The 280,709-nt window shown below is 34.1% G+C and overlaps 22 protein-coding genes and 1 non-coding gene across 55 annotated transcripts; 15 read left to right on the forward strand and 8 right to left on the reverse strand.

Annotated features, from left to right (window-relative positions):
* Nucleotides 1–2,323: 2,323 nt before the first annotated feature.
* On the reverse strand, nucleotides 2,324–7,903 carry LOC132252535 (serine carboxypeptidase-like 35). Its single transcript, XM_010650253.3, has 8 exons — nucleotides 7,573–7,903; nucleotides 5,886–5,993; nucleotides 5,457–5,645; nucleotides 5,285–5,373; nucleotides 4,880–5,158; nucleotides 4,449–4,585; nucleotides 3,633–3,725; nucleotides 2,324–2,738 (listed from the first exon to the last, which is right to left on the reverse strand). The coding sequence occupies exons 1-8, from the start codon at nucleotides 7,847–7,849 to the stop codon at nucleotides 2,480–2,482; spliced, it is 1,431 nt and encodes a 476-aa protein (XP_010648555.1). The 5' UTR covers nucleotides 7,850–7,903; the 3' UTR covers nucleotides 2,324–2,479.
* Nucleotides 7,904–16,982: 9,079 nt separating this feature from the next.
* Nucleotides 16,983–21,231, forward strand: LOC100242352 (probable splicing factor 3A subunit 1). 2 transcript variants are annotated; one of them, XM_010650220.3, is made up of 3 exons: nucleotides 16,983–17,070; nucleotides 18,050–20,364; nucleotides 20,502–21,231. In XM_010650220.3, exons 2-3 carry the CDS (start codon nucleotides 18,190–18,192, stop codon nucleotides 20,769–20,771), a joined length of 2,445 nt encoding a protein of 814 aa, XP_010648522.1. In that variant the 5' UTR covers nucleotides 16,983–17,070; nucleotides 18,050–18,189; the 3' UTR covers nucleotides 20,772–21,231. The 2 variants fall into 2 exon arrangements, with proteins under 2 accessions (XP_010648522.1, XP_059593676.1); XM_059737693.1 differs by lacking the exon at nucleotides 16,983–17,070 and adding an exon at nucleotides 17,107–17,247.
* Nucleotides 21,232–23,193: 1,962 nt separating this feature from the next.
* On the reverse strand, nucleotides 23,194–30,923 carry LOC100249303 (uncharacterized). Of its 3 annotated transcripts, none has more exons than XM_010650208.3 (8): nucleotides 30,706–30,923; nucleotides 28,663–28,693; nucleotides 28,461–28,479; nucleotides 27,814–27,911; nucleotides 27,501–27,599; nucleotides 27,047–27,219; nucleotides 26,787–26,878; nucleotides 23,194–26,001 (listed from the first exon to the last, which is right to left on the reverse strand). In XM_010650208.3, the coding sequence occupies exons 1-7, from the start codon at nucleotides 30,868–30,870 to the stop codon at nucleotides 26,792–26,794; spliced, it is 672 nt and encodes a 223-aa protein (XP_010648510.1). In that variant the 5' UTR covers nucleotides 30,871–30,923; the 3' UTR covers nucleotides 23,194–26,001; nucleotides 26,787–26,791. The 3 variants fall into 3 exon arrangements, with proteins under 3 accessions (XP_010648510.1, XP_002277028.2, XP_010648507.1); XM_002276992.4 differs by lacking the exon at nucleotides 23,194–26,001 and adding an exon at nucleotides 26,396–26,652; XM_010650205.3 differs by lacking the exon at nucleotides 23,194–26,001 and adding an exon at nucleotides 26,396–26,665.
* On the forward strand, nucleotides 23,742–26,286 carry LOC100254406 (cytochrome P450 86B1). The gene is made up of 2 exons (XM_002276970.4): nucleotides 23,742–24,974; nucleotides 25,615–26,286. Exons 1-2 carry the CDS (start codon nucleotides 23,742–23,744, stop codon nucleotides 26,017–26,019), a joined length of 1,638 nt encoding a protein of 545 aa, XP_002277006.1. The 3' UTR covers nucleotides 26,020–26,286.
* An 8,104-nt stretch (nucleotides 30,924–39,027) lies between the features above and the next one.
* On the forward strand, nucleotides 39,028–40,363 carry LOC104878994 (uncharacterized). Its single transcript, XM_010650189.3, has 2 exons — nucleotides 39,028–39,482; nucleotides 39,668–40,363. Exons 1-2 carry the CDS (start codon nucleotides 39,156–39,158, stop codon nucleotides 40,196–40,198), a joined length of 858 nt encoding a protein of 285 aa, XP_010648491.1. The 5' UTR covers nucleotides 39,028–39,155; the 3' UTR covers nucleotides 40,199–40,363.
* A 2,287-nt stretch (nucleotides 40,364–42,650) lies between these two features.
* LOC104878992 (large ribosomal subunit protein eL42) lies at nucleotides 42,651–45,370 on the forward strand. Its single transcript, XM_010650184.3, has 4 exons — nucleotides 42,651–42,916; nucleotides 44,124–44,303; nucleotides 44,451–44,525; nucleotides 44,934–45,370. Exons 1-4 carry the CDS (start codon nucleotides 42,914–42,916, stop codon nucleotides 44,991–44,993), a joined length of 318 nt encoding a protein of 105 aa, XP_010648486.1. The 5' UTR covers nucleotides 42,651–42,913; the 3' UTR covers nucleotides 44,994–45,370.
* Nucleotides 45,371–48,087: 2,717 nt separating this feature from the next.
* LOC100259458 (large ribosomal subunit protein eL42) lies at nucleotides 48,088–51,104 on the forward strand. 2 transcript variants are annotated; one of them, XM_010650179.3, is made up of 4 exons: nucleotides 48,088–48,234; nucleotides 50,378–50,557; nucleotides 50,713–50,787; nucleotides 50,880–51,104. In XM_010650179.3, the coding sequence occupies exons 1-4, from the start codon at nucleotides 48,232–48,234 to the stop codon at nucleotides 50,937–50,939; spliced, it is 318 nt and encodes a 105-aa protein (XP_010648481.1). In that variant the 5' UTR covers nucleotides 48,088–48,231; the 3' UTR covers nucleotides 50,940–51,104. The 2 variants fall into 2 exon arrangements, with proteins under 2 accessions (XP_010648481.1, XP_059593716.1); XM_059737733.1 differs by having other exon boundaries at nucleotides 48,132–48,234; nucleotides 50,713–51,104.
* Nucleotides 51,105–53,930: 2,826 nt separating this feature from the next.
* Nucleotides 53,931–59,595, forward strand: LOC100266180 (ATP-dependent Clp protease proteolytic subunit 2, mitochondrial). 2 transcript variants are annotated; one of them, XR_002032102.2, is made up of 4 exons: nucleotides 53,931–54,497; nucleotides 55,472–55,898; nucleotides 58,827–58,902; nucleotides 59,233–59,595. XR_002032102.2 is itself a non-coding variant. In XM_002277033.5 (3 exons), the coding sequence occupies exons 1-2, from the start codon at nucleotides 54,197–54,199 to the stop codon at nucleotides 55,894–55,896; spliced, it is 726 nt and encodes a 241-aa protein (XP_002277069.1). In that variant the 5' UTR covers nucleotides 53,931–54,196; the 3' UTR covers nucleotides 55,897–55,898; nucleotides 59,233–59,595. The 2 variants fall into 2 exon arrangements, 1 of the variants encoding a protein (XP_002277069.1); XM_002277033.5 differs by lacking the exon at nucleotides 58,827–58,902.
* A 1,205-nt stretch (nucleotides 59,596–60,800) lies between these two features.
* On the reverse strand, nucleotides 60,801–68,384 carry LOC100853809 (protein RGF1 INDUCIBLE TRANSCRIPTION FACTOR 1). Of its 5 annotated transcripts, none has more exons than XR_002032109.2 (5): nucleotides 66,229–66,602; nucleotides 64,439–64,708; nucleotides 61,398–61,544; nucleotides 61,022–61,325; nucleotides 60,801–60,853 (listed from the first exon to the last, which is right to left on the reverse strand). XR_002032109.2 is itself a non-coding variant. In XM_003631189.4 (4 exons), the coding sequence occupies exons 1-4, from the start codon at nucleotides 68,274–68,276 to the stop codon at nucleotides 61,161–61,163; spliced, it is 615 nt and encodes a 204-aa protein (XP_003631237.2). In that variant the 5' UTR covers nucleotides 68,277–68,384; the 3' UTR covers nucleotides 60,801–61,160. The 5 variants fall into 5 exon arrangements, 3 of the variants coding, with proteins under 3 accessions (XP_003631237.2, XP_019081462.1, XP_059593707.1); XR_009465952.1 differs by having other exon boundaries at nucleotides 66,261–66,595; XM_003631189.4 differs by lacking the exon at nucleotides 66,229–66,602 and adding an exon at nucleotides 68,244–68,384 and having other exon boundaries at nucleotides 60,801–61,325.
* A 4,450-nt stretch (nucleotides 68,385–72,834) lies between these two features.
* LOC100255898 (ENHANCER OF AG-4 protein 2) lies at nucleotides 72,835–89,700 on the forward strand. 4 transcript variants are annotated; one of them, XR_009465954.1, is made up of 13 exons: nucleotides 72,835–73,232; nucleotides 74,698–74,774; nucleotides 76,315–78,450; nucleotides 78,537–79,062; nucleotides 82,145–82,253; nucleotides 82,590–82,702; nucleotides 82,775–82,962; nucleotides 84,574–85,633; nucleotides 85,718–86,222; nucleotides 87,780–87,872; nucleotides 87,964–88,060; nucleotides 88,503–88,709; nucleotides 89,421–89,700. XR_009465954.1 is itself a non-coding variant. In XM_059737743.1 (12 exons), exons 1-11 carry the CDS (start codon nucleotides 73,122–73,124, stop codon nucleotides 88,032–88,034), a joined length of 4,983 nt encoding a protein of 1,660 aa, XP_059593726.1. In that variant the 5' UTR covers nucleotides 72,835–73,121; the 3' UTR covers nucleotides 88,035–88,060; nucleotides 88,503–89,700. The 4 variants fall into 4 exon arrangements, 2 of the variants coding, with proteins under 2 accessions (XP_059593726.1, XP_019081552.1); XR_009465955.1 differs by having other exon boundaries at nucleotides 84,574–85,627; XM_059737743.1 differs by having other exon boundaries at nucleotides 84,574–85,627; nucleotides 88,503–89,700.
* Nucleotides 89,701–94,640: 4,940 nt separating this feature from the next.
* LOC100250730 (uncharacterized) lies at nucleotides 94,641–98,678 on the reverse strand. Of its 2 annotated transcripts, XM_010650127.3 has the most exons (4): nucleotides 98,434–98,678; nucleotides 98,059–98,322; nucleotides 97,151–97,281; nucleotides 94,641–95,617 (listed from the first exon to the last, which is right to left on the reverse strand). In XM_010650127.3, the coding sequence occupies exons 2-4, from the start codon at nucleotides 98,320–98,322 to the stop codon at nucleotides 94,816–94,818; spliced, it is 1,197 nt and encodes a 398-aa protein (XP_010648429.1). In that variant the 5' UTR covers nucleotides 98,434–98,678; the 3' UTR covers nucleotides 94,641–94,815. The 2 variants fall into 2 exon arrangements, with proteins under 2 accessions (XP_010648429.1, XP_002277134.2); XM_002277098.4 differs by having other exon boundaries at nucleotides 98,059–98,678.
* A 588-nt stretch (nucleotides 98,679–99,266) lies between these two features.
* On the reverse strand, nucleotides 99,267–99,339 carry TRNAA-AGC (transfer RNA alanine (anticodon AGC)). Its single transcript has one exon. It is a non-coding gene; the product is annotated as a tRNA-Ala (tRNA).
* A 93-nt stretch (nucleotides 99,340–99,432) lies between these two features.
* Nucleotides 99,433–114,234, forward strand: LOC100254346 (photosystem II stability/assembly factor HCF136, chloroplastic). The gene is made up of 9 exons (XM_002278922.5): nucleotides 99,433–99,867; nucleotides 100,340–100,575; nucleotides 108,428–108,558; nucleotides 109,752–109,884; nucleotides 111,344–111,466; nucleotides 112,686–112,760; nucleotides 113,210–113,325; nucleotides 113,787–113,872; nucleotides 114,076–114,234. Exons 1-8 carry the CDS (start codon nucleotides 99,534–99,536, stop codon nucleotides 113,851–113,853), a joined length of 1,215 nt encoding a protein of 404 aa, XP_002278958.1. The 5' UTR covers nucleotides 99,433–99,533; the 3' UTR covers nucleotides 113,854–113,872; nucleotides 114,076–114,234.
* A 439-nt stretch (nucleotides 114,235–114,673) lies between these two features.
* On the reverse strand, nucleotides 114,674–158,739 carry LOC100245596 (uncharacterized). Its single transcript, XM_010650117.3, has 13 exons — nucleotides 158,143–158,739; nucleotides 154,969–155,695; nucleotides 147,450–153,424; nucleotides 144,850–146,351; nucleotides 143,986–144,249; nucleotides 139,510–139,730; nucleotides 134,868–135,139; nucleotides 122,182–125,239; nucleotides 121,779–121,911; nucleotides 120,563–121,080; nucleotides 119,533–120,447; nucleotides 116,000–116,182; nucleotides 114,674–115,194 (listed from the first exon to the last, which is right to left on the reverse strand). Exons 1-13 carry the CDS (start codon nucleotides 158,502–158,504, stop codon nucleotides 114,997–114,999), a joined length of 14,328 nt encoding a protein of 4,775 aa, XP_010648419.2. The 5' UTR covers nucleotides 158,505–158,739; the 3' UTR covers nucleotides 114,674–114,996.
* A 3,809-nt stretch (nucleotides 158,740–162,548) lies between these two features.
* Nucleotides 162,549–165,891, forward strand: LOC100267914 (endoglucanase 5). The gene is given in 9 exon segments (XM_059737750.1): nucleotides 162,549–162,807; nucleotides 162,918–163,130; nucleotides 163,346–163,546; nucleotides 163,719–163,805; nucleotides 163,889–164,053; nucleotides 164,270–164,393; nucleotides 164,503–164,666; nucleotides 164,750–165,128; nucleotides 165,438–165,891. Coding segments are annotated over 9 exon segments (1,836 nt in total). The 5' UTR covers nucleotides 162,549–162,597; the 3' UTR covers nucleotides 165,731–165,891.
* Nucleotides 165,892–166,260: 369 nt separating this feature from the next.
* Nucleotides 166,261–174,004, reverse strand: LOC100262769 (nucleolin 2). Of its 4 annotated transcripts, none has more exons than XM_019226181.2 (19): nucleotides 173,654–174,004; nucleotides 173,483–173,531; nucleotides 173,189–173,388; nucleotides 172,371–172,469; nucleotides 172,045–172,197; nucleotides 171,771–171,914; nucleotides 171,303–171,431; nucleotides 171,011–171,124; nucleotides 170,133–170,231; nucleotides 169,950–170,045; nucleotides 169,740–169,853; nucleotides 169,198–169,269; nucleotides 169,019–169,110; nucleotides 168,825–168,942; nucleotides 168,162–168,250; nucleotides 167,986–168,073; nucleotides 167,798–167,889; nucleotides 166,724–167,049; nucleotides 166,261–166,546 (listed from the first exon to the last, which is right to left on the reverse strand). In XM_019226181.2, exons 1-19 carry the CDS (start codon nucleotides 173,684–173,686, stop codon nucleotides 166,518–166,520), a joined length of 2,136 nt encoding a protein of 711 aa, XP_019081726.1. In that variant the 5' UTR covers nucleotides 173,687–174,004; the 3' UTR covers nucleotides 166,261–166,517. The 4 variants fall into 4 exon arrangements, with proteins under 4 accessions (XP_019081726.1, XP_059593730.1, XP_010648403.1 ...); XM_059737747.1 differs by having other exon boundaries at nucleotides 169,740–169,850; nucleotides 170,133–170,222; nucleotides 173,654–173,902; XM_010650101.3 differs by having other exon boundaries at nucleotides 170,133–170,222; nucleotides 173,654–173,902.
* A 3,208-nt stretch (nucleotides 174,005–177,212) lies between these two features.
* On the reverse strand, nucleotides 177,213–193,781 carry LOC100257645 (uncharacterized). 3 transcript variants are annotated; one of them, XM_010650088.3, is made up of 14 exons: nucleotides 193,376–193,781; nucleotides 192,302–192,757; nucleotides 190,784–190,861; nucleotides 184,690–184,847; nucleotides 184,439–184,514; nucleotides 183,962–184,029; nucleotides 182,769–183,018; nucleotides 182,424–182,552; nucleotides 182,197–182,303; nucleotides 182,063–182,116; nucleotides 181,874–181,957; nucleotides 178,825–178,988; nucleotides 177,988–178,140; nucleotides 177,213–177,674 (listed from the first exon to the last, which is right to left on the reverse strand). In XM_010650088.3, exons 2-13 carry the CDS (start codon nucleotides 192,639–192,641, stop codon nucleotides 177,990–177,992), a joined length of 1,659 nt encoding a protein of 552 aa, XP_010648390.1. In that variant the 5' UTR covers nucleotides 192,642–192,757; nucleotides 193,376–193,781; the 3' UTR covers nucleotides 177,213–177,674; nucleotides 177,988–177,989. The 3 variants fall into 3 exon arrangements, with proteins under 3 accessions (XP_010648390.1, XP_002277216.1, XP_059593744.1); XM_002277180.5 differs by having other exon boundaries at nucleotides 177,213–177,678; XM_059737761.1 differs by having other exon boundaries at nucleotides 177,213–177,678; nucleotides 192,302–193,228.
* A 4,624-nt stretch (nucleotides 193,782–198,405) lies between these two features.
* LOC100249247 (glutamine synthetase) lies at nucleotides 198,406–202,891 on the forward strand. 2 transcript variants are annotated; one of them, XM_010654131.3, is made up of 13 exons: nucleotides 198,406–198,749; nucleotides 198,838–198,877; nucleotides 198,974–199,077; nucleotides 199,162–199,210; nucleotides 199,302–199,408; nucleotides 200,590–200,677; nucleotides 200,823–200,951; nucleotides 201,333–201,407; nucleotides 201,497–201,550; nucleotides 201,841–201,878; nucleotides 201,960–202,119; nucleotides 202,250–202,310; nucleotides 202,551–202,891. In XM_010654131.3, the coding sequence occupies exons 1-13, from the start codon at nucleotides 198,676–198,678 to the stop codon at nucleotides 202,640–202,642; spliced, it is 1,071 nt and encodes a 356-aa protein (XP_010652433.1). In that variant the 5' UTR covers nucleotides 198,406–198,675; the 3' UTR covers nucleotides 202,643–202,891.
* A 3,584-nt stretch (nucleotides 202,892–206,475) lies between these two features.
* Nucleotides 206,476–233,400, forward strand: LOC100252512 (uncharacterized). Of its 9 annotated transcripts, none has more exons than XM_019226320.2 (25): nucleotides 206,476–206,645; nucleotides 207,377–207,990; nucleotides 208,071–208,195; nucleotides 208,334–208,428; nucleotides 208,521–208,751; nucleotides 209,400–209,490; nucleotides 213,485–213,536; nucleotides 220,579–220,644; nucleotides 221,293–221,447; nucleotides 222,355–222,437; nucleotides 222,575–222,769; nucleotides 223,083–223,121; nucleotides 224,202–224,309; nucleotides 225,514–225,618; nucleotides 225,805–225,880; nucleotides 227,253–227,349; nucleotides 227,439–227,508; nucleotides 227,597–227,773; nucleotides 227,886–228,008; nucleotides 229,402–229,485; nucleotides 229,964–230,148; nucleotides 230,288–230,426; nucleotides 230,498–230,557; nucleotides 232,286–232,357; nucleotides 233,021–233,400. In XM_019226320.2, the coding sequence occupies exons 2-25, from the start codon at nucleotides 207,407–207,409 to the stop codon at nucleotides 233,132–233,134; spliced, it is 3,126 nt and encodes a 1,041-aa protein (XP_019081865.1). In that variant the 5' UTR covers nucleotides 206,476–206,645; nucleotides 207,377–207,406; the 3' UTR covers nucleotides 233,135–233,400. The 9 variants fall into 9 exon arrangements, with proteins under 9 accessions (XP_019081865.1, XP_010648370.1, XP_019081892.1 ...); XM_010650068.3 differs by having other exon boundaries at nucleotides 225,529–225,618; XM_019226347.2 differs by having other exon boundaries at nucleotides 222,355–222,425.
* Nucleotides 233,401–233,955: 555 nt separating this feature from the next.
* LOC100247403 (4-hydroxybenzoate polyprenyltransferase, mitochondrial) lies at nucleotides 233,956–239,799 on the forward strand. Of its 6 annotated transcripts, none has more exons than XM_010650059.3 (9): nucleotides 233,956–234,639; nucleotides 235,276–235,411; nucleotides 235,856–235,977; nucleotides 236,775–236,844; nucleotides 236,965–237,114; nucleotides 238,048–238,183; nucleotides 238,281–238,380; nucleotides 239,176–239,247; nucleotides 239,335–239,430. In XM_010650059.3, exons 1-8 carry the CDS (start codon nucleotides 234,182–234,184, stop codon nucleotides 239,243–239,245), a joined length of 1,242 nt encoding a protein of 413 aa, XP_010648361.1. In that variant the 5' UTR covers nucleotides 233,956–234,181; the 3' UTR covers nucleotides 239,246–239,247; nucleotides 239,335–239,430. The 6 variants fall into 6 exon arrangements, with proteins under 6 accessions (XP_010648361.1, XP_059593763.1, XP_010648357.1 ...); XM_010650055.3 differs by lacking the exon at nucleotides 239,335–239,430 and adding an exon at nucleotides 239,459–239,799 and having other exon boundaries at nucleotides 233,957–234,639; XM_059737782.1 differs by having other exon boundaries at nucleotides 233,958–234,639; nucleotides 238,284–238,380.
* A 2,608-nt stretch (nucleotides 239,800–242,407) lies between these two features.
* LOC100242270 (probable metal-nicotianamine transporter YSL7) lies at nucleotides 242,408–245,904 on the forward strand. The gene is made up of 6 exons (XM_010651998.3): nucleotides 242,408–243,112; nucleotides 243,397–243,557; nucleotides 243,648–243,745; nucleotides 243,881–244,015; nucleotides 244,299–244,488; nucleotides 244,664–245,904. Exons 1-6 carry the CDS (start codon nucleotides 242,686–242,688, stop codon nucleotides 245,789–245,791), a joined length of 2,139 nt encoding a protein of 712 aa, XP_010650300.1. The 5' UTR covers nucleotides 242,408–242,685; the 3' UTR covers nucleotides 245,792–245,904.
* A 2,690-nt stretch (nucleotides 245,905–248,594) lies between these two features.
* LOC100264553 (probable metal-nicotianamine transporter YSL7) lies at nucleotides 248,595–253,403 on the forward strand. The gene is made up of 6 exons (XM_002277256.5): nucleotides 248,595–249,174; nucleotides 250,862–251,025; nucleotides 251,151–251,248; nucleotides 251,331–251,465; nucleotides 251,806–251,995; nucleotides 252,129–253,403. The coding sequence occupies exons 1-6, from the start codon at nucleotides 248,718–248,720 to the stop codon at nucleotides 253,224–253,226; spliced, it is 2,142 nt and encodes a 713-aa protein (XP_002277292.1). The 5' UTR covers nucleotides 248,595–248,717; the 3' UTR covers nucleotides 253,227–253,403.
* An 11,231-nt stretch (nucleotides 253,404–264,634) lies between these two features.
* LOC100244078 (probable metal-nicotianamine transporter YSL7) lies at nucleotides 264,635–268,787 on the forward strand. The gene is made up of 6 exons (XM_002279671.4): nucleotides 264,635–265,152; nucleotides 266,404–266,567; nucleotides 266,674–266,771; nucleotides 266,869–267,003; nucleotides 267,215–267,404; nucleotides 267,536–268,787. Exons 1-6 carry the CDS (start codon nucleotides 264,696–264,698, stop codon nucleotides 268,631–268,633), a joined length of 2,142 nt encoding a protein of 713 aa, XP_002279707.1. The 5' UTR covers nucleotides 264,635–264,695; the 3' UTR covers nucleotides 268,634–268,787.
* Nucleotides 268,788–280,709: the final 11,922 nt, after the last annotated feature.

Raw genomic sequence — 280,709 nt, forward strand, 5'->3', positions numbered from 1 at the left:
ATTTCATCATTTCGTTTTTGCTTGCATTGATTTTTGTGCATTCCACTTCTACGTTCCTAAGGGTCACCCTTTTCTAGTTCCTTATTTGTGGTTCTAAAACCCCTTTCAAAATGGTTGGTCAATAATGAAAGGATAATGAGATTTGCCCGACTGATAAGCTCTTTCAGTGCTTCATCTTGGGTTGTTCAGACAATTTATTGGTGCTCACTGGGCACTCCTGGAGGTGATTGAACCTTTAGACTTGAACCAGTTTCTTTTGTGGGTCGTGAAAACATTGTTTAGGAATAACCAAAAGTAGAAAATTGAGTTAGACTCAAAACTAAATAATTTAACAGAAATTCCTCATGATACTGAGAGCTCTGAGCTCAAATTCTGTATCATCAATTATACAAAAGATATGATTATCTCATTAAACAGGTTTCAACTTGTGCTAAATTGATCTTACTTCCACTCTCTTTAGTTTTTATATTTGGTTTCTTGATATAAACGCAAAAAGGAAAGTGTTTTCCTCATTATTTATATTTGATACCCCTTTCTTGATTCAGGTTAATGCGAGCCCATATGAAAATGGGTGGATTATAAAGGTGGAGATGAGTGACACCGGTGAATTAAATTCTTTGATGGACTTAGAACAGTACACCAAGTTTTGTGAAGAAGAAGATGCCAAGCATTGAGTGAGGTACTCTAGGCATCTTATGGAAACTAGAAAGAGGATTTTCATGGACGAGTTATTGTATCTAAAAGGAAGCCAGAGAGTGGGCTTTGGTTCTTCTTGGCATTTTTGTCCATTGTGCTTTCAACTGTGCACTCCTTTTATGTCTTTCCTTGCAAGCTATGAATTCTGGTGATTTTGAACAGAATATTTCTGTCTAGATTAAGAATAATTGTTCATGTTGTCATTTGATCTCCCATTGGCATACTAACAATTTTCGAATTGAGAATTTCTTCTTTTTGCTGAAGCCGTATACCTCTCTGAGAAGTATTCAATTTCCTATTATCCATGTGGGTGACTTTAAGTTCTGTTGGGCTTTAAAGCTGTTTGGTCTGTCGATGGTCCTACTCTCACTAAGAATAAGTTTTAATTGTTAGTATGAATGGCTGTAAACCTGACAACAATCTTGTTTCATTGGGTTTCTAAATGTCTTATTTTACTGGCTTTCCATTTCTTGATGAAGTCCTTCACCTCTCTGGTAAGTATTCAATTTTATATCTCCTATTTGGGCGACCTTAGGTTTTCTTGGGCATTAAAGCTACTTGGTCTCCCGACGGTTGACTCTCACTAAGAATAGATGTATTCTTTATATTTTATAATTTGCTTGTATGATTGGCTGTAAACCCAAAACCAATCTAGTTGTATTTGGTTTCTAAACGATGTCTTCTAATGGCTCATACACCCTCATCTGGTCAGTGTCTGTTATCTTACTCTCATACAGCCTCATTATGCTCCTTGTGAATCAAGCGTCACAAGCAAACGTCTTCAGGCTATCAAATGCATGCTATGGTACTTTGTAAGGCTTCTTTAGTACTGTAATTATTCTTTGGCCTGTCTCTATATCATGTATGTGTTTTTTAGATGCCACTTCGATGCGTACCCTTATGATCCCCAACAATTTATACACAAGCCTAGCATTAAGTATCTTATCCTGGAAGTCAAGGAACCAGCCTTCAGTCTCTGGTGCAGTTTGTTTGGGAATTATACTCTTCATGTTAATTTTGCCCTCTCCAATTGCTTAACTTGCCGATATCTGCAAATAAATATTTGTCGGCCTTTTCCCTTTCTTTAGCATTGCCGTAAATCCTAATGGTTTTCCGAGTAGAAATACCATAATCAATCCACGGCTCTGATATCTAGGACCATTCGGAGACTCAAATCTTTCCGTATAGAGTCAGGTGAGTAATGCTCATTCCTCCAACCATTGTATTGCCATTTTCTCCTCTACTTTTGCTAGTTTTAAGAGTACAAATAAGTAACACTAATCAGGTTTGGCCACAGAATAGAAACCAAGCCACATTCTATTCATAGGCATGCAGAATAGTGAAACTTCACCCTTATATGAAGCCATGTCTTCTATCAAGCAAATGTGTAATTACTGGGACATGCCTGGAGCGACCGGCAATTTGTTAGATATGCGACTGTTAATGCAGTGATACTGTCTGTTGACTCTGTTCTGTGTGTTTATGCATGCTTATGAGGCTCCGGTCTCGTGTGTTTTCTTCCATTTGGAATCCAGTGAACTAGTAGGAAAAGGAGTACAAATGACAGCATGCACGGGTTATTTTCTTTTTTATTGCCTTTTTTTTTTTCTTTTAAAATTTCTTAGGATAAAGCCTTATAATGCTCATAATTCTGCATTATGTAAATAATTGAATGTTCTTGGGATAGGGACATGAATCATAATATGATAATAATGTGATATAATTGTCCTAAGGTTGTTGAAGTTGATAGAAAAAGTAGTAGCAGTCTGAACCTGAGCAGCAACTAGGCTCTGGAAGACGGCAAGTTGGCAGCCGAGAGGAAATGAGAGAAGAGAGCAAGGGACTGAGCAGGTGCAAGGATGGGGACCTGGTGACCTGCACCTCTTACGGTTGCTAGTGTAAGGCCACCCTCATAAGTCACCACCCAACCGGCCACTTGTTTCCTGTGGAACCATGCCCTCCACCCTTTCTGAATCCTTAACCCCATCTTGTTTATGCTGTACCTTGTTGATGTCACTGGCACCCTCCCATCTGTGTCCCCACTGTTTCATCATCACCATCACTATTTTTGTCAGTGTTAATGATACAAAATAGCTTATCATCTTTGTGTCCTGAATGGAAGAAGCTTTTGTTTAGTAATGAAAGTCTTAAGACAAATTTTGATTAGGTTATGCTATTAATTTGGAGGTCTTTTTGACTCCCTTGGTGTCTGAGTATAAAAACTGCAATGAATGATGTAAATAGCATTACTTGATAATGTAACAATATAATATGAAAAAAAAGACCACACTAATTGAACTCTAAACTGGCTTTGATGTTTCTTTTGGGGAAGGGGTGGGGGGTACTTTTAGGAGCATCATTTCAACTATCAAAATTGCCCTTTCAATGCCTCCAGCTTCAATTCAAATTAGAAATCGCATTTAGAAGTGGCGACTTCATTTTAAATTGAGAAGCCGTGTATAGAAACTACGGCATCAATTGAAAATAAGTGGGCTAGAATGTCACCTACTAGCCATAAGAGGGATCCTGATTGAAAATTCTTTTTGTTAGGTGTTTTTATTTTGATCTGTTAGGCTTTCCTTTTTCTTTTGGGTTTTGGGCTGTAAAAAATATACCAAGTAAAATGTCAAAGGACTTTGTTAGAGGTACGTTCGAGGGTATTAAAAAAATCTAAGAAAAAATGAAGTAGAGTGTAGGACAGTGGTAGTGGGATCGGCTCCTAGGGCACTGAATTTCGAGTTTGAGTTTTCTTGATTTTTAAGTGGTCTATATAGGTGGTCCCATCCCATGTGACCTGGGATTTCCTGTAGTTGAGATAAATGACTTTTTTTCACTTACAATCAAAGCAAATATGAAAAAAAAAAAAAGGAGCTTTGCTATGTCATTTTACCCACAGCTAAGATAAGATCAGAAAATTGGGTGTCTGTAGAGAGTACCAGTAGACCCAAATGCGCAGACCAGCCTTTAAGAGCTTCTGAATTGTGGGCAGCATGGTCTCTGCCGAATCATTCCACTTCCTAATAACATTACTGCATACACCCCCACAAAAGACAATTCACAACTCTACTCTGCCAATAGTCCTTCCAAACAAAATGCATACTTTCACTACTGTCTTTACACATTTAAAGGTACTACAAACAAGGGATAAACAACAAATCTACAGTATCAAAAGCTTTGTCATCATGTTAGATTATCATTAGCCCCTAAGCTTACACGGTATATTAAGCTGTGTAACAACTAATGGTGTTTAAGCTCTGTGAAGACCCACTTTAATTACCATTAAATTCATTCCCTTGTGTGGTTTCTACCAATAATTGGCTGTGACTTGAAGAGGATAGAAAGTTGATATTTACTGAAAGAAGTAGCAGTTGCAAGCATTAGGTGGTGGGTTTTTAAGTGCCAAAAGAAATGAAAAAGAGAGGTCGAGGATCCCACTGCTATGGTGCATTAATTTACTGAAGGGAAAGCAGAGTGAAAGCTCTCCGTCAAAGGTTCCACAGTTGAGTAAATGTTTGAAAGCTCTCCTTCGAAGGTTCCACAACTGTCTAGTAAATGCTTCAATGCCCCCCAAATTAAAAGATACCGCCATCATGTCTTTTTTGCTTTTCTACATAATGCATACATTTATTGCATGCTTCTGAATAAAAATGCATGTAAATATAAGGGTAGAACTTAGAAGTTAGAATAAGTTCTTGTTCAATGTGGCTGAATGTTGTTCATAATTGAATTTTTGTATTTTATTTGTTACTTACCTGCATGGGGTGTATGGATAGGGGAGTTTGGTGACATTGGCATGAAGGGCCTTCTGAACATCCTCCCTGTTGAAATATTTCTCAGCATAATCTTCTGTACATGGATCGTATCCCGATGGTAGCTGATGCCAGAGGTCCTGAAATCAAGAAATTAACAATATATATATTTAAATTACATATTCAATTGGACTTCAATTCTTGTATTAATGCTGCATGCACCATCTTACCCGTCTTGTTTTCTTTCATTCAATGCAGAAAGCTAAGCTTCTTATAGGGCATAGCATCTTGCTCATTTCCCATTAATTTCATTAGTTTTCCTCTTGAAAATGAAGAATAATCTTTTGTTTGTGAAACCCTTTAGGCAGAAGGCTCTATAATCCTAGAAATTTTTTCATAACACAGGAGAGGAGATTGGAGACAAGTCAACTTACATGTTGTGTGAAGAGTCTTGGTGCAGTGACAAATTTTCGGTAGGTTTCTTTGGAAGAACTGAGGCATACAGGTGTGTAAATGCTATACATGTCGATATCGGAATAAGCCTCTAAGAGGCCCTTGATATGGTTACTGCAGAGGTTTGTAGGGTTGTCCCTTATGAAGTCGCATTCCTTGATTATGCCATGGTAGAGTTGGTCTGATATGATTGCATGACTCCATGCGAACTCAATGAGGCCCATATCGTCTGTTTCATCATTGATTACTGCATTCCCAATCTAATTATCAATCACAACCTTAAGTAAATAGCAATACTTAATAAAAATATGAGAGTCTCATGATCATGATCATGATCTTGATAAGGGAGTGTGTATCAATTTAGTTGGTAGATGAGGCATATATACCATGAAACCCTTGAGATTAATGTAAGAGTCTTTGGTGCTTTTTCTGTTCCTTTCATAAATGAGCTCAGCAAGCTGAGGAACATAGTGGCCTTTACAGAAAGAGAGAAAGAGGTCAGTTTGGCTACAAAGAATTAGGAAGAGAAAAATAGGAAGAAAAAGGAGTGATAGATACCAGCATAGCTCTCTCCAGTGATGTAGAAATCATGGGATTTGAAGCTAGGGAACCTCTTGAACCATTGGACTAAGAATGCATGAGAATCCTCAGCTGTGATTCGATCACCAAGCTTAAGCAAATCCGTCGATTTGTTCGTATATGAAAACCCTACTCCCACAGGTGCCTCCAGGAACAGAATGTTTGCAACTGGATGATATTGTAGTTAGAAAATGAAGGTGATCAGTACAATTACACACAGAAATTGTTATAGGTCATTGACTTCTTTTTTCATTTGATCTAAAAGCTAATTCAAATTATTGATTAGAACAACAGAATGGACCACCTTGAAGTGGTAGGCTACCTATAACCTACCCCTAACTCTACACCAAAACCTCTTTCTCCAGGGCTCGTGGCTAACCCAGAAGGAAAATTTATTGAAATGATTACCTTTGTTCCAGGAAAAATCATTAAGAATAAGCTGAGTTCCATTGCTCCTAACAAGAAACGGACCGAGTTCTTGTGCAGCTCCATAAGCTATGGATGAGCATCCAGGTCCTGCAATAAGAAGAACATTCTCTGATAGGTAGAAATAAGGTAATGGATAGTGAGTTTTGATTGAGTTGTTGCAGCAAGCTTAGATATATCATGAGTTTTGCTTGAATTTGTTTTCCTTTTAAGTGAGAGATTTTTATTATCTTTCAGAGTTTCCAAGACGTTTCTGTTCCAAACCAGCCAAATTTTCTCGGATTCTGAAAGAAAAAGATGATTTGCAAATTTGTATTTACTCTCAGTTGAAATCCAACAGGAAGAGAAAGAGACCCACATGAAAAAAAGAAAAAGAAAAAAGGCAGACAACAACATCACCAACCCCGTTTTTACCTCAAAAATGGAGAAAACCCCACTTGCCCATGAAATTTCCTATCTTATCCCTGCAACCAAATAACCCCCATTTCTCCTTTTTAAGCATGAGGAGAAAGGACCCACATTCCATAATCAACAACCCAGTGAGACCAGCAGTGTGCAAAACAAAAATTTTCTCACATTTTCCCAGGAAAATAATGGTAAGGCTTGGTGGTGGGTCCCACCTAGTTTGGGTGCACGCCTAAGGCCTGAACATAGACTACACAGTGAGGTGGGCCTTCTCAGAAGGACAAAAGAGAAGGAAGGGGATAACATTGAGAAGAAAGTCCTACGCAAACACATGAAAAAGGGGTTGACAGAAAAGAAAAGGGCAAAAAAAAAGGCAAGATGAAGTGCAACGGATCAAGTGGCTGACACCCCTCTGCAACGATCCATACCTTGGCCTTCTGATCCAACGGCTATTATTCCATATCTCCAATCCAGTCAAACCCAAAAATAAAAAATAAAAAAATAAAAAACACACCATACCTCCCAACGACATGGTGGGGACTGATTAATTTGAAAAAAAATTCAAATACGTTAGAACTGGTTTTTTAAAATAAAATATTCACAAAAAATAATAATTATAAATATAATTTGAATTTTTAAAAATTCATCTCCTCAGCATCAAAAAATAAAATCTCAAAAGAAATTATGAATGAGATGTTGGAAAAGGTGAGAATCACAGTCATGGAAGCCGTTAAAGATACAACAGACAGGGAATATTCTCTGCCGTAAAAAATAAATAAACAAAGTGGTTTCTTTGGGCTGTACGTACTCTCTGGAAACACCTAAATTTGTGAAAAAAATGATCATAAATACAAACTCTATTGATTTGATAGTAGAATAATTGTATATAAAATAAAAATATCATAATTAATTATTCTTAATTTCATAAAATAATAAAAGCAAACAAGAAAAAAAAAATCAGTTAATTTATGTTTTCTTCTTTCTTCGTATGCAAAAATAGCAAAATTCCTTCTTCCTTTTTTTTTTTTTTTCAGCATCGAGCTTCAATTCACTTTTTTCTTCGGTTATTTTCTACCTTTCCCTCTAGTTTCCTTTCATCCAAACAGAATCTTTAAAATCTGGCATTTTTCTTCGAAATTATAACAGAGGCGTGTGTATCAGTGATGGAAAAAGACCAACAGAAAAGTTGTCGTGAAAATGAAGCAGTAAATCTGAGAAAATGGATAAATCGAGAGAGGAGGAAGAGAGAAGCGAGAAGAGAGACCTCCATTGAGCCAAAGCACAAGAGGCTTTTCAAGAACACCGCCTTGGGCTTCAAAGAACCAGTAGAAGAGTGCCTTCTCGTCTTGTGGCCGGAGTTTCACGTACCCTGCGTAGTGCCGGAACTCCACCGCCGGCTGTCCCGGCAAATCCTTAACTCTGTCTTTCTCTTGCTGTAATTCCTCCGCTCCGGCCACCGAGGCCGCCGCCGCCGCCGCCATCGCCTGTAGAACCAGGCAGAAGATCAGCAAGTTGCAGAGAGAAGACGCCATTGAAACCATTCTCTGTACTCGCAGCACTTCTCTCTTTCTACTTTCTAGACGAACAGCAGAGAGAGAGAATGAAGCCTTTATAAAGTTACATTTTTATATTTTTATTTTTTAAAATTTTTTTTAAATCCATAAAAGTAACTGTAAAAACTGAATTTTATTGCTCCACTACTTTACTTACAAAAATTTTCTATCCCAACTTATGTTTATGGCATTGAAGTATGAATGAAGACACAACCCACAAGAATTATAATTAATATTTTATAAATTTAAATTAGAATTAAAAATTATGATTTTTTTAAAGTCTTGTTTGGGTATTTTTTAGCACTAGAAGAAATTATTTTATATTTAAGAATTATATTTCAAAAATATTCTTATTAAAAATAAAGGATAATTATGCAATTTTAAATTATTTTAATTAAATAAAAAGCAGATTTTCTAAAAAGCTTTTTCGAGTATAACATAAAAAGTCTGGTTAATAATGATTTTAAAAAATGCTTTTAATTTAAAAAATATTTAAATGTAAAAATAAAAATAGGTATTTGATAAAATTCAGAAAACATTTTTAAAAATTTTAAAAATCTCTAATAATATTAAAAAATCACAAATATTTTATAGATAATTATTTTTAAAATACTTTTAAATAAAATATTTCTACTCAAAAACACTTTTAATAGAAGCATTATGAAACATGATATAAAGCGTATTTTATTGTGATTTTAGAAAGTATTTTTAATATTTGAAAATTTTTATCTTTAAAAGATTAAAAAAAATAAAAACGCGTCTTAAAATTACTATTAAATACACTTGTAATATTCTTTTTTTGACAAAAAAAAAAAAGTGTGAATGGCCCATAATTTTATCTTGTCAACTTTATTTTTGTTTTGTTATTGCTTTCCAACTCATAATTTAAGGCAGTTGACCCATGTAGAATTAAGATAAATAAAGACAAATAGCAGAGTTGACTGATAAATAGACACACTCAGTAAAGTTTATACTTTATATTACCAACTTTGTGTAAAAAAATATTGGATAAACCCATAACATTTAAATAAAAAAAAAATCTTAAAAAGCTCCAACTTTGTGTATATGGATATTGGATGAGCCCATAGCATTTTTTATTGTTATTTTTTAAAAAAAGGTCCTAACTTTTTGTACATGGACCCATAGGTTTTTTTTTTTTTTTTTTTATAATATCAAACTTTTTGTAAATGGATATTGGATAAACCCATAACATTTTTTATTTTTAAAATGTTATTTTATATATATATTTTATTTTAAAAAAGCTCCAACTTTGTGTAAATGGATACAGGATAAACCCATAACATTAAAAAAATAAAAAAATAAAAAAATAAAAACCTCCAATTTTGTGTACATGGATCTTGGATGAACCCATAGTATTTTATTTATTTATTTATTTATTTAAAGAAAAAAAAAACCTCCAACTTTTTGTACGAAAAAAGCTCCAATTTTGTGTAAATGGATATTGGATAAACCCATGACATTATTTATTTATTTATCCTTATAAAATTAAATTAAATTAAAAAAAAAAAGCCTAAAGTACACCAAAAGTAGATCCAATTTTGGTTGAGATCTTTGAATCTCATCCACAGCTGTCATTGGACAAAGGAGAATACAAGGAGGGCAGGTGGAACCAAAATAAATTGGATTATATATTGTTTTCTTGGTCACAAGATTTGTACAAATGTTTTGGCTTTTTAAGACAGGGTTGCCAATAGGAGCCTTCTTGTCTCTGATTGTAGATTAATCCCACTTTTCTTGGTACCCAATGAATTAGGAATTGTGATATCCTTTTGGCCATTCAAAATAGGAAAAAGAAAAAGAAAAAGAAAAGAACAAGGTCCATTTTTTGAGTGGTTTTTTATTTATTTATTTTTTTTAATGTTGCAAAATGGAAATGGAAAAAAAAAACTAGAGTTTATAATTTATTTTTAAAAAATGGATGCAGGGAAAATGTTTTGTTTTTTAATTTGATTTATCCATATTTTAAAAATATAATAATTTTTTTATTGGAAATGTTTATAATAGTGTTTTAAAAATATAGTTAATTGTATAATAATATTTTTACTTCTTCAATAATTGAAAGGGAGAAATTAAAATAGCTCAAACAACTTAATTTAACTTAAATCTAAATACAACTTTTAAGTATTAAGTTTGTTATTTTATTTTATTTCTATTAAATATGAAGTATTAATTGAGCAAAGGTTGCATTGAGATTGAATTTTAATTGTTTCAAAAATATATTTTAGCTTTTTACGTTCAATAAAAAAAAATAAGCAATAAGTTTTTTTTTTTTAAAAAAAAAGTTAAAAAAAAATAATAAAAGTCTAAAAGCAAATTGTATTTGGTATTAAGTTAAAAAAAATATTGCCTAATTTAATATATTTTGAAATGGATTCATAAATTAAGCTACTTTTAGAAAACATTTCTAATGTAAAACCTTTTTAAAAAAAATCAAGTGTTTTATATGATTTAAAAATATAAAAAATCACTTATAATACTTATTAGAGAAATACTTGATAGATGATTATCCAAAAAAGCACTTATAGAGAAAACAATTCTACTAAAAGTGCTTAAAATAAATGTACTATCAAGTGCATTTTAAGAAATTATTTAACAATATTTTTAGAAAATACTTTAAAATTTTGAAAAATCACTAATAATGTTTCATGGAAAAATATTTGATGGGTGATTCTTTTAAAAAAATTTAATAAAGAAAATACTTTCACTAAAAGTACTTTAAATAAAAATATTATTAAAACATATTTTAAAGTTATTTCGAGTACATTTTACAATGATTTTTGAAAGTGTTTTTAACATTTTTAATAATTAAAAAATATAGAAACACTTATTAAAATCATTACCAAATACATTCTCCAATTTTAAACATTTTAGAATATTTTTTTTATTGGACCTCAATGATCCATAGCATAAAGAATCTATCATTTAATATTTTAAATATAAAAAACCATAAAAATTAAATTAATTTGAATCCATGATGTGCCATTTTGATACAAAATTTTAAGAAGTGATTTTTTTTAACTTAATTTTAAATAGAATTTAAAACTAAATAGTGTTTTAACAGTGTTAAGTATTACTCTGTTTATTTTTTAATATTTTATTTCTATTAAATACTTAGAAGTTAAAAAAAATCAATAAATTATTTTTACTATTTAAAAAAATTCAAATATTTTAATTTTTTCTATTAAGTTAAAAAAATAAAAATAAATAATAAGTTAACAAAATGTAAAAAAAAAAAAAAAACAAACAAACAACACTTTAGTGGATTTGTAATTTATGAGAGAATGGTGTGAATGAATTCAATACACCTCTCTCAAAAATAGAAATCTCACCACCAGCCCCAGCAATGATGGAACTTAACAAATTAGTGGAGAGCCATGCCCTCCACCCATCAACCCACTCTTTTCAGGCATATTTCCAAAAGACATACTTTCGAGGATAGTTCTTAAAAGGATAAGTAAGAATAATTTATTTGAAAAAAAAATTTTCATTTTATTTTGTGTCATATACAAAATTTTAAAATATTTTCTATATTTTCAATTAATTTTCAGAATATTCTATAAAAATACTTAAAAACATCTTTAAAAAGCCAGTGATCTGAACAATTTTCAAAAAATTACTTTTAATAAAAAAAAAATTTGGAGTCTACTTGAATTGTTATTAAAAAACAGTTTTTTGCTCCATAAAAAAAAAGTTTTTAAACTTAAAAAAACAATTTGATTTTTTTTTTTATACTAAAAATGGTTTTTTGAGAATTTGTTTTTTAGAACAACTTTAAGATATTTTCTCATGTGTTCTTTTTAATAAAGTGTTTGGGAACACAAATAAAAATATGAACTTTTATATTTTCTCTCTATATATATATGCAATGAGAAGAATAAGTTAAGAAAATAGATTTAGAATTATTTTTCAAAATTGTTACCAAGAACTATTTTAAAAAAAATTATTTTAAAAAGTCTTCGTTTTCTCTATTGATATTGATAGAGAGAAGTTTGATTGTTTGTTTTCTATTTTATGGGGGAATGTAAAGGGCCTGTTTGGTTGCTGTTTTTAAAAACTGTTCTGGAAAATAGTTTTTGAGAACAGTTTTTGGTGTTTTTAAAAAAAAAATTATGTTTGGGAACTGAATTTTAAAAAACAGTTTTTGTTCTCAAAAACAAAAAAACATGTTTGGTTGAGTTAATAAAAAAAAAAATTTAGAACAAATAAAACAAAAAACACGTTTGAAAGATGTTTTTTTTTTTTTTTCTAATTAATAAAATATTTTCTTCAAGTAATTTTATATTATAAATAATTTTTAGATATATAGTTCATTTAAATTAAAAAAATTATTTATTTTATTAATTTAAAAATAAAAATATTTTTTATATTTTTTTAAAATAAATCAAACATAATAAAATTATTTTTATTAATATTTTTTTATTTAATCTTTAACTTTATTAAAAAGTGATTTGTTAATTTTTTTTTTATCTCTACTAAAACCAAAAATTAAAATGCCACCCATTTCTCTCTCTCTCGGGCATCAAGAAGCCCTTTTCTGAAGTTGCCCTCCATCGGGCATCAAGAAGCCCTTTTCTGAAGTTGCCCTCCAGCCGAGAGAATCCCTAAAAGGCCCTATTTTCCTCTGCCACTCTCAATCCTCGCAGGTACTAATCTAATCATGTTATTATTATTTTTTTTTTTTTTGCAACCCCCGTTTGATTCCCAAGAAAATCCATCCCCCATTCGATTTCCGGGAAAATTCATCCTCGTTTGATTTCCGGGAAAATTCATCCTCGTTTGATTTCCGGGAAAATTCATCCTCGTTTGATTTCCGAGAAAATCCAAGCAAAAATCCCAAGGAAAACAAAAAAAAAATGGATTTTCTTTTGCTCCCTGTGTTTTCTGGATCTGTTATAGGCGTCTCTTTGCTATTGTGCCATTTGATTTAAATTTCACGAACCTTGAATCAAGACTGAGACTGTGCTGGAGAAGAGATGAGAACGGGAAGAAAAAAAAAACACGGAGAACAGATGGTTTTTTTTGTTTAATTTTGTTCTGTAAACAGTAAAAAAACGGGGAAAACAACATTTTGTTGTTCTCTAAACAGTGCCATTTTGAGAACATAGGAAACAACAAAAACAAAAACGACCCTCTCAACCAAACGAGTTTTTTGTATTTTTTGTTTTCAAGAACAGAAAACAGTTCTTGAAAACACTAAACAAACAGGCCCAAAGCTTTTTGTTTTTTTCTTTGATAAATGAGGAGTTTGTTTGATTATTTTCTAATATACGAGGGGAATGCATAATTTTCAAATTAAAAAGGTATTTGATAAAACTTAATATTATCATTTAATGGTTTAAGTTGAATTTAAATTAAACTATTAATTTATTTTATTTTAATTTTTTGTAAATTTAATTTTTTTTAAATTATCAAATTGATTTATTTATTCTCATAAAATTTAATTTAATTAATTTTAAAAATAAATTTATTTGTTAAATATTCATAAAATATCACAGAGATGAAATAACTACAAAATATTTATTAGAAAAAAAATCACCATAAAGTCGTGATTGTAATAGAAATTTAGACTTAGACAAATAAGACAAATGATATTTAAGATTCATAATGTCAATAATTTTAATTTAATATTTAAAAATATTTTAATTTAAATTGTGAAATTAAATTATTTTATCAAATAAGTTTAATCTTTCCTCTTAAATTAAATTATTCAGTCATATTAATTTAATAAGTGATTTATCAAATAACTTCTAAATTTTATCATATTTAATTTTCCTTTAATGTTTCAATGAAATCAACATCAAATTTTGGATTATTTCCTTTCTAAAAAAAATATAATCAAAGTATAGTACCCAAAAACTAAAAAGTTATTATCATGTATTTTATTTTCTCAAAATCCAACTTCTAATTTTTTTCTAATTATAATATCTAAAAATTTATAAACAATCTAAATTTGGATTGTTTATATATATATATATTTAAAAAAATTAGCATATAAAAGAAAATAAGACTTTTTAAAAAAACAAGTTTTAGAAAATATGATCAAACAAGGTTATATTTTCTTTTTATTTTTAAAAACTAGTGAAAACAACTCATATTAATATAACCTTGTTTGATGATATTTTCTAAAACTTGTTTTTTAAAAAAGTCCTATTTTCTTTTATATACTAATTTTTAATATATATATATATATATATATATATAAGACTTTTTTAAAAAGAAAATAAGACTTTTACTTTAAATATTTTGTAAATTTAATTTTTTTTTTAACTTGTAAAAACAACTCATACTTGTTCTTAAAAAATTATTCACCATTTCACTTTATTTTTAAATATTATTTGTATAGAATAACGGTCAAACAATATTAGAAATTTTTTAAAACAACTTTTTATTTTTAAAAACAGAAAAGACTTTTATGAAAAGTAAATAATAATAATTATTAATCATATTATAGATTTTATCATGTCCTTTGTTTTCTCAAAATCCAACTTCTAATTTTTAAAAATTTCAATCTCTAGAAATTTATAAACAATCTAAATTTGGATTGTTTATAATTTTTTTTTAAAAATAAGAGCATATAAAAGAAAATGAGACTTCTACCAAAAGTAAATAATAATAATAATAAACTCTCTTAATTTTTAGCTTCAATTTTTTCCTTCTACATAACACATTTAATTTATTATTCTCCATATTTGTATAATTATTTTTAAACTAAATTTTTGAAAACAAGTAAAAATAATTGTTAAAAGATGTTATCTACAAATGTTGAACTTTTTATTTTTGGATTGCCAAACATATTTTGAAACAAAGCTAAATTGATCAAGGAAAAACGCCTATGGGTTGAATTTTGGGTGATTAAAATTTTTAAAAAATTATTCAAATTAATCAACAATTGATGCAAATAAATAAGAGGAAAGAGAAATGCAAATTCTTTGTCTACGTCTACTCTTCTCAAACTCCTTTTCAAATGAAGGTTCTACTATCTAAGGTTTCAAACCAAACTTTCAAAGTTGTACTATTGGATTCAAGGCTCCAATGGGCACTACAATTCTTTTAAAGTTCAGTGCCAACTTGAAGTTTCAATCGTTTGACTTTTCACCAATAAATGATTTTATCGACACCCAACCTAGCACAAATATGACTCAAATACAATGAAAAGCTTAGATGAACACAATAGGGTGCACTAAACAAGCTAATGCAAATGTTCTTTTATCAGTAAGTGCATAGAAGCTCTCAATTTATAGGAAAACAATCTCGGGTACCTCATTTTGCAAAAGTAAGTCTCGACTAATCAAACTCCAATTTGATTAGTTAGGTAGTCGTTGTGCATTTAATGCACTACAGGAAACCATTTGTCCTTTTTAAAGCTTAACCAACCCTCATTCGAATCTCAACCAAGAAAAACAAAATCTCTATCGACAACACCAAAGACTTTTTGGAAGAGAGAAGATTTTTGGGTGCATTGACTGGTCTTCAATAGGGGAACTCAACCAATTGAACTGGTGTTGAGGGACCTTGATCAGTTGGACCAAAAATAGCCCAAAAACTTTTGTTTTTCAATTTAAACCTTCTTAACACTTAGGTAACTCTTTTAAAAACATTTGTAAGTCAATTTTGAAGGAATTAAGCCTAAGGTTTTGATGGAAAAATCAAATCCATTCAATTTTAAAGCATTTAAGGTTATTTATATGAAAAACTAAGTATGAATAAATGCATGAAAAACAATTTAATCCTAAGTGTACCCGATAGATTCATCTTACAGAGAATCTTAGATCTTATAAGTCTTTAAGGATGCACATCTTCATGTCCTTTGAATCTCTTTTAGACAAACTTGAACTTTTTATTTTATTTTCTCACTAGAACTTGAAACATTATTTAATCTATACACGTTAGCATACTTAACGATGTTTTGTAATCATCAAAATATACTTAAGACAACCTTTGAACTAACACATATTTTTATTTTTATTTTTTGTTGTGGATAAAAAGAAATTTATTTTAAAAAACAAGTGACAAAATGAGCCTATGATTTTCTACTTGTTGTGACTAGATGATATTTTAATCTCCTCGAAGTTGCCACCTTTAAGACAACGCCTTGAAGTTAATACATCAGGTTGAGTTGAGAAAAAGGCCCAAGGATTGTAAAAAGGACTTATTATATCTAAAAAATTGACTCAAATCTTGATTTAGTTGTTGGAGTCGATGACTTATCATAACAAGATTAACTTATATCAAGTCCATTTTTGCTAGTTGTTAGTTGTTAGAGCCAAGGACTATTTGTAATAGGAGCCATATATATCAAGCCCCTTTTGCCTAGAGTTGAGGAAATGGGACCTTTATATCCATATGACATGATATCACTAGAGGCTTCGTTTTAAAGAATTAACGAGGATTTACAAATTTGGAGCTTTTCACTAAACAAAAAATATAAATAAATAAATAAATAAAGCAAAAAACCAATTAGTTTGCATTAAAAACATAACATACACCTTATATGAATTCTAAATATGTTCCCTTCAATTATCTCTTCAAAACTTCTTCCTCCCCTTGATTAGCACTAACTTAAGCATGTTTCTAATTGAAAGATTGGATCAAATTTTCAGTTCCAAAATAGCTCTTACACCATATCAAACCACCATTTAGTTGTTCATATATAACATTTGAAAGTCTTCAAAACTTACCAGATGATGATTTCTAAAAACTATTTTCAAATATTGAAGTATTGCCTCAAATTTATAAAAAAAAAAATTAAGTAATTTTTAAGAACATAAGGTAAGTTTATAAGTCTTAAGACATTTTATATAAAAAGTATATCCAAACAGACCTTTAATTAGTTTCATTGACCACAATCACAAAAATTTCTATCCCCAACTGCATCTGCAATTTTCATGCCATTTTCCCAGGCTCCCAGTTTCATCCCATGTTGGTTGGTTAGGCCCAAAAAAAAATCACCTCGTAAGTGATAAGCCCAATTAGCCCAAAGCTTTTCAGGCCCAACAATTGGCTGGGCTTCGCCCATTAAATTTGGAGCCCGCCCATCTCGAGCCCCAATTTCAAGTTGGTTTGGGGTCAAATTGAGAAATATTAAGAGTGAAAGGACTTTTATATATACAAAAATAAAAGAACCAATAATTTTAATTTCTCACTATCGGGCTCCCAGGGAGAGAACACCCTCCTATCGCGGGCTCCAGGTAAAACCCTAACCCTAATGCTAGTACTCTTGAGAAAATTTCTGAGAAAGATACAAGTAGTTGTAGGGATTTTTATTCGGATTTAAATGGGATCAGTTTCAAGTGAGTTGAAATTTTTGTTTTCTCGTCTCCCGAACAGTCAAAGATCCGCGAATGGGAATTTTCTCTTCTTTTCCTGTAAGGCTTTTCATATTTGTTTGTGGCATCGTCTTTGACATTTGGTGCTGTTTTCTTGTGAAATTCCCTCGGTTTTTCTCACTAAAACCTATCCTTCGTTTGGATATAGAGAACGCCTCAAATCGATTATTCTGTCGAGCCGTTTTCAGTGATTTTCGTTTTCTGGTTAGAACGCAGCCACGGTGTTGTTTTGGTTGAAAATGATTCGAATGAATAGTATTTGGCTAATGACATATCCCTATTTCTCACTAAAGCGATTCTAGGTTTTTTTTTTTTTTTTTGTTCCCGTTTATCTGAAAATTTCTAGGGTTTCTGGTTCACGTATGGTTCTCTCATGCTTCTTTTATAGGTTTTTGCAAATGAAATTATCAAATATAACTTAGATTTTTTCTTTTTCCTTTCTGTTTCAGATCTTATGTATGTATAATCTGATATCCTGAGTGTATAGTATTGTCTTTATTCTTTGTAGAAAATTGAAAGAAGCAGTTTCCCATACTCCATTTGTTCTTAATGCTTCATTGATAGACTAAATAATTTACTTGACTTTGCATGTTGTCATGCTTTCATGTCTTTGAAACTATTTCTTTTGATACTGCTTGGTCTTTAGAGATACCATGGCAGTAGTCAAGAAAAAGTCCACTGTCTTATTTATTACTTTTTTGGAATATGGAATTGCCCAGATTTAATATGTGGAAATGAAAATTCGGGTTTAGCTTTATTTCTTTGTCTCAGCAACAGTTGAGAGAATTATTACTTTAGTGTTTGGGCTAAGATTATATTATGTGAAATTTGTTATTGTCAGGTATTGTGTGTGCTGCCAATAGGCCCGTTTGGAGGAAAAACCTAAGATCATGCAGATTGTTCTTTGTTAGACCAAACTGGGCTGACTCGTGTTACTTTTCCAGTTTATAAGGGCTTTTCTTTTTTGTTTTTTTTGGAGAAATGCTGGGTGCATTTCCGATCTTGCCCCTTCCGGCACCTCCCTCAGATGGGAATCTTGGCCCTCTTCCCCTATCTCAGCTGCAGGATCAGACAACGGATGAGAATGTGGAAACCGAGGAGAAGAACAAAGTCAACTCAGCTCCAGCATCAGTTGCAACCCACACTAGGACCATTGGAATTATACATCCACCTCCAGACATTAGAAACATTGTTGACAAGACTGCACAGTTTGTTGCAAAAAATGGTCCTGAATTTGAGAAAAGAATCATTGCAAATAATGCTGGCAATGCGAAGTTCAATTTCTTGAATGGTTCGGATCCCTACCATGCATACTACCAACACCGCTTGTCTGAATTTCGTTCTCAGAATCAATCTTCTGCACAGCAGCCTCCTTCACAACCTGCAGATTCTTCTGCTCCTGAATCTGCCCCATCTGCTCCACATGCTGACAATAGTGAGACAGTGGTGAAGCCTGATCCCTCGGCCCAGTTTAAACCAGTCCGCAAGGTTCTTGAGCCCCCGGAGACTGAGCAATACACTGTTCGTCTTCCAGAAGGGATTACAGGGGAAGAGTTGGATATTATCAAGCTCACAGCTCAATTTGTGGCTCGAAATGGGAAGTCTTTCTTGACAGGACTGACCAGCAGGGAGATAAACAACCCACAGTTCCATTTTTTGAAGCCAACCCACAGTATGTTCATGTTTTTTACTGCACTGGCAGATGCGTATTCCAAAGTCTTGATGCCTCCAAAAGGGTTGACCGAGAAGTTGAGGAAGAGTGTTACTGATATGACTACTGTGCTTGAGCGGTGCTTGCATAGGCTGGAGTGGGAACGCTCACAGGAGCAGGCAAGGCAGAAAGCTGAGGATGAGATTGAGCAAGAACGGATGCAGATGGCTATGATTGATTGGCATGATTTTGTTGTGGTTGAGACAATAGATTTTGCAGATGATGAAGATGAGGACTTACCCCCTCCAATGACTCTAGATGAGGTTATAAGGAGGAGCAAGATATCAGCGGCAGAAGAAGAAGAATTCATTGAGCCTGGAAAGGAGGTAGAAATGGAAATGGATGAAGAAGAGGTACAGCTAGTTGAAGAAGGCATGAGGGCAGCTAGTCTTGAAGAGAATGATGATGAAAGAAAGGAGGCAAAAACAACTGAGGAACAGGAACCACCAATGAGAATTGTTAAGAATTGGAAGAGGCCAGAGGATAGGATTCCTGCAGAAAGAGACCCAACAAAGTTTGGTGTCTCACCAATCACTGGTGAGCTAATTCCAATTAATGAGATGTCAGAACACATGAGGATTTCTCTCATTGATCCCAAGTACAAGGAACAAAAAGAAAGAATGTTTGCTAAGATTCGAGAAACAACTCTTGCACAGGATGACGAGATCTCCAGAAACATAGTGGGGCTTGCTCGAACCCGTCCTGACATTTTTGGTACGACAGAGGAAGAAGTCTCCAATGCTGTAAAGGCAGAGATTGAGAAGAAGAAAGAGGATCAACCCAAGCAGGTTATATGGGATGGTCACACTGGAAGTATTGGACGCACTGCAAACCAAGCCATGACTCAGAATCTGAATGGGGAGGATCTGAATGATGCTGCTAATAATGATGCTAGGACCCTCCCTGGTCCTGCTGCTCCTCCTCCTCCCAGACCTGGTGTGCCATCAGTACGGCCTCTTCCTCCGCCACCAGGCCTTGCACTGAATCTTCCTCGTGTGCCTCCAAACACGGTCCAATATTCAGCTCCAACTAATAGTGGACTACTTGCACCTCCTCCCCCCAGGCCGCCCATTGTCTCTATGATTCCATCAATCAGGCCAGCACCTCCTCCAATGTCATTAACTTCAGGACAGCAACCCCTCATGTTGAATCGGCCGCCACTTCCAATGCCACCATCAATATCTGTTAATGCACCTAATATTCCTGTACCACCTCCACCTGGGTCTCAGTTCATGCCTATGCCAGTGCCCCGTTCTTTTGTACCTCTCCCTGTTCCTCCTCCTGCCATGCATATGATTCAGCCTCCGCCATTGCCTCAAGGTGTGCCTCCTCCGCCACCTCCTGAGGAAGCTCCACCACCACTGCCTGAAGAACCTGAACCAAAGAGGCAGAGGCTTGATGATTCTCTGCTTATTCCTGAAGACCAGTTTTTGGCTCAACATCCAGTATGTACTATATTTGTGTTGGTCTCATAATCATGGTTTTTTGTTCGCCAAATTTATTTTGAATCATTTAATTCTTTTAATTTTTATACTGTTGAATTTCTAGTTTACTTGATTGAGTAATCTTTTCCCTGCTGTAGGGACCAGTTCGGATCACTGTATCTGTTCCCAATGTTGATGAAGGGAACCTTAAAGGGCAACTTCTGGAGATTACAGTACAGTCCTTATCTGAAACTGTCGGTAGCTTGAAGGAGAAAATTGCAGGAGAAGTTCAACTGCCAGCAAACAAACAGAAATTAAGTGGAAAAGCTGGTTTTCTAAAGGACAATTTATCACTTGCTTATTACAATGTTGCAGCAGGAGAACCACTTGCTCTTTCTCTAAGAGAACGTGGTGGTAGAAAGAGATGAACAGGTTTCCTTGCCCAGGCTTCAAAAGGTTCATGTTGGAACTCACTTGTTACCATGGGAATTCTCCCTATAAAATTGTGGGACTCCAAATTTCTACCTTCTCTATTGTTGTGTTAGATTGGTCGTGTATTTTTGGGATAAATTTCTGAAACGTATTATCATTATCTTTGAACTGATGATAAGTGTGGTATCTACTACAGATCTGGCATCATGGCGATTGTCTCTTAAGGGCAACAGGGAGTAGACAAGTTGTTTTTGCTTAGGCGGAGCAAGTCATATATTTTATCGCTCATTACTGCCTCCTCTGTATTTGCAGTTGTTCCTCTGAGAAATATGTGCACCATAACCGTTTTTTGGTTTTAATTATTCCTAGAAGCTTTCCTAATGTAGAGGGAAGCTCATATATTACTATAACTTTTTAATGCTCTGGGTTGTTAATTTTATGGTTTGTGTTTGTGGAGGTGGTGAATTGAAGTTCTTTTTTTCTAGAATTTAGATTCTGTTTTGTAGGGCGCATGCTTGTATACCAGTACAGATGGATGGATGGAAGATGCCTTTGGTTTGTGCTGAGCATCCAGCACCCTTACATGATGCGTCTTGTGAGGAGTTTATGCCTTACAAGTTTGTTTTATTTGCCTTAAAAGTATTCTTTTTCCCCTCAAAGCAGCCTATAGATTTAGTGGTTAGGATGGTGGTTGTTGTCTGATGCTCTGTTATTTTCTCGCTACAGAAAAGCTCCTTGCTGGACTCATGGACTGGTCTGTGCAACCTACTACAGGCTTCTTGTTTCTACACCAGAAGCAGGTAGTATGATCCTTTGTTCCCCCTTATCCATTGTTGAACTATTCTTTCTTTTTTAAACTATGATGGCAGTCCTTTGAATCTGCCATTCTTTTGCAGCATGGTCTGGTGTTGATTGCGGTTTCATGATAACGGTCACAGCAGATAGATTTTTATATTAACAATGTTCTGTCTTTGATATTCATACTGCGATTTTCAGCCCCTGAATTTTATATTGTCGCTGTTGCTCGAGTATTTAGGATTGGGGAGGTATTAAAGCTGGCCGCCTGAGTGAAAAATGTTGTAATTGGCTGTAGAGATGTTGGGTTGGGTTTCAGGATAGAGGAGACTGCAAGTAGATACTTTGCTGAAAATTGGGTATGTCAGATAATTCAGGAATTAAGCCATCTTGCTAGTCGGGCAGAGCTTATCATTCCTAAGCTATCCCTGATTCTGCCATTTGCTGGTTTTGGCTGCCTAATACTTTTCCTCATGTGGTTAATGTGGTAGGTTTATGTGTATTTTGCCATTCTTCCTCAACTTTAACTATACCCGGAACCCTTTTTCTTGGTAGAATTTAGCCCGAGGCTATTTGCTATTGCTCCTAAAGCTCTCCTATAAAGATATTTTTTATGTTAAAAAGAACATATCAATAGATATTATTTGACATAGATTTAGATATGCCTCCTGGTACACATTGTGTAATTATGTAAATGGCAATCTTTATATTATTGGCATCTTATAAAATTTTTGGGTTTCCTCAGAATCATTTGCATCTGCTTTATTGTGCTTGAAATGTTAAATGTTCCATCATGGTGTACAGGGTCAAAAGGACTTTTTTATTTTTTATTTTTTTATTTCTCATGTGATTAAGGCCTTGAAGATTTGATTTTGGAACTGGGCATATAACTTTCAGGTAAACAGCATTTTCATAGGTGAAGCATAATTGGACAGAGATGGTAATGAAATTGGTGGCGTGTGATGGTGGTGTTAATGCTGAGATGCCTTGTCAAGTATGTATGATGACAAAGGAGAGGGTTAGAGGGTTGGTAGTATGAATGTTTTTCATGGGACCTTCCGTCCCCAATAGCAATTTCTCTGTGTTTAAGGTTGACTAACCTAACCCATCAAATAAGGGCCAATTTCGTTTTCTAATAAATTATATCTTTTAGCTTGCTTTTTGTTTTGGTTCTATTACGGAAGTTTCTAAGGGGGAAAAGTTGGATTTTACTGGGAAAGGGGACAAATGTGCACTTCAATTTTAGCCGAGAGAAAATTGATATTTTCTGTGATTATCAGAACTTCTACAAGTGACGATCTTGAATGAGGTGTCTATTGTTGAAGACCTTTCTTGGATCAATTTATTATTAAAAATACAGTTCAGAAAAATCATAGATCTGTCATTTGAAGATGATTATTTATAATAAATCTTCAGAGTAAAATTATAGAGCTAACCTCCACCATTAATCCGATGGCTTGACCAAGAGAGGCTCCGTTTTATACATTGTTAGTTGTAGTAAAAATTTAAAAAATAATTCAACAAAATGTGTTTTGACATGATCAATTTATTATAACCATATTTTAAACGCAACGGCCAATTTCACACATGCCTTGTAAGAAAAAAAGACTAGGAAAACATATGTAAGGTTATAAAGAGTCAAAATAGCGGCTTTCAGTTGCAAAACATCGGACCAAATCGACAATTGGGTGGCCCAAATCATATACAAATAGTTACTTACATCTCAATATAAGTGGTCTGTTGGTCACCACACCACACCTTTACACTTTCTAATATGCTAAGTTGACTCCAGGAAGAATCTAGAAATTGTTGGATCTTAGGTTATCAGCCTGCACCCACTTCCTATCCTCCCAACCCATTTTAGAAACTTCATATTTCAGAGTCAAGCAGACAAGCAAACAAGCCCAACATTCTCATTTGCCCTCTGAACAGAAACCGACAAAAGTGTGAAGAAATATAAGGCCAAAACCCCTAATCCAAGAAAGTTCTTTTAATTTTCAGTTACTCACATAAAAAGTAGCCCTGCGTTCTGCTCACCAAATCAAAACTGCTGAATAAACTCATGCACGCCAAGAAACTCATGCGCCACCCCCTCTTATAACTCATGACCAACACTCCCCACAACTACCTCTACTATGCACTAGACCACTACTCATCGCCTTCATTCCAACATGATCAACCCTAGCAGCAACTTCACCCCTCTTCCCTCTCATGGCATCGCCCGGAACTTCGTTTCCCGGCGACTCCTCTTCTTGCCTGAGATCCAAGTGATGGAGGTTCTTGTGGCTCTCATTGTGTTTGTGGCTATACATTCCCTAAGGCAAAGGAAGCGCCATGGCCTGCCGGTTTGGCCTTTTCTTGGGATGTTGCCTTCTCTTGTTGGGGGTCTCCGGACCGACATGTATGAATGGATTTCCGGCGTTCTTTGCCGTCGGAATGGGACGTTTGTGTTTAAGGGTCCTTGGTTTAGCAGCCTCAACTGTGTGGTCACTTCGGATCCTCGCAACATAGAGCATCTCCTCAAGGGTAAATTCTCTAACTTCCCCAAAGGAGCCTACTTTAGAAACACGGTCAGAGACCTGCTCGGGGACGGCATATTTAGCGCCGACGATGAGACCTGGCAGCGCCAGAGGAAGACGGCAAGCATTGAGTTCCACTCGGCGAAGTTCCGAAAACTCACCATTGAGTCGCTGTTGGTGCTGGTCCACTCCAGACTCCTCCCAGTGCTTGAAGATTCAGTCAAAAACTCAGCCTCTATCGACCTCCAAGACGTGCTCTTGAGGCTCACCTTCGACAATGTCTGTATGATAGCATTTGGCGTCGACCCCGGGTGTCTCCGCCTAGGCCTACCGGAAATTCCATTTGCTCGAGCATTCGAGGACGCCACAGAAGCCACGGTTCTTCGCTTCGTTACACCCACATGCATATGGAAGGCCATGAGGCACCTCAACATAGGCACCGAGAAGAACCTCAAGATATCGATAATGGGGGTCGATAAATTTGCAAATGAAGTGATCACAACAAGGAAGAAGGAGCTTTCGTTACAGTGTGACGACAAGAACCAGAGGTCCGATCTGTTGTCAATCTTCATGGGGTTGAAGGATGAAAATGGACAGCCATTTTCGGACAAATTTTTGAGGGATATATGCGTGAACTTCATACTTGCCGGTAGAGACACTTCCTCGGTGGCGCTGAGTTGGTTTTTCTGGCTCCTTGATCGGAATCCGGCGGTGGAGGAGAGGATCATGGCGGAGATATGCAGGATGGTGGGTGAAAGGAAAGGTGAAGAAGAGGGAGATGGTTTGATATTCAAGGCTGAGGAGGTGAAGAAAATGGAGTATCTGCAAGCTGCTCTATCAGAGGCACTCAGGTTGTATCCATCAGTGCCTGTGGATCACAAAGAGGTAAGCCAACAAAATTAAAATCATTTAATTTTGAGAGATTTTTGGTCCTTAACAATTAATTTTTAATGCTATATAATAGTTTATAAAATCAACAATATCTGTTCATCATGTCCTTAGTATGATTTTTAATTCCACTCTCCTCTTCTGGACCATAGGGTTATAAATGATTAATAGATTGAAGTAAGCCTTAAACGAGAACAGAGTCCTTTATGGGTGGTTGAACATAACACATAACAATCTTCTAACAGTAAGAAAGTCTAATAAACTTTGGTCAAATCCTTGACAAGATGGAGTACATCTTCATCTGGGCTTGCCTAGAAAGTGTATAAAACTTGCTGTAAAGTCAAGCAGATTATTAGTAGCGCCTAGATAAAAGTGAAGTATCAGCTTTTTCACCTGGAAACACTAGCCATAAATTCCATTGGAAGACTCAAATTTTGACATTATTGTTAGGGTACCCTCCTAAATTCTTGGTTGAAGAGTCAGCTTTGTGCGCTTATAGGGCCTTAAAGACGTCGCAACTAATTCAACGGTGGTTTTGTCTTGTCTTGATCAAATTCCATTGGAAGACTCTCCTTTTTTGGTGGGGGTGGGGGTTGATGCGGATTCTAATTGATAATTTTTTTGATGTATTGTATAGGTGATTGAAGACGATGTATTTCCAGATGGGACTGTGTTAAAGAAAGGAACCAAAGTGGTGTATGCCATTTATGCCATGGGAAGAATGGAGGGGATATGGGGAAAGGATTGCAGGGAGTTCAAGCCCGAGAGGTGGCTCCGAGACGGCCGGTTCATGAGCGAGTCAGCCTACAAGTTCACCGCCTTCAATGGCGGACCTCGGCTTTGCCTAGGGAAAGATTTTGCTTACTATCAGATGAAATTCGCTGCTGCGTCTATAATATACCGTTACCATGTCAAGGTGGTGGAAAATCATCCAGTTGAGCCGAAGCTTGCATTGACAATGTACATGAAGCATGGGTTGAAGGTGAATCTGATCCGGCGCCATGAGTCTGAGCTCCAGAAGTACCTGAAAATCAGAAACTAAGTGCTTAAGAATAATGTGTGTTGTTACATTGGTCACATTTTATCTTTTTTTCTTTTTTCTTTTTTCTCTTTTTTTTCTTTTTTTCACTATACCATTTGCAATGCACTATTTGAAGCAAAAGAATAGGAGGGGGGGAAAAGATAAAGAGGGACTTACATAATTACATTTGGGTATATGTTTTGTAAGCTGCATTTTAATAATGGATCTGATGTTTGTTGTATAATTCATTGGTTGATGATTAATGATTTTAATTTACAATTCTTGTTATTTTTCTATAAGTTATTGTCCATAGAATAATCGTCTGGTGCTAATTAATGATACATTTTCAAAAATTTAAAATAAGAAAAAGGGAAAAAAAAAAAAAAGTATAAGTGTATAACACGAACCACTAAACATGGAAAATAACAAGCAATTAATGCAAGTACAACAAGAAAATACATGCTCAATACATGGATATATCTATGTTTTGTGTTGCAGCAGTTGATCAATCTTGTGGGAAACCCCCAAGAAAAGGTACATTCTGTTTACCACAGGTAGGGATGTAGTTTGTAAATAATACATTTTTCTACTCAAACAGAAGGAGAGCAACAGGCAGCAGCCTCAAGTGGGGTAGTAACTAGGTGGTTGAAGGTTCTGCATTTCAACACTGCTGAGAAATTAGAACTTTGTTGCACAAATTCTTTTAAACTAATAAGATCGTAAGGGTTTTTTTCCTTTCCCTTTTTATTTTGGTAAAAAAGTTACAAGATAAAAGGAAAAAAAATTACCTTATTCAAGCTCTTCCATCCCACTCTTCATAAAACTCCTTCAAGAATTCCTCCATGAAATTGTGCCTTTTCTCTGCTCTCCTCTGCCCAGCCTGAACTCAAACACCAGATATAACCAAAAAAAATTATAAATAAATAAATAAAAGAGCCATCTCTTATAAACATGTATTATGCAGGCACAAAGTCACTGCACCAACAAATTTGCATGAATGCATGTGCCAAAAGCTGATAATGGTCCGTTTCAGGCTTCAGGTATTTACCTTAGTTTTCATTAAATCCTTAAGCTTGAGAAGCTTCTCATGGAAATGATTCACTGTTGTCTGCTCTTCTTTCTTCATGTATTGTTCCTTGGATAAATCTGACCGCGGCTTAATGGCAGGATCATGAAGCACTCTTTTTCTACTTCCACCAAAAGTAAAGCAACGGGCTATTCCTGAACTAACAGTACAACTTGAGGAAATGCAAACTCTGTTCCCCTCATTAAAGCAATATATAGTAACAGTATTCTGGGAAGTTGAATGAAAGTGACCTCTAAAGGGAAAAACATAAAGGCTCTCTGCAGTAGTTGCTACTGGAGAAAGTATCTTTCCCAAAACTGACATTGCATGACACATCTACCAATCACAATCCTAATGTTTTATCTACTATCAAGTTTTAGCTTTAGATAGGTCAAATGACTATCAAATTAAAGCACTCGTAAAATTCAAAACTTACCAATTGCACCAATTGCATCAAGGCGATCAGCATCTTGTACAACCCCAAACTCTGGAGGATATTCACCATTAGCAAACCCTGCAAGTTCCTCTTTGAAACCTGAAATTTGAATTGTACGTAAGTTATAACTAGTTTGTAAAAGGCCATTTCCAGAAGGTGTAAATGGCTGTAGGCAAGCAGACTTTTTAGAGTCTGCATTGCCAAAATTGTTGAGGCATCACACTTATACATTGCAATACTTGTCTGAAAGTCTGAAATGAAATCAGAAAACTATTATAGGGTCGCAAACAAAAGCCTTCCAGGAGAGACTTACCCATTGCCTTTATGATGCTTAATATTTTCATCCTCTTGCTCTCCTCTATGCCTTCCTCCTCAAGAAAGTTCTCAACAATTTTCTCCTCAGATGGATCTCTACAAGTCAAAAAAGTCGATCAAAATACAAAATTTTCTTCTTTGTTTTTTCTAAAGAAGAAAGATAACAATCCATTATACGCTACAGAACTTATGGTTTAAGAACATGAATAAGGGTGCCATATTTTGAGACCAGTACGAGGTGTTGAATTGAAAATTTCCCAAAACCAGGACCTAGGAATAGACTGACACTGATGTGAGCATGCTTAGATGTTGCACATGGTATCTTCATTTATAAACTCATTTGTCAGAAAATATCTCATGGAAAGAGCAAACATACAAACACATATGTCCAAGCATTGCAATACAATGCATTCCCTCGGGCTTCAATTTATCATTGTTAATCAAATGATGAGGAAACTCCATACTAATACCTCAAAAATGGGAGGAAAATAAAAGCAACTAAAAGAAGCATAATGTACCACTCATTTCAATATTTTTTAAAGAAACAAATAGAAATAAAAACAAGAGTGGATTTTATAGCAATGTCCCAACACATTTTAAAGCAATGAGAGAAACTTTACACTATTAAGCAAGAGGAATACCAACCTGACATATTTGTAGTCTCCTGAAATTGAGCGTCCAATAAGTAACATGAATCAGCATTTAAAAGCAGAGAATATGAAATCACACAGAAATAAATCTAATAAAAAATAAATCATACGGAAATAAGATCCAAGCAAATTCAGCTCCCAAAAATCAAAATTAATTGAACGTAACCCCAATAGATGCGAGTTCACCAAGGGATTACCTATGTCATGGAGAAGTGCAGCAAGCTCAACCTGGAAAAAGAAACAAGCAATATCTTTAGAAAGATCCAAAATAATAAAGTTATCAACATTTTTTCATTTCCCACTCAATTCAGCGAATTAAAGTGTTATAAAACTGAACATCTATAATGTAAGACATAGCAATCACATTAAGAGATCTCCGATAAGTCAATACACTCCAATTCAGTTTTCAAATGAAATGAAATTTTCATTGTTTGATAGAGATATTATGTTGATGAACTCAACTTTAAACAACTATAGTTTGCCATTACAAATCCACAAATTTACCAAAACCAAATCCAACTAGGTAACCTTTTTCTAAATATGCAGATTTGAATTGCATGAATTAAATGCAAAGAACTCCGTTAAGTGAATCCAAACCCAACATATATTCATTTGACAAATTTGACACATCAATCTGATAATTTAAAATAACAAACACCAAATTAGTTAACTGGTTGACAACGATTTAGTAGACTCCAGTTGGACTTTAGGGCCAAAAAGGAAATTTCAGTTCAGTACTGATATCTGAATGGATTCTCACCCTTTACTGCATATCCAAAAATTCACCAAATTCAAACAGAAGTTTTTCAAACACACAAATACTAATTCAAGGGCTTATTGCAAAATACTCTGGTCAAAAATGTGAATCCATATGCTACCTAAAATTAGCAAAATATCTTTGATAATTTAACATAACAAATAGAAATCACATTTAGTGTTCTGCAAGGATTTAGTACGCACTAGTTGAAATTTATAGGGAAAGAATATAAATTTCAAGGCTCAGCACTGTTTATGTGAATGGACTCAATTTACAACAACTCCAAGCTGTTATGCATATCCATGAATTGGCCAAAACCAAATCAGCCTTGTTAAACCTCTTCCAAACATGCCAATTTGATTCAAGGACTTAAATGCAAGCAACTCCATTTAAATCACTCGTTACAAATGATACATACATTCATTCATATTAACTTTGATCTGATAATCAGGCATAACAAATAGAATTCACATTCAGTGTTTCACGACAACTTAGTAGATTCCAGATGATTTTTACAGTGTAAATTTTCAGTGTTTGGCAGTAGTCGTGTTACTAAGATCAACTTACAACAACTTTGATCCATTATTGCAAACCACACGGTCACCAGAACCAAATCTGCCCTTTATAGTTCTTTTCAAACATGCAAATTTGAATTTCAAGATTCAAATACAGAAATTTCCAGTTACATTAGGGAATCCAAATGCTACAGAAATACATCTGATAAATTTCAAATTTGGATAATTTAACATTACAAAATAGAAATTGATTTACAGTTCCACATCAATTTAGTGGAATCCAGTTTAAGTTTACAGCAAGAAAAAAACAAAAACAAAAACAAAAAAAAAAAAAAACTGTTGGGAACGTCTATGTTAATGTGATCAATTTGTAACAACTCTAAGATGTCATTTCAAATCCACAAAAATCCAAACGAAAACTTTTCCAACATGCAAATTCGAATTTTAAGACTTAAATGCAAACAACTCCACTTAAGCCAATGAGTCCAATCGCTGCATGGACTAATAAAATTCGAGTCATAATTTAACATTTCACATTCACAGTTCCACAACAATTTAGCGGAAAACAGACGACTTGTACAGGAAAAAAAACATGAATTTCATTGTTTTTAGTTAATGTGCACGGCTTATAACAACTCTCAACAGTTATTTCACGTCCACGAATTCACCAGAATCCAAGCATGCAAATTGGAATAGGACTTAAGTTCGATCTAACCAGTGGCATGCAAACAACTCCAGTAAAATCATTGACAACAAATGCTATCTAAATCCATCCGACGAATTTGAAACTTCGAGCAATAATTAAACCTAGCAAATAGCAATCAATTTACTCTTCCGCAAACTCCAATTAAATTTTACATGAAAAACGAAATTTCAGTGTGTGGTAGTGATGGTGTCAACAAACTCAATTTTCTCAGTAACCAAACAGCTGGAGAACATGGAGAAAAAGACTGAGAAAATGAACTTACGATCTCCATTGAATCGGAGGAAGAAGAGAGACCTTCTTCAAGGGCGAGAGAGAGCGCCATATCTCTAACCCTAAACACGTGAGCTGCGTCGTGCGATGCGTCGTTCCCTTTCATCGCCGCTTCCACTAGCTGCTCTGCTTTTCTCACTACCTCTCTCCTCTCCATCGCTCCCTCCCGTCTCTCTCTCTCTTTCTCTAATTTATATGATCTCTCTCGTTCGCCTGTAGCCGTCTTATCCTGTCGGTACTGTGATTTGATGTAACAAACGTTGACATCTCTGGAAGTCATATGATCCTGCGGCTGTGAGGGCGCCATATTGGATTGCGTTGATTCGGTAGATTGCCGTCGGATACATGCGGCTAATACCTTGAAGAAAAACTCCACGTGTATAAAATGGGTATCCCTAACCCCCTAATTTTTGAGTTTGGAGGCAACATGACCTCCATGCTCAAGAAGTCATAAACCATTTCAAACTTATTATCAAAACAATCACCTACCTAAAATTTTTATTTTTTATCTTAAAATTAAATTAAAATAATACTTTGAAAATAGATAAAAAAAAATGAAATAATAATTATAATTTACAATTTTAGTTCAAATTATGAACTATATTTAAAAGTTGTTGCTTTAATTTAAATTCAGAAATCATATTTTGAAATTATGTGAAATTATATTTTAAAACTAAAAATAAATAAAAATAAAAACACCAATACGACGGACATCCACGTGTTTCAAACATTCATCGAATTTAACATTACTTAGCTTAAAAAAATACCATTTTGACCCAAACTTTCTATTTCCGAACAAGAACTTACAAATCCAATGGATTTGTATATTTGATTTTTTGAAATTATTGATCATTTTTTATAAATTAAGAATATCATACATAAGCCTCACCATCATTCTATTAAGAAAATCAATTAATAGTATTTATATTTTATAGAGGTTGAAAATTTGACAAAGCAATTCAATGAATGTAGCACTATTTTATAATTTTTATGTTTTATTTTCTTTAGTATTACATGTTAAATATTGCAACCTACATTATAATTTTACATGTCTTAGGTATACAATGACCTCATGGGAGATATGGGAATGCTATCATGATTCTACTATTAAATTAATCCTAAGGCTATGTTTGGTTCCCAGAAAATTTGAAGGAAAATGCAAGGGAAGAAAAATACAAAAGAAAAGCAGAAGGAAAGAAAAAGTGAAGGAAATAAAAAAAATAGATTAAAAGTGAATAAATTATTTTTTTTGTTACTTCAAACTCATTTTATTTATTTTAACTCATCAATATAAAGATTAAATAATTTAAAAATACATAAATTTTTAATTAGTTTTAATCATATTTGATTTTCTTTGATATTTTTCATAGGACAACCAAATATAAAAAAATCATTTTTCTTTGCATTTTTTTTCTTTCCTTAGTATTTTCCGAAAACCAAATATAACATAAGATTTTTTTTTTTTAATAGTCAATTAAGTTAGGTACGGTTTGAACATACTCTCATTGTTGTTATTTTTAAAAAAAAAATAGAAATTTTAAATTATTTTTAATTGTATTTTTTTTTTCTAAAATTTTAGTTTTATTCCTTAAAAAAATAATCATAAATATGTTTGATAATCATGTAATACTAAATAGAATGGGATATAAGTGAAGGTAGGTATTATTTGTTATTCCCTAACTTATTCACAAAATTTTGAAAATCAACATATTTTTTATTTTTTTATTTTTTTTTCCTTCTAGATTTAAAAATTTTAAAAATATATAGAAACTTCATTTCATTACCTTTAAAATATTTTTTATAAAAGTAGAAATAAAAAACCAAAAGTATATTAAAAAAAAAAAAAAATACCCTCAATCTTTTGAATGATCTATTTAATGTAGGACCTCAAACGCTACCAACTCTTTAAAAAAAATTTGATAGACGTAGCAAATTTTCTGATCTGCCAACAATCTCCTCTCCAGCGACACCCCTAAGGTTTGAACCCATGACATCAACTCTAATACCACTTGTAAAATCTCAAGTGTTATCAATTCTTCAAAAAACAATTGCTGTCAAAAAACACGCATACCTTAACCCTACAAAGCATTCACCTAAGCGTTCACAATATTCGAACAGGAGGAGTTGATAAATGCAGTCAACCTTTCGATATATCAACATTTAATATATGTGACATATCACTATATTCATTCATTAGAGAATTTAAAGGAAAAAACTTATTTGCATTTTTTTTTTTGCCATATTCGAATTGTAGTAATGAGTTTTCTCTTAATATTACTAATTAAATGTTTTATCCATCTATTAGATTGAGTCATCAATTTTGTTTTATTGTTACATACAATACATCATTTTGTGTAAAATGCATGTGAGTGCTCAAACATCACGATAGAAAGTAGCGTTTTAACTCTTTTCAAATGGATGTTCAAACTAGCGTTTCCACACAACATTCAAACACCCCTTACAGGACGCTAATCAAATGTTGTTTCAATATTTTGGTTTTTTAAATTTGTTTTTTATATTTTCGTTAGACTTTTTGGTAAAATAGCATATAAGAAAACTATATCGAATAAAGGTTTGATATAAAATCTCATTTTCTAACTTGAAAAAATGCACAAGATTCAATATCCATCTCCCAACCCTAGCATTATAACTCATGGACCTTTCAATACTATACTTAGCTATCTAGACATAAATATAAGGTTGATCGGTCCAATACTCTCGATACAAGGTTGAGGTATTCCATTAAGAAATATGAAGTGTTACATCGTGGCCATAAAAGAATAATATATAAATTATAGTTTATATCTAATAACTAACTTTTTTCCCATTTGATGTATACTATTTGTGAAAAAGATTTGTATACCAAACAATCTCAAACCTAAAATCCATAGTATAAATTCTCAATGATGTCATTATCAATCATACCATCAATATTACTCCTATTTGAAAACCACCATCCCCAAAAATTTCCAAAGTTATTCATTTAGGTTGGTTGGGCATGAAAGAGAATCCATGAATTTGCTCATTAGTAGGTCATTCGCAGAATCGCAATTGGTCTCCATCCCTAGTACAAAATCGTATCGTTTTTCACATTTCTTGATCACATTAATATCTCTTCAATTATCATGGATCAATTCACACTACTTGTTTTTTTTTATTTGCCCTTACAATCGTTAATATTTGTTGTTAGGAGGAGGTGTCACTGTTTCTTTGACTAATAAAACAAGCCTCCTATCCACAGGAATATTTGGATAAAACTTCTCAGTGAGATACATTCACGTGTATTTTGAAAAAAGTTATGACATGTTTAGAAATTATTTGAAAAATATTTTTTTAATTAATAGAATACGCTTTGACAAATTTATTGTTAGTACAAGGCTAATAATGTCATTTTCGACTATCAGACATGGTTTTTGGATAGACCCCTCTGAAACTTAAGTTAATTTTTAAAAGAGATGGATAATAACTTTATTTAGGGAGTTTTTTCTTATAATGTTTGATGACCTTTTTCTACAATAGAGTTGTAATATTTCATGTGCCTTTTTAATACTTTAAATCTCAATAATTGGCATTGTGAATAACGATTTCTGGATTTAAAATCAAATATTTATGTTTATAATTATTCATGATGTAACGATTCAGAACATTTATTACTTGTACAATGAATATAGACATTGCCTGAATAATCCTTTGTCTGTTTGATATCGGACCAAAAATGGATTTATGCCTGGATGAATGCAAGGTCTCACACTTATGATAAAAAATATTTTTTAAATTAAAATTTTAATGCTTTTGTTTTTTAATATAAAACATTTTTAATAATAATTAAAAATATGAAAAATATTTTGACATTGTATATAAATATGTAAAATTTTCATGAAAAATAAATTGAGAAAACTATTTTTTTACATCCAAATAAAATAAAATTGTTTATAGTCTTTGTACATTTAATGGATTGATTTAGAAAATGTGACCTATGGTTTTTTACATCTGGGATATCTTGTAAGTGGTTTTTCTATAACTTACTTGAGAATGATCTATAAGGTTAGAATCACTATGCAACACTTGAAAGCGTGATTTTTTAATAATCAACATGTATTTTTAAAATAATTTTAAAATTATCAAAAATATTTTAATTAAATTTTAGCCATTTAAAAAATAATAATTGTATAATATATCACTAATCTTGTAATGATTGACTCATCTTATATAAGTATTATCGGTTTTTTAGTTTATTAAATCATGTCATTTTAAAATATATTTACATATTTAAGAGTATGGATAACAACGGGACGGGTTCGAGATGGGTCACCTCCATCCCAACCCTGCTCAATTTATTCAAAATAATTATCATCCTCATTTCATTAAAAAAATTAAATGAAACGACGTGAATATGAGAACTTGTGATATCTCACATAAGATATGATAGAAACTTTATAACTCTATATAAATATAAACTATGTATATGCGTTTTAAAGTTATGAGAGCCCTTTTAGGTTTAGTGTTAATAAATCCACACAGTTGGATGCAAGTAGTTACAAATGATATTATATCTTATCTCTAACCCCTATATGGGGCTTTGTTTGGCCTCTTGTAAGAGCCTGTTAGGTCCGGAGTAGACAATATCTACATTATTAGGGGCAAGTTTAGAGAAATTCTCATATCCGCCTCATTTAATTTTCTTTTGAATTTTTTTAAATTACACTGCAATAAATATATTTTATAAATAATTAAATTATTATAATTTTTTATAACTTATTTTATTGTTTTTATTATTATCTATATATTAAAAATAGAAAAATAAAATAAAATTAATTTTATATATAATCAAGGGGTAGGATAAGACAATACCCAGTTCCAAGATTTTTATAAAAAAATTCAAACTTATCCCAAACTCATTTATTTAAAATTTAAATTCGTTCTATTATAGATGGATGGCTAAAAAACCTCCCTCATTGTCATCCAGGAATCTACTATATATGATATATAAAACTTCTTTCTTGATGGATATTTAATGAAAAAAAATTTGTACACCAAACAATCTCAAACCTAAAATCCGGTATAAAATTTCAATGGTGTCATTGTCAATCATACCATCAATATTACTCCTACTTGAAAACTGCCGTCTCCAAAATTTTCCAAATTTTATTTCATTTAAGATGTTGAGGCACGAAATCCATGAATCTGCTCATAAGTCGGTCATTCGCAGAATCGCAATTGGGCTCCATCCTCAGTACAAAATCATATCGTTTTTCACATTTCTTGTTCACACTAATCTCTCTTCAGTGATCACGGACCAATTCACACCACTTGTTCTTTTTATTTTCCCTTTCAAACTTTGATATTTGTTGCCGGGGCGAGATGTTGCTGTTTCTTTGACTAATAAAACAAGCCTCCCAAGTCCCATCCACCACAATATTTGGATAAACCTCCAAAGTAAAATGTGATTCACCTGTATTTTGAAAAGATATTATGACAAAGAATATGTTTAACAAACTTATGATAAAAAATTGTTTTGAAATTAAATTTTTGATGCTTGATATAATGTTTTTCATAACATTTGAAAATATGAAAAATAGTTTGATATTTTTTGTATGTATGAAACTTTTATGAAAAATAAGTTGAGAATACTGTCTTTCGTATTTGAGTTTTCAAATAAAATTTATTTTAAAAAATAATTAAGAGCATGTTTGGAATTGTTTTTTACAACAGTTTTTTATTATGAATAACAAAAAATAAAGAAAACACATTTCACAACAAAAAAACTATTTTCTATTTTATATTCTTAAAAATAAAAAACAAAACGTTTTCAAATAATATCTTTTAGTTGTATTTTATTGTTTTCATTTATTTTTTAAGAGATATTTTAAGAAATAATTAAAATAATTAAAAATAAATCACTATATATAAAAATCATTTTTAAAATATATTTAAAAATATTAAAAATAAATTAAAAGCATTTTAGGTTTCAAAACAGACTTTTATTCTACAAAAATCAAAGAATAATTTTAAAAAACCGTTATAGAAAACTATTTCCATAATTGTCTTAGAAAACGATTACCAAATAAGCCCTAAACTTTCCTCAAATTATATTTGGTTCTCAAAAAATTTGACAAAAATTATAAAGGAAAGAAAATAGATAGGAAAATGAAAAAATAAAATAAAACAAAGAAAAATAAAAAATAGATTTAAAATTAATAAATTATTTTTATAAGTTTTTTCTAATATATTTTATTTATTTTCTTTTATTATATAAAAATTAAATAATTTTAACTTTCATAAATCTCTAACTAATTTTAATTATATTTAATTTTTTCTCATATTTTTCATAATGAACTCAAATATAAAAAAAAATTATTTTCTTCAACAATTTTTTCTTTTCTAATTTCCGCAACTAAATATAGCATTAACATATTCTAAAATTTTTCTCCTTTTTTTAATAAAAAATATATTTATATATATATATGTGGGTTTGATGACGTAAGATTCAGAAAAAATAAATACATAAAAATTACGGAGATTACTAGAAAGCCACTCGTTAATACACCTCTAACCACGTGGCACCATAAGGGCCTCTGGGTTATACATACACTTCATTAATTGCATAACAATCCCCACCAATAAATCGACTATACCCATCAATATGAACGTAGAATTAAATTTGCACACTCTTGGTTGTTGGTTGGGAAAATGAGAGAAAGAGAAAATAATATTAAATATATCAAAATAATTTAATAATAAATAATTAAAATGGAGATTGCGGCCGGACAGTATAGGCAGTTTCATTTGAGCATATAAAAAAAATAATATATATAGGAATTAAAAGAAGATATTTTTTAAATTTTATTATTATTAGATTTGGGTCCATGTGAATCACGGCAAAGTAGAGATGGTATTCACGTAGAAGCCGTGTAATATTTGTTCCTGCCATCACCATCGTATATTTGCATTTTATTTTATTTTTCATGGGAAATTACATGCTGTTGACCAAAAACTCATCATATTAATATCATAAAATTAAAAAAAAAAAACATTTATGTTATATTTGGTTCTTAGAAAATATTAAGACAATATTTGGTTTCCAAAACATTTGAGAAAAAATTATGAGAGAAACAAATATAAAAGAAAAATAGAAAAAAAAATAAAAATTTTAATTAATTAATTTTATTATATAAATATTAAATAATTTAAATATATATAAATATTTTAAAACTTTTATTTATATTTGATTTTTTTTATAATTTTTTATAATGAAATTAAACACAAGAAAATCATTTTTTTTTAACCAAACATAACCTAAATAAAAACAAAAAATATATAAGGAAAATGATTTTTTACATTTAATTTCATTATAAAAAAATACAAAAGAATATAAAATATGATTAAAATTAATTAAAATTTTATACTTTTTAAAATTATTTAATTTTTCCTTTAAAAAAGGAAAAATAAGAGAATCAGTTTTAAAAAACATATATAATTAATTGATTAATTATATATATATATATTCTTTCTTTCTTTTCTTTGTATTTCCTTTAAATTTTATGAGGAGCCAAACACAACTTTAATAAATCCGTATTTATCTACATTTTTAAGTATGATATAGAATGATTGTTTTTAGGGTATTTTTTTTTTTTTTTAGCAATGCTTTTAAAGGAATTCAATTGATATTTGAATATGAAAAATATATATATATCTGATAGTATTTTTTATTAATTTATTATATAATAATAATAATTTATTTTAAAATTGATCCTTTAGTTAGTTATTATTCAAAAATACTTTGCAGTGAAACATATTTTTTTGTTTTTTGTTTTTAAAATAAGAAAATAATAGTAATTTTTAAAACTAATACAACTATTTTTCTTAAACATTCAATATATTGTGTTCTTCATGATGATGTTTTAATAATTTGTAAATAAAATTAATTTTCAAAAAACTCTTCGCCCGAATGAAAATTAACACAACGGCTTCATCTTAAACATGAAATTGTTAAGACACTTTAAAGAAAAGCTATTTATTTATTTATTATTATTATTATTGGTGTTTTTTTTTAGTATTAAAACAAGAAGAAAAGAATTAACAGGTAAGGCGTGTTGGAAGACAGATTGAGGCAACGAGTTCAAGTCAATCCTTCCAACCAACAAAAATTAATTAGAATTATTATTATTATTGATGTTGCAAGAGGAAAAGAATTAACAGGTAAAGGCGTGTTTGGAAGACAAGATTGAGGCTACGAGTCCAAGTCAATCCTTCCAACCAACTACATCTGTAGAAGAAATTAATTAGAAAAGTTTAGTTTAAAATACATATTTATCGGTTATTTTACAATCAATTTTTTGTCATTCTTACTAAAAACTGTGAATTCATACACACTTATTCAAACGCCAAGCCCTCCTCACTCTTCAAAACCCTCCATGCTGACTCCACCTCCTTCGCTATTCCATGGCCCAAATCCCTAAACCCACCCGTAAAACCTCATGTTTTCCAACCTTTTCCCGATTTTGCGGGAAATTCCCCATCAAAAAGTCCTGCGATGATCCCCGATCCGATAACCGGAAAGAGAGCCGTTTTGGTTTTTCTTGTTCGAGGTTCCGAGTCAAGAAATCTGCCGCCAAAACTGTGCCGGTGGACGCTTCCGTGCCGGAAAAGGAGAACCGGGACGATGAAATTCGGCCGGAAAAGCCGGAAAAGCCGGAAAACCTCCGTTCGACGAGTCAAAATTCGGGCGCCTGCCATGGAACTCAGGTGGTGTTGGAGAAAACTGCCAAGGTAAGTGAATTCATTCCCTATCCTCTTGCGGAAAACTAGAATTTATACACCCTAGCCGTGTTTTAACAAATTTGAGCTAGCAGTTGCAGAGCTGAGAGCTTCGGTTTCTATATGCTGACTACTACACCCCAGGCGCAATTTCGCATCACTGAAACTTTTTTTTTTCTTCTCTTTTTTTTATTCAGACAAGGTACGGAACAGCTCAGAGCATCACCCCCGAAAATCGGAAACACTTAGATCGTTTGGATTCTTCTAAGGGCGCCACGTGTCACAAAAAGAGAAAACTAGAATCCAAAAGGTCAAGACTCAGCCAACCCAGTTCGCCGGAAAACGTGTCGGCGACCACATCTCCGGCAGCACCGATGGCACGTTCAGATTCATTTCCAGCTCGAAGACGCCAAAAACAACCGGCTTTGCGGTTTGAAAATTCTCCAAGAGATGGAAAACTCGCCGGGAAAGCTGACTCCGTCATTGCAATGACGATCATAATGGTGACATTGGCAATGATGGTGATCTGTGGAAGACTATTCGCAATTCTCTTTACTTCTGCATGGTTCTATTTCGTTCCTTACCTGAGATCGGGTTCGAAATCGAACGAAAGCGTAAATTCAGATTTTGACGATAGAAGTTCGAATTCTGAAGAAGTCAAGAAGAAAGTGATTTTAGAGGGATTTCTTGAGAGAAACCACCGCACTCCGATTGGAATTTTGTTGTGAACAGGAATGGCAGTCCCATGTGCACGCTAGTGTGGTGCGTCTATCTGCACTAGATTGAGCCGGTGGTTGAGACTAGGCATTCCCGTTTTGTGGACAATGGTATCCTGTGTAAATTTGTTATAAAAATATGTCTCTATATGTCAAAAAGGGGTCGTTGTTCTTGAACTTTAAGTAGTTTCTCTGCTTTTTTTTGCTCTGCTTTAAATGGTAGTTGGGGTTGTCACATGGAAGGCACGTGGGAGAGGTGAACATTGACATGGACTCCGGGGTCAGCTCATGGCCCATGGACACTGCGGTCAGTTTTGGTTGTCTGGGGCCCATTTTGACCCAAGGAAAAAAACCAAAATATTCTTGTCTTTTTTATTTGTTCTCATGTTTACTTAATTTTATAACAACTTAAAAAAAAAAACAAAAAAACAGAAGAAAATCTTTTTACGCTAAAACTAATCTCTGATAGACTGATATCAAAACATCACACGACGACTGTATATTTTCCACAATGGATTTGGTGGTACCAAATTTCTAAACAAATCATAGACCATATTTTTATATATTTGTGATGAGATTGAATAAGTAAAATATTTATACTCCCAATGATTGTTGTTTATCTTGGACCGGGTTTTCATAATATTTGATATCATCGTATTTTGATGATACAATCCCAGTTTTAACAACGGCATTCCACCTCAGTGTTTTATATGTCTTATTATTATTTATATTTTTTATTTAAAAAATTCCAATATTTAAAAAATAAAAGAATATTATTCATATTTATTTGTATATATTATTTATTTTAAAATGAATGGGTAGTGCACTAATTCAAACTACATAATAATGATGGCTCCATTTATCATTTGTTAGTGCCATGCACTCACTGGGAGCTGATCTTTTATCATCCAATTACTCTTTTTTTTGTTTTATTTCAAATTAATAATTAATAGAAATATTCTCTTTCTAACTCTCAACTTTCCAACTTGGAAGAAAGAAAAAAACAAAGTCAATTATAATTGGTATTGACAAGCACTTCACGCTTAATCTAGATAAGGGTTTCGCAAAGCCGCCATAATCCAATAGTTTAGAAGATTCGGTGGACTAAGTTTATTTTAAATTAATTTCTAATTTATAAAAGGAAGTTTTACTGTTTCAATTACCGATAAAATTATTTATTGGAAAAAACACTTGCATTATAAAAATGGTTTGGTATGCCGTGTGCGTTTGACATTTTCGGACATAGCCTTAAAAGGATATTAAAAAAAGAAGTGGGTTAGGACTTCTTGAAGGTTAAGAAATTGTTTTGAATTATTTCATTAAAAAAAATTATTAGAGGGTATGAGATAAAAATTAATATTTATTTGTTAGAATATATTTTTGAAAAAAAATTGCTTTTTTTTAAAGTGGTTTTAAAATTTATTTTTCATGTTTTATGAAACATTAATTTGTTTAGATTATAAATTATAATTTTTTATAATATAATAGGTAGGTGTTCGATAAATCAATTTAGGTGGTGTTTGTTTTTTGGCTTAATAGAAAAAGTCAAAATATTTTGTTTTTCCATTCAGTTAAAGGTAACATATTAATATCATTCAACATAACTAAACTGAACTTATTGATAACAAATTCATTTTAGCTATATTATATGATGTCAACAAGTTACTTTTATATTTTAGTTTTTTATATTCAGTCAAAAAACAAACACCACTTAGTAAATTAAAATGATTTCATAACTTAATTTAAGTCATTAAATAAATTAAGTATATTTGATAAAATAATTTAATGATATAATTTAAAAGTAAAAAATAATTTTAAATAATAAATAAATAAATTAACTTATTTTTAATTTTACATCATTATTTTATATTTTCATTATGTCTGTTCTAATTATCTTTACAATTTATTTTACTATTCCACAACCTTCCTTTTCCCTAATTATAAAAATTAATTTTATCAAATAATCTTAATATTTAAAATAAAATTCAAGTAATAAGTTATAAGTTAATAATTTAAGTATAATTTAATTTAAAATTAGTTTAAATTATCAAATAATAAATATTAAGTTTTAATAAAACTTAAAAAGTGACGTAGAATATAAATGTTATAAATATAAAATATTAATATGAATAAATCATGATCTCATTTATATTTTTGAAATAAAATATTATCTTAAAAGTATTATATAAATATTTTATTTATTTTTCAATCATAGATTATTATAAATGATATATTTCTATATTAAAAATTATTTTATTTTAATTGATTAATTATAAGGATCTTATAATATTTTAATAAATAATTAAAGATTTCAAAAAAAAAATTCAAAAACACTAAATAATAATTTATATATTTCATTTTTTTAAAACAATTTTCATTCTTCTTAATAAAATGTGTTTTCAAAAAAAATAAAAAAGTTTTCTTCTACGTTACGAAGCGTCGTGAATTCATCCAAAGTCATTCGGGCTGTTTCTTCGGGCAATTATTTTGAATTATTATTGATTATTATTTCTCATAAAAATGAATGGTATGATAATTCATTTTTTTCTAATCTATATGACGTGGCAAAATTAAGAAGGCGGCAGGGGAGTCGAACTAGAGGATAGGAGCGGAGATCGCAAAACCCTAACCCTAGCCCGGAGGTTCCTGCAGGCGGCAACAGAGAGGAGCTCTCAGAAAAAAAAAAAAAAAAAAAACCCCAATTTTTCCCGGGAATTTTCGGTCACCATGGTAAGAAAAATATCATCTAATTAATCTTATTTTGAATCTCCTGCTCGCGTTGTTTGGTAAGAGAGCGTTTGGTAATTTGTTCGTTTTCCCCATATTGTCTCATAAACCAAACGGGGACTAAATTTGGGCCTTTTTTAATTGGTTAGTAGTGCTTGTTAGTCTGCATATTCAGTTTCCATTTGGTCCTATCTCTTCAAAACTAGTGGATTATCTGAGCTTGGAATCTGATGGGAACCTTGTCTTTTCGTTTAGAAAATCAGGGAAGAGACAGTCCAAAATGGAAAAGAAATGAATACAGTTGTGCGTGTCTTTCTTTGATTTGTTGTTTGATTCCTAGTCCTTATTCCTCATGGCGCTTCTGTTGATTTTCTTTCCATCCTCCTATAAAAAAAATCAAAAAATAGGAAAGAAGCTGAAGATTTGGCTCATATATATAATGCCTATGGATAGTGTGCAAACTTATTTCCAGTATGAAACTACACAAGTTACTCATGAGATTATGCATAACTATGTCGAGAATGATAGAGTTGAGCATTGTGTGGTTGTGACACGAGTTCGGAATTTTCTTTTGGTTAAGGTAAGCAGATGGTGAGGTGGATGAATCACAAAACTACAAATTTCAGGATTAGAATGAAGAGTATAGAATATAGCAATGTGTATCTCAGTTATGTCAGGTGATACCTTGTTAAAAATCAATTAGGTAGTATGGTGATGTCCACTGAAGACCCACTTGCGGTTCTTTAAAAAACTTTAAAAAAGAGTTAGATAATTACATCTGTCCCAGGAGGAATTCATCGGCAGTTGGAGGAGGAGGACAATCAGAGAAAATATGTTTGAATAGTGAAATTATCTGAAATTGCCTACCAATTTCAAATTCAGGACGGTAGCGACAAGTGGACATGTTAAACTTATCTTAATCTTATGGGCAGTGTGTTTGGTGCTTATGTTTTTATTTGTTGATGATCCACAAATCTTGTAATGCAAACACTTCCAAGAATATTTGTACAGTTTTGAATTACATCACCAAGTTCAGACCATCCCTCAAAATTTTCCGCCAAGTTTTCCTGTTTTGAAATCAAACATCACTTGAAGCTTCACCCCAGTTTCAAGTAAAGAAATATTAGACATTGGCATTGTTAGATTTTTTTTTGCAATTCTTTTTCGTAATTACTTTGTTTGAATATGAATCATTCTCTGGCTTTGGCAGGTAAATGTTCCAAAGACCAAGAAGACTTACTGCAAAAGCAAAGAATGCAGAAAACACACCTTGCACAAGGTGACACAGTACAAGAAAGGAAAAGATAGCCTTGCAGCCCAGGGGAAACGCCGGTATGATCGGAAACAGTCAGGCTATGGAGGACAGACCAAACCTGTCTTCCACAAAAAGGTAACAATCCATCTATATCCTTATTTCCTTGGAAATTTTAACCCTTTTTTTAAGTTGTGTGATACTTTTCTCAGAGATTGCTATTTATATTTTTATATGCCAAATTTTCATAACCTTTGATTGCTTTTCACCTAATCACCTAATCAGGCAAAAACCACCAAGAAGATAGTACTGAGGTTGCAATGCCAGGGCTGCAAACACGTATCCCAGCATCCAATCAAGGTCATATCTCAAACTTAAATCGCTTATTTGTTTTCTTGGTCCCTCCTCATTCCTAGTGAACACCTAGGACTTGTTTGGCAATCTTTTCAAAAACCATTCTCAGTTATGTTTAGAAATAAAGTTTTGTTTGGGAACTTATGTGTGAAAAATAGTTTTCTTGTGTACTTACGAACTATGGAAAAGTTTTCAAAATATTTCTCATATCTTAAGTTGTTCTTGTAATACTCTAAAATTAAACACCTGAAAACATCATATTTGTTCTAAAATGTAATATGTTTTCAGAACAAATTTTTAAAACCGTTTTCAGTCAAAAATTTGTCAAATGTATTTTTTAAGTTAGCAAATTTTGAAACTGTTTTTAATAACTGTTTCCAAATGAACCTCAGCTTCTGTCATTGGATTTTGCAGAGGTGCAAGCACTTTGAGATCGGTGGCGATAAGAAGGGGAAGGGCACTTCTCTATTTTAGATTGCAAAACCAGGCAATTGCAGGGTCCATCTTCCATTTTTGTTATGCTTTTGAGCTTTTCTATTTGTTTTCAGCAAGAAATACAAACAAACTTTGATTTATAGATTTTTGTAGTTTTATGCTGCCATCAAATTTGTCTGATTAGGATTCGTCTTATCAAAGAGTGATCTAGCTTGAACTTATCCTGAAGATTAGGTGGGTTTCCAACTGGAGAGTTGTTGGGAGCCTTTCCATTATTAGTTGGTTTTACATTTGCTGCAAATCCCATATAATTGGTAATTCTTGTATGGCGTTTTGTAAGATCAATGGATGAAATGTATCCATTCCATTGGTGGGGTAAATGGAATCCACATTGGAATGAAAGAGATTTGATGTCATGATCCAAGGTTTCCCTCTAATCCTGTCAAACCTCCAAACCTCCATGGAGGTGGTATATATATTAATTAACAACTAACAACTTGGCTTGAGTCATGATTAGTGTCTTGTAACAGTTTGTTTTGTTGGGTCTTGGAGTTGGTAAGAAACCAAATCTCATATTCTTTTATTTCAGTTTTCATCAAAATGCCAAAGGAAATTTTGAGACTAGGAACTCTACTGATAAAGCCATGCCACAACTCACAAGTCATGGGTGGATTTCTCTGTTAATTGCTCCATGTTTTTTTCCATTTTATGTTTTTAAGATAGAAAAATGATAGCCACTTTATATATCTTATAACTTTTGGAGGTTTAAATTGAAAAAAGCTAATGGTTTTAAAAATTATTTTTAAAAAAACGAGGAGGTATAAAATATTTTATTATTACAAATTTTATTGAAAATTATTTCTAAGGAAAATTTTATTTTTATATAGGAGTTTCTAATTTTAAAAATAAAAAACAAGAAAATATATTTAAATGATGTGAATTGGGTGTCTTTGCCCACTGATTTCCATTGAGGGCACTAAGTGTAATGGTCTAGGAGAGTTGTCCAAATGGATTAATGACAAGGCTAAATCTTATTAGATGGAAAATACCTTACACAACAAAGCATCATTACCACTTTCAAGTGTTATTACTTATTACCCTTTACCCATCTGAAATGAATGAGATGGTCAAAAGGATCTCCCGCCCCATCATACACGTTGAGCTTTAGCATTGAGAATTGTTGCAGGACTTCTTACTTCAAATTTTGAGGCGAAAATAGGGTTGAGGCCATATCATTAAGGCTATGTTTGGTTCTCGAAAAAATTGAGGGAAAAAGCAAGGGAGAGAAAATATAAAAAAAAAATAAAAAGAAAGAAGAAGTGAAGAAAAATAAAAAATAGATTAAAAGTCAATAAATTATTTACATTTGTTATTTCGAACTTATTTTATTTATTTTAATTCATCAATATAAAAATTAAATAATTTAAACATACATGAAATTTTAATTACATTTGATTTTCTTTTATATTTTTCATAAAACAACTAAATATGAAAAAAATCATTTTTCTTACTATTTTTTTTTTCTTTTCTTAGTATTTTCTTGGAACCAAACACAACTTACGTATTTTTTATACATCACAAGCACAGATTTCCCAATTCACAAATTGAATGGGTTTCTTTCCCAATATGTCAAGGTTATGAGTTAGACTCGGCACAAGTTTGGATTGCTCAACTTGATTTCTCAATCTTTAAGTTGAACGGGTTTCTTTCCCAATATATCAAGGTCATTGCAAGTTAGATTTCTCAATCTTTAAGTTGAACGGGTTTCTTTCCCAATATATCAAGGTCATTGCAAGTTAGAGTATCACAAGTCTAAATTTCTCAACCCACAAGTTGAATGGATTTCTTCTCCAAGATGTCAAGGTTAGTGCAAGTTAAGATTGTCGTTAAGCTGCTTTGTACTTTAATACAAGTTGACATCATTTATAGAGAAATTTCTAATTTTAATAATGAAAAACAGGAAGTATATCCAAATTTATACCAAGTATATATATATTTTTTTTGTAACATATGCAGCAGTTTCCTTGTCCAAATGGACACTAGATACGTGTATATCTTTTGTAACATATTAAGTAATTTCCTTTGTTTTATTCCGAATGTTAACCAGAGGACTTCTAAAATAATATTTGAAATTAATTTTGTTTTATTTTCTATTTTTCAACGTTTTAAAAATATCCTTTATTTTTTAAATTACTTTTATTCTTAAAAATATATTTTTATCTCTTTTTAATATTTTATATGAAAGAACTTTATATTAATAAATTAAAAAAGCAACATAGTTCTCCTTCATGAAAAATAAGGCTTTTGAGTTGCATTTTGAAATGCCTAACAATCCCAATTGACTTTTTTCACTAATGAATTTTCTAGTTTTAAGTCATAAATGAAACTATCAACAACGATAACCATTTTTATTTTTTTATTTTACAGTACAAGAGCTTTTACTTTCGTTTTCATGGAGGGGAAAAAAAAAACCTTCAAGAGAAGAGACTTTGGCCTTTTCATTAAAGACAAAAATGTATTCTTTGTGTTGTTTTAAGAGAAAAAAGAAAACATGTTCCTCACTTTTTGGTTTTAGGGATGAAGAGTTTTCCTGTAGAAAGAAAAAGTTTCAAGTTTTTTCGGAAAGAGAATTTATTTATTTATTTAATGGTAATAATTTTTGAGCAATTTTAAAACTCTAAAAAACTTCTTTTATTTCTCTTATTTATTGGGTCAGATCGAGTCAGTCCGCTTAGATACCCAAATCCAACTCCAACACTCCCCCATTCTAGTTGTCTCAAAATCAAATTTAAAATCAATATTTTTGCAATGCCAGTTGTAGTATGGTGTTGAAAAAATAATTATTTCTATTTATTCTTTAGTATAATTAATACAAATCTTATCCCTAAAAATTTGAATTTCATTTAAGTCATGGAAAATGCAAAGAAAATTTATGGGAAAGAAAATAATAAGGAAAAAAAATAAGAAAAGAAAAAGTTGAATAAATAATTTTTAATTCGAAATCTCTTCAATATAAATACTGAAAAATTTTGAAATTTCTTAAATTTTTAAATAGATTTTGTAAAAAAAAATTCCGAGTTCTTTCGGCTGGCAAACTGATAAACTTAGGGCCAATATTTGGTTGGGTTGGTCCGTTAGGAACTGGAGGGCCCATTATAGACCCAAGGCCCAATTTCATTTTTCAGCCGATTCGTTCGCTGTATAAAACTAATAATAAAACCCTAGCAGAGGCCTAGGGTTTGCGAAGAACTGAAGGAGAGAACCCTAGCACATCATCATGGTAAGTTTTCTTACTTTATGCTTGTTCTTTTACTATTACCCTAATAATATGTTTGGTTGCTGAGAAAATGGAAGAGAAGTGGAGAAAAGATGGAACCATGATTCTTATGATTTGGTGTTGATTTGATGTCTGTAAAGTGAAAGCCTCACCCCAGATGTGCCAAATGGTTGTACTAGATATAATGGGCTGGGGACTTTTCTTGGTTCCCAGATGATGGAAAAAGGTTGGATGATTTTAGTATTTTCTTTTGTTTTCCTTCCTGAGAAACCAAACTAAGCTAAATTTGATATTTATTTATTTATATTTTAGGTGGGTTTTCTTAGATCTGTAAGTTTTTCTGGCTCTGGTGCCATCTCTTTGAATGGGTCACCTGATAGTGCCCCTTTGTTTCCATTTGGTTTCTTAGAAAACGTAGGAAATGAAAAATAAATCAAGTTTGATGGAAATTTCTTACTGAACCATTTGGCGTAGTTGAGGTGAGAGTTTAACTTTCCCGGAAATTAAAACTGAAAATAAATGTATGATTCAAAATTATAAGTTCTTTACTACCTTTTTCCTTGGTTTTCTTGGCAACCAAATGGATGATTATGGTTGTCTGATTGCTGAATAATCAAGGGCAAAGAACTGAAGACATGATTTTGTAACACTGACTCTAGTTTTGCCCCTTTTTATGTAAAGATTCAAGTTTGAATTTACTTTCATATGGTTTCTTGGCAGGCAAGTGGGTTGTTAGATATTAATGAGAACAATAATTGCATTGTGAACTGTAATTTTTTGGACTGTCTAAATGCTCACATTTTATAAGATTGACAAAGCCATCTGTTTGGATCCATGGCTCATTGCATGGCATTTTTCTCTGTTACATATTGGAGCTTGTTTGTTTGTCTTTTATAGGCAAAAAATAATATTATAAACAGCATCTAAACAAAAGAGGCTCACCAAAATACACAGAGTATATAACTGTGCAAAAGGGGCAATTAGATGGAGAGATTAACAAAAAAACATCTCTCTTGAATTAAAAAGAGCCCAACTAGTCAACAAAATATAGAATAGACATAGAAGCACTGGCTAAAGGCTTTCTAAAGCCAGAGAGAGCACAGGAAGGAGATTTTAAGAGCTTGAATTATGTGTTTTCTCTAGAGAACAGATTGAATTTCTATCAAACTGGAAAGTGTTCTTGGCAACTCAATTTCGTGGTTAAACATATATTAGAGAAGTTACGTACTTATGCTGCTCTAGCACAGAGTTAGAAGCATCTTCGTAATGTATGCTTCAAATGGGGTAGTTAACAAGGATTCACACATGGATTTTGTTGTTTGAAACAAGTTCCTGGAATTTTGGGATTTTGGTCAAAACCAGGCTGATCAGGACTTGTGGATAATATTCCTGCCTCAAATTAGGTTGAGTTGGATAAGCATCAGTCTGTTAAGGCATATGCTCAAGACACAGTGTTGTTGTGTTGATGGATTTTCATGTGGATAGTTAGAAAAACTATGAATAATAGTTTTAAATGATAAGAATTGTGCTTTGTTGTAGTTCAGAGTGCAATCAATTTAAATTTCACAGGATAATGAGTGCGGTATGAGCTAATGAGGATAGTGTTTAGGTAGGTGATTATTGCAGAACAAGCAGTGGCTTGAACAAATATTATTCAAGGAAATAATACAAAATTCTGAAAGGTCAAACTATTTTAAGATAAGGCTCAAACCTGTTACAATAATGATCAGTTCACTTGATTACTTTATATTCTTATGAATTACAAGGGTGTGTTGATGATTGTTATGTTTTCATCTTTTTGGAAAAATATTGAACCAGGAATTATTCTGCTAAAATGCTAAAACGGCAAGTTCAGATGATTTTTCTTTTTTGGTCTTCTGAATCATTAGTTTGTCTATGATATTAGGTTTCAACTTTCACATGCTTTCATCTTTTTGGAAAATTTAACTGTTAGCTATCGTGCTAGTTCAAATTTTGATGTGAAATTTTCTGCTTTTCCAGCTCTATGCATGTGTTATCTCACCAGGTGCTGAAATTTAATAATTAATTTCTTACAATAATACATCTTCAGATTCCATGTATATTTTGTTACTTCTTTGTCAATGGTTTTCCATTTTAATGTTTTGGTTAAATGTGGAATATACAGGTGAATGTTCCAAAGACAAAGAAGACATATTGTAAGAGCAAGGAGTGCAGGAAGCACACATTGCACAAGGTGACACAGTACAAGAAGGGTAAAGATAGCTTAGCTGCCCAAGGAAAGCGCAGGTACGACCGCAAACAATCAGGTTATGGAGGACAGACAAAACCCGTCTTCCACAAGAAGGTAAAGACCCTTTCTCTGGCATTCTCCTCTTCCTTGCAATTATCAATTGTTTCATGTTTCTTATAATGAGAGAGCTTGTAGGATTTTTCAAATCTGTAGTAGAAGCTTATAAGGGCAAATCCCCATAGCATTGATCCATCTTTTTCTCAAACCAGGCCAAGACAACCAAGAAGATTGTGCTGAGGCTTCAATGCCAGGGTTGCAAACATGTATCGCAACACCCAATCAAGGTCAGTGTCTTGACCATAGATTACTTTTTCCTTCTTTTGGTTTGCTTTGGCATTTGGCATAGTTTTTTTATTATTGCCATTGGGTTTTGCAGAGGTGCAAGCATTTTGAGATTGGAGGGGATAAGAAGGGAAAGGGCACTTCTCTATTTTAGATGGATTATTCATGGTCTTTTTTGCTATACTATCTTCCTTTTAGACCCTTCCTTTTATGTTTGTTCTACTTTTTTGTACTTTGATTATTGTGTTCCATTCCCAAATTTCTGAATATGATTAATTTGTTGGATGTTCTGTGATGCTTGAAGTATGTTTAATTTCAAGATTGAGTACATGTAGGGTTAGGGACTTGTTTTCTTGAATTTCATTCCAAGATTAAGATGCAATATAGATGTCATGGCATGGATGATATTGGATAGCTGCCAGAAAAGTTCTTAAAATCAGTTTTTAAGAATATGTTTTTGATGTATTCTCAAAAATTGTTTTTTTTTTTTCTTAAAAGCGTAAATAGAAAATATTTTTATAAGTTTGACCCTTTTTACTTCTTTTTGGGTTATTTTATTTTTTTATGGTTAAAAAGCAATATATTAAAACAAGACATTCCAGAAAGGCACCCTAGGAAGTATACAAAAGTAGCTTAAGAGCGCCTTAAAAAGGAAAAAGGGGAACAACAAAAACACCTCATCAATCAAAGCCTAACCAATCAACAAAATTAACAATAGAATAAGGTTCAAAAACTAAGTACATCTTAGCGCAAACCCATAGGTTAAAGGAAAGAAAGTTTAAGCCTTTGGATCGCCTTTCATTATCAAAAGCCTAATTATTTTTTTCTTTTCAAACAATCCAAAAAAGGCATATAAGAGCAGGTTGTCATACTTTTTTCCTTTCTTGCCACAAAAAAACCATGTTGCCCTAGTAATGTCTCTCTAACTTCGAAAGGAAGAACTCATGACACCCTAAAAAGAGAAAACAAGTGCCAAAGAATCCTTGTCATATCGTAATGCAATAGAATGTGATTAAGTGTCTCTTTCTTTGAGAGACACAGGTAACATCTGCTAACCAAAGGTCATCCTCTCCTTTGAATCCAATCCAAAGTTAGCACCTTGTTTCAAGTAGCCTCTCAAGCAAAGAAACCTACTCTCGTGACATCCATGAGTTCCAAATTACACTTGAAGGGAAATCGCCTTGTCTTTCCGGTTCCAAAGCCTTGTTAAGAAATTTGACAATAAATTTACCATCTTTTGACTTTGTTTAAACCACTTGATCATTCTCATCCTGTACATCCTCTTTCCTTACGATCTCTAAAAAAAACTCTTCACAATAATCACCTCCTAATCATTAATTCACCTAGAGAATCGGGGAGCCCATACTCCCCCTTTTGTATGGTTTGAAACATTTGACATGCAAGCTTCCTTGGACGACTCTATGGCAAATGAGGGAAAAAAGATACACAATGGATTGTTCCCACACCATCTATCCTTCCAAGATCTCAGCATCTTCCCATTACCCACAAAAAAACAAAGGTCATTATCGCCAAGATATTTTATTCTTTCTTGATGGCTTTCCACAAACCTACCACATTCCTTTCTTTCACTTCATAGGAGCTCCACCCCCCCTTTTTTTCCTCATACTTACCACAAATAACTTGCTTTCAAAGAGCCTTCCATTCTGTTGCAAAAAACCAATTCCATTTCCACAAGAGGGTCTTATTAAGTAATGACAAATTTCTCACCCCCAAACTATCGTTTCCTTTATATGAGCAAACAATAGACCAACTTATTAAATGAGACTTTCGCAACAAGGGCCTTTTCACTTAAAAGAAAATCCCTTTGGATTTGCTCCAATCTCAATCTACTCTTCTTGGATAAAATAAATAGGCATACTAGAGACAATGTTATGAATTAAGGTAAGTCAACCTTTGGAAATTTTCCAAATCGATAATCTTTTCTGAAGCCTTTCCTCCACGTCATCCCAAACAAATTTGAGCTGGGTACCCAAGGGAAGGCTTAAGTAAGAAGACAAAAGAGCACCAATCTTGCAACCAAACTCTTGAGGCAACTCTTCTAAATTCTCCACTTTCCCCATTGGAATGAGCTTTTTTTTTTTTCAAATTAACCCTCAACTTGGACACAGCCTCAAATCACATAAGTAACCAATTCAAATAAGTCATTCGATCTAAAAAAGACTCGTAAAAGACTAAAATGTCTTTAATGGACAACAAATAAGAGATTTTCACTCTCTCTCTTCTTCTACCTCTAATCCTCTAAACAGACAAATGAAAGTTATTTTAAAAAATATTTGGAAGATCAAGAAAGATTTTAGAAGAACATTGTAGTTTCCAAATAGGTTATACTGAATTCTAAATTAACTCTCATATACGATAGAAATACATTATTCAATGTAATTTTATGAGAATTATATGTAATATTTTTTTGGATACCATTAAAATAATTTTTTTTACATGTTTTGGGGTAGATTTCAATCGTATTGATGAGTTGAATTTAAATACATAATTTTCTAAAAATAATAATAATGTTGATATTATTAAAATGTTATTAAATATATAAAATATTTTTTTATATAAATTAAAATAAAATTTTTATGAGTGGGTTATATTTGAGTCAAAAGTCATTTTTGTTTAATTTAATTTCCTTCTTGAACAAATTATATTTTGATTTATATATAAATTAGTCTATATTTTATAAAATTTGGACAATATCACATTGATAGCTAAAATTATGATTTCAATTTCAACTTCAAATTTTTTTATTTAAAAAACTAATTATATAATTATCAAATTATTTATAAAAGAATCTCATAATCAAAAGATTTAGGTTATGTTTGGTTTCATAAAATTTAAGGAAAAAAGTAAAAGAAAGAAAAATAGAGAGAAAAAGTAATAAAAAAAATTAATAATAATAATAATAAATTATTTTTATTTACTACCTTTTTTAACCGTTCATTTAAATATTAAATAATTTGAAAATATGCAAGGTGCTTACTAGTTTTAATTATATTTTATTTTTAATAATTTTTTTCATGGAATAATTAAGAAAATAATTTTTGTTAACAACTTTTTTTTTTTTTTTTGGTTTAGTACTTTCCACTATCCAAACTTAAACTTAAAAGAAATCTCGAAAATTCCGATATAAGAATATATTTTAGTAGGAAACTATCATTACTTTCTAATAACTCAGATTAGAATTTGAGACAGATGGTGTACATGCCACGTGATGCTCACGTGGAGGTGGGTTTAGCCTAAACCGGACGAAACTGTAATATAAGAAACTGGAGAGGAAGCCAAACTGAACCTTCTACTGAAACGAGAACTCTTGAATCCATTAACCTAAGCCAATCCAGAACCTTCTCCTCAGAACTGTTGAATCCGTTAACCCTAACTCCATTTTGCAGAGCCATGCGTGCCCTAACCAAACTCTGCAGTGCCGCCACCGGACGGCGGTTGTTTCCGGCGGCGACTGCAGTGTCTACCAGGTCATACGCTCTGATTCCGATGGTGATAGAACACTCCTCAAGAGGGGAGAGAGCCTACGACATCTTCTCTCGCCTTCTCAAAGAGCGAATCGTGTGTATCAACGGTCCGATCTCCGACGATACTGCCCACGTCGTGGTCGCTCAACTGCTCTTCCTTGAGTCCGAGAACCCTTCTAAACCTATCCACATGTATCTCAACTCTCCCGGCGGCGCTGTCAGCGCAGGTATCAATTTATATTTGTTGAATCCATTGTGATTTATTGATTTATACTGATTTTTTCTCGCATTATTATAATGCTTATAGTATCATGAGATTAAGAGTATATTTACTTCGATAGGATTGCAGTGTAGGACCGAAAAAGATAAACGTTTCAATACTGAAAATTTAGGGGAAAAGAGAGAGAGAGAGAGAGAGAGAGAGAGAGAGAGGGGCTGTGTTTGGATTAAGAAAAGGTTGAGGGAAAGTACAGGGAGAGGGAATAAGTGGGGAAAATGCAAAGAAATAAAAATATATATTTTTTTGATAAATAAGAGTATGCATTAAAAAGTGCATAAGAGTAGACAGGTCGCATACAATGAGTGCCAAAAGACTAAACAGAAAATAGGGGAAGCAAAAAAATAGTCCCTCCCTCAGTGAAGACCCAACCAATCTATAAAAATAATAAGTTTTTAAAATAACTGTTATTCATTCTTATTATTCATGACAAATGAAAAAGAAAAAGTATTTGAGATTTCTTTGCATGCCCAAGCATTTTCCATAATCTAAGTGTAGCTTAATGCATTTCCACACTGAAAAAACATGGAAAAGTTGTTTCTTGATTTATTTTCAAACAATGTTACCTGAAAATGGGTCATCATTGAAAGAATATTAAAAATTATCTATTGAAAAATATGTTTGTTGATGCATTCTCAAAGCTGAAAAGCCATTTTCATTTTTGTTATCAAACAGCTGTATGGGTTTTGTTTGTATAGCATTACTAAAATTGTAAACAAATGTCATATATTTGATTTAGATGTTTACAGTTATAGGGTGTCTAACAACAATGCCTATATAACCATCTTGTTATTTATAAAGAATGATATATTTTCTTGACTTAAAATGTCAATCTTAATTGAAAATTGCTAGTAATGATTTGGTTGTAGATCAATTGCATTTTTCTCAAGTCCTTATGATTTTATTTTTCTGTTATTTGTCTAGGTCTTGCTATTTATGATACAATGCAGTACATTAGGTCGCCAGTTAATACCATTTGTTTGGGTCAAGCTGCATCAATGGGTTCCCTTCTATTGGCTGCGGGTGCCAAGGGTGAGAGACGGGCACTCCCAAATGCCACAATTATGATTCACCAGCCTTCAGGTGGGTACAGTGGGCAGGCAAAGGATATGACTATTCACACAAAACAGATTATTCGGGTTTGGGATTCGCTGAATGCATTGTATGCAAAGCATACTGGACAGTCATTAGATATTATTCAAAAGAATATGGATAGGGATTATTTTATGACCCCAGAAGAGGCAAAGGAGTTTGGGATAATTGATGAGGTTATTGATCAGAGACCAATGGCTTTAGTGACTGATGCAGTTGGGAATGAAGGCAAAGATAAAGGCTCTAATAAGGATTGAGGGTAAGATCTCTTTTGTCGTTTTATTGACAATGTTAAACTTTTGTGGTTTACCAATTATTTTTACATGAGTTCTATTAATTTTATTTATTGGTGGAACCTGTGCTTCAAGGTTTAAGATTTTTCTTGTTTCTGAAACTTTTGTCTGTGACTGTGATAAGGAATTTTTTTTCTGGCCAGGTTTAGGCCTCAAACTTAGAGCTGCCTAAGCACTTGCCATTCCAGGCATCGTGTAATTTGAGGAAAAATGACAAAAAATTAACTTTTCTTCTGGGGAAAAAACCATTCGGGGCCCAACTAGTCAAACTGTCAAATTATATTGCAGGCCTCTATGTTGTTGGCATTCAAGTGTTGGGTTTTAAAAGAATCTGTGTACTTAGCCTCTGTGAGTCACTGTCTCTCAGGCTTCTGATTGTACACGATCTTTTAAGCTTCTATCTCTGCCTTCAGTGTGTGGGTGAAATGTGGGCTTGCCAGTAGTAGCAGCCTGCACTTGTGACCCAACAATTCACACTCATATCTGCCAACCTACTTGGTTAACTGTACAAATTTGTTTGCTTTGACTGCATCCTGATTTGTGGTTTGTCCTCACCATTTTTATGGAACTTAAATAAATGCCGTAAATGTGTTTGTGGAGCAGGATGAATAAATTGTATAATTTGTTGGCTGTGGGAAGTCCTATGCTTGTTTGGTGTGAAGATAAAGGATCTTGTTAGGCTATCAACCATTTAATTTTTGTGCTCTTTTAGTTTTCCCTCCGTTTTTCCTATCTTCTGTTCTTCTATTGTTTGCCTCTCATTTTCTTACTGCTTTCTTGTTCCAATTCGGTCAATTGACTGGTGTAAATTTACGAAAGAGTGGGATAAGGTTTTAAGGATACCTGTAACCTCCAAATATGGTGTTGCAAATGTGCTACATGTGGAACTGTGAGGCATTATCGATGAAATTAGTTTGTAAGACTGCAGAATAGATTGTTGTACTGAAAGGATTTCTAGTATAAAGAGTAATCTCCCAGGAGAGGATGAACTAGATATATGTATATAGTAGTTGTGGAGAAACATAATTAGGTTGAAGCAATGGTAGAGAGGTTGAGCTTTGCAGTTGTTTGTTTGGAGCCTTAAACACAAATTGTCATATATCATAAATATGGATCAAATAAATCTGATTCTAAGTGACTCAAAAGCCTGGATCAATTTTTTTGTGGTTGTGCCCAATGCTATTGGTTCTCTCTGCATGTCCTCTAAGGTGCCTTTTCTTGTCTTCCATTTATTTTATTTTTATTGTTATTGGATAGAAGCCCTGTTTAAATTCTGACTATTATCTGATTTGTTGGAGCTGAAAAGTAGATGCATTGTCTGGAGATTATCATTAGGGATTCCATTATTTCTTTGCATGACACTTTGGTTGGCCTAATGCTGAATAGAGAGAAATCAGGGCATATCCCAATCTGATGGTTGTCTCAGCTGTGGGGTGTTGGCCAAGATGTGAATGGTGATGTCGTGTTTGGAAAATCTTTACATTTGAAAGGAAAGAATTGATTGATGACCCAAAGTCCCTGACACACTTTGAATGAGACTAGTAGAAATTTAATTTGACTCCAACTGGGATATGTAGGATCAATCTAGTTGGAAGGTCAACTTCTATTTGTTCTGAAGTTAACTGTTTTGCCTACGGGCCTCTCCTGCCCAAATCCTTCTAGTCATTGGTGTGGAAAATAAAAACAGGGCTCATTCTTAAGCCACATTCCTAAGTAATTTAATCTCTTGCCTTGTCCTTCTTTCTGTTGCGTGTGTTGGTCATCCACAGAACATGTGCTGTCCTTGCAAGCCTTGGGTTAGTAGTAAACATGTGGGTTGAACTTTATTGTGTTTTCAATGAACTTTGTTGCCTATGGATGTGTAGGCATTGCAAAACTTTCAGCTCTTCCGGTGAACTTTGTTTCTCCCTATGTTATTTCAGTGGTATATCACAACTGTTTCCACATAACAATGTTAGCATGGTTGTAATTTGGCATTCTTGCTTAGACAACTTCCAAGAATGTGCATATTGCTGATTTTCCCAGAGAGTGGAGACCCTTGCACTTTTCTTTTAGGTTATAGGAATTTTACATGTTGAATGGTCATTATTAGTATATTGATTCCTCTTAACTTCTCAAAAAAGAAAGGGAGGAAGAAGAAGAAGGAAGAAAACAAAAACTACTACATTCAGTACATATTTCTGATTCATGTTTGTGTGTGCCTTTAGAGACCTTTATGTGCTCATGTTTGTTACATGACACATTTTCCAAAAAGCTGATGTCAGACCGATTGATGTAAATATTTCAGGTGGTTATATTTTCCACCTCTCTCTCTCTATACGTGTGTGTTTTCTAAAATGTCTTGATTCCAACTAGGATTTTTCCCAAACCTTGTTGGTCGAAGTGTAATTCATAGAAAACAAGACACATGAGGATAGCATAATTCATAAAAATCAGAACATGAAGGCATTCTGTTTTCTTAATTTGGCTGCATTTGTTTGATTGTCTGAAGATGAATAAGGGATACAAATACCAAGGACCCCTGTTACTTTGGTATACCTTTTTTGGACTTTACATGTGAATACATTGTAAGAGCTCAGGAGTTTGATCTATTAAGGGTAGACTAGTAATACTAGGTTTGAATTAATGTTTTATACACCCAAATTCTTATATGCATCCAAATAAATGGAGTTACAGATCAAAAGTTTCATGCATTGTGCATATAGCCTGTAGGGAATTTACCGATCATTACATTTTATCTACTGCAGCAATTTCAAGATCATTATCTACAAATTCCTGGAAAATATACATGTTGCTTTTTAAATTGTTTATATTTCCTTTATTTTACCAATACCACATGTTGGTGTCTTAGCTCTGTTTGGAGTACATTGTTATGCATGTCTAATTGCTTGCAGATTCCCAAAGGATATCAAGCTGCATAGCTGTGATGAGTTTTATGGATAATGATAAACAAATAATCTGCTGTTACATGTGGGTATTGAAGCCTGAATCAAAATTATATTTAAAACAAAAGCTTGCTAGTCTACTTTTCTACTATGAACAATAGTCAGTCTGAGAATTGTTCTGTTTTGAAACTAGCTCAGCTGCTCCCCATGTTTTTTGTCCCAGTTATCTCCCATTTAATTCATTTTTTTAAGTTCGTGTGTGTTCAGATATTATTCAGTTAGAGATCTTGGCAGACCTGATTTTGCTGTCTGAAATTACAATAACTGTTTAGTTTTTTCTAGAATTGCCGGCCAAAATTGTTCTCAATCATCTTCCTTGGATTACTAACTTCTGTCGATCTTGATCTTGTTGCAGGTGATGGGGTAGCTGGCTGCAGCTATGGCTTTATTTCGGGGACTCTTTTTTTTTTTTGTACGGGGCTAGCATTCACTTATCTATTTATGAATCAAGTCATTATTTTAATACTCAATAATTTAGATTTTCATCGGGAACATGCTTAGCAATTTTGTGAGACTTTCTTTTTTTCACATATTTATGACTGAAACTCAAGCGGATTCTCATCAACACCATTTTGATTGTAAATTTGAAGATGGCATTGCTATCACATTCATAGGAAAGGAGTTTCTGTAACACTCGGATAAAATGGGTCCTTTGTGTTTTTCTGAACAATATGGAAAGAGGGGAATAGATCCTTCGAAAGTAGATTTTGGTAGTGAAGAGGATGTGTTCCTTAAAACTCACTTTGTCTGGCGTAGAGGCTCTGTGGTGAATGCATATCTCCATTTTGTTTACTTCCCTGATGGTTTAGTAGTTCTCAACTAATTGGCTTGGCCTCAGGATTTGGCAGAGAGTACTAATAATGGTTTAGTATATTAACATTCAAACTTAAGACCATAAATGAAATTAAACCATAAAAGTAATGATGATAATAGAGATAAATTATCTTATAAAAGTAAGCTTTGTTATCAATAATAATATACTTTTTTATATTTCCATTTTTAAAAAATGAATTTACCAATTTTAATTGTCTATTTCAGCATTCCAATATGTCATTTTTAGCATCAGAAACAAGTTGAGCTACTGATTTGAACACTGCTGTGAAGCAATGTCTGCCTTTAAGAAAACAATGTCATAAAGATCATACAATGGGGTATTGTTTAAGCTATATTCCCATTCAGCTATAAACCTTTATTTGTGTCTATATTACTCCATTTTCAGAAAATTCATGATGATTTCTTCTAAGGGAAAATCACCCTGATATCAGTGTGAAGAATTGACTACCTCCATGGTAGGAAATGCAGGAGGAGATTATGATACATGACAGGTTGAGGATCTGCTCTGTATAATAAACAAGAATTGCCAACAAAATCTACTCATGACCCATATTCATTCACTCGAACCTCAATTTTATGAAGCAGCCAAATGCCCAAGAATGATACTACGTGAAAATCATCAACAACATGGTTGCAGTCCATAAATTTGTTAAAGTGTAAAGCTTGCTCTTATAACAGCAACATAAACTCTCTGACCTGATTAAGATTCATCAAGACTCGGGTTTTATCCATAGTGAGCAACACTGAGAATTTGATGAAATCCTAGGGTTCATAAATTCAACAGAAATCTTGTGCTCTATAGAAAGATTAGTAAATACATTTGGCATATAAAGTATCAGCAGCCAGAGGAGTACTAGAAGCAATGAACACTTACCACCAAAGATGAATTTTCCCCCAACCTTGTCCTGTATAACCAGGGATATATACTGTTCTTACCACTGAACAATCAACTAGCTAACATGCATCCCATGTTTGAGCTTAATGGAGCTCAAGCTCATGGCAGGTGCAGCTTGCTCTCTGCACTCTAGTCTCACTTCTCTGAGCTTGGAAAGCTTAGTTTTGTCATAAACAAGGATTGAATGCTGTGCATAACAAAGGCTGCACCAATGCTTATAGGGGTGTCATCCATGGAGCTCCATTAACTGAGCAAGTGTTAAGAGTTCAGAGCAGATGCATACATAGGATGATCAGTCATGGCAAATTCATAACAAGCAAAAAACACAGCAAACGTTAAAGAGTTCAAAGCAGGGTACGTCTACAAGTCATGGCAAATACAGAACCACAAAAAGCATAGTGATAGCATAACCTACTAATAAGACCAGTTTCCAAGCATGGTTTTTCTTATTTGAGCTTATCCATCGTAAGTTCCCCATTAAGACAGACCTCTTCACTGCTGCCTGAGTCCACACTCCATCATTCAGTAGCAGGGATCATGTTTCCTTCCTCAGTTTAAAAGAAAGGTGCTCTGCTAGGCACCCCTTTTCTCTTATTCACCCTCTTCGGGGGACTCTGTGTCTTATTCACACTTGGCTTTGGTGGGGGCTTCTTTTTTGGCTTTTTTGGGGCAAGATAGGGAGGATCTGAACTGGTCAGATTTGTAGAAACTGCTGCGACCTGAGAATATTGATGTGAAAAAAGAGCGCAAATGCCAAATTTTATGAATATATTGTTTAACACAATTATTACCTTGCATGAGATAGAGCAGTAGGTATAGATGCTTGGTTTAAATATGATCCGATGGCAAACTTTGCACATTTCACCAGAATTCAGTTCCCGTCCAGAGTGCGGAAGAGGGTTTACGGCTAAAACTTTCTTACCATTGCATCTATAAGGCTGGAAAGTCAAGTTATATTAGATTCAATAAAAAAAAAGTATAGTAATAAATGTCAAAAGATCAAATCAGGTTTGCTGTACATGTTAGCTTGAGAAAAAGTGTCACTTAAAATAGTAAAAATCTACAAAAATATATAAATAGGGGCCGCCAAGATGAAAAAGGAAAAAAACTAATAAGAGTGGCACATCTTATGGATATAAAGTTCTTTCCTACACAAAATAGAATAATAAAAATCTTCTAATTTCTATATCAAAACTTGTCAGGGGAATCAAGGCATGTGTTTAACAACTAACAATCAACAATAATTGGTTCTCATATTGAGGTCTCTGATCTATTCGTTACAAATACAAATAACAAAATTAAGTGACGGAAAACCAGACCGCCGCCAAACCTTATGGGCTAGAAAACTAAACTATCACCAAACCTAAATTAGAGAAGTGTAAAAAATAAAATAACCAAAAACCAAAAACAAAAGAACCAACAACAACAAACAGAGAAAAAAAAAATAGTAGACATTTCAGTCCATTAGCAGCAGTAATTAAAAACCGCCTGTAAAAGGTGGACCCAAGTGAAGATGCTCCTCCTGATGTGCTTTTTAAAGCAGTTTCCAAATTTTTGCTACCGCTACTGTCCACAGTGAAAATGTTTTGTCTGATTTTTAGTGGCAATTCATGGTATTCAACACTAAGAATGTTCTTCCCATGGCAGGTATTGGAAAAAACCTGTAACCGGCTACATCAAACAAATTTGTAAATTCCCTGTGAATATGCCACTATTAACAAAAGTAATGGGAGCCATATAAAGCATTCATGGTATTGATTATTTCTATTAAAAAATTAACCGCCAAAAATACTTTATCTTGTATGATATTTGATTTATCAACTTAGTGAGAAAATGTCCATGACCTTGTCTTCCCTTTCTCGAAGCAGAAAAATAATGGTATATTATGTTTTTCCTAAATTAAGAAATCAAATATGGCACAAAAGCCTCTCTCAGAGGAACACAAGCAGTAGCGCATATTGACATTTTCCTGAACTTCAGGAATTGAAACTGTTTTATGGTCAGGGACCTAGATGGGCTATGCAGTGTGAACTAGGGTAATACTTCTTCCCCTACTCCCCAACCCAATGATAACAGGGCCTTCCAACAACCATCCAATCTATTAAAAATTTAATCTTTACAGGGTCTGAAAAAAGAAGGGGCTTGGGATTCCCTTCTTGGACCGCACCTTCGCCTTACAACCTATAAGGCAGGTAATGCTGGAAAAATGCACTTGAGCAAAATTGATGGCTGAAAGGGTGCTTTTGTATGAGCTGCTCTTGGAACCCAGAATCAACACCAAAGATGAAGAGAATGAGTTTGATTTCACTGGCCTCAGTAGAACAAGATTTTTTATTTTTTATTTGTCAAAAACAAAAATATTTTCATTAACAAAGTAAACAAGAGAAGGATAAAAAATCCTTCCCTAAATACACAAGAAGATATAATTATGTCATCAGTTAACTGTAGGTGAGACACTCCATGAATGGTCTGAATATTTTATACACCAAGTAGAGAAGATGAGATTATATTTAACTAAAGAAGAATTATAACAGCTATGGAGGAATCGTTAAATTAAGAGGTCGAAGGCCAAGGTAAGAATAGGAGTTATGGTGACAATATGGATTTTTACATTTCCTGCCTGTGTGACTAAGATTTTTACATTGTTCTGACACAAAATAATTTAAAGTAAGAACCGCATGCACTGAATGCAGTTTCCTGCAGAGAAAGGACCATAAACAGAAAAAAAAAAATTGATAAGTTTGAAACTGCAGTGGCATCTATGCTGTTTTGACTCAAAAAATTTTATCATAAGAACCGCTAGCACTAAATGCGATTTCCTTCAGAGAGACCAAAACAAAAAACAAAAACAAGAAACAAATGCATGGCAAGTTTCAAGCTGAGGTGGCATGTAACACACTATTCACTGTCGCTACATTACTTTGTAGTGAACACTCGATATTTCAATTTTTTTTTATTTTGTAGCAATTTTGAAGAAAACTCATCAAGATTCACATAAAGAAGGAATTTGTGTAACTGTATAACCTTTGAATTGTCATAGCAACTACTTTTGCTTCTTTAGAAATATAACATAGTCAATCTATTACCATATCACATCAATGTAATCAACAGAAACCAAATTATATAGAATAGCCCCAATAATTAACTTAAGATGATGAATGTATTGAATGATATCAACACAATTAGCTATAACAATGGATCAATAATAACATTTCTGAATAAATCAGTTGAACACAAAATGAAAAAGTGCAAGCAACAAACACAATGGTAGCTTTTGTATAAAATAAGCACAAGAAATGGAGCAATTTAAATCAGACGCACTAAGAAATCCAAGGCACTGTTTGGACAACACATGAAAATTATTCCATTTTGCTCTAACTATTTCTTTTGTTTTCTATTTGCAGTTATGGGAATATAAAGAGATAATGTTTTAAATTTTTATTAAAATTTTTAGTGATGTTTTATTAAATAACTACATTCTAATTTCAATATCTACTCTTGGAATCTATAAAACAATATAATTTGATTCATAAATTGTTCAATTGACAATCCTTACATAGAAAATATTAACAAGTTAAAAGAGAGAAAAACGTAATGATTAATAGATAACACAAGAAGGGAAGAAGTATATAGTAGAGTCCTTAACACAAGAGGTTTGAGCTCTCCCAACTACTAAAGGAATATTTATTTCCAAAAGTAGCATGGGAGAAGTCATATTCTTAAAGTTGGGGCAACAAACATAAAGCCCTAATGGAAAAATTCTATGAATATCAATAATATAGAAATTAAAATGCTCATACAAACTTTTTAACCAACAAATAGAGAGAGGTACCTGGATTTGAGAACAGTCTATATGCTTCTGCATGTCGGCGAGGAGAACAACATCTTTATGCACATGCTTATATATTTGCAGTTTTTTATGATTGGAATGTGCATCAGCAGAAACACAAGATTCACACATACCAGCATCACAATTAATGCAGTATACGTTTAGCTCACTCTTACGCCCTTCATGAATCAAGCAAGCACCTAAAAAGTCTGTACGTAAGAACGAATCAAGCCATGCAGGTTTCTGCTTCTTATGATAGATCTGAGGCTCAGGCTGCAAAAGTTTATCAAAATCAATAAATCGTACACAAGGAAGTATGTCTAAATTTCAACAACCCCTAGAATGCAAAGAAAAGAAAATAACATAAAAGGATTCATTATGAAGGATAATTGTGACCATATATCAGTTGAGGAAACAAGTGGAAGGAGAAACTAATATTGAAAAATATAGATCATAGAACATCCAAAACAAAGAAACTTCAAATCATGAAAAACTTCTCACAGTATAAAAAGCCCAAAGAAAAACCACATTTAAGGAGTAAAATACATTGAAAGAAGGATCCATTATAAAAGCCTTAACTGAGCAGAGAAACATCTGTTTGCTTACCAAGCAGATAGCCAGATACCTTTTCCTTTCTAAGCAACTGGCCCACAAATCAGAGGGACATGAGGCCAATAGCAACTATCAATAACTTAGAATATTGAATTGACATTGATGCAAGAATGGGCTTAATGTGAGAAACCAGGTGTACGGTCAATTGTCAAATTAGTGTGTTACTTTAATGCTGAAGATTGATAGGAAATGTGGAACTTCACACTTGGAAGTTGGAATTGACCTACATTCCCTCATTCTAATTGTCTCTTTTGTAAAAACTAATGAATCTTCATGAAAAACCTGTATTAAATCATAAATTCTTCATTCACTTATTACAAAGAAGAAATTTTTTTTTAAAAAAAAGGTAATAACTTTTAAGTTAACAACTTTAAGAACAATTTAACTTAAAGTCAATTTAAGTCATTAAATAATAAGTATTAAGTTTTACCTTACACCCATTAACTATTTTGACTTAATATTTAAAGTTAAATTTTACTTTAAATTGTGATATTTAATCATTTTACTAAATATGTTTAATTTACTTAATGATATTTAATCATTTTACTAAAAATCTTAGTGATATTTACCAAACACCAACAAAGTATAAGCATTGGTATGAGCCTAAGTGTTTTTTTAGTTGAGGACAAGGAGCCCTACTAAGAAATCAAAGACTTAATTACTTTGGTTCCTAGTCAACGCCCAAATTGTCTATGTTTTCTTCCATTCCGTTGGCATCATGAACCTTTCTGATCATATACATTTGCATGTGAATTCATCTATTATGGGTTTCCTTAAATCTCAACATCTCAGTACAAAATGGATTGGAACCCACAACTCAATTCTCCTGTAGTCTCATTTTACGACCACTACCCTACACCCAGATAGTAAAAACAAAGCTCAAAGCTCTACTCAAACTGGGACTAGTACAGTACGTTGGCATTGATCTATATTCTCCATTCAAGCCTTTCTTCTCCTTCACCCCAAACACCAATCATCTCCAGCATTCTTTTCTCTGAGGCAATGTGTCGAACAACTTACATGCAACAACCCAGATATACAAATGACTATCCTTGAATCACCTCTTATCACGCTAATCTTTAGAAAACAATGAAGGATCTAACGCAATAAATATACCAAAAAAATAAGATAAATTAAATTTAACAAAAAAAAAAAAAAAAACAGAAGACAGAAGGACAAACCACACACAAAAACAAAACGAAGCACCACATACATGCTTGAGGCTGGAGCATAAATTCAGCGTCCATCAACCAAAACCCAGATCCATCCACCCATCCATTGCTTCACCCCCCAGCCATTAACACGATTTATGAATCTTCTCCATTTTTCTCTACACATACAGAGGGAGAGAGAGAGAGAGAGAGAGAGAGAGAGAGAGCTCTATCTTCCAGAATTTCATCTTTTGATTATTCCTTGAAACAGAAATTATTATATAGAAATTAATAATCCATCCTTTCTAATTCTTTTTCGATTTTCTATGACAGATCGTACCAAGTTTACAAAATATTATTTATTAAGTGTATTGGAATTTAAATCGCAAAAAATACTTTGTATCATTTTCATCAATAATTAATATTATTGCTACAAATTTCTTTGTATGACATTTTCTTCTTGAGGAAAAAAAATGAAAAAAGATTTATCTTATAACTTTAAAAATCACATTTTTTTAATTTATTATGTCTTGTTTGGTAACGGTGTTATTATGATGTTTTATAAAACAAAGATTTGTTTAAAAACTTATAATATTTTTAAGCATTTTTTTATTTTAAAAATGATTTTTTATATGAATTCCATAAACAAGTGAAAATAATATAAAATAACTAAAATGTGATGTGTATATATATATATATATAACGTCATTTTTTATTTTTATTTTAAAAAAAAAAATTGATTACCAAACGTATTTTCTTTTTTTAATTCTGAATAAGAAAAACCTGTTTTCAAAAATATTTATCAAACATGCCCTTACTTTTTAAAATATTTTTTGAAAACCATTATTTTTTCGATATAAACCTCTAAAAAATATAGATTTATTTTATTACTTTAAAAATGACATTTTAAATATTTAAAATTTAAGGTAGTAAAATGTTTTATATACTTTAATTTTTTTAAAAGCTGTTAGCTTTCAATGTAAGTCTCTAAGAGCTCATATATCCCCTATAAAAAATACTATTATTTTATAATTTTAAAAACATAAAAGAAGAAGTATAATTAAATGGATACAAAACTATATGTGATAATTAATTTTAGGACAAAAATTTTATTTAAGAACTCAAAAATAAAAAATAAATTTTTTTTCTTAAAAATAACAACTTGTTTTTCATAATAACATTTTAGAAGCCATTTTAGAAAGTCAATCAAACATTGAAATGACAAGCTATTCTAAATGAGGAAAATGATTTTCAAAATTAATTTTCAAATAGGGTTTAATTTTTAAATATTAAATGATATATATATATGGTAAAAAATCCAAAATAAAATAAAAAACCTACAAACATGCTAATTAAAAAGGGTAATGTTTGATTTAGAGTATGAAATGAGGTAAAGTGAAAAATAATTTTTTTTAGAAAGAAAAACACTAAAATGAAAACACACAATTTGGGACGAGGAAAAGCATGTGTTCTAGTGAAACATAATCCCATGTAGTAAAAAAGAAGGGATCTTTCTTGATATAGTAAATATCCTATATAAAGAAAAAAAATGAATGAAAAAATTCAATAATGAAATTAATTTGAATTTATTCTTTTTAGAATTTGAGTTCTTTACTCTCAAAATGGATAAATAATCAAAATCAAGACATTGTAAGTGCTCGTTTTTTAACAAACAAAACATTTGATTGAATAAATTAAAATTTGAAGTCGATGACATATTCAAACTCGAGTCAATTCCACATCCTATGGTTATACACTTTAGGAAAATGGGATTAAAATTCAAAACCGAAACAGGAATGATAACCCAAAAAACTAAGAGATTTAAATCATAGGCAATGAATTGCACTATAAATCGAGGTACTTGAATTACTAAATACAAAATAAAATAAAATAAAGAAAAAATGAGAAAACCCACTGCCTTTTTATAGATCTACAATTTAGTTTAATCATTATTTGCGAAAACAACTTTCAATCGATGAATTTATAATAAAAGAATGCATATAATTGAAAGTGAATAAACAGAAATGAGATTGCAGGTTGATTACCTCGCTTGTCAATGGTATGGATGGACTCACCATTTTTCTTTAAAGTTCAATCTCGCCTTAACCTTTTATCACACTTATAGAAACTTTAAACTGAAAATTTTGTAACTAGATTGGATCAAATGGAAATAGATTTTAAAAAACACATAGTTGCAACAAGGGGAAGGTTTATCTTGAACATCTAAAAACATTAAATCAATGGTTGTAATTAATCGATGAAATCGAGGTGTATGTAACCATTTAAAATTTTTCCTTATATTACGTGGCAAAAAAGAGTAAATATTTAGAAGATATACTAAATTGGAATAGTTGAACACTTTTTTTATATATATAAGAGGGCATTTATGATGTTTCATTAAAAGACAAAAATATAATTATTCCAAGGTCACGTAGATAGACAAACAGTGACATGATTGTATAATTACGTGAAACTCTTATATTTTATTCAAAATAGACTGACGCGAATAAAAGTATAAAACATAATAGAAATGTAAACCATATATAAAATTAATGCATATACACAATATTGTGAAAAAAAATCTAATTAATATATATAACTCGGTTTTCACCACCATTTTCTCCTTACAATCTTTAATTACACTCATTGAGCAAGGAAAGGAAGGTTTATGTATGTTAACCATATGAAAGCAATAAATCTTTGGTGGTAATTAAATTAAGGGGTGTATATTGATTGAAACTTTCTTCTTCTACTAGCAAAAAAGAAAAAAGAAACTTATTTAATTTTAGAAACTTTCATTTAATTATAATACAAAGGATTTAATTATAATTTTAGAAATTGAAATATGAATTTAAGGATAATAATATAATTTTTGTAATTCTAATAATTTATTTTTCGTAGTTATAAATTTTAATTATGATGTACAAATAACAACCATTTTAAAAAAATATATATTTCCAAATTTAAAATTTTACTTATTTTAAAAATTGAAATAGCATGGTTCAACAAAAAATTTTTGAATATGCCTAGCATGTTACCTTAGTTATGCAAAAATATTAGTTTTTAAAAGTTTTAAAATTTAAGATAAAAAGTGACGGATTTTATTGTTTTTAAGTTGATGACACTCAAAATAATTTTTCTAAATTTTTATATTTAGTGATTTTTCTTAGCCATTTTTTTTTTTAAGTAAAAGTTATCAATTTATAACTAAAGCTAGTATTTGTAATCGTAAAATATGTAAAAAGTAATTAATACACGATTTACCTCCCTCTTAGGTGATTATCTTAGATTGATTGAGACCTTAAACTGGTTAAGACGTAAGCTTAAGAAAGAGATCACTACACATAATTCATGGAATCTTTGAAAACACCTTGTGTTTAGTGGTCAATAGGAGATAAACACAAAAAAAAGAGTGTTCCTAATACTTTCCTTTTGAGGTTGACATAAAAGAAAAGAAAAAGGCAAGAAAATGTAACACAAAGGGGTATTCTTGGTGATTGTTTACCAAATATCAGGACAATGTTGTCAGCAAAATGACATATGACACTACCTCTACAATTCAACTATGTGAAGAAACAATATCTATATATACCAACATATGCAAATACACAACTTAAATGAAAGAGCCTAATTTACATATCCACTCATAATATTTGATATATTTGGTTAATTACCATAGCTAATTTAATTATTATTTTTTATTTTAATGATCTATGAATATTATTTTTCATATAGTTATATGTAATAATATACACAATATTCATTTAAAATTGTAATATATAGATAATATCATTCGTCTATGCACATGAATAATATTTATGTATGTACATTGAGAACAATAATTTAATTTGTAAATACATTAGATAATGTTGAAGTATTCAATTAATTATTGCCATTAATTTTTTATAAATTGTTTATAACTAATCTCCTCAATAATAACAATGAGAACAAAGATCTAATTAATATATGTCCACTTGATATGATTGAGACATCTCATTAATTACTATCATTAGCTATTTTGTCCTTGGTTAAATCAAATTGATCTTTCTTTCACACTTGCCCAATACTTTATATCTAAATTAAATCAAATGAAAAAAGATAAAAATATATAAGCTACAAGGAGAGGATGGTCCAACAATGTTAAATTAATAATCTATATACAACAACCAGTACCGAATAAATTAAAGGTATCATCGATGATAGGATCATGTGTCACTTAATGAGACCACATTTTTTAGTTATCGCCCTGACCAACTTAGCTACCTTGGTGGGTAAAATGCAAAAACCACTAATCACAATTAAAAAAATAAATAATGACCCCAAAACTAAGGTGGTGAACTATGGTTAAAGAAAAATCGACATAACCCAACCCATGGTTTCCAATCAAAATGCCCATTTTGCTCATAACCTTAACAAACCTTCTTCCCCCCTCACAAACAATGCGATATACTTCTATTATTCCTCTTTCCTCTAATGCAATTCGAGATGGGGTTGAAACAATGTAATATACTTCTACTATTTATTTTTCTTCTAATGCAATTAGACATAGGGGTGAAATCACGATCTAACACATCTAACTCTTAATTATAGAACTCGCATTCCATGTAAAAGACATATCTTTTTAAGTCTTGAAGACTTTAACAAATCTTTCAAAATTTGAACAACAATTCAATGACCATGACTTTATTAGAAAACCATGATATATATAATAATTTTGATTGCATAAGGCCATGAACACTTATAAGTAAAAGTTAGGACTCGAATTTATCTTTATAATATAATGTCTCTATATTCATCTTATTATTCTTAATTAATAAGATACATGATCAAGACTAGTATATGTTATAACATCCTTTAGAATTTCATAAGTGATTCGTGGATTAAACTTTATTTTGTATGATAAGTTAATAAATTAAAGAACTTAAAAGAAACCTTTAATTATGAGAGACAAAATTTCGAGCTCGAGATTATAACTTTATTTGAATGAATTCATCTAATCATAAATGAATGCATACATGTGAATATAGTGGTTAAAAAAATGTCAAATTTTGAAATAATAAATTAATAGTTATTTGTAATATCGATGGTAAAAATATTGATGACAGTAACAACATTGTTATAATGTTGAAGAAGTTGAATGTATTCATATTTTTTGTGGTTTTTAAGAGTATTCATAATGATAAACTATCAAATGTGATAGTGATGATAAATTACCAAAATGTGGTGAAATTGACACGTTGTTAGATTTGATAAAAGAGCATAGAAGAGTAGTGATCATCATAAATCACTACTTATTCATTCTAAACGTTTTTACGTAGGAAAAAAAATTGTTTTCACCTCGTAAGAAAATTAATCAGTACCTTTAAATCATATTTCATGAAAAATAAAATCCCATCCAACCTTATCCCTTCCAAAATAAAATATACAAAAATAATAACATTTCGAATAATACGAACAGTAATATTTAAATTTTAATTTATATTATATCTTAAATTTTGTTATTTATTACAAAAAAACCCTTCCCACGTCATACCATAATAAGAAGAAAAATATTTGACAATTTATTGTGTAATATAAATTATTACTACAAAATAAATTTGTTATATAATATAGATTATTACTACAAAGAAATTCATTAAGCATTCATTTAGTTAACCATTCTCTATATTTATTGCTAAGACTAAACTTGATCATTTGATTTAATTATCATTTAATCTAGTTAGATTTTTATTTTTTACTTCTAAATTTTATTTTTATAACTAAAATTGTTTATAAGATTGAGACAATCGTTCAATTTCGGATCTATACTTAAACATAATGTACTAAATTTAAAACGAAATTTGTATGCAGTTGTTCTTCTTTCAATTCCACAATCTAGATTAAATTACAACTTAGTTATTAACCTAAAAACAAAATTCTCTAAAGTATTAAAAAAAAAATCAACCATAAATTGTCTTTAAATTATTTTTTTGGCCTTTTTCCTTTGACAAAAAAGTATATTATAAATTTTAATAATTAGCCAAAATTGAGATAATTTTAATAAAAATACACAATCTAAATGGCACATTTTTGGTTGGTACAAATTGAAATTTGATATGGAATTCAAAAAATGGAATAAAGTTGGAAAGGTCATAACTCATGAATTAAGAATATCTTACTAAAAATGATAAAATATAAATTTACGAATTTGATTATTTTATTTTTATTTTTACTATTATTTAAATGAGAATTAAATATATTATACCTAATAAGGTTATGTAAATTAATGAGGATTATTAGAGCATTTTTTTGTGTGTATATTTTGTCTAAATTATGAGTTTACTTCAAATAAAAAAAGAAAAAAGAAAAATCACAAATTTTAATCAAATTAATATCAAATTGAATCTGAAAAATATTAATTAATTAATTTATTTTTAATGAAATATTTTATATTATTATAAGTTAATTTTTTTTAAAAAATTTGAAACTTTCTATTTTGGATGTTTGTAAAACGCAGCGACAACTCACTACACAACCAAAAAAGTTAACGCTCTCAAATTCGAGCAGATTAACCATGGGCAAACCGACGTAACCTAACCATGGTTTACTTGAAAAATACCCATTCTACCCCCAGCCTCCACAAGCCCTCTTCTTCCTTCACAAATTACACAATACACTCTCATTCCTCTCTCTCTCTCTCCTCTCTCTCTCTCTCTCTATAGAATTCGAATGCAGAACCCTAGGTTTCAGTCTGCCTCGACCAAGTATCGGATTACGGTGCCATAGTGCGGACCTCGGACGCCGGTGATTGCGCAACCTGCGCTTCGCCGCCGGCGAATTGGTGGAATCGGATTTGAGGTTTGCTGTCTAGGGTTTTGAATTGCGCGGTTTGATTGGGAGCATTCGCGGAAGAGGGAGTTTGGCATAGGGCTGGAGTAATCGCCATGGCTCCGGGGCGTAAAAGGGGAGCGAACAAAGCCAAGGCTAAGAGTGAGTTGCGCTTGGGCGATCTCGTTCTGGCAAAGGTCAAGGGCTTCCCAGCGTGGCCCGCCAAGGTGTGGTTTAGGTTCACGATTTTGCTGAGATTTTTGTATTCCCCATTTGCCGAATCTCGATATTTGGTTTAGGGTTTTGTTGGTTTTTGCTATTTATCGTTTTTGGATGAATCAACGAGGGGCTTTCAAGTTGCATTTTTAATTGCATTTCGTTGCTATTTGGAAGAAATTGATGTTGTTCGGTGATTTGATGATTCTGACGTATTTAATTTTTTATAGGCTTTAAATTTCAATTCAAAGTTCATATTGCATAGGATGCCCCTGTTTTCCACTCTGATTGAATCTATGAAGCTTTGTGACGAATTAATAAGGAACTTTTTTAGTCCTTAATTATTGAATTTTGCTCTATTTATTTATTTTTTATTTTTATTTTTATATACATTTCGCGTGTTATCATTGCTGTAGCATATGGGATATAGTTGTTTCCCCATTATTGTTACTCTTTTCTCAGGAATGTTATGCGGGTTTCAATTTTAATTCGAAGGCTGATATAAATCAAGTCCAAGGAAGTGTTTTTTGTTCACTGGTTTGGTTTAGCAATTTTGTGCATGTTAGAGAATGTGATAATGTGGAAGCTTTCAAGTTCTTTTTTTTTTTTGTCTTAATCTAGTGTTTTGTGGTGGTTTTGATTTATCCAAGTTGGATGCGAATTGGCTGAGAAGGGTTTTTTTAGGTTGTACTATTTGATTTAATTTTTTTGTTTCATTGATTAACGGGGAGGCTTCCAAGTTCTATGTGGTGGGTTTTTTATAATTTTACTTTTATCATCTTGGTTCTTAGATGGCTTTACCTTATGAAATATAGTTGGTTCTTCAATAATTTGTTGCTTTAGGTTTGCTTTGTGGGTCTTGGTTTAATGCAAATATCGATAACAGTTAGGAGGACAAAGATTTTTTGCCCACTGAGATGATCTGACAACTTTGAAAGCCTTTCCTGTTAGCAATCCAAGATTATGACAGGGTGTCTCACTGTCTCTGCTTGTTTCTTTCTTAGCTCTGAAAGTATTGATAGAGTCTCAAAGAGCAGATGTTCTGGGTTGATCAATGAAGTTAATTTTCAGTAACACAGAATATTTAGTGTTGTCAGGAACTGCTGGGACCTAGAATGGAGTATTGGGTATTTAACCAAATAAGTGAACCTTTCAAATGTGGATGGAGTATTAACATTTTTTTGATTGAGCGGACTGAGAATGCGGGTTTTTATTATCCAACAAAGAGTAAAAAGCTATCAAATGAGAATATACAATTTCTTCCACCAGTAAGGTTTGAACTACTTGTGCCTCACTTGACTACTTGGAAGGGCATTGGACTAGGGTTTCGAGTTTTTTTTTTTTGGTTGATTTTATTTTACTTATTTTTTTTGGGGCTTTCATTGCTATATAAAATCATTCTATCATTCCACCATTCTCTTTAGCCATCTATTATTGTTGCTAGTTCTGAGATGTTTTCTGGGTTTTTATTTTCAGATTGGCAAGCCTGAAGATTGGGATCGAACTCCTGATCCTAAGAAATATTTTGTTCAATTCTTTGGAACTGAGGAAATGTAAGTGTTTTTTTTTTCTTTTTTTCTCTCATTCTGTTATTATATTTTCATTGTTGTGTCATTTATTTTTGACATATCCAGAGCGAACTTTCTAATGAGAATGCTTTAAGCTTTTTACTGTTCGTCAGAAATTACAATCTTTAAAAAAAATTGATAATTGGGTGAGGTCCGATAAATGTATTAGTGAGTTTTCTTTCCATGGGGCATGCCCTACCAAGGCTTGGTATTGACACTCTCAAGAGTGGGCATCTCAAGAAAGCTGAGAACTTCTACCATCAATGCCATTAGTGGCACTTCTTGCAATGCAACTGTTTGATTTCCACTGATCAAACATATCAGTTAAGCCCAGCCATTACCTTTACATTAACCAAGACGCAATGCATTCAATCAAGAGTGACTAATAGGCTGTAGATATGGTTAGAATTCTATCATTTCTAAAGTGTTATAGGGTCCTGAAAAGAACACAAGATAAATTAAAATAAAAAGAAAATTTTCTGTTAGTTATTCTGTGAGGTGCTTGACTCTTGCTCCTGGATAAAAAATGTATTCTTGAAGTCCATGCAAAATTTTATGAAAAATTGCTTTATATTCATGAAGGAAAGCTTTATAAAGTTTGTGCAGCATGATTTGTAGCAGTTCCTTACACTCAGGGATGTATAGACCATTTTTAAAGGGAGGTAAAATGCCTCCAACAGAAGAAACAAATTGCTTTCCTTCTCGCTCAGCCAAATGATCTGCAGCTTAACTTGATGAATGTGGAACCCAAGACAAAGAGCATCTCAACCCATAAAACTAATATTTCTATGAAATAAGTAAGAAAAGTAAAATCCATTAATAAATTTTATGAAATAGGTAAGTCAACAAAATATACACTGTATGCTTTCTTCCAGTCCTAATCTCTGGTGTCTCCTTACTCAGATTCCATTTTGGTTCTTTGATGTGCTTAAGATGATAACGAATACTTGTGTCTCATTTTTTATTTTATTTTATTTTATGATTTCTATTCTTAGTTTACTCCAGGTTTCCATTTTACTCTTCGTTTTTTCTTTGATATAATTTCTCGTTTTGTTTGGTTGAGATTCTCATCCTTGTTTTAGTTTACTATTCTTGGATTGCCTATGGATTAGTTAACAGCAATGGCACTATGCTGGGCCATTTGTAATGTTCACAATGCTGATTTCTCATCTGTTCTGGTCAATGACATTACTCAGTTGTGCTTGAATTTATAAGTTAAATTTTGGATTTTAAATGTGGTGCAAGTGGATTTCTGTGGCTTTCCATCAATGATTATTTTGCAAAAAAAACATTTATGCACTTACTGTGGTAGTTGAAATTTGAGCACTAATTTTGAAATGATGTATATTGGTGATAATGTTAAGTGGAGATGCGGCATTATTCCCCTAATATGCTAGTTCACTTTACCTGACATCCAATATCTTGATCTTTGCTTCTTGCTTACTCTTTTTGGATAAATTAGACTGCCACTGGCTTTTCATCTTTGTAATTTACCATGTTGTTCATTTTCTTTCCTGCTTCACAGAGCTTTTGTTGCCCCTGGAGATATTGAGGCATTTACTAGTGAGGTAAAAAATAAATTGTCGGCTAGGTGTCGAGGTAAAACAGTTAAATTCTTCGCCCAAGCAGTGAAGGAAATATGTGATGCTTATGAAGAGTTGCAGCAAAAAAACACAAGTGGTTCGAGAGATGATAGAGACAGGACTGCTCCTGAGAGTGAGGCTCCATCTGTTGATGGGGTGGGGGATGACAGGGTAGAGGATGACTTGAAAGATGGGATTGGTACTGTTCGACTGAATGGGGAAACAGTGATTGAAGGTTTAGGTGATTGTGGCTCTGGATTGGAGCACTGCTTTCATAAACAGGGTGAGCCTGATGATCAAGATGTAAAACCTGCTACTTCAGCTCATGCAAATGATAATTTATCTCCAGCTATATTTTCTGAGAAAAAGAATAAAGCATCAAATGGTGCACGAACACCAAAGGAGACAGAATCAACATCCAGTCCAGATAAACCTTTCTATGTTAAGGAAGAAATCCCTAATAATAGTAATGAAGAAGATATTATTTGCACTGGACGCACACAGGTTGCAACTCCTATGAAAGGTTCGAACTCTTGTCATGACAATGTTGAAGGTGGCTCCTCTAGTTGTTGGGATGATGGTCAAAAGGATGGTGTTCCATCTTTAATGGTGTCAACTCATGCTAAGAGCCCAGGTGGTGGACAAAGGGCATTAACAAATGGTCACAAGTCAAAGAAGGTGGTAATGGGGTCAAAGAGGAAACGTGAGGGCGTGGTTGAAGTACACAAAAACAAAAGCTCAGCAACCTCATTGAAGTATGAGAATGCTGGTGGTTCTGGTGATCTCCCTGAAGCTGGCGGGCATTTCAAAGATGGAACGCAAAGCAAAATTGCCTCTGGTGGCAGCATGAAAGAATCATCTCCGGATACTCTGAAATCTGATTCAGATATCACGAGTGGGAAGAGAGCACTGAAAGCTAAAAAGCAATTAAAGGTAACTGTTGACCGACAGAAGGATGCTATGGCCAATAATAAGGCACAGCCAAAGGGTGATCTTTCTGGTGGGAAAAAGAGGGCCCAGCTTGGACATGGAAAGCATAAGTTGGTTGATGATGAAATTTCACATTCTGTGAAAAGGTCAAAGTGTGTGGATCCGGTGGATGATGCCACCAAGAAATCACACATCAAGAGCATAAAGAATGATTCTCTGAGTTTTACTGTTGATGACAAGACTGTCAAGCATACAGAAATAAAAAAATCTGTTTCATGTCTGAAAGTAGACAACTCCATGGCATCAGAAGCAGAGACTGGTACTGTTGGTTCAGATGTTCCTGGTGATGAAGATGTTCTACCCCTTTCAAAACGCCGTCGCCGGGCGTTGGAAGCTATGTCTGATTCTGCTACTCTGACTCCTGAGGTCAAAATAGAGAAAAATTCTGTTGTGCTTAAAAATGATGCGTTGCATTCAAAAAGTGCCAAACCTCTGCATACCCAATTGAAGAGAAAAAGGAGAACAATTTGTCGATTTGAGGATGATGATGACGAAGAGCCCAAAACTCCAGTGCATGGGCCGTCCAGAAATGTTAACACCCCTTCACGTATCTCCAATTCTATCAAGGACCTTGATGCTCATCATGAAAGTTCTAATCATACTCAACTGAGTGTTAGAGATTCGGGGGGACATGAGGAAAGCCCATCGAAGGAATGTTCACCCAGACTACAGCAAACCGTAGAGAAGAGGCCTAAAAAGACAATGGCTGCACCTATCTCCCATAGTCCTCGGAAATTAGAATCTGAGAAGTTATCTTCAAAGGAGGCTAAACAAATCTTGAGTCCCCCTAAAAAGTCTCCTCGTTCAGCTTCTGCTACCAAACCGATGTTAGAACAACATAAAGCTGTCAAATCCGCAGTTAAGGTATCCAGTAGTGGTACTTTAGTAAAGGTTCAGTCTGGGTCTGCTAAGGCTTTGAGTCTGCTTGCTGATAGCTTAACTGCTCAAAATCAAGTGGCAATTCAGAGAAATAAGCCAATGTCTAGTGGTGAAAAATCAAAAGCTACTCCAAAAGCAAATTTGCGGCCAAATGAATCTGTTACTCTGACAGAAAATCTGATGGAAAATAATTCTTTGCTTGGAGAAAGGTCTGTATCACCTGACAGTTTCTTTCATATCTTCATCTTTGTTCATTTATTATTGTTTCATGCTTTGCTGTTTTTCCTAATTACAGACTAGAAGCTGGTAGGAATGATAAAACTAGTTCCTTGATTGATCCCAAGATAGCGGATTCTGTTCTGTCTATGAAGCACCTTATTGCAGCTGCTCAGGCCAAAAGGAGACAAGCACACTCACAAAATATTTCTCATGGAAATCCCAATACCGCTTTTGTATCCATTATTGATGTCCAGGGAGGGAGTCCTAGTCCTGTTTCTGCAGTTCCACCTTTTCCTTCTGGCACCAGCAGTGTAATGCAAGCAGATATGCAGGGATTTTACCCTCATACTACAATGGCTTCTCCATCTGCTCATAGTCGTCAGTTTGCATCACAAAGTCAACTCGATATTGAAGACTCTGAGGACAGAAGAGTCGGTTCAGGACCACGGGCAGCTGGTGGATCATTGAGTGGTGGTACTGAGGCAGCTGTTGCTCGTGATGCGTTTGAAGGAATGATAGAGACATTGTCAAGGACAAAAGAAAGTATTGGACGTGCAACCCGTCTTGCAATTGATTGTGCTAAGTATGGCATTGCCAATGAGGTAGGTGACATATTATTTCACCTTTTGATCAATAAAAAATAATTTTGTGGATATGGATTTTGATATTTTGCATAGTAGGTTTTTGCTTTCACATACCTATGCTTATTTTTCTTGATGTGAGCTATGGCTTTATCAGCTAAATTTCAATTTTCACTCATAGGTTCTCACGTTCATAGTTAAATTATGGTTGCTTCTTTGGTGTTGTCTTCTTAGAGTTCTAATTAATTTTATCAGGCACTTGCCTTATGTTCACTTCACAATTCTCATTCACCGTGTATATTTGTGTGCTGGGAAAGCTACCATGCCAACTTTTAGGATTGCTTTATTACCTGTACATTGTTTTACTGTGCCAAAAAAGTCAATGTTTTTACGAGCTAACCTCAGAATTGAGGTTGCTTTTGTCATTTCACTGGTGCATTTCTCATGGGGTGAGACGGTAGTATGTGTGTGGGTGGGGGGAAGCTAACGTGCTTGCCTATACAATTGCTTTATCACCTGTACATTCTTTTAGCAGCAAAAAATATTTGATCTTTCTATAAGCCGAGCTTTAGAAATGAGGTTGCTTTTGTCATCTCACTGGTGCATGCATCATGGAGTCAGAGAGGACTTCTTTTCCAAGAGAAATCTGATGATTTATTTTGATCCTTAGTAGTTTGAATTGAAATCTTATCAATTCCTAGAGTATTTGAGTTCAAATTTCTGTGTTAAAAAAAAGAAGAAATGACAGAAAATTTATTCGTTAGGCACTTTCTAATATACTCCTCTAATTTGCTTTTAGAAAAACTATTTTTTTCTGTGAAATATTTTCTGAACTGTATTATTGTTAGTTGTGAGGGATGCAATTATCTTTAGCAATGCAATGCCACATCTATGAAGTATTGCATACTGAACGAATATTTTAATCAACACATTGTTCCTGTAAAAAAAAAATTCTACAATTCAAAGTTCTTCAATTATTCTGTTGAGCAGTTTGGTGTTTCAAGTTTCTGTGTTTAAAGAAATTATGAATTACAGTTGTTTACAATATTTTTTCGATATTTTCTGAATAATGTTGTTTTGAATTGTGGGAGAAATGGTTATCATGTGTACCCTTTATTGGTATGCTTTTCTTTCCATCTACCGGCACGCTTTTCTTCATCTTCTATGCTTTCCGCCCTTTCTCTCTAACAAGAATCCTCAATAACCCCCCACCCCAACCCCCAAAAAACAACATGAAAGTTGCTTGTAGCCCATCTTTCTCTTCAATTGATTCTTGTTTTGTGTACCTTTTTTTCCCTTGTCCAAGTAAAAAAAGAAAAAAAAAACGAGAATCAATTGAAGAGAAAGATGGGCTACAAGCAACTTTCTTGTTGTTTTTTGGGGGTTGGGGTGGGGGGTTATTGAGGATTCTTGTTAGAGAAAAAGGGTGGAAAGCATCGAAGATGAAGAAAAGCGTGCCGGTAGATGGAAAGAAAAGCATACCAATAAAGTGATTTTCTATCTTTTATTAAGATCTAGAATATCTATGGCCATTAGAGATAACCCTCGAGGACCTTGTTGACACTTTGCACTGAATGGATGATGGTGTTGGAATCATTTACCAACACTTGTGAACGGATTGCTATTTGGCTTCTAGAACATCCTTTTAAATTGCTATGAGCTTGGCAAGAGGACTTATGCAAGGGATGTCTCTAACCAGTGACTTGGGAAGAGAAGCAGAAGTTCATTTCAATGTACACAGAAATTTAAATATTGTTTTAGCATATAAGCAAAATTTAAACTTGTAGAAGTTTTGTATAGGCGGCGAAATTACTTAAGCACGGTGTTATATGATGGACTCAGTACTGTTTTCAAATAATTTTCTTTTTATTTGTATGCCTTGTGAAGTATTAATGATAGTTTGGATTATTGCTAGAAGTCAAACTATTTGGACATTACCATTTGAATTCAACTTGGATCAAGTCCCTTCCCTTATGATTTTATGGTTTAATGTAGATCTAGACACTATTATTAAGTATGATGGTAAACCAGTTTAATTTTTAACTATGATTTGACCTTTTGGTCTGTAATTTTGATTTAGTGTTTATTGTTATATATTGTGCCTTATGTAGAAATTTACCCCCTTGAATTAAGGAGCGTCTTTATACATTTTTTTAATTCCTAAGCTGTGACAAGACTTGGGTTGTTTGGCACCTACTATTTTCTTTGTTTGGTGTGTCTTGGGTGTTGCCCTCTTCAGTGGGAGAGTTGCTCTCAAGTTGACATGGGTCCTATGTGGGTGGGAAAAGGGAAAAGGCTTGGTGGGCTGCTCCTTTGTGTCCTTTCTGGACAGTTTGGAAGGAAAGGAACAATAGGGCGTTCAATAACAAGGAACTTTCTGATTAGGGAATTAAGCTTGCTTTTCTTTGTAATCTTTGGGCATGGTCCAAATTGTTTATAGTTCTGGGCTCTTCCTCTATTGTAGATTTTGTGGATTGGATAGGGGCTCGTTGAGGGGTGGTGTTTTTTATTAGACCCTTTTTCTTTTTGTTGGCGTTGTTGGCACTCTTTGTATACTTCTTGTGTGCTTTGGGGCACTCCTTTGAATACATGTTTGTTTTACCTATCAAGAAAAAAAATTCCTAAGCTGTATAACTTGTTTGCTTTTGCATTTGAGCTTATTGTATTTCTTCTGTTTTGATAAGAACTTGAGTTTAGGAAGAGTTTCTCATCCTTTCATGTGTGTAGTCTTTATACACTTGGAATAATGTTTGTTGTTTCTTGCAAAACTATATATGGTGCTGCTTATATTATTTATTCACCAATTGGAAATTCCAGAGCATGTTAAATGCAAACAGAACGGTCTGTATAAGTTGTAGAAATTCATTCAAAGCACTTGGAATGGGTTCGTAATAAGGATCCCATAGGATAAAAAATAGGGTACATGAAGTATATTCCCTAATCTTGAGTATGTGGTCCTTGGAACTTGTGAATGAAATTTTAAGGGCCGTGAAACAAAATCCATGACTGCTATTATCAATGAAGATTATATTCAAGTTACACTGGTAGAGATACTGTGTCTTTTGGAGTGGACTTCAATTCTTAAATCTCAAATTCCATGCAGGTTGTCGAACTTCTCATCCGAAAGTTGGAAAGTGAGCCTAGTTTTCATCGGAGGGTGGATCTGTTTTTTCTTGTGGATTCTATCACCCAATGCTCACATAGCCAAAAAGGTACATATGCTTGACACTTTATTTGCAATGATAAAAATATTTGATTTCAATCTTTCTCTCTCTCTTCCTCCTCCTCCCCCTTTTCCTCTCCCTCTTCCCTTTAATAGTGGTTGTATTTATTGATATTTTCATGATGCAATAGTAATAATAAGTAATAGGTAAATCTATTGTATGCTGTGCCTAAAGTTTTCCTTTTCAAACCCATGCTATGTAACTGCTACAACCAACAATTTGTTTGAGTTTGTCTTGATATTTTCTTTAAACAGATGTGTAGCTAATAGTATGAGTTGTTCTCTCATTAATTTTCTTTGCCTCTTTGCTTCTGGTGTTTCTCAGGAATTGCAGGAGCTTCTTATATTCCTACAGTCCAAGCTGCATTGCCGCGTCTTTTAGGCGCTGCTGCTCCATCTGGAGCTGGTGCTCGTGAAAATCGCCGTCAATGTCTGAAGGTAATTGTGCTTCTGTCTACTGTAATAGACTACATTTTTGCTCAAATTAAATCAATGCATTTCCTATACCAGGTTTTGCGGCTATGGCTTGAGAGAAAAATATTACCTGAATCTCTGCTTCGGCGCTACATGGATGACATTGGAGTTTCAAATGATGACACAACTTCTGGTTTTTTCCTTAGACGCCCTTCTCGATCTGAGCGGGCTGTAGATGATCCAATTAGAGAAATGGAAGGCATGTTTGTTGATGAGTATGGAAGGTCTGAAATTTGTGCTCTAGTCCTTAAATAATTTTATATATTTATTTTGGATTAGCATGATTCGTTCCTTGTGAGTATTTTGACATTGTCCTATAAAATTTATTTATTAAATTTTCTAGATGTAAAACTAAGATAGCAAAATAATGGCATTTTAAGATTTTATAAGACAAGTGGTGTAGTGTACCCTGTGGGAGGATGCAGGTGCTGTCCATGGATTGTGTGATGCCCAATTGGGTATGGTGACTTCAAAGTGGTTCACATACCTTGTGGAAGGAGTAATTGTTTAGAATACCAAAGAGCTACGAGAGACTTCTTTGCATTTGAGGATTTGAATTTGATAGACCTACCTTTTTATGGTGACACATTCACTTGGGTTGGAGTTTGGTGCTTTTTCAGTTGCTTTGATGGTTTTGTAGAGATGTTTTCAGGAGTTTATAGGCCTATTGTAGTTAATGAGCTATTTATCTTGTGGGAAGATTCAGGCGCTCTCTGCTGATTGTGGGCCCCTTGGGGTAGGTGGTGACTTTATTGTGGATCATGTACCTCGTGGAACTAGTAATTGTTTAGGCTCTCAAAGAGCTATTAGAGACTTCTTTGCATTTGCGGAGTTTAATTGGATGGACCTACCTCTGTATAGTGGCATATTCATTTGGGTTTGAGGGCTTTGGAGGGAAGGATGGGAGGGTGATGGTTGTGGATGGGGCTTGTCCCAATTACATAGGTTTTTTGGCCCTAAATGTAGTGGAAGGAGGACTTCTCCATTAACCCAGTGTATTTTATCAAGACCTATTTCTGAGCACTTGCTTATTCTCTGTGATGGGAACATTTGGTTGAGAGAGCAAGGGAGGGAGGGAGGTTGGTGGCTGTGGAGGGGGTTTGTTCCAATTATATAGGTTTTTTGGCCTTAAATGTAGTGGAGGGAGTGATTCTCTATTAACCCAGAGTACTTTACCAAGACCTATTTCTGAGCACTTGCTATCTCTGATGGGAACATATGGTTGAGGGAGGTTAGCGTTTAGGTTGTTGGCTGTGGATTTATATATATTTATATTTATTTATTTATCTTTTTGTTTTGGTGTTTGGCGAGTTTTGCTTTCATGGGTTGGAAGGAGCACTTCTCTGATGGTATCCCAGAGTATCGAACTGAAGCCTAGTTCTGAGCACTCTCCTATGCTCTGTGATGGGAGCATATGGTCGAGGGAGAGTGGTTTTGGCAGTATAAAAAATTGATAGGTTAATTATAATTTTTGACCTCCTGCTTTATTCTAACCAGGTAGATGAAACCAGGTAGAAGTGTTTGGCAATGTTTCAGTATGCAAATTTTACTCCTGACCAGATTAATTTTGGGGATGAAAGGGAAACAGATGAGGTCTTTACCATATCATAGTATCATATATCACAAGATACACTGATGATGCGATCTGTAGTGGTGATACATATTTTTATGCATGAAAAATGTATCATATGTTGTATCTTATATTTTTAAAAACTAATTATTGTAACCTTAGTTTCCTCTGTATAGACTGCATACTTTTGTCTTTTAATTTTACTAGGTGCCACTTCCAGGTGACTTTAACTTTCTGATACATTTTTTCTTTGCTATTGTTTCAGCAATGCTACATTTCAGTTGCCTGGCCTTTTGTCTTCTCATGTATTTGAAGATGAAGATGAAGAAGATCTTCCAAGTGGTTTTTCTAAAGAAGCTGCTGGTGCATCTCCAGTAAAACCCACTCATGCTTCAGGAGATCCAGAAACTGTAACTCCAAATGACAGGCGCCACCACATCTTAGAGGATGTGGATGGTGAGCTTGAAATGGAAGATGTTTCCGGACACCTGAAGGATGAGAGACCTCTGTTCAGAAATGGTTCTTTCGAAATGGATTCACACCAGGACTCTGACAGAATTTCAGAACTAGCTTCAAACAATTCGAACGAGTTGCCCCCACTACCAGAGGGTTCTCCACCATTGCCTATTGATTCTCCTCCTCCACCCCCACCTTTGCCTCCTTCACCGCCCCCACCACCACCTCCTCCATTATCTCCATCACCTCCACCGCCTCCACCTCCTTTTCCGTCACAGCTGCCCCCACTTCCTCCACCACCTGCAGGGCCACCTCCACCTACAGGCCCTCCTCCACCTGCAGGGCCTCCTCCACCTACAGTCCATCCACCACCTATGGGGCCTCCACCATCTACGGGTCCTCCACCACCTATGGGGCCTCCACCATCTACGGGTCCTCCACCACCTATGGGGCCTCCACCTCCAATGGGCCCTCCACCTAGGGGTCCTCCACCGCTTATGGGTCCTCCACCACCGACGGGGCCTCCACCACCCACAGGCCCTCCACCACCAAGGGGTCCACCACCTATTGGGCCTCCACCACCTGCAGGGCCCCCACTACCTCCAGGCCCTCCACCCCCTCCTGGTCCCCCACCCCCTGCAAGCCAGCACCTACCTACAGGTCCTCCACCATCACTGCTTTCTCAACCACCACTACCTCCTACACCGCAACTGCCACCTCCACCACAGTTACCACCTCCACCGCAACTACAACCTCAACCGCAACTACCACCTCAACCTCCATTACTGCCACCTCAACCATCACTACAGTCTTCACCCCAGTTAGCATATCAACCACCTGTGCCTCATGAATATTGCAGTGTTGTAAGTGTAAGACTCTGGGGTATTTTTCTGATATACTTTTATGTTGGAATACAATCTTTTTTCATTGCAACTTCCTTCTTTTGTGTACAGGGAAATCAACTTGCCCCAATGGCTGGAAATACATCTCATGGAGGTCATATTGATACTGCTGTAAAAAGTGAAATGTTTCCACAGCAGTCACCTTGCTTTGCACCAACAGGTGTCTGCAATTCAAGAGAACCTTCTGGGTTTAATTCTTCAAGACCATTGGAATATGGGCATAATGACATGTATTTGAACCACCAAGCTTCTCAGCCTAGCCAGCAATTTCAGCCAGGTAATACACCTTTTTCACAAAGACCTTTACATCCAGCTCCATCTCCACAAACCCAACCTAGTCATTTTTCCTACACAAATCCCAACATCCAGCAACATCAGCAGCACCCATACTCCCACCCATACCCATTGCCACCGCCTCCTGATACCCGGAGGCGATTTGGTGCTGATGAACAGTGGAGGATGTCCTCAAGTGAACTTAACACAGATAGTCAGCGTGGTTTGTGGATGAGTGGAGGGAGAACTCCATCATGTTCAGGACCACCTTTTGTCCAGGAAGGTACACATTTTTCTATTAATAATATGCAGTCATATAGGGTTTATGGGATTTGTCTTGAAAATCCATTATGCTAGGTGCTTCCTCACAGACAATGACATGGCTACTGTGAATACATTTAGTCATTTTGTGTTTCATTTCTTAACCCTGTTCTTTTAATGAACTTTATATGTGAGGATAGATTCTGAAAGTAAACTTATGATTCATTTTTTTTTGCTTTTAACTACTTTCAATCCCCTGCATCTTCCTTCTATACTTGCCTGGTGCAAGGGATTGGCAATTCCAGAAGTTTCTGGTTCCTGTCCAAGATTTTCGGTAAAATTAAGAAAAATAATAATCATTTTAGAAAAATGTGGCTGCATGAAAACATGTCTAGAATGTTCTTCTCAGTGTTATCCAGCTCAATTGGCATTCGGCATGTAGATAAAAAGGGACAGAGTAACATTGAGAGGAGCTTAGTCAAGGTTTAAGGAAATGACATCCATGTATCTTCTTAAGTGGATTTAATGTTTTTATTTTATAGGCCTCCTAGTATAGTGGAGGTGTTCAATCATTTTCTGATTAGGTTTTTGTAATTGCTGAGAGGACTCCTCATCCTTCTCATGTCCTTTAAACTGTAACTAATACATTTTTGTTTTTGATAAAAAAAGGCATGTCTGGGATGTTGGCATGCCTTGCTGATGGCAACGTCAACTGGTAGGACTAGTACATGAACCCTTTTAGATCATCCCTTATCATTGGTTTCTGTAATGGCTTTTTACCAGAACCTTTTCTCCAAGAAATTTGTGCAAGTGGGGCATTGCAAACTGATTTTGGCTTCTAGTTATCCTTGACAACTCTAGAGTCCTTTCCAGCCAAGTGCTGTGAATAAAACCAGAAAATTCATGCCCTAAAAATCTTATGCATTTTCCTTCTACCAGTGCCCTGGAAACCAATTGCTGACATTGAGGTGGCATCTAATGCAATGACAGATTCTTATGATAATGCAAAAGTAATAGGACATTGGAGGAGAAGGTGGTAACTAGTCTCCTTTTTACAAATGATGCAAATTTCTGAAATATAAAAGAGTTTACTAGGAGAACAGTGTGGAATACTCCTGCAAATTTGATATTTGTCTGCATTTAAACCAACATTAGAATATATACATACACACACACACACACACAAACAACAAACACACACAAACACACACACACCCACACGTGTATAGAGAGTCACACCGTAAGTTTTTCTTTGCATCAATCACTCACCAAAAAAGAAAAAGCAGGAAATTTTTTCTGTAACCAATACTTCATTAGGCAATCTATTTATGTGCTCTAATGTCTGTTTTATCATCTAAAGTCTAAAAAGATGTGTGAATATATAAGTTTCCAAATCATGCTGTACGAAAATTTGTCGTCATCTGACTTTGTAGCTATTGTTAACTTCAAGTTGTGACGTATAGAGAAGGCATGTGCATTTAGCTAATGTCCTGCCTCTAAAGGTTCTTTTTGTAGTTGGAACACTAGATAAACAGTTTGATGATATTTCTAACAATTCTAACAAGTTTTTCCATGGTAGGTTATTTTCGGCCGCCCCTCGAAAGGCCACCTGCAAATAATATGGGTTTTCATTCTACCCCAAACGCGCTACCAGCTGGAGCTCCCATTCCAGGTGACCTTGCCTTAAATGCCTAGAACTGAGCATATCCTATTTTAGCTGTAATTAGAGGCTGAGAATGACTTAATGGGTTGTATTTTCCCAGTTCATGGTGTTTCTCAGATGTTGCCATGTAGACCAGATGTTTCTGCCCTTAATTGTTGGAGGCCAGCTTAGGTACTCAGAGTCCCATTAAAACTTCAGTGAGTTTCTAATCCTTTGTAATTTATCTATACCTGCCAAATGGTTTAATCCTTCGCATTTGAATTAGAAAGTTGGGTTTTTAAATCTATCTCTTTTTATGGAAACTGGTTAACTGATCTGTGCACTGGCTATGTATGGCTAACATATTGCAGCCCATGGTTTGAGGTCTCTTGCCACTTTTAAGTTGATTTCTGGCCAAAAGTTGCACTATTAGGGTTTTAGTGAATCTTTATCATCAAGTGTTTGTAAAATTTTGAAGAATTTTAACCTAGATTTACGAATTTCATTTTGTGTAAATTGTTAAGCTACGGCCCCAACCAGGGAGTTATATGCTATCTTGATTTTTTTTTGATAAAGAATATAGTCCAAATCTGTATGTATGAGAGAGATAGTGCGTGACTCTGTTTGTCTCTAAGGTAATCAATTTGTACTTTTTGTCAGTGCTGTGCACATTGGAACGAGTAGGAAATTACATTTTATAATGCATCAAAGGAAGATTCAGCATTTTGGATGAAATCTGATGAACACAAGAAGGCGGTGTTGAGAACTTGTGGATACTCTTGGCAGGACTGTGTATATTGTAATTTTTCCTGACAAATGCATCCCGCAGACTTTTGCTTCCAAGGGTTAGCCCATGTTTTTGACCCGGTTAGTACATCTGTTTCTTAACTCTTGTAATTATACTGAGCATACCATATAAAGAAAGTTATTTTAAGCAACAAATATGAGTTGTGGCGACCTCAAGGATTTTTTCTTTTTTATGGCTTCGTTACTTGTTTACTATAGAATTTATTTTTCTCTACATTTAATTATAGATGCAACATGCTCCAGTGATAAGATAAGTACAAGCAGAGTCCCACCACTTGTCCAAATAAAACATGTGCCAAGAGAAAGAAATAATAAAAGCCAAATTTGGGGCACTTACTTGCCTATGTCAAATACTAAAACCTTTAGAATTATTGTCATGCTCTAGATAAGGACCTTAGATTCAGAATTGATTTATCATAATTTTTTGCTTTTAAATCTGTGTATTTCTGTTATAGTTTAGTGCAAATTTCTTTCACAGGTTTATAGGAATTTTTAGGATTTTACCTCTGTTGAGTGATCACATTGGAAGCTTTCTTGTTTGAGACAGAAACTAAGAATTGGACTTGTTTGATTGGGGAATGAGGCCATCATTTTTTTTGACAGTATCTTGCAACTGTATACTAACTCACATTTTAGATATAGCTCTTTTGGAATGTCAATTTGAAGAAAAAGGGCAAAAAGGAACACTGGGAGAGTGGTTTATAAATTTTCTGCGTCTCGTACTAGTGGATGATGCTGGTTTCTGAGTGGTGACTAGATATCATTTTACAGGTTTTGGCAAAATATTTCTTACAATATCGTCATATATGGGCTTCCTTTTGCTATCCACCGAAGGATAACCTCAAATTTCCTGGTAGATAGAACTGCTGCAAATTGTTGAGGTAAATATTAACCATGGATATTGAGCAAAGATGATGCTCATAATTTTCCCTAGAATACTAGAAAGTTCTCATGCAAAGGATATCTGAGTCAATGTAAAGATAGTTGAGATAGATGCTTAAGAACAGTTGAATTTTTTTATAATATTACCTTTTCAGATTGTTAATTATTACATCGAGTTGTGGATTTCCTTATTCTATCTGTAAACACATGCAAGCATTTCTTCCAAAACTGAATTTAATAAATGCGCTGATGATAGACTTAACATTTTAAGTTGTGATCTGCCAATATGGTTGTTTGATTGAGTCTGTTATGTGCAATTGGCTTACTATTCATTTTTATTCCTGGATATTCTTTTCTGCTAAACTAGTGTGAGAGTTCTTCTAGCTTAGTGCTTGGACATTTCTTGTTGATTAGCATTCCGGATAAAATATTTTGTTGCTAGTATAGTTTCAATATATATATTTTTTTGATAGGTAAGTGCAAATTGTATTAAAGCGCCAAAATGGGCGCACCAAAGTATACACGGTGTATACGACGGCTGCCTAAAAGTGCCAAAAAAGATAGGGAAAACAAAAATACTCCCTCCCTCAATCCAACCCCGACCAATATATCAAGCCAAGTTAAGTAAAGATTGGCTTCCTTCCCCAGGAGATAAGACACATGATACAATATGGACGTATATACTTAGATGTGGGACTTCTCATCTAATCTGACACCATATCTTAAATTTTTTGTGAACCAATGATTTATGAAAATTATTGATGCATGAACAGGTATTCTCAATTTTAAGGGCTGTTGACCTTCTAGCAAGTTGGTTAAAATATAACTTTTGACAACAGCCTCCCAATTTTTAGCATCATTAGTTAGCAGCTGGTGACTTTGTCTTTCTCAATCAGCTCTTTTTTGGCTCATGTTGGTGATTCCAAGAATTGGTGATTTGGAGAGTTACAATATTCAGCGTTCACGACTAACTGTATGGGCATGGTTGAGCATAGCCTTACCATGAAAGATTAATTGGTTTGATTGTATTAGCTTGGAAATTTGAGAGATATTCTTGTTAAGGGTTAGATTACACCTGTGGTAGAATTCAGGTGTTATGGGCGGGACTTATGTCCACCAGGAATTAGGATTAAGGCAAATGTTGGATTTAGAATTGGCATGGAATATTAGAATTTGAATTAAGGCCTCGAAAGGAGGGTTTACTGCTTAGGCAAAATTGTAAGAATTTTTTTATCAACCATTGTTTTGCTACTTGGTTGTCTGATCATCAATGATGAATGGTATGAGAAATTTTTTCTGCCTGTCTCTACATCCTGTACAATGTCAGAGTCCTTTTGATTTCAGCTGAATCGGACACCTTGTATTTTCTCATAGACACAGTTTATATGAAGTGGAATGGCTTCATGCATACAGTCTATTAGGTAGGTGTTTCAGTTCAATTGTGAAGTTTTCATTGACATTTTTTGATGAATAAACAACAATATATGGGAAATAAAAGGCACACCAAGGAAGTGCCCCAGAGTACAAGGAAGTTTGGCTCTAGGAGGTTTTCATTGACATTGATAGCAATGTTTTCATATATCAGCTTTGGCTCTAGGAAGACCCTTAACATAAGACTAATATTTTGGAGATGAAAGAATCTTTTAGCATGTATGATCCAACTCCATCATTCCCCATTGATTTTGTTTGGAAATCTCAAGCCCCATTTAATGTCAAATCCTTTGCTTGGTTAGCGGCACTCAAGAAGGTAAACATCAATGACATGTTATAACTGAGAAAATCATACAAAGCCCTCTGATGTTTGTTTGTTCTGTATGGAGAGCGGTAGATCATATCTTCTTATATTGCCCATCGAGTTTGGGGCTTTGGCACAAAGTATTTGGTTTGGCTAATATGGATTGGGTTCCTCCTAGGAGTATATGTGACATGATGATTATTTCATATAGAGGATTGGGAATTTCCAGTAGAGGCAACGTGTTGTGGTAGTTTGCTTGTCTTGCTCTGATGTGGGTTGTGTGGCAGGAGAGAAACGCTAGAGTTTTTTAGGACAAGGTGAGAACTTCAAGGGGTCTTTAGGACATAATTCATTTCTTAACTTCCTTTGCATCATGCACCACAACTTTTAAGGGTATTCCCCTTAATTTGATCCAACTTGATTGGATGTTGGTGTCTATTTCCAAGGGTGTGGGCTAGCAAGGATAGATTACCTTTATATATTCTCACTTGGGACAAAACTTGTGGAACCTCATATTTGTATAGATTCTTGAACTTGGAGGTTCTTGCTTTCTTTTGTGTACTTTTTGGAGGATTTCTCATCCTTCTTTGTACTTATTTTTACTTCAATAAATTATACTGTTGTTTCTCATCAGGAAAAAAAAAAAAAAGAATCTTTTAGCATGTAGAAACCTTGTGAACTTACAACTTGCTCTCTGTGCCAGAGATGGATTGGGTGTTTAAGGTGATGGTAATTTGTTTTTTGCTGATTTTTTCTCAAAGGAAGAAATTGAGGAAAAGGGGATGTTTGGGTTTGTTTTTTGGTTTTTTATTTTTTATTTTCCTTTTTCTTTCTGTTTTGTGATTTTCGCTGAAGGGCAGGGCATGTTTTCTTTTTGTCTTGCTTTCTTCTTCTCCATCCCTTCTTTTTTCTCTGAAGAAAAAATGGATGTGTATCTAGTGTCTTTAGGATCCCTTTGGGCCTTGTCTGTTGGTTCACAGTTGCAATTGTGTTAAATATCAACATTGTTGTTCTGGTGATAAATAGCATTGAGTGATGGTCCCTCCTTGGTCTCTCTACAGTTTATTTGTGGAGATCAGAGTCAATTTTATGAGTTTTGCAAATTTCTAATATCTATCTGGAGTTGATAGAACAGCTGGTGGCTTAGTACTTTTGCTTGCTGATAAGGTATTAGAGCAATTAGTAGAATGGTGATGCAATGAGTCAAACAAGTTTTAGCATCTTGGGGTGGTCACATCATATTGTGTTTCACTGTTCAAATAAATTTCCAGTCTACAATGAGCTGTGCTTGATGGATTTTGAAAACGCTGCGTGTTACACGCGGCGCTTTTTTTATTTTCTGTATTTGGATAGAAGTCGCATTTGGTGAAAGCGGTTCCAGATGGAACCAAAACTACATATAGACAAAACAAGGTAAAAATTAGTATGAGAAACGATTAGAAGCATATTTCAAGCATGTGATATCTATTAAAATGGAAATGCATTCTAACGAATTTCACTGATCCTACATTCTCATATCGTTCTACATGATCTTCATGTTTGTTAGCTTACTTCGATTATATTGACATCTATATATACGTTGTGGTTATTGCCTTTTGCCATGTATGGTAAAGAAAGGCTAATGGGGTTTCCCTTAGTAGTAAAAAATAAACCAAGGACTTAGAGGGCATTTCTTTCAAGATAAGTAGCTGGCTTAAGTTCATTCATAATTAAGAAAGTAAAATGTTGAAGAATTTGTGGCCATTAAATCTACATTCTGATATGTGTGTGTGCCTTCTGCTTGGGATTGGGTTAAGGCATGTTTGGATGGATTCACTTTTGTGCTACCTACTAAATTATGACTAAGCACTAGTCAACTTGTTTGTTTCTAGGAAAAAGCAGTAGTCTTAAACAGATGCATTTGCATTTTACGTTTCTTCCTGTGCAGGAAAGGATTTCAGATTCTTTCATTGGATAATTTAAATTGCATATCTTATACACCATTTTGGTTTCAGTTAAATTGGGGTCACTGGACATGTGACAAAAATGTATGTTACAGTTTTCTGTAGATGGGCTGTTTATTTTCCATTTTTCTTTTCCTGACCTTTTTAGTAAAACCAAATGTAGTAAATATTGGGAGAGAAGTATAACCTAGATCATCATTAATATCTAGGAGCTCTAAAAAATGTTCCAAATTTGAGTAGGTTTGGTTATAGTTTGCTTCCAGTTCTCAGCAATCCGGTTGTTACAGCTGGTGAATGGTTAAATTATCCCAAGAGATAGAGGCTATATTATGCACGGTAGTTAAGTTGGTCTGGCTTTGAAATGATGCGATGAATCCAAATGTGGAATAGGGTTGTGATCTTTAACGTTTGATTTAGAGCTGGGATTCCAATGTTATTTAAGCATTGTCTCCATTGACTGGTTCGTATTCAGATTTAGTTTACAGCAAAAAATGATGCCTCTAACATCACTGCAAATAAAGCCTGTTTGAAATCATAAACTTCAAGTTGCTAAAATCCTGCAAGAATCTCCAATTATTCTGGTCAAATCCTCACCATGATTGGCCGTGAAATAGTTGGGTTGGACTACAAATCCAAAATCAATTTAAAAGGTTTGGAAGGCTGCCTCCATTACTTATCTTTTGAATAGTTGGGAAGAAAAGGAATAAAATTGTTTTTGGTAATGAGGAGCTTTCCAATCAAAGGTTGAAAAACTCTTTTTGTTTGTGACTTGTGGTCATGGATTAGGGTGTTTATAGATGAGGGTATATTGTCTTTAATCATCTTTATTGATTGGTTGGATTCTCAACGAGAGTATGTGGTTTTTTGTACTCTCTTTCTCTTGGTTTTGTCTTTTAACGATCGATGTATACTTTCTTTATACTTTGGGATGGTCATTTGGTGCCTCGTTTTTTATATATGCTCTTTTCTTTTACCCATCAAAAAAGAAGTCCAAAACCGACCTTATTCCGTTGTATGTCCTTGAATGGTTTTTGATTAAACAATTAGGTTTAGGTAAGATAAGAATTTTTGCTTGGATACTTCATTATTGCCTTTCCTATTGCCAAGTCAAACTTTAGGCATAATGGTTAAATCCCTAACGCAAGACAAAAATAAGGACATTTGAAACTGTATAATATCATGGGTCAACTTCGGAAATCGCCATTGACACATCACTACCATAATGAATAAATAAAATATATGGAGAGTTCCTTTTAGTAGTGGAGACATACAAATTAAATACACATTCTATGTTAGGTTGTAAAACAGCTTAGATGTTAATGCTGTAGCAAAACCTTAACAGAGGAGAAATGTATGATGAGTCATTGCTCTGTAAGCGTATAAAAGTAGTTCCCCATCCACTGATATAGTTTCAGGTGTGAGTCTTGGTAATAAATGGGTAAATATTCATGTATTAATTGATGAAGCATCTTATTTGGACTTTTTTTTTACTGTTCTTTACACTTTCTCTCTCTATTTCCGACTATAGAGCAACAACTACTGGAAGGGTTTACAAAATATGGAACAAAATCGATGAGTTAACTGGATCTAATGAATTGAGCTTTTGCTAATCAAGAGCGGCTTTGTTTTTTCGTCCAGTTATTGGTTTAGGCAAGCCATCAAAGATTGGTCTTGTAATGGCTGCAGTTGAAAGGGCTTGTAGATCAGGCTTCAAATTCCACATTGATGTTGGCCAGATGGACGGAAAGATAGCACTGTCCTGATCCTGCAAATTTGATGTGCTTGATGACTTCCTTACTCCAGCAAAACTATCTGTCACAATAGAATCCCCCAGACCTACCGGAATAGGGTTCATTAAACTTGCATCTGCATCAGTTGCAGTTCGATTCACTGCTTTGGTTCTCAGGGCCAAACCCTTTCCTGTTATTGCTGAAAATCCACCACCACCACCACCACTTCTGTTATCCTCCTTCAACGGCATTTCGGGGCTGCAAGAAAAGTCTGTTTCAGATTTCTGACGCCTTCTGATCAATTTCTCATTCCATCTATAGTCACCTTCCTTTGCTTCTAAAATTGTCATGTCGTCAGCTGCTTCGCCATTCTCTGGCATGAAACCGTTAGCTAAGCTTCTACATTTCCGAACACGGCTCAGAAGTGGGTTAGAAATTGATGACTGTTTGGAGAATGGCCCATCTTCTAAATAATGGGCACTTTCTTTTCTGTAGACTGCCATTTCAAAGCCTTTGGGTGCATTTCGCTGATCTTCTGGCTTCAGCCTGTAATAACCTTGTAAAGTGCTCATAGCTGGGGATACCGGCCGCTGGGAAGATGATTTCACTCTCAGTGACTGGAATGTTTCAAAAAGGTTGCGGTGCACACTGTCTGTTGGGGTCCAGTCAGAGTTCCGTCTGCAAAAGTTTCAGCACCAGGCATTCTGAGTTCAATTCGAATGATCACTTGAGATGATGAGTTAGTTACTTTAAAACACAGATACAGAGGTTTACTCTTAAATGCTAGAACAGGCAAGTTAATAGGAGAAATAAGTTTAAGCGAAACAGTATTTTTTTAACCTTTAGGATTGTATCCATCAAGGACTATCAAACACTTCTTTAGATTTGAATTCTAGTTTTATAAGAATCGAGAATGAAGCTTTGAAATTGGAGTTATAAGGACACTGATTTCTTAGAAGGTCGTGTAAGTCCAGCTGCCATTTCACTTACCAAGGATCAGTTAGGTGTTACGCCTTTTCTAGTGCCCCATCCAAGTTCACTATGGCCTTTCTCTTGTTCTGGGGGTTCCCCTCTAACTAAAACCATATCATTCCCCGGTTCCCTTTTTTTGTTGTTAGTTATTATACATAACTAAAACATCTTAGCCAGCTTTCTTGTCCCATCCCCAACTGATCGGGTCTCTGATCTTTCATGACAGGGGACTTGTTCCTAATAAGTTAATAACATTGCCACCCATCCATCCTAACCCCTTTTCTTATCAGAAACGGAAGATTTATTAATTGTTATAAAGAAAACATGAGAAGGATGAGAAATCTTCCCCATAAAATCCTAACCCTCATTCTTTCTAAGCAGACATGAAATTTTGCATCCTTATAGTGGAAGTAGAAAATGCGAAAACCACCAAGGCCTACCACCAAGGCCTCTAAAATTGCAAGTGCAAAATTTTGCATCCTTATAGTGGAAGTAGAAAACGCGAAAGCCACCAAGGCCTCTTTGTAGATGTTACTCAGGATGAAACTTACATAGACTACTTTGAAGGAAAGGGTTATGATAAGAGCTAGGATTAAGGGCAATTTTTTGTTCTGTACTAAAAGAAAGTGTTACCAATCAAACTCTCTATGATCGTGAATATCACCAATTTGCCAAATATAGTGAAACAAGCATGTAACCAGCAAAGAGAGAGCATGGCAACAAAAATATCTTATGTAAGAGAGGCTCTTTTAAGCCGACATGAATCATTTGTCAGGAAGAAGAAGAGGAAGAAAGCTTGGAAAGCTACTGCCTAATGTTTATTTTGGACCATCTAGAAAGAAAGGAATAAAAGAGCTTTTGAAAACATTGAAAAAATGGACCAATTAATCAAACAAACTTTCATGTATAGTTTTTGGGAGTGGGTTAAAATGTCTATAGGTGATTGTTCTTTGTCAATTGTCTATGTTGAACTTCATTGATTGGTTGAGCTTTAAGTCAAATGAGGGAGTAGTTTGTTGTGTTTTTCCCTCGGCATCGTTTGTATACAATGTGTATACTTTTGCACGCCCTTTTGTTTGGTGCTTCTAATATATTCTTTCTTTTATATATATATATATTCTAGAAATTTATCCAAAAAGCTCACTGTTATCTATCGCACAAATATTAACTAACGCCACACACATTAGACACCATCAGTGAAGATGTAATGACCAGACAGAAAGGAAAGTGAATACATACTGGGGAGTCTCAGAACTATTTAGCAAACAGGGAGATGGAGGATGCCTTCCCGGTAATGGTATTTGTAGTGTCCTGAGAGCAAACATTTGAAGATCGGTGACCAGGCCATTCATCCTTTTAATGTCAGCCACCTAACACCCACATACCCAATTTTATCATAAGAAATAATATCAACAGTGTACATGATTAACGGAATCAGAAAAGAAAAAAAAAAAAGGGTCATGTTTACAAGGGTTGCACTTGCACCCCCTTCTTGCTAGGTGTCACTTCGTACATATCTCCTCTTCACCCATCAACAAAACAAGGGGAAAACTGCTAAGCATGCAGATACTACTTAAGAGTTCAAAGTGTAAATCAATTCATACGTTTTACATATGCTTATTGTTCAATTGTATTGAAGTATCTAAAACAGATGATTATAACCAAACAGTTGCAACAAGGAAATCCAGGCTGATTAGAGTGTATCCAATGTTAGATGATCAAATAGCTCTTGACAAAGAAACACAATCATACAGAGAGTTTAACCTAGGATTTCCAGGAATTCTGAAACCCAAATCCAAACACACTTGGGTGATATTATTCTTTCATCCTTTTTAGGTATATTCATAATCTCAAATATTTATCATTTCGAAAAATATTTTTTCACGTTTCCTTGTTTTGCTTCTATTTTCCACCGTTTTCCGAATTATATGATTCCACGATTAAACTCAGAATGCTCAAAATACTTCCACAAGAAGATGAATGTATCAGAAAAATCACCAGAAACTGTGCCATTAACCTCCTAAATAGTCAAAAGATGAGTCCTTTATCTTTAGTATGGTATCATGCACATAAAATATCACAAGAATTCCCAGAATGAATTCTTCTAAATCCACCAATCATGAAAAATTCTAAAAACTCAAACATACCTCCACACCGTACTTGATCGCAATCCCAGCAAGCGTATCCATCTTCGAAACCTGATGCTCGATCGAACCCACACCGAGACCAGACGAAGACGAAGGACACGACGAAACCGGCAAAATCTTCCAAGAAGAAGACATCTCCGGACTCTGATTGTCCCTGTCGCGCTCCACCATCACACTCTCCACGCGGTAGCGACCGCAATTCCCATTCTCATAATCGTAATCACCATAATTATAATAACTGCCACGACGTTCCTCTCTTTCCATCTGCATCTCACACCCAATCCCAAATCTTCCAAATCATCCACACCCCAATAAACAAACAAACTCCGAAACCCAAAAAAAAAAAAAAGTAATGAAAAGGAAAAAAAATCGAACCCCGAATCCGATTCAATCCGAGATTTGTCAAATCAAGGTCCCAACAAATGCAGAAGAAGCCCTCGATCCAAAACACAGTGGTGGTGGCGATGGTGGTGAATAACTGGTGCTCCGGATCGACGTTTGCTCCAGATTTTAAGGGTGGGTATGTGTGTTTTGTGTGTCCCCCCAGACTTTCAATGCAGGCCCCTCCCCATGTTGAATGCCAAAAGGGGAATTTATTATCATTCGGGTGTTAATATCTTACACATCTTTATTCTTGTTTATATTTATATGTATGGCGTCTGACCCAATTCTTTTAATGTTACAACTGGCGTGACACGTGTCTGTCATTCATTCAACGCTCTTTACTCCTCCCTTTCCCAAGCTTTACCATCTCTCATTACTGCCTCTGATATCGGATATAAATGGTCTCGCTGATTAATGGTTTCATGTACAATTTTGAAGACCAAAATTTAAAAATAATTTTTAATCGGTCTTTTTATAATTTAATTTCTATTTTTATTAACATTAAAATTCACTGCATATATTTTAACATTTAGGAGTTATTCTTTTGTCAAATCTCTAATATTTTTTTTAATTAATACAAGATATCTTATTGGATTGTAGAGATATTTGTGTGGGACTCTCACATCAAAATTGAGGATCGGTTTTGATACCCATTTATAACTATGGATCGTATTCCTTTTGGGGCTTAAAATTATTCTCAAATAATGTATAGTATGTATGATTCATTGGTAATAATAATGTGATTTAATTTTGTATAAATGGAAAAGGCTTAGACGACGCCGTTTTAGTCACCAAATGAAGTTAGAACAACTGAAAAAAATAGATGGAGATGCGGGGTATCGATCCCCGTACCTCTCGCATGCTAAGCGAGCGCTCTACCATCTGAGCTACATCCCCTTTTGGGATTGGCGTTCAAATATAATTTATATAATCAATATTATTTTATTTTCATATTAAAGTTAATATTTAATAACGTTTTAATTCTGTCCACATGTATAGGAAGGGGACAGACACGCTTCAAACCGCGAAGCGAAGCCGTTGAGGGAGCATCATTCATTTGGATAAGTGAGTGAGAAGGAAGAAGAAGCACGATGGCGACTCTGCAACTAAGCGATTACTGCAATCCAGTAGTCGCACTGAAACCTTCGCTCAAGTCTTTCTTCATCAAAACTGACCATCGCAACTGCTGTGGGGCCTCGCGAGTTCGCGTCGTCCCCAGAGCGTGTCTCCAGAAACCGTCGCTCACTCGGCGACACTTGCTGGCGGAGACCGCCGCAATCTCCGTCGCTCCCCTTATCTTAGGAATTGAGCCACCGGCCAAGTCCGAAGAACCGCTTCTTTCCGAGTGGGAAAGAGTTTACCTTCCCATCGACCCCGGCGTTGTTCTTCTCGACATCGCTTTTGTTCCCGACGACTTGAGTCACGGTCTGTTTGTTGTCTTCCTTTAATTTTTTTTTTTTCTCTTTCACTGCACAAACGGAGCTTCTTTCATAGATGTGTCTGTGTCCTTTTAGGTACTCAGCGACGCAGCTTCTTTGAATAATGTGTCTTTCTGAGAGAGAAATTTTGTGTTGTGCTTTGCTCCGAAATCATAGTTCTTTAATTATTCCTGAATTTCGATATTCACGACTGAAACTGAAATCATCCTCATATGCTTGAACGATTCCTTGTGTTTTCATTAATTACGCCTGGCTCCCGATATCCAATATAATTCTTCAATCTTGCATTTGCCACTTTGGTTGGAAGCGGAACAGAAACGATTTTTTTTTTTTTTTTTGGTTTAATTTCTTGATTTTATTTTTATTTTTATTTTTTGAAGTTGAAAAGAAAAGGTCTGCATTTTGACATTTTTCTTCTTGATACATGTTGAATTTCTTGAAAATCTTCGGTTTTCTAGGTTTTCTGCTGGGAACTAGGCAGACAATTATGGAGACAAAAGATGGAGGAAACACTTGGGTTCCACGATCAATACCCTCGGCTGAAGATGAAGATTTCAACTACAGATTTAATTCAATTAGTTTCAAAGGGAAGGAGGGGTGGATTGTTGGAAAACCTTCAATTCTGTTGTATACTTCTGATGCTGGAGAAAGCTGGGAAAGAATACCCTTAAGTGCCCAACTTCCTGGAGATATAGTAAGTTTTTGTATAGAAGGTCATTGAGGTTCTGTTTGATTGCTGATAGAATGTAGGAAAAGAAAAGAAACTCAAAATTTGAATATTAAGCTTTTCATTATTTTGGGACTCTAATATGATAAAATTTTAATATTAATCGAAAATCATTTCTCAGAAACCAGATGTAGCGCAGAAGCCCAGTATTTCTCAGTGCTATTTTCCTCCTGTTTTCTTTAAGCATTGGTGATTTACTGTAACGGAACCTCATTTTCATAGGAAACTGTATGCATCATGTCTATCATAGCTGAGCAAAGCACCTTTTGGCACTGGATTGTGGCATCTAATTAGCCCATTTAGATACTTAACGTGATAGGATCTGTTTTTAATTATTTGACAGGGCAATCAAAATCAAACAACAAAACCTTCTTTGTTTACATGCTTGAAAAATACATTGACAGTCTGACTAATTGCTTCCTCATTTAACTGATATCATTGAATTCCACAAAAAGTTTGCATTGTCCTCTAGTTAATGATGGCGATTCTGTCATTATCTTGGTCATCATGACGTTCACCTTTGCGAAGGGAATCTATATAACTGTTCGTTCTATTCGCTGAACTTGCCCTTTGGGCCTTTTTTTTACAAGCCTGTTGCTTTATTTTGTTTTTGAAAAATCACATTTTTGGTGGGACTGGAATGAAGCCTTTTATGATGTAATAATAGCATATTTTCGTTGTCACAAACTTAATACATGACCAGGATCTTTGATTTCAAATTTGTTTTATCTTTCTTTGTACTGCATCTCAAATTTCATGTTCTATCAACGAATGGTATCATGTATGATATATAACCCATTTATTGGTGATACACCTATTTGAAAATATTAGGCATAATCAAGATGCTTGTTACCATTTTTCGATAGGCATGCAAAAAAAAAAAGAAAAAAATTTGTAAACAGTGCCTAACAAAGAGCACTTCAAGGTACACAGGTTATATATGAAGGGTGCCAACTGGCAAAGCCAAAGAGAGAGAAGACAAAAAACAACTCCCTCCTAGACAAGAACTGAACAAATCTAAAAAATCAACCATAGACATAGATGCCCCATCTATAAACATCCTAACCCACAGCATAATAGACAAACCTGGATTTAAGTGATTGATTTGACTGCTCCTCATATTTTGACTATCTCTGAGTTGATGCAGGTATATTAATATTATGTTAGCTATATCAACATTAAGAAAATTATGGCAACTTGTTTCTGTCAGAGCTTATCCAACAAACACTTTAAATATATGTATGTATATATATATATATATATATATATATATATACATACATACATACATACTCATGTTTATTTAGATGATAAGGAACTTATATTATTCTGCTTTATATTAATATATCTCGTCTATAAGTGACATGTAGATGGGTAGTTGAGAGCTACAAGATTTGGTTCTCAAAGGCCAATAAATTGTAACTGAAAAGCAACCCTTAATTAGTCTTTGTTGAAAGAGAGAGAGAGAGAAAATCTTAATTCTCATTCATATTGTTAACTTCTTATAATAGGAAAATATATATACAAGGCTAGGTTGACCTAACTACCATATATGTGACCTATATTAAGAAAGGAAAGAAACTTGTACATTATAAATGCATTATATTCAACACTCCCCCTCAAGCTGGAACATATATGTCATATGCACCAAGCTTGTTACAAATGTATTTAATCCTAGGACCTCTGAGAGATTTAGTAAAGATGTCTGCTAGTTGATCATTTGAATTAACAAAACTTGTAGCAACACACCCTGATGCGATCTTCTCTCTAATGAAGTGACAGTCAACTTCAATATGCTTGGTCCTTTCATGAAAGACTGGATTAGATACAATATGTAATGCCGCCTGATTGTCACAGACTAGCTTTATCTGTTCATTTTTTCCAAATCTCAATTCCTAAAGGAGTTGCCTCAACCATATGAGTTCACATGTTGCCAAAGCCATAGCTCGATACTCAGCTTCGACGCTTGATCTGACCACTACATCTTGTTTCTTACTCTTCCAGGATATTAAGTTACCTCCAATAAAAACACAATACCCTGAGGTGGAACGCCTATATGAGGGTGTACCAGCCTAGTCTGCATCTATGTAACCAACAATTTGGGTATGATCCCTGTCTTCATACAACATACCTTGGCTTAGTGTTGCTTTAATATATCGAAGACTGCGGATCACAACATCCCAATGGTTGTCACATGGTGACTGTAGAAATTGACTAACCACACTCACAGGAAAAGAGATGTCTGGCCGAGTGATGGTGAGGTAGTTCAGTTTGCCTACAAGTCATCGATATCTCCCAGGATCTCTTAAAGGCTCCCCTTGTCCTGGTACAAGTTTGACATTTGGATCCATAGAAGTGTCAACAGGTTTACATTCTAACATACCTGTTTCTTCCAAGATGTCTAAGACATACTTCTTTTGTGACATAACCACACCTGAACTAGATTGAGCTATTTCAAGTCCCAGAAAGTACTTGAGTTTGCCCAAGTCTTTGGTTTGAAAGTGGTTGAAAAGGTGTTGCTTTAGTCTTTGGATACCCTCCTGATCACTGCCTGTAATGACAATGTCATCCACATAAACTACCAAATAGATGCATTGGCTCGAAGAGTTATGATGATAGAAAACTGAATGATCTGCTTCACTCCAAAGCATTCCAAACTCTTGAACAACTGAACTAAAACGCCCAAACCATGGCCGAGGAGACTATTTCAAGCCATATAGAGAGCGACGTAACTTGCACACTAAACCAGACTTTCCTTGAGCAACAAAACCAGGTGGTTGCTCCATATACACTTCCTTGAGAAGTTCACCATGAAGGAAAGCATTCTTAATATCCAACTGATAAAAAGGCCAATGACACATAGCTGCCATGAAGAGAAATAAGCGAACAGAAGCAATCTTGGCAACAGGAGAGAAGGTGTCACCATAGTCACAACCATAAATCTGAGTATAATCTTTAGCAACCAAGCAGGCCTTAAGGGGATCAACCTGACCATTAGGACCAACTTTAACAGTGTAGACCCAACGACATCCAACTGTAGATTTACCGGGAGGTAAAGAAACAAGATCCCATGTGCCATTGGAGTGCAGAGCAGCCATTTCATCAACCATTGCCTGTCGCCACCCAGGATGAGAAAGTGCCTCACTAGTGCTCTTAGGAAGAGAAACAAAGGATAAAGTAGAGACAAAGACAGAATAGGATGAAGATAATCAATGGTAGCTCAAAAAATTATAAATAGGATGAGGATTACGAGTAGATCGATTACCTTTCCGAAGAGCAATAGGCAAATGGTCAGTAGATGACAGGGCTGGGGTAGGGGAAATCGGTGGGACGGGAGGTGAGTCATCAGGTACTTCAGCTGAAGAGAGAGGAGGAGCAACAATACGATGTCGACGATGATAAACCTGAAGAGGACGAGAGAGCGCATCTGAAGGGGGGGATATATAGGGAAGTGACAATACTTCAGAAATGGGAAGAGATTCAGAGGATAAGAAGAATGGAGAGTCCTCAAAGAATGTGACATTAGCGGAGAGAAAATAACGATGAGTGTCGGGGGAATAACAATGATAGCCTTTCTAAAGTCGAGAGTATCCCAAGAAGATGCATTTCGTAGCCTTGGCGGAGAGCTTGTCCTGTACAGGTGTGAGAGTATGAACAGAACATGTACAGCCAAAGACACGAGGAGGAAGGAAACAAAGAGGTTGGGTAGGAAAAAGGAGGGAATGAGGGATTTGGTCATGTAATATAGATGAGGGCATACGATTAATCAAGTAACAGGCTGTAAGAACAGCATCCCCCAAAAAATGAAAAGGAACATGACTATGGAGAAGGAGGGTACGAGCTGTCTCAACAAGATGTCAATTTTTACGTTCAGCAACCCCATTTTGTTGAGGAGTATGAGCACAAGATGACTGATGGAGGATCCCATGTTGGAACATAAAAGAAGTAAAGGGTGTAGAAAACTATTCCTGAGCATTGTCACTGCGTAACACTCGAATAAAAACATTGAATTGTGTTTGGATTTCAACACAAAATTTCTGGAAAATAGAGAATAACTCAGCTCAATTTTTCATTAAAAATAACCAAGTACATCTTGAATAGTCATCAATGAAAGTGACAAAATACTAAAATCCTAAAGTAGATGCGGTCCGACATGGACCCCAAACATCAGTGTGGACAAGTTCAAAAGGAGACTTTGCACGATTATTCAAACGCTTTGGGAACGAGATATGAGTATGTTTCCCAAGCTGACACGACTCACACGTAAGCGACGACAAAGTGGAAAAACGAGGGACCATCTTCTGGAACTTGGAGAGACTAGGATAACCCAGACGACTGTGAATGAGAAGAGGAGCATCGGTGGAAATGCAAGGTGCAGGAGATGAAGGTGATGTGAGGTGATAGAGGCCTTGAGACTCACACCCTATGCCAATTGCCTTCCCCGTACTCTGGTCCTGCAAGATCACAGATTTATCAGAAAAAGTGATAGAACAGTTAAAAGTGCGAGTTATTTTGTTGATGGAAATAAGATTAAAGGGACACTCGGGGGCATAAATGACAGAATGGAGAGGTAGGGAAGGGAGAGGATGAGCCAAACTAATACCTTTAGTCATAGTTTGGGAACCATTAGTTAAAGTAACAGTAGGTAAAACAGAGGTAGTAGTAAGAGAGGAGAAAAAATGTTTATTACCAGAGATATGATCAGATGCTCCAGAATCTAGAATCCACGGGCCAAGAGAAGGAGACTGAGTAAGGCAGACTGAGACATTACCGGTCTGGGCAACAGAAACAACAGAAGTTGATGTGGCTGCCTGATATCGGACATAGGCATCATAATCACTACCAGTAAGGGTGATACTCTAAGATGTGGAGCTCGCAGCGGAGTCAGGTCGAGATAGCAGAGGATCAGATGACTGAGCAATGTGGGTAGTGCGAGGAGGCCGTCCATGTAACTGATAGCAATGATCTTGAGTGTGACCAAGCTTATTACAGTAGGTGCACTGAGGACGTTGTTCTCGACCCCGATTGCCACTACGTCCTCCTCGAGAGTTAGTATGAGAGGCTAACACAGATGAATCTGAAGGACCATCAGTCGACAAGGTTTGAGTAGAGGAGAGGCGTAAGAGACGAGTGAACACATCATCCAAAGATGGTACTAATGGACTAGCAAGAATCTGATCTCGGACAGACTTAAGATTTGGACGGAGGCCAATGAAGGTTAACACCATAAAGAACTTGTCACTCTGTATTTGTTGAGCTTCAGCACCATTAGTGAAGGGCATCAAAGTTAAGAACTCTTCCTTAAGAGACGCAATCCGGCCAATATAAGTAGACAGATCCATGTCCTGCTGTCTCACATGAACAATATCAGAAACCACCTTATAAAATAGTTGAATATCATTCGTGTATAATCCTTTACCTTGAGTCCAAAATTTAAAGCAGGTTTTGTAGGCACGAAGATGATGGAAAATTTTGGGATCGACAGATTGCCATAATACGCTGCATAATTGTGCATCGATCTTCTTCCATTGCACTTTGTCAACATCAGGTATAGCATCCTCAGGTGTAACAAGATGATCCTCATAACCTTGGCCCATAAACCAGAGTTCCACGGACGCTGACCAGGAGAGATAATTCTCACTACCAATCAATTTTTTCGATGTGATAGTAGGAGATCCAGAGATGACGGATGTAAAAATGGGATTTTTAGTTGCCATATCCACTTCACCTGAGATTGAATCACGTTTGGATCGAAGAGAGCCCTAAAGGGAGGTCGGATCACAGCTGTGGAAGAAGAACCTGGTATGTCGGGACCCAAACAAAGGAGAAAAGTGACCGGGGATGAAGAAGAGGCCTTCCCAAGGCACACACAGGTCTCGGCCAAGGAAGGGAGCTGCCGTTGGGGGCTGGAGGAGGTTGAAAGAAGACTCGTGGAGGCTGAAATGCCAAAAAAATGGAGAAGCAGGGTTCGGAGAGGATTGACGGAGGCTTAGAAGTGCAAGACAGCGCCAGACGAGCTTGCTGAAAGAAGCCCGGCACCGGAAAGTGGGCCATGCGCCCTCACGCCCGGCGCGTGGGATTCAGGCCGCTAGAGAAGAGTGGCGCGTGGGTGGGTTTTTGGCTCCGGTGCTATGAGAAAAGTTGCAGATCTCCTCTTTGCGCTCCTGATGATGTGGTCGATGTCGGAAAATGTTGCCGGGGGAAAAAATTCGCTGGAAAAGTCGCCAGTAAAATGTTGACGGTGATGAGGGTTTTCTGACCACGATATGGCTGGATGGAAAGCTTTGGGAGATGGAAAAGGTGACCGGAATGAAACACGGTCACTGAACGGATTCCCGGAATTAATTACATGGGTAAATCAGAAAGAATAATGTTTTCTCTCTTGACTCTGATACCATGTTGAAAGAGAGAGAGAGAAAACCTTAATTCTCATTCATATTGTTAACTTCTTACAATAGGGAAATATATATACAAGACTAGGTTGACCTAACTACCATATATGTGACCTATATTAAGAAAGGAAAGAAACTTGTACACTATAAATACATTATATTCAACAATCTTTCTAAATGAAAAGAAAGAAAACCCTTTATCCAAGCTCGAAAGAAAAGACGATTCTATCCCTATTGACCCAAAAATTACTCAACTGCTAATTTAATGTTCCTCTTTTTCCCCCTCGAAAGACATTTAGTTTGTGGGCCAAAATAAACAAAGATTCTGGGAATTAAAAAGGTCTTCGAGTTTCATCATTCTAGGTTAAATAAGTTCTTCAAAAATTCTTTATTTTATGTAGAATAGAACTGACATTGATTAAATTGAAGAACAAACTTTAAGGTGTTTATTGTTTAAGAGAAAGGTAGATTGGTTTTTTTAAAAAATTTCAGATATCACATGAACAAAAAAAATGTGGTTTTTAGATTTAGTCGGATTTATAGCCTTTCTTGCACTCTTTTATAGACAGTTTGAGGGAGGAAAGTTCCAAATATGTGATTAGCCATGTAGAAATGAGGTTAGCCATATAGATAGGTATTGGAGGTGTGATTAAAGATCATTTTGGTACAATATTGAGAGTGTTTTCTAACCATCAAGAAATGGGGTTAGCCATTGAAGCAGAGATATTGACAGGCAAAAGATTTATCCCTATTCAATCTAATTGTACAGGGAGATTTTGCCATAATAATATCTTGGGTGACAGATAAAGAAAGAGGTTCATGGAAGTTTGAAAATTGGATGTTCAAAATCATAGATACTTCAAATGAGTTGGGTTGTTCCTTCTCTTGGATTCCTTGTCTAGCAAACAAATTTGCATATCAATTAGCCAAACAAGGAGCAAAGCATATGGTCTCCTTTGTTGGAGATTTCTTTCCCCTTTGAGTGTCCAATGTTTTTTCTCCTATATATATATGCAGTTTTTATGAGGATGAGCTAGTTTTTTGTGGTTCTTGTTCTTGGTTACTTTATACCTATACCAACTTTTGTACAACTTTGAAGGATGCTTATCCTTCTTGTCTTTATCAATTGATTGATGAATGAAAATGTTTGTTTCTGATTAAAAACAAAAGTTCCAAATATGCGTACCAAGTGAATATTGTCCCAAGAAAAATGTAAGAAATAAAAAAAATTAGCTTAATAAATGCCAACTAACCAATTTTTATTCTTGTTTTTTAGATTTTACTAAAGTTGTCTATTTTTTATTTATTTGTTATTTCTATAACATGATTAAGTTCCCTTGGAAATCCTCCATTTCCATTCTTCTTGATTTTCTCCTGGTTTTAACCATTTTAAGGGCTAAACTACCATTCTATTATGGCATTCTCAGGTATATATAAAGGCAACAGGAGAGAAGAGTGCAGAGATGGTAACAGATGAAGGTGCAATTTATGTTACTTCAAACAGAGGCTACAATTGGAGGGCAGCTGTTCAGGAGACTGTCTCAGCTACTCTTAATAGGTGACTTTCTACTAAAATCCTGGCCCCATAAACTTCTGAGTATTAATGGATGAAGGTTTTATTGTGTGGAGGAAAGAACATTGCTATTGTCACAGAATTGTTGTTTTCATTATCACCATCATCTGAACCTACTCCATTCTTATGGTGGGTGAAAAAATGCTTGCTGCATTCTATGCATAGCTGTCTCAGATGTTTTTAGTTGGTTATGAAAGCGACAACATACTTCCTTTTTTGGTCTCCCCTTGGCATTCTCTAAATCTCCAAGGTTTACTAAATCATTAGTATTCTACAATTTACCTGGCTCTTAAAAAAGTTCATGTTCCATATTTAGATAATATTCCCTTTCTATTTTGTCTTCTGTATTTTTTTACCTTTCTCGTAGAAAATTTTCTTGATTGCCTTCTGGTATCTTGTCATAACAAAAGCAATTTGGTTATGCTTATGTTTGTTAATAAGAATGTTTTTTCTGTCATAAAAGATAGAATACAAGTACTAAATACTTTTATCACTTTTTGTCCAATATGGAGTTCCTTCTCTCTTACTTTAATTGCACATTGTAGTTCCATTTTTCCTTTCCTCTATTTTATTATCTCAACAATTTTTTTTTTTTTACTTTTTTTTTTCTTATTAGAAACAGAAAATTCATTAAATTAATATCTATAAAGAAAGACTAGAAATCCTTCCAAAATATACCAAATCTTATCAAAAAGAGGAAGCAAGTATAAACTGCTCCAAAAGATAAACCTTGTTTCTTTCCTTTCCCCTCCTTTGTTGTACACTTCATTTTTGGGATTTGAACTGTTTGCATATCAGAATGACATTAGTTGTCAATATCATGTAGTTGAACAATCATGCCTTAAAAATTGATTATTTTCTTTTCATTTTCCTTCAAAATAATTTTTTTTTTCATTTTAATTTTGTTGGCTACACTCAGGTCTAGCAATCCAGCATGACTGCATTTAGTAAAAAGTTTAACATAATGAAAAATACAATAACTAGCATAGTCTTACATGGATGCATTGCCAGGAAAAAAATAAAAATAAATCAAGGAGCATACTGTGAACTAGTTATCTATGATATCTAGAGATGCCTAGAAAAATTTACCGAAATGAACAGGTGACAGTGATACATGAAATTATAGTTCATCACAAAGGGGTAAAAATGAAACTCACATGGCATCACTGCTTTTGCAGAACAGTTTCTAGTGGTATTAGTGGTGCAAGTTACTATACAGGCACTTTCAATACTGTAAATCGATCCCCAGATGGAAGCTATGTTGCTGTTTCAAGTCGTGGTAACTTCTACCTCACTTGGGAGCCTGGGCAGGTGAGGTTCTTTAGCATATGGCTTGCTTTGTATTCATTTCATGCTCAATTGACATGTATGAGGAGCTTGTCTGCTTGTTACACCTCAAGATGAAGGCATAATTGAGATTCATTTTGAAGCCATATTATGATTATGAATGAGTACCATTGCAGAAGAATTAGATGTTTAGTAGTACTACAGTGAGAAAATAATTCACTGAATGAATAATAAATTGAATTCCTATTTCCTGTTGCATAGACTAGTGAGTAATAAGGGCAAAACTACAGAGGGACTCCTCATGTCTTATGAGCCTCCTATACCTGGTCTTGCATCAGCTAAAATGTGACCTCTGACACCCCACCATAAAATAAAATAAAATTGCATGCTCAAATCCAGGTCTGTTTTTAAATCTAGACAGCCTGTTGAGCTTGATGCTGCAGAGAATCCATCTCAGCATCATCCAGTTGGGAATATTCTAAGAAGTTCACTAATTCTTCCCAGCTTGAATATCTAGCAATTGAAAAGAATGATTGATGCATGTGGATTAAGTTGGTGAAAGGTAACTGATACTTTAAATAATGCTAAGATACTCTTCTATGGTTGTCTACATCAAGAAAATTTTTAAATGCTTGATTTTCTTGATTCACATCTAAATCTGAATTTTCGCATTTAGAATATCATAGAAACTTTTCAAAATTCAATTAAATTGTTTTCCAATATATAAGAATATTAACTGATCCCCTTGCTCTAAATCGAAATTTGTCTTTAGTGGTTGGTTTTCAGATAATGCTAAGATACTCTTCTGTAGTTGTCTACATCAAGAAAATTTTTAAATGCTTGATTTTCTTGATTCACATCTAAATCTGAGTTTTCTAATTTAGAATATTATAGAAACTTTTCAAAATTCAATTAAATTGTTTTCAAATATATAAGCATATTAACTGATCCCCTTGCTCTAAATCCAAATTTGTCTTCAGTGGTTAGTATAGCATGTTGGGGAACTGGATGCTCTGATACTGGAGCACCTCTGTTATTGTTGACCGATTAAAATCCCTCAGCCTTAGCCATTTACTCATTCAATATTCAATACTAAAAGCATCACATTTTACTGTGTGGCTGAACACTAGAATGGTTTACTCCTTGGGCACTATGATGTTTTGTTGTTATTGATAGAGAACCTTTTTCTTATCCTATGAATAATTTTATCATATTGCAACAAAAGAAGACTTGGTATGGATGTTCATTCTTGTATTCCACTCAAAAAAGAAAGGTCTTCATTCTGCTGTAATCTAAGATATCCATATTATGGTACCTTTATGAGTTTTTATATTCATCAGTTGATTGCTTCATCTATTTTATTTTTTCTTTTTGCAGCTGATAGCTGATGTAGTCCATAAGCTACCTTTATTTAGGGCTTTGAGTTTCAATTGTGAATCTTTATATATATCAATTATCCTCGTTAATTTTTTATAATTTGCAGCCATACTGGCAACCCCATAACAGGGCAGTTGCAAGAAGAATCCAAAACATGGGATGGAGAGCTGATGGTGGCCTTTGGCTTCTTGTACGTGGTGGGGGACTTTATCTCAGCAAAGGCACAGGGGTAAGTAGTGGAGGGAACATGTTTATTGTAGTGTGTTAATATTGCTACAGTATGATAAGGGATTCTCTAGTGTGTTAATATTGCTACAGTATGATAAAGGATTCTTCATAATATACATGAAAGAATCTTGAATTGCTTAGATAATAGATATTACTCTGCTGTTAAGTTTTCTTATTTTGGATGCATTCTCATAAGCTGTTTTTTAGGTTTGAAAAAAGAGGAATATTTTTCGCTTAAAGATTAACAAGCAAGATAAAGTTGCCTGAGAAAAAGAAAAAGTAGCATTTTCTTTTATTTTTGTTGGCACAATCTACAGAACCATGAAGCCCTATTCTGTATGTGACAAAAAAAGGGATGGAGAAAGGGTTTAAACTTCTAATAGCATAAACTACTCTAAATAGACACATCTTTTCACTTGCAAATGTTTATGAGGAAACATGAACAAATAAGAGCATGAGTTATTTTTATCAGAGAGAAACCACCACACACACTCCAAGGCCAATGTTGACCTTTTTATTTGTTTTTCCATGGCCATCTAGACCAAAAGATAGTTTTTCTAGGGCTGGCATAGAACATATTATATTTGTGCTTTCTTATTCTAACCTTCTGTTTGTCTCGTAAACAAAATTAAACCTATCTTCTATTTATGATGGAGCAAAAATAAAAATGAAATGAAAATCCCAAAGAAGATCATGTGCTTGATGAAGGATGGAATCATTGTGTCAATCACCTAGATCCAACTTTATATGTATGCCAATGCTTAACCAAGACCTGACTTCTTGCTCCATCTGTCTAGATATCTGGAAAACTTGGAAAATATTCCTGTCTTAATTTAAGGGCAGTGAATTTTTTTAATGGATTGAGTACTTATGTTTTAGCAACAATAATATATATATATATATATATAGGAAAAGAAAAGAAAAAAATTTAGTTCCTGTTAGAAGAGGAAAAACTGCTTTCCATATTCTTCCGGCAGAATCACCCATCATGTATTTCAGATAGGTCTCATCTGAAGGTGGGTTCCAGCTGAATCAGTGGTGGGTGACTGCCCTAGAAGGGTGCTTGTAGAACTGAAAGATATAGGTAACATAGAGGAGCTCAATGCTAAATCCTCCTGTATCTTGATTTTTTTCCTAATTAGATTTTGTCTGCTGGAGATTTTCTCTTCCTTCTCCATTAACCTTCTGTAGTTTAACCACAACCTGGTTTCTATTTTTAGATTTCGGAGGACTTTGAAGAGATTCCAGTACAAAGTCGGGGTTTTGGCATTCTTGACGTTGGATACCGTTCAAAGGTAACATTTAGATTATTTGCTGGTCATCATGATGAAACAGGGTGCCCCTCCTGTATGGTGATCTGGATGATACTAATTTTTGCATGGGAATGATCATGAAGGAGGCTATAAATCTGTTTAGTAGTGATACTATGAAGCGCTTCTACCCTTATAACACTTACAAATTTTTATGAAAAGAATTGTTTTCAAGTTTTAAAAAGAGTAGAAATGTTTCCTAGAATAACAGCCAAACAAGCTCTATGTAGCCTCAAAGTGCATTGCATATATTGTATGAGCATATTGTATCAGTGGCTGGTTCATGTGCATCCAGATGGATTGGACATTTCCAAATTTCATTAAAATTTGAGAATTTACATTTTGCTCTAACTTGGTTTTGTTTCTAAATTGACAAAAGTTGTCTTTCATTAACCTTTTCATGTTTTCTTATTATTGATGATATTATTGTATAGGAAGAGGCTTGGGCAGCTGGGGGCAGTGGGGTTCTGTTGAGAACCACAAATGGTGGCAAGACATGGACCCGTGATAAAGCAGCTGACAATATTGCTGCAAATCTCTATTCAGTAAAGTGAGTTTCAACCTTCTGCAATCTACTCACTCCAATTCGCCATTTGGATGATTCAAAATATCATTTTCAATAATTAAGGATGCACGTTCAAAGGATGCCTCCACCTCTACTCTTTGCTGAGATCCGTTCTGCTATTGTTGATTGTTTCATTTGTTCATTTTTTAAAGGCAATTCTTGGACCTAAGGTTGTTAAGAAGGGAAGATGGATAAGTAGTAAATAAAGTGTCTAGTGTCAAAAAGTACTTGGGTTTGGAATTTTCATCTGAGATTCCAAGTTTTACTTTATTTTCTTTTTCTCCATCTGCTTAGAAACTAAGTGGAACATAATTAAGTTTCCCGTATTTAGGAGAAAAGGGGGGAGAAACAGAGGCAGTAAATTTTGTGCAGTTCTCCAAATTTCCTATCCCTTTATCCTTGAATTCACTTACAAGCTCCTGATTGTTATACTCTCTCCATTGCAGGTTTATAGATGACACAAAGGGGTTTGTGCTAGGAAATGATGGAGTTTTGCTTCGGTTTCTTGGATAAAGTAATAATTTACAACATGGTAATCAACTGAATCTCCTTGTCAGAACTAGCCCCTTTTTAGTAAGTTAACTCTGAATGTTAATTAATGTGTGATTCATAAATTACACAGTTCATAAATTACATGCCCTTTGGTTGAACCATAAGGACCTATTGAATTAGGAGGTGGATCTTAATTTTTCTTTTGGTTGATTAAAACAGTATTTGACATTTCTAATTGTGCAGGTTTGTCAATGAGGCTTGCAATTTTGTACTGCTTAACCACGGTATGATGTGCCATTGTTTGATGCTGTAAAAACTGGCCTAAATTTCATTGAAATTATTATATTGTAATTACTATGTAACTATTTTATTCATAAAAATTACTCGGTTCATGTTGAGGAATTATCCTTACCACCAAATTCATACGGAAAACTGTTACCCAAAACAAGATGGGCATTATAATTTACTGGACTAGTGATGGATTGCAACTATTCAGTACACATTTTGGCTATACGTTTGAATCTTGAAAATTTTGGAAAGTTAAGGAAAATGAAAAGCATGAAGGAAAGGAAAGAAAGATTGGAAGAAAATGAAAAGCAGGTTTAAGTTCAACAAATTAAATCTTTAAAGAATTTATTTCAAAATAAAAGAAATAAGAGAACTTTTTTTATTTTTAATTATTGATACGAAAATATTAGTATCCATCCATTCATAAGGCATCACCACCTGAGTGGTGGTGTGCAAGGATCTTATTATTTTGCAATCAAGTTTCATTTGTTTGTAGGATGCATCCTATTAATTTGTATCTAAATCTAATCTCATCACACTTTGATCTCATTCCTTTGGAACTAAAAAAAATTTGATTAAAGATCTCAAGAATGCTTACTGTACATGGTAGCAAATTGAGCAGCTTTCTTCTTCTGTACATAAATGAACAAAGCTCCTAATACACAAAGGGCTTTATGATAAACACAAATCCTATCCACCTCTCTCCTACCCCACATGCTAATTTTCACTTCCTCGGCATAACCCTCGGGGAAATTAGTTTCCTTTTCATCATATTCCTTGCAAATGAAGATTTACACAGATTATTATGAGGCTCCCTCTGGGTAAATGAGGTAGGGCAATTTCATTCTCGTATTTTGCACATACGACCGGAGCTTGTCATGGGCGATAAATCTTCATAGTTTTAGAGACCTGGAGCCGGCAGAATGGGCACCTGGAAACAGCAGAAGAGCATCTGCGACACAGGACGTGTCCGCATGGGATTATTGTAATGTCAACTTCAGCACTAAGACAAACCCGGCACATCCATGATGCTTTGGCTGTATCTGCTTCCTTTGCTGCCATGTCTGCCTTTTCCTGCAAATTCATTCCATCAACACTAAATCTTTTAGTATATTAGGCAATCCAAGGTTGAGGCAATGGCAAGCATTTTATGACCAGTTATGTTGCATTTGTTAAGCAGGCCCTTCGGAAAGAGGTATTTGATCAAACCAAGTGGTAGCTGTATATAGCTATATCTTGAATCTGTGCTGCCAAAATATTATGTTCGCTTATCAATCAAACTTGGGGAGATGTTCGGGAAAGAACTGAATAGATTACCCATTCTGCACGGAGTCAAAATGGTAGAAGTACCTAAAATCCAAGCTTGTTCATCCTACGGCACACAAAAGGGAAACTCTCAAGGTCCAGAGACAGTTAAAATGGCCATAATGATCACCACTAAAACCAACTAGCAGGTGCTAATTGGAATATAGAAGGCTTCCCAAAAGACCTCGAATTAGAGGTTGGGAGTTGAAGTCCACTGGGGTAGGTAAGGCTAATTTTCAGCAGAAGTGGTGAGATGGTATTAAGTACCAAAAGATTGTTTGAAAAAGCACTCGTTCAAAAGACCCAAATGGTCAAAGCATAAGGAGAGGGGCTGAAAATATTTTCAGGCTGTCCATGTCAAAACATATAACAGTAATAATCTTGGAGGAGGATTGGCACTTTGACATATAGAACACAACATGCATGGTGCTACCTTAGGGAAATCTATATCACATAAAGGACTATTTTATATGGATACCGATATCCTATGGACATTGTTTAATGCCCTCATAGCCAGTTCAGAGTTTTTCTGACAGAAAGCATTTAACAAATTAAAGAACGGCAAGTTACAAACCTGCTCAAGCAAAAGTGCAGCCTGAGACTCCTTCAGTTGTTCCTGCAAGGTTAAGGTTGTTTGCAGTAGAGACTGCTTCTCCACATCCATATTGATCCCAGCTGAGCAGAGCATCTCATGAACTGCCTGCACCAGTTCTGCAGCTGACACTCGGCCATATTGGAGCTCTTTACCAGGTGGCAGCTGCACATGAAGAAATCCTTCTTAACTTTATGCCAGATGTGATTCAGCATATGAGTGAAAAACTCTACATAAGTGACTACTGAAACTCACAAAAGCTATTTGAAGGAATATTCAAATGTAATGTGGGTGTATTGTATTAGATAGTAATTTTTTCACCATGAGGACTGAACAAGTATAAATCTATCTGCTTAAAAGTACTTTGCTACCTTGCCCTTTCCTTTCTCTTCCAACCCCCTCAGCTCATGCAACACAAAACCCAAACCAACCCCCCACCCTATAATCAAACAATTTATTTAATAGACCATTAAAAACATGTTTGGGATAGCATGTAACTTCTGTATTTGGTAGTAATAGTCGTTATTACAGTGAGTCAATCTCATGTTTGGGAACAGTAATTTTAAAATTCTTTTACTGAACATAAAGATAATTTTGACATTTTAAAAAATTATAATTAAATCAAAATTTGCTTCTTGCATAGCATTTTATGCATTTAATAGTGGAAGTAGAAATAGTTACTATTACAATGGGATCGAGTTTTATATTTGAGAACTGTATTTTAAAATTTTTTTTATTAAAAATAAAAATAATTTTGACATTTCGAAAAAATTTAATATTATCAAAATTTTCTTCCTATATCACATTTACGGAGAAGGATGGGTCTCCTTGCTTTTAAAAGTGTTGGACCCCATGTTTGGGAGTTTTATCCAAATGCTCTTAAGAGCTTCCAAATGTTGCTTCTAGGTTTTAAGAAGCTCTTCAAGTAGGGCTTAAGTAAAAATGTATAAGAAAGGTGAGCTATTCTTCGAAAAGGAAAACAACAACTAAACAAGACTAGGGCAAAAGCACAAGAAGAGCAAAGTTAAAGAAACAACATCCAACCAAGGTGGCTAAAACTCCTCCAAGTGAGAAGCCCGTTCCTTAGCCAAATGATCTACATTGTCTTTGGCTACCCAAGGAATCCAAGAAAAAAAACATCTCATCACTCTAGCAAGTATTAATGGATTTGCATGACCAAGAGTCAAAATTCCACACCTTGCTTCCCCTTATATACCTAAACTATAACCAAAGCCAAATCTTCCCCAAGTGCAAACTAGAAAAAAGACTTAACAGAAAGGTTACCATTTTTTTTGTCTCCAACCACATCATAATATCATCAATGTCCAAACAAATGGAGTGATCATACAACCTCCCAAAAAAGACATCTACTTCCTCTAACTTTGAATCATGTAGTTGTCTAATAAACCTAGGACCCTAGCTACCACCATCCTAGACATCAATCACCTAAGCATCTTTTGAAGAGGTTATAGAATAAAGATTCATAAAGAATCCCTCAAAGGTGTGTCCTCACACCACTTGTCCTTCCAAAATTTCGCCCTATTCTCGAAACCAATCTTAAAGCTTGTTTTATCTTTGAAAGCTTCCCATCCTTTTTGGCCTTCTACACCCTTACTTCATGCCTCTCTCACTTCTTTAGTGCACCATCCTCCTTTTTCTTGCTTATACTTACCTACAATCACCTATTTCCAAAGATGATTCATTTCACTCACAAATCTCCAAGACTATTTTTCCAAAAGAGCCTTGTTAAAGACAGAAAGGTTTCTAAAGTGCAAGCCTCCTTTCTATTTGTCTAGGCAATGGCTTATTGACCAAAGCCCCTCCTCCCCAAAGGAAGTTCCTTTGAATCCTTTCCAGTCTAATAATTACCCTCTTAGGAATGACAAAAAATTACATACAATAACTCGATAAACTAGATAAGGTACTATTTATCAGTGCCTGTCTTTCACCTTTTGAGAGATATTGTCTCTTCCACAAAGCAAACCTTTTTTGGAAACGCTCTTCCACCCCCTCCTAAACCCTAGAGGACTTGTAAAGGGCTCCCAAAAGGAGACCTAAATAGGTGGTTGGGAGAGCACCCACTTTGCAACTTAAAACCTTAGCAAACCCCTCCATATTTGGGACCTCGCCAACTGGAACCAACTCACTTTTTTCCAGATTAATCTTTAGCCTTAAAATCGCCGCAAACCACATGAAGACCAAATTTAGGTGTTCTAGCTTCTTCTTACAAGAATTATAAAGAATGAGAGTATCGTCTACAAATAACAAATGAAAGATCTTCATCCCCACATTGTCTCTTCCTTTGACTAAGAAACCATCAATAAACCGCCCTTCTTTTGCCTTGAAAAGAATGCAAGAAAGAGTCTTCATCGCCAAGATGAACAAATAAGGAGACAAAGGGTTTGCTTGTCTCAAACCCCTAGAGATTTGGAAGAAGCCTAAAGGGGTTCCATTTACCAAGACAAAAAAGAGTACTATGGAGATACACCATTCGATCCATTTTAACCACTTGGCGCCAGACCTCATTTTTTCCAAAATTGCAAGAACAAAACTCCAATTTGCATGGTCATAAGCCTTTTCGATGTCAAGATTGCAAATGATTCCTTTCAAGGTGTCTTAAAGTCTACAATCAATAACCTCATTTGCTATCAAAACAACATCTAAAATTTGTCTCCCACCACAACAGCATGCTAAAAATCTGAGACTAAGTTACCTACCACCTTTTTAAGTTTGTTGCTAGGACCTTAGCCAAGTGCTTGTATAAACTTCCTATCAAGCTAATACATCTAAAATCCTTTAGATCTTTAGATCATAGAATTCCGCAAAAAACCCTGTAACCTCTCATTTCATAAAATCCCAACAAAATTGCCAAAAAACCATGGAGAAGTTGTCTGGACCATGGGCTTTATCACCACTAAGTTAGATAAAGCTGCAAGAACCTCTTTTTTGAAGAAGGGAATCTCTAGAGCTTTAAAATCAGCACAAGGCAAGGAATAAAACACCAGCCCAACGATGCTTGGCCACCACTCCGATGCCTTAGACAAAACCATGTGAAAAGCATTTTCCACACCTTTAATGTTGTCCTCCCGGATACCAATTCACCATTCACCCTTAACTCAGCCAAAAAATTCCTAGGAGAAATGGGAAAAAAGGATTCTTCCTTATTTTGTTTGCTTTGGAGATCAATGGCTACTGCTTTATTCTTTCATAAGTGGTCATGACATAATAATAGCTCCAACATGGATATTTTAATATAGGAAAAAAATTTAGTAATTACTTGAATTTCAAGCCCATCATCTTACTGATCCTAATAGAAAGTAGAATTTTATGGACCTAGGGATTTTAGGCAGAAGTTGGATTGAAATGTATGCCACCATATCAAGTTCCTCAAGTTCCAGAAAAGATTTCTATATCATGATCGAGAATTTAACACTATTGGGAACTTTTTTTATTTTTTAAAATTTCATTTTATTCTTGTAATCATGTCAAGCCAAGCAATATAGAGAGGGCCAAACCTGATCATATCTTGTTCTGCCTCTTCCAGAACTTTCTGGCATGTCGGTATGCATCCTATTTTCAATAACTGTAGAATTACTCTCCAGCAAGGTTGCTGATGAGGAAGCTTGATTGTCCATTGATATGCTCCGGAATGAGAAAACCTGAGAAGAGAGAAGAGTCTCAGTCACCCCTGGTGCAGTTTCCACTTTGAATCTGTAGAGCGCTTGGCCTGATGATGGTCTCACATCCTCTGGAACTCTACCATACTTCAATTTATCTCCATTACGAGACTGCCAAGCCACTATTTCTCCTCTATAAAAAGGTCTCAACGGGTGAAGTTGCACATGAAGAGCATCTTGTGGCAATATTTCCTTGCCAACCAAACTACTGCTTCCATCCATGGGCTCAGTTTCTCTTTTGTCAGAACATAATTTCAGAATATTAACAACAGCAGTCTCTGAGCCATCAGGACACTGAAATAAAGAACCAATAGGTAGTGGAGTTGGGGAGCCCAAAACATGGCTCACAACAGCTGCAATAACATCATAAACAGAGATGTAGGCTGGCGGTTCAGCAATGAAAAAACAGGTCCTTGACCGGTTAATAAAGTAGAGAGTTCGATGTTGGAATTCATTTTTCCACTCAGGGATGGATTCCTTAGCTGCAGAGGTAATGTCTAAAAGCTTTGGATGGAGCAAAAAATGAGTGTGAAGGCAATGAACAAACTGCAACTTCTCAGCAACATATTCTAGAGAACTCTGTGTCTTCTCCAAAGTAAGATGATTAGAGGCAGGCATGTAACTACTAACACTATTGATTACAGTCCATACCGCAGCCTGAAGTGATCTGCTTAACAGCTTTTGTCTGATGGATGCTAGTGGAACTGACCTAATACATTCCACTGTCTGTAAGTGCTCCCCATGATTGAGTTCCTGAGATGCAGATATTTATCAGATTAATGGAAAGCAAGAAAATTTAGACTGGATATGTCCAAACAAAAAACTAAGAACAAATTTGCAAGAAAAGAAGTTTCAGCAGGTCATGTACCTCTATGACGACATCAGACAGCTTTTTGATGCTCAATTCTGTGCATATTCTCTCTGGAAGATCTGGGTGAACAAATCTTAGCCTGGAAATGTCAATATATTTGACATATCGGGAGCCATAAGAATCAATATATACACATGATTTTGCATGAACAAGTCTGCAGCCATCATCAGGGACTATTGCTTCTGATTCCCAGTTTGACCCATCTGAAATATTTGCCTCAGTATCACAGATGAAATATAAAATTTCCATTACAGCTCGGAGTTCATTTGGATTTAGACGTTGATATCCACAAGCTTTCTGGAGATTTAAAAGAAGATCCTTTGCACAAGTAACTGATAACATGTCCTGAAGTCCCATGTCTTTGAGAATATTTACAAAAGGCAGATACAGTGTAGGAAGTTCAAATGCAAAGGGGGAGAGGTTTATTGCCAGACGCACAAAAAGGGATTTTGCTGTCACCAGGCGTGTACCATTTGCAGCAGGAATAAATGCCACTTTCTGCAACTCTGCTTTATCTGCAGGAAAATAGAAGGAACAAAGATTCTGAGAGAAACAATTGGATAACAAGAGCAGACCATCAATACAGCTGATCCAACCACAAACCACCAGTATTTGGTAAAATATGACTACTACATTTATAAGCATTTTATTCTAAGCTGCCTTAAACTTTCTCATGGCTATCTGTTATAATACTTTGGATATTGAAAGATGTTTCCAAATTAGATCTTTATTTTATTTTTAAAATTAACAAAGAAATGTGGGTTTAAAAATTGCAAGTCTTTAGTCCCACAACTGAACTTTTCAACAAAAAACAAATGCAAACATTTAACCAAGTGAGATTTTTGTTCTGGAAGATTATTATTGAAAAGAAAAATTGATATCCATTAAGCTACCAGTTTGATCCAAAAACATAAGTTTAAGTTGTTAGGTAATGGGCCAATAATATATATTAACCCAACTTAGTGAAAGCATTAACACCTTGCCTCCTGTGCAATGTCCTCTCACTTGCATATGGGCTTAATAAACGAGGGAAATGAAAAGACAGTGAGGTTCAAAGTTAAGACCTCCTGAAAAATGAGACTCTGTTATCATGTTAAACTACAAATTTAATACAACAGCTCAAGATGTTAGGTAATGGACCTATAAGGTATATTTTGTAACTATAGCAAAAGACTTAACAGCATCAAAGAGCAAGAGCAAACAAAGAAGCTACCTGACGAAGAGAGGGATCCCCAAACCTTATCCAGATACTTCAAGACCTCACATGAAGCTTCATCAATGGTCATCATACCAGATGCAGTTGGCCAATGAGCAAGAGTGTCTTCACCACCATTTCTTCCAATAATCTGGGGCACATTATTTAAATAAGACACTTAAGATGTTATCAAAGGACAAAGAAAAGAGGTGCAAAAGAAGATGAATATCCTTAAGAAAAAGGAAAAAGGCAAACTAAACCATAACCCCGAATCTATCCCAGCTAAATCCAAATGCATTTGGTTAAGAGAAGGCCCCAACCCCATTTAAGACAAGCAGGCGTGCCTAGTCCAAAGAGAGCAAGTTAAAACAGATGGCTGCAAACTACTTTTATATACAGACATAAAATAAGACAGTTTTACCTGCAGATGTTTTATAACTGTTGAAAAAACTGGAGGGCTCCTTAAGTGAAATGCTCCCCAAGAATACTCAGGTGGAACAACATTCTGTTTAGAGAGAATGGGAGCACAACTCCAAGCTAGCGGCCAATCTTTCAACAAAACAACTTCACTATATGAAGAGAGCACTCTCTTCCCACCTTTCTTGCCTCCAACACTTGGAAATCCTCTTTCAGTGGGAACAAATGCAATCTTCCCAAGAAGATTGCAGAAGTTGTTGCTGTAAAGAACAGCAAAATTTGAGAATACAGATTCAACAACAGATCCAGCTAATGACCATATTTCCAAAGATATTTCATTCTGAGAGGTGGATAAATCTGACTCAAAATCATCAAGATCCCCTCTGGGCTTCATGCATTCACTGCCAAGAAATTCAACTCTTCTGGCACATTCAAGTATCACATCTGCTTCAGCTGCAGTTCGAAGACCAGTTTTTCTTAATATCCGAAGCCACCCGTCTGTAGTAAACCTTTCTCCAGGAAATTTCTTTCTCTCACCAAAGAACACAGATGTTAACAAAACATCACCAGGATCAAACAGATCCTTGGGTTTGGACAGATCTATAGAGAATTCATCAGAATTCCTTACAAATCTAGCCTCCTTCAAAGCTTCAACTACTGAAGAATCTACCTGTAGATCTTGCCAATTCATGTAAATATATATTAGGATATCCTCCTGCTCAGCCTGAGGCTTGCCTTCAAATCCAGGCAACCCAAATTTGACCAAAATCTGTTGATCTTGCAGCTCGGGGACTGCAAGGGCTCTAAGTAATGAACTTTCCACAGAATCTGTGGGATATGAAAGGCAACGCTCATCACATGGCTTGAGAAATGAACTAGAAGGGATCATACACAGATCTTGACTTTGCAATTGAGTGTATGACCCTGTAACCGTTTTGTATATAGGCAGAGCACGTAACACTTCAAGCTCTTCCCTTCCATACTTAGAGCCATTAGAAGAGAAATCAGAAGCAAAAAGTGCAAAGAGTTCATCACGCTCTGAAGCTAGAAAAGAATTAAGTTCAGGGAAATAGCCAGCCTGTTTAGCTGCAACAAGCTTGCAAGCAATAATCTGCCCTAATGACTGATCAAGTGTAGGGAGACAATTACATCGAGCAGCACATTCCATGAAAGCAGCATCAAATATAGGTATGTTGCACTGGTTCAGCAGTGATAACAACCAAGGATACTTATTTTCAGCTGCTTTAAAAGCTGAAATGTATGACTGGAGTGACTCGGTTTCGGAAGAATGATTAATTGATATCCCAGTTGGATCAATTTCAGTTGCACTCATTTCCACAACATGATCAATGGTAGGGGGTGGGATAAAAACCAGCTGACACTCCCTTACACGGCATAAGATAGGCCGACCAAGAAAAGCAGGAATTAGTGGCCAATCAGAAAAGAGTGAGAGGTCTTCCAATGAGCCACTGAAACCATTCCAGAAGAGTCTTATCCATTCAGGAGAAGGGCCCCCTTCTTGACTAGAACCTGTAGTGTTCTCCCATGAAAACCAAGGGGCCATATTAGAGTCCATTATGTGATTCACCCAGCTCTCATGAAAAAGTTTCCTCATATGGTTGGACAGTAAGCGGACAGAGAAATTTTGAAGTTTCAACAATGTTTGAAGCACAGGGTTGCAAAAAATGTCAGCTAAGATTGATCTGTCCAGTACATCTGAGTGGATAAACTTTGCTGCTAAGGGAATCATCAAGGTCTGTTGCTCCTTGTTCCCAATCCAGAGTTCAGTAACCCCCAACCTTGTCAGATGCATTGTTGCAGTTGGACACGGTAAGCCTCTGAGCTCAGCAGCAATGGATAGAAGCTTTTGGTCTTCACTTCTACCCCTGATGTCACCACTACTACCTGTAATGCTGTTCCTATGAACCAAAGGCCCTCCCCCCCTACCAATATCTTCAACAACTCCCCGGCCAAAATCAAACAAAGCCTTCCCAATGGTTGTCACCATTTCAAGTGCATCTCCCCCTGAATTGGCAGCATTCTGAGTAGACATCCCATTAAGCCTCTGCACATGAGGAATTGACACAGAAGTGGAACTGCTGCCCTCTTCTTTACTTGCTCTGTATATAGAATTGGAGTTAAATGTGTCCAATGATGTGTCCACAGTGCTCGGATTGGAGGACTCTGAAATATGAATATCGGACAAGCAGTACTCAAGGACATCCACATATGTATCAACTGACCGGAGAACAATAGATGTCGAAGCAACCCTAAGAAGATCACGAACCATCTTAGGTTTGACTTCACGAACTGTAACTCCCACAGCCTGGATTTCAGTTACCAACTCCCATGGTACTGAAAAAACTGGATAATGTTCCTTCACAAATCCACAAACTGTAGCTGGTAGCAAATTACCACCAACCCCATTCCTAGGTTGGGAAAGAAACATACCCTCTTCAGCCTTGACCAAATTTCCAGAATAGAGCTGCCAGACAGGAAGGTCAACAAGGCGAGCATAGAAAGGCCTAATTACGTGTTCAATCAGACACTCCCAATCAGCTTTAAGAACATTGGTTGAAATTAAGTTACTGCCATCAGAAGGTTCATTAACCAAAGAGTTCCCAGTAGATCTTGGCCAGAAGGAATAAATTCGGTCCCCATAAGCCTTCAGAGCCAGATTAATGGTATGGCCTACAGTTGGCTCAATAGTAGAACTTGAAGGTTCTCTTCTTAATTTTTGAATTTCCAACACCATTTCAATGTAGGAATCACGAACACAAGACATCAGTTCCCTGTTCCAAGCTTCAATTAACAGATTTCCAGCATCAGGCCGTGCCTCAACTGCAGCTTCTCTATCCTGGCATTTAAAGAGATAGCGACCTCCATTGTGACGGACAAGGAAACATCCAAGAACAGTGACAGGCATGTTTATGTCACTGGACAAAGGAAGAGGACACATAATGGAGTTTGAGTTTGATAGATAAGAGTCAGCAGGATGGCCATTCCGGGATATATGTGCTGCAACTCCAGCAACAGGAGTCAAGTTGTAAGCCAAATACCGCCTGGAAAGAATTATGATTGACAAGAAAAAGATGGTATCAGAAAATTTATTCAGAGAATATTGCAGTAAATTAATATTTCCAGAAAATTTGGAAAAAGAAAGAACAGGACAAAGGGTGGAGTGTATCAGAATTGTCACACAGATTAATTTTTATGGGCAGAACTAGCTAGAATGGAAAATATTATGTGCCATCCATAAGCCTTACTCCATAGACAGGCCAATACCCAACCTATATTCCTCTTTTTTAAATTACTGTACAGAGTGATTCAAAGTTTTTCTAATTCCTATATTTTTATAACCCTGTGATTTGCTGAGTATTTTTGTGTTAACTGCCTTCAGACCTCATCATTCCACAATCAACTTTCTTTAGAGAGCAAGCCACTTCATTCAGGTTCTGCAAGAATCTCTTTTACTACCCTTTCAATATCATGGTTCACATACCCTTCTGATACCATCAACTCCCTCCCACCCCCCAAAAGCAAATCCTTCATCAGCCAAAGAAGCATCACAAGATACCAGACAAAGAGAACAAGGACAATAAGCCACAGACCAAATTCACAATGAATAAGGGTATGGTTTGACCCCACAATGCTTCCAAAAGCAACACCAACTACTAAAACCATCCCCATTTCATGAGCTAATCTGTTGTAAAGCTTGTCTCCCATATGGCATCCTAAGCGGAAAAAAACAAACTTTTGGAGGAGGCTTGGGGATCAAACACCTCAAACTTCACTCCAAACCAAAAGACTTGGCTATCCAAGCGTCTTTGCAAGAAGCAATACAAAAGGGAATAAATCTTTATGCATGCACTCCCTCCAGTAAACATCATGCTTGAACTCAATCTGGCATCCATCACCCACAAAGAATATAGTGTATAGCTAGTAATCTTCCCACTCTTTACTTTCCAATCTTGTTGTAGGACAACCCTATTATTTTCTTTTTTTTTTTTGATTGGAAACGACACAGAGATATATTGATAGATAAAAAGAAGTACAAAAAGAAGGATGAGGAATCCTCCCGCCATAGAAACTAAACTACAAGAAATTACATTGAAAAACAAGCGAACACTCTAAAAAGGACCATTCCTTATGGAGTACACACCGCTAACCAATCAAGTTGTAGCACATTAAGGGGAGTCCCCTTAAAAACCTTGGAACAGAAAGCCCAAAGAGAAGCAAAGAAAACAATAAAGTCCCAAAGATACTCTGAATTCCTTGCTTTATCCTCAAAAATCCTCGCGTTTCTTTCCCACCACACAACCCGAATAAGAGCGATGCTTGCAGCTTGCCACAAAACTAACCCCCTCTTAGAAGAACCAAAACCATTAAATTTGATGGACATCATGTCAAAGATGCTCCTCGGGGGGACCCAATCCATCTTTGCTAACTGAAATAACCTGTGCCACAACCCAATCGTCAAGGAACAATGAAGAAAAATATGATCTGCTGACTCCCCATGCTTCATGCACAGAATACAAATATCAAGACTAAGGGTTTTGTAGGGTCTTCTCACTTGTAGCATGTCATTAGTATTCACCTTCTTCTGTGCCACTAACTAGACAAAGGACTTCACTTTGAAAGGAACTTGAGAATTCCAAACGAACTTAGAAGGGAAAACCTGAGGAGATCCAAAAAATTGAGATAATGCTAAAAAGAAGGATTTAATTGAAAAAAGCCCTGAAGAAGATAATGGCCAAAATTTGGCATCTGGAACCGAAGGAGATAAATGCAATCCATCAAGAGACCGCATGAGGCCTTCTAAGTCCTCTATCTCAGAATCTGACAGGTTACAACGAAAATTTAAATTCCAAGAGAAAGGACGAGTAGGATCGAGAACTGAAGAAATAGGGATGTTTTTATCCAAGACTACTCTAAATAGTCTTGGATATTGGGTTCCCAAAGGTTGGTCCCCCCACCACAAATCTTCCCAGAACCGAATTCTTTCCCCATTTCCTACCACAAACCGAGTAAACAAGGAAAACTCCTAAAAGACTTGTGCAATAGCCTTCCAAGGACAGCGATGTGACCATCTGACTAAAGTGTTAGCATCCTAACCATTGGAGTGTAAACCATAAATGCTTAGTATGACCTGATGTTATAGAGTTGAACCCTCTCTAGGGTACCTCCATAGTCATTTCCCTAAAAGAGCGAGATTCTTCAGAGAAATATTCCCAAAACCCAAACCCCCTATTTCCTTCGGTTTACACACAATATCCCACTTCACTAAATGATCTCTTTTGCCTTCCCCAATCTCTGACCATAAAAAATCCCTTTACAACCTCTCGATTTTTGCAGCGACTGAAACGGGTAACTTAAATAAAGAAAGAAAGTAACAGGGCATATGGGTAAGCCAAGATTGGATAAGAGTTATCCTCCCCCCGAAGGATAAGTATGTCTTTTGCCACCCATCTAATCTTCTTGAGATTCTCTCAATCACTGGATCCCAAAATCCACACGCCTTGGGGTTCCCACCCAAAGGAAGACCCAGATAGAGTATAGGTCAGTCAGAAGCCTTGCAGTCAAGCATCTCAGCCAATCTTGAAAGATGAGCTTGATCCAGATTGATGCCATAAATATTATTCTTGTCAAGGTTGACCTTGAGCCCAGAAATATGCCCAAATGCTAACAAAAGACTCTTGAGAGTCTGCAAATCTTCCTTCCTAGTGTTAGAAAAGAATATGGCATCATCCACAAATTGCAAATGAGATACCCTAGTTCTGTTTCTACCCACCCTGAAACCCTCCAACATATTTCTCTCCTCTGCTGTCAAAAGCATCCTACTCAGAACATCTACTACTAAAGTAAACAAAAAATGGGATAAAGGGTCACCTTGTCTTAATCCTCTCAATGCCTTAACCCACCCTTTAGCGCTACCATTCACCAATACTACATAAGATACCGAGGACAAGCATCCACTCATCCAATTCCTACATCTAGGGCTGAACCCCTTATTTTCCAACACTTGATCCAAAAAATCCCACTTTACGTGATCGTAGGCCTTTTCAAAGTCAATTTTGAAGACGGCATCTTCCTCCCCTGATCGTCTTCTCTCATCCACTATCTCATTCGCTATGAGAACCGCATCCAATATTTGTCTCCCTTAAACAAAAGCGCCTTGAGTAGAGTGGATGGTTTCATGTAGAACCCCTCTTAGACGCCCTGAGAGAACTTTGGCTATTATCTTGTAAAGACTAGTGATCAAACTAATGGGTCTAAAATCTAAGATTTTCTTTGTCAAACTCTTTTTGGGTAATAGAACAATGAAAGAGGCATTAGTGCTTTGATTGATAATTCCGCTCCTATGAAATTCTGCGAACACTCTCACTAAATCCTCCTTAATCACATCCCAACAGTCTTGGAAAACTGCAATAGTAAAGCCATCAGGCCCCGGAGCCTTGTCCCTATCCAACTGAAAATTGGCCTTAGAAATCTCTTCTTCAATGAAAGGGGAATCCAACCTTAACGCGCTCTCTTCCGAAATAGGGGACCAATCTAATCCTTCAACACTCCAAGACTCTCCTGTAGGACTCGCGTAGAGTTTTTCAAAGTAAAGTAAGATCTCCTTTGTGATTCTCTCGGCATTATTGAACACTAAGCCCCTTTCATTTTCCAACTCCTTGATATATTTCTTATTTCGTCTGCCATTAGCCACTTTATGAAAAAACTTAGAGTTACAATCCCCTTCCTTAACCCATTTCACCCTAGCTTTTTGTCTCCAATGGATTTCCTCCCTCAAAATTAATTCCTCTAGCTCCCCTTTTCTTATGGCTCTTTGACTTAACAATTCAGAGGTGAGACCTCCTTCCTGCTCAATGGCATCAAAGTTAGCTAAATCATTGAGGATACTTTTTTTCTTTTCATTAAGCTCTCCAAAAGAAAGCTTATTCCACTCCTTCAATTTGGCTTTAACAAATTGTAATCTCCTCATGAACTTGTGGCCTTCCCATCCGTTTCCTTGAAAACTACTCCACCAATTTCTAAAGTTCTCCTTGAAACTAGGATGCTGCAGCCACATATTCTCAAACCTAAAAGGTGTTGGGCCCCACATAAATGGGTTGGTATCCAAAGCAATTGGCCAATGATCCAAGGTCCTTCTAATAAGGGCTTCTTGAAGGCCTTGGGGAAAGAGCTGCCCCCACTCATTTGAGTAAAGAAAACGGTCCAATCTCTTACACATGGGAGACTCTTGCAAATTTGACCAAGTGAATGATGCATTCCAAAGAGGTGGATCAAGCAATTCACATTCTCTAATAAAACTATCAAAGTCCCTCATGCTTGATGTTAGACTAGAGCCTCCTAATTTTTCTGAACTTCTCCTTATGACATTAAAATCACCTCCCACACACCATTATGGAAAAGTTAAACCATAAATGTCATAAAGTTCCACCCAAAAATCCTTCCTAAGTGAGGGACTATTTGGACCATAAATTGCGGAAATCCAAAGAGGTCCACAACCGTCCAAAGCGAACTTGACAGAGATCGAGAAAGTACCTAATACCACCTCCTCCCTACTCAGTTTTTTTTAGTCCCAAATGATCAAAATCCCGCCTGAAGCCCCACATGCGGGAAGAGCAACCCAATCCTTATTTCTGACCATCCAAACACTACCCACAAACCTTCTGTCACACTTTTCCTTTTTTATTTCCTGAATCATCACAACATCCGGATTCTCTGACCTAAGGAAATCTTTAACCACCCTTCGCTTATTACTTGAACCCAAACCCCTAGCGTTCCAACTAATAATTTTCATGGAAAAACACACAGACCCTAACCCTCCAAACCAAATCCACCAGGTCTCAATTATCTGTGGGGCATCTGTTCTTCCTCCTGGAATACACCTTAATGTCCAGAGAGCATAAAACCTCTCGCACTTTAGCCATTTTCCTAGGGGACAGGCCATCAATAAGAAAGTCACCCGATGGGGATGCCACAGTATCCCCCGAACTACCTGACAACAGGTTAGAAGACTTCCTAGGGGTAGAGCTCTCGGACAATTGGTTAGAAGAAGCACTCTGATTCTCCTCCTCAACACGGACAGGGATGCCAACATAATTTAAAGAGCCAACAACACCTTTTTAAGAAAAAAAAAATTTAGAATTACCTTGATTTACCGTAGGAGACTGAGATAGAGAAACTGAATTTGGGAGATGTGGACCAAAGGGACTCGGCAAAAGCATTTCCAGACTACAAGAAGGGAAATAAGAAGACTCGGGTGGCTGAGAAGAAAAAGGCTGATGTACCTCCATGTTTTCCGCTCCCGAAATTTTGCAATTTCCCTCAAAAATGATTCCTTTACCTCTGATTCTTGGAATAAAAGGTAAATCCGTGACCGAAGAACCACGAGGATCGTACCCCACTCGGCCCGTAAATCCTTCTTTGTCTTCTTCGAGATGGGAATTTCGCGAATCCGCCTCTCCTCTTGACATCGAGGTCTCTTCCCTCGAACGGCTCTTACATTTCCTTGACAGAAGACAGCGGAAGATAGGACTCTCTCTAATACCTCGTTCCATCTGAGATCTCGTCTCGAAATCCACTTCCAGATTGCGGACTTCGCTAAATGGCGATGAACTCCGTAGGGGAAGGGACTCGCTGCTACTCCGATGTCCTTGTCGGCGATCAACACTTGGAGGGAAGAGGTTGGACCACATCTTCCTTGAAACTATCGTCTTTTCCTCCTGCGTAGAGTCTCTCATCTGAGCCACTGGAGCTTTCCCTTTTCTCGTTGCGCTTTCTTCCCTTCGAGACCAACCTTTCATACCAAAGGGCTTCAATCCTCCTCAAATTTGGCCCAACCTCGATGGGCCTTTTAACTTACAGCCCACGGTCCGACGCCCAAAACTATCGTCTTTTATCTCTGAAGGTGGGCTAGGGTTGGAAAGAGTCTGGGCCTTTAACTCATCGGCCCGACCATCCTCTCCATAGGTCACCTCGACGCCGGCCCTCTCATCGCCTGGACAAGGCTGCGTGATCGCCTTTGAAGAGGAACCCACTCGCTGGAGAGATGGAGACGATGCCGCTACAGTCTCGTGGACTTGAGGAGCATCTGGGCCAGCGTGAAGCCCACGACTCCTCCTCCCTCTTTGGGCCCTTACAGGCTGGGCTTTAAAATAAGTCTCAAGCTCTATGGGCCCAAGAACGTTTTCTTCTGCTGGGCCCAGGCTGCTCCCTCCCCATCCATTCTCCCTTTTGGCCGCCAGACTTGTACTTGAGCACCGATAACGTGCCCCGGGAAGAAGCCTCCTACTGTAGCACTCATTGTCTCTGATGCTACCTTGTAGCTCCTCTGCAAATTTTGTCCACTGAGAGACACAACCTCCAGCTTTCAACCACTCGTTCCTGCTATGGGTTGTCTCGGACGTGACAGTGTCGTCTTCATCCTCTTTTCCGGTGACTCAAACTGCTACTGTATATGTCCAGGCCCCTTCTTCTACCTCAAGCAACGCTGGTAGCACAACATTAGGAAGCATCTCCACCCACAACTTCACCTTCATCAAGTCCAACAGCTTCCCTTGCCACCTTCATTACCCTCTCCCACTTCTTCAAAATGAATTTCAGCTGGTCTTCATCCCACAAGTGAAAAGGAAGACCTTTCAATTCTAACCAACCCTTTCTGAATTTTCCGAGAATAATTATATTTTCTCTTGGCGACCATCTTCTTAGAAGAACAGACCTTCCTTTCACTAAAAGTCTTTCCTGCTCTTGGAACCATTCCGCTCTCCTTGCTGAACTCACAAAGAAACACCCCTTGAAAGCGGAAATGGGATTTATAGACACCATTCCTTTCACACCCATCATCCTCGCAATGGCTTTGCCTTCGTGAGTCCAGTCTTAGACTTTTTCTTTGCATTCGCATATTACAGCTCTGGCCCATTTTCCAGCTAACAACGGAACTCCAGTCCTAAATCCATCCTCTGCAACCACTTCTGCGTATGACCGACCACCTCTATATATGCCCTTACTCATCTGAGTATCTCCAAACGTCTCCTTTGAATCTCCTCCGACTTGATCAGAATAGTCTTGCACTGAAAGAATCGCCTTCCTAAGGTCTTCCCACCCATTGCCTTTAACACCCTCGGGAATGACAAGAAGTAAAGGTTTCCTTTTTGTAGCAATCTCTGTGATTTTCATGAAACGCACTCTATTATTGAAACAAATCTCCATCAAATGAGTCTTAGTCTTGCTCCTAATCTTTCGTATGAATCCCCTAGAAGCCTCCAACTCCACAACTTTCTTCAAATGCTTCGTCAACCAATCCAACTCCTCCTTTCCAAATCCTACTGATACAACAAAACCTCGGCTCCTTTCTGTTACTGATACCCAAGTTCCACCATTCGATCCTTCAAACTTTACCTGAAAAGACTTTTTCTCCACTTCAAACTTTTCAACTTTGCACTTCATCATGCCCATTGTCAACCTGGATAACTCAAGCTAACTGCTCAAGAACAGAGATAACTCTACGAGTTCATCTCCCTCCATAAAATCTCTCCTAATGCATTTTTTCCTCAATAGAATATCATCAAAATAAACAACAACAAACTGTCCTCTAGGACAACCCTATTATGGTGACCTACAATCAAATATGTAAGGCTTCACTTTTCTAGGATTTAAAGAAAGGAAAGAGGAATTAGGGTAATCACAATGGAAAAATATTTATAAAAGGCAACCTTAAATTTGTAGGGCTTTCTAGGAGTCTCACATAGAGGAAGAGATAATGGAGTCTCCACAATAATGGGTGAAAAGATCCAAAAACAAGTATTACTTGGTTTACATTAAATAGCTTTATTTGTAGGCTTTAGAAAAGCTCAACACTATTAAGACTCTGATTCTTTTCTTAAGACTCAAATTAATGGAATTCAAAGAAAACTAAAAAAATTTTAGGACAGAGAAGTTTAATTCCACAAAAGACAATTTTCTAAACTCCATTAGAACTTAAATCACAATAACTATTAAATTTGACTTCTAACAAACAAAAACTACAAAACTACCTAGATGCCCTTGATAGAGTCACCTTAGGAAATCTTAATTCCTTTTTCCCCCTTTCAAAATATAACCCTTTTAAGGCTTATGCTGTCAGCGCCCCTCCTAGAAACCCAATCCCCTCCCACATCCTGAAACTTACCAAAAATGATCTTACCACCCAGGTCTCCTACTTAATTGCAAACCTTCACAACCACTTCCCAAATAGGGCCTTGTTAAGTAATGAGAGAGACTCTTGGAACCTAATTCACCTCTTTTCTTAACAAAACAACCTATTGACTAATTCACAAGATGCATTTTCTTTTCAAGCCCATGAGAGTACAAGACCCCTCCCCTTCCTAGAAGGTCCTTCCTCTAGATCTTCTCAAGCATAATCGTTAAGGGCGGATGAAAGAAGACATGAAACTCATAAAAATAAAAAAATAAAAGAGGACATGAAGTATATTAATAAGTAACAAATGGTGCTTTTAATTAACATGGGTCCTTTTCCTTTAGGTACATATTGATTTTTCCACCGAATGAGCCTTTTGTGAAACCCTTGCACAAATGTATCTCAAATCGACACAGATCTAAAAGGGGCAATCAATGGAAAACCCAAATAAGCGAAACTGTACAACAAAAGATAGAAGCCAACAAATCCTAATTCACCAGAAAATCCACTTGAATGACCTCACTCTTACCAAAATTAATTTTAAAACCAGAAACCCCCTCAAAGCAGAAGAGGATCCATCTCAAAGATGGTAAATAATCATTTTCTGTCTCATAGGTAGGGGGAGAATCATCATGAAAGGCAGATGCAAGCTCTCCATCCCTGCAACCACCTTAAAGCCACTAATGAACCCACCCTCCTAAGCCTTTGGAAGTACGAATGCAGAGTTTCCAGTACAGAAGTGAAAGGAACGGGAGAATGAGGCTCTTCCTATCTTTAGCCATGGGAGTCGGAAAAAAATCAGATGACCATCCATCAACACTAAGAATAGAATGTTAAAGATATAGAATTTAATCCAACTTAGCAATTTCCAGCCAAGCCTTATGATATATTGGAAGAAAGCTAAAGGCTTCCATAATATAAGTGACGGGGAGAAAGATGATCTCCTTATGTCAAGCCACAGAACTTGGAAAAAAACTATGAGTACCATTAACCAACAGTGCGAATTGGATATCAAAGATATGGAATTTAATCCAAAGTAACCATTTCTACACAAACCCTATAGTCTATTGTAAGAAACAGCTCCAGGCTTCCATGAGATTCCCAAAAAAATAAATAAATAACTTAAAAAAAAAACAAACAAACCATGAGCATGGAGCACGATTAAGACAAGACTGAGATTCAAATGTTATACATATGGAACATAATCCAACTTAACTATCCACACAAACTCATGCACACATTTTCATTTACTTACAGATATTTATACAATTGCCATTGTTTACTTTTTTACTGATAATCATCTATTTTGCATTCTGTAGGAACTACAGTTGATCCATCCCAAGATGTCCCCGCTAAAAATGAAAATAAACTTAAAGAAAATTCTTTGGGCTCTTTGAAGATATAATAACAACGAAATGAATAAGGCTGTGGGTTTCACCTTCTAAAATATAGTGACAAAACTAAAGAAGAGCTACCTAGACAGATTCCATTTGTCAACATACCTATCAAGAGCCATATTTCTTGTTTGCCCAGAACCCAAGCTAAGCACAATGAGCCACCGATCAACAACTCTAGTTCTTCCTTGGTACATGTTCACATCTATGACATGTAATTTAATTGCAGCATTTGAGCTACTAAACAACCTTGATATTTGAAATTTTCTCCACTTCTTTTCTGAAAAAGGGTTTCTTATGATAGCAGCTGATGAATCAACACCAACAGAATAATCCTGGCTAGGTTGTGGGTTTCCTTCCTCCCATGTTGATAGTGACACCTGAAAAATAAAAGAATTTTAAAAGCTTCATGTGGATCACAAATTTATAAGCATTTATTGATCATATATTAGCAATGAGTTATAGGGAGATACTTGCCACATCTAAGAATTTAAATAAAAAAAACCTTTTCCAAAAGTAGTTAGAACTATAAGTTAGATGCCATTATCCATGGTAAATCATAAGTGCAAGTGTAATTATACCCAAAGCATGGGGTGCATGGAAAAGGTTTGTGATCTAACAAACCTAAAAGACAGCCACCCTCATCAATAAAAACACGATTCTCAAATTTTAACACAAAGAAAAGAAAAAACTTCCTTTGACAAAAGAAATACAGTTCTCAACCCTCCCTATTAGGGTGCTTTATCTTTCAAAATAAGAAATGCACTTATGATGAGTTTGAATGCCATTTCCACATAGGATTGTTACAAATTTCATTTTTTTGTTCTAAAACTCTAATCAACTTTGAACCAATAAACCAATGTCATCCAGTTATCCCCTCCCACCGATTAATATAAAGAAGTATCATTAATTTCTCCTGTAAAATCCTACCTCCATTCTTAGATTGCCAATCACAAACACAACATTCTTTCTTTTCTTCAAAAAGATCTCTCAAAGGTGAAAATCATTGGCCTAGTTGGTTGCCCGCATGAAGGTGATACTAATGACTTACTCCAAAAGAATACCCAGAAGATTTTTTTCCAAATATATGCATCATATACAAGAAATCTAGCGAATGAACCAAGCACATAATTGTTCATTGTCTTACTGAATGTCATCTGGTGAAATCTCTAACCATAACAGATATGAGCTGCTCCACTTCTGCCATAGATAGTCAAGTATTGTGAATGCCTCTTTTCTTTTGATCACTATCAAATACAGAAGCGAAATATTTTTATCATTTCATCATTATTAATACTAGGAAGGATACATCAATCTCATCACCTCCTAAGCTTTCTAGAGGGAAAGAAATGGGTGGAGCCCAGAAATGGTTGGATTGTCAAAGATTCCAAGTCGCTCAAGATTCTACTAAAGTGGTTAAGGGTAGATTAGAAGGGAGGGATTTGGAGAGTCTCATATGGATTTTGGACTGTTTGTTTTACTACAAGCAGCTGGAAAGATGGCAAAACTTTCCTTAAAGAGCCAAAGGATGTTGAGCATTGGTACAAAGTGGAGATTGGAGAAAGACAAAATGAAGCTAGATATTATTAGTGATATCGGTGTTTTTAGAAGATGTGAAAATATTTTCTAGGGTTATTCCTAAAGGTTTCGACCAGTTGGAATGGATTTTTTTGGTGACCATAATCCACTGCTTGAGAGTTATCGTTCATTACAAGAGAAGCTAGTGGGGGTCAGAGTTGAAGGAAGAAAAGCAGCAAAGGGGCCCTTAATTAGTGGTAAGGCAAGGGTTTTGAAGGAAGCATCCTATGCAGAAATGGTTCACAAACTGCCAAATCATGCCAGGAACTTAGTGTGGGTAGAGTTGAGAGTGAATGAGGTGCATAGAATATGGAAATCCTGGAATGTTGTCTTGTGAGTCCATGGGGCTGTTTCCAAGATCCATCACTAGAACTTTCCAAGCTTAGGATGTGGCCTACAGATATTTTGCAAGTTAAATGGGGGTTGTGAGGTGGTTCTCTGTTTACTTCAGAGGTTGTGTCTAAACCAGAAGCAATGAGGGCATGAGATGGTTTGGTTCAATTGCAAACCCGTGTTCTTAGACACATAGGGTCTAGCAGAGTTGTGCTTAGATAGTGAGATTCATTTGAAGGATCTTGGGCAATGTCGATGAGCCTACCAGTTCTCTTATAGGCTAGCAAACTGCTTAAGCAAGTGAGGGATGCTTGTGGGGGCTTCTTAGCAATTGACAAGGACATTGCTTATATTCAATACTCAATAGTTGCAGTAGGCCAGAATTCTAGTCAGAACAGATGGCAGATTGGTTACAGGGTGGTTTGAATTTGTAGTCGGAAAAATGTCGTTCACAGTAAAGTTGTGGTGGAGAGCTCTAACATGAGAGGCAGGTTAGGTGGCTAGGGGTCAGGACTTATGTTGAAAAATGATAGTTAAGGTGGAACGTAGGGCAGAATAATCTCATAGGCAAATAATCAAGGGGAAATTTGGAGAGATGAAGGCTTGGTTGTGTGCTAAAGAAGTGGCAGTGGTGGTGATGGGGGGTGGATGTAGTGTTTGGTGGGGGCTTGTGGAAAACAATTGGAAAAGGGTGGGGGGAGTTTTGACCTAGAAAATGCATCACAGTAGGGAATGAGTACAGTAACTAAGTTATGATTCAATAGATGGGGTGGAAAGTGATTTTTCCTAAAGTAATTTTTCATCAAAATTTTTTGCTTTTCAAAATGGGTAATAAAAAAATTGAAAAAAAAAAACAAGAAAACATATGAGAAAAATAAATTTATGATTCATGGGATATTTATATCCCATATCTCAACTTAGAAGTATCCTATCTCATGTAGAGAAGACAAAAAAAAGATTGAATAATATATCATACCACTTATCCTACTCCATGTTTGGTTGAACATGGAATTTGATTAGTGATAGGATAACTTATCATGTCCTATTGCCAACCAAATATGGGATATAATATATTATCTCATCTCTTATTTTATCTCATGTTATATCTAGTCAACCAAACATGACCTTAGTGTTAGGAGGATCATGCTAATTACCCTTAACAAATAGTCATCCACTAAGTTGGCTAAATATTAGTTGGCAACTAAAATGTGGTTTGAGGAATTATAAAAGGAGCAATTAGGCATACATTGGTACCAACTCCTCGTGTATATGCCTATGCAGCAATAAATCATGATCTTCATTAAGTCAATCTGCAAAAAGAATGTCCTGTGATGATAGTTTTACAATATGGTGCACTATGATATACCGTATTATCTATACTACTATATTTGGGAAATTATTTCTCCGATCTTGTTGGTGGCAATCCAATAATTTTGCCAATCTTTTTTTGAAAAGACTTCGATGAAATTGCCACAAGTGAAGAAATAGGGTTATAAAAGTAAATTATTTTTAGTAAAGAAGGGAGTGGATGGTTCCTACCAACTATAAAAAGGCTTCCATATAGCAAAGAAAAAAAGGAGAGATAAATACCACCACCCATAAGTCTCTCCATAAACTAGATGGATAGTGATGGAAAAGATGTTATGTGTGGTAGATTATGCAATGGCATAGCTCATCACCACTCCTAGTTTAAATTTGGCTAGTATCTGAGGACACTTGATTAGTGTTAAATTAGGTTAAGGCTAGCATTCCGAATAGACAAATATTCCTAAGCATCTTACCTTATCCCTGATTCAGAAATTTAACTGCTAAAACCCAATATCTATGAAGCTAAACACAATTCAATCTTTCACGTTTTATAAATGATGTTATTTAATGATATGAATAAATTAGATTTTCCATACCAGGAGCAAGCAAATTGATTGCCATTTTGCTATGGACATAGTCAAAAGCAATAAGATTCTATTCCACATACAAGGTCAAGGGTCCTCAAAAGTTTAGAGGAACCACTGAGACATTCATTCAAAACCTCAAGCTAGGCATGCTTAATATCTCTGTCCCACCTTGAAGGAGAGAGTTATGGGTACTATTTTTATTGTGATACAGAAATAGATTGGTTGGTTCACTAATAGTCAAGTAGTGTTGAGTGCTGCCCCATTTTGTCCTCACTTGTCTCCTAACATGTAAAAAGCATGGGAAATATTTTTCATGTGGTAACTCAGGGGCTCTGACACAGTCTATTTAGACAAGTTAGGATTGATTGAGTGCCACCCATGAGTATATATGATATGATGATCATTTTATATGGGGGTTTGGGAGCTCCATTAGAGGCAAGACCCTTTAGCAAATTGCTTATCTCATGTTACTATGCATTGTGTGGCAAGAGAGAAATGCTAGAATTTTTGCAAATAAGTGGAGGACATTAGAGAGGTGGGATTTACTTCACTTCCATTCCTCTTTCGACACTGAGGCTTTTAAAGGGATTTCTCTTAGTGTTATTCAACTCAATTAGCATTCGATGTGTAGCTCAAAAGCGTTTAGACATGATTGAGAGGAGCTCAGTCAGGACTAGCGGAGATGACATCTTTGAATATTGCTTTGTAGTCTAAACCTTTTGTATAGATTCCTTGTACAGTGGAGGAATTCAATCATATTTTGATCATGTTTTCGTAATTGCAGGGAGGACTTCTCATCCTTCTCTTGTTTTTTTAACCATAATAACTACATCTTTTGTTTCTAATAAAAATAGATATATTTTTCAAGCGGTAAGGATTGAAAGCAATGGCAGCATGAAAGAAAACCATTAGATATGGTAAGAATCACTTAAGACTAATAATACCTGCAAAACTGACTTCAAGGATAGAAGTACTCTAGATGCATGCTCCAAAAATCTGTCAAAAATCTGCTTCACTCTTTGTAGCCCAAACTCAAGTCCACCTTTCATGCATTCTGTTGATAGAGGCATGCGCATAACAGTACAATCTGATGATGACCATGGCATGTTTTGACCAATTAGCATAGGATTAAATTGATCACAAAATCGCTCAGTCAAATTAGTACCTGAAACAGCAGCAAAGATTCAGTTCTGCAGTATTAATGACAGAAGACACTGACCATAGAATTTCAATTAGAAAATTGATCATCCAGAAAACAGGAAGGCTAAAACTGCAAAAGAGAGTAGGCTTTAGACAGGAGTAACCTTCTACAAGCCGCATAGAGAAGACATCTGAATGGCAAATGTGTGATCAAGAAAATGAAAGCAAGAAAAGGTTTGCAACCTGTTTTTTTCTTTTTTTCCTTTGATAGGTAAGAAAAGGTTTGTAACCTGTTATTCAAATCCTCCAGTTCATCAACCCATTTCAATTTCTGAAGCAGTCTACTCGGCAATTCCATAAGAATTATTAAGAAAAGAAAGGGGCAGGAAATGTCTTAGCTCAGGATTGAAGTTCCAGTTGAACCAACTGGGCTTGAGAATCCACAGCGTAACCAAGGAAATGCCCAATATAATCCAACTTATGTAAAAGCCAAGCTCAGTTCTTAAACATTTCTAGATCAGGAATCCCAAATTTATGAAATTTATCTTTCTCCATCTTAATCTAATAAAGGAGTAGGAGTTTACTTTGAATTCACAAATGTGTCATAGGCACCAAGCAAAACAGAAGAAACTGTCTTCCCAAATCTAATAAACCCATGACACATAACAAAATCATTGACCAACTCCATACATAAAACCACATGGTTTGAGAAGAATCTTAAAATGCACTTTCAAACACTTCCATTATTGGACATCTTCCATATCCTAAGCATAATTCATCCTAATAGGTAGTTAAAGAACACAGATCATTGTAAGGGATAAGAGTTATCATAGAATTCTTCATTAAGTCCTCATGATAATAGTTGAACATTACTCAAAAGGAACCAGGAGCCCACCCAAATCGATTTTTTTATGAGCCCACCCAAATCCATTACATTCTAGAAATTGGAATTCTCATCACCTTGGTACTTTCCTCTTTGTAGAACATCTCATTCAGGTAGAATCTCAAATTTTGGGAGAAAAAAAAAAGCTAAATGAAAATTCAAGATTTTGTCCTTGAGTGATTTAGCATCAAGAGCACAATAGAGCCCCATTAAGTTGTAGTGGAGACTTAGTGGTTACATCACATTAAACTCTAAACCATAGAAATGAGCCTACTTTATCGGTTCCTGAAAGGCAAAACATCTAATGATAAGAGATGGACAAAACTTTAAAGAAAAGAATAATTGACTCTTTACCAAGAAAATTACAGTTTTTTAAGATGACTTTTAGAGAATGATTGTACAAATATGTATGGTCGCAGATCCTATACAAGCCTGCCATAGAAATCCTATTTTAAACAAGATATGGTCAAAGAAAACACAATCCAAATGAAGGACTATGCAATACCCAATTTCAAATTAATTTTATCCCCTAAGCTTGGTGTAAACCTACCAATTTAAATTTCGACAGCCAGATCAAGAATTCAGCTTGTACTACCAAATTCACACAAAAGAGGACCAACTAGAGATGTCAACAGGATAGGATTGGGGCAGGTCACCACTATTCCAAATCTGTCCCAATTATCTAATGCCTTCTCATCCTTGTCCCAAACTCATATTCGGGTGGGGCAGGGCAGGTTCAAGAATTTCCCATACCTATCTACTCCACCACCCCATTTTAACAAATTATTATTTTAAAATATATATTTATGTTAAAATAAATATAGTTTATAAATATAAAAAAAAAAATTGTTGACAGGATGTTTTTATGTCCTTAAGCAATAGTCCTAGTCTCTACTCTCTATAGTCCTCTCTTCTTTTGGGCATTTTAAGAAGGATAACCCATCCTTCTTTTGTGTTCGTTTGTGCAATTGCATGAAATGAAAGGTTTATTCTGATTTTTTTTAAAATAAAAATAAAAAAAATAAAAAAACCCCACCCCTCCACCCAAGTCTATCAAAAGTTACCTGCAACATTTCTTCATAGAATATTATGATTAAGATATTTTGTTGTAGAAAATTTATCATTAGACACATACCATTGTCTATTATTCTCAAATGATAATAAAGCTACTGAACAAAATATGGCCAAAATTAAACACAAAATAAATAAAACTATATTTACCCTAGATAATTTTGTGAACTCATAAGTATATGTTGAAGATTCTTTCAAATAATTGAGATTATCTGAATTAGTTGAAGAGGTTTGAATTAATTCAAACTATCCAAACAATTTTGGATATTTTGAGTTAATTTGAATTGTTTTTTAAATTTGTTTTATCCATAGAGTAGTTAGAGATTAATTCAATTTAATCTCCTACAAGAAGATGACAAACGGGAAATGGAAGATTTAAAGGAGAAATTGGCAAGGGAATTGAGACAAAAGACCTCGAATCAATGAGGTACTTTCTCAATATGGAAGTGGCCAGAAATCAGTAAGGTATATCTGTTTCTCAAAGAAAGTATATCTTAGATCTTTTAAAGGAAACCGGAATGATGGGGTGCAAACCAATTGGTACTCCAATGGATCTGAATTTGAAACATATCTCATAATATTGCGTTTGCAGTTAGTGTGGTAAGCCAATTCATGTATACACCATATGAGGAACATATGAAGGCTGTGTACCGAATTCTAAAATATCTCAATGGGACGGTAGGGAAAGGTCTATACTTCGAGAAAAATGAAGCAAGAACAGTACCGAATTTTAAAATATATGGATGCTGATTGGGCAGCTTCAGTGGACAATAGGCGATCAACTTTTGGATATTGTACCTTTGTATGGGGGAACTTGGTAACTTGGAGGAGCAAAAAACAAAATGCCATGGCTAGAAGCAATGCGGAAGTTGAGTATAGAGCTGTTTCTCAAGGTATATGCAAGTTACTTTGATTAAAACTGTTGCTGGAAGAGTTAAAAGTCACATCACATCAGCCAATGAAGATTTACTGTGATAACAAAGCTGCCATAAACATATCTCATAACCCAGTTCATCATGACCGAATGAAGCACGTTGAAGTAAACCATCATTTCATCAAAGAGAAGCTTGAAGAAGGAACCATCTGCATAACATACATTCCATTTGCACAGCAAGCAGCCAATCTGCTGACAAAGGCTCTCACAAGACCAGCATTTGAGAAGTTACAAGACAAACTGGGACTACTTAATATTTTTGTCCCAGCTTGAGGGGGAGAGTTGAAGATTCTTTCAGATAATTGAGATTATCCGAATTAGTTGAAGAGGTTTGAATTAATTCAAACGATCCAAACAGTTTTGGATATTTGAGTTAATTTGACTTGTTAGAGTAGTTAGAGATTAATTCAAATTAATCACCTACTTTTTAGGCTGTTTCTGTTTTGCTAAAATAAAGGAGTTAGATAATACTAAGTCCATAAATTGGTTTGTAATTCAGTTCAATAAAATATAGCTGCAGTGATTTAAGTTTTTCTTCCTACTGCCAGAAACAGTATAAATATTATTTTATAGGTGACAAAAAGATAGTAGACCAAACAGTCCTCAGGAAGAACAAACATGTGCAATTTTTTTTTCTTTTTCATAGGCAATAAACAAGTGCAAATTTTTATCATTCTCTTATGTTGGGTCTACCCTTGAGCAAGCAGCTTTTTCACGCGACACTTGATTTACTTAGAGCGACTTGAAAAGGATGGGTTCTTAAATAAATTGGACTTGGGGGAGCAGCAATATCTATAACAACATTAACCATGGTTTCACTTCCTTTCAGTTTCACATAATGGTCCTTACAAATCTTCATATTACTCTAAACTACTGTGATTCAACATTAACCATTTACAAAGGCACAATTTCCCTGCAAGAACAATACCTAAAACCTAGCTAGAGTTTCAAACTAGCTTAAATTTCTTTCAAAAATATGAAAAGCATAAAAGAATTTTACTACGTACAGACACTACAATAGAAAACATAATGTCAGTGGTTGTTAAATCTAATAAAAGGCATAGCATCATAATATTATGTAAGAATATAGCATGTTGACAGTATCACCATAATGTCAGTAGTATGAGCAGAAAGGCAAAAATGTTGCCTCTCTGCTCTAACATATTGACAAACGCCTAGCATCAAAAAACATCTATTCCAAGTACTCCGCACCCATCTTGCAAATAATGTAATACGTTTTTGTGATATTGTTCTTGAACTACAGCTACAACCACAACATCAAAAGATGCAAGAGGAAAAACCATCTTAACAAAAGCAAATGAAAAGAACCTCTCTGAAAGTGAAGTAGTGGAAATTCCTAATGCATGCATGGTATATCAGTTAAAAAAATACCAATCAATGAGAACACTTTTGCTGTAGGCCCATGACTTGAAGATCCAGGAAGCGCCAAACCATGAGGATCAAAAATGTAAAAGTAGCCACCAGAAACAATGGATGGGAGATCAGATATGGAATAACAGCTAAGCAGTCCCAAGCCATAGTTAAGAGTATCACCCCGTAGTCTCCATGGAGGAAGAAGTTGGAGACTACTTACTTCCTCCCTACTCAAGCTGGCCCCCTCCATGATGGCTACAAGGGCAGGCCCCTGAAATTCCCCTAGAAATAAATAAAATAGATTTAGGATAAAGCTCCAACTGCAATAAAAAGATAATAAGACAAAAATACCCTTTTATATATATAGGTAATGTTTTTCGCATTTTTCCTTCTATTTTTTTTTTTTGTCCCCATTGAGCCTGGAACTTATAACTTCCCATAAACCCACCCCTTTACCACCAAAGCCAGGCCTCAAGGGCATAATAAGATGAAAGTACAACTTGACATAGAACTGAAAATTATGAAAATAAAACTGGGTTCATAAGCATAACATCCAATTTATTCCACTCAGTTGTAGCAGTTCTTGAGAAGTTTGTTCCACCTTTTCACTGACTGGAACAGGAGATGCAGCTCAGTTGCATGCCTATCACAAGTTTATTTTACCTTTTTAATGATGGAACCATGCCATTGATATGGTTGATCATAATACATGAACCATTGGTCTCATGGCCAAAACTAAAGTTTTCTTACATTAGGGTAGAAGTAGCAAAAGAACAATGTAGATTAAAGCCCAACACTTCTAAATTTTCCAGTTTCTTTAAGGAACCATTATTCCACCAGTGGTTCATCTAATGCAATAACAAGTTCGGGAATTGGTCTTACCAAGATTGTGCTGCAGCAAGGACTGGCGAGGATGTTCCCTCTTGTCAAAGATCAGGTGTAACTTCTTTGCTTTGCAGCAATCTGCCAACTCAAGAAGGTCAAACAACAAAAAATCACGGTCCCCATATGACACCAGAAGCTCACTTATTTTTCCATAGTCCATGCATGGTAAATCTTTAGTCATTTCTTCATCGACTAAAGAAAGGCAGCGAAGTGACTGAACACCCAACCTATTTGCCAAATCATTGCTGATACTTGGATGCACAAAATGTTTACCAACGAGAGCATTGTTCTCCATCCATGGTGCATCATTATACACAAGATCTCCTGCACATATCAGAACTCCAGAAGAATCTGGAAGCAATAGTGGTGTATTAGAAGCCTCAAATAATGGCTTGTCTGAACAACAGTCGGCAACAGCTTCCAGGATGCAATGAACAAAACTTAACTGATCAGTTGTCAATGGGAAACCTTTCACATCATTCTGCAAGCGTTGCAGAACAAGAAAATAGTCCAAAATGTCAAAACTAAGTTTCACTCCTAATGCCAAAAGCAAATCTCTGAATTCTGATAACTCAGATGGTACAACATACAAGCACGGAGTAAATTTCACTGGTGAGTCAAATGCAAGTGCGTTTGGGTATACAAAATCATCTCCAATCCAAACCCAAGGAATACCATCCAATGCAGATTTTAGCACCATGAAATCATCTGTGCCAACATATTCTTGCAATTTTGAGTAAAGTGATGGAATTCCCTTTTGCAGTTCAGCATCAAAAACAGGTTTCACCACAGACTGTAACTTAAGCTGGCTATAGGATTTGGAGAGCTCAATTAATTGAGTAGATAAAACATCTGTATCCAGCTGATCCATCCAACCCAGTTTACGTTGCAGGTATATAGAGGAAAATTCGCCATCTAGCAGATGCATTGCAGCTGAAACCATCCACATCTGTGATTTGGGTCTCACCATACTTGGTGCTGCTACTTGATTACTGGATATTAACCATGGAAGTCCTTGTATAGGGGGTTCAGAAAAAATAGGGCACCAAGCAATGGCTTTCATCTCTGACCAAAATTCTTCCTCTAGCTTATCATCAATCAAGTTGCCTACAAATGGATTGATTACTAGATCATCTTTATATTCTTTTGGAGGGTCAACACACTCGACATTGCCATCATCAACACTGCTGTTCTGACCTAATGTGGCATTCTCACACCTATTGCAATCACCTTCTCCGTTCTCAGTTGAGAGCTTCAATGCTACAGCATCTAAACAGGTGAGCAACCTCCTCCCCTGAGCCAGTGTTTTTGAGTCCCTCAAATCATGAAAAATAGAAACTGACCTAGCAAAATCAAGTAAACCAGTAAAACCCAAGCTTTGTCTAAGGCCAAGGCTAACTAAAGTCTCCAAAGTTTCAGGATCTGAGAACTTGTCAGAGGGGAAGAAAACTTCTCTGTGAAGCATGTCTTGCAATTCGGGAACTCGAGGATCATATAGCCTGCCAAGAACAGTAGAGTAAGGGCTTAAACATTCTGTTAGTGACATTGTTATGAATTTTTGCACTATTGTTTGTTGCTGCCCTCCAAATTATGAGGGAAAAAGGCACGTCTTTTTTTAAATCACAATAAAGTAATGCATTCAACCAACAAATTTTGAAATTAGATACACAGTAAACCAGGACAATTTTTCACATTTCTAACAATTCCAGTTGAAAGCCCTAATCCTGAAACTGATTAAAAACTTGAATCCAAAAACTTTGAGAGACTGCACTAATTAAGTAGATCATGATTGCATAAATTAATTTTATCCGAGTGGATCAGAACTAACAGTGGTGAAAATCTAAACCAACCTGTAGAAAAACCCAACCAATTCTATATTTGGCTTAGAATTGAAAAGGAGGACCCACTTATAAACAGGTTGCATTCAAATCAAAGGGCCAAATGCAGTGGGTTGTGATAGCCCCTTGGTAAGAAGGATAAATTTGGGACACCTCCAATTCCACCCCATTTTTTGTTGTATTGCTTCATCTTAGTACTACTGATGAGATAACAGGACTTGCACAACTGCAAAGGATGGAGCAGATACAACAAACCTTAAAATGCAAACAGGGCATATTATAAAATTGTAACTACTTTTACTAATTTAGTTCTAAATTTTCATATAGAAGATATATACTTTTAATGTAAATTTATGAGTAGCATTAGCGCACAGAATAGAAAATATATACTTTTCATGTAAATGTATAAGTAGCTTCAGCACAGAGTAAAAGAATAAATTTGATTTGTTTACTTACTCCCATAACCTATTTCACATTCCAATACCATTTCTACCACAATAACAATTAGTACTACAGCAACAATTAAACTACCCAAGAAAAAGGGGGTAAAAATGAGTTAAACTTCGGGTTCAGTTGACCCAAGAATTAGAGGTTGAGTTAAGATTCAGTTCTCCAAACATTTAATAAATGTGTTGCACCATGTGTCCGCTATGTTTGACCCAACCTGAAACCAATCCATTCTATGCCATTGCCACCTTCAATGATGATCTATTATGGATTAAACATTAAGGATTAGGACCAGAATGAAAATTCATATACCTGGATGGTTGTTGCCATGACCCATTGGCAGCCAAAACAAAGGGTGTGATGGAAAGTGTAAGTTTAATTGAGGTATCTTCTTCAATCAAAAGTTTCACATCATGTAAAATGGCTGAAAGTGCTCCCTGCTGTGAAAGAAATTCTGGCATGCAAGTGACTACATAATCTTTGTAGAATTCTGCCCTTGAAGGTTCCTTAACCTCTAAATACCTTCTCAGAATGATTCTTTCTTTTTCTGAATCCGTGCGTACAAAGTCATCATTCAAAAGATCTTCAGACACACCATTTGGTTTAAGCAATTTAGTGGGTTTACTCAAACATACTAGTTTTCTACTTCTGAACGATTCAAACATGGGAAGGTGTTTGATGACATCAATATGTGTGTCATCCATCTGACCTTCAGAGAACCACTTTGACTGAAGAATAAAACTCCTGAGTTCATGAAGCTCCCCTTCTGATGCATCACAGAAAAGTTTCTGAACATTCTCCGGATTACGAGCAAGTGCCAGTAAGGCATTCAAAATGCCAGTTGCTGTTGGCAGCTGCACATAATTTTTCAACTGTGGATGCTCTATAGGCAGGTCATTCCTCAAAAATAGGCATCCTACTTTCAATAACAAAGAACACATGTTCTCACTCCACCCATCATCTTTTATCACATTTGAATTTTCAACCAGCTTCAAGAGATAATTATTCCCAACTGGTAAAATAGGCCACTTCGAAAATTCTGAGAGATCATCACAACATGACTTCAAATAACTCCATAGCAGCCTTAACCATTCTAAACTTGGTTGGCCTTGATGACCAGGGTTCCAAATTACCTGTTTGGCATGCTGCCACTCTGCTGGGAGTAATCTTAGGAAAAGTTTTTCAAGCAAATAGCATGTCAGAAAAGAAATATTTAAGTCTTCTGTTTGGGCAATATCACATAGCTTCATATGAATTCCTTCCGGAATTCCAGAGTCTACAAGTTGATGTGGAATTGAATCCTTAAGAAGACCATACTCATCTCCACGTGCAATATAAATCCTTTCACCCACTCCCATCTTGTCAAATGCTGTAAATAAACCATTGGCAAGGGGTACCAAAGGTAAACCATACAAACTATCAGATCGAACTGGCATTTTCAAGTCAAGTAAGCAATATTCAAGTGTCAATATCATTGCATTCCTGTCCCTAAATCCACGTTTCCGCCGAATCAACAGAGTTCTCAGCAACTGAGGTGTCAGGAAACGCAATGATGGACAAAACTCCATAAACCTCTCGACAAGTGGCTTAGAAAGAGACACGAGAGGTAGACCAGCATCAGATAATACTTCTACAAGCTCATGTGCCTTACTGAAAGTAAAATCAGGAAAAACAGCTTGTTTGGCGGAAATCCACTGGCCCCCTCTAGCTTTTGTATACAATACAGAAAGACCAGAATCAGCAATAAAATTATAGAGTTTCTGCACCATTGATGCCCAAGGTTCTATTCCAATGCTAGTTGGCCAAAATGAAAAGAACAAATCACATGGACCAAGTTCCAATGCAATTTTCTCAAGCAAATGACCATAAGCAGGGGCAGCAACATCTTCAAGCAGGTAAATGTTCCATTCCGAGCGTTTTTTTCCACCCCCTGCCATGTCATTGCCAAACCAGATATCCCTTCGATTTGATGACAATTCAAAATATGCATTAACATGTGCTGGAAGACCAGTACTGATCGGCAGTGGTAAAAAGCAGAATGCACGGCCCTCAAAATTCTTTCTATCTTGAATAGAAGAAGCAGGAACTTCAAAGACATCAGAAATAGTTTCACAAGTTCTCTCAGTATGCGGAATATCACTCGATTCCCTATCAACCTTGACGGAGTGTAAATATGCAGCAACACAAGCCCAAGGAATTAAATTATGAGACTTCGAGGGTGCAGAGTTCTTAACTTGCCCAACACCTAAACATTCACTGGTTATCCAAAAGTGTGACATATTTTTTGACGAACTTTGCTCTGTCATCACAATCTTCTGACATTTCCATGGCAAATTCTTATCAACTGATTTACTCAATTTTTTTAGAAACTGATCCTTATCCATTCCACTGTGCTGATTTCCATTAAAAATGCTGAACATATGTAGAGAATTGGGTTCAATGTCAGGTTCACTAATGCAATGTTTATGAACACGATGTATGAGTTGCATTTCACAACCAGTTTCTTCCTTAACAAAAATGGAGATGGTTTTCACATTACGGACGAAAAGTAAAGCCTCTGAAACAACCTCAGAAAAAGAAGCAAAGAGAGACATGACATCTTCAGGTGCATAGCCTTCTTTCTTTATTTGGCTTCGAGAAGCAACACTTGCACTCCTGAGGGGAAAACGAAAGAGTGTGCCAGGAAAGGGATTCTGCAAGTCACAGCCAAAGTGTAGGAATGGAGAGAACTGATCTGGAAATTGTTCCAGAATCCTTCTCCCAACATATCTAATTCTTAAACCAGGGTGGGATGGAGAGATTCCAGGCAAATTACAGGCATGAGGATCAAACATAACAATATTTTCCCCAGAAACAAAAGTTGGTATGTCTGTAAAATGATAAACACAATTAAATCCCAGCCCAAATCTTCCAATAGCAAATGGCTTCTCTAGCTTGCTTTCTTGACCAATCCGCGAGATTGCATAAAGATCTTGTGGACTGAAAACAGAGTCATTGAAACAGTACAAAGCAGGGCCTTGCCAATCTGCCATTTCAGGAGAGAGGATGGAAGAAGTCCCATACTGGGTTTTATCCAAGAGAAAGATCACCTCCGAAGCTCCTGCATCCTCCGCATTTTGCACCAGCTCAAAGAGAATCCCAGGTCCATCTGCATACATTTCAAGAATATGCTTAAGTCTGGTGGTCAAAGCTTCATGCTGTCCAAAAGCTTCAGCAGCTCCAGATAAACTCAAATTCATCGAATCAGCACTCTCAGCAAGCAATGTCCTTCGAAGTGAGCAGACACCAAGCTTCTCTGCAACGTCATTAGATATGTTCCCATGAACAAATTTTTGAATTGTTCCCTTTGCATTAAATGCCACAGTAGATGCACTGCCAAATGAATTATCAACATCTTCTGAACCAAGCAACCAGGGAGCATCATTATAAACTAACTCACTGACAGGAAGTAGTCTTCCTGACACATCTGGTAAGTAGATCTTAGCTTTATGTTCATGAAACTGAACTTCAGCCAGATGCTGCACAATCAGCAAAGCTGCCCTGATTTCCTGTGCATCAAGGGGAGTGGAACCTTTCCTAGTAAACATTATACCTAAAATGTTAGCATAATCATCAGGCTTCACGAACTCTCGAATTCCAAGTTTCAAAAATAATTCCTTGAAAACTGCTAAATCAACAGGTATAACACGTATATAAGGAGCCAAATGAAGGGGACCATCAAGGACAACCTCATCAGCAGTTGCAAATCCATCTCCCACCCAAATCCATCGACACCCTTCTAGAACAGCCCTTACAATGTCCATCTCATCTGAACCAATCATGCCCATCAGTATAGAGTATATCCTTGGCATTGCTAAGGCTAATTCCTGTCGAAGCACCTGATCATTCACAACCTCATTATTTTTTCCAAGCTCAAGTAGCTGGGCAGCAATTGCACTTCCTCCTGGTGGGGAAGACCACCCAAGCTGACATGATAAAGCTGTTGAAGAGCATTCCCTAGCCAGGATTCTCATGCTTGCTGAAACAAGCCACAAGTCCGTCTGTAACCTTACAAGTTTTGGAGGGGCAACCATGGATGACACCACAGGCCATGGTATGGTTTCATATGGAGCAGAAACTAAAACTGGGCACCAGCAGATCATCCGGAGATCATTCCAGAACTTCTCAATGTCAGATTTCACATTGCGAGGCCTAAATGCAGTGGCAGCTCGTGAAAAGATTCTATTCACAGTTCCTTGGTCATCATGTGGTGGACCAGGTAGCCACTTCATTGCATTTACTTCTAGGTAGGAAAGAAGCACTTCACCTCTTGAATATGCCTTTTGTTGATCCACACACATTAGCTGTTCCACCTGTCGAGCACTCCGTATGACTGTCTCTGGAGATATAGATGTCCTAAGGCCCAAACCTTGAAGCATGTCCAAAACGCCTGCCTCTTCAAAAACACCACATGGGAAACAATCAGAGTCCTCTAGTAAAGCATATAATTCTTCATTACGAGGATCATATAGCATTGAAGGACACCGAACAGCACCACCATGGGTTGGGACAAATTCCAAATTTCTCAAGCATTCTCTGAAAGATGTGTCTTCAACACACAATTGTGGAAGGTCTTGCAAAACAGACAGCATGATGCTGTCACGAACAACAGGTTGCAATTCCCTGACTCTGTTTAACACATGCAGCCTGTAGAAAAGTGTCTTCCCCATTCGCTCAATTCCATAATATCTGGATAAAATCTCTTCCTCACTATTTGAAGAGCTGATAATGAACTCACCCCCCATGAAGCACTCGGGAATATCCAATGGTGGCAAGTACTTCTGAGGAGTTTCTAAATCAGAAAAGCAGAATTGGTTAGATCCTACACCATGTACTTTGTAAATAGGAAGCTTTTTGCAATTCCGTATGCTAGAATCATCCATATGATCACCAATATACCATTTTGGATCAAGAAGAAACCTGCGGAGCTGATCCCTCTCTCCTGTTCCCAAGCTATGGAATGTTTTCATGATGTTTCCATTTGAAGAGACAGCATCAAAAATTGATTCCAGAACACCTGCACCACTAGCATCACATACATACTGAGACAAATCTGGGTGTTCAACTCTATAATTATTATTCAGTACCTTGCATCCAATCTTAACAAGGAGATTTCGCATTTCATCAGAAATATTTTCTGCATTAATTAATTTTGATTCTCTTGAAGCCCTATACAGATGCCCAGAACTGGATGGAAAAATAGGCCAATCATCAAATAATGATAACTTTTCACACCTATCTCTAAGATATTGCCAAAAAAGAATGAACCATGATAGAGTCGGATGATCATGATTAGACTCCGGGTCCCAAAGAACTTTGCTTTTATACTTCCAGTCAGCAGGCACCAAATGATGGAATAAATGTAGTAAGTAATGAGCATTGAAAACTATAAGATTCGTCTTCTGAAACTTCGCAATAGCTGAGAGCCTGCTTATTATATTGACAGGAATATTCCGGTCAATTAATCTGTCAGATATTTTTTGAAGCAGCAAGTATTCTAAATCATTGCAGATAAAAAAAGAAGTCCCTTTTGAGGCTTCAGAAAATAATCCAAATTCACCACTAGCTAAAGGAAGCAAAGGCAGATTATATGCATGCACACCAACATCAGCATCGATCAGGTCTTCCAGACAATACTCCAACAATATAAGTTTGTAGTATTTACCTAACGTAACCAGAGTTTTACATTTCCTGAGGAAATGACGCACTGTATCAGGGGTAACCACTTTCTGCTGAAAGCCAGAAGCATATTTCAAGAGCATAGCAGACACGGGATTGGACAAATGAACAATGGGCATTCCCAGCTGTACAAGGGCCTCAGAGAGTTCCTTAGTTTTGTTGAACTCTTCATCATGAAGAAAAGCTTCAATTGGTGCCACCCATTTTCCTCCTTCAAGCTCTGAATACAAGACAGGAGCATTACCAATGTTTCTGTATATATGCTCAACCAGTAAGCTCCATGGCTCTTCAAAAGACCCACTCGGCCATAAAGAATAGTATAATTTTTCAGGACCAAGCAATCTTTGGACACCAAGCAATAGCTGTATAAAACTAGGAGCCACAACTTCTTCTAATAGAAGCCTGTTCCACATAGACCGAATTTTTCCACTTCTGTCCATGTCATCTCCATACCAAATGCCACGACGGTTTGAGGAAACCTCAAAGTAACCATTAACTTGCACTGTCATTCCAGTTCTTACTGGCAATGGAAGAAAACAAAATGCCCGTCCAAGCTTCAGAACATTGTCCTGTAAACCATATTACACAAAGATGAGGCTATAATGTGGTTCAAAATGTCAAGAACAATATGATATATTGAAATATTTAACTAAAATCAGCAGTTCCTTGGTTTTTTAAGGAGTAGTTGGATAAAAATTTACATGTGACAACATAATTATGAAACTAAAGAAATTATGAAATAAGTTCCACAGTCACAGAAGAAAATTCAACAAGAACCTGAAATGAGGAACAAGAAGAAGCAACGAACCAGACACTGGTACATATGGTGATTTATCAATAGTTCATTTCACAAATTTGATGGGAAATTAGGCCTGATACAGAATTTTTTTTTTTTTTATCAGAAGGCGTGATATTAATAATTATCTTTATAAAACAATTATGTGCAAAAGAATTAAAGAAGCATATATCAAGAACTAGAAATTTCCATGGAAAAACACTTCAAAACAATATCAATGAGAAAAAATGGTAAAAACCTTCTAATAGGGTGTCAAATGTGCTTTACTCGGATAAACTTTTTTACAAGAAGAAAACAAAAGAAAATATATATATATCCAACTTACTAGTTGCATTTCAGTTACCAATTCCTCAATAATTTCTCAAAAACAGGTAGAACATGGGAAGGAAGCTTTCCATCCAATAATACATGTACAACAAAATTTTGAAACCACCCCACCTTACTTCCCCATTATCACAGAGGAAAACCCTTCCCTAGATACGCCCAAATGATCAAAAACAAATTTGTAGCATTGCTTGACACTCCAAGGTCAGTCATCACTCCCCAGAACACTAAGGAAATAGTAAAGTGTCAGCAGTCAACACATATTGGAGACAAGATATTTAATGCCTCAGTTTCTACAAAAACAAGTTCCTCGATACACATGATCCTACAAGAGTCCAGCCGACATAATGAATGGAAGAAGGGAGAGCTGGGCTACATCTATACTTTACGAGTCCTCTAGAACCTTCAGACACAATTAGTAAAAGGGAAATGGAAGCCCACTCTTACTGAATACATTTACCAGGAAGTCATATTTAAATGTTTGGGTTACTTTGTCATAGAAAGACAGTGCTCATTCAAGCTCCAATATACAACTGGCACACTAATAACCAGTAAAACAGTTTGTATCCTATGTAACAAGAACATACTATTTTTGGCATTTTCTACCATGAGAGATGCCTACCGGCCCATCCATGATAATGCTAAAAATTTCTATTTTTCTGAGAGCTGCCTACTCAGCCATTTAAAAGCAAGTTGGACACAGACATTCACACTTATGACCTTGTTATATATTTGGCAGTTTTCCCATTTAATGAAGATGTAATCTTAAAGAAAAACAAGCTATTGCTCATGGTAGAACAAAAACTATAAAAGAAGACAATTTACTAAAGGTACTGAGAGTATGCAGCTTGTACATCAATCACAGAGTTCATACAAATGGTAACAAAAGAAAATGCTAAGTTCCAATTAGTGAGTGTAATTTATAGTTAAACATCTCCCAGAAACTAAATAGTTATATTGAAAGATATGCAGATATAAAATATTGTAAATTACATTTGAAGAATCATTTGATACGCATGCTGCAACCGATGCCCACGGCAACAGGTGAATATCATATTCTTTGGATGCAGTAGCAGCAAAAGAACCAATCTTACTAGATGCAGATGCCATTTTCTGCACTATGTAAAAGGTATCTATCCTCTTCTCCAAATGGTTCCCAATTATTGCCTCACTCAAGAAGTCCAATGAGAAGGCATCCATCTCACTCTTTAACGAGCTTATTGTCTTTGACAATCTTAGAAGTGCCTGGCGATGCAAAACTGTGTCATCATTTGCTGAGCTGACAGTGCAGGAATAGATTTTTCTCGGATCAGGTTCCCCGGCATCCCATGTATACATTTCAATTGACAGTACACTTTTAAGAAAAAGTAGAGCGAAAACCCCTTCCTCATAAAGCTGAACAAACATGGAAGAAATGTCATCTTCCAAGTACGCTTGCCTTGAGAGTTTACTAATGGCTGCTTGATCAGCATTCCTCAAAGGGAAACGGAATAAAGTGCCAGAGAAAGGATGTTTCATGTCACAGCCAAAGGCACAATATGGTAAAAACTGGTCTTTGTACAATGAGATAGCAGACGAACTAACATATTCAATTCGCTTTCCTGGATTTGCTGTGGAGACATTTGGAAGGTAAACACCCTGAGGATCAAATAATACCACATATTTACCACTGACAAAAGAGGGCAAATCAGTTAAATGGTACACCGAGTTGAAGCCCACCCTAAAAGAGCAAACCATCAATCCAGAGTCAGGGACTTGATGAGCACCCAGAAAAGTGTGAATATGAGAAAATAGCATAACAAACAGTTCTACAAATGTTAATAGAAGATATTCAACCTATTACAAGTATGAATCATGCTAAAGCACTCCTTCATGTTAAAAGAAACAAAATAAATGTTTTTTATTACATTTTTTTTACCAGAACTAAATGTTTTTATCACATCAACAGTCAGAAATTGCAACATGGAATTTGTGTTTCCAATATAAAAGATTAATACAACATAAGCTTGTACAACCAAAAGCTGAAAATTAAAGAAGAAGATTAACTGAAACAAGAATAGAAAGGTTGGAGCGCACACAAAGAAATAAGAAAAGAAATTACCATTTAAGGGTCTCAATCTGCAGAAATGGCACTTTTTAATTATAAACATTATCATAGCATGCTATAATTTTCCTTCAAATGGGAGAAGGCTATTGTTAATCCATGGAAGCACCACACACATTATCAAAGCCCAAAAGCTTGATCACAATATAGTACAAAGACTGCAATGTAACATGAGCTTTTGAGATTTTTATTGAAAGCGCACCAAGAAGTCATCCATTTAAATGCACAGATGCGAGAAGTCCCATGTTTTAAAAGGCTATTGAGGCTTATAACTCGAGGCTCACCTCAAGGTGAGGCTCTACAAATTAGCCTTGAGGCTATAGCCTCAGTTAGGGTAATTGAGAATTAAGCCTCATCCTATTGAGGCTTATTACAGCTTTGAGTCTATAGCCTCAAGGCTATTGAGGCCTAAGCCTCAAATATTCAAACGGCTTTCGGCCTTTATCGGTTTTTCGTATATTTTTTATAAGAGGCTTTAAGTCTCAATATTTAATGAGTTTTAACAAGTTCTATCATCTATTGCTTTTGGGGACTTCTGATTTAAATTTCATGAATTTAGTATTGCGTCCCTACTTGGTTAAACCTTTCACAAAATAAGGGCTTACTTGACTTTCAATTAACATTTTAAATTAAAGGGAAAAAGAGAGATTTTTCATAATCAAAGAATTGTTGATTGTCCTAGTGGTTCATCTCTTATATAATCTAATTATTGATATATAAAATAAGATACTACTACAATTGGTAGACAAAGAAGAAGAATGAATGGATATTAAAACTATTTTTTTATGAGTAGATATTAACATTACTAGGGAGGATAATATAGCAAGTAGATATTATTATATTCCTTGGAGGATCCTAGTGATAGTATCAATAACAACACCTAGCAAAGGCCAATCAAAGCATACATGTCGTTTACGAAAGACACCAAAAAGCAAAACACAAACCAAAGGGCAACACAAAACAAAGGCCCTTCATGTGGACCATAACCAATCTATAAAATCCAACATGGTTAGGGAACCCCCAACTATGTACAACTTAATGCACACCAAAAGTTACAAAAAAATATGAGTTTTAGCGCTTGACCATATATTTATTTGCTCTCAAAGGGACTTGTGGGGAAGCCTCCTCATCCTTTTCATGTTCTTTTTATCCATAATTAATACATCCTCTGTAAATCAATTACAGAAGCCCAAAAGAAAACAAAGAATCACCCTCAACTCCCATGCTAAAAAATCCTCCTAGTCTCCAAATAATCCAAAACACAGAAAGAAGCCATACATAAACACAACCTCAGCAAATAAATTGCATCTCTCACCCAACACAAAATCCCTTTACCCAACAATGTTCTCTATCTTCCAAGTATGATGCCTTAAGCCTACAATCTGACTAATTTCCTTCCTTGTGCATTCATCCATGGTAAAAAGATTACTCTTCTCATCCATGATTGATGTTTCTAGACTTCCTTAACACTATCAACCAAAGGCAACTCTGCTAGGACCACTATGCAAAAGAACAACACAATGAGGTTATTTCAGAGAAAAAATGGGGCAAATGAAGAAGTGTTTAAGATATCATTTTGCATTTTATCTAGGAGTCCTCAGGAGAAGTTGAGCACCATATCTATGTTTGCTTAGTTTCATCAAGCACCAGCCTGGACTATTATCTCCTCAAGTTTGCTCTCTTTCATAATCTTTTGTTCACTATTCAAAATAGCATTCTTTACTTATTCTTCAAATTTTTCATTCCAAGTTCCAATATATCTAATACCATCCCATTATAGAATTATGAACTCCTCCTCCTAAGACGAACGATTGCAGAATTTTGAACCTCAAAACTGGTGGTTCAAAGCGTCCAGTTTCTCTCTGTTCATCAACTAGAGGGGTCAGAGTTTCGAACAAAGCAATATTTAACTGTGAAAAGAAACAAAAGAGAAAAAAACAATGAATATTAAAATTTTCACACTTTTCCTTGCGATTTATCACCAACCAAACAAAACAGGAAGGAATAACAGGTCATATCTCTACTCACACACGCAAAAAAATCACCGAATTCGATAAAATTACCCGAACCGACCGGTCTTCCAAGCTTGCCCATGCTTATTACTGCCTCCAATCCGCGAAATACTCACAAAATCCTCCTCCGTGAACTCCGCATTGTTGTACGCCAACAAAGCCGGGCCTTGCCACTGCGCCAACTTCTCCGACAACAGCGACTCACTGCCGTGAACCCTCCGGTCCAAGCAGAGACACACCTTGGTGGCACCGGCGTCATCGGCGTTCTGTATCAGCTCCTTCAACACTGTCGTCCCCTCAGGATAATTCAACAGCACCTCTCGAATCCGGCGTGTGAGATCCACCTTCTGGCCGAAATCTTCCAGAAGGATAGAGTCTGGCCCCGGCGCCGGTGCCGGCATGGGAAATTCCATTTCCTCCGGCGACGATGGCTGCAAGGGACGATCAATGCAAGGCTGGATTCTTTTAGACCATGAAGATCGATTTATTTACGTAGAAATGCCATTGAGATTGATTTACAAAAGTGGTAGCTTGGATATCAAGGCAACGCCGAAGAGAGATTAGAGAGATCAACGAAGAAAGAAACAAAGGTCGGACGTCTCTAACGTGCGCTGGGTGCGCTAGGTTCGGTATGCGTTTGCATTGAGTCTTGACTTTGACGGGTCCGCCTCGCCTTCCTGATTAGTAATTACAAGTCTGTCTTATAGAACCAAGACTATCTCCTAAATTTACTCATGATAATAAACAATAAGAAATTGAAAATTATGGCTACTAATTGAATGTAATTAATTAAGAGTAACTTATACATAATCAATCTTATTTTTCGTATTCATCCTACATTTATTTCCATTTCCTCATTTTAAAAGGTTTTTTTATATGAATTAATTGATTAAAATAAATGAAATAATCATAGTATCAGTAAATTTAAGATATTTGATTTTTTTACTTGTAACCCATTTTTGACATAAATATCTTTAACCATTTCAAATATTTACATATAGGTTTTAGAATAAATTATTTGTTTAAAATAAAAAATAAAAAATAAATAAGGTATTTTTGTCAAAATATAGTCAAAAAATTTGATTAAAAGTTAGATTTCCAAAATTGGTTTCCAATTACCTTTTTAATGAAATAACCATTTTTATATTAAGTATGGGAATTATCACCATCAATAAGAGAAAAATGTTTTTGCTCTAAGCATTTTAGAGGCACGTGTTGATTCCACAAACCTTTGGTATAGGACAACATTAAATTATTTAAGGTTTGTCTGAACGAGAATGAATATTTTATTTATATTCTCATTTCCTTTAATGAATTTGGTTATTTCCATTTTTTTGTTTGAATGCATATAAGAATACAATGTTTTCTAAATGAATTTGATTATTTTGTTTGAATGTATATAAGAATGTTAGGTTTGAATGATAATTTTTTTTCATCTCAATATTAAGTAAAAATGAGAATAAAAATAAAAATAAATAAATTGTCAATAATATCCATATATATAATTTTAAATAATTTTTCATTTCAAAAAAAAATATCACATTAGACATAATTTGAAACAATTTTTTATTTTCATTTAAAAATATTTTTTTCTTAAATAATAAAAATCTATTTGTGTGTGTGATTTATCACTAAATTTAATAATTTTAAGAAATAATTTAAAACTCAAAAAATACATAATGACTATAAAAAATAATAGACATAATTAATATTTTAAATCCTTTAATAGATCTTGTAGTTTTTAAGAATAATTTGAAATTCAAAAAATTGATTAATTAATTATAGATTAAATAAAATAATTTATAATGTCATCTTCTTAATTGAGTAATAAATGTATGCATATAATGAAAATTTTGGTTCACTTATACCTTAAAAAATTAAAATTTGTTTGTTTTTATATTTATTTAAAATATATTAATATTAGCAAATATTAATTTTGAATAATTATTCTTTATTTTAAAAATAATAATTAATTATGTTTTTATAAGATGTTAATATTAATATTTTTTTTATCAAATTTACAAAATCAAATAAATAGTATTAAAAATGATTAATTTTGAATTATTGTTATTTATTTTTTTTAAAATAAATCAATTATCTATATTTTAAAATATTTATAAAAAATGTAATTTATAATTTTATTATATTATTAATATTCATATTTGATTTAAAACCTTTTATTTTTAATTTATTTTCTAAATAAAAAATTATTTTTATTTTTAATAAAACATGAATTAGATTTAGTGTACATTATATAAATTGAATTTACCATTTGTATTTTGTACAAAATCAAAATAAAATAAAACATTTTTAAAACAACTCATCTAAAAGGAAATCTTTAATTTTAAATTTTTGAAAAGTATTTTTAAAAATAACTTGTACTAAAAAATCAAAACATGAATGAATTGAAATTTCACTTATAAACAATACTATATTTTCATCAGAATTACTAATTTCATTTTCATCATCATTTAAATTATCAAAATATGGGGATGAAAAAGAAAAAAAAAACTTCAATATCTTATTTTTGCATATCAAACATGTTTTTAATGAATTTCAAATATTAAAAAAGGTTGTATATTTTTTATAAATTATTTTATTTTTATATTAAAATCGTGTTTTGAAAAAACGAGTTCATTTTCTACCTTAAAATTTTTATATTAAATTAGTTTTTTGGAAAAAGAAGAATTTCATTTTAGGATGGTTGTAGAATTGTTTTTGACAAAAACACTTTTCTTTTCAAGCCCGCTATAGGAGTCCCACTCGGTTTCTTATGAACTGATCAGTCATCACCATATTCAAGATGGCAGGCATTGTCTTATTGTTTGGTTGGGCAACAAAAAAAGGGTGTGATTGAATACATGTTTATTGTTTTGGCATCATTTTGTATACCTACCAGATACATAGGATGTGCCCTTGCAAATTTTTTTATTTGTCATTTATACATCAAATAATAAATAAAGGAGAGACACAAATAGAAATGATAGTAATTGTAATATTCTAAATTTTGAAGTGTGATCTTAAGATGAAAATATTCATTAAAAAGAAAAGTTTTTAACGTTATTTATAAAATATATTATACGACGAATGTATGAAATGGGGCTTCTCATGGTAAGTATCGTACATAGAAAAATTGATCATGATCCAAAATTCTTTCAACCCCACGGAAAGATCAAGACATTAAGTTTAGCTAGTTACAACAATCTTAATAAAGACATTATCTGTACCACAAGGAGTGGAATACGTTATAGCAAAATTGATGAAAAATAAGGTTTTCAGATTACCTTTTGAAATATTCAAAAATCTTGATTAATTGTTTTATTGATCAATTTTCTCACCTCAAATCATTAATAGAATTATGAAAATCATTTTTTTTCTCACAGTACAAAAGTTTTAACCTTCATTTTCACATTAAAAAAAATAAGAAAAATTTCAAGAAATAACTTTTTTTTCTTTAGAAAGAAGAATGTATGTTTTTTTTTTTTTTGTATTCAAGTAGAGAAGAAAAAAAAAGACGTATTTCTCTCTCTAGTGCTTTTGAAGGAGAGACCATGCTCTAAGAGAGAAAAAAAAAACTTAATAGTAACAGTTTTTTAATAGTTTAAACTCTCACGAATCGCTCTCTTTACTTATCTCATTTATTGGATCGAGTCAAATTTGCCTACTTGGACACCCAAACTTAACTAAAAATAATAATAATTTTAAATAAAAATAAATATATAAATATCTACATATGAAAAATAAGATAGCATACCATTATAAAATACTTTTAAAATAAAAATTAAAACAAAAACAAATTAACCAAAGTGTATCATACATTTGTATAACTCTTATTTTCATTTGCACTTCCATATTTTATTTGTATATTTTTTTCATATTTTATTTTATTGTTTACTTTACATTTTACCTTTTTAAGTATAAAAAAAAAAATTAGAAGTTAGTGATATGCGTAGAGATGAAATCAACATGAAATTTTAGGACGGTTGACTTTTCTTCAAGTCAAAGGTTTACACAATCGAAGACTTTGTATGTTTTTTTGGATGATTTTAACTAAAAAATAATAATTTTCATGTACAAATATTTTTCCACTTATATGAAAAAGGTATTTAATTAAATTTTTATAATACCAATATTCGAAGGACAAACATTTAATTCAATTAACACCCCACATCACACAAAGTCTGAGGTTGGTTACCAATCTGTGGATAGAAAAATGTATGCATGATGGACGGTTAGGATGAGAAATCAAGCCATCAGCCATGCCACTAAGTGAATAATACCAAACGAGTGCTTCACCATGATACAATGTATGCAAAAATTAAGCAATAGATAACAATACAACGTGGGAACCATATAATAACAACGTGAAGGCTACCACCACCACCACCAACTACTATTAGAAAATCAACTCTCAAACTCTATTGATTCTTCCTATATAATCATCCATGCAACTCAAGAACAGCAAATCAGGCTGTTGATGATCAGTAGCTGAATTGGGTCTCAATCATGGAGAGGAGCTTCACTCATTGCTTGGTTCTAGCCATTTTCTTGGGACTGTTTGCCCTGGAGGCAACAGCTGGGGCAAGCTTCAACTATGGTGATGCCATGGAGAAGAGCTTGATGTTTTTTGAGGCACAGAGGTCAGGGAAGCTGCCGGTGAACCAGAGAGTCAAGTGGCGGGGGGATTCGGGACTCCGTGATGGGCTTCTTCAAGGGGTGAGGAGGCTCTTGAGTGGTGTCTTTCTCTGTATATCAATGGAGTTTTTTTTGTTTGGTTGGTTGTTTGTTTGTGTTCTTAGTAGGGTTCTCATGGGGTTTTGAATTAGGTGGACTTGGTGGGAGGGTACTATGATGCCGGAGACCATGTGAAGTTTGGGCTGCCAATGGCTTTTACAGTGACCATGCTTTCATGGGGAGCCATCGATTACAGGAAAGAGATCACAGGCTTGAACCAGATGGGTGACACACTGGCTGCTATCAAATGGGGGACTGATTACTTCATCAAGGCACATACTGAGCCGGATGTTCTCTGGGGACAGGTGAGACTTTTGGGAACTAAGGAAGGAGTTTGGTCACCTATTTCATAGGCCAAGCTCTTTGATGAAACCTCAAGCCAAGACCAATATTATTTTCTTTACTTCTGTACATTGATATAACTATATTTTTATATATTGAATGGCCCCCATCAACATCAACATCACCAATTTTGTAGAATTCACCTTGTAATAGAGATTTGGTGCCTGAAATATTTCAGGTGGGGGATGGAGACTCTGATCACTACTGTTGGGAGCGCGCAGAGGACATGACGACACCTAGAAATGCTTACAAACTTGACCCCAATCATCCAGGCTCTGATCTTGCTGGTGAAACTGCAGCTGCCATGGCTGCAGCCTCCATGGCTTTCAAGCTTTATAACTCTTCCTACTCCAGTCTGCTCTTAGCTCATGGAAAGCAGGTGAGGGCCTTTGTGCAGCCACTTGAATAGTCTCTAGTTAAGATAAGAATGCAGGGGCTTATTAGCAACTTGAAGGAAGAAAAAAGAGTAATAGATAGGGACTGAGTATAACATGCTTAAATAAGTTGAAAGATAGCTGAAATTTTAACAAATAATTGTCGATCTATTGCAGCTTTTCTCATTTGCGGATAGATTCAGGGGTCAGTATGATGATTCCATCCAGTGTGCTAGGCAGTACTACACTTCATCAGGTTACTCGGTTAGTAGTACAACAGAGTTTTTCCTCAAATTCTTGCTGTTTCTTGTGTATTAATTTTCTAACCAACTTCTTCTCTGGTGAAGGATGAGTTACTGTGGGCTGCTGCTTGGCTTTTCCGGGCTACTGGCGATGAATACTATTTGAAATATGTAGTGGATAATGCAGTCTCTATGGGAGGAACTGGATGGGCAGTAAAAGAGTTTTCTTGGGACAACAAATACGCTGGTGTGCAGATTCTTCTTTCAAAGGTAATTACATTTTCTCATCACCTCTTCAAGAATGATTTTTATCTTTCAAGACCATTAGAAGAGAAGCTCAGTGCTAGGAATGTTATTAGCTTTTCTTTCCTCCATCTTCTCAGCTACCAAACAGAGCATCAGGAAAAGTCCTACCCCACCAATCCTTTCAGTAATTAGGATATCTGAATCCAAGAAAATCATAGCACTTTGTATACTAATTTGCAGGTATTGATGGAGGGACGCGGTGGGGCATACGCTTCCACACTAAAGAAGTACCAGGCCAAGGCGGATTTCTTTGCATGTGCTTGTCTGCAGAAGAATGATGGCTACAATGTTCCCTTGACTCCAGGTTAGCACCAATCAGTGAAGTGCTAACAATCTTTCCATTATCTCGCTGGGCTTGAGACTTCCTCAAAATAATCCCCTTTCTTTCTCTTGATCTTTGGCATTTTTACCAGGTGGCTTAGTGTACTTGCATGAATGGAACAACATGCAGTATGCCTCATCTGCTGCATTCCTTCTTGCTGTCTACTCTGATTACCTCTCTGCTGAAAATGCTGTACTCAAATGCCCAGATGCCCAAGTCCAACCCTATGAGCTCCTCAATTTTGCAAAGTCACAGGTGCATACAAGAAATCTGTTTACAGCATTTTCACTTAAATCAACTCTTCTGTGTACTGATTTCTTTATGTGGTTGATTCAAAGGCTGACTACATTCTAGGAAAAAATCCCAAGTCCATGAGCTACCTAGTTGGTTATGGACAGAAGTATCCAGTCCATGCTCACCACAGAGGTTCCTCCATTGCCTCTGTAGCTGTCCTCCACTCTACAGTAGGATGTGTGGAGGGATTTGAGTCATGGTATCATCGCCCTGAAGCAAACCCTAATGTTATTTATGGAGGTCTTGTGGGAGGACCTGACAAGAACGATGGATTCTCCGATGACCGGTCCAATTATGAGCAGACTGAGCCAACACTTTCAGGCGGTGCTCCTCTTGTAGGCCTCTTCTCCAAGCTGCAGAGCCTAATAGGAACTTCAGGTTGGCTTTAATCCAACACTCAATAAAATGGAAAGCCCTTTAAATTCTAATCACATCTACTAAAATTCTAAGTTTACAGGTTCCCATTCTCAAAAATCACCTGCACCCCATCACCAAAACACACCAAGTAAGACCAGATTTCATCCTTGATCTGCGCTCCTACATGATTTTAAAGTAAGATACCTGGGTTTTTCCTGATTTAATCTCATTACATCTGCCTCACTTCATTTTGCAGGTTCTTATGGTAAGGAAAAACCAGCACCCAATACATCAGGTAAATAAATTGTTATTAAACAAAACGACTATACATAGAGATGAAGTAGAAGATTTATTGAGATAATTAAGTTATTTATGCAGATGTCCCGGTGGAATTCATTCATTTCATAACCAACACATGGACTATTGGAAGAACAACTTACTACAGGCATAAGGTGATCATCAAGAACAAGTCCCAAAAGCCAATTACAGACCTCAAGTTGGCAATTGAGAACCTTTCGGGAACCCTATGGGGCCTTAACCCATGTCAAGAGAAGAACACCTATGAGCTCCCACAATGGATGAAAGTACTACAGCCTGGATCACAAAGCAGTTTTGTTTATGTTCAAGGAGGCCCCCAAGCCAAGGTTTCAGTTCTTAGCTACCATTAAGCATCTCATCAGAGGATTCTCAAATTCAGATGCAGACAGATGAGACTAAAGAAAATTTTCAGTTCTTCCTATACATACTATTAAATTCCCCAAGTTTGTAGTTTGCTGATTATAATTTTCACTTCAACAGTAAACTTAATTGAAGATAAATTTATCTTGAAAAACAACATTTTTCAAAAAGTCCCAGAGCTTTCTATCATAGGAAGCCTGTTTGTGGGGTTACGGCTAAAAGAAATCAAAGACAATTAACCTTCAACAACAATTTAAATGGTCTCATCGCAACAGAGTTACATGCAAGTTATCTTTTCCATGTAATCCACATAGCTTTTTAAAATGTAAGAAAATTTTTCATTAAAGTTGTGACTTGAATGGAACCTGAAATGAGAATTTCTATACCAGATTCAGCAAGGTTGGCAAGAATCTCTGAATACTGTGGAACAAGACTATAACTGAAACACCATCACATATATCCTTCCCTGCATTTAGTTTTTTCCTTACCAGTTGGGTGTTTGTGCGCCCATATAAGCATGTAGAAAAATAAAGTAGCAAATATTATTGCCAGAAAAATATAAAATTGTAATGCTCAGTGACCTATAGATGTCTTGCAGTAATTCCACGAAACAAATGCCTACTTCACAGAGGGGTAATAAGCCAAAAGTAACACCTCTTAAAGAGTTAAAACCAAATACCAAAATCTTACAAAAATTGTCAACAAACAAAAATGATATTACTATATGAAGATAGAAGGAGGCGGCACTCTGTATCTCCAAAATCCCCCCTTAAGGCCTTACTCATCATTGAAAGTTGTCTTCTTACCTGTGCAATAGTACAACAGATTTGAGATTCATTAGAAATATAAAATACACACCAGCTACAAATAAGTCATTGAGAAGGGGGAAATAATAGCATTAGTGTAATATGGAGACGTTTGCCCATAAGAGTAATATTTAGGGTGTGGGGGAAGATATTGGATAAAACAAAGACAAGACATACCTGTGCCAGCAGCACCCATGTTTGGTTTATTAAAACCTCCACGTCCTCTGCCACCACCGCCAAAACGGCCCCCACCACCACTAAAACGGCCCCCACCACCACCACCAAAACGGTCCCCACCACCACCTCGTCCACCTCCACGTCTACCTCCAAACCGACCACCATCTCTACCACCACTCCTTCCACCACTTCTGCCACCACCATCACGGCTATCACCTCTGGGCTTTGCCTCTTCAACATTCAAGGTATAACCTCCCAGTTCTGTTCCATTGAGTTCAAGAGCTTTGTTGAAGCTGTCACCATCTGTGAAGTCCATGTAAGCAATCCTACAAGAGATATTAGATGGATTTATAGTTGATACTTTGGATGATAAAACTGAATCAGACAAGTAGGTCAGTCGCAAGATAAAAGAATACATAGAATACATAGATAAAAGGTAAAGTTCAAATATAAGGTCTCTGTACGTATTACCAACTTCACTCAAAATTCACCAACATCAATTCCTACAAGATACTTGAAATAGATTAACCTCCATGATCTTGTGATTTCATCTATTTTACAGCTTCTCCAAACAAGGAGTCTTTGTGGTTTTGAATAACACTTTACCATTTCATAAAACATTAATAAATATATCAACTGGCTATAAGTTTCATAAGAATTTCCTAAACCTTGGGGAGTCACAGAGTCGAGGTAATGCTACTTTCCCATAAAGGGGCTGATTTTCTGAAAATTGGAAATTACACAACCCCTTCTTTAGATACTAAGCAACCTTTAACCATGAGAATATATTCCAACAAGATGGCCCAACAAAATGTTTTTGTGGAGCGTATCCAGCAACATCATAATCATGAAGGTATTGAATATTTATATGAAAAACAATAACAAGATAGGGCTATTCTAAATACCTATACACATCCATTAAAGACTCTTCTTTAGATATGAAGCAACCTAAAATGGAAAATAATTTGTTTTACAGCATGATCAAAACTAAATGCATTACAAATCATATCTGTTTATCTATTTCAATATGACAAGGACGAGACGCTTTGGATGTAAAAGAGCAAGAATACACACCCCTTAACAGAACCAGATTCATAATCTTTAGGGATTGAAATCCTTGAAATATCCCCACAAGACCCAAAATACTCTTCCAGGGTGCTCCTAACCTGCAGCACTTGTTTAGCACACATTCAACCACAAATCTTCTAAATGTAAAAAAATCAACAGAAATAAATATCACAATAAGAAATAGATGTGATTGCCTGGTCCTCATCGCCACTTTTATCAAAGCCCCGAACAAATATCGTCTGTGCCTGACTCCCTCCCTTTTGGAATGAATTGCTTTCTTTTCTGCAATATAGCCATAAAATAAAGTTCAAGAATCCAGTTAACCTAACAAGAAAATAACATTATAATTAGGAATTGAGACAAGAAATACCCGCTATATGGAGTATATGCGCCCCTTTCACGGGCCAAATCAAGTCTGACAGCACGACCCAACAAGTCTTTACCATTCATTTTGAGAGCCTGCAATGACAAGCAATTCAATATAAAGAGAATACAAAAATCCTCAAAATGTTCAACTTTTAAAACATGAACACACGACTCAATCACAACTTTGAGGGCCAAGGATAACCAAAGCATCCACCCATAACCTTAACAAAAGCAACAACATACTCTTGTAAATTTATTTGACAATAGCATCTCTTACATGCATTAATTATTTTTCAAAACTGTATTTCTTTCAGTTTAATTTATGGGAGCCAACATCCTTTTCACATGATAAAATTATAAAAGAATTCTTTGTTTGGAAGTCAACATCTAGGTAGCACAAAAAAATAGAACTACAGTGAAAACTCTTCACATTACATAGGAGTTAACACCCAACATTTTTGAATTCCAAAATCCCAGTTAGTCATCAGGGTCAAGTTTTATTAATACCCTAATATGATCTAATCATGTGATCCTACATACTTAACAACACAACTACATTTCCCCATGTAATTACCGTACAAAAACACCTATTAGAGACAAATATAATCACAGGACATTAATATTATCAATCTAAAGGAGCCATGAAAGGGCCAGGGCAGAAGCATACCTTCTGTGCTGCTTCTGGAGTAGCAAACTCAACATGACCAAAGCCCTTGAACCTCCCGTCTGCATCTGAGGAGAAACGGACATCAACAACTTCACCAGCATCTTTAAAGAAATGCTCCCTGCAGAAATAAATTCCCTAGTTGAAGATCACATAAGAAAAATCCTAAAGACTTATGGGAATACATAGTGACATACACATCCTCTTTTTGAACACTAAAAGATAGATTGCCAACAAACAGTGTCTTGCTTCCAGTGCTCTCCACTTGAGGAGTGGCAGGGGTTTTGGGCTGCATAAAAATTCATAGCTAATTTAATCCATGTGCAAGTAGCAAACTGATATTAGAATGGCCACAACAGGATAAAAAGATAATTACAGCTTTCTTCCCAGATTTTGAATCAGTCTGCTTAGCAGGTGTTTCAGCATCTACCATTTCCACATCAGTGCCCTGTACAGTCACAAAAATTTCCAAGAATCAGTTAGTTGGAGAATATTATATTGAATGGGCATTCATGTGAACCAAAAAAATATCTATAGTTGAAGCACAGCCCTTCTTCTTCCTCTTTTTAAATTAAGCGTGTTATGCTATTGAAGGACCAGATCCACAGCTCAAATAAATTTTGATTATTAACACCATCACAGGAGATCTGCATTAATTTTTTTCTAATGACCATAGGGTATCAAGGCCCTACTCCTATAAGGGTTCAAAGGCATAGGGCTAATCCAAGTGGAAACTGTAAAAACTAGCACAGCAACAATCCTTGCAGGCACATGACAGCTATCCTAATTACCATCACCTAAGAATAAGATATAGCAATGTCCACACTCCACTCTGTCAGAAAACAATCAAAACAAAATCATGCAACTGTTAACATTCCAGTGCTAATTTCCATCATACAGCTCAAAAGGTAACTTTACATTCTTCTTTGGGGTCTTGGAAGGCTCTTCCTCATCGCTTTCTTCCTCAGATGAATCCTCCTCTGAGGAATCCTCCTCAGGACCGCTGCTTTTCTTTGACACTTGAGTAGCCTGCTTTAGTATGATACCAGTACGACTTCATCAGGGACCTACGCTACCTATAATATTATAAATCAATTCATCTGCCCAAAAAATTTTGAACCACCTTACCTTCTTTGGCAATGGTATCTTTGAGGGCTCATCTTCTGAATCAGAGCTTTCCTCTTCGCTACTGCTTGATTTTCCAGCATTAGAAGGAACTGAAGCCTACGGCATGAAATATTGCATAAGGTGACCCCTCACAAACATTACAAGCGACAAAATGACAAGAACTTGTAAATAATTTATAGATACCGGAACTTTCAACTTTTTCTTTTGAGGCTCTTCATCACTTTCATCAGAACTATCATCTTCACTGCTATCTTCTTTAGGTGCTGGTTTTTTCTGTGGTTCCTACATCCACAGAATTGAGCAGAGCATCAAATTTGACAAGCTAAGGTGATGCCAGAATTTTTGAGAAATAAAAAGAATATAGTGATATTCTCAACCATGTGGCCTAAAATTTCCATCAATGGACCAAAACAAGGAGAGCCTGGTGTCTTCTAAAAAAGAATTAGGGAGCCAATAAAAAGTGATTGTACAGAATACTCTAAAGCAAAATGAGCTGCACATCATGCAAGACTACAGGAATATGGAACTAATGATCGCTGAAAAAAAATAGCAACGCTTGATAATTATGTGTGTGTGTGTGTGTGTGTGTGTGCACGCGTGCACACTTGCTTAACAGAGATAGACAACCTATTGAAATTTAGCCAAATGTTTTACTATGCTGTAGAAATATATATATATATATATATATATATATATGGAGCCCAAAAAAAAATATTTAAAAACTAATCCCCTACCACTAGAGAAGTGCACATGCCCATCTCAACTTCTATTTTAGGCAGCACCTTGCTTTGTGCAAAGATTCTACTCAATACACATATTCAATCTAATTACTAAGACATTTCACACACTATCAAAGAATAAACAATCTATTATTGCTTGTTAGCAAATGGAGCCAACAAATTGCCCCCTGCGCATAACAGTCACCAACATAGAGCTATACTTCTGGCTAAAATTATCAATCAGAACTAATCAACAACTACTTTATCAGCATTTAATAGCAGGACGAAGCAGTTTACTTGCTCTAACATTCCTCTAGGAAGGTGGAAGGATGAAAAACGCACCTCTTCTTCCTCTGAAGAGGTCTCAGAAGAACTATCACTAGACTGTACTTTCTTTTTAGGTGCTGCAGCAATTACATTCTTTGCAGCAGCTACATTCTTTGCAGCAGCTGGTTCCTGCACATTATTAGTTTGGGTAAGAAAATAAACATAATAATAATACAATACTAGAATGAGCAAGAAATTACATGGCACAAGTAAAAAACACGTATCCAACAATTGACAAAAAACAAATTCAAACCAGCAGAACATGAAGGAAACAGAAACTCAGCACATATTTAATTAAGCATCAGACCTCTTCATCAGAATCACTCTCATCAGAGCTATCACTTGATTCAGCTTTCTTAGGAGCCGCCACTGGAACATTCTTTTGGCTGGAAGGTGGCAACTTCTTAGCTTGAGAAGCAACCTTTGAAGCCTTCTCCTACATATAACAATTAAATATCAGTTTTGGGATTGGAAGGATTCCAATCACAAGAGATGCAGTTGCAAAACTGAGTCAGCAATCGAAAAACATTGCCTCTAAACAAGCCAAATGCCCTCCAATTAAAGGAAAAAAAAAACGCGTACAATCAGCTCTAAAGTGGTACAAGACAAATGTAATTGAATATAAGTTTCCAATATATAAAAAAAAAACATAATATGATGCTTAATATTATAATAATAATAGTTGGCTCTTCTATTTTCCAAAAGAAGGAAACTCCACTCCAACAGAATATCAGAACAATGAAATAGAAACAGTAGTTCAAGTTCAGACACTCACATCCTCCTCATCTGAACTACTATCTGAATCAGAACTATCACTTGACTCTTCTTTCTTCTTGGGAGCCACGACAGAGCCATTCTTAGCAGCCTTGGCAGTGGCTGGTAATTTCTTTGGTTGGGAGCTCACCTTATTAGCTTCTTTCTGTCCATTACGATCAGTCATAGGCATCAGTGTCATTGATTAAGTAATTGAAATTGCTGTACAACAACATGGTTTCATTTCCCTTGATCGTTTAAATAAATTGAGACACTCAATATTTTGCAGTACTCACAATTTCTTCATCCGAGTCTGAATCATCACTGCTGTCAGAGCTTGAACTGTCACTCACCTTCTTTGCAGCAGCCACTGGGCCAGCGGCAGTGCCATTCTTAGAAGCAGATATAGGTTTTTTCTTTGAAGGAACAGCAACTTTAGAATCAGGCTCCTGCCACAAGATAGTGAAACACCATAACATCAAACATATATGCAGCAATGTCCAATAATGCATTATGAAACACTAATTGATTAAAAGATGAATATGCAATGATGTATTGTGAATAACTAATTCAGTACAAAGACAGTAAACAAGCATATTTAATTATTTTATAAACCACTCACCTCATCAGATGAAGATTCCTCATCCGATGAAGATTCCTCAACAGTTGCTTTAGCAGGTGGTTTTGCCGGAATTGCTCCCTTCTTAGAGGCTGTTGTAGCCTGCTAGTTCACAAATTGTAAACCCATTATACAACAAGTTACATCATTCGCTCTAAAAAAGAACAGGTATGATTACCCTCAAATCCTGAGAACAAATAATTAATATAGAATATACTAACACAATATATAGGTAACAATCCGGGGCATCATAATACACCTCAAATGATTACACAGCTCTCATTATTACTTAAACAGCAATCATTAATTTTTCATGTCATCCTGTGAGCTTTATCACATGCATGTATGCATACATACATACAAAAATGGGGAAGACAAATACCATACTCTACCAAAATTTAGTTAAAAGATGTTGGGAAACCCAACGGCATTACAACGTAAAAGAAAAGGCTGGTTAGGCTTTCTTAATATTTTAACTCCAGACACCATAGTCACCAAATAGACACATTTAATTAACACAATAAAAGATGAATCAAGACCAATTTGCAAGATTTGAAAGTGTCATGTGAATTAGAGTCATGCTTGGTTTCCTCAATCAAATCCAGTCCGGTCAACTTCATATATATTCAGAATTCAATTTAACTTCTATAAACCTAAAATCCTAAAACAATTCCTGTTGAAAAATCAATATCTACATTTGCATTGGGATTCATGGTTAGATATTGAACTGCACATCAAAAGCTTTCACTCTTTTTAAAGGAGAAAAAAACCATTTAAATCCCAACAAACAAACATGAAAAACTGGGTAAATGATGATAAACCTTTGGCTCTTCATCAGAATCAGATGAAGTCAAGTCCTCTGAGCTACTAGTCTCCTCTTTCTTCTTCTTCTTCGTCTCCACCTTCTGTTGTTTTTTCACTTCGACCTTCTGCTTCTGTACGACCTGCTCTACCCCATTATCTTTTTTCTGCTTCTTCGCGCTCACCACCTTCTCTACCGAATCTTCAGCTTGCCTCTTACCTATATACCAAAATAGTCAGAGCCACCCTAAACAATAAAAGAGAGAGAGAGAGAGAGAGAGAGCACTGGGACATCAAAAACACTTCTAACAAACCTTTTTTGGTAGGTTTGGAGGGTGGAGTGACAACGGGAGTTGCATCAACCTGAAAAGAAATAAAGGAAAAGCAATCGAAAACCACAAAATCAAGAAATTTCAGATTGTATGAGACTCGACAAATAGAGAGACTGTATGCATCATAACAGAGAGAGAGAGAAAGAAATATACTTTGGGGGTCGATTTCTTGCTGGACTTTCCCATTTGACCGATAACGAGCTGATCTTTCTTCTAGGGTTCTGAAGAAGGCTGCGAAGAGCTGCAAAACCCTAACCCTAATAAAAAAGAGACCTTTAGGGTTTTAGAGTGAGAGGTAAGAGCAGAGGTGGTGGTATGTAGGGTTTTATATACAATAAGAGTTATTGGCTCGGGAAGAATTAGGGTTTTCGCGATTCGTGGGTTTGTATATTCTACGATTGTAGGTGTTTTCTTATCATGAGATTGTTTTGATCCCGATCGTCCATTTTATGATCGCTGCCATCTGGTTGGACCGACGTTGAACCTTGAGGCATTAGGACAAAAATTGCAGCCCCACAACTGTCTTTTATCCTCATTTATTTTAGATACAAATTTGTTTAACTTTATTATAGTTAATGGGGGTGAGAATAATAATAGAATATTATTTTAAATGGAAATATTTTAAATAAAAATAGTTAAAGGTTATTTGACCGTCTGATTTAAAAATATTTTCTTGTTTTTAAAAATAAAAATTTATTTTTATAATTTTCTAGTAATATTTAGTGATTGTTATCTAAAAATAATTTTTTAATTTAAAAAATTATTTTTAAAAGCTTTTAAAAACACAATGAAAACTTATAAATCTTTTTAAAAACAAATAAAATTAACATAATATCATTTATTTGTTCTTTTCACAATATATTATGGATATTGTTAATCATAAAATACTATATTCTTTTAAATTACTAGCACTTTTATAAATTTCTTTCAACTTTTTAAAAAATTTAATTGAAGAAATAAATTTCAAACCAAAGTATACTTTATAAATAAATTTTATTAATTTTCAAAAATAATTAAAAACTTTAAAATTGATTTAATTAAAACCAAAAGGTAATGAAACTCAATAATATTAACAAGCAAATAAACTTCAAATTGAATACTATTTAATATCTATTATATCTATTATGGACAAATTTCGGTTTAAAACAATTCTAGTGTTTTTCTTCTACATGGAATCATTATTTTTTATTTTTTTTCAACTATGTAAATAATTTTTAAATCAAACAAAACTCAATGGGTTAGATTTATTAACAAGTTTAGTAATTTTTTAAAATAATTTAAAACGTAAATAATAAACTCACTAATACCATAAATTTATGAATAAAATCTAGTTCATAATGACTCTATTATTTTTTTTGTACATCATTATATTTTTGTGAATTTTTTCACTATAAAAATGAACTTCAAATTAAATGAAAATTTTTATTGAATTTATTAATGGATTTAATTTTTTTAAAATAATTTAAAACTCAAAAAATATACCTAAGTATTAAAAAAAATCATAACTAATATATTATGAGTTTTGACTCTACTGTGCATCCTATATAGAAATATATATATATATATTGAATTTAGAAAAATAAATTATAAATTAAGTAAGATATAATTAATAATTTATATTATTTAGTTAATTCTAAAAATTTTAAGGAATAAATTTGAATTAAAAAAAATGAGATAAAATATTAATATCCTTCCATTTCTAATATATTTTCACATAAAAATATACTTTATGATTTTATTATAATATTATTATTTATGTTTTACTAAAATATATTTTTAAATTTATTTGCAATTATAAAACTATTTTCATTTTAATAAGACCTAAATTTAATTTAATTTATATTATATAAATTTAATTAGCAATATTTGTACACAACAAGAAAAATATATCTTTAAAAACAATATATTTAAACAAAATTTTGTTTTTTTGTTTTTAAAAACTCGTCAAATAGTTTAAAAAATATAACCAAACAAACATTTATCATTCTTTTGGTTTTTAAGAATTAAATATTATATTTTTAAAATATAAAATTTATATTTATATTTTCAAATAATATAATTCATTTTTAAATATATACTATAAAATACAATTTTATCTCTTTTTTTTTTTAACTTTCTTATCACACAACATGTTTTACCTTATAACATAATGTATAGAGGAAAATAGTAATATCTTAAAATGATTTGAAAGTTGAAAAAGAAATATTAGGGATCAAGAAAAATAAGAAATGCTTTAGAATAATAACTTTATATATATATTTTTATATATAAATTTGTTCATTGAAAATAATAGAAGAAGATGTTTGTAGATATTTAAAAATAAATAAAAACTATAACTCTAATATAAAATAACAATTTTAGTCACATCCCACAGTTGTTCCTATTAATTTTTACTTTTCCTGAAAAAAAAAAGAAAAAGAAAAGAAAAAAGGGCTTAGAGCATTGGAGGCAAACTCAACTGATATAAACCCGCGCACCTTTTCACACCACTCAAAGAACAAACCCAACTCGCATAAACCCATCTATCTTTTCACACCGCTTAAATAAGAAAAAGGTGGAGAACCCAACTGGATATAATAAATAAACTCATCTATCTTTTCACACCACTTACATAACAAAGCGGCTATCTTTTCACACCACTCAAATAACAAAGCGGCTCTACCTCGTGAATGGCGGCCCCTGCCCTATAAACGATGAAATCCATCCCCTTTAAACATGCACCATTGGTTCAAACTGAACTATGATGTTAATTTCGAATTTAAAAATTTTCCCATTCACTCCCCACTTTTGAATGGTCTGAAAAAATATGGCCGATTTGACTGTTGTTTATGAAAACTGTTATGAAAACAGTTTTTGAAAACAATTTTTTTTGTGTTTTTATAAAAAAAAACATGTTCTGTTCTATTGAGTTAATAATAAAAAATTTTTAGAATAAATAAAACAAAAAACATATTTAAAAGTTATATTTTTTAATTAATAAAATGTTTTTTATTAATTTGATATTATAAATATATAAATAATTTTTATATGCATAATTCATTTATATTAAGAAATATATATTTTATTTTGAAACTTTTACATCGGTTATAATTTTTTTAAACAAATGATGACTTTATTACCATGTGTAAATATATTAATTTCAATAATTTAAAGAAGAAAAAGTTTACAGGCGAAGATGTAGTGGTTTGATGAAACTGAACTATGTGAAAACACAAAAAACAATTAAAAAAAAACCAAAAAAAGAAATAAAAAACACGAAAAACAATATATTATTCAAACAATGAAAACATATTTTTATTGTTTTAAAAAAAATGGTTTTTGAGAACACATAAATCAAAAACACACTCTCATCCCCAAACAAATCTTTTGTGTTTTTTTCAAAAATAAAAAACAGTTATTGAAAACAAGAACCAAACAGACCTATATGATATTTCTAACAAAACAAAACAAAGTTCTTCAAAGAACAGTAAGAATATTTTTCATTTCTCAAGAATTTGGGAAACAATTAAAGGAAAATAAAAAGGAAAAAGGGTAAAATAAGATTTAAAATCAACAAATTATCTTTTTATTCAAACTCTTTTCACTTATTCTAACACTTTGAAATATAAATATTAAAATACATAGGTTTTTAACTAATTTTATTTAGATTTGATTTTCCTTCTCTCTCTTTTTTGACATTTTCTTTTCTTTCATCCAATACATAACCTGAATATAAATGAAACAAATCTTTCACCAATATAAAGGGAAAAACAAGGATTCCAATAATCATCTCCCACCGTAGAGACACAGGAGCCTCTAAAGACAAAATTTAGCTGCCAGTGTGAATTTCTGGAGTGTCAGAAATAAAAAAGAGTATTACAACTCAGAGAAAAGAGAGAATTTAATGGGAAAAAAAAAATATATGAATTGGTAGGGTAGGGTAGGGCACAACACTTGGCCAGTTCTCAAAATTAGATATATTCACTGTCTTGGCCGTTGAAACCATTCACCTACACATGACACTATTGCTTGCTACTAAGATCCATCTTCCCTCGGTCATCCCTTATCAAGGGCTGCAACTTGATAATTTGGCATTACAGTGAACTTTGCTCTGAAAAGAATACGTTGATTGCAGGACTTCATAGGCACTAATGTGGCTAAATTAGCAACTTTAGCAGCTTCAGCTACAACTGATCTGACTGATTAAAAAGAAGAAAAAGAAAATGTGTAATTCACAAATCTTATGATTCTGCAGCATGCTTTTAAATAGTGAGAATCAAGAGTAATTACAGTAGGAAACGATTCTTACAGGCTTCTAGGTTAGGAGTTCTGATTACAGGCTTAAGCAATTTCACTACAAAGAACTAGTACAAATGCACCGGCATAACTCTATGTGAAGATTCTTAATAACTTTCTGGATGAGAGGGGTAGAGAGCCCGTTTTGTAAATTTCACAGAGAAGAAACTAAATAAGTAAAGCTACTTGACTTTAATAAGAGGTTTGATTACCTTCAACTCCGAACCCATAAAGGTTCTAAAGTGAAAGACTTGTCATTTCTGGTGTGAGCAGCAGCAGCAGTCCCTGACGGAGTTGCATGCACGGTTATTGGGAGAACCCACTCGCATTTGTCTCTTCCTTCTATCAGAAGAGGATGCTCATATCTAGAATTCAAGAATTCGTGATAGAGGTTTAGAATAAAAGATGGTTAGAAATACTTGATGACAGCTGAAATAGCAAATAGCTGCGGGTAATTGCATTCTGAATCTGTTAAGCAAGGTTTTAAAGCTCAATGAAGAAAACAATAGTGAACCAAAACAACCCACCGCTTTCCTTTTTGCAGAGAAGAACCAAAAATGCTCTAACAAAAATGATGAAATCCATTTACTCATTTCAGATCAATCAAACCACTTTCAGATTGCCACGAGTGCAACCATAATAGGGCCTTTTTCTTCAATACTACTTTTAATAACTACCAAAAAAAAAACAAACTCGTATCTTTTCATGCCATTAGTGCTGGTGGATTCAGGCAGGGGTCAGAGGGGGGCACATGCCCCCATGAAAAATAAAAAACTTAGCATGCAAAATAAGGTATTAATCCTATGACCTCAGTTTTGAAAGAGAGAGAAACAAACCAACAGGTGAGCCAAATACTGCTTTCTGGCTCGTATCTGCCCACCCCTAAAACTAATGCGCCCCCCCCCCCAAATCATATTTCTAGCTCTGCCCCTGGTCACTAGCATACAATCTTTCGATGGTCAAGTATACAGTAAGAATCATGAGAACCCTTATAGCAAATTAATTCACCAGATAACAAAGAAACAAACAGCTTAGATATTTAGTCACACCTTGTCAAGTCCACATTCTTCGGAGTAGTAAAGAACTCAAATCGAAGAGCCCACTGCACAGAGACATGGGGAGTAGAAAAGGACATAGGCCCATCCATGGGAATGGAAAAAAGAAAACTTGTTTGCACCAGGTCCGCAACAACTTCATGGTGATCACTTTGAACCTACACAACAAGATGATCCAATGAACATACCACAAATCAAATTCAAACTGGCATGTTAGAAATGGAAATTTCAAACTCAAATATATTTTCCCAACTTCATCAGTGGAGGATGACGCGAATTTCCAGCAAAAGAGATTAAGGAGATTATTGGCTCCTTTAAAGAAGCAACTTGCAAGAAATGCAAGGAAAGATTCTCTTTATTGACCGGTTGAAGTGGAGAGGGTGAACCATATCAAATTGGTGTCACATGTGCAGAAAAAGCAGAAGAATCAGGCAAATCAATTACTGATCCATAGGCTCTGTGGCTCAAAGATCATGGGTTTTTATTTTGCCCTATCTAGTACGAATTGATGAGGGAGTTCTTTCTACCTGGCATGAGAAATATGTCAACAGGGTTCAAGAACAGGTCAGGAATACAGATACATTTTGTCTAGGCCTTGCATTTGAAAAGAAAAGAGGACATGAACTTTAAAAGCTGTTGATCTGCATAAGAGAAAAGGCCAAAAGAGTGTCTTTCAATATGATAATATTGGATATCTGGACAATCAAATATATTCATAGTAGGCATGGATCCTTAGATTTTATTGACAACCTGTTCCATCACTGAGCTTTTGAGCTTCTGCTTTGTTTCCCTTTTTCCCTTACCTATTTTGGCTCGCTGGACGTTTTTAGGATCCCTCAATAATCCCATTGTACTTTATTGTGGCCCATTTTGAGCTTGTTTTCTGTTTGATACTCCTGAAAAAATGGATGGATATTGTCTGTGTCCTTGAATTCTTCCACTGTACTTTATTGAGCCCCAATTTAGGATCCTTTTTTTTTACTGTATTCTGGGCATAAAGAACTTCACATACAAGTGGCATATCTCCTTCATCCCACATCATAGGAAATAGCTCTGTAGCTTTTCCAACCTCTAACCCAAGTGTAGAATGACAAAGGTTAACATATTTATAACAATAGGATTGACACTTCTAAGGTTGAGATTGTATGCTCAGAAAGTCACTCAAGAGACATGATATATCGATGTACATTCTTCCACTACAATATCAATCGCACAGTGGAGAAGTTGCATATAGTTTAGTACATAGGCAATGCACTAGTATGTCCAGTAGTTCAGATTGTAGACGCCATTGTATATAACTACGGTTCATAGTTGTTGGTTCCTTTCATCCATGTTTGGTTTCTGGAAAATTTGAGGGAAAAATGTGAGGGAAATAAAATAGAGAACAAAAGTAGCCTTTCCGAAAACCAAAAATAGCCTTCAGCTAAATCATTGTTCCCAAGCATAAATAGAATTGGGCAACCTATTTGATCAGTTGCAGCACACAATAGCTACCTTCTGGTTGGTAGTATGATTTGACTCAGTCATAGGAAAAATTATTGAGCTTACAACTAGTGTGTTGAAAAAGATGTGTACAATAAAATCGTACTTTAACTTAAAGTCAATTTAAGTCAATCACTTTAAGTCATTAAATATAAGTATTAAGTTTCCTCAAACACACTTTAAATCATACTTGATTTATTGCATAAGTGAGCAAAAGGAATTAGATAACAAATCAGTAGACTGACTTGAAAAGGAGGATGAAATAAGGTTTGTTTTCCATGGGGAACTGAGTTAATCTTAGGGTTTTCAGACCATTGAAAATAAATTTCAGCATCCTAATTAAGGACATACTTTGAATCACAACTCAATTGGAAAGACATTTGGGAAATTAATTAAGAAGGAAGCTTTTCAAAGAGGTGGTGGTGCAACAGGATTTCCAATATAAAGCATATGTTAGCTCCCTATTTTCAACAGAGATCACATCCTTTGTGCATTCATTTTATTTTATTGTATTTTAGAGCCACTCTATATCACACTCAGAATTTTTGTGGTTGAAAAGGCACAATCTTTTGAGTGGTTAGAGAGGGAGCTACACCATCTTGTGCAACAAACCAAGAACACTGAAGAAGACTAGTTGGTTGCTAAGATCTCTGCAGCCGCACCAGGTCCAGCAGTTTCTGTTCAAGTTGGTGTTGTTCAGAAAGCGTCATCAACATCAAATTCACGTCCATGAGTTTAGAGATCCAATAGCATGAACTGGTTTTATTCCAACTTTATTTTTCCTGCATTATTTTCTAATTATTCTATAACATGAGGGTATTGGGATAGTGTCTTAATCTAACTTATTATTTCACAATCAGATTGACCTGATTTCTACAATCCAAGTATATGATTCAGCAGTCAGATGGATTGGGATAAAGGAAACAGGATGCCCTTTTTAGATAGAATTTTGTTTTCATGAAATCTGGACAGCTTGTACACAAAAGGTGAGATTTTTATTCATCACATCCAATAGAGTTTCAATTTTTATGAAGTTTACAAGTCCAAAGACCAGTTGTTAGCCTCTGCTCTATTTTGTGAGCTTGAATTTTCCTTGGCATTCCCTTCATCTAAGGAGTGTTAACTTTGCCCTCATTGCATAAATAGTGCCTTGTCCAGCTTGCCAATCTTTTCCCAAACCCTACCCTCCACAAACCCCCAACAACACCCCCACATACAACTAGTTGTCATGCTAGAAAAAAGAAAAAAGATGTCTCTTCGAAGCTTTTTTGTACAAAGGGCATTAAATTTTAGATCATTTTTTCATTATGATATGGTGAAACAAGCAAGTAAATGTCTTTTCTTAGTTGCCATAAAAATCTTTCTCGTGCTCTCTATCTAGCTTTAGGCTAGAAAGTTAGATGGAGGCTTTATATCTGTGTTAGATTTTGTTGATTGGTTGGACTCTTTTTTATGGGAAAGAGGTGTTTTTTGTTACTCTCTTCATCTCGGTGTCATTTTGGCACCTTTGTATTCCTCACTCAACCATGTCAGTATCATGACTCAAATTCAAAGAGTCTACCTTTGTAATTGTGAGCGAATTTCTCCGAGAAGGATGAGCAAAACGGCGATTAACAGTCTCTGAACTCTCCAATGTTATGGAAACCTGGAAGTAGTAATACTTATTGTCAACTCCATGAAAAATAAATACAATTAAACAAATTGTCAACTGCTTTTGAAGATTTTTCTGTTCTATATACTTTGCCATTACCTCAAGGCATCTCCTAGCTCCTTCTTCATGAAAGAAAGTAAGAGTGCCACCTATCTGTTGCCAAATGCAAGAAATGTACAGTCATTGAAGATATGAAGTACAGAGATAAGACACTATAAAAAAACTGCTATTACCATATCACTGAAATAATAGGTTGAGTCAGAGTTCTTTGGGGAGAATCTAAGCAAAACTTGGTCATCCAGCCTGATATTGTAGGACCTTCCTCGAATAAAGCCTTCTGCTGCAGAAAATGTTTGCAGCAAATAAGTTTACTATAACAAGCAGGAGTCAGTAGATCCAATCATTCAAGTTAAACGAAAAGTATAAAACATATATTTGAAGAAGAAAGCAAGATGATTACATGCTGCTGGATCATCAGTTCCTGGTATGGTAGAGACTCCTGCCTCATCATCTGCGGAAATGGGTTTTGTATCCTTTCTCTGCTCACTTGGAGAGAGATTGGCTGAAGATTTCTGGGATGACAAAGCATCTGTTTGCAACGACAAACTCCCATTCAGATATGCTTTTGGCAAAGCAGTTGCAGATATATAAAATAGTAGGGTTTCATTACATCAGGGGTAAGATGATAAAAATTATACAAAAAACCACAATAACCTAATGCAACGGGTGAAAACATCCACAAGATCAATTCCTGAACAGGAAAAGAAACAAAAGTATTCATTGTTGCCAAGTATAGTTTACTCACCTAAGCTAGAATCATTTATGACTTCAGCTACAGACAACCGAGGAAGTGCCACATATGAAGATATACTTGTGCGTTCACCTTCGAGATAGGGAGTTGAAGATCTCGCAGAGAAAGAATGCAAGGACAAAGAACTTCCGAAGCTTTTGTGTATATTTTCCTTCATGGGATTGTAGGAAGAAACAGATGAGACCTCATCCCTTGAGCTTTCATAGCCTTCCTCAACTCCATCATATGTTTCATTTGCTCTAACCTATAAAGATTTCAACTTTATCTCAAACCATGTTGTGTAGATACAGATATGGAACACAAATATGACACATGGGTACACCAACATGGAAGTTATAAAAGAATTTTATTATTAAATTAAAAAAAAAAAAAAGTTGCCACAAAGATGTACTATGTATGTGTGTGAATGTATGTGGTGGAGGGTGAAACATATAATTTTTTATTTTGATTTAAAATATTACATGTGCAATCATTAAAGGAAGGTTCATTAGTTCTCATTTATTTATAGTGCAGCCCTAATTTTATAGTTAATTGATGAAGCTAATAAGTTTATAAAAGAAATTGGTAAGATGTAAACAATAATTTGGGGATTGAACTTCTGTAAATGGAAGACATGGGCAATAAATTTGAAAATGATGGGTTAAATTATTAATAGTAATGTCATGTGGTATGATTTCCATAATTACAAAGGTATCAAAGAGAGTTTTCTTCAAGATTTTCCTTCTTCAAAATCCTAAGCTCCCTCTCTCTCTCTCTCTCTCACACACACACACACACATACACACACACACACAAAACCCAAACTAGCTGGTGGGCACATAATGAAATTACAAAAATAATTCTGAAATTCCAGACATGCACAGACTTGTGCCCAAGACATCTTGGACACACAACCACAGGCTATCCCTCTCTCTAATCTCTCAAAACCCAAGCAGCTTGGGTTTGAAGGCATCTGAATTAAAAAGTAATTTTGAAATTCTGGACTGTTACAGCCATGTGCTCAACGCATGTGGGATACTGCCACAACTACTCTACGAACATAGCTCCCTAGATCTCAAAATATCAAGTCAAACAGAATTATTTTCACGCAGATACTGAAAAACATTGGTTCAAAGAACATGAAGAACATAGCTTCTAACAGAAAGCAGAACCCTAGAAGGAAATACCCAGTACAGTTAACAGCTTACCCAATCAGAGTCTCCATCCATCTCTTTCCAATATACATCCATTTGGATAGCTGTATTAGGAACAATTCCTGAAAATGGAAGCATGCATCTCATGTTATTCTTTTTCATGTGTATGGGAAAAGATAAAAATTTTCTTGTCTCATGGCAAACACAAAATTCAAAAAATTTGAGTAGCAACACTACATTATGAGCCATGTTAAAGCTTTGTAATTGATGACTACTACTACTACCATGGTTACTGAAAATTATTTTTACTAACCAAAAAATTCGCTACTAGTTATGGTTAGTTGAAATCATATTCATTAATAATAATACTATCAATGATTCTTTTAGCAATAAAAAAAACTGTAATATGAATCTCAGTGGTAAAATGACAAGATATCAAATTTTGAACTCTCATGGTGAACTTTTAAGCAGAAGCATGAAACAAGTTATAAGTTTAGCACTTGAAATAAATAGGACACAAGCAAAACTAACCATCATTATGACCTTCTTCAATTAGCAAGCCACTGGTTTTCTGAGTAACCCATATTTGCAATGGAATGCGAGCTTCCTGCCCAAATTGAAGTACATGAAAATGTAATTCGGGTAGACGTGCAAATGTATCAACCACAAAATAAAATTATGAGTTAAAGAATCTGCGCACACCATTACAAGTTTACTTCCATATTTAAGTGAAAAACAGTAGAAAGTTTTTTTCAATGATTACATAAACAATATACAATTACCAGTTCAATAAGATCTTTTCTTGACTCTCTCGGGGAATGACCATTTTCCAGAACCAGCCATCTTCCAGATAATGTACATCGGACGTAGTAAAAATAACGAATGGTAGCACCCCTGTAAGAAGGTGGTACAATGCTGGGCAGCTCAGTTCGAGCCACATCTGCAGGTAATATAAGTGTGTTAAAGGAGATTGAATCAGAATAATAAAATAGTAAATTTAAAGATGAGTTCATATAATGTTTTGTTGATAAGTAAGATGAGTTGATATAATGTTGATCGCATCCTGACATTTAACTTACAAGCAAAGAACATCAGAACAAACATGCTGCAGTTAACTTTAAAATACATCAAAAAACAAACAAATCTCAACAATAGGTCAGTTACATTTCCTCCATTAATCAAAAGGTTCTCATCATCTGGTAATTCTACCCTCCCTTGGATGCATTCATTTCTTCCAACACTTTTTCTTGTTTTTCTAACCATCCATCTTAGCATCCTTATTTCAGCTATACTCATTTTTAAACATGTTGCTCATTGACTGCCCAATATGTTGATCCACCAAACAAGAAAGGTTGTATTGTCTTATAAAATTTTTCCCGTCAACTTGAATCTTTTTTTATATCAAAAACAAAGTATTCATTCATGCTGTTTTTTTTTTATAACCGAAGAATCTTCCATGACTAAGACCTTAAGACGTTCCATGGGATCCAAACCTCAGGGTGCTAACCGCGCCCGCAACAACCAGCACTGGTTAAATCAGGGTATCATCAATAACAAGATTCAAACTTGAGACCATGTGCCTCTTACTAGGACCACACCTCCCAGCATTTGCCCTAACCAATTGGGCTACCCTAGCGGGCTTTCATTCATACGGATGTTAAAAGTACATGTACATGTGAAGGACAAGAAATCCTTTCCAAATATACAAACTCTGATTGAATTTGAATAGAGCAAATGAATAGGTTTTCTCCAAAAAGCAAAATACACCTATACCTCAATATAGTACCACATGAAACTATACAAAAGAAAAGCCATAAATTTCTTATATATATATATTTTTATAAGTAAACAAGATATGCATTAGAAAAGGCTAAAAGCCACAAAGCATACAGGGAGTATACAAGGTGGCTACAGCCTCAAAAAAGAATTCTTATATATATATATATTGAAGCCAGGAATTTCTCTACAAGGTTCAAATAACTAAATAAAAATTGGTTAAAAGTGATGATGTTTTTTATTTAATGATTATCTCTCATGTGAGGCATCACAACTACTAAAACTTCAAGTAAACTATAAATAGATTAAGAAAGTTTGATACTGACTATTTATAATTCAAAGTACTCTGTCAAGCCATTTTTTTTTTTATAGGTAAACTAAGCATATATATTAACAATGGTTGGAAAAGGCGTACAGAGTACAGATGGGAGTATACAAATAGTGCTAGAAGGATAACAAAAGGAAAAGACAAAAAACAAATCACAACCCCATACAAAAACCACCCTAAATGCCTTCAAAGACATAAAGACCCAAGGCAGCCTTTCATGCTTGCAACCCAAATCCAATTTCTGCAATCTTATTGAAACCTTGGATAAATTCAAATTCAACTACCCACTGCCCCCAATTCTACTCTCCCTTGCCACTTCTTGAAACAATTACCTTTTACCCTCTTAGAAATTACAAAATAAACTTACCTTTGAGACCAAGTGAAACAATTCTGGCCCCTCTCCTCTTCACTATCCTTCCTGTTTCTAAGAAGAGCCAAACACCCAGTCTTGCAAACCAAAAAACTCTAACTTCTTGATCACTCACAAGCCATATCCCACTTGCTCTTTCGACTCCTCTCTTTTCCACTTGATTAATTGTAATTAACTAAGCACTCCAATTTACAAAGCTCCCAATCAAAGTGGGATATAGAGGACCACCTCCTCTTTATACTCAAGGCTACTACTCTACGCTCTTTTTGGCTTCCAACTTTCTCAACAGGGATATAATTTTCTTCTCATACCCTTCCACTAGTAATCACAAAAGCTTGCTAAGGGAGACAAAATCCTTGAAAGATAGATTGGAAAGGCTCTCATCTTCCATTGAGTCCCTATATTTGGGCACTCATTCCCTAAGGCCTAAAGTCACCCTCTCATAACCCACATCTAGGTTTGCACTCTTGGCATCACTAGGTGGATTCCCCAAGAAGTCCACAACCAAGCCCTAGCTAGAAATCATACGCAACAACCCATAATCATCACCATTGCATTCAACTGAAAGCCCTCATTTTGCTCCCTCCACGAGGCCAAGCTTTTGGCTTTTCCCGACGATGGACCCCATCTTTGGAAATAGAAGAAATAGAAAGAGAATACCCACCCCCCATTTGTCAAAACTAAACATAAAATCAAGTCTATCAAAAATCTATGATGTGAACAATTAAATAAAACTAAATTTAACAAAAATCAAATAGCATAAAATTTAATATAAAAATAAATATATCTTAAAATCTTAAAAATTAAAACCAAAGAGAGCCCACCATTAAGAAACTTATTTAATATAAAATCAAATACAAAATAAAAGAAAAAAATCAATTTTATTTAAAAATTCAATTTTATTGCAAATTCCATAATAAAACAAACAACTTCAAATACATTAAGATAATGAAAAGTATATTATGATAATGATTCTATGAAAAAAATGAAGATAAAATTTCAAAAAAAATAATAATAATAATCATGAATATTAAATAGATTTTATAAAATATTTTATTTATTTTTAAAATTTTATTGAAATCTTAATATAAAGAATATGTGTTGTTTTTGGCATTATAAATATTTTTTACTTTTCAAAAATTCAAATATTAAGGGGGGCAAAAATTCAAATTTTTTTAATAGACAAACAAAAGCATGTATTAAGAAACACCAAAAAGAGGGGGCACACCCTATTTATATAGGCATATACACAAAACAACCCAAAGCAGGCACCAAACAAATACATTGTTAGCCTACAAAAACAAGGCAAACCTAACCACAAAAAATAGCATCTAAAAAATTCAAAATAGAGAGGTTCTCCATTTCCAATGAATCGTGCGACTATTCTAAATGTGATTTAATGAAGAACTCCTTCAATCTTTGATTAGAGAGCTCTTCATTTTCAAAAGTCCTTTGGTTACACTCTTTCCAAATCAAAGTCAATTGTCAAACTATTCTTTTCTTTTCTTCTTATCTAGCCCCTCAAATTTCCATTCAAAGAGGAGCTTTCTCATTGAGGTTGAAACACCCAAATCAAGCGAAAGACTATTAACAAAAACATCCATAGCACTTTAGTCTTATTACAATGAATCAAGACATGATCAGTTGATTCTTCACTATCTTTACAAAGACTCCATTTGTTGACCATGAGTCATCCCCTATTCATTAGCGTATCTATAGTTAAGATCTTCCCTAAACAACTTCTCAAGCAGAAAAACATGTTCTAAGTGGAGCATGGGATCCCCAAATAAATCTCTTTGGCTGGAAACGCATAATTATTCTCAACACTTAAGGACTTGTAGTACAACTTGACATTGAAAATTCCCCTCCTATGATCTTTCCAATGTAAAGTGCCCTCTCCTTCTTACACTTTTAATGGGTAAATAAGTTCCAAAAAGTGGTTTGCATCCTTTATCTCCTAATCTGGGAAGGATCTTCTAAATTGAACCTCCCAATGACCACCTCCTCCCCCTCCTCTCCCATAAATCTGCAACTATAGCACTTTTAAAGGATGTTATTCTAAATAGTATGGGGAATACATCTTTCAACTTAAGCTCCCCTGCCCATCTGTCCCACCAAAAGCTTGTACATTTACCATATCTGACTTGGATAGTTAATTTGAAACCGAACTCTTCACCACTTTTTCTAATGTCTTTTCAAAGGCACATCCCAAAAGAATTTCCCATCTCTAGTAGTTCATCCCCCCTCCATTTCCCCGAATTTTCCATGAATAATCTTCCTCCACAAGCTTTCTCACTCAAAAGAAAATCTCCATAACCATTTGCCTAGCAAGGCTTGATTAAGACCCTCCAAACTTCTTAGCCCTAACCACCATGCTTTTTATCTGTATAAACATTTGACCAATATACCAAATGGATCTTTCTTCTTTCTGCCTTTTCTCCCCACAAAAAGTCCCTTTGAATTCTCTCTAACCTAGTCCTCACTTTTCTGGGAATTGCAAAGAGGGACATAAAATAGATAGGGAGGTTTGATAGGGTACACTCTTACTAAGGACAAGTCTTCCTCCTTTGGACAAGTACTATTTTTTCTAAGCAACTAATTTCTTTTGAAACCTCTCCATGATTGAATCCCATTCCCACAAAGCTTACAAGGGGCCCCAAGGGGTAAACCAAGGTAAGAAGTAGGAAGTCTCCCTACTTTACACCCAAAAAGAGAAGTCACTCAATCCACCTCATCTGCCTCTCCCACTAAAATAGTTTCACTTTTTTTACTTATTTATTTTCAAACCAAACAATAGTTCAAAACAAATGACTATTCACTTCCAATATTTAACCTAATCTATATTATTCTCACAAAAAAAAAAGAGTATCGTCTAAAAACAAAAAGTGTGAGACTTGAATCCCTTCTTCCTCTCTACTCTCAATCTTGAAGCCCCTAATGAAACCTCTTTGCTCAACCTTTTTCAATTAAGCCACTAAGAGCTTCCATGACCAAAACAAAAAGATACGATGAAAGAGGGTCCCCCTGCCTCAAACCTCTAAAGGTCCAGAAGAAATTTGTGAGTGTCATTGACAAGTACTGCCATTCTCACATAAGATATGCAAAAATGGATCCATTATGCCCCCTCTCTCCCACCTTAAGCCTTGAGTGGCTTTGCCAATGCATAAAAGTTAAGCAAAGGGGTGTCAATTTTGACACAACACGACTCAAAAAACAACGTAGATTTTAGTGAATTTGAGTTAAGAGTAATTGTATCAACCTATATAACTTGTTTAATAAACAGGTCATGTTCATGTTTGATTGCTCAACCCGTTTAACTTGTTAACTTAATCGTATCAAATTGACCAGTTTATGACCAAACCCATTTGTGACTCATTTAATCCTCATAAACTTAGTAATTTTATATATTTAAAAATTAAAATTAAAAAAATAAAAATATATTTTAGATTATTAATATCATAAAGTTAAAATAAATAAATAAGTAAAATTTTATATATTTTATTACAAATATTAAAAATATTTTATAATTAAAAAATTAAATTAAATAATATAGTGTAAAATTAAAAATCAAATAGGTTAGACAAGTTATAATTATTTTAATAGGTTTAATAGGTCAAAATCATATTAACGGGTTTAACAAGTTGAAATCGTATTAACGGGTTAAAATCGTTTTCATAGGTTATCCGTGTCATTTTATACACAATCCAACTTAACCTATTTATTAAACGGGTTAAACAAGTCGTGTTCGTGTAAGGTCATTCTAACACGCTTATTAAACGCATCACAATTGGATCGAGTAACTTTTCACTTTTCTTATTTCAATATGACACGACACGACCCATTACCACCCCCATAGAACCTCATGGAAAGTGAATCCTGACACAAGAATGAGAAGTTGCACTATGAAGAGAAGAACAAATTGTGCCCTAATCCACCATTATATCATAAATCAGCAAAATTCCTTAGCAACCTATACCCAAGGAGAAGTCAACCAATAAGTCCCATATTCCCTTTTTTGATAAATGAAAAACCTGCATTTCCTCCAACCAAATGATCCACCTAATTCCTAGCGAAGTACAACTCCAAACAAAACACCCCCACACCCATAACACTAAAGAGGATCTCCATAAAACGAGAAGAATAAAAACTATACACTTCATGTTGCTTCAAAAAGGAACATGCATCAATAGCATCAACAACATCAATTACAAAACCAACCCAACAAAATGTTTATTCACCTTAGAATTTAATTACAAAAAGGTTCAATTATAATTCAAGATTTGCTTTATCAAAGAAAAACTACTCAATGATAAAATATTTAAATTAATACTTGAGTAATTTTTTTATAGGAGCTCTTGAATGTCATAAAGCAAGGATAGAATAAGTGACATAACTAGCTTACATGTTTTAACAGCTCCAGCGGAAACAATCTGATTTGAAACTATTGATGGTGTCGCACAATCCAGAAAAGTGTGCTCTCCTGAAAAGGATGAACAAAAAGCATAATTAGTATAATAAGAATTCAAAAATTACTTCATGCAACAAGTTCTTTTTTCCTTTTTCTCTTTGCTCATCCAATTAGTGTTCATTTGGCACATCCCAAGAGTCTGCAAGTTTGAAATGGTTTTCATATACAGGAAGTATTTCCTGTTGCATGTGCTTGAGGTTTACAGGAAGATTCAGCTTTGCTTGTGTTGAGAAGGTTTCACGATTGAGCTTGTAAGTTTGAGGTGGTTTGAGATTCCAGGAGCCAGTATGTTCTGTTGATGCTTATTTGTTTTCTGTTTGAAATGAATTTTTTTCTTTTTCTTTCTCTCTTTTTCTCTTTTTTGAAGGCAAGCAGAAGATATATTAAGCAGTGCCTAACGAAAAGGAGGTTCTGTTTGCTGTTTGAAATGATATTGAGATATTCTAGTTTAAGGTTTTCAACACAGTTCACCAAATACCATCACAAATACTTGACTACAATCAACTAATTACATGAACATTTTGTTCCCATCAATTTTAACTGCATGTAAGTTCACATTCATCATATAAGTTGATTAATTTTGGAAACAGTCATAAAATAATACATTGTTGTACCAGTATGTTGCAAATAATCATCACTAAGATAACTGTTCTACTGTTGTCAGTAAAGCAATAAAAACAGCACTGACATTTATACCTTGATTTATAATATCGTTTTTACAAGACTATGATAACACATAGTATCAAATTGAAAGTCTTAGAAACATAAGTTGGAGAATTCACCAAATCCAAATACTAATCCCTAGTTTGGATACTGGAAAAAAAAAAGGAGAAGAAACACTCACTCAAATGATTAAAATGCATAGGTACAAGAGCTGCTGTTTTGAAGCATTTTCCCTTCCTGTCTCTCATTCTTTGAAGATCAAAATCAAGTCTAAATATCTATCCAGTCGAAATGTATATAAAATAACTCCACTGTGAGGACTTAATATAGAATCGTTAAGTGAAGCCATCTAGCTTACTTTATTTTCTTTTCTTTTTTTCTTTTTTTATCAAGAAGTCTATAATATATTTATGGCATAAATAGTTGGCTTGTCTGAAGCTGACTCTGAATTTTTCAAAAACCAATAGTAACAAAAGATATAAGATTTTTTTTTTTTATAACAGTGGATGTCTGGGCCAACTTACGCGCATCTCAACTAATCCCATGGGGCCCTGAAATTAACAATCGGGTAAACCTCCAGTGGCTCTGAGGGGACTCGAACCGGTGACCATTGGAGAGCAAACCCAAGGTCGGACCAACTGAGCTACCCCTCAAAGTTAACAAAAGATATAAGATTTAAAGATTACTCTCCCTTTCTTAAGTTTTGCCCAAAGCATAAAAGAACATCAAAGCTTTAGAATATAATAAACATGTGAATAGACTGAAAAACTGATTGGTAACAATACAAACCTCTCCTCTGCTTTGATCCTGGTAGCGGCTTCTGGGTGGCATACCATTGACTATCCAATTTCTCAATCCCTTTAATTTCAAAACTAAGCATTTCCACCAAAAGTGGACAAAGAACATCACCCGCATTCTCCTTTTTGGATAATTCATCTACGACCCCACTAGGGTTATGAATCTCGATGGAAACAACAATTGATTCACCAGGCCTATATACATCTTTGTCAGTTCGTAGTTTTAGAGATGGCACAAGCTCACTTTTACCACCACCAACTGAGTCATAGGCCTTGTTTGAATCCCCACTTCCGAAAAAGGAAAATCCAAAAGAAACTCTAGGTGGCAACATCCCTTTGGTGCAACAGGTGATGGATTTTTTTATTTGTTTTTTTGGGAATTATTTATTGAAGCACGGTGGGGAAGAAAGTATGCTTCCGAGACTACCAGAATAAGGATCACAACCACCTGTGAAAAACTCAAATAAATAAATAAATAAAATAAAGAATAAAAACCATAAACTAACGTCACAGTTTTCATAATCATTGTGAACATTAGCTTTAAAAATCAAATTAGATAAAATAAGTTGGAATTATGAGTCAAGTCAGTCTGCTCAATTGAGTTGAGTTGCACATTTTCTGGGGAACCAAAACAACAGAGAAAGACCATAAGTTTACTTTTCTCTCTACTTCCAATCCTCATAAATCATATCAATCACATAAAGAATGTGTAGAAATTTCACACAAATGTGACTCCAGAGAGCTGCAAGGCCATCCAAATAACATGCAACTAGACCAAGCAGCAAAACAATGTACAACAGGACTAACTGAAAATGTTCTCTATTTTCCTTTCTTCCTCTTCCTCAGCAACCAAACAAACCAAAAACCTACTTCGACTTCTGAATTTGACACAGAGACGGGGAAATTCTCCTTCTTGTGGCTGAGAATCCAGCAATTTAAATTTTTGAGAGAAAAAGGAAATAAAATTAACACATATTCTGCCTCCACCGTTGTGGATCACTCGAGATTGAGAGTGATCAAAAATAAGGAAAACTCACGCATATTATCAAAAGAAAAACACACATACCAGCAATTTGACTTGGCGAGTTGTGATCTGGCTCACAAGGACCGCGATCTTGCCTAACGGGATCTGAACTGAAGAACTCGGCAAGCGCCGAAGCACCAATCCAGCATTTTGAACTAGTGAGTCTCCCGAGGCTCGGATCCCCACAGATAGAGATCACAGCCAGAGCAAATAGATAAAACCTAATAGGAAAAATCGACAAATCCACATCTCGACCCTAATCAAATCATACCCGAGACAATTCGATTTTCCTGAGAAAGTGAAGGAAAATCCGATTTTGGATAGTTCTGTTAATTAGATCCGCACCCGCCTTTAAAAATTTACCCAAAAAAAAAATTAGAGAAATTGGAGAGAGAAGAGTTTCTATCTCCCCAACTTCCAACACATTACCAATGTTGAAACCCGCCCGAAATAAAATGGGTTTGGGCGGTGACATATGAGTTATGGAATTTTATTATTATTATTATTATTATTTTATAAAAAAAATAAACATTAATATTAATAAATTACAAATTTATATCTGTATCTGTACTATATTAAAAGAAAAACCGACTCGTAAAACTTTTTATGTCTAAAAAATACCTTAAAAAATGTAAGTAAAAAAAAACCCCTCAATTTAATTCACCTTCCATTAAAGGTGTTTTTTCAATTAACACCTATTTATAAAGTTCCTTTAACAAAAAAAAAGTATTTCCTTAAAATAAAATATAAAAAAAACCTTCCATTACCACGATGAATGATCAGTTCCCATCATTTATTCCATTGTAACTTTTAAGTAGATACCTGTTATTTTCCTTTTAGAAATTTGTCCAAGTTCAAAGCAAACTTTTTTGTTATCTTATTTTTTTATTAATTATATTGAAAGTGAGTTTCAATTACTATGATTCTTCATAATTTGTGGTTTTTCTGAACCTCTGAGTTTGAAATATGAGTCTCCATTTCGTTGTTTTTCTTAACAAGCTATAAGGAATAATTCAAGTTGGTTAAAATGTTTTATTATTAGTTTAATCAATTTGGCTATTTTTATGGGTTAAGTATTGAGATATCTTTTGGAGACCGCAACGTTAAAAAATGTTTTTTTTTTTGTTTAATTTAGAGTTTGTTTTATGATGATTTTTATAAATGTTTTTTTAACTTAAAAAGTGTTTTTGAAAAAATAAATAAATATTTAAAAGAATTAAGAAACGCTTTTAAATTTTGGAAAATTATTTATAATATTAAAAAAATAATTTATAATATTTTTTGATAAAACATTAATAGATAATTTTTCTAAAAACACTTTTAAATAAAATTTTTTTATTAAAAACACTTAAAAGTAAAAATATTGTCAAGTGGCGCAAGTTTTAGTTTTATTTTCTTTTAATTTTATTACAAAGCATTATTAAAATAATCTAACTTTAAAACTATGTTTTCCATTCGTTGTAATGTCAAAACTGCATGTGCCATTTCATTCCTTGATGGAAACATGGAATGCTAGTACTATATCTTTAACTTTATACATTCTTAATTGAATGAGTTGAATTAGTACTGAGGTTAATTCGTCTATTCTCCTAATGGATTCTGCTTCTTCTTGTTCATTTTTCTTCTTCCCTCCTTACACTTTTAGCTCAAGAAGTTGAAGAATCAAAGGCGATGAGGCTACAAATGGTACAGTTTTTTTTTTTTAAAAAAAAAAAAACCATTTTTCTTACTAAGATTTATATGTTTCCCACGTCTTAGATTACACATTTTGGTTTTGCTTCTACTACCAACGCTAATGATAAGTACGTGACACTTTAAAATAATTTTACCTGAAAATACCTCTATAAAAAATTTAATTTTTTAGATACCACTTTCCTACCGCAATATTGGTTACTTTACATTGTATTTTCATTTTTCAACTATCCTTTTTTTTTTTAAGTGGTATTTATAGTCTCTTCATTTTTGTATAAAAAATTAATTCTATTGATAGGTCTAAGTGACCGAAGACTTCAACATTAACTTAATTTCATAAATCATAGTAGCTTGGAGAAGTCATGTCAATATATAATCATATATCATAATGTAGTCATTGTAGAAAATCCATCACAATAACTATAACAAGTTATCCATCCAATTAGAAGCTAGTGCATGAGAGCTTTAAACAATTTACACAAGTCAGTAGACTAATTGTGAATAATTTATAATAGTGAAATAAACTTATGACTTTAATTTATTTTTTTTGCAACCTGTATTACACTTAAGTCATATACAATGTAGATGATACAAAAGTGAATACTTAAATAAGTAATAATGCAATCAATGATTAAAAAAAAAAAAAAAAAAGGAACAAAAATCATAGTAGGGTATATTAATGAATTTCCACTTTGTTACATTATGTCATATTTTTAATATCTCTGTCATAACATTAAAATGGGTCAAATGTGCCATGGAGTGCTATTCTAATGCCCCTTACAAATAGTAAAGATGGTATCATGACTTTTTCTCATACCTTTTATTTTTTATTTTACATATTATTATTCATCATGTTTTCCTTGATGTAGAACCTTAGGGATACTAAGCCACACACTTGTTGAGTGATAAGCTTCGAAAGGTGCCTAAGGTTGTTACCTTTGGGCGTCATATATATTATTTACTGTCAAAGTTATCATCGTATTAGATGGCAAGCACGTCTCCATGCTTTTGGGAGCACATTCCAATTATGGTCATTTTGGGGGCCTTAATAGTTGATTATTGGACGCTTTCTCAAGTGTTGGACCCTCTTTACAATTTTTAAGATTTTGTAACCTAGTTCTATAAAGGGATTTGATGACATACATGAACTCCTTTACCCCTAATTTTATTAGAGACAACTGTATAAATATGTTGTTTGTTGATGACGGATTCTCTAAGCCAAGGCCTTTTGCCATAATTATGTGAAGTTTTCTTCCCCAAAGATAAAGATATTGTTGCAAAATTTTCCCAAAGGTGTTGTAGAGGTGGTCCCTACCATTGTTTACTAGTCTTCTTGCTATATGAAAGGAATTGAATGATAAGGATAATCTTTTAAAGGAAAACATGGATAGGATGGCAAGTCTTGAAGTGTTCATTTCTACTTGTCAACAAGAGATCAAGATTGATGAGACAAGGCTTCCCACCTACGAGAGTAGGTTAGTCTTCTTGAGGTCAATCCAATTGCCTCCCAATCTCAAGTAAATGCTTCGGATAAAGAGCAATAATATAGCAAGACTGACATTGATGAACTTTTGATGGCTTGGGAGGAGAAATCTCAAGAAGTCATTGATTGATTATATGAAGACTATCAATTCCCTATCTGCTAACATAGCCATTGCCCATATGGAGACGTGAAGGGTAATAGATGAGACAACTCAAGATTTGACCGCACAAGTTAGGTTGACTTTTATGCTAATAAAATGATGGATTAAAGGAAGTTGTGGCTAGGTTTGACATGAATGAGGCTGAATGCACCAATGAAGAGAAGAGACAAAAAAAAAAAAAAAAAGGCTGAAGGAGGATAAAATGGGAAAGGTGAATTTTTATTTTTATTTTTTAAAATAGTAGAGGATAGTGTTTTGGGCCACCTCTTTTTTGTTTTTGTTTTTATCAATGAATCATCTATTTGAGAATTCTATTTTTAGTTGTTTTTTCTTAAGTGGTTTTGCTTATGTTTAAGGGTTACTAGATAAGTCATCGACCACCCTTCAAAGAAAAAATTGTTTATAGTTTGATTACTTGTGCAATTTATTTCAAGGGTCATTAATATGACATTTTCTTAAGGCCTCATTGGTGAATGTACTTAAGGGTTGTCAAAAGGATAAAGGTTTTATTAGAGTACTCATTTTGGGAGGTTAATATCCTTGAGCGAGTGCTTTTAAGGGTTTTAGGCCATTGGGATTGTTAAAAAGAATATTGCTTAAGGAAAGTCATTGGGATTGTTAAAAAGAATATTGCTTAAGGAAAGTGTTTGATATGGGTGACTAATGATTCGAAGGTATTTATTGTTGGAGACTTTTGACTAATTGGGCCTAATTTGACACATAGTTCTCACATTGAGGTGTTCGACTTGAGTAATTGATCATTTTTAACTCTTAGGCATATGTGGTTGATGCATTAAGACTACCTGCGACTATTCTAAATCGAGTTATCCCGAGGAGTTGTCACATCCAAGTAACTAATAACCCTTAAAAATATATATTTTTCATTAAATAAGAAAAAATAAATAAAAACTAAAATTATCAACATAGTTTTGTATCGAATAACAAAAAGTAATGTTAAATCATATTAAATAGACTAAAAGTAAAAAAAAATTACAAGAAAACCAAATTAAAACGAAAAATAAAATAAATAATGAAAAATTTCATTATATAGTATATAAATTAAAACTATAAAATACAATGCGTAAATAACAAAACCGAAGTCGCATTGATGTAAAATATAAAGTTTAAATAAACAAAAATTCAAATGACATATACGGTGGATATTGTCGACTTTGGACCAAAATAATAACTCTCTATTTTAAAACACATTTATAAGATTAAGGAGAATTCATACTTATATAGTATCATAAACTTTATCCCATATTTACAAAACATAAAATATTTTTATCAATAATTTCTGGATTAAAAAGATATTTAGAAAAATAAAATTTGCCTTTTAAAAATATAAAATATAAATTTTTGGAACAAAAAAAAAACCCCTACCAGTCTTTTATCCTTATTTCAAACCCATATTCTAAAAGGTGTAAAAGTAATGACTTAAAGTTACATTTATTAGTCTTAAGAAAAAAATAATAATTAGAAATGAATAATTACAAAATTTTAAAAAGATAAATATTTATTTTTAAAATAAAGTTTTTTCTGCAAAAAAATCGGCGATTTTTTGCCCCAAGCGACTTTTAGTCGATTTTCTCGATTTTTTTCCTTATTTTTTGTCCAACAATAATCGTTCGACCATGTCCAAATATTTTATTGGTATTTGGGTGAAATATTCCGATTTTTTAAACCTATCAAATATTTCATATTATATAATATGAAATCCCAAAAGAAACCCGATAAAACCTTGCAGCACTTCCCAAAAAGAGAGGGAATGACATAAAAACCATTCAAAAAGTCCGGTCCATGACCTCCTAATTTCCAGGCGATAAATTTATTTTTCTGTTTTCATAAGTTTAATACTCTCTTCCTTCTTTGTAATCGTTGTTCGATTCTCGGTCTTCTGGGCGGGGTAGGTGACATTAGCTCCACTATATAAGGAGCCAACCACAGATTTTCGTCAAGCCACCTCTCTCTTTTTCTGCATCTGTGTCTTATTCTTTCTATTCCACCATGTCTCTCCTCGCTGATCTCCAGAACATCAACCTCAGTGACTCCACGGAGAAGATTATCGCCGAATACATATGGTATTGCCTCTCAAATAACCCGCCGATTCTTCTTCCCTTTCTCTTTATTTTTTGGGTCTATTTTTTATTTTTTGTTTTTTTGTTTTAGGATCGGCGGATCCGGAAATGATTTGAGGAGTAAAGCAAGGGTTTGTATCAGTCCGCAGCGTCTCTCCGTTTCTCCGATTTCTCTTTGAAACATAGCGACGCCGTTTTGACTTTTTAAAAACTTTTCTCTGTTTCAGACCCTCTCCGGTCCGGTCACTGGCCCAGCGCAACTGCCGAAGTGGAACTACGATGGATCCAGCACCGGCCAGGCTCCCGGCGAAGACAGTGAAGTCATTTTATAGTATGTGCTATATAAATATATTTATACTAGCCGTGATTTGCTTTTGCGATACTGAAGAATCTTTTTTATTTTTTGACCGAGCAGCCCTCAGGCGATCTTTAAGGATCCCTTCAGAGGAGGAGACAATATTCTGGTAGAAATCTTCATATTTGTTTCATTGCTTTTCCGGGTAACAAGAGGGAGTGTTGAGGGGTAGTAATGTCTTTTTTTGTGGGGTCGAATAGGTCATGTGCGATGCCTACACTCCAGGGGGCGAACCAATCCCGACAAACAAGAGATTCAATGCTGCCAAGATTTTTAGCCATCCTGAAGTGACCGCCGAGGAGCCTTGGTAATATCATATAGTATCCTTGAATGTATCGTCTATGTTGGTTTCTTAGTTCTCTTTTCTTGTACTGAAAAGACGAAAATGCCACTGCCTTCGCGGGAGAATCCTGTTGGGGTTGGTCGTGGTGGAAGTTTGGTAGTGGTATTCACGTGTCAAAGGACACCATTGCCATTCACGTGTTATCCACCATCCCTCCTTGAAAAGTCAAACGTACCATCAGCCAGTCACGGCGGTGCTTTCGTATTTCTATTTTTACTATTTTAATTTTTAATAAAAATTTCATACCTTAGACAATAATGAAAATAAAAAAATTATCATATTTATAAAAAAATAACTTTCATAAAAATCAAAGTACAATTCCTCTTTTTTTTCTATGGATAAAACTAGGCTTAATCCGACGTGGCCATGTAGATTCTAGCTGTCTTTGGCTTGTCTCATGGTCAAACAAATCCAGTCTCCAAAATAAATAGGAGGAGCCCATCCAGGCTGTCGTTTTGAATGGACACTTTCATGGAGGTTGTGGTGTTGAATATACCTTTCTGATTCATGTGGTTGGTGGTGTTGAATATACCTTTCTGATTCACGTGGTTGGTGGTGTTGAATATTCCCTTCCATGTATATCATTTACAAAAAGGGTTTTTTTTATTTTTATTTTTCTCTCTGGGAAAATTCCCTCTTTACTGAGTGTTATTATTATTATTTTATTTATTTATTTATTTATTGGTGGCGGGGTTGTTTGGTTTAGGTTGTGGTGGTTGGCTTGTTTTAAACTTTTTATTGTTAATAAATTGGAGTCATGCTTGGACTTTAAGGCAAAGCGGGTTGGGGGTTTCTTGGGTGATTATATTATGTTTTCTTTGCTTTTAGATTAATGTATAGGACAAATTTGCCAACTCAGACTTTGGGTTGGTTGCCCATCAGTCCATGTCAATGCGACGTCGTATACTCCAAACCCACTTTTTATATTTATGTGTGTGTTTTAAAATTGATACAATGAGTTCGTTCTACCGTTTCTTTTTCTTTTTTTTTCAGAAAAACTTACTAATGCCTCCTCTGCTAATCCAAAAAGATAACATCCAGGACTGTGTCACAGAAGCACTGTTTTTTTGTGCAAATAACAAGATATTGTGCCAATAAGTCAGTCAGTGGGTCTTAACTGTGAATCTGTCTCCTCTTGTGCCTAGGTATGGCATTGAGCAAGAATATACTCTTCTTCAGAAGGACGTCAACTGGCCGCTTGGATGGCCAGTTGGCGGCTTCCCTGGCCCTCAGGTACTGATTATTGTTCTAAATTCCACCTATGTCCCCAGCTGTGTTGCTTAATGGGTATCTGAATTTAGGATCTGAACACCTAATAGTTGCCCAGTTTATGAGACTCCAACCAAGGAAAATCTCATGTGTGTAAACCTGTTTGCAGGGGCCATACTACTGTGGAATTGGGGCTGACAAGGCCTTTGGTCGTGACATAGTAGATGCTCACTACAAGGCATGCCTGTATGCTGGAATCAACATTTCTGGAATCAATGGAGAGGTCATGCCTGGGCAGGTATGGTTGTTAGTCCTCCAACTGATTGTTGAGAAAAATGGATAATCATCTAGTATTCTTTGGTTTAAAGCAATATTAGGAGCTTCTTTAATAGATAGTTTCTGTCATTGCCTTGTTTGGTCCTCCTACACTGTCCTAATTTCTCACTTCTGTGTCCTTCATACATATCGGTTAGTTGTGATGTTCACATTATTCATAATATTAGTGGGTCCTTTTAGTTGTTTGGACTATTGTTTAGTTTTGATGGAATAACTATGGTTTGTAACCATTTAGAAAGAGATTGTCTTATCAATGTATAGGCCATTTTAGAATGACTATTATTAGAAGTTTTGCCTTTACTGAAAACTTCTAAATATATATTCATTATGCTTGCATGTATAGTGGGAATTCCAAGTTGGGCCTGCAGTTGGGATCTCTGCTGGTGATGAATTATGGGTTGCCCGGTACATTCTGGAGGTATTTATTTTCAAACAGTTTGAAGTGGCTGCTCTTTTACTATTTTTCTGAAGTTTTTTCCTGATCTTTGATCCCCTTGACATTAACAGAGGATTACAGAAATCGCTGGAGTTGTCGTTTCATTTGACCCAAAACCTATCAAGGTCTGTATCAGTTGAATATAGAGCTTCTCATTCTCTCTAGTTCAATTTTAATAATCTTGATTATCATTCCATTTCCTTTCAAAAACTACTCTGGGGCACTGGTAGTTGACTTCTTTAGATTTCTTGGTTCCTATGACTCAAGATTGTGCAATCAGTAGACACATAACAGACCATCTCATGTTCAAAAATGTTGCCAGTAAAGAATTGAACTGTTCTACGAGTCCATGATCTTGCATGGTCCTTTTCTAGCATTTGGCTTTAGTCTAATCTTATTTTCTATGAAAAATCAGGGAGACTGGAATGGTGCTGGAGCTCACACCAACTATAGGTAGATATTTACCCTATTCTTTTGAAGTGCTTTGCTTGTGCTTTTATTCTGTGCAAATTTTCAACTCGTTGTGTTTTTCAGCACGAAATCCATGAGGAATACTGGTGGATATGATGTGATTAAAAAGGCAATTGAAAAGTTGGGTTTGCGCCACAAGGAGCATATTTCAGCTTATGGAGAGGGTAATGAGAGAAGATTGACTGGTCGCCATGAAACAGCTGACATCAACACTTTCTGTTGGGTAAGTTACAAATCTATATGCTGTGTTCTTCTTCCATCCCATTGTTGTTAGTAGTGCCATTTTCTGCTCACAAAAGTTTTTATTTAACTATATTTTATACTAATCTTTGCATCATCCATCCAAATCCCAGGGTGTTGCCAACAGAGGTGCCTCTATCCGTGTTGGCCGTGACACTGAAAAGGAAGGAAAAGGTTAGCCATATGCTTGCACTTCAGTCATTTCCATTTATTCAACTCTTCCCAATGCCATATTTCATTTTCTATCATTTCTTGACGAGCCCTTCTGTTCTGAGCTTGACTAAACAAGCTTTTAAACTCTCTGAATTAGAGTCACAGACCAAACTTCACATGTTATAACCTTTCTGCATGCTTCTTACACATAATCTCTATAAGATTAGTAAATAACAACTACAACTGTTCTTCCCATTGCAGGTTACTTTGAAGACAGAAGACCTGCTTCCAACATGGATCCATACGTTGTCACTTCCATGATCGCCGAGACCACCATCCTCTGGAAGCCTTAGAAAGGAAAGTGGAATATAGAAATTGATTGAAGGAAAACCAGTATGGTCAGATTTCAATAAATAATTGTGTTAATTCCTATTTCTGCTGCTTTGAATTGATGGGTTGCTTGCCAAACTTGGGTTTCCTTTTGGCTTTGGTGGAAAGTTCTCATCTGTTGAACTCTCTGTTTAAAGTACTGCTATATTCTGCCTTCGAATGTTGACGTTATGAAGTGGTATGTATGCCTTCTCAATTCATGTTTTGATTCATGTTGTGTTTTGAATTTTATGCTTGTGAGTTGGCATTCTGAACATATCCCGTTTCGGATTTGGGCTTATTAAAAAACTATTTTCAGATACCGTTGTGCTTATTAAAAATGGTTTTTTGCTTTTAAAAACAAAAAATTGTTTTTAAATTTCCTAAATAGTTGTTATTTGAAAACACTTTTTTAAAAAAAGTGAAATAGAAAACAAATAAAATTTATTTTTTATCATTAAAAAAAATAAATAAAATTGAAGGCGATATTATTCATTATCTCTCTTCCTGATCTAACTTCAATACATATTCAATATGATTTTTTTTTTCATACTATAACAATATATATGGTATGAAAATTCTAAAATATATGCAAAAAAAAAATATCTAAAAAACAATTATTGCTTAAAATTTATTACATTTTAAAAATACATTATTAATATTAAAATTGTTATGAAAGTTTTATTAATTACTTTCAACAGATACTAAAATGTTATATCATTAATAATAAAATAAAATATGAAAAAAAAAGTAAAAATAAATTTAAATTATATAATTTTTTTTTTACTTAAAATTTGACTTATTCAATTATAAAATATAAAAAATAAATCAAATTATAAATATTTAAAATTAAAAATATATAACTAAAAGTCTATTAATATGTGTATTGTGTTTTCATTTTTCAAATTTTTTTTAATAAAAAGAAAAATGAACAAATATTAAAACATTTTTAGAAAATAAATTAAAGAAATAAAATAAATGTGAAGATCAAAATGAGAGAATAAAGGAGTAAGAGTATATATATAATGGAGAATAAGATACTCATAAACACATTCATTTTTTGTGATTTTCTTAAAATATATTTTTGTCTTTCATATTTCATGTTCTCAACATCAATTATGTTAAATATATATTATTTTTATCAAACCTGAATCATAATTATCCTTGAAAAATATATATTATTTGTTGCGAAACACAAACAAGGAGAAGTTAAAAAAAAAAAAAAAATCTTTTAATCAAAATAAAAAAAGCCAAAACTGTTTCTCGATTCAATTTATTTTCAGAAAAAAAAAGTCAATTATTATAAAAGAAAATTATTCCAAAAATGGGAAGAGAAAATAACCTAAATTGTATGATTGTTATTTTAAATTTGATTACTCAGTGTTCAATTACTTTACGTATTAAAAAGAATTGTTTGGGATAACATAAGGTTTTTGACAACGGTAAGTGAGTTGGGAAGTGGGTTTTTTAAACTTCAAATGATTTCATGAGTGAGTGGACTCGGTCTGAGAGTTTGAGTTTGATAAAAGTTCTAATCACCGTGGTCAAGTTTTGTTTTTCTTATTTTATGTAAACTCGAACTTAGCTTAACTTTATTTATTATCACATGAAATTGAGCTACAATTTTAAGTTAGAATTAAACTTAAATAAAGTTTGAAAATGGTAAATTTACTTTTAAAATAAATATTAAAATTTATTATTTAACATTTTAAAGTTTATTTTTTATTGATTTATGATTGGAGTGTAGTGTAAAATCCAATTTGATTTATCGTGGGTCTTAGGTTATGTTTGGCTCTCGAAAAATTTGAAGGAAAATGCAATAAAAAAATTGCAAAAGGAAATAAAAACAAAGGAAAATTAAAAAATAAATTAAAATTCGATAAATTATTGTTATTTATCATTTCAGATTCATTTTACTTATTTTAACTAATTGAAATACGTGAATTTTTAATTATTTATAATTATATTTGATTTTCTTTAATATTTTTCATAAGACAACAAAACGTGAAAAAATATTTTTTTTTTACAATTTTTTTTCTTAGTGTTTCCGAATAACCAAACATAACTTAAAAAGTGTGTTTAAAAATATTTCTATTCGAAGTATTTTCTTATTAAATGTTTTAGGAAAATTACATATCAAGTTTTCTTCATTTATATTTTTTATTATCTTAAGTGATTTGAAAATTTTTAAAATGCGTTTTCTAAATTTTATTAAACACTTATAGCTCATTTGGTAATAATTATGAAAAATATTTTTAATATTTATAATATTTTAAATTTTTTATCATTCAATTGTTATAAATGTTTTTTAAAATCACTTTCAAACGCATTATTATAATTATTATTGTTTATTTTTTAGATTAAAAGCTTGTTTGATAATAGTTTTAGAAAACGTTTCGAAAATTTTTAATGCTTAAAAGTTTTTATTAAAAAAATTGTATTCAAATATTAAAATTGCTATAAATGTTTCATATAATCATTATCAAAATAGTTTTAAAAACACTTGTTGCCATTATTACCAAATGGATTTGTAGAAATCAACATTGAATTGATAAATCAAAATGACAATTATTTATGATTAGTGTAATGCAAACCTAAAAAAAAATATATATTTCTTTTAATAAAAATTATATTTTGAGTTACTTTTTTTATTCATATCTACCATGTTCACTCTTAAAATTTACAGTTTTGTCTTTATTTAAGTTTAAACTAAAAGTTCATTTCATCGAGACCCCTTCATATTTGGTGTAAATATACAACAATTGGTTTCAAATTTCTTTAAATTAGCATTCCTATAAATTTATTTGTTTATAAAATTCATTTTTTAGAGATATATTAAGTAAAACATTTTTAATAAGAGAGTTCAACAATTATCTAAAAACTAAAATTAATTATTTAAAAAATAAAATTTATATATAAAATACATTTATAAGGGTGATAACCAAGTATATTTGAAACCCTTGGTGACTTAGAGCTCATTTGGCACTACTTTTTGGTGAAGTGTTCTTATTGAAAGAGTTTCATCCTACAAGATTTATGCGAAAAATGTTTTTGTTAGAATCTAAAAAAGTGATTATAATAGTATTTATGACAATATATTGTATAAATACAAAAACGTTCTAATAATAGTAAATTATGAAAAATGACATTTATTAAAAAAAAATTATAATAAATCGAAAACTTTTAGTACAAAAAAAAAATAATATTTGTATTGTTAAAAAAACTCAAAATAAATATTTTTATGAAAGGGAAGTGAAAGAGGAATAAGAGAGTGAAAGGAAACGAATAATAGCGGAAAATGGTATTTTAAAAATATATGAAAAATTTTAAAGTATTATTTTAAAGAAACACCTTCTTCCAAGTGCTTATTTAAAAAGCACTTTGAGTGTTTTTCTAAATTTTTAAAAATATTTTTTAAATATTGTCAAATACTTATTTTTTTATCTTGAAAACACTTTTAAGTGTTTAAAACTAAAAACACTTTTAAAAAATATCATCAAATGAACTTCTTAGTGTATTTACACCAAACCGAAGGGATTGTAAATGAAATTAACTCTTTAAACTAAAGTAAAAAACAAAAGAAAAGTTGGAGCTCGAGGAGTTGTATTTAAACCTTCACAAAAATTGCTTGTAGAACTCCAATGATGCTTTAAGGGTTTAGAAGGTCTCCCAAACACGGCCTTAACCATAAAGAGGTACAATCCTAATTAACAAGGATAAAAAAAGAGAAAAAAAAGTTTTGAAAATGTTTTTGCTCTTAAAATCATGGCCTAGTAATTCGTTCGTATTTAACACGGCCCATACGTGGTATATGGCACTCGGCTGCCGTAGGTTTTCATTTCTCACTTTTCACATCCGTTCGCGGAGAACCCTGGGGTCTGAGCTCTTATCTCTCCCCAAACGGTCTTCACGCACCTTCTTACGCTACTCTTTTTTGGACGCCCCATGGGCCACCATTCTAGGGTTTGATACAACAAATTCCATTAGGTCAGTTTCCGTCTTTCCGTCTGATGCACAGAGTTTGAATGCTGAGGATATCATTGGATTAGATTTACAATTTTTTTTTAACGAGAAACAGATTTGCTTTTGATGAGAAAGGACAAAAGTTGCGAAATTTGAACGCTTATGAATTTAAGCGTATGGGCCTTGATTCAATGGGGTTTTGTTTTCTCCGGTTTGGGCATTAGGAGGATATGGGATTCGGATTTTTTTTTTTTTATTAGTTTGTGCTGTTAACACCTTTTTTATAGGCGCCCAAACGGAGGATCAGGGTTTCTTTATGGTTTGGAGGTTGAAGAATCTATCAAATCAGCTGTTCGTGGTTGCCACTGAATGCATTTAGAAGTGCAATTTTATTTTTAATGCATCACGAACTGATGTCTTCGTGAGTTTTTTTTTACGAGTATTGAATGCACACAAGCTCGTCCATTGATTCGGTATTGAAGCACTTTGCCCTAGCGTTATTAAGATTCAACTCTTTACGAAAGAAACATTGCATCAAATAGGTCTTATGCAGTTCTCTGTTAATTTTAGGTTTTTGATTTTTCCCCGGGAACTAAGGGGTAGAGAATGTAAGACTTCAAATTTCATGTTGTTTTCCTAATAGAGCCTTAACCTCGTTTCAGATAAACATTTTTTCTTAAAACTTAAATTTGGCTTTTTAGTCAAAGTTTAGAGCAATTTATATGAACTAATGCGTGGATATTTTGCCATGCCAGGTATTTGTCATTGTGAATTAAACAGTTGCAATGTATGCAAGGAGACTCCTCAAGAATAGAAATCTGAAATGGGATTTTGTGTTTCAGCCATCCAAGTATTATATTACTCCGAAGCACAAAGATTACATGTTTTCCCGGTCTTTGTGCTCTAGAACTTTAGCAGGAAACTGTTCATTATGTGATAATTTGATCAGAAGATATCTTTCAGATTCATTATTGACTCAGGGTGTTGCCGCTGGAAATAGTAATGTTAGGTTGCATGGGAGTTTTAATGTATCTTTGCGGAGTAGTCAGTTAAGATTCTACAGTTCTGAAGGCGATGGAAGGAATGCCAGTGAGGATGAACATATACCTGTGAAGGATGGGGCTAACTTGGATAAGGGGAAGACTAAGCGGAAGGTTAGAGAAGCTGTGAGGCACTGTGATGAGCACATTCGGCTTGGGGAACAAGATCAAAAGGAATGGCTCAATAATGAGAAACTAGCCATTGAGAGTAGAAAGAAGGAATCACCATTCCTATCTAGACGGGAAAAGTTAAAAAATGAGTTCTTGCGGAGAGTTGTTCCATGGGAGAAAATAACTGTTTCATGGGAAACATTTCCTTATCACATTCCGTAATTACTGTTAACTTTTATGTTTTCTATCTCTCTGTTTTGATTATTAGATTTTTACTTTTTATTTTATTCTTTTCTAGGGACCATACCAAAAATCTTTTGGTGGAATGTGCTGCTTCCCATCTGAAACATAAGAAGTTCACTGTGTCTTATGGTGCTCGTTTGACCTCTTCAAGTGGGAGGATACTGCTTCAAAGTGTTCCAGGTTGGTCCATTTGGAACTCTCTTTTTTCAGGCATTTTTTGTCATCTCTTTTGCTTAATAATGTGCTTTTGAGTTTGCCTTTAAAAGAGAAATGGAAATCATCAAAGTAGATTTTTTGGATTACACATGCTATTTACAGGTACTGAGCTATACCGAGAAAGATTAGTCAGAGCACTTGCTAGAGATTTACAAGTTCCCTTACTGGTTCTGGACAGCAGTATTCTTGCTTCTTATGTAAGATTGTCAATTGTTGGATAGTTTTTTGATGGTGAAATCTCTTTATTATTCTTCATATCCATGGTATCTGATACTGCTAATTGGTGCAGGATTTTGCTGAAGGTTGCTCATCAGAATGTGAATCAGATGATGATAACTTGGAATCGTGTGAAGACTGCATTTCAGAGTCTGAGATTGAGGACGAGAGTGATTCAAATGATGAGGAAGAATGGACAAGCAGTGGTGAGGTGAAGTCAGATGCTAGTGATAATGATGATGTGCAGGCTTCTGCTGAAGCTCTAAAGAAGCTTGTTCCCCACAAGCTCAAAAAATTTGAACAGGTATAATTTGCTTGATGCATTAAAAAACATGTTGAAATTTGTGAAAATAAGTAGCGATATCACCCATTCATGCTTTTTTCTCTCTGAGAAAGTTTTTTTTTTTTTTTTTAAATTTAATTTTTCCTTAAGTAGATATGTGCTTTTATTAGAAAATTTAAACTGAGATAAGAAACTATTTTATTCCTGCTTGATTGCTGGAATTCTGATGTCTTGAGGGAGAAAGCTAAATAATTTATGCAATAGGTACAATTTGGAGTATAGGAGGGCATCTTTTTAAAGACACTTCAGGAGTTCACACTTCAAGAGTTTGATATATGATATAAGGAGATCATTCATTTTTATCCATCAATTGCTTTTCTACAGAAAGAATGAAGTGGAGGGTTCCTGGGAAAAATGAGACCATAGATTGAACAGCACAAGCCTACCATCTACCATCTGTTTCTACAATTATCGTTAAATGCATGTGATTATCGCCTTAACTAGTCAACTTAGATGTTGTCTCTTAGCTTGTTCTCACCATCTTTGGATGTGCACTTTTTGGTGGGCTTTGGTGTATGAGACTTCCTTCTCTTTCATTTATTTTTTGCACACTGTGATATGTTATGAACCATGGTTTAATTTCTTGCTTTGAAATTATCTTTTATGCAGAGAGTTGCTGCAGAATTGGAAATTTCCTCCGAATCCTCAACTTCTGAGGCTGTTGAATCTTCTGATAAACCTAAATGGTCACTAAAGAAAGGTAATATATGTGGTCCTCATAATTTATTTGTATTTTAACTTTCATGATTTGCAATGTTTTTTAAAGCCCTTCTTTCATGTTTTTAGTAATACTAGTCAATCTGGCATACTTTCTATTTTTAATTTTTGACAAGTAGTTATATAATGGATTTCTATCACAACCACCACTTCTACTATTAGCATGATATTGTTGCTGCCACCATCACCAGTATCAGTGTAATTGCTGCCACTTCCAGCCCTCCCTTTGTTAAACATACACCTTCATTAATTACTACTACAATGCCATCATATTCACACACTTAAAACCAAAATGTATCCTTCTTTGGGGGGAAAAACCATGGGCCAGAGTGGTGACAAGGAAACTTCATTAAATTCATGAAAATTACATAGTTTTACCTAATTATGTACAATTCTGAAGGACCTAATCTTGTCTGCAGTCATATACTTCCACACTTTCTTGATGCCATGATACTCATCACACTTTGGGAGTTCCAATTGAAAACACTTCTCCAGAGCACAACTCTTTAGCCCCTTTGAGAGCCTCTTTAGCCCCTTTGAGAGCCCTGCCTTTGTTGGGAAAGGTGGATGTGAACCACCACTCATGAGATCAACCAGTGAGATATTTGGGATTTTTGATTATCAAGATGTTGTAACTATGTCTCAAATAAAGAAGGAAATTGGTCTAATCACTGTATCTACATCAATAAACTTTTATTAGAATTTTATTCAACTAGGAAGGATACCCAAAAATATGGGCAGGGTAACTTTTTCCTTGTCTGGTCAATAAAGTCATGAAACATTGTAATTTCTTTGGCTTTTTTTTATTTTTTATTTTTTATTTTTTATTTTATTTTATAAATTTTTAATGGATTTGCCTAGAACATTACAAGATTTTTTTTTGTAGTCTAGCTGGGTATTAGGTCTTTATGTTAGGGGTCTAGAAGTGGCATTACTCACTAATTCAATCTCGTTTACGTTTTCATTGAGATAGGTTCTTGTTCATACATCCTTATTCTATATTCCATGAAACTGCCATTTGGTAGTTGTGGCACAACGATTCTTTTGAAAGGCATAAAAAGTCTCCTAAATCTTAGATGCTAGGAGCAATACAAGGTACATGCATGATTGAAGTGAGACGCAATCTAGGGTGCATGTTAATTTTACAAAATGCGATCCAATATTCAATCCAAGCAACAAAAAAATTCAATATTCCAAGCATTTAAAAGAAGCCTCTAATAAAAAACTGATGCAACTATATAATTTCAATTTATAATCATAATTTTAAGAATAAAAATGTTAAAAAATTAACGAAGAAAATAAACAAGGCATGCTGCACTGACAAGGCAAGCACATTTGTAAATGAGGCATTATCATTAGGGAGTTATTGCACTTTAGGCCTGGGGTAGCCTAATGTGCACCTTTAACAACTATGGGCTTAACTCCCTATTTACATATTTATATGGGAGCTACAAATTTTTTTAATCATAATTGTGGTGATGTTCACGAATGGTCCAAAACATTTACAAAGATTTTAATCTTTGGAATTGAATTACTTTGGTATTTTGTAAATTTATTTTTTGCTCCACTTACTGCTGTTCTAGTTATGTCAATTTAGGAGGCTGTTTAAACTATAAGATTGTTTTGTCAAAAAAAGTATTGGAAGAGCTCCTTGTAGAATGTACCCTGCTGTCTTTTCTCTAAAGTGCCATTTATATCAGAAAAAATCAAAATCCTATTAGAGATGAGTTGTCTCAAAATTTTTGGGCTTGGCCCAATAAAAACTGATTTTTAAAATAAAAATCCAAGCACAACCCTGAGGGGTAGCTCAGTTAGTCTGACCTTGGGTTTGCTCCCCAATGGTCACAGGTTCGAGTCCCCTCAGGGCCATTGGAGGTTTACCCGGTCGTTAACTTCAGGGCCCCGTGGGATTAGTCGAGGTGCGCGTAAGCTAGCCCGGACATCCACGGTTATCAAAAAAAAAAAAAAAAAAAAAATCCAAGCACTAATCAATTTGAGTCTAGCATTGATCCATTTCTTGAAGTTGAAGGTACTCTAAACAATTGCTCAACATACTCCAATTTCTTTTTCTTCATTTTTCAAGGTTGAAGACTTGATTTATTGCACTTATCGAAACTAAAAGTTTGTGTATGTTAAAAGCTATGCATTTAGTGTAGATTCTTCCAATTTCATGCACTTTCCTTTTTAAAGAAGGTTCGTCACCATAACTCTACATCTCTTTTGAGGCCTAACCTTTTGGTTCCCGAGGGATGTGTCTTATTTACTTTGGTGTACTGTTTTCTTTTGCCATTTATATATACACATCTTTCTTTGCCTATGAAAAAAAATACCATGACTCTGCAACTGCACACTAGCCCCTAGGAAATTATGTGAAACAGTGAAGCTTAGGCTGGATGTTTGGATTGGAATTGCCAACACATTTTACATACACTATTACTGCTGCTGCTACTATCCCTACTGCAACAAGTACCATTGTCACTATCAATATTGCCACCATTATACTACTATGGCATTCCCAAAATTATCATTGTGATCCTTGCGGTTGCTATTGCCACCATCACTACCACAATTTCCCTGTCATGACTGCCATGCCAGAGATGGCAATGCCATTGATGTGGGTGCCCCGCTTTCTTTGTTCTTTTTGCTTGGTGCCCTCTGTATACTACTTGTGTATGTTGGTGTGCCTTAGCCCTATCTTTTTTTCATATTTATACCATTTTCTGTGTGCTTATCTAAAAAAAATATCACCATCCACTCGCACCACTGCTGCCACTACCATCATTTTGACATCAACATTTCCTCCATTGCTGGTTCCAGGTTCACCATCGTTTCCTTCATTGGCACCATAATACCTATTTCCACCATCACCATAGTTTTCTTTGATAAAATTGCATATGATCAATTCATGACTTCTCTTAGTGGTTTCCTAATCCAATTGTAATCATACTCTTACCAAACATATTTTTTTCTATTTAATTAATATTTAGTTAGTTTACCAATTAGGGTGGTGATAATTCTTTCTATAGCTAGACAATTCAATTTATTAAAATTAGTGGTCATAATTGTTTTAAGATTTCATTCATATGCCGAAATTCATTTAATAATTCATATATTTTTGGCCTAAATACTACTGTATTATAATAAGAGGTGGTTGTTAAATCCTATTAAAAGAAAAAAAGAAGAAGGTAGGTGTGAGTGTGTGGCACAAATTATTTCAATTAGCAAAGATGGATTGGGTTTCCCCAAGGAGCATCTCTGACATGTTTTCTACTAATTTTAATGGTTTCGGATCTTCTAAGAGAGGGATTGTTTTATGGCAAGACGCGTGCATCGCGTTAATGTGGGTGGTGTGGCGGGAAAGAAATGCAAGGATTTTTGAGGATAAAGCAAGGAATTCAGGGTATCTTTGGGATTCTATTCGTTTTTTGGCTTCTCTATGGGCTTTTTGTTCTAAGGTTTTTAAGGGGATACCTCTTAACGTGTTACAACTTGATTGGTTAGCGGTGTGTAAATAGAGCGTTTGCTTATTCTCTCTTTGTATTTCTTATATTTGATTACTTGTAGTCTTGTTTCTCTTTGGTGGGAGGATTCCTCATCCTTCTAATTGTACCTTCTTTTTATCAATATATTCCGTTGTCGTTTCCTATAAAAAAAAAAGGTGTGAGTGTATGAAGGTAATGATGACAGTGGAGGTTATGGTGGTGACAGAGTGGCTAATGGAGAATGGCAATCCATGATGGTGGTTGCTTTGGAGTTTGGAGGTGGGCTGGTAATGGTGGTGGTGGGTAGTGGCTCTGCTTATGACCATGGTGGCTCATGACGCTTATGGTTGCTCATAGTGTTTCAGTATTGCATTAGAATATATGCAGATTTTTTTTTGCATCTGTATTTGGAATATAAATGATGTCAATTTTTCAATATTGAATTCTTTATGCTCTCATTATTCTACTGATTATTTTTATGACATTTGTTTCTAGGGGATCGAGTAAAATATGTTGGGCCTTCTATTGATATTGAAGCTGATAACAGGTCATGGCCTTTCCTTTATTTGTTCTATTTGTGCTTGTCATGCTAGCTTTCTTATGATTCCTATGAGGCTAGGAATAACTATTCTTAAAATGGTAATCTTATTGTTTGCCATTAGCTTATCATTCCTATGACATTGGAAATTGCTATTCTTAAGATAGTATTCTTGTTGAGTTGACGTCACATACATACATAAATATTAAGTAGCACCATAGAGGGGGCACATCCTATGTATACAAGCAGTACACACCAACAAAAATCATTTACAAGGATGGCCTACAAGAACAAGCTAAGCTATCCACAAGGAAGAGCATCCAAGAGATATAAATTAGAGGGGCTCTCCATTTCTAATGAAGCATAAGAGCACTTCAATAGTGATTTAATGACGAATTCCTTCAATCTCTGATCTAGGAACTCTTCATAAAAAATCTTGCAGTTCTACTCTTTTGTATAGACCAAAATTAGCAAATCGGAGCCATACACCAAACAATTCTTCTCATCTGATCTAACCCCTAAATTTCCACTTGAGGAGGGGGTTTCTTGCTGAAACCGGAAACACCCATTTCTAGCTAAAGAGCCATACGCCAAACAATTCTTCTCATCTGATCTAACCCTTAAATTTCCACTTGAGGAGGGGTTTCTTGCTGAAACCGGAAACACCCATTTCAAGCCAAAGACTTCTAAGAGGAAAGGTCCATAACAATCGTCTTATCACAATGAATCAAGATATGATAAGTTGATTCTTCATTGTCTTTACAAAGGCTACATCTATTGACCATGGACCATTTCATCTTCATTAACATATCTATAGTTGACAAGTTTTAGGGTCTTAGAAATATAAAGGTCATCACTTTCCATAAAACTACACAACAATGCAATAACTGAGTAAGTTAGGATTTCCTTATGCATCGTTTGGACAGTTTGGAAGGAAAGGAACATGATTGCTTTTGAAAATGAGGAGCTTTTCCATTGAAGTTTGAAATACTTTTTTGTTTGTAGTCTGCGTTTATGGACTAAGTTGCTTATTGATGACGGTCCTTTATCTTTAATAAGCTTTATTGATTGGTTGGTTCTTGTTGAGGGTAGGTGTTGTTTTTTGTAGTCCCTCTTTGCTCTTTGTTTTGCCTTTTAGCGATCAGTGTATACTTCTTATGTACTTTAGGACGCTCAATTAACGTTTCCTTTTTATATACACACTTTTATTTTACCTATCCAAAAAAATAAAAACAAATGATGTTTGTCTTAGATGAGGTTTGTGGATGAAATTAGTGGGTTGGATCCAGTCATCCTTCGTATATATATATATATATATATTTTATTTTTTTTAATAAAAAACTATATTTGTATTTTATTAGATAAAGCAAAGATTTAGAAAATAGTGCTTTACAAAGGTCTTTATAGATAAAAAAATATTTGGCTTCCAAGACTTAAGGAATTTGTCCACAAAAACTCAAAAGGGCATCAAATTTTAAGGAATTCAAATAGAGAAGAGCCTCATTGTGAGGCCAACTTATTAGCTTCGTGATTTGTTGATGTAGATTTCCATGAGAAAAAGCTAACCAATCCTTTGATCCACGATCCTATGCACCCAATGGTCATACCTCTATGAACAAAGTAACAATTTTGTTCATTCTTTGAAAATTTTTAGAACTAGAAAACACTTGTTCTTAAATTTTCTAATCTTGTTTTTGAGCTATCATTGGGGAGAACCAAAAAGGTTGGTTGGTTTCCATTCCCCAATTCATTAGGAAAAAATGATCTTTTTGCATCGTATCACTCGTCAAGTCTCCTTCAAGGGAATTTTTTTTGGAGGATTGGGCCAAGGTTTTGCATAGAAAGGAAATATGATCTTTTTTTGAGTACTATTTCTAAACCATTTTTTTTTTTTTTACTTTTGTGGAAATTCTGTTTTTGATAATTGAAAACCATTATAGGAGCATTTAACATGCATTTTTTGATTCAAATCCTTTAAATTCTGGGACCATTTGGGAAAATATTGGAGTAAACTTGCTTCCAATTTTTGAGACCTTTAAGTAAAACGAGTATTTTGGTTATGCTAAATTTGACTTCCTTTGAGAAAGCCTGGATAATCCCTCCCTTGCAATCTTATATGAGTTTGCCAACACTCAGTTGGCCAAAATTATGTAAGGAAACATTAGTCAAAATTGAGTTTTAAATAAGATAGGCGAAAGAGCCCATCACACCAGTATATTGATCACTTCTTTATGGTAAGGCAAATGGATCTTCATGTCTATAAAGAATGGTAAACAAAACTACCATAACTATTTGGCTACTAAAATCCATTGAAATGTTAAAACTAGATATTTTTCCATAGTTTGTGCACTCATTTTTCTTATATTAAGGATCTTGACATTCATCTCCAATAAATAACTAGCAAGCTAGCTAAGGTAACCCTTTAGATTTTTACTAAAACCTTAAGAAGGATATAACCAACATATTAGAGACACCTCAAGGAGCTACCTAGGCTAACCTACTATTGAAAATAGTCTTTGCCATAAAGAGTTTTTATTTATTGTTAATAGGTTGCTTATTTTTCTTTTTATTCTTTTTTCTCTAAGAAAATTTTAGGAGAATTAGATAGTGGGTTTCACTTTCCCTTGTTTTTTCATAATTGTAATGGAAGCCTTTGATGGTTGATTATCTAATTGGAGGAGGACAAGTAAATGGAAGGCAAGAAAGGTTTTAGGCAAGACTAGAGCAGGAATAGGAATGTCATATTTGCATATCTGGGGGTTGTGGGAGCTAGGGGTATAATTGGATGTGTGGTAGTGTTATGGGATAACATGGTGTTGGAGCTTGTTAGAATGGAGGTGGGGATGTTTTCAATTTTGTGTTGGTTTAGGTCTTGTAAAGATGAGTTTGTTTGGGTATTTACTTGGGTGTATGGGCCAACTAGGGGAAGGGAGGGAGGGTTTTTGGGCTGAGTTAGGGGCTATTGAGGAGTTGTGGGATGATATGTGGTGTGTTAGAGGGATTTTAACATAGTCTATTTTTCGAGAGAGCGTAATAGAGGGGAGAGGTTGACTATGGCCATTAGAAGATTCTTAGATGCTATGGAGAAGCTAGAGTTACGTGATCTCCACTTATAAGGGGGTCTTTTTACTTGGTGTGGTGGGACAAACAACTAGTTTAAGTCAAGGTTGGATCGGTTTTTGGTGTCAAAAGGGCAGGAAAGTCAAGCGGGCTAATGCATTTTATGTTGCTGAGGTCTGTGTCGAACACTCTTCAATTCTATTACATGGGGGAAGGATGAGGGGAGGAAGCATTCCTTCCAAGTTTAAAAACATGTGGTTGAAGATAGATGGTTTCAAAAAAACGTGGGTAAGAGGTGATGGATGGGATATCATTTCCATGGGTTGTGTAGTTTGATTTTGGCCTCTAAGTTGAAAGCTTTGAAATCAATTTTGAAGGTGGGGAATAGAGAGGGTTTTGATAATGTATCAGTAGAGAAGGAGATGGCTTTTAATCAAATGGAATTTTGTGACTCCAAGAAGATAGTATCAATTTTTTCTCAAGAGGAGGTTGTACCTATAAGGGTAGCAAGAGAAGAGTATTGTGAGTGTCATTGGAAGAAGTTTCTAGAGGCAAAAATCTAGAGAGATTTGGTTGAAAAAGGGTGACAAAAACACTATTTTTTTTGCTCATAGAAAAAGAAACTAAATTTTGAAAACAATGTTTTTTGCTTTGTGCTCACCTAATTGACTAATTACTAGCCACTAGAGTGTAATAATCAATATTTGGTCTCTTGTTAGACTTGGACTTTGTCTAATTAGCATCTAAAAAACTACTAAGAACATTCATGGTTTGACTTTTTTTTTTTTTTGTTGATAACTGGACTCTCGGTGGGGACCCAAACCTCGAGCCCAAGCCCGCAACAATCAGCACCGAATAAATTAGGGTATCACTAGTGGCAAGATTCAAACTTGGGACCATGTGCCTTTTACTGGGACCACACCTCCCAACATTCGCCTTGACCAATTGGGCTACCCTGATGGGCTATTCAAGGTTTGATATTTTTTTTTATAACACCTACACCAATTGTCTATATGAGATAGCTAGGGACTTCATAAGTTACTTCTAGTGGTTTCAATGCTTGAAAAATACCTTTTCACTTCCTTTATGCCTTTTACATCACTGCTAGAAGGAATCATATCATCTACATAAAAATAAGGATGAATCCTAGAATGTGCTTTATGAAGGTCAAATGATTAGAGCAAAGAAACTTTGCTAGAAGTAAGCAAGATGTGGTCTCTCAAGTTTGAAAGCCAAGTACACCAAGAACTTCATTCAACTTATCAAACTAGGCTCTAGATGATTATTTCAAAACATAAATTGCTTTCTCCTTTTTGCTAGCCTTGCTCGACTCTTCTTGAGTAGCAAAGCTTATAGGTTGCTCTATAAAGATTTCTTCTTGCAAATCTTCATGTAAAAAAACATTCTTAAAATGAAGTTGATGAAATGACAATCATAAAAACAACCAAGGATATAAGGATTCAAATAGAATTAAGCTTGACAATTGGAGAAAATGTCTTAAAGTAATCCACTCCATATGCTTTTGTGTGTGTGTGTGTGTGTGTGTTTATTTATTTACTACAAAAATAAGATGTATTAATTATAGATAAAAAAGTACATGAGAAGAATGATGAGTCCTCCCCACAATCACAAACACCTTATTAAAAAAACTGAACACCTCTATACAAGGAGGTCCATACAAAAAGGTTAAGTCCACATAAGAAAATACATGGATGTCATCTTTTGAATTCTTAACTAAGCTCTTCTTATTGTTGTCTTGTCCCTTTTTATCTATACATTGAATGCCAATTGAGGTTAATAACATTGGGAGGAATGCCTTTTAAAAGAATTGGTATAAGAGGGTAAAAAGAAGGATAAAAGTGAAGAAGATCCCACGACGTCTATGATGACCTCCACTTATCCTCAAAGATTTTAGTATTTCTCTCTTACTGCATAATCTAAAGCAAAGTGAGACAAACGATTTTCCATAGAGCCTTACTTGTAATTGATCTACCCAAACCCCTATACGAAATGATCATTATGTCATGTATATTCCTTGGTAGAACCCAATCCATCCCAATTTATCTGAATAGATTGTGCACAATGCCAAAGGTCCAAAGTGAGTAGACAATGAAGAAAGAGATGGTGAATCATCTCTCCATTTCCTATGGATAAACAATACCAATTAGGACTAAGGATTCAAAAGATCTTTTCAATTGTAGCATGTTGATATTTACCTTCTTGTGTGCTACTAGTCAAATAAAGATCTTGACCTTAGATGGGGTTTTAGATTTTCATATAAATTTGGCTAGAGAGAAAGGGATTGGATTTGATATATTGGACAATGCCATAAAGGATGATTTGACTAGGAATAAGCCTGAATAGGTCAATGACTAGGTTTTAGCATCTAGGATAGATGGAGATAAGTGCATAGGTGTGAGATATGACATGGGTCTTTCTAGGCCCTAGAACTTCCTGTCAATGAGGTTGTGATAGAAATTAAGATTCTAAGAAAAGGAAGAAGAGTTGCCAAGAATTGCGAATATGGTAAGATTTTTAACTCTAGCAACTTTATAAAACTTGAAAAATGTGAATGCAATGGTTGATCCCCCCACCAGAAATCTTCCTAAAAACAAATTCTTATCCTATCATCCGCTACAAAGGGAGAGGGTCTAGGGAAGGTTTGGAACACTTGTGCAATGGCCTTCTAGGGGCATTGATGTGACTATATGACTAGAATGTTGGAGTTACATCCATTAGGATGTATTCATAAATGCTTATAATAAACTGATGTGGAAGGTAGAACTTTCCCTGGGGAACCTCCAAACCACCTACCTAAAAGAGCACAATTCCTTAGAGAAATCCTCTAAAAGTGTAAACCACTCCTTAGTTCCATACACTAGGTCCTAACTAATAAGATGATCTTTTTTACCCTCCCCAGATGCCACCAAAGAAAATTCATTAGAAAATTCTCAATCTTTGATGTTATTGATGTTGGAATCTTAAAAAGAGATAAGAAATAGCTAGGGATGTGGGATTAGAGGTGAAGTTGGAATGTCTTTGAAATAGAATCTGTAATAAACGGAATGAGAATAGAATGGATATCTACCTGCTGGTTACTCTGTTGTTTAATTCTCTTTCAAACATATACTTGGAGTGGTTGAAGAGGTTATTATTATGTGGGTTAGAATTAAGGAGTGAGTAACTCAAGATCAGGATTAACTGCTTAATATATGGAGTTATTCTCCTAAGTTCTAATTCAAGAAAAGGATAATAAAATATTCTATTAACAAAAAGAAAATATTGTGCTACCTCAAAAGGAAAATATAATTAGAAAGTTTAAAAGGAAAGAAGAATCACAAAACAATTCTAGCCAGCAGTTCAGTGATACAATTCTAATTTTATAATCATTAAAAATTGAATTGCTGGAGATTGTTTTATCCTGTTCTGCAGTTCTCTTTCTCTCTCTCTCTCTCTCTCTCTCTCTCTCTCTCTCTCTATATATATATATATATATATATATATATATATATATATTTATTACATTTTTGCATGGTGCATGTGGGTTTTGGAGGCTTACAATTTTTCCTCTCAGAGACTCCATTTAGAACACTTCATTTTGATTTTAAGTTGACAATTCATTCATGCTATTTGATCCTATACTTACATTCTCTATGAAAATTTTCAGTCTTTGGTGATTCTAAATTTCTGCTCTTTTGGAGGTTGCTTAACTTTGAATTAGGATTATCCTTTGTTTGTGTGTGACAAACTTGAGTTTTTGTGTACGTGTTTAGGATCTGGAATTTGAATGGCATTACATATGAGTTTTTAGAAGTTTAACCTACTTCTGGAAATAAGATAGCTGGAACTTAAAAATTTTGACAGGGGATGAGTGTGTTGCTGGGGGATTCCTATTCATGGTGTAACTCTTAAAAACCTTTAGCATTAACTGATGTCCGGCAAGCTATAAGTTTGCTCCTCCCTTATATTGACATATATAATGGCGTCACAGGGTCATTTTGGGGAAGATACCAACATGTGATGGTCCAACAAATGCTTATACCATTTTCCGTGGCAGGTGGGTTGGTAAGTCATCCCATTGTATAGAAGAAACATATTTGAATGTCCTCTTACTCTTGGCTCTTTCTTGGAACTCGATGTATTAAATGTAATTTTCTCTCTAAGGATCTATGTCCATTCCTTGGTTCTTTCACTCTTAGGATACAACCATGAAGGGTATCACAAATCCAGATCAACAGTCAAGGAGGAAGTCCTCACTGAATGCCTCTAGCAACATCACTTCTCTCTTTGTCAAAAATCCACTAAACAATTGGTGGATCTAGACATTTATAGTCAAAGGCAATCCAATTATCTTGCAAGATATGAATCTTCCAAATCCACACGTCCAATCTCCATTCTCCTTTTTTCCCTGAGAAAGCCATGAGAGAACAGCAACTGGATTCCCCTGTGCTTGAGAATTACTTATTTGGGTAGCCTTTGTTTTTACATAGCTATTGTTTCAGCTCGATTACCATCTAGAGCCTTCTGGCATAGGGAAGTTCTAATCTTACCATGATCTCTGAACATTCCACAGACCTCCACAAAACTAGGAATCACCCAGGAGCATTTGCCAGAGTTTAGTTTTGCAGTGTTCAAACTTTAAGACATTAAAACATTTATCAACATTTTCTTATTGTTATTTATTAGAGTTTTGACATATTTTCAGGCCTTTATCAAGTGGTCAACGTGGAGAGGTATATGAGGTGAATGGGGATCGAGTTGCTGTTATCTTGGATAGAAGCGAAAAAAAACCAAATGAAGGAGAGGAAGATGAAAAGCTTATAGACCAAGCTGAAAAACCCTCAGTTTATTGGATGCAAGGTATATTTTTCTCACATTACTGAACACTAGAGTAATTGATTGGATGCTTTTAAAATATTCCAATTTTAGGTTTACACCATTATTGTCTTCGTGCCTTTTACGTTCTCTTAATCTTGGTGTCTGGATAATGGATTGGCATAAGCCTTTGACGTATTATTGATAGATGGACATGTATGCATTGGATTCATCTTCTGTGAAACAAATATAAAGAACTGAAAAGACAAGCTTAATTGAAAAATTTATGAAAAAAGAGAGGATGTGGAATTGTGGAAGAACATTTTCATACATTAGCCAATAGGTTTGGGAGGTAGTTTGTATAAGTTACTGGCAGAAGTCCTTGCTAATGGACTAAAGGTGGAACTTGTATTGGAATTGCAATATCAACTTGTGGAGGGTTGGCTAGACGCTGTTTTTATTGCTAATGCAGTAATTGATACTAGACTGAAGAGTGGGGTGATGGGATTGGCTTGCAAATTAGTTATTGACAAATTTTATGGTAATGTAAGGGAATTTTAATTTCGCTATTTACTCGAACTTTTGACACTTCCATTCAACTGTGTTGAATGTAAAGTATACTTCATTGGAATTTTCGACATCATGTCTCTTATATTTTGGTTTTAAAGGAGATTCCATGCTTCAGTCAGTGAAGGCCTAAAGTTGCCAGATTGTTTTACTGGTCTTTCCTGTTGAATTTCTTCTAATGCATTATCATTTCTGTTGTCCCCCCTCCCCCCCCCTCTCATTTTTTATAATAATAGGCAGTAGGTTAGTAATGAGTGGAATGTGCATACATAATTTTCAAGCACTAGACATGGCATTAGATGTGGAAATTATGATTTGCCTTAGTATTTCCATTAGTATGTTCATTTATCTGTAAAGAGACTAACATGTCTTGTCTACTTAGCAGTTAAGGACATTGAGTATGATCTTGATACTGAGGGAGAAGATCGGTACATTGCAATGGAGGCTTTGTGTGAGGTGATGCTCAAGGTGTTCTGATTTTATACTTTGTGTATTTGTGTTAAATATCCTTTTTGCTCACCTCTTCTTTCTTATATTGTTATGTTATAAGATCCTGTGCCTTATCGTCTCAAAAATATTGAAGTTTGCTTTTGCTTTATCTACAGGTTTTGCATTCTACACAGCCTCTTATTGTCTATTTTCCAGACTCTTCTCAATGGTTGTTGAGGGCCGTCTCCAAGCCAAATCAGAAAGAGTTTGTTTGTAGGGTACAGGAAATGTTTGACCAATTATCAGGACCTGTTGTTTTGATATGCGGGCAGAACAAAACTGAAGCAGGGTCAAAGGAGAGGGAAAAATTTGTAAGATTCAAAGTTCAACATAAAGCTTTAATTCATACATCAAAGTTCAACATAAAGCTTTAATACATACATATACACGCATTAATCTTTTAAAAGATACAAATATATACATGTTTAGCGAGTGTACATTCTCTCAAACAAATTCATATCTCCTTTCATTTGGTCTGTTGTTGGTAATTTTTTAGATTGCTTCTCTTGATACTTACATATTTACATATATGTAGCAAGTGAACATCCACTAAAACATATTCATATCTCCTTTTATTTGGTCTATCATTTGTCAGTAACCTTCTATATTTCTTCTGCTCAACAGACGATGCTAGTCCCGGGTTTGGGTCGCCTTGCTAAGCTGGTAATAATTATGTTCTAAAGAGTATCATCCATTAAAGAAAAGTTTTCTAATTATGATATATGCCATTTGACCGTTCCTGTTAGCTATTTTATTTCTTTACTGGCTTAATGAAATATGTCTTATTTTTTCTAAAGGTTAGATGTATTGTGTCTACATGACCTAGACCTACTTGAGACTACATTTCTGTGTCCTACACTCTACGGAAATGTGTTCACATGTTGCTATTAGGCTCATGCACTTTGTGATATGCTCATGATGATCCTAGGTAATGTCAGCAAAATCTGTTATCATTTGGCATGCCTGGACAAGGTGTCTTTGGTAAAGGGCACTTGTACGGTTATTCTATGACACCGACACATTAAACTTTGTGTTTCCTTTCATATGAAGTTAATCCCTGGGAGGTAGATGTTTCATATGGTCTTGCAGGCTATGGCATTGTCTTACAATGCCATATTTGCAATGTCACCATTTCTTGAAATGAAAGTGACTCTCAAGCATAGAAGACATATATATATATATATATATATATATATATTTTTTTTTTTTTAAATTTAATTTTCTACTCCATTAATAATATGTTTTGTTGATTTCCTCCATTCTTTACAAAGGTATGTCAATGTAGTGGAAAAGAAATTCTGAGCTGTATATTTGTCTTTGAGACAGATGTCACTGATCAATTCTTATTTGAATATGTTTTTCTGTTTATTTGCCTTATTGCTAACTTGTTAGAACAAAACATGGACATTAAGGAACAGTATTGATTATTTCCCTGAGCTTAATGTGCATATGGTGTTTGCTGTCATTTTATTGTGAGTTTTTTCTCTTACTTGGTACTTTGGTTTTTAACACTATCAGAGTGTCCATTCAATTTACATTGTATAGCACTTGGGGTTGATGTATATTCCATCTAAGATTTAAACATGCAATTTGTTTTGATACCACCACAGGAAGATCTAATTTCTAATGATGAAGTAGAACTACTTGATGTTTCAATTGTTACTGTTTTTCAGATGCAGGGTGCATTTTGAATGTATATTATTGTTATTGTCATTACTCAATTGTATTAATTTAATTTTCCAGCCTGTCCCATTGAAGCAACTTACAGAGGGACTAAAAGCAACAAAGACATCAGAAAACAATGAGATACTTAAGCTTTTCAGTAATGTTATATGTATCGATACCCCAAAGGTAAATAACCAAAAGCTCTTCAGTAAATATCCGTCTGATTTATATTTAAATATCTCAAATAGTGAAGGATTTTTGTTAATGCTCAAATGATGTTTCCATGATGTTTTGTTTCATGTTTTCTCATTTTTGCCTTTTTGATTTTTTAGAAATTTTAGCGAAAGTAAAATTAGGACAATCATTTGCTTGTGGGAGATATATGACTTCGTGATGTTATGAAGGCTTTGAAGAGCAGAAAGAGGTCCTTTCTTTGCTGCCTTCTTGGAAGACAAATTGGTCAAAGCCAAAAGAGGAGATGGAATTATGTTTGCAGATTTTACAATGTGACAAGTGTCCTTATAAAGAAAAAAATTCTTTTGGAAATTGATGGCCTTTAATTGTGTGGTGGGTCTGGTGGAGAACCCTTCATGAAGGAATTTGAAATAGGATATAAGAAATAGCAGCACTAAACAGAGTTGGATTAGATCATATGGATGGAAGCATTGGAGAGACTTGTCGCTATGATTTTGGGGAGTTGGAAAACTTTCAACTTCTAATTGATTCTGACTGACTTTATAAAAACTAGAAGGTGGGAACTCTCCATTTGCATAACAGATGTCCTTTTGGCTTAGACTAAGTTTATCTTGATACCATTTTATGCACTACTTTGTGTCCCAGTTTGACTCCAGTCTCACCTGCTGATTCAAAGCTAATCTACCGTGTCTCATCAAGCCTCCTAAGAATTGTAACCCATCTGCTGGTTCTGTATGCTGGTGTTATAGGTCTGTTTGGCTTCCTGGAAAACCATTCTGTAGTTACGGGCTAGGACTGCTGTGCCATTGGTTTTTCTTTCTTTTTTTATTTGGGTGGGGGTACAAAAATGAAAATTCGTGTATGGACACTTGAGAACATGAGCCCATGTTCAACAACGCTTTGAGGACTTCAGAGATGAATTGTACTTCATTTACTTAAAAGAATTTTCCGAAGAACAATCAAATTGCGCACTTTTAGAGTGGAAGTAATTTTGAATGCCATCTTTTCATGAGTGTTTTAATTGATCAGTAATCTTGAGCAGCTGGACCATATTTGAAACCGTTGCTCATTTATGGACCTTGGGCTAGCAGGGAAAGAAACCCTCGCCTGGTCTCCTCTTTGTTAATTTAAATATTTTTTTTTTGTTGTAATTGGTTATTTTTATCCTTGGTTGCTTTCAAATTTTATGTATTAGACTTGTTTTTTGCAGGATGAAGAACTTCTTAGAACATTCAATAAGCAGGTTGAAGAAGACCGAAGGATCATTATCTCCCGGAGCAATTTAAATGAATTGCACAAGGTATGAAGATCGTTTCTATGAGGTACTTTTGAGGGATGTGTAGTCATGGAGGCAATTTACTTGTGTATTGTGTTAAGCTGGTACTCAACTTGTGCACTGCTTTGCAAGTTCAGTGCCTAGGGTTTTTAAGTGTTACTGAACCTCTTTGATCCATGGTATTCATTTCTGAAATGAATGTTATTGCAGGTTCTGGAGGAACATCAGCTGTCATGCATGGATCTGTTGCATGTAAATACTGATGGTGTGATATTGACTAAGCAAAGTGAGAAACTTATATGGCTATATTTTTCATTCATTTCCAATTTTATTGAGAAATCATTTTGCATTTATTTCAACTTGCACAAGTATTCATTTTGATATTAAAACATTGATGCCTAGATGGTGTTTATTTATTATTTTTTTGTGAAAGAAATTTGTTTTGCCAAAGTTAAGTTAAACAAATTTAAAGAAATTTGTGGGAAAGAAGAGAGGGGAAGTTTGGAGAGCAGGCCCCTTATGTATTTTTTTTTACGATTTGGAAGGCACGGAACAAAATTGCGTTTGAAGATGATGTGCTTTCCATCCAAAGACTTAAAAGTTCTTTTGTTTGTTTTCCTTGGTTGGAGATGAAATTGTTCATAAAAGATGGTCCTTTGACATTAGTTGGTTTTATTGATTGGTTGGGCTCTTGTTGAGGGTGGGGATATTTTTTGTACCTCCTTTGTGACAGCTGTTTTTGTTCCATCTGGGTGGGGGTGGGTGTATCTATCTTGTATACTTTGAGTCACTGTTTTGGCATCTCTTTTTAATATAAATTTATATCTATATATATATATATATATATATATATATATATCTTCACTTATCAAAAAAAGAAAAACAAATTTAAAGTTTACCTCATTTGTCAAGATATGGGCATGGCAATTCCGTATTCAGTGTCAAAGCTAGAAACCTGCTTGTTAGCAAAACCTAGGTGTAGCTCTGATAGGAGTTAAATTATGATCCATTTCAACTTGAGAACTATTTGGGTATTTTGGACGTACTTTTTAGGAAAGATACCACTGAAAGAAACTGATGATGAATCCTTCATGTTTGACACAGTTTTATTCTTAATTTTATTGGCCTGATACTTGTTGCATATGTGGGCATTCCGTTATGGTGTCGGTTTAAACAATGAGTGTTCAAAATCTTGCTTGAACTTCTTATAAGTTTTTAGCTTATTCTAAGTTTGTGAGAATTAGAGGATGAAAATGATATTCTAATGATTTTTTTTTAACAGAAGGCATTCGTGGAATTAATGTTATCGAAACAAAGTTGCCGCTTAATTTTCTAGTTAGATGTGCTACAGAACACGTAACTTTGAGTTCATTTATGTCTAAACTAATGTTTTTTGACCTCTTAACAATTTGTTTGAACTCGAGTTAGATGTACTTATATTTGCTACCAATTTATATAGTTAATATGAGTTGAAGGCAAGATTGGCATGAGTATACTTTCATTTCTGTTCCCCGAAAAACTGCAAGTCCAGAAATTATGCACGTTGTTCTCTTAATGTTTTGGAAACTGGTTGCTAAATTCAAATGTTGAATTAAATGCTAGCACTTTTTAAATCAGTTGTAAGGCATTTCCTGGATCATCTTTTGAATTCTTTGCAGAAGCTGAAAAGATTGTTGGCTGGGCTAAAAATCATTACTTGTCATCTTGCATGCTTCCTTCCATAAAGGGGGAAAGATTATCTGTACCTCGTGAAAGGTATATATATTATATTCTCTACATTCCTTTGCTGCTTACTGGATTATCATGTATAATCTGGAGTTGATTGCTATGTGTATGTTGTGAAGCCTTGAAATTGCAGTTTTGAGATTAAAGGTGCAGGAAGCAATATCCAGAAAGCCGTCACACAGTTTGAAGGTATGTGGTTTCATTTAGTATACTAGCCATGGAGAGTTTGATGGCTGTTTATCTTGTTTTGATCCATATCTTATACACATTATGACAGAATCTTGCCAAGGATGAATATGAGAGCAACTTTGTTTCGGCGGTTGTTCCTCCCGGTGAAATTGGTGTTAAGTTTGATGATATTGGTGCTCTTGAAGATGTGAAGAAGGCATTAAATGAACTTGTCATTCTTCCAATGAGGAGACCAGAGCTTTTCTCTCATGGAAATCTGTTGCGGGTGTGGCATGTTTTTCTTTGTGACATTTTCATGAAAAATTGGAGTTCCATCATGTGCTTTTTATTTTTATGTTATTTATTTATTTGTCTAATTGCTGGACATTTTTTATCAGCCTTGCAAAGGAATATTACTTTTTGGTCCTCCTGGAACTGGGAAAACCCTTCTTGCCAAGGCTCTTGCTACAGAAGCGGGGGCAAACTTTATCAGCGTAACTGGTTCAAATCTTACATCGAAGGTATGTGGAATAATGCTGCTGCATGCCTGCATCTAGTTAACTTGATTTCAAGTGAGAGCCTATGATGCCCGGATCCTTCAATTTTACCCAATGTACTCATTTTGACACATGACTATGAGATTTATTGAACAACTGATTTTCTTGAAAGCTTAAGCTTGTAGGATTTAGGTTTGCAATGTATATCATGCACTTTAACACCCTCCCTCATGTGTAGCCCGCATACTCACACGTGAAGAGAATACCAGTCCATAGACAAATAACTACAATCAGTCTCTTTTGGGCTTGCTTAATAAATTTTGGGGATATAAATACGTGGTAGTGAGGTTTGAATGTATGAGCTCCTACCAAACGAGGTTCTAATATCTTGTTGAACTACCAATTTTCTTAAAAGCTTAAACTTGTAGGATTTGAGTTAACAATATATATCATACTTTTCATGAGGATCCTTGTCGGATACTCCTATTTTACTTTGGGTGTGACTGTTTGATTTTAAAATTGATATCCTTTTATTCTTTGAACTTTCTTAGTAAGAATTACTTCAAAGTAGCTGAAAAGTGAATTTTTGTAAGAATATTTAGGGACACGAGGAAAAGAAGGGGATTAGAAGGAAAAAATGAGGGCTTTTAAAAATGGATATCTTCACTTCCAATTTGTTTTAATTGACTTTTCTTTTATTATGTTGTATCCTAGTACCCATGCCCCTTGTTTAGATCCTTTTTAGCTGAATCCCCATATCCAAAAATTTGAGTTGTGAAGGATCAGACACCTGGACACATACCCATAGCCAACACTCATACCCGAACCCATGCATCATAGAAGTGAGCCCATGTCTTGGGCTGTGTTAATTCGTGCTTCTTATTCATCATGTTTGCTTACTCCTAGTTCTGATGTCCTGTTCCAGTTTTATCTGGATTTTCTGGCTATATCAGTTCAGATGAACTGTTGAAAGCCCAATTATATGCTGAACACTAGCTTATTGGTTTTTGTCAGCTACTTCATGGTTACATTTGCAAAGCAACAAGAGAAGTATTTCTTTTTGGTCCTCTACTTTGTGAGTTTTAGGATATAGCAATGAAATTATTGTGAATGCTTAAGTCCACAGTACGGTATTTCAGCTATGTTGACTATGTTCCTAATAATTCATCATTGTCTACATACTTTGATTTTGATGTCTATATTAAATTGAAAATTTATGGAGAACTTAGTATATATTTGTTGTAATTCAGTTTATTCCCTAAAATATTTGAGTGTAGCTTGTGTGTTAAACAAGCAATAATGTCTTTGGTCCAATTGATTGTTCAAAAACATTGGATTTCTTAAATGTTTTTACATTTTTGTTGTTCCCACTATTGTACACAAATGAACTATTCTTTTTCCCACCACTTTTATGCAGTGGTTTGGAGATGCTGAAAAGCTTACCAAAGCCTTGTTCTCCTTTGCTGGCAAGCTGGCACCTGTTATCATATTTGTTGATGAGGTAAGATTTCTTGGTACCAAATGTAGGCAAATACATTGGCCTGCATAAGCATGCATTGTAGAAATGGAGTTGGAACTTTTCTCTTTTTCATTATGCTTGGGGAAGATCTTAGGATAAAGATAGAGTGAGAACAATATCTTATGGCAAAAAAATGCCAAATTTTTAGCATTGAACTGCATGATTATATAATCACTATAATATCACATTTCTTATGGCAGAAAATGGTAGAAAGTCAAAAAATAGAAGAAAAATGAATAGAAAGGATAGATATGGAAGAGTTCTTCCCAAACAACATATACCACTTGATTGCATATTATAAAGGACTACATAGTCCTATAAAGATCTTGATGTTCTTGCAAAATGTAAACTGGAGATAACAAATAGCATGTTGCTTTTCGTTATGGTACATTTTGATCAAAATGGTATATTCCTAGGTCTACTTTTCATTTCTCTCAGACTTTAGATTCTGTTCATATAGGTTGACAGTTTGCTTGGTGCACGTGGTGGTGCTTTTGAGCATGAGGCAACTAGGAAAATGCGCAATGAGTTTATGGCAGCTTGGGATGGATTGAGGTCAAAAGACAACCAGAGAATCATCATCCTTGGTGCCACAAATCGGCCTTTTGACCTTGATGAGGCTGTTATTCGTCGTCTGCCTAGAAGGTATCATTGCTTCAAAACCTGCTCAACCCAATATCTTATGGCATTCTGCTTTTGAATCATGAATGTCAAAATTATTTGAAGTGTAAATAACAGAAATTCAATTAAGGTTTCTTATCAAATATGTTGGGTTTGTATTTAGGATATATGTGGACCTACCAGATGCTGAGAATCGTATGAAGATTCTAAGAATATTTCTTGCATCAGAAAATATTGAACCTGGTTTCCAGTTTGACAAACTTGCAAATGCCACTGAAGGATATTCAGGGAGTGATCTGAAGGTATTGCACTGGCTTTTTATTTTTATCCCTAATCTCTGCTGCTGTGTTTCTCATGTTTATCTATTTTGCAGAACCTCTGCGTTGCTGCTGCATACAGGCCTGTCCAAGAACTTCTGGAGGAAGAACAGAAGGTACATGCCTTCACACTTGGATCATGTTTTATTTGAGATTTCCTTTTTTGATCAGATCTTGTATATTTCTGATGGATGTGTCATTCTTTATTTTACCTATTAATTCATTTGGAGGAATTTGTGTTTTTGAAGTTTGAACCTCCCTTCCTCACTCCCTCACTCCCTCTCCCTCTCTCAAGATGTCTCATTCTTTATTATGCCTATTAATTCATTTGAAGGAATTTTGTTTTCTTGGAGTTCAAACCTCCCTCTCTCTCTCTCTCTCTCTGTGGAGTACCCATGCATAAAGAGATTAGGTTCCAGCTGCTTGATTCCGAGGAAAAAAAGGACTCTGATTCGGGATAGGATATCAGTGAAGCATGTTGGGTCAACTTGAAGCAGCTCTTTGAAAACCTGGAGAAGCTGGATTGCAACAGAAGGAGTGAGTAGGTATCTCCACCCCAAGGACAGTTTACCAGCTTTGCCTCACATCTAGGAGGACCTGCATTCGTGGCTTTTGGATCAAATGATCGGCCATGTAGAGCAGTCGATTATTTAGCCAATGATGGATTTTGCAGGTAGGAGGGCCCTTGATGTATCAATAGAGAGAGCAAAAAATGGACGGCAAGTTCAAAAGCTTGACAATTTACTTTGGAGAGCCCTTCTTGGAGTTAGCTCGCCCATGAAAGTAGACTAGACTAAGTGAATGAATCATTTTCTAAGTTGCAGTAGAAAAAATGCTTTATCCCCATTCATAAGTCTGAGATCGACATCCATGAATTGAAGAGTCCAGATGTATTTGTATTTAAGATGGGATGAGACAGAGTCTGGACTTGGCCAATGAGCTCTACCTGCTGGAGAGGAAAGCAGGGCAGCCAAAATGAATGCTATCAGATATTTTACATTTTCTAGGAGGACAATGCAGGGTTCCATCTAACCTTGACTTTTTTTAGGTTGTGTAAAACCTTGAAAGGAAGGAAATCTAAGCAACTGAACCTGCTGGCTAGGAAAGACTGCATTCATTGAGCCTTGGAAGTGAAGGGAACGAGCCCTACTGATCTATGAACAAGATTGGGGAAGTCCCTCTCTTGCCTTATCTTGTTTGTTTTCCTTCAAAGCCTCAATCTGCTCTGCGGTACAGCACTCTGAATGTTGGCCTCAAGTTTCTGCTCTTTCTTTTGGGGGTGCATATAATACCTAGAGAGTTTGGCTGGTTTGGTTGTTTCTTTTTAACCTTTTTGTTCGACTGCTATGTAACTGAAGTCTCAGCAAGAAGCTTAAAATTAAGGATTTGACCTCCCGTTGACCGATCTCATAGGTCATAGGAACTTAAAACCCCTTTAGTAAGGATTTGCAGTCCCTTTCCCTATTCCTGCTTCCTGCAGATAACATAATAGAGGTACTTCATGAACAATTGCACACACTACATAATCTTGAAATTGATGAACAAGAAATGTGCTAGAGTGCATGTGGAATGGTTTTGGCCACAGCATTACGCAAATAGAGTATATTTTCTATAAATGAAATAATTCAAAGTAAATGCATTTTATATCAATTTTTTGTTTCTAATTGTTTGTGCTCCTATCTACATGCTGAATTATGTGCCTGTGGTTGGACAGTTTTAGCGGGTATAGAAGCTATTAGTTTTGTTGCCTGATGCTGTTAACATCAATCTTGGTTCCCAAAGCTTTTGGACCTGTACTGATGTTGTTGTGCCCACTTTTAATAATTGGTTACATCTTTCTGCAGGGAGGCGGAGACATTCTTCCTCCAGTATTGAGGTCTCTCACTTTGGATGATTTTATCAAGTCAAAAGCGAAGGTATTGCATTTTCTTGATTTATTTCAAATATTATTGTTAGTTAATATTTTTAGTGTTAATTTTGTTCACCTCCCTCGAGGTTTTGGTTTAATATGCCTAACCTCTATCGGTTTGAAATTTCATCATATACATTCTCTATCATTTTCATTTGTTATTTTCACTTTCATCTCCCCCTCACTCAAAATAAGAGGGGTATTTGATAAAATTTCAAACCAATGGAAATCAAGTGTATTTAGTTAAATCCTAGGAGAGGTGAATGAAATTAACTTATATTAGTATCAAAGACATCTCTTCATATGAGATTGTAGTGAATTTTCCACTTAAAAACTTATCAAACAAAACGTGGTATTCGATAGTAATATTCACACGTGGATTAAAATTCACGGATTTTGTAGTATGAAGAATATGCTGACCCATATGTGGACATTTTTGTGGAAAGTGTTAATCAATATAGCCCGTCTGAAGAGTCCCATACCCACAGTATACCATGTCTGGCTCCCGTTCTTGGTGTATTTTGAAATAAACATATAATAAAAGATACGGCGAGGATATCACTCTATTTACATGTCTCCTGGGTTGACAGTCCATTCACTTCTAGTATTACAACTTTACATGTCGTTTGTTTCTTGAGACGTTAACTTGTGGTCTTATGGTAATGAATAGGTGGGGCCATCTGTTGCATTTGATGCGGCAAGCATGAATGAACTGAGGAAATGGAATGAACAGTATGGAGAAGGTGGAAGCAGGAGGAAATCGCTGTTTGGTTTTGGGAACTAACATCATAGTTTGGTTTATTTATTTATTCTTGAAAAGAGCCCAGAAAGTGTAGTGACAGTGTATTCTTAAAGAGGGAGCCTTTTTGAGCGGGTGAGAAAGAAGTCCCCATCATGTTAGACCCTTCCTCCCCTGTAATTTTATGCTTCAATATGCGGCTGATAAGACAATTTTCCGCCTCCAATTTTAGGTTTAAATATGCTCTGTATATTAGCACTAATCCACAATTTTTTTTTCACAATAGAAAAATAATTACAAGTTATAGCCCATGTTTTTTCCCCATTTTCAATATCATTGCATTTGTACTACTTTGCCCTTGAATATCCAGGGGAAAATTCTCGAATTACTTGAATTTTACGGTCTTATAACCTAGTCTTACGTGTTGAGATTTGCACTCCTTTGTTTGCTTAGAAGAAATGGAAAAATGGTTTGAATTAGACTCTCTATATTTGATATTGTAATTTGAGTTAGAAACTACAAAAACTTGATATGACGTGTAAAATCTCAGGTTAGTTTGATAATATTTTTCAAACTTGTAATTAAAAATCATTTTTTAAATTTTATTAAAAATTTAAATATATGAATTAATTTTCTTAACTTTGATGAGGGTACTAAAAAATAACGTTTGTTTTTTTAGTTTTTTATTAAAAATAATTTGTTTTTAGATTTTAAGTGGTTTGTTTTTTATGATTCATTATAAATCTTTTGTTGAATAAAAAGGTCAATTATCTTGATTTTTTTAAATGAAAAAAAAGTAATATATTGGTTTTGTTTTTTTCCTAATGATTTTTTATTTTTAATTTATATTTTCAGGGTTCATTTGTTATATCTACTAGTTTTCACCGTTTGGGTGTGGGAGTTTCCCACGCTTTGTCAGAAGTCCTGGTCCCACCGTTTCATTGAACGGAGAAAAAACGTCTCGAGGCCTCCCAGAGTCCAAACTGGCTTGGGTATCAAAATTGGCATCTCAGGTTCCCGCGCTTTACATAACTGAGAAGAAGAAGAAGAATAAGATCACTGAGCACTGCTCTTGACTCTTCCTGCTATAAAATGGCTGCGATTTGGCGTTCCCGTCATTCTCGCAAGTTTCTTCAATCATCTCCCTCTCTCTCCTCTTCACTCTCTCCATTTTTTCCACTTTCAAACCCTAACCCTATTCCTAAACCTAATCCTAATCCTACCAGTTCTCCTATCAAATCCTTTGAACGCACTTACTTCGACTATCAATTTTCTCGAGAAAATTTGAGCTGCTTTTCCAGGGAAAATTTCAAATTCGGTCAATGCGGCTCAATTTGCAGATTCGGTGCTGGAATCTCCACGTCCTCGTCTGGTGTTGCCGAGAAGGATGATGAGGATCGGGGAAGAGATGACGGTGGCGGCGAAAGGCCAAAGGTTCAAGATTTGTCATGGATTGATTTGTATCTCCCGAAGCAGGCGCGTCCCTACGCGCGTCTTGCTCGCTTGGATAAGCCAATTGGGACGTGGTTGCTTGCCTGGCCATGTATGTGGTAAGATTTGCTGTTTTTCTCTTACCTGTGTTTGGTTGGTGATGAAGCTGAAAGGAGATTGAAATTTTCTATTAAATCTTGAATGTTTATGTTTTTTCGGGCTCTCACTTTGTGAAAAATGGCATCCAAGCTTTCAGATTTTTTGTTATTTTCTTTGAGCGCAATTTCCTCAGCAGCCAAACAGCGGGTTTAGTCTTATATTCGTCTCCTTTTTGGTTTGTTTGTCAGATTTTGAATTGATTTATTTACCTTTTTTTGTTTATCATTTGTATATTCTTTATCACCTAACTGTATTATAACCTCTAATTGACTAGAGATGTGGCACAATCGGTATGCACTGCCACTGCTTTTACAGATGAACCCCTCCTTGAGTCGACATCTGTTATCTTATCCTGCCCCTGCCCATTCTACATAGGTCAGGAATTTGCAATATTGCCATCTGTATCTTCTTGTGCTCACATTGATTTTACATAGGTCGTGTTCAGGCTGCCTGGTGTTCAAATTATCGAGTTCATTTTTCTTATATCAAATTTGAGCATGAGCTATATGGTGTCTTAATATCATAACGTGTCAAGGGTGGTATGCTTTGGATTGCACATTCTTCTACTTACCTAAGACTCATGTTTATTGCTCTAGGTCAATTACGCTGGCTGCAAACCCTGGACACTTTCCTGATATTAAGATGTTGGCACTATTTGGTACTGGGGCTTTGCTATTAAGGGGTGCTGGATGTACCATAAATGACCTCCTTGATCAGGATATTGATCCAAAGGTATTTTTTTTTTAATGGTTTTCACTACCTTGGATAAAGTCAATTTTATTTGCCTTCTGTTACGTGTATGACATTGTTCCGTTCTCTGTATTTGATTTTGTTTCTGTAAGTGTTTGCTAAAGTATGTTTGGTGAATAGTTCTCCTAAGGATATTGATCCAAATATACTTTTATGCCTTCTTCTTCCTTTGATCGATGCAATTATATTTGCATTTTATTAGGTGGACTATGATGTCCTGGGTGGTCTGTGATCATATAATGAAGAATGGGGTTTACTTTTTTGATGTCTGTCTATTTTGCTTTTGTTATTCTCAAGTCCGCTTGAGTTTAATTGCAGCACCTTATTCTATAAGTGTTCAGGGTACTGTCATTTGTATTGTTGCAGCGCAGAGGCAAATTTCATTTTACTCCTTTATGGCTATGTGAATATATTTTTGTACTACAGGTGGAACGCACAAAACTGAGACCAATTGCAAGTGGTATTTTAACACCGTTTCAAGGGCTTTCTTTTCTTGGATTTCAATTGCTCCTGGGTCTTGGGATTCTCCTTCAACTCAACAATGACAGGTTAATGTTGCTTGCACTTGTGTTTTTTCAAGACACTTTACAAAGTAACAAGCTTTTGCAATGATTTGCAGCTTATGATTTTGAATCGACACCCTGAATAGGTTGCCATTATATGAACTTTGCAAAAACAATGAATTGGATTAGTTCTATAGTCATGCCACATATTATTGTAGTAATTTAATTTTTGGTTTTCTTCTCAGTTGTAGCTTTATTCATCAAGAATTCATATATTTTCAGTTTTGATAGGAATCTGCAGTGATGTATTGAAAAACTAGTGTTATAGTGCTTCTGCAGTAATCTTACGTTGATACAAGTGATTGGCATGGTAGATTTTTTCCCTCTCTTCTTATGGTAACCCTGTGAAGCCCTAGGCTTAAGCAAAATTTCTATTGAGGAATATCTTCTGGTATTATCATCGATAATTTCCATTATATCTGAAAGGAAAGGGGAACAAAAACAGAGTTTAAGATTGCCCTTGAAGCCTGGCTCAAGTGGAAAAGGGTTGGGGTGGGGTTGATGGAGGTTCTAGGTTCATGTCCCAGAAAAATTAGTCTGTATTGGACTGGATGGATAAACTTTGCATCCCTATTGAAGACTACTGACAACAATCTCCTTTAGTCATAATTAGTTAAATAAGATCACCATGTCTTTGTACAAAAGTTCCTGCTGTTTTTTTTTTCTTTTGTTATTTTTTTTGTGCAGATTTATTTTGTCAGTCTGACTAAATTAACTTTAGATATGAGCACAGCATGTTATTAATTCTTTGGAATTAATGTTGATTAGCTGTTTCCGGACAGCCGCATTTTGGGAGCTTCATCCTTACTGCTAGTCTTCTCCTATCCCCTCATGAAGAGGCTGACATTTTGGGTAACCATGTTTGAGTATCTATCTCTGCTAACTTATCCCTAAGTCTTTGTTCCTTTATTTGATGAGAAGTTCCCTGTCAACTAGCTGATTTCTCTATCCAATGCTACTATGTTGGTGCAGCCTCAAGCCTATCTAGGTTTAACCTTTAACTGGGGAGCTTTATTAGGATGGTCTGCAGTTAGAGGAAGTTTGGATCCTGCCATTGTCTTCCCACTGTACATTTCTGGAGTGTGTTGGACTCTTGTGTATGACACAATTTATGCACATCAGGTATGGTGATTTATCTCTTAGTATCAGTAGCCACTTAATGCTTTGCTGCACACATTGTAATTTCTTAATGTAATTAAAACCTTGCTCTTGGGAACCTTCCAATAACAGGGAAACTTTTGGGCTTCTACTTTATTGCTACCATGTTTTTGAGAAAGCTTCTGCTAATACTTATTTTTCATAATAATAATAATAATTTTTTTATTTAATGTGCCCAGAAAAAAATGAAATTTTTTTATCTGCACAAATTCTTGTTTTAATTATACTACATACATGTGTGTTAGCTAGGATCAAGTTACATGTGAGACTTCTTATTGGGTACACCCCTTACCCCCTTGTGTGTGGGATCCATGTTCTTGGAAGCTGATAATCCTCATGTTAATCATGCTTGCAAATATGATGTTGATAGTGGGATTAAAGACTATGCCTTCCAAACTGTGCTCTAGCTTACAGTTCTATTTTAGATTTTAATGAAAGAAAATATGAGTTATGGATCAGAAGCTGCCAATATACAGTCAATGTGATTATTGGAGTGTGCATCTCATTCCTGGCAGTTTTCTTTCCAATGGTAAAGCTTTGGTAGGCATGATTATATTATTTTTTTTATAAGGTGTTAATACATGTGTGTGTTTCCAGGTAATTTAGTGAGGTGAAAAAACTCAGTCTATCCTTGTGTATATCTTCCTGCAAAAATGTTTATTACATTTTTATTATGCTGTATTTTTCTTATCCAAGCTTGATAGGTTATAATATATATATATATATAGACGTTGATATCTCTTCTCGATGTTTCCAAAATTTACAAGTTTCAATGTAACTTTTTGAAGTATTTATCTGAAATTTCCATATTTTTCTGCTAACCTTAACCTGTTCTAGAGTTTTGTAAATATTAGGTCAATATCTAGTTAATGAAAGTTTTTATAAACATAAATTCAGGATAAAGAAGATGATTTGAAGGTGGGTGTTAAATCCACGGCCTTGAGATTTGGGGACTCAACAAAGGAGTGGCTTTCAGGGTTTGGAATTGCTTGTATTAGTAGTCTTGCCCTCAGTGGATTCAATGCTGATCTTGGTATTTACTTGCTTTTTCTTCTGTCTCAGCAACTTCCAGTCAGTTATAGTTGGCCTATAGTAACTAATTCTTTTCATTTTCATTTTATTTTTGAAAGCAGGATGGCCTTATTATGTGGCTTTGATGGCTGCATCTGGGCATTTAACGTGGCAGATTTGGACAGTTGACTTATCATGCCGTGCTGATTGCAATAGGAAGTGCGTACTTAATTTGGAGAAAATTGTGGTGTTATTGACTAGAAGTTGAAAAGTGTCTTTTCTACCAACCGTCTTGTGGCCCACCTGATGCATAAATTCCTTTGTTTCATCGTGTGCTACCCCTTGAATATAGATAGCTTAGAGATTAGATTAACTACCATCTTAAGTTTCTGAAAAGTTGCAGTCCAAAAGAAATGAGTAATTGCTTTAAAAACAAGCCTTGAAGTAAGGTTAGAAGATAGCCTAATGCTTATGAAAAGTAATACTCTGATGACTAGTCTTAGAAATTAAAGGAAGGAATAAACTAAAAGAATTAGCAATGTGCTTTGGACTCTCCAAACACTTTTGGCTGGGCAAATCTTTTAACAAGGTAAAGATCTCTAGATTTGGTTCAATAGTATTATCGGTTGTCTGTGGTTGGGATGTCCCAACACTCCCTGTCAAAGCAATCTTAGTCTAGTTCACATTTTTTCTTTGTTTCTTTTCTTTGATGATTTATTGTGAAAACACAGTTCATGCAGCTATGATTACCATGTAGCCTCCAGTCCCTTCACCCACCATCTTTCACTACTTGTCAAGCACAAATTAAACAGTCCTCCACTCCTGTGATGCTGCAGAAAGTTGTGAAATTTTTTATAGCTCTGAATCTGTCTTAGTGTTATACAGAAGTCATGTATACTTTGATACTTTGGATTTTAATTGTTCTAGTTCACTCGATTTATTTCTCATTCAAGCAAAGGACTACTTCCATAGCTATTATCATTTTTAACTCACTTCTTTCATCATTGATGCCAGGTTTGTGTCCAACAAGTGGTTTGGTGCTATTCTTTTTGGGGGAATTTTGCTTGGAAAACTCTCATCATAACGGTATTATTACTTTTTAGAACAGTTTCTTTTACGAACACTGATTTTTGTTCATCCTTTGGGTACTTATTCATGGTCATTTCCACTCAGGAACATTGCTAATATTCTGTTTTCGTTCATGTTGGAAAATTATTATTTTCTTGTCTTGATATTGGCCGGAAAGATTATAAAGTACCTCTTTAGTGAGACTGGTTTTGCCAATTTTCTGAATCAGATATCAAATGCCTCCAGAAGAACTGGAATCTCAGGACTGGGTTTTGTTTGGCTGATTCCTAAATCACTGGGACAAGCCCCTTTGACCATATCTTAATAAAAAAAGGGTCGGATATGGAAGTCTCATACCCATTAGTTGAAAGCTACCTTAATCAAAAATTGGAATCTAGAGTGAACAGGGCTTTTAGGAATATGAACCCCTGTGGAGGCTTGATTATTCTTTTCGGACACACAGATGCGTAGTGCAGTGAATGTTGTAATACGCTTTTTTTTTTTTTTTAATTATTCATCAATTGATATAGTTCTCAATGTATAAGTAAGCCTCTTTTTTTCTCTTTTTAATTGCTTTTGCTGAAGTTTCGTCTTTGGATTAGAGAGAAGAATGAGTAGAGGTGAAGAAGAACTTCACTCAAATCATTCACTAGAACTGAGAAGTCTATAATCATAGAAGTTCTATAGAAAACAAAATCAGGAAAACCATTGTGAGCATGCTGTGAGATGAGAAAAAATCTAGATTAGATCCCATATAAATGGTACTAGCTATATTATCAATTTTCTATTTGTGTTCTCAACTATCAAGTTATTAGAAAAATGAGGGTTTGCTTGACAATATCCTCAAAAATATTTCTTAAAAATCAGTTCTTGACAACATATTTTAAAAACAGTTTTCAATTGTTCTTAAAAATAAAATTTTGTTTGAGAATTAAATTTTTTTAGCCTTTATCTCAAGTTTGAAGTTTAAGTGGCGCTTTTCCATTTTTATTTTTAACTTTTTCTCAAATTTAAATTTAGATGATATTTAGATGAAAAAGTCATACCATTTTATCCAAAATCCATACCAAATAAAGAGAAATTAGAGTCTCTTTGCATGCATTTTCTTTTTTATCTTTTTAAAAATAAAAAATGGTAGTAAGTTTTATATAAAATATAAAAGGCCTATAAGTGGTTTTAAAAAAATATTTAGATGTGAAAAAAATTCTATTACATAAAATTTAAATTTTTGAGAGTGATTTTTCAAGATATAAGTCTATAATTATTTATACAAGAGGGTGTCTTGTTTTGTTTATTTATTTATTTATTTAATTAAGGAAGTTTTTATTATTATTATTTTTAAAAAAATAGACTCTTATATGTTCTCTTCAAAATTCTAAAAATTTTAGGAAGTGAAAATTTTTTACTTTGTAAAAATTTGAAGAGTTTTTAAGTATAAAATTTCTATATTTTTTATAATTTTTAAAAACAAAAAATAGAAAATACATCCCAACATCATCTTACTACCAATTACTGTTTAATCCTTTATAAATTAATAATTTTTGTACACCCTTAATGAAATAATGTATCCCACCATACAACCTTAATGGTGTATCCCAACCCAACACCTTTTACTACCTGAGTTAACAAACACATCTCAAAATTGACAAGTATTTACACAAATTTTCTCTATTTAATAAAGAAAATATGGAAAAAATTAGGAATAATCTTCTGCTCTCTAATTCTTCTTACAAAGGCAAAAACACTATTTAAGCAATTTAGTGCTTAATTTTAGATCAAAACGGGTTTTGTCCACACAATTTTTCCAATAAAAAGAAATTAGTCTTCTTTTTCTTTAAGAAGTTTTCAAACCTCATCTTTGATTCTTTAAGAAATCTTGAGTTTTTAAATTTTCTTTAAGAGCTATCCAAATTTTCTTTAATTTAATGTATTTTGGGATAAGAAGAACCTCTCTGAGATAATTATCATTAGTTATTATGATAATTAAATTTTCATAAGATATTAATTATCATAATTATACTATTTATTTGATTTTTTTATCAGATTAGTTTATATGACAGGTCAATATATTATTAGCTAATTATTGACACGTGGTAATTAATAAGGAGGTAAAATTTCTCTCTCTACAGTAATGATCAAAAATCAAATAACAAAAGTACAAAACTAAGAGAATAAGAATAAGACACATCCCACAAGGTCAAATGTATTATTTTTAAAAAGTTAATTGTAACAATAAAAACAATTCCATCGTCACCAATAAACAAAATATAAAAATTAAATTTGGAAACTAATAAATAGCATGGTGGGGCCACATAGCCACATGGCTGGAGATAAGAGACTAATAATATATATATATATATGATAAGAATGTAGCTTGGAAAGCGGAAGACAGTTCATAACAATAACAATAGGACGCGAGAAAGCAGAGTCTGAGCTGCCCTATTTCAAATAGTAGAAATATTCATTACGATTAATTATTAATTTTAAAAATATTGTAAAACCCCATATTTGAAAAAACAAATCCCATTTATTAAAAATTGTAAATATAATCCTAATTTCAGATAATTATATCCATATTTAAAAAAAATATATATTTGGATATAAGATGAGGATTAAAAAATTGATGGAGGATATTTTTGTAACAAAAAAATATATTTTATTTTCTTAAATAATAAAAATTATTCTTGTAAATATAAGTTTGTTTTTATCTTTTTAATAAAATAATTCTTATTTTATTACAATATTTAATTTACATTATATAAAATATAAATTAATAACTACCCAATATGAAATTAAAATTATACTAATAGAGAATACTCTCTCTATTAGAATCATAAAAAGAAAGTTTGATTGGAGGCCCCCATCTTTTTTCCTTTATTATATTATATAAATAACTATTTTTCCTTAATCTAGCATCCTAAAAAGGAAGCTATTTGGACTTTCCTCACGTCCAACATCCCTTTTTTTTCTATAAAAAAAAAAAATAATAATAATAATAATAATAATATATGTGTATATGTAAAATGACATTTTTATCCTTCTCTTCAACCTCATTTCTTTCCCTCCAAAAACCCGGCCCTTGTGTCATCATTCTTTTCCTCAGACTCTTCCGCTCCCTTCTCTCATTTTCCAATTTTTTTTGGGTGTGGTTTTTAATAATATGTAGCGGGGACGAATACGAAGAGCTCTAGGTAAAATGACGTAGGTACCCTTCTTAACCTTGTGTTTCTGCGTCCTTCCTGTTGACCGGTCAGAGAGTATATAAGACTTCCATGGTACACGAATCACCTGACTGTTATCCAATCCTGCCGTGGCTGATTCGTTATTAGGTTTTGAACCCGAATTCATATTCCACATACCCACTATAAAAGCCTTCTGCAATTCAAATTCTTGTGAGTATAAAAAATAGTAGGGTTTTCTCAGATTCAGTGAGAGGCTATAGAACGAGAGAGAGCAATGGAGAGGAGAAGGCATGAGCATGATTTCGAAGAAGAGTGGAGGGAGGCGGGAATTTCGAGAGGGTATTCTTACACTGACTACAACGTCAATGGCCGCAATATAGAGCGCATCGTAGAACCGGAAACGGTGGAGCAGGTGTTCAAGAACCTGGAGGTGCCGTCATGGAGGAAGCAGATAACGATTAGGGCAATGGTGACCAGCATCGTTCTCAGCTTTGTCTTCAACTTCGTAATCTGCAAGCTTAGTCTCACCACTGGTATCATTCCCTCTTTCAACGTCGCTGCGGGGCTTCTCGGCTTCGCCTTCGTCAAAGCCTGGGTTTCGCTCATTGAAAAGTTCGGACTCTTGAAGCAGCCTTTCACTCGACAGGAGAACACTGTCATTCAGACTTGCGTGGTAGCCGCCTCCGGGATTGCTTTTAACAGTATGTTCTCATTTGAAGTCGTGACTCCCAGTTTCAGATTGAGTTCGAAAGCAAAAATAATTTCTTTTCTTAGATACCGTCAATCAGAAGCTTGAATTTAGAAGATAATAATATTTGCGATTGAGTATGAATTGTTTTTCTTTTCTTTTTATTCTATGTCTACAATCCTCTGTCTTGGCATGTGATCATGGCCTAAATTGCTATGAAATTGTTTTCAAGAGTGTCTACTAGAATTATCATTAAAAAGGATGCCAATTTGTTAACCTTTTGGACATAATTATCAGATGGAACTTCAAGTTATTTGTTGGCAATGAGCTCAATCGTGGCTGATCAGGCGGATAGGGACATTCCAACCAATGTGAAATCTCTCTCGCTTGGTTGGATAATTGGGTTTCTCCTTACTGTGAGCTTCGTTGGCCTTTTCTTAATGGTTCCCTTGACAGAGGTTAGAATTCCTAAACTTTCATGAATTTATTGACTTTTAACTCTTTTCTCACTTCCTTGTTTATTAATTATAAATCTAAAATTCCCTCAGATGATGATCATCAAGTATAAGTTGACGTATCCAACTGGAACTGCAACTGCCTACCTTATCAATAGCTTTCACACTCCTAGAGGAGCCAAGCTAGCAGGGTAAGTAATTGATTCTGGTTCTTTGTTCTTCTTTTATGGGGACGATTTTTCTCTCCTTTTTCTGTATTTAAATTGCTCCATTTTTATTGGGTTGCGTCCTTGTCGGTATAAATTCACACATTCTTATGGATGCAGGCAGCAAGTTTCTGCGCTCTTCAAAAGCTTCTGTTTCAGTTTTGCATTCGCCTTTTTTCAGTGGTTTTTCAGGTCTGGAAGCGACTGTGGGTTCAGTAGTTTCCCTACATTTGGTCTCCAAGCATACTCTCATAGGTTTGTCTTTTACTTTTTCAAGTTTTTGTTCACCATGAAAGTGAATTTGCTGCTTGTTGGAGATGATAATCAATGTTTTATAGATGTCTTCTCTTTATGGATTACACTTATTTATCATGTCATCTTAACAGAAGCTTTCTATAATTTCAACTAGAAATTGGAATTTTCTCTAGCTGGAATCTCAAAATCTCAAATGCTTCATGGCAAAGCAGAAAAATAAAATTGAGAGGTCAGTGTGTGACTTGGAAATTTTCTGATAATATAATTAGTTGTCTTACTGCAGGTTCTACTTTGATTTCTCATCCACATACGTTGGTGTTGGAATGATTTGCCCTTATATGGTAAATGTATCTTTACTTCTGGGTTCTATCTTGTCGTGGGGAATAATGTGGCCATTGATTGAAAAGAAGGCAGGCATCTGGTACAGTGCCGACTTGCCTGCTAACAGTCTTCATGGCATCCAAGGATATAGGGTATTCTTTCTTACATCTGCTATAAATTTTCTACTTCAATCTTGTAAGCTTAAACTTTTAGAAAATTGGTAATTCAACCTGGCATCAGAGTTTGGTTTAATGGGATTTCCTCTCCATAATTTGGAAAATCGGTAGTTAATTGTTACATATTTTGTTTCATTTGATCTTATAACAGGTATTTCTGGCTATTGCCATGATGCTGGGCGACGGGCTTTACCATGTTGCCTATATAATGGTGAAAACCATGGTAAATATCATACAGCAGCATAGCATGAAGAGGAAAGAAGCAACAGTCATTAATACTCACTTTAGCAATCAGACGCTAGAGTCCATGTTGGAAAATTTCGATGAGAGACGCAGGAAAGAGTTTTTCTTAAAAGATCAGATCCCTTCATGGGTTGCTATCCCTGGGTACATTTGCCTTGCCGGCTTATCCATTGGCGTAATACCCGTTATCTTCCCGCAACTCAAACCGTATCATGTACTCGTTGCTTACCTTATGGCTCCCATTTTGGCCTTCTGCAATGCCTATGGATGTGGACTCACTGACTGGTCTCTAGCCTCCAACTATGGCAAGATGGCAATCATGGTCTTCAGCTCTTGGGTCGGTCTTGAGAATGGTGGGGTTCTTGCTGGCCTAGCTTCTTGTGGGGTGATAATGAGCATTGTATCTACAGCTTCTGATCTGATGCAAGACTTCAAGACGGGATATCTCACGCTTGCATCCCCTCGCTCTATGTTCTTCAGCCAAGTCTTTGGAACCGCCATAGGATGTCTCTTCTCCCCTCTGATCTTCTGGTTTTTCTACAAGGCTTACTCAGTAGGCGACCCCACCGGCTCCTACCCAGCACCTTATGGCCCCATGTACCGCGGCATGGCGCTTCTTGGAGTGGAAGGCGTCGCCTCCCTCCCCAAAAATTGCCTTGAATTTGCAATCTGGTTTTTTGTTGCAGCCCTTCTTATAAATCTGATAACCCATCTCTTCCAGCGCTATGAAACCAGGTACAGGATCTATAGATTCATTCCTAGCCCAATGTGCATAGCCATACCTTTCTATCTTGGCGGATACTTTTCCATTGATATGTGTATTGGGAGCTTGATTCTTCTCTTCTGGGGTATGAAGAACAAGCAGATGGCCAATGACTTCGGCCCTGCTGTGGCATCTGGCCTTATCTGTGGTGAGTCTTTGTGGGGTGTACCTGCAGCTATGCTCTCTCTTGCTGGCCTCAATGCTCCAATTTGCATGAAGTTCCTTTCAGCCTCTACCAACAATAAAATTGATGCCATCTTGAGTGGTCTTTGAAATAATTTCCTTTTGTTTATTCTAAATTATATCTCACATTCTTCCATTTTACTGAACCATTTCTGGTGAATTTCACTTGTATTGTATATAACTTGCTATTTATTTCATTTCCCACATGGACACACAATGTGGGAGGGATTCTTACGAAGGCAATTGATGAAACCATACTACAAAATTAAATGGTTTCAAACTCTATGTTCCATTAATAATCTCACCTATGCCCAAACTTATTGAGATCCTGGCTCCACTTTTTTACACTTACCACCTTACAATCTATTGAATACTCTTAAAAAATAATGTTAATATTAAGAGTATCTTTTACGATGATTTTAGAATATACTATGCTTTCGAAGGAAAATTAGATATTAAAAAAAATTTAAAAAAACATTTTTAAAAATTAAAAAATCACTTATAGTGCTTCATGGATGAGCACTTGATATGTGAATCTCCCAAACATTTTTCTAGAGACAATGTTTTCACTAAAAACACTTTAAATGAAAACATTGTAAAATGAATATTAAACTTAATAACTCAAAATGAAATTAATTAGATAAAAAAATATCACCAAATACAAGGAAATGTAACTTATCTATTAAATTGGATTATTATAAAAAAATAAGGAAAAAAAAAACTTTTTTTATTCATGGTGATGCGTGATCATCATTATTTGATCTGATAACAAATGATTCTATTTGAAAATTATAACAAATAATAAATGTTTTAATTCGATGTACATGAGAATGAAGAGTGGAAATGTATATCTCATTATTTTTCTCCTTTATTCTTATATTTGAATAATTTAAATGATGATATAAATAGAATCTAAGGGAAATGAAATCTCATTAATAAGTCTTATTTAATTTGAAGTTCATTTTCCTAGTAAAAAAATAAAAATAAAAATAATGACTAATTTATGCGTAGAAAAGAAACAATAGAGTTATTATAGATTAAATTTTACTCATATATTTTTAGTACTAATTGGTTTACTATTTGAGTTTTAAGTTATTTTTAAAAATAATAAACTTGTTAATAAATTTAAAGCATTAAATCTTGTTTATCAAGTACATTTTGATTTGAAATTTATTAACTTAATAAATTTTTTTAGAGAAGTTAAAAGAAATTTAGAAAAACATATGTAATTTAGAAAGACATATTTGAAGATTTTTTGTAATCATGTGTGAATAGAAAGAGAATGATATCATTTTCAAATTTATTTAATTTTTATGGTTTTTTTTTTTCAATTTTTTATATTTTTCGTTTGTTTTTAAAAACAGAGAAAAACAACTTTTATATATATATATGTATATATATATATATATATATATATATATATATATATATATATATATATATATATTACCTTTATTCAATATCTTAAAGAGACAATTACAATAAAGAGGTTGTTAAGGTGATGATAGCTCTAAAGTCTTGTGAAATGATTGAGCAAGTTTCAAAATTTCTTTCAAAGATTTAGACACATTTTATGAGTAAAAAATGCCAAAATATATATATATGGAGATAACTGAGATGACAATTATTTAATTGAAATGAGACGAAAATATGTTAAAACTCAAAATTCCTAAAATCTCAAAATATCCATCATTACCTTAAAATTTAAAATAGTTTTCTTATTACCATAGATTGTAAAATTTTTGAAAATTAAGGTTTCTTTTAAATATATATATATATATATATATATATGATTTTAAAAATAGAAAGTAATAATAATTTTGTAACTTAAAAAATAAAAATTCTTATATAAAATATATAAGCTTGTTTTATATCTATAGAAACTACTTAATTTTTTTTTAAAATGTGAGATAGTAAAAAAATTTTAATACCTCATTTTTAAAATATTTTTTAAAATCATTACCAAGCTTATGGAAGTTATTATCATTTTCGTTTTTCAAATTAAATATGTTAATTTTTCTATTTATTTTAAAAATACTTACAAATAAAATGAAAGGCAAAAAAAAATTAAAATTATGATTTTTTTTCTTCCATTTTTTATTTTATCTCAAAAAAGTAACAATCTATTTTAAAATAATTGTACTTTTAAAATTTTGAAAACAAATTACAAATAAGATGATGAATTTGAAGACCAGCCGATTGGTTGAGGTGATCTATGAGATGGGGTTTGTAGGACGAAGATAATGGAGACTTGGATTAGGAAAGGATTAGAACAAGAGATACAAAGATAAGAGAAGGGAATGAAAAAGGAAAGTATTGGTTGATAAAGAAATTAAAATTAAAGTATACATGCTTAAATATAGAAATTTCAATTAAAGAAGTAGCATATAATTTTCCTTTCTAAATAGTTTGAAAGAACAGCTTTGAATTCTTTGGCAAATATTTTCCCTAAAATGACCATTTTCAGCATTTATTCCCTTGCTAAAAAACATAAAAATAGGTACTTGTAGGTTGTACTTAATAATTGTAAATGGTATGGAAAATGTAGTAATAAGACAAGGGAGAATTAAGAAAACATTTGTGTGAAAATACACAAATAATATCTTATCAAATTATATTTAATAATAAATTTGAAAAATTGCTTGAATGTGAGAGGTGGGATAAAAAAATAAAAATAAAAATAAAAATAAAAACAATTTAATGTTTTTAAAATAGGTAGGGTATTTTCCAAATATGCTACTTTATCCCTTTTAATCCAATAAAGCCTGAATTAAGTCCTTGTTTGGTTGATTACGGAAAGTTCCCAGCAAATCCTGCTAGTTATAGATCATAGATGTTATGAGATGAAACCAACAAACGGACGTTTTGTCTGTTCACACCTCAGAAAAATGGCATGCAGCCAAACAGGTCACAGCTTCCACACACTTAAGACTCTGGAATGCAAAACCCTTTATAAATTGTAGACAGAAACCCAAATTCTCATCATCACCATCCGTGGTCTCTACATTCCAAAACCATGGTTACCCATAACGCTGAGAGAGGCTTCCACGGCGACAGCCATGAGAACGCCACCTTCGCCGTCGAGGAAACTCGGTCGAGCGGGACTATGATGATAGAGAACGAACGTTATGGCAATGGTGAAGGTGGTGGTGATTCAGATGATAAGTCGCTGTCGGTGGAGATGCTGTTTAAGGGGAAGGTGGTGCCTTCCTGGAGGGAGCAGCTGACCATTAGGGCTTTTGTTGTGAGCTTCGTGTTGGGTGTGCTCTTGACTTTTATAGTGATGAAGCTCAATTTGACCACTGGGATTATTCCTTCTCTGAATGTTTCCGCTGGGCTGTTGGGGTTCTTCTTCGTGAAGTCATGGGCCAAGTTCATGGAGAAGTCTGGGATGTTGAAGCAGCCCTTCACCAGACAGGAGAACACCGTTATTCAGACTTGTGTCGTCGCCACCTCCGGCATCGCCTTCAGCGGTATACAAATTTTCTTACCCTTTTTTCTAGTCAACCAAACATGTGACTGTTAGATTTTCTAAAAAATGATTTAAGTAGTCTGATTTAAGATTAATTTCATCATCTCTATTATTGTTATTATTAAATGTTGGAAATGAATTGAATAAGCATGGTTTGTCTCACTTGCCTACAGCACGAACGAAGGGTAAAGAAAGGAATTTAATTTTTTGGGTTCAAATCAGAAAATATAATGTAAAAATGTTTTTAATTTTTCAAAAAATTAGACGAAAAAGTATTATTTCCCTGAGAAAAGATATGATATTTGTGGGTCTTGGTTTAAAAAATTTGGGGTGTTTTGGTTTGATAGTGCTTGAAAGCGAGGGAATCTTATTTTACCCAAAAAGAAAAAGGAAAGAAAATTTGTTCATCCATGTATCCATATTTTAATTTATTTTTACCAAAAAAGGAAAATAATCTTATTTTACCAGAAAAAGAAATTTTGAATTCTATGGGAGAATCTTATTTTACCAAAAAAAGAAATTTTGAATTATATGAAAGAATCCAATGGTTCATAAACCTCATATAATTGATGATCAAATTTTAAGTTTAGGGTAGTTAATAAAAAATCTAATGATAGTTGGACTGATCCTATTATCAATTGGGCCTTCTTTTATTTTTATTTTTAGTTTTTTAGAACATTTTTTATATGTGATTAAAAAATAATTTTTTATTTTTAAAAACAAAAAAACTATTTTTAGAATTCCTATTTCATCGTTGTTTTAACAACGGAAAGTTATAATTAAAAATTATTAATATTTTTTTATTATTGTTATTTGAAAATATTTTTTTTAAAATAAAGTAAAATAAAAAATAATTTTTATAAAATAAGTAGAAATTATTTTTTTCAGTCAAATTGTATTTAATACATAAAATTTATTTATTAATTTTTAAAAGTAAGTTGAAATTTAAAAAGTAATTTAATTAATATTAAATAGTCATAAAACTTAATAACATTAGTAAGTTATAAACCAAAAATACATTAGATTCGTTCATGAAATTAATAATTTTTTAAAATAATTTAAAAATCAATTAATACAATAAATTTATAGATAAGAATTGGTTTAAAACAATTTTATTATTTTTCTTTTACATGTTCAAAAAATTAAACTTTATTAATCATTAATTTTAAATAAAATATTATAAAAAGTTATCATTTAAAAATATTATTATTATTCCTTCTTAACAAAAAAATCTATGAAGATGTTAACAATCTTATATTTCTAACATATGCTAAAATAATATATTTGTTATAAAAAATATAATTTATGATTTTATTATAATATTATTATTTATGTTTTACAAAAAATTTATTTGTAATTATAAAACTATTTTTATTTTTAATGAATTTGAATTAAATTTAATTTATATTATATAAGTTGAATTTGTAATGTTTTTATAAATCCAAAACAAAAAATATTTTTAAAAACTATTTTAAAAATAATTTGTCATATACCCTTATTTTTATAAAACACTAGAAACTATTTTTTAATTTAAAAATAATTTTTAAAAACAAGTTTCACAAAAGACGAGAAATCGATCCCTTAGATTTTTGTTTTCTAGGCCAGCAGCCCTGTGGAGATTTTTGAAGAGACCATTTGATGACGCTTTGCTTGCTGACAATGTTAAGTAATGATTCGAATGAAAACAGGAGGCTTTGGGAGCTACCTCTTTGGAATGAGCTCCATTGTGGCAGGTCAGTCAGCAAAGTCCATCGATGCCCAGAACACCAAGGATCCAAGATTGCCTTGGATAATTGGGTTTCTGTTTGCCGTTAGTTTCCTTGGTCTCTTCTCCGTTTTGCCTCTTCGAAAGGTACATTTACCAAAATCCAAACAAACTTACATATTTTTTACTAGGTTTTCTTTATTTCATTGGTGCATTTTTTGCTCTTAACTGTCGTAAGATTTTGAGTTAGTAATTGAATTTTGGGTTTCCAGATCATGGTTATAGACTACAAATTGACATACCCTAGTGGCACTGCAACTGCCCACCTTATCAACAGCTTCCATACTCCTCAAGGAGCCAAGCTAGCCAAGTATGCCTTTCTCTTTTGCAGTGTTTTATCACTGGACACACATGAAATTCTGATCCTTTTTACTGCCCCTTGTTGATTCTAGGCAACAAGTAAGAACTCTGGGCAAGTTCTTCTCCTTCAGCTTTCTGTGGGGTTTCTTTCAATGGTTCTTTACTGGTGGGGATGGATGTGGATTTTCTAACTTCCCCACATTTGGCCTAGAAGCCTATGAGAACAGGTACTCAAGCAGACCCCTTCATTGAAGTAGCAGCTTGATCTTCTACTACTCGATAATAATGCTATGTTTGATTGGGTTCTTATAACAACCATTCTAGGCTTTAGATAGCTGAATATTTTCAAGTTTTCCGTTTTTAACAGAACAGTAATAAGATGATCATACATACAATTCTAAGGTACATTCAATACTGAAGTAGTTATAGGGATTGCCATAATAATATAACAACAATCATCATAGTATTTGTTCCTTCTACCTCTATGCATAAGACTGGTGATATTCTTGATTTACCCAATTGTTTTGGTATTATAACATCTAATGATTTGCCTTGCGATGAGAACAGGTTTTACTTCGACTTCTCAGGTACATTTGTTGGAGTAGGGATGATCTGTCCTTACTTAATCAACGTATCTGTGTTAGTTGGAGCAATTCTGTCATGGGGCCTAATGTGGCCTCTCATAAAAAACAGAAAGGGGGATTGGTACTCAGCCATGCTTAGTGACAGCAATCTCATGGGCGTCCAAGGTTATCGGGTATCGTCTTCTTAAGATATCTCAAAACCCCAATTTATTTTTCCTATATTACGTCTCAGAGAAAGTTTTGAAAAACAGAAATAATCTAGTAGTTGAAGTAACTTATCACTGTTGTTTAATAATTGTACTACAGGTCTTCCTTTCTATTGCAATGATCCTTGGGGATGGCCTCTACAACTTCGTCAAGGTTCTTGGCCTAACTATTCGGGGCTTCATCAAACAATATAAAAAGATGGAAGTTATACCTGTTACTGAACGAGGCTCTCCTGAGAAAGTATCCAACTCTTACGATGACGAGGTCCGGACCAAACTCTTCCTCAAGGACGGAATTCCATTATGGGTATCAATCGTTGGCTATGTTGCTATTGCTGCCGTTTCCATAGGAGTAATTCCTAAAATTTTCCATCAGATGAAATGGTATTATGTCCTGGTCATATACATCTTTGCCCCAGTTCTAGCCTTCTGTAATGCATATGGGTGTGGGCTGACTGACTGGTCACTTGCCTCCACTTATGGAAAGCTTGCCATCTTCGCCATTGGAGCATGGGCAGGAGAATCTCATGGAGGTGTCCTTGCAGGTCTTGCTGCATGTGGGGTTATGATGAATATTGTGTCAACAGCTTCTGACCTAATGCAGGACTTCAAGACTGGGTACATGACTCTAGCCTCCCCCAGGTCCATGTTTGTGAGCCAAGTGATTGGAACTGCAATGGGCTGCATCATCTCTCCATGTGTCTTTTGGCTCTTCTACAAGGCTTTCGTTGATATAGGCTCACCGGATTCAGATTACCCTGCACCTAATGCTCTTGTCTACAGAAACATGTCAGTCCTGGGTGTTGAAGGCTTTGGGTCCCTGCCCGATCACTGCCTCACCCTTTGCTATATCTTATTCGCCGGCTCCATCGTTATCAACCTCATCAGGGATACTGTTGCAAAGAAGTGGGCAAAGTACATCCCCCTTCCAATGGCCATGGCTATACCATTCTATCTCGGTCCCTACTTTGCCATTGACATGTGCGTTGGAAGTTTGATCCTCTTTATCTGGGGCAAGTTGGACAAAGCCAAGGCAGACGCTTTTGGACCAGCTGTAGCGTCTGGTTTAATATGCGGCGATGGAATATGGAGTTTGCCCAGTTCGATCCTAGCTTTGGCTGGGGTGCAACCACCCATCTGCATGAAGTTTTTATCAAGAGGAACAAATGCCAGGGTGGATCAATTCTTAAGTCCTTAGCCCTCGTATTCAGTCAGTGAACTCCTGTGTTTTCCAGCCCTTTTTCTTCCTGTTATAAATAACTTCAATATTTCCCATATCCATATGTGAAGAAGAAAGAATCTGTTCAATTCAGATCATTTCAGATGCCTTTTCCCATTCCCACATCAATAAAGAATATCTCAACAGTTTGCTTCACCATTTTCCATTGCTGATCATATCCGCTTTGCCCATCACAAAAGCTAAGATGCAAAGCATTTCCCTTAGAGCTGAGATGGTTCCAAAATGTGATGTTTGAATTACCCTTTTCACGGACATAGCTGGGGACCACAAGAAAGAGTCCCTTATTGGGAATTTTATCAAGCAATAGGTGGCTGAAAATCAATGCACTAGCCACGCACATTTGTAGGCTGAATTGGACTAGGAAAAGCCCATTCCGCTCAAATAAAAGAAGGAAACTGTTAATTTTCAATTTTTATAGGAACAAATTTTGTTCAGAAATACCATGAGGGCCCATTAGGTTTGTGCCAACAACATTTGAATCTTTACAAGAATTTTCAATTGTTTTTAGGAATAATTCCCAAAAGGACATAAGTCTAAAGAATTTTGTTTACAACTAGTTGTAGTGGCAGACAATTATCTTTGCTTTAAATTTATTAAGGCTTAAAGTAATATAAAAAGGAAAAGAATTGACACTTTCATACTATATTTATAAGTTTTTACTGAATTTTTCTTATTAATGAAAAAAATCATAAATTACTTAATATAATCAAGAGTTAATTTTAGTCAAAATACTCTTAATTTGTAAGACTTTTTTTTTTTTTTCAATAATGTGATAGATACATGTTTTATGAAAATTGATACATATCACAATTGGTATCTTATTTTAAAGGATATCTTATATTACATATATGATATATGATACAACATATGATATTAGATACAATGATACATCCTCAACTATTTTATAATTTTTTTTAAAAAAAAAATCAAATTATTTTTTTTAAAGAATTTGTTATGTTAATGGTTTAAAATATATTAAAAAAATTAAAAATTGATCAAAAAATAAATAAATAAGTAAAATAATTTTATATGAAAAACTACATTTTTGTTATCAAATGTTATATTAGAAGTCAAACAAATTTATCTTTACAAAGAACATTAAATTTTTTCATATTAATGGTTTGAATGTTGACATGATTAGTAAATAAAAACTTTTATTTAATATATTAGTTTTTTTTTAAATTTCATTTTTAATAAAAAAGGAATGATGACGAACCTAAAAGACTAGAAATTTGAAGATGACACGTAAAGGAGTGTATATATATACAACACCATAAGTACATGTACCTAGTTATAATTTGAAACTAAAAATCATAAAAATCATAACTAAAAATTAAAGAAGTTTATTTTTGTGGATTATTTGATGAATCATATTAAAGTTATATTTTATTAATTTAAATTTGTTAAAACTTTAATATGTAGGGCCATTTGACCATATTTTCTTAAATTTATTTTTAAAATTATTTTTTATTCTTTAAATTAAAAATAGCTTTTAAAAACAAGTTTCAGAAAACATGGTCAAATCGGTCCATGTGTTTGTTTTATTTATAAAAACTAGTGAAAACAACTCTTTTTAATAATGAGTGAGTGATGAATTTTAATTTGAAATTTTTGCCATCTAAATTTTAAAATAAATATAGGCTTTTTTTTAATAGATTTGACAAATAAAAAAAAAAGAGACTCCTCATGCGATGGAGGCTAGGGACAACAATTTAATACTTGAAGTTTTCAAAAATAAAATTTGCAATTAATTATTGGGTTATTTGATTAAAAGGGTAATTGAAAATTCAATTTTAAAAATCTGACCATTTATAATTTTTTTGGTTTTATTTTGATAAAATTACCCTTATTACTATTATTATTTTGTTGTAAAAATAACTATTTAAAAAAAAAACATATATATAAATACTTGAATGGTTAAAGGTATTTATGCTAAAAATACATTACTCTTCAAACAAAAACATGATAAGAGTGAAATTCATAAATATGGAGATTATTTCATTATTTTTAATCGATTAATTCTTGATTTAGGATGCGACTCATGCTTGTTGGTTCACCATGCTTCTAAGTAGGGCACTGAGGTTGGAATCATTCACGAAAATTTTGATGACGCTATGTTTGCTAACTATGTTATACAATAATTTGAATGGAAACAGACCTCTTTGGAATGAGCTCTACTGTGGCAGGTCAATCAACAGAGTCCAACGTTGCCCAGAAAACCTAGGATCCAAGCTTTGTCATGGATATTTGTGTTTCTGTTTGTCGTTAGTTCCGTTGGTCTCTTCTCCGTTTTGACTCTTCCAAAGGTACATTCACCTAAATTCAGAACAAACTTGTACATTTATTACTAGCATTTGTGCATTTTTCTTGTTCTAACTCTCGTAAGATTTTGGTTTAGTAATTGAATTTTGGGTTTCTAAATCAACTACAAGTTTTAAGGAAAATGCTAAAAAAATAAAAAGAAAAAAACCGTGGCTATGTCCCAATTGCTTGTTGCATGTGGGATTAAGATTGGGTACATGATTCTAGACTTTCCCCGGGTCCATTTTTGTGAGCTAAGTGATTGGAATTGCAGTGGGACTGCTCATCTCTCCATCTGTCTTTTGGCTCTTCTACAAGGCTTTCGGTGAGAGGAGCCTTTTTAACTTGAACCGCTATTTTAAAAAATAATTTTTAAAAAATGGTACTTTGAAAAATAATTCTTAAAATATGGTACTTTGAAAAATAATTCCAAATTTACGACATTTTTTGTTACTTTGAAATGTGTTTTTTTTAAGAGACACCTTCCATATTTTTCATATCAATCATAAATGTTAAAAAAAAATTGAATTTACACTAAAGGTGTCTCTTGAAGAGACACCTTCCATAATTCCATAAAATTGAATTTATGTTAAAGGTATATCTTCAAAAGACACTTTTTCATAATTTTTTTTATTGGTCATATATGTTAAAAAAATTGAATTTATACTATAAAATCACATTAATACTAAAGGTGTCTCTAGAAGAGACATCTTTGATAATTTTCATATCAGTTACACGGTGATTAAAATTGAATTTACATTGAAGGAGTCTATACAATTCCATAAAATTAAATTTATACTAAATGTGTCTTTTGAATAAACACTTTTCACAATTTTTATATTAGTTATTTATAAAAAAAATTATATTTATACTAAAAGTGTCTTCTGAAGGAAAACATTTCAATATAAATATAATTTTATGAAATTGTGGAATGTGACATTTGAAAATTCATTTTTAGTATAAATTTAATTATTTCAATAGATGATTGATACAAGAATTGTTGACCTTTAATATAAATTTAATTTTATGAAATTATAAAAAGTATGTCTTAAGAAGACATCTTTAGTATAAATTCATTTTTTTTATTATAAAATTGATATGAAAACTGTGAAAAATGTCTATTTAAAATATACTTTTAATATAAATTTGATTTTGTAGAATTATAAAAGGTGTCTCTTGAAGAGACACTTTTAATGTAAATTCAAAATTTTTTAACGTGTGTTATTGATATAAAAATTATGGAAGGTGTCTCTTCAAAAGACACCTTCAATATAAATTTAACTTTTTTGAACGTATATCATTTATATAAAAATGATGTAAAGTGTCTTTTCAATATATATTTTTAAAAATGACAAAAAATGTCATAGATTTGAAAATAGTTTTCATTGTGCTGTATTTTAAAATTTTAATTTTCAATGCACCGTACAATTATCAAAAATACCCTTCACCTAATGCTATTATCTACAGCAACATGTCAGTCGTGGTTGTTGAAGGCTTTGGGTCTTTGCCCGATTAAATCCTCACCCTTTGCTCTATCTTCTTTGCGGGCGCCACCGTTGTCAAGGATACTATTGCAAAGAAGTGGGCAAAGTACATCCCCCTTCTGTCTCGGCCCATTCTTTGCCATTGACATGTGCGTTGGAAGCTTGATCCTCTTTATCATGGATAAGTTGAACAAGTCCAAGGTACACGCTTTTGGATCAGCGGTTGCGTCTGGTTTAAAATGCGGCCAGAGAATATGGACTTTGCCCAATTTGATCCTAGCTTTGGCTGGGGTGAAACCACCCATCTTTCCTTCATATTTTCTCTCAAAATTTCTAGGAAACAAGCATAGTTTTAGTGAACATTGATGTGTACTTTGATGTTGTTAAGATATATAATGGATTCCGGAGGTACCAAAAATCAACATATCTTTAATGCATCACCTTCCAAACGAGATATCTGAAAAGGCACAAGATCATATCATCTCAAAACCAGGACTATCAAAGAAGATGATTTCCAAGACCTGTAGGATGACTTGATTGGCTAACCTATGCCTAGAAAGACAGTCCAACTACCCTTGTCGTCAAATGCCCAAAAGTTAAGACCTATTGTAAAAAGCTTGTTAACTTATTACAAAAGTCACTCCTTCGTGCTCATTCACAAGTAAAAGTGGCTATAAAAAAGGAGTCTCTTCCTTCTTAAGGGATTCTCTCTCTCAGCCTTTAAAAGAGGAGACAGAAAATGCATCTTTATGTCTAGAACATTGTGGAATGAAATCTCCAATGTTTTTATCGAAGAATTCTAGCTCTTCATATTTTATTCCCATCCACATTCAAATTCAAATTTGAAGTGTGCTTCTAACATAATCTTCTTACTATACATCTCTTAGTGATAATTGGCGTGTACGTAAATACTTTGAAAGATATATAATAGATTTTATTCTCGTTCTCACTCTATTTAACGATAATTTTGTAAGCTATGCAGATTCTTCCATTTTGTATTCTTTCCACTACGATTCTCATTCATGAAAGCTTACTGAAAGCCCTAATTAAAAAGGAGACAGCTCACATCTGCAAGATTCCTGCAAAAAGGAATCTTCTCTCATTCCCCTTCTCACCATATGAAAGGCTCAAGCTTTTGACACAATAAGGAATATTAAAATGGAGTCATGCAGGGCGCTGAGTTGAACCCATCCTCATGAGTCAATATCTATGGCTGCTGGGGGCCATTGTCAACCCTTTAGATAAGGCCATGACAGATCAATCTTACTCCATAGCCAGCCCACAATCATTGTTTTAAATGCGAATGCAAGTCAAACTACTGATTTTGACTTCAAAAATAAAACCGTGCACGGAGCAATCCATCTATATATAATATATAAGGTGATATTCATTTTTTGGATAAATAAAAAAAATCAAAATATTTGATTTTTTCTATTTTATAAAAAATATCTTATTGATATTAATTAACATAATTAAAATAAAATTTTTATCGATAAGTTTAATTTAATTATATTAATTGATGTTAATGAGTTATTTTTAACTGAATTGAAAAAGTCAAATATTTTAATTTTTTTTATTCAATAAAAAAATAAACACCACTTAAGTATATATATAATTGACTTTCTAAATAAAAAGGTCTCGATGAAGAGGCTTTGATAATTTGAACAAATTAAGAGTTTTAGTATTTAATTTTTTTTTTTCATATTATAGTCCAATTATGAATAAACTGTAGATGCCTAGCTAGCTAGGTTAATATTTCTATTCCTCTTGCTCCCCAACTTACTAATTACCAATGAAAATAATTTTTTATTTTCTAAAATAAAGAAATAGGAAAATAACTTTGATAATCAGAAAATAATTTTAATTTTTTTATTTTTTTAAAACATTAAATAACATGTTTTAAGATAATATATTTTAATTGTTTTTAATTATTTTCATTTATTTTTAAAAATTGTTTTAAAAAATAATTAAACAAATATGAAAAATAATTAAAAACAAAACATAAAATATATTTAAAAATATAAAAATAGATTAAAAATATTTTAAATTTCTAAATAAACTTTTATCTTACATAACATTATAAAATAATTTTTAAAAAATTGGTTTTAAAAACCGTTTTCAAAAACATTTTCCAAATGAAAGCTAATTCTCTCTTCATATATATTTAAACAATATTAATAATTTTTTTTCAAGCTATTTTAGTGATCGAATTAGTTAAGACAAAGTGTTAACCTGCTTTATAATATTACTACAAAATCAAATATTTCGATATACCATAGTCTACTTTTTATTTGTATTACTACAAGGACAAGTGAAGAAGCAAAAATAAAATAGGAAATTTTGGAAAATTAGAATTAACAATGTTTCGGGAAAGTGTTCCAAAGATAATACTTAAGAATAATTAATAAAAATGATTTTTATTTTTTAGTAATAAAATATTCCAAATATCATTCATAAAATTACTTATTAGGTTTTATTCTGGTTGGTGAGGTGTGAAATCACTCCATCCAACTTCATTCATTTATACCTTTCCATAATGGAATCCAACCCACTAAGAATCTGGGAATTTTTGCTGGATTCTCCATGCCACGTCATGAATTGACCTCTCAACTCATTTTGTCTCTTCAAATACCCATAATATGATATTTATATATGCCCACTTTAGAAAAATAACCAATTTGTTCAACACACGATAAGTGGTTCGTCTCCACGCCCATGAATTCTTTCAATCCTAATAAAGGGCATTTAGTAAAATATCTTCTTTTCTGAGCCCCTTCTAGAGGAAAAATCCAAAAAGGAGGTTGGGTCAAATAGTAGAAATTTGACTTTTCTATGCCACGCTGTACATGACTCGACATTTTTATGAATTATTATTATTTTTAAATAATTAAGGTAATGTTTTCATACAACTTTTTTGCTCCGCTGTTTTTAAAAGCAGTAAATATAATTAATTTTTTTAATTATATTTTGAATTTTTATAACACATTAATATGTTTATTTGTTTTTGAAATGAAGAATATTAAAAACTTGTTTGATAATTATATTAGAAGAAAATAATAACAATAATAATTTTTTTATGATTTTTTTTATACGGGTGAGTAGTGAAATTTAATTTTTTTATAAGAAAAAAAAAATTAAAATGCAGCCAAACATTCCTAACATTATGACAAATAACTCCTCGTGTTCTCACAATGGAGACGGGTGACAGTGGACAGCGATTTAGTAGTTGACTTTTTTGAAACAATCAAAGTCGCAATTTGCCATGCTTTTAAGTAGGGCACTGAGGTTGGAATCATTCATGGAAAAGAACATGTGAATGGTTATGGTTCATTTTCAATTTGTAACACAGAATTGAACAATTTTTAGCCGCTTTTTTTTTTTTTCTTTTTTCTTTTTAATCTTTAGATGGAAGAGAATTCTGATGAGAACTCATCCGGTGGTAACCATTTTTTTTTTAAACTGTTCTCGAAAACAAAAAAATAAGAAAACACGTTTTGATAACAAATATATATATATTTAGAGAATAATTTTTAATTTTTTTTTTTACTATTTTCATTTGTTTTGTAATGAGTGTTTTAAAAAAATAATTATATAAGTATGTAGAATGATTAAAAATAAAACAATGGATATAAAAATTGTTTTTAAAACATATTTAAAAATATTAAAAATATTTAAGGTTTTAAAAAAAACTTTTATTTTATAAAATATGAGAATAGTTTTCAAAAATTGTTTTTAAAAATTATTTTTCAGAACTATTTTCTAAAATAATTACAAAACAAGACCTATATATTTTGTGTGTCGACACAAAAAGATATCATTTGTTATTTGCACTTAATTTCATTCATTAATTGTACTTAATTTCACTTTTTTTTTTTTGTATTTTCATTAGATTTTTTAGCATATTTTTAACAATTGAAATTAAGACCTTGTTGGTAGTTATTTATGAAAATAGTTTGTTTCATAATTAAAAAGCAAAAACTTAGTTGACAATTAGAAAAAAAAAATACAATTTTTTTATTTATACAAATAAAAATATTTGTTATTAGTCATTTTTAGGACTGTTTTAAAATAATTATACAAATACATGAAAAATAAATAACTATAAATAAAATTATTTTTAAAAAATATTTAAATATGAAAAAGAAGAAGATTTTAAATTTGTAAAGAGATTTTTATTCTATAAAACATTAATGAACAATTTTAAAAAATTATTCTTGAAAATTATTTTTTTCATAACTAATTTTAAAAACATTTTTCAAATAGAATATGAAAGACTGGTGGGTACCCTCTTTATTGCTTTAAACTTTTCCAAAACAATATGCATTCAGAATCTTTCAAACCTAATCAATTATTGAAGGATTAAGTCTGTTGTAAAGCTTGCTTTAAATATTGTAAGTTTCAAAATTTCAAAGTTTTTGTATATTCTATATTTTGAATGAAAGTTTAGATTTCAAATTCAATTGTGCATCAAGTTTATTATTATGTATTCAAAAAACTTCTTTAAAAGTTCATGAACTTTCGAGAAGCTTTGTCTTAGTTATCTAAGTTTTAATCGAGATCATTGTGATTCATCCAGATTCAACTGAGAGATTTCTTCAAGATTCTTATTGATTCTTAGATTGAAGTGTTATTCTTTCTAATTTTTCTATTTATCTTTCGAAATGAATCCTTAATTTTTATATTAAATTAAAAACTAATGAAAACAACTCCTATTTATTCTCTAAGAGTTGTTATCTATTTCACTTTATTTTTAACAATTATTTCCAAAAATCAATTGTCCAACATTGTTAAAAAATTTTAAAAATAGTTTTCTATTTTTAAAAACAGAAAAACTATTTTTAAATCACTCAATCAACTTTAATTCACCATTGACCAAATTGTAGTCTCTTATTTGATATTTTAAAAATGAGTTCTATATATAAAATTTTATAATTAGAAATGTATAAATAATTAAGAAGTTGTTTTTTCCTTTTAGCTTAGTATGTAGGAAATGTTGAGGACTTTATAGGGGAGGCATGACAACAAGGTGACATGATAAAGGAGAAGACGTTGGTGTTTACGAAGTAAACTACATTGGGAATTTGGCATTTTCTTTGCCTATAGAATATAGGTGGAACCCCTAAAGTGGGAATTGGGAAAATGATGGGCACAACAGCTAAGATAAGACGGCTATTGATTCCAAATTTCCCACTAGATTCAAGTTTTCTTTGTACAAGACGGAAAATGATGGGCACAAAGTTTTCTTTTTAGTAAAGATCTTATGTGAATAAAAATGATTTGTGATCAATAATAAAATAAAATATTTTTAAAATACAATCCTTTTTTATATAGAGGTGGGGAATTGATGTTGTTTGTTTTTTCACTTTTTGTTGATTTGTTATTTATTTATTAAATTTCTTTATTGAATAGAAAAAATCAAAATATTTGACTTTTTCTTAATACTAAAAATGAGTTTTTTTTTTTTTTTTGCTTTTTAATACTTAATATTATTAAGTACTATTTAATTTTAAGTTATGTTTAGAATTAAGTTTAAAAAACAAACACGATCTTAATTTAGAAATAATAATAAGGTAGTTAAAAGTGTTTCTAATATTTAAAAATATTTTTTTTATAACAAAAATAGACATAATCATTTTAAAAATCTAGAATATTTGAACATATATTTGATTGATACTACTTTTCATAAATGAATTTTTTCTTTTTAGTATTTTAAATTTATATCCAAAAGATAATAATTTTTTAAGAGAAATATTTTGTATTAAAGTGTAATCAAGAGAAGCACTATAAACTCAAAATGATTTTGCATAAATCATGTAAGAATTTCAATATATAAAATTACTCTATGAATTTAATTTTTTTTAAAATACTATCAATATTAAATTATATCTAAAAATCAAATAACAACCTATATATAAAAATAATTTTTAGGGAAAAGTATGTTTTCATACCCTCATACGAAAAAACTATAAATTAGGAACTCAATTTTATAAAGTATAAATTTCAAATAATTATTTAAAAATAATTAATATTTCATGCACTTTTTGATCAAATGTAATACATTTTACCATTCAGGTACTACCTTCCTAGGTATTATCTTCGATGGATGAGCGTATAAAACCTATTTACCTATATATTTTTAGCATAAAAAAATCCTAATATTTTTTATATTTTGTCGTTTTCTCACACAATATTGAAAATTGACAATTTTCTCAATTCCAAGTACTTATTATAAAGAAATAAAATATGACATTATTCACATCAATAATGATGAATATTTATATACCAATACAATTAAGTTTTATAATAATTCAAACTATATCTTATACTTTAATTCAAACTCTTAGTAGACTTCATTTGGAAACTATCTCCTACTTTAATTTAAATTAGTAGTAGACTTTATTCAAACTCTATATTTTATTCTAATTCAAATTCTATATTATAATCCTATTCAAACTAAGATAAACAAGTGGTGTTTGTTTTTTTACTTAATTCTAAATAGAACCTTAATGCTTAATAGTATTAAATATTAGGTTGTTTATTTTTGTAGTATTTTATTTATATTAAGTATTAAAAAGTAAAAAAAAACCAATATGTTATTTTTTCTATTTAGGAAAAGTTACATATTTTGGTTTTTTCTATTTAGTAAAAAATTTATAAGAAGTTATGAAAAAGTTAAAAAACAAACAACCTAAATTTTGAAAACAAATTGCTTTTAACAAAAAACCAAAAAAACAAATACCACCTAATAGTTAAATTAAGGATAAATATCTTAATTATTTATTTTATTTATTATTTATGTCTCTTTTTTTTTTTCATATTTTTAATTTTATTTTTAATTTTTTGATGCATATATGACTTAATTTTTTAATATTTATTTAATAATTTAAATTAAACTTAAAAAGGCTCAATTATAGAACTTCCATATTGGATTAAAGAAGTATCATATAATTTTCCTTTCTAAATTGTTAGAAAGAACACCTCCGACTTCCCATGTTGGCGAATATTTTTCCTAAAAATACCATTTTTAACTATTATTCCCTCATTTAAAAATATAAAAATAGGTCCTTGAAATTAATATTTATGTCAATTGTTTGGAAAATGTAGTAACAAGACGAGGGAGAATTAAGGAAACGTTTGTGTGAAATGGTAAGAGATTCTATGTGTTTTAAAAAATAATTTTTATTTTTTGAAAATTATAAATATAGTTGGAGTTAGAAATTTTTATCCTTATATATATATATTTTTTTTAAAAGAAATTGCTTTCATGGGAGTTGAGATAGATAAATGATCAAGGATAGTTTTGGAAAAAAATATTAAATAATAGGAAGGTATCTTCCCAAATATGCTATTTATTGCTTTTAATCGAATAAATCGTTAACTAAGTCCTTGTTTGGATGATACGGTACATGGACTCCTTGCTTATCACGGTAAGTTCCAAACAAATCCTGCCAGGTAGAAACCATAGATGTTACGCGATGAAACCAACAAACTAACGTTTTGAAAGTTCACACCTCCGAAAAATAGCATACAGCCAAACAGGTCACAGCTTCCACACTTAAATGTGGAATCCACAACCCATTATAAATTGTAAACACAAACCCATATTCTAATCATCATCCTCCAGACTCTACGTTCCAAAACCATGGTTACCCGCAACGGTGAGAGAAGCTTTCACGGCGATAGCCACGAGAGCGGCACCTTCTCCGTCGAGGAAAATCCGGCGAGCAGGACTATGACTATAGAGGACGAAGATCACGGCGATGGTGGTCGTCGTCTTGATTCAGATGATAAGTTGCCGTCGGTGGAGATGATATTTAAGGGGCAGGTGGAGCCCTCCTGGAGGGAGCAGCTGACTATTAGGGCTTTTGTTGTGAGCTTCGTGTTGGGTGTGCTCTTCACTTTCATAGTGATGAAGCTCAATTTGACCACTGGGATTATTCCCTCTCTGAATGTTTCCGCTGGCTTGTTGGGGTTCTTCTTCCTGAAGTCATGGACCAAGTTGATGGAGAAGTCTGGGTTGTTGAAGCAGCCCTTCACCAGGCAGGAGAACACCGTCATTCAGACTTGTGTCGTCGCCACCTCCGGCATCGCCTTCAGCGGTATGAAAATTTTCTTACCTTTTTCTTTTCTCACCAACCAAACAGGGGACTATTAATTTTCCAAAAAATTATTTAAATAGTCTGTTTTATTGTTATACCTATTTATTATAAAAGTACGGCCAAGCATATGAATCCCAATATAAAGTTGCAATATTTTTACGTGATTTTTTAAAATAAACGATTAATTTATCACCTTAATTATTATTATTATCCTAATTTTTAAATTGTTTTTATTTTTAGGCTATTTTTTGGTTCCACAAAATATGAGAAAGAAAGAAAGAAATAAATAAATAATTATTTTTTCACATAAAAAAAAGTTAAATATAATTAAAATTATTAAAAAAATTATATTTTAAAATTATTTAATTTTTATATATTTTAAATATATTATTTATTTTTTTTTTTCTTTTACTTTTTCTCTCAATTTTTTTCTTGCACTTTGCGTTCAAACTTTCCGAAAAGCAAGCATAGCCTTAATTTTTCTTTTTAATTACGCCGAACCAATCGGATCCAACCAGATGTGCGGCTGATTATAGTGAATTGAATGGGAAATTGGAATGGTTCGTCTCTGGTGCATACAGCACGTGATCTATAGTTCTTTTAATTAGGGGGTAAATACAGGAATTTACTTTTTTTTTTGGGGTCAAATTATACTTTTAGAAAATATATTGTAAAAATATTTCTGATATTTAAAAAAATTAGGCAAAAAGTATCTATTTTTGGTCAAAAAAGATATGATATTTGCGGGTCTTGTTTTCAAATATTTGGGAAAAAAAATTTGAATTATATGGAAGAATTTAATTTTACCAAAAGAAAGAAAATGTGAGTCGTGTGGAATAACCTAATGATTCAAAAACCTTATTTAGATTATATTTGATAATAATTTTGTAAAATATTTTTAATATTTTTAATACTTGAAATATATAAATGTTAAAAAGACTAAAAATACTTTCTAAAGTTAAACAGTCTTAAATTTTAAATTAATTGATTTGTTAATATGGGCCATATTCATCAGTCATACGGGAGTTTAGGGTAGTTGATCGAATTCTGACTCTGCCCAAAGCCAATACTCCAAATCTAGAGATAGTTGGACTGCTCCTATTATCAATTGGGCCTTCTTTTATTTTAATTTTTAGTTTTTTCTTTTCTTGGCCTCCAGCCTTGAGGAGTTTTTTTAAAACGCTGCTGGATAGACCATTTGATTACGGTTTGTTTGCTAACTATGTTAAATAATAATTTGAATGAAAACAGGAGGCTTTGGGAGCTACCTCTTTGGAATGAGCTCCACTGTGGCAGGTCAGTCATCAGAGACCAACGCTGCCCAGAATACCAAGGATCCAAGCTTGTCATGGATAATTGGGTTTCTGTTTGCCGTTAGTTTCCTTGGTCTCTTCTCCGTTTTGCCTCTACGAAAGGTACATCCACCAAAATCCAAACAAAATTATATGGTTCATTACTAATTTTTCTGTATTGCATTTGCTCATAAGATTTTGAGTTAGTAATTGAATTTTGGGTTTCCAGATCATGATTATAGACTACAAATTGACATACCCTAGTGGCACTGCAACTGCTCACCTTATCAACAGCTTCCATACTCCTCAAGGAGCCAAGCTAGCCAAGTATGCCATTCTCTTTTGCAGTGTTTTATTACTGGACACGCGTCAAGATTACAAACATGAAACTCTAATCCTTTTCATTGCCCCTTGTTGATTCTAGGAAACAAGTAAGAACTTTGGGCAAGTTTTTCTCCTTCAGCTTTCTGTGGGGTTTCTTCCAATGGTTCTTTACTGCTGGGGATGGATGTGGATTTGTAAACTTCCCCACATTTGGCCTGAAAGCCTTTGACAACAGGTACTTGGCCTTTGACAATAATGCTATTTTGATTGCTGGAGAGAAGCAGAGGAGAAGCAACGAAAATTGGGTTCTCATAACAACCGTTCTAGGCTTTAGATAGCTGAATGTTTCCAAGATTTCCGTTTTTAATAGAATAGTAATGATCATACATACAATTCTAAGCATAATGTATTATAACATCTAATGATTTGCCTTGCAATGAAAACAGGTTTTACTTCGACTTCTCAGCTACATATGTTGGCGTAGGGATGATCTGTCCTTACTTAATCAACATATCTGTATTAGTTGGTGCAATTCTGTCATGGGGCCTAATGTGGCCTCTCATAAAAAACAGGAAGGGGGATTGGTACTCATCCGAGCTTAGTGAAAGCAGTCTCCATGGCCTCCAAGGTTACCGGGTATTGTCTTCTTAAGATATCTCAAAACCCCATTTATATTCCCTATCCTACTGCTAAGAGGAAGTCTTCAAAACAGAAATAATCTAGTAGCTGAGGTAACTTATCATAGTTGCTTAATAATTGTAATGCAGGTCTTCATCTCTATTGCAATGATCCTTGGTGATGGCCTCTACAACTTTATCAAGGTTCTTGGCCGAACGATTCAGGGCTTCATCAAACAATATAAAAAGAAGGAAGTTATACCTGTTACTGAACGAGACTCTCCTCAGAAAGTATCCAACTCTTATGATGACGAGGTCCGGACCAAACTCTTCCTCAAGGACGGAATACCAATGTGGGTATCATTCGCTGGCTATGTTGCAATTGCTGCCGTTTCCATGGGAGTAATTCCTAAAATTTTCCATCAGATGAAATGGTACTATGTCCTGGTCATATACATAGTCGCTCCAGCTCTAGCCTTCTGTAATGCATATGGGGCTGGGCTGACTGACTGGTCACTTGCCTCAACTTATGGAAAGCTTGCCATTTTCGCCATTGGAGCATGGGCCGGAGAATCTCATGGAGGTGTCCTTGCAGGTCTTGCCGCATGTGGGGTTATGATGAATATTGTATCAACAGCTTCTGACCTAATGCAGGACTTCAAAACTGGGTACATGACTAGATCTTCCCCCAGATCCATGTTTTTCAGCCAAATAATTGGAACTGCGATGGGCTGCCTCATCTCCCCATGTGTCTTTTGGCTCTTCTACAAGGCTTTCAAAGATCTAGGCTCACCGGAGTCACAGTACCCTGCACCTTATGCTGCTGTCTACAGAAGCATGTCAATCCTGGGTGTTGAAGGCTTTGGGGCTTTGCCCGATCACTGCCTCACCCTTTGCTATGTCTTCTTCTTCGGCGCCATCATTATCAACCTCATCAGGGATACTATTGCAAAGAAGTGGGCAAAGTACATCCCCCTTCCAATGGCCATGGCTATACCATTTTATCTCGGCTCCTACTTTGCCATTGACATGTGCGTTGGAAGCTTGATCCTCTTTATCTGGGGCAAGCTGAACAAGGCCAAGGCAGACGCTTTTGGACCAGCTGTTGCTTCTGGTTTGATATGTGGCGATGGAATATGGACTTTGCCCAGTTCCATCCTAGCTTTGGCTGGGGTGCAACCACCCATCTGCATGAAGTTTCTGTCAAGGGGAACAAACTCCATGGTGGATAAATTCTTAAGTTCTTAGTCCCTGTATTCAGTCAATGAACTCTAGTGTTTCCTTTCTCCCTTTTATAAATAACTTCAATAGTTCGCGTATCAATATGTAAAGAAGAAAGACTCAAGTGGGTGTTTGGTTTTTTTTAATTTATTGTTGAAGGAGTTTGTTTATAGATTTTAAATGTTTGTTTTTAACTTTTTAACTTATTCTTAAATGTTTTGAATGGAAAAAGCGACTGTTTTAAACTCCACCAAAACGTGATTTCAACCTTCAATCCTTACCCTTTTCTTGCTTGCTTACTTGTTATCAACCTCCACAACATTCAAAACCAATCCCTCATGCATCCTCCCAAACACCATTCCCATCTACTCTCAACCCAGTATTATCCTCAGAAAAGCGAACCCAATTGGGATTTTCTAACCATGAAACCCAACAGCCCTATTGAACTAACCGAAAATCCTCCTCACCCTCGACACGCCTCGACTACTCCCAACTCAATGACGCCATTACCTTGGGGCCCTTCTCACCAACCAAACCCCCAAACCGATCAAAGTACAAGTAATTAGACAGAGTCACAAAAACGAAGTGTACCCATCAGAATTCAAGAGGTGAAACCTTGAATCAACTCCCAACTTGGACTCAGAATCAAACACTCTACTGGGTTCTTGGTTCACACTAGAAGGTTGGATGGTGGGTATTTTGTATGTGAAAGAGTTCAATACATCAATCCATACAAGTACCCAAAATGCAAGAAAAAATGTTTTTATTTTAAATTTGAAAATAAAAATATTACGTCAGAGAAGAGAGTAGAGACACAACAGATAGAAAGGATTTGATGGAAAGGGGAACATCCAACATTATGTCATGTGATATTTGAAAATATATAATTTTCAAATATTACTTTTAAAATTATTAATCTTAAATATTTTATTTTAAAAATAAAAATAAAGATAAATATAATAATTATTTTTTGCTTACTTATTATAATAATTTTATTATTTTAAATTTTTTAAAAATATGTTAAATTATTTTTTGATGAAATAAGAACTAATATAAAAATTATTTCTCTTAATATATTAAAATATTGATTTTTTAACATATAAAAAAAATAACTTTAACACTTAATAAAATATAAATAACTTAATATTTAATATTATTAATCACTATATATTAATTCCCTTCTTTCCATTCCCACATCAATAAACACAATTTTAACAATTTGCTTCATCATTTTCCATTGCTGATCATATCCGCTTTGCCCATCACAAAAACTAAGATGCAAAGCACTTCCCTTAGCGCTGAGATGGTTCCAAAATGTGAAGTTTGAGTTACCCTTTTCCTATTACTTATCACGGACCCAAGACCCAATAGTTGGAGGCCACGAGGAAGAGTCCCTTATTGGGAATTTTATCAAGCAGTAGGTGGGCAAAAATCCATGCACTAGGCTAGGCACAATTGTAGGTGAATTGGGCGAGGAAAAGTCCATTCCGCTCAAATTTACCCGATGAGGCCCAACCAATTCAAAACTTCGGTGACAAATGCGCATCACTATCCTACAAAGCTAGTGTATGATGACATGAAAGTCACTTGTCGCCGTTTATATTGTTTTTCTCTTTTATAAATCATATTTTGAGTACTAAAATTTATGTTGTTGTCACAATTGCCTTCCCTCACCACTTTCCTTTGATCCAAAACCTGTTAAAAGAGGGAAATTACTGATTTTTGTCAAAATACCAAATGTTGGAGAGTAAGTCAAATATAAGGGATCAAAGCATAGGAGTGAGGCTCATAATTGAGAAAGAAGTGTATTAAATTATAGATGTAATGTATTTTTTTTAAATATTTTGGTGTTTATTTTTTTATTTAATTCTAAATAAAACCTTAATATTTAATAATATTAAATATTATGTTGTTTGTTTTTATAGTATTTTATTTCTTAAATATTAAAAAAAATTCATATTTTATTTTTTTATTTAGAAAAATATATATATTTTAGTTTTTTTTATTTAGTAAAAAATTTATAATAAGTCATAAAAAAATAAAAAATAAATAATTTAAAAATAAATTACTTTAAGCAAAAAACAAAAAAAAAAACATCATCTCAATCTGGCTCTAAACATGGAAGAATTCATTATCATAAAATGACATAAAAAACAATTCTTCTAAGATTTTATTTGTTTGATGTTGAGAGGTTGACACGGGGTTAGGCGAAAAAGAAATTCCTAATAGTAAAACCGTAAAAGCTCATTAAATTTGTGTAAATAATATTTGAATCCTCATAATAATTTTTAATTATTTTTAAGAATAAAATTTTATTCAAAAATTCAACATAAACTGGGTTTTTGGAATTGAAAAACTGTAACTCTTTTCTATTCTATAGAATTAAAAAAAAAAAAAAACACCAAAGGATATAATAATTTTGAGGCATTTTATTTACACTCTCCGGTGCACAAGAAAACTAGTTGTAGTGGCCGACAATCATCTTTGCTTTAAATTTATTAGGAAAAAGTAATATAAAAAGAAAATGAATTGTCACTTTAATTTTTCTTATTAATGAAAAAATATTAAATCACTTCATATAATCGAAAGTTAATTCTAGTAAAAATACCCTTAACTTGTAACACTTTTTTTCACAATATTGCTTCAACCACAAACTCTGCTATGAAAATTTAATTAATAATGGGAAAAATACTTTTGATAATGATTTTGCTTCTATGTTATATAGTAACACACCTATCGATTAATAATCTGGCAACCACTTTTAAGTTATTTTTTCAGACTTAAGTGATTGTTGTGAGCCTTGCTAAACATTTATATATTTATTTATTTTTATTTTTTAAAAAATGTTTCTAACAATTCTTTAAGGCACTCGTTGTCATACAATCTTACAGGCGTCATAAATGACCGCCAATTTCAAAATTGAAGGCCTTATGGGAGGGTGAAAGGGTCAAAATGAAGTCAATTTTGCGCTAGTTAAAAGGCAGAGAGGCCCCAATTTTAGGAAGAAAAGAAAAAGTAAGGCGGCTTTCTAGTGCAGGGACATGAGAAATTGTATGGTAGTATGACCCCCTACCAAAAAGGCAGAGAGAGTTGGGAGTGGATGAGTGAGGAATCGTCGGCGCACAATCAGGCGCACTGGGCGGAAGGATCGGGAAATGGTGAGGACTGAGGACCGTATCACAAGCCCACAGCCAAGCTTCTCCAAACAAAGAATACTACTGAGTCCTGAGTCCTGAGTCCTGACTGACCACTCTCTCTCTCTCTTTGTTTATCGGAAACGAAAAGAATGGTCAAAGATCAAAACCGGCCCACGTAAACGTAACGCACTCTCAAAGTCTTAAGACTCTGACACCGGTCCATCGCCACACCACCCGGTTCGCCCATTTCCGTTCCTCGGGAACCGTTTGCGTACGATCTGCATGCCACGTGCCACTTTCTCACTCGGTTTCCGCACGTGTGGGTAACTGCACCTCTCTGGAATCACTTTCAGTTAAAATTTTTTAAATTTTACACGCGAGGGGGAAAGCAGAAAAAAAGATAAAAGATAAAAGGAAAAAAAGAAAAGAAAAAAAAAAAGCAGATCGGTACTCTTTCTCTCTGTCTTTCTTTCTCTCATCCCAAACACCAGCCCCTACCCCCACCATTATCTCCTTCGTCTCTCTCCCTTTCTCTCTCTCCACCCCATCCCTAAAAGCTATCTTTCTCGATCTCTCTAGTTTCTTCCATTTTCCCGGAAAATTTTCTGAGAAAAATTTGTCAGTGATTTTCACTTTCTATTATTGAATCTCAATTCCTTTTTGTCCTCTCTTTTTCTTCGATTTTTTTTTATAAAGAAAAGACTGCAATTTTCATTTTCCATTGCTAAATCTTAGTCTTGGTTTTATTTTCTTTCTTCTCTCCTTTTCTTCCGTATTTTTCCTTTCGTTTTCGTATTTTTCGGAATTTTGACCTAATATCTTTGAAATTTTGGAATACGAGAAGATAGGGTTTAGACTTTGGAGGAAAGAGAGAGAAAGTTGTGTTTGTGTGTGAAACGCGAAGAACTGAAGAAGATGGAAAGGTCGTTTGCATGCTTTTCCACGGCTTTCTTGAACTTGGAACTTAGGTGTGCTTCTCTCTCTTCTTCTTCTTCTTCTCCTTTCTCTCTACATCCATACGTATGTTTCTCTTCAGAGAATACTCTTAATATGAAATTAAATCTTAGTACGAAGTTCAAGAAAGCCGTGGGAAAATATGAAATGATTTTGTTGTTTCTCTGCTACAAATTATAGCCATATCTCGTCTCGAGCAGGTAATACAGACTCAGATTATCAGATAATCTTTCTATTCTACTCAAAATATGGAAATGTATGGTATTTTTTTTCACTCTTCTTGTGAGAATTATTCAACATTGATGGAGTGAAACTCTGGATCTGGCTTTGGAAATTCAAAACAAGATTGATTTGTTTGAGAAAATGATGATTGAGTTGGAAGCATGAACCAGATCTGGATTTCTGATAATGCATGGTAGGGCTGGCAACACACTGTCAACACATGAAGTGCAGTCCATGTCTAAAAAAATTCTATAATAATAATTATTGTTTATTAATTATGAATTAGTTTTTTATTCATCACGATTCTAGGTTGTGGCAATTAGTTTGAATCATTCAAGGTATTTTTAATTTTTTTCTTTTTAAAAAAAAATCATTCTGAAAAAAAGACAGATGAAGAAGGTGGAATAGTTTGTGTTTTTGCCAGGATTTTTTGTTTTTTTTTTGTTTTTTTTAATCCATTGGTCACTTTATAATCTGAATGTTGGCCTTTGATGAACTTCAAATACTTTTTTTTAGCCAATGTTGATTGTTTTTTTTCCCGGGATTTTTAGCTCCATTTGTGACTCTATCTGTCTATCATCTGATTGCCGGCCATTGGTGATTTTCAATCATTTTGGAACTTTGAAAAGTAATAATTTTATAAATTTTAGTCATGATTTTAGATCTGGGTGAAATTCAGAAAAGTTTGAAGATCACTTAAATTAATTCAAGATTGGTGATTTGCATAGTTTTAGTGAAAATTTTGGAATTTGGATCATGTGTTTGTGCTGTGAATATGTAGTTTAGGTAGGAAGTTTTTTATCTCTGAAAATGAAAAAAAAAAAAAAACGCCCATATTTTGTGAATAAATTAAATTTTGCAAAGTCGGTGCTAAATGTGAGGTGTAGAGAATAATTATTGGTATTTCATTACATATCATTAAACATTACAACTTGAAAGGCATCCATTATGATACCTTCTGTGATTATATGCTTTTTCTAAGGTTCTAAAATCTAGTTCAAAAACATTTTATTTTCTTTCAATTTGAACAAAAACAATAACAAAATAGTGAAATGGTCAAGTCTCGAAATTCTTATATTTTCTCCATTTTAATCATAAAATTAAAAACCCAGCAAATTTACCTACAATCCAAACCCTAGCTTTCTGATGGAAGTTACTGAAATGCAACAATGCAGTAGCTAGGAATTTTTATAAATAATGAAAAAGGTTAAAACAACTTTTAAGTGAATAAGATTGCTATTTTCAATTGGTGGGACAAAAGAGGGAAAGCATAGTGTGGACCCACTGTAGACTTGTCCATTAATGGCCAAATGGTCAGCTTTTGGCTCCTTTTCCTTTAGGATGAGATGAGAATAATGAGATCCGTGATCTGATATTCTGATTTTCTATAACTAAAGTTACCAAGGTAGCAACCGCCAACCAGATAAAATTATTCACCATTATTATTTTTTTTTCGAAAAAAAAAAATGGCAAACTTGTTATTTAAATAAGTTACTGGCTACCACACACTATGCCCTACCTTTCATTTATGTGTCTTTCAGTTTCAGCATGTGTAGCTTTCAAATAAAAGGTGAATGTGATAAAGATTTTTTTACTTTGTACCAGACGTCTATGTCCTAAAACAGCATATCAGCATTTGGTTTCATACATGCTAAGAGTATAAATTTATTTCAACTGATCACCATGGTTCAATTATTAGCTGTGTTCTTTATATTCTAGAAATTGTATTTTTATTTTTAAAAAAAATTAATTTTACTTTTTATATTTTAATGAAGTATAGGACTTTTATGAATAAGTTTATTCAATGAAGTAAAATTTTATGTAGAAAATTAAAGGAACCATCGACCTCTGAGACATTATTTGTGAAGGCATTATATCCAAATGCTCGCAATTGGTGGGAATCCTGGCTCAGAGGGTAGTTTTCGTTGTTTTCAGAACTAGGATTAAACCGGGTTGTTGACTCACGTCCTACTTTTGACTTGCTTAGGTCCTAGGATGATAAACTTATCGCAGGGTATACCCCTTTGTAACGCTAATGGGGTAGCTCGACCTCATGATTGAGCTGGTCGTGTTAATTCTGGAGTCCGGCCAGTCAACTGACATGCCGGTCAGCGTCCCTAGCCTATTTTTTTTAGTCCAAATTGTGAATAATTATCGTAAAAGGAATACTGAGAGATCTCTTGAAGGGAAATTTTTTTTTATTTTTTACTTTCCCAAATACTTGTTTCTCAGTTGTTTTTAAAATTTCTGAAACTCTATTAGCTTTTAGAACAAATTTTATGTATTTTTAATTATTTTTCTATAAGATGTTTTAAATAATAATTGAAAAATATGAAAAATATTTTTAAAACTTTTGAATTATATATAAGGGTATAATATGTTTATAGAGAGAATATGCAATAATAATAATAAATATCAATTATTTTTTTTAAAACATCATCAACTAAAGCGAAGTTAGAGATTCTCGACAATTAATTTTGTGATGCCTCTCGCTCTTTCCACTCATTTTCTAAAATTAAAATTTGTTTCAACGAATAAATGTCTTTTTTTTTATCGATTATTGGTTGATTTCTTTCTAATAAGATTAATAAGGTGTGCTCATATTTGTTTTACAAATCAGAAAAATGCTATTTACTTTATTCATCATAATAGTCAATGTCACTGTGGCTTTTGTGATTCGCATTTTCTTTGTTGGAATGTTGGAATGTGAGGCATTGATTGTTGTTGGTCTTGTCAATCATAATGTGGAGTATGGAAGTTATACGTGGTTGTAGCTTGAAACCTAGGATCTGAATGGCAAGTTGAGTGTGTTTCTTTGATAAATTAATTGATCTATGAATATATAGGAATCTGCAACATTTAAATTATTTTTTATTTTAACTTTCCATTAGCGATGGTGAAGCCTAAAGAGGGTAGATTAGAGTGTGAGCGGTTGAAAAAAAGCTGAGAAGACTAAACTGCGGCTCAACTGGTTGGCTTTTTTCTTTATCGAAGTGGATTCTTGTTAGAAAGAAATTATGATGATTCGGGTATGATTCTATCGTGAAGAGACCGTCCTTTGTACCTATAAATTTATTCAACGATCATAGGAAAAACGATTAAGTTTAGAAAAAAATAAAAAGAAAAACTGTGAATAACTTCTATTTTAGAGCCAGGATTATAGAAACTTGAGGATTAAAGACAAAAATAAGAGTACGAGGTTCAACAATCATAGGAAGAATTTTCGTAGTTTTTAACATTAATTTTTATTAACCAGGTTGTTGTGTATTATTGTAAAATAAATTTAGTTGTACATTATTATAACCTTGGAACTTATTAGCTTAACATTGAAGATTAAAGACAAAAGGAAGAGTACGAGGTATTGAAAGTCCAAGGTATGATGCTAAAACAAATCAACAATATAGAATTTAATCCGTCGTCCTTTTCCGCACCAAAGATATAGATGATTACATAGTATGATGTAGAAAAACATTTTTTTTTATATTTTTAAATAGCTTAGAAAACATTGATAATTGTAAAGCACAATATTTTATCATTCACCCCTTAAGTTACTAATGCAAACAACTTTGGCCGTTCAATGAATCGATGGGTATAATGTTAGATGAAGCAATAGGTTAAATATATCTAATCATATTGGTTTAAAATTTCATCAAATAACTTCTCTATTTTAAATGAAATGGAAAGAAAGAAAAAAATGAAGAAGATATTTGATGAAATCTCGTATCAATGAAGGATAAGTGTGTTTAGACAAAATTTGATGGGAGGTGAATATATATATATATATATATATATAGGTATGTATGTATGCATGTATGTATGAATGCAATATGCTTTTTTTAATTGTGTAGATTCATTTTAAAGTCATGAGAATCTATTAGACTTAAAACAGACAATATTTATATGGAAAAAAGCAAATCATTACAAATAATATTGTAATCGATTTTTGCCTCTGATTTGAATCTTTATCTAGTTGACCTCATTAAGGTGCTTATTTATTTGGATTCACAGTCTTGTGAAATACAACTAGGATATCGTGTTGATATGAGGGTATTTCTAATACCTCTTATTAGTTAAAGGGAGAAAATTTTCATATTATATATAAAATGAATTTCTTTTAATCAAACAGATATGTTTTAAAATCATAAAAATCCATTAAACTCAAAACAAATAGTATCGAAGTAGGAAGAAGCAAATAGTATCATCTTCTAAAACCTAAAGATTTCAAGCAAAGAACAAAATAATATCTTATTGATATTTACATTTTTATATAAAAAGTAGACAATATGAGAGTGACTAGTGTAATGTTCTTAATTTTCATGTAATACTAACTCCTATTTAAGAAAGTTTCTGAAGCATCTAATGATACTTTACCAAGGATATTATTCCTTACGGTTTCTAATATGATTTAATAGAAATATGGTTACTAAAAGTAGAGGTTAAATAGTAGGTAACAAATAGAGGTGTACTAAAAATTGAATGACCCTAAAAAAGCCTAAACCAAATATACATGACTTTTTTCTTCTTCTCTTTTTCATTTTTAATAATTGAGTAGAATTGGTTGTGTCTATCATTTCCCATTTGAAAATTTGTAGATAGATCAAACCAAACCGACGATTGTTTATAAACATATGAATAGAAATATATAAATGTATTGTATATGTAAGCCTTTTTTATAACATAAATTTTCATAGTTTATAACATTAATTTTTATGAGCCAGGTTGATGTGTATTATTGTAAACTAAATTTGGTTGTACATTATTATAACATTGGAACTTATTAGTTATTTAAAGCTATAGTAGTAGAATGATATGAAAAGGGCCTCCTCTTAACAATATGTAATGCAAGATACGAAATGTTACTGAGTTCAATTTTGGATGTATAAAAATATAATGGATTATAAAACTAATAGAATTGAAAATTAATTAAGCAACATTATGCAATATTACTTTTTTAATTGGTACTCAACTAATTCAACTAGTGGCAAGATTTTCAAGTCATTACTCACACTTGATCGATGATTAAATGTGTGATATGCGACTATCTTCAAAGTAATACAACCTTAAAATTTTTATTGTATTTTTTTTTTTTTTGAGAGTATGCCTTGGACCTCAACCAAAATTATACATATTAGTTATGTCTTCTTCATAGATACTTTTAAATGTAAGTTATCATTTCATTCATTTCACCTCATCAAAGATTCTTGGACCACTCTTTATTTTTCTTCTACCTCTTCATAACATTTTATGTGCAATTATGTGATTATAATTATTTTTGTTGTCATAAATTGTAGGAGAAAAAAAAAACGTTTGTTCAAAATTATGGGAATGAAGGGATTTACAACACTATTATCACATTACACACTCAATGGTTTCATTATCGAATCAACAATATATAACCTTGAGATAAAAAATTTTAACCATATTGCATGACTTATGATTTCATAACATGCTACAAACAATATCTTTAATGAGTCTTGGCTAACATACCTAAAAAAAGTGGTGGAAAAAGTTGTATGAAGTTCTTAACATGCTTTTGTAAAGGGTAGGAAAATTCTAGGTGTAGTTCTCGTTAAAAAATGAGGCTCTCAAGGATAAAAAGTATCAACAATGAAGTTATTTGATAGTTGGACATCAAGAAGGCGTATAATCATACTAATTGGGGCTTATTGATTGTAGTCTTGGATAAAAAAAGCTTTGGTCAAAATTGGGTTAGATGGATAAAATAATATATTTTCTAAGCATTTTGTCTTAGTTATACGACACCATTTGGCTTCTTTTAAAACTCCAGGGAGTTGGGGTAAGGAAATTCTTTTTCTTTTAACTTACATATTTTGGCTATAGAAGCACTTAGTCGGATTTTTTGAAAAAGCTTATGTTTATCTTGGGCTTCAAGGTAGATGGTAGAGATAATAAGGAGCTAAAAATGACCCATTTGTTGTTCATTGATTATACCCTGATTTTTTATGATATTAGTCAAGAGCAATTACAACATCTAAGTTGGTCTTTTATGTAATTGGAAGCAATATCCAGTTTAAAGATTATCTTGGAGAAAAGTCAACAAATTCCAAATGCAGCATTGATAATGTAGGGGCATTAGCATCTCTATTTTGGGTTGTAGGGTGGGGATCCACCAACTTCTTATTTAGGCTTACCTTTAGAAGCTGCATTCAAAACAATGAGGGAAGCTTCATTGAAAACAATGAGATCTAGGATGTGATGGATGAGAGAGATTTGAAGGAAGGCTCATTATATGAAAGAGGCAATACATCTCAAAATGAGGGAGACATATTTTGATCAAAAGTATGTTATATAGTCTATCAATTTATTTCATATCCCTATTTGTCACCTTGAAAAATATAAGTTTAAGATTGGATCAAATTCAAAGAAATTTCTTTCGGGGTAGGGCCACACTTGTGAAAAAACCTCATTTGGTTAACTGGATAGTTGCTTGCTTGAAAAAAAAGAATAAGGGCCTTGATATTAGAAATCTCTCCATTCTAAACAAGGCTTTTCTTAGCTAATAAAGTTGGAGATCCATAGTGGAGAGAGAGTCCCCATAGAAATAATTCATAGCAAAAGAGTTAGGTGGCAACGGGAAGTAATAGTTATGAAGTGAGTTTATGAAAAGCAATTAGAAATGAAAAGTATTTAAAAGTAGATCTCACTTCATTATTGGCAATGAAAAAGTTTAGAAAGATAGATGGTGTGAAGACTTGTCTTTGGAAGATTGTCTTTCTGATATTATTCCCTCTGGCCACCCTAAGGATCCATGGTTAACACAAGTGTGGGAGCAAGTTGAGGGAGGAAGTTGTAGTCCTTGTGTTTCAAGATAGTTCTGTGATTGGCAGCTTAAAGGAGTGACAACCTTTATATAAAGAGAGCAAATGAGCTTAATTAAGAGAGATGACAATCATATAATAGGTTGTAAGGAATTCAAGTTTGATAAGTTCTCTATTAAAAATTTCTACTCCTTCTTAGTTTGGGGAAGAGTAAAGTCTTTTCTAATAATCCTAGTTTGGAACTCTTGGATACCTATAAAGAAGGGATTCTTTTCATGGGAAGCAACATGGGGAAGGATTTTAACAATTAACAAGCTCAAAAAGAGGGGATAAATAATGTCAAATAGATGATTTACATGCAAAGACAAGGAAGAACCTATTAATAATTTATTCATTCTATGCCTTAAAGCAAGGATAGTGTGGTAGCCATTTTTTTTTTTTTATATATTTGGTGTGGCTTGGTTAATGCACTCTATAATAAAAGGAACTCTATTAAGTTAACAAGAATCATTCATGGGAAAAAAAAATGAAAAAATGCTTGGATGGTTGCTCCCTTGAATCTCTTTTAGATGTTGTGGAATGAAAGAAATCATAGGTCATTTAAAACGTTGAACAATCAAACTAAACAATTAAATCTTCTTTTATGATTACTTTTTTGGAATGGGTCACAATGTATACATATAAATAAATAAATATGTATATATACATATATATCATTCATTAACCCAAGTATTCATTTTGCTCAAAGTTAAGGAGAGAGAGTTTGCATTTATGTTATTCTCTCCTCTTTTTACTAGTCCATTTGGTACCTCTTCTATACATTGTGCGTATTTTGATGTATCATTTACTTAGACATTATTAATACATATACACATTTTTCTCTAAAAAAAAAAAAGGAAAAATGACATATTTGTCTTCACCTTTTTGGTTGGGTTATTTAAAAGATTAATTTTACATGATTATTTATTCTCTCACTATAAGGTGAGTGAAATGGTCTAGCTAAGATATGGG

This window comes from Vitis vinifera, chromosome 1 (assembly GCF_030704535.1).
Source record: "Vitis vinifera cultivar Pinot Noir 40024 chromosome 1, ASM3070453v1".
NCBI classification, from domain to species: Eukaryota; Viridiplantae; Streptophyta; class Magnoliopsida; order Vitales; family Vitaceae; genus Vitis; species Vitis vinifera.

Bases quoted from the DNA above. Each gene is read 5' to 3' on its own strand.
- LOC100250730 (XM_002277098.4), bottom strand. From the start codon at position 98,328: ATGCAGATGGAAAGAGAGGAACGTCGTGGCAGTTATTATAATTATGGT. The intron at 97,282-98,058 runs GTATGTTTGAGT...TGTGGGTGTTAG, and splicing joins CGATCAAGTACGGTGTGGAG to GTGGCTGACATTAAAAGGAT. The intron at 95,618-97,150 runs GTATGTATTCAC...AAACTTTTGCAG, and splicing joins AATAGTTCTGAGACTCCCCA to ACGGAACTCTGACTGGACCC.
- LOC100259458 (XM_059737733.1), top strand. The intron at 50,558-50,712 runs GTAAAGACCCTT...TTCTCAAACCAG, and splicing joins AACCCGTCTTCCACAAGAAG to GCCAAGACAACCAAGAAGAT.
- LOC100242352 (XM_010650220.3), top strand. From the start codon at position 18,190: ATGCTGGGTGCATTTCCGATCTTGCCCCTTCCGGCACCTCCCTCAGAT. The intron at 20,365-20,501 runs GTATGTACTATA...TCCCTGCTGTAG, and splicing joins AGTTTTTGGCTCAACATCCA to GGACCAGTTCGGATCACTGT.
- LOC100853809 (XM_059737724.1), bottom strand. From the start codon at position 66,262: ATGTATGTGGTGCTTCGTTTTGTTTTT. The intron at 64,709-66,235 runs GTGTGTGGTTTG...AAACTTTTGCAG, and splicing joins TGGTGCTTCGTTTTGTTTTT to CCTGAGCCTCAGATCTATCA. The intron at 61,545-64,438 runs GTACCTCTCTCT...TTGACTTTCCAG, and splicing joins TAGACTGTTCTCAAATCCAG to CCTTATAGATGCAATGGTAA.
- LOC100262769 (XM_019226181.2), bottom strand. From the start codon at position 173,686: ATGGGAAAGTCCAGCAAGAAATCGACCCCCAAA. The intron at 167,890-167,985 runs GCAATCACATCT...CAAGTGCTGCAG, and splicing joins AAAGTGGCGATGAGGACCAG to GTTAGGAGCACCCTGGAAGA. The intron at 166,547-166,723 runs GTATGTCTTGTC...ACTATTGCACAG, and splicing joins CATGGGTGCTGCTGGCACAG to GTAAGAAGACAACTTTCAAT.
- LOC100257645 (XM_010650088.3), bottom strand. From the start codon at position 192,641: ATGTTGCCACCTAGAGTTTCTTTTGGATTTTCCTTTTTCGGAAGTGGG. The intron at 184,515-184,689 runs GTAATTGTATAT...CAATTTGGGCAG, and splicing joins GAAAAGATCTTATTGAACTG to GAAGCTCGCATTCCATTGCA. The intron at 178,141-178,824 runs GTGTGACTAAAT...CTTGAATTCTAG, and splicing joins AAGAATGTGGACTTGACAAG to ATATGAGCATCCTCTTCTGA.
- LOC100244078 (XM_002279671.4), top strand. From the start codon at position 264,696: ATGGTTACCCGCAACGGTGAGAGAAGCTTTCACGGCGATAGCCACGAG. The intron at 266,568-266,673 runs GTACATCCACCA...TTGGGTTTCCAG, and splicing joins CCGTTTTGCCTCTACGAAAG to ATCATGATTATAGACTACAA. The intron at 267,004-267,214 runs GTACTTGGCCTT...CAATGAAAACAG, and splicing joins CTGAAAGCCTTTGACAACAG to GTTTTACTTCGACTTCTCAG.
- LOC100252512 (XM_019226320.2), top strand. From the start codon at position 207,407: ATGTATGCAAGGAGACTCCTCAAGAATAGAAATCTGAAATGGGATTTT. The intron at 207,991-208,070 runs GTAATTACTGTT...ATTCTTTTCTAG, and splicing joins ACATTTCCTTATCACATTCC to GGACCATACCAAAAATCTTT. The intron at 227,509-227,596 runs GTATGTGGTTTC...ACATTATGACAG, and splicing joins AGCCGTCACACAGTTTGAAG to AATCTTGCCAAGGATGAATA.
- LOC100249303 (XM_010650208.3), bottom strand. From the start codon at position 30,870: ATGGAGAGGAGAGAGGTAGTGAGAAAAGCAGAGCAGCTAGTGGAAGCG. The intron at 27,220-27,500 runs GTAAGTTTTGAA...CTGTTAGTTCAG, and splicing joins TGATGCAATTGGTGCAATTG to GAATAGCCCGTTGCTTTACT. The intron at 26,879-27,046 runs GTAAATACCTGA...GTTTGAGTTCAG, and splicing joins AGGATTTAATGAAAACTAAG to GCTGGGCAGAGGAGAGCAGA.
- LOC100254406 (XM_002276970.4), top strand. From the start codon at position 23,742: ATGATCAACCCTAGCAGCAACTTCACCCCTCTTCCCTCTCATGGCATC. The intron at 24,975-25,614 runs GTAAGCCAACAA...TGTATTGTATAG, and splicing joins TGCCTGTGGATCACAAAGAG to GTGATTGAAGACGATGTATT.
- LOC132252535 (XM_010650253.3), bottom strand. From the start codon at position 7,849: ATGGTTTCAATGGCGTCTTCTCTCTGCAACTTGCTGATCTTCTGCCTG. The intron at 5,994-7,572 runs GTCTCTCTTCTC...TTCTTATTGCAG, and splicing joins TGTGCTTTGGCTCAATGGAG to GACCTGGATGCTCATCCATA. The intron at 5,159-5,284 runs GTATATATGCCT...ATTGATAATTAG, and splicing joins TTAATCTCAAGGGTTTCATG to ATTGGGAATGCAGTAATCAA.
- LOC100249247 (XM_010654131.3), top strand. From the start codon at position 198,676: ATGTCTCTCCTCGCTGATCTCCAGAACATCAACCTCAGTGACTCCACG. The intron at 199,409-200,589 runs GTAATATCATAT...TCTTGTGCCTAG, and splicing joins GTGACCGCCGAGGAGCCTTG to GTATGGCATTGAGCAAGAAT. The intron at 201,408-201,496 runs GTATTTATTTTC...TGACATTAACAG, and splicing joins TTGCCCGGTACATTCTGGAG to AGGATTACAGAAATCGCTGG.
- LOC100254346 (XM_002278922.5), top strand. From the start codon at position 99,534: ATGGCGACTCTGCAACTAAGCGATTACTGCAATCCAGTAGTCGCACTG. The intron at 111,467-112,685 runs GTAAGTAGTGGA...TTCTATTTTTAG, and splicing joins ATCTCAGCAAAGGCACAGGG to ATTTCGGAGGACTTTGAAGA. The intron at 113,326-113,786 runs GTGAGTTTCAAC...TCTCCATTGCAG, and splicing joins GCAAATCTCTATTCAGTAAA to GTTTATAGATGACACAAAGG.
- LOC100247403 (XM_059737780.1), top strand. From the start codon at position 234,182: ATGGCTGCGATTTGGCGTTCCCGTCATTCTCGCAAGTTTCTTCAATCA. The intron at 235,978-236,774 runs GTTAATGTTGCT...GTTTCCGGACAG, and splicing joins CTTCAACTCAACAATGACAG to CCGCATTTTGGGAGCTTCAT. The intron at 238,184-238,280 runs GTATTTACTTGC...TATTTTTGAAAG, and splicing joins TGGATTCAATGCTGATCTTG to CAGGATGGCCTTATTATGTG.
- LOC100242270 (XM_010651998.3), top strand. From the start codon at position 242,686: ATGGAGAGGAGAAGGCATGAGCATGATTTCGAAGAAGAGTGGAGGGAG. The intron at 243,746-243,880 runs GTAAGTAATTGA...TTATGGATGCAG, and splicing joins AGAGGAGCCAAGCTAGCAGG to GCAGCAAGTTTCTGCGCTCT. The intron at 244,016-244,298 runs GTTTGTCTTTTA...GTCTTACTGCAG, and splicing joins CTCCAAGCATACTCTCATAG to GTTCTACTTTGATTTCTCAT.
- LOC100255898 (XM_019226007.2), top strand. From the start codon at position 73,122: ATGGCTCCGGGGCGTAAAAGGGGAGCGAACAAAGCCAAGGCTAAGAGT. The intron at 78,451-78,536 runs GTCTGTATCACC...TCCTAATTACAG, and splicing joins AATTCTTTGCTTGGAGAAAG to ACTAGAAGCTGGTAGGAATG. The intron at 87,873-87,963 runs GTGACCTTGCCT...GTATTTTCCCAG, and splicing joins AGCTGGAGCTCCCATTCCAG to TTCATGGTGTTTCTCAGATG.
- LOC100245596 (XM_010650117.3), bottom strand. From the start codon at position 158,504: ATGGAATTTCCCATGCCGGCACCGGCGCCGGGGCCAGACTCTATCCTT. The intron at 146,352-147,449 runs GTATATGAATTT...TGTTCTTGGCAG, and splicing joins TCATGGCAACAACCATCCAG to GCTATATGATCCTCGAGTTC. The intron at 116,183-119,532 runs GTTTGGCCCTCT...CTTCATGTGCAG, and splicing joins GCAGAACAAGATATGATCAG to CTGCCACCTGGTAAAGAGCT.
- LOC100266180 (XM_002277033.5), top strand. From the start codon at position 54,197: ATGCGTGCCCTAACCAAACTCTGCAGTGCCGCCACCGGACGGCGGTTG. The intron at 54,498-55,471 runs GTATCAATTTAT...TTATTTGTCTAG, and splicing joins CGGCGGCGCTGTCAGCGCAG to GTCTTGCTATTTATGATACA.
- LOC100264553 (XM_002277256.5), top strand. From the start codon at position 248,718: ATGGTTACCCATAACGCTGAGAGAGGCTTCCACGGCGACAGCCATGAG. The intron at 251,026-251,150 runs GTACATTTACCA...TTGGGTTTCCAG, and splicing joins CCGTTTTGCCTCTTCGAAAG to ATCATGGTTATAGACTACAA. The intron at 251,466-251,805 runs GTACTCAAGCAG...CGATGAGAACAG, and splicing joins CTAGAAGCCTATGAGAACAG to GTTTTACTTCGACTTCTCAG.
- LOC104878992 (XM_010650184.3), top strand. The intron at 44,304-44,450 runs GTAACAATCCAT...TCACCTAATCAG, and splicing joins AACCTGTCTTCCACAAAAAG to GCAAAAACCACCAAGAAGAT. The intron at 44,526-44,933 runs GTCATATCTCAA...TGGATTTTGCAG, and splicing joins TATCCCAGCATCCAATCAAG to AGGTGCAAGCACTTTGAGAT.
- LOC104878994 (XM_010650189.3), top strand. From the start codon at position 39,156: ATGGCCCAAATCCCTAAACCCACCCGTAAAACCTCATGTTTTCCAACC. The intron at 39,483-39,667 runs GTAAGTGAATTC...TTTTTTATTCAG, and splicing joins TGTTGGAGAAAACTGCCAAG to ACAAGGTACGGAACAGCTCA.